The sequence below is a fragment of the Oncorhynchus gorbuscha genome, linkage group LG10 (genome assembly GCF_021184085.1).
Source record: "Oncorhynchus gorbuscha isolate QuinsamMale2020 ecotype Even-year linkage group LG10, OgorEven_v1.0, whole genome shotgun sequence".
In the NCBI taxonomy this organism is placed as follows: Eukaryota; Metazoa; Chordata; class Actinopteri; order Salmoniformes; family Salmonidae; genus Oncorhynchus; species Oncorhynchus gorbuscha.
In genome coordinates, this window is record NC_060182.1 from 57,706,364 (window position 1) to 57,944,541 (window position 238,178).

A 238,178-nucleotide genomic window follows, 5' to 3' on the forward strand; every position below is an offset into this window, starting at 1 on the left:
GGAATTCTAGGTCAGGTCAACAGAAGGATTTGAGTTCCTGTATGTTGTTATGGTTACACCATGAGTTGTTAATCATGAAGCATACACCCCCGCCCTTCTTATTCCCCAAGAGATGTTTGTTTCTGTTGGCACGAAGCATGAGAAACCCGGTGGCTGTACCAACAACCTATCCCAAGAGAGCCATGTTTCCTTGAAACAGAGAATGTTACAATCTCTGATGTCTCTCTCTTGCCCTAATTTTGTCCACCTTGTTGTCTAGAGACTGGAGAAATATACTCGGAAGCGGTGGGAGGTGTGCACACCTTCAAAGCCGGACCATGAGGCCGCTCCGTCTACCTCTTCTGCTGCGACGTTGTTTTGGGTCAGCCTGGGATTAGATCCAATGTCCTGGGTGGTGGTCCGAACAAAGGATCCGCTTCGGGAAAGTTGTATTCCTGGTTGTAATGTTGGTAAGTTGACGTCACTCTTATATCCAATAGTTCTTCCCGGCTGTATCTAATAACACTTAAGATTCTGGGCTAACAATGTAAGAAATAATACATAAAAAACAAAATACTGTTGTCATCTATGCATAGTCACTTTAATTAACTATACCAACATGTACATACTACCTCAACTAACCGGTGACCCACACTTTGACTCTGTACTGGCACACCCCTGTATATATTGTTATTTTTTACTGCTGCTCTTTAATTGCTTGTTACTTTTTTATCTTATTCTTATCCATATTTTTTAAAACTGCACTGTCGGTTAGGGGCACGTAAGTAAGCACTTCACTGTAAGGTCTACATCAAATAAAATTTGATTTGATTTCCTAAGGTCTCAAAGCGAGGCGACCATCTTGACTGAGATTGTGTGGTTGGTTGACAGTATTGCACCCTTGCTGCTGTATTATTTTTGAAATTTCAACTTCAATGGGGTAGAGACGTCACAAGGTATGGAATAGCATGGACAGTCCCCCTGCTCTCTCCTTCCCCAGGACCCACCATGCCCCTTCTTCTCTTCAAGGATGATCAATGGAAACAGGATGCACCTGAGCTCAGTCTAGAGTCTCATAGCAAAGGGTCTGAATACTTATGGAAATGTTATATTTCAGTTTTTATTTTTGATAAATTTGCCAAAATTGAAAAATAATAATAATAATTGCTTTGTCATTATGGGGTATTGTGTTGAAATGAATGAGGGTAAAAATAAAAAAATGAAATACAATTTTTGAATAAGGTTGTAAAGTAACAAAATGTGGAAAAAGTCAAGAGGTCTGAATACTTTCCGAATGCACTGCATAACCAGAGACTTTGATACAGATGTAACCCCCTCAACCTTCCTACCCCATCCACCCTCAGTTCACCCACATGGAGTCTTATAGTGAAACATATACAGTATATCAATTTATTTATTTGCACACACTTTATTTATTGATTGATAGTGTAACATACAGAACCCCACCTCTCTCTTTCAATAGTACCCACCCTGCCTCTCCCCCTAAGTACCCACGTGCCCCATGACCTATATGTAACAGATGCACTATATATACAAGAGTATGTGGACACCCCTTCAAATGAGTGGATTTCGCTATTTCAGCCACACCCGTTGCTGACAGGTATATAACACTGAGTACACAACCATGCAATCTCATTAGACAAACACTGGCAGTAGAATGACCTTATTGAAGAGCTCAGTGACTTTTAACGTGACACCATCATAGGATGCCACCTTTCCAATAAGACAGTTTGCCCCGCTAGAGCTTCCCCGGTCAACTGTAAGTGATGTTATTGGGAAGTGGAAATGTCTAGGAGCAACAACAGCTCAGCCGTGAAGTGGTAGGCCACACAAGCTCACAGAACTTAATGTTAACTTTCAGTGCTATGCGGATGACACACAGCTGTACATTTCAATGAAACATGGTGAAGCCCCAAAATTGCCCTCGCTAGAAGCATGTGTTTCAGACATAAGGAAGTGGATGGCTGCAAACGTTCTACTTTTAAACTCGGACAAAACAGAGATGCTTGTTCTAGGTCCCAAGAAACAAAGAGATCTTCTGTTGAATCTGACAATTAATCTTAATGGTTGTACAGTCGTCTCAAATAAAACTGTGAAGGACATCGGCGTTATTCTGGACCCTGATCTCTCTTTTGAAGAACATATCAAGACTGTTTCAAGGACAGCTTTTTTCCATCTACGTAACATTGCAAAAATCAGAAACTTTCTGTCCAAAAATGATGCAGAAAAATTAATCCATGCTTTTGTAACTTCTATGTTGGACTACTGCAATGCTCTACTTTCCGGCTACCCGGATAAAGCACTAAATAAACTTCAGTTAGTGCTAAATACAGCTGCTGGAATCCTGACGAGAACCAAAAAATTTGATCATATTACTCCAGTGCTAGCCTCCCTACACTGGCTTCCTGTCAAGGCAAGGGCTGATTTCAAGGTTTTACTGCTAACCTACAAAGCATTACATGGGCTTACTCCTACCTATCTCTCTGATTTGGTCCTGCCGTACATACCTACACGTACGCTACGGTCACAAGACGCAGGCCTCCTAATTGTCCATAGAATTTCTAAGCAAACAGCTGGAGGCAGGGCTTTCTTCTATAGAGCTCCATTTTTATGGAATGGTCTGCCTACCCATGTGAGAGACGCAAACTCAGTCTCAACCTTTAAGTCTTTACTGAAGACTCATCTCTTCAGTGGGTCATATGATTGAGTGTAGTCTGGCCCAGGAGTGTGAAGGTGGACGGAAAGGCTCTGGAGCAACGAACCGCCCTTGCTGTCTCTGCCTGGCCGGTTCCCCTCTTTCCACTGGGATTCTCTGCCTCTAACCCTATTACAGGGGCTGAGTCACTGGCTTACTGGGGATCTTTCATACTGTCCCTAGGAGGGGTGCGTCACTTGAGTGGGTTGAGTCACTGTAATCTCCCTGTCTGGGTTGGTGCCTCCCCCTTGGGTTGTGCCGTGGCGGAGATCTTTGTGGGCTATACTCGGCCTTGTCTCAGGATGGTAAGTTGGTGGTTGAAGATATCCCTCTAGTGGTGTGGGGGCTGTGCTTTGGCAAAGTGGGTGGGGTTATATCTTTCCTGTTTGGCCCTGTCCGGGGGATGTCATCAGATGGGGCCACAGTGTCTCCTGACCCCTCCTGATTCAGCCTCCAGTATTTATGCTGCAGTAGTTTGTGTCGGGGGGTAGGGTCAGTTTGTTATATCTGGAGTACTTCTCCTGTCCTGTCCTGTCCTATCCGGTGTCCTGTGTGAATTTAAGTATGCTCTCTCTAATTCTCTCTTTCTCTCTTTCTTTCTCTCTCTCGGAGGACCTGAGCCCTAGGACCATGCCTCAGGACTACCTGACATGATGACTCCTTGCTGTCCCCAGTCCACCTGGCCGTGCTGCTGCTCCAGTTTCAACTGTTGTGCCTGTGATTATTATTATTTGACCATGCTGGTCATTTATGAACATTTGAACATCTTGGCCATGTTATGTTATAATCTCCACCCGGCACAGCCAGAAGACGACTGGCCACCCCACATAGCCTGGTTCCTCTCTAGGTTTCTTCCTCGGTTTTGGCCTTTCTAGGGAGTTTTTCCTAGCCACCGTGCCTCTACACCTGCATTGCTTGCTGTTTGGGGTTTTAGGCTGGGTTTCTGTACAGCACTTTTGAAATATCAGCTGATGTACGAAGGGCTATATAAATAAATTTGATTTGAATTTGATTTAGAACGAGACCGCCAAATTGTCTGTCCCCGGTTGCAACACTCACTACTGAGTTCCAAACTACCTCTGGAAGCAATGTATGGGGACATTGATTCAACTTAAACCCACTTCTTAAACATCCAATTCACAAACAATCTTTTGTGTTTGACCCTAATTATTTTTTTTATCACATATATTGGGACACATGTCCCCTGGAAAGATTTCGCAACTGCAGAAATCCCTTTTTGCTGGTCTATGCATTGGCTCTTCAGATTGGATTGTGCTGTGATGTTCTTCACAACAGGTGAATGCTTTTTCAAGTTATGTCTATTTAGATCATTTTTGTTTAGCCATGAACTGCATTTAGGACATTTGGTCTTTGGCTTGCCTAGAGGTGCCACTGTTGAATGAGCTAGTCCCGGGGGTTCCGTGGCGGGACGGGCTGGTCCAAGTGATTCTGTGGCAGGAAAGGCTGATGCCATGGCAGGAAGGGCTGATTCCAAGGTCCCATGATGGGAAGAGCTAGTTCTGGGGGTCCCGTTGGGAAGGACTGGTTCTGGGGGTCCCGGTGGAAGAGCTGGTTCTGGGGGTCCCGGTGGGAAGGGCTGGTTCTGGGAGTTACATGGTGGGAAGATCTGGTCCCAAAGGTCCCTTGACATTAATGGCTGGTCCCGTGGTATGAAGGGCTGGTCCCGTGGCGTGAAGGACTGGTCCCATGGCGGGAAGAGCTGGTCCCGTGGTGTGAAGGGCTGGTCACGGGGTCCTGTGGGGGGGGGAAGGTTGGTCCCGGGGAGGGAAGGGCTGGATCCAAATGTCCCGCGGCAGGAGCCTTGTAAAGTCAGTAGTTCGATCGACATGGTGGGATCTTTTTGTGTCTGTTTAATTGTGCAGTGATGAATGAACATATAATTAAAGCACCTTATACCACCCACCACTGCGACTTGTATGCTCTAGTCGGCTGGCCCTCGCTACATATTCGTCGCCAGACCCACTGGCTCTAGGTCATCTAAAAGTCCATGCTAGGTAAAGGTCCGCGTTATCTCAGTTCACTGATCACGATGGCAACACCCATCCGTAGCACGCGCTCCAGCAGGTGTATCTCACTGATCATCCCTAATGCCAACACCTCATTTGGCCGCCTTTCATTCCAGTTCTCTGCTGCCTGTGACTGGAACGAATTGCAAAAATCGCTGAAGTTGGAGACTTTTATCTCCCTCACCAACTTCAAACATCTGCTATCTGAGCAGCTAACCGATCGCTGCAGCTGTACATAGTCTATTGGTAAATAGCCCACCCATTTTCACCTACCTCATCCCCATACTGTTTTTATTTATTTACTTTTCTGCTCTTTTGCACACCAATATCTCTACCTGTACATGACCATCTGATCATTTATCACTCCAGTGTTAATCTACAAAATTGTAATTATTCGCCTACCTCCTCATGCCTTTTGCACACAATGTATATAGACTCCCCTTTTTTTCTACTGTGTTATTGACTTGTTAATTGTTTACTCCATGTGTAACTCTGTGTTGCCTGTTCACACTGCTATGCTTTATCTTGGCCAGGTCGCAGTTGCAAATGAGAACTTGTTCTCAACTAGCCTACCTGGTTAAATAAAGGTGAAATAAAAAAATAAAAAAATAAAACTCTTAGAAAAGGGATTCAGTAGCCTGTACTTCAGTAGCCTACACTACTTCGGACAGAGTATCATTTCTGAGTCTGAGCTTGCAGAGAGGGTTAGGCAGAAGGAGTAATATCTTACCAATTACCTGCTTGCTTTCAAAATACCCACTCCTTTTCACAGGCCCATACTCCGGCAGCTACCGGTCATTCGGTGTCACAACGTTTTGTTCTACAAGATCATCTTCATCAGCTAATGTCACTTTTTGTGAATTTTGAAGCATTTATGTCATCCAAACAAGCACATAAATGCTTCATAATTAATAAAGGCCATGTTAACTATCTGATATTATCTCTTAGAACAAAAAGTATAAGATATCCTAAACCTGTGTTAATACCAGACCATATTTTCAGCGTTTATCCCGAAACCCCTATTCTTTCCCCATTCATCATTTCGCCAATAGGAGTGGATGAACGAACCAGAGGTAACTAATTTAATTTTTTTAGGACTATAAGCCGGCAAGCTCTATTTTTCCCTGATATTGGCCCTGAAGCTAGATATACGTATGTGTTGTGATTCATTAAAATACCATGAATGTGAGTATAAATTGCTTTAAAAGTCGTTTCCTTTTAAAAACGATTCATAAAGATCCTCCTGATATGTACCCTAAAGGTCAAAGGTCAGAGTTATGTTGTCCTGAACATTCCCGAAAATGTGTCTCATGGACAGCTGTGAATCTAATTTGTAAGTCGCTCTGGATAAGAGCGTCTGCTAAATGACTTAAATGTAAATGTAAATCTACACTTTCCAATCATACATGATTAAAGGGTATACATGAGCAATAACTTGTTGTATACTGACATTGTATGTCTTAGGGTAAAATCCGCAAGTGAAAAATGAATTGGAATGGAGGGGTGAAAATAAGTGATAACACGGAGAAACATACCATTGCTGCACTGCTATCATACATTTTCCAACTCTAGGGACATAGACCTAAAATAAAATCACAATGAATCATCATCACCCCAGGTGAGCCTGACCAAGACTCCTGTCTGATAGACTATGTGGGGAAAGCATTGTGAGATTTAGCAGATGTATCACGTATGGCTGTATGACTGTTTACTTAGCCTTTTTAAGTGGTTCCTATCATTGTGTTATTCCAATAATTAAAGACAGACACCAGAGATATTATTGAAAGAAAATATATTTAGACAACAAGTGTTTTCTCATGCCAAAGAAATTCAGTATCAACATAGGTGATCGACAGTCTAAACAACAGGGTCAATAAATAAATCATTTAAATGTCTCCATTGGAGTGCAGTCCATTTAATTTTCTAAGACTATGGCCTATGCAGCGCTCTCCCAGTCTACTCTCCCAGAGTAGCTGCTGCCCTTGGTCTGGAGAACGTGCTGAGAGCAGTGTGGGGAGGAACAAGATGGGGCGGCTCGATGTGAACCATGATTCTCCAAGGTTCTCGTCATAGCAGTCAGTTTCAATTCCAGCTGCTTGACTTCGATCAGCAGAGGGCTTTGCCGCCCTTTTCTGGACCTTCGCCACTCCACTTTCTCTGTTAAGTTTGTCCAACTGGCTGGACATTTGGTCACCCAACTCCAGGCAGCCTTAATGAAAAAGAGATTGTGTATAAACTGCTAATTACTACATTTTTAATGAACACAATCAATGGTCAAAACAGGGACATGCAATTATGGAGGCTGAAGCAAAGATATTTGGTTATAGAAAATGGGTTCATGGCCTCTTCATGATCATTTGATAGCTATCATTCACTAATGGTATTGTAAATTAAACGTGGCAGGCAACAAGCTGCCTAGTCTTCTGCCACTCTGATTGTGATTGTGGTGATGATAGAAAAGACAGGAATTAGGACCAAACTAACTTGTGAAGCAAGCTCTATTCTGTCCCAGTAGATGTAGCACAGGTAAGCGAGAGCAGCCATAAATAAAGCTGTGAAGCATTTCCATCCTTCAAAGACAGTCTGGGGCGAAGGGACAACTGTATTGAAAGTTGCATGGTGGCTCTGTTGCTGCCAGTAAAGCCGCTGTTGCTGCCTTTAAAACCAGTCAATAATGCAGATTGCATTCTTGCCCATTCGGATTGAGGTTCAGCTCCTGGAATCCAATCCATTTCAACCAATGTTTTCGTATATTTTTTAATTGGTTATATGGATGTAATGCGCTGCTAAAATGTGTCTGCCACAATTGTGATTTAGATTCTAATCGTTCTACGCGGGTGTCACAAACAATGCAGATATTTATGACGAGGCCTACAATTAGGTGGCTTTTCCGATGACATTCCAACTATCCACAGCATTTTCGAATGCTTTTAAAACACAGAAGCCAAACGCAGAGACTGTGGATACAACTTTTGTCCGCACATTATCATAATTCATAGTAATTATCCAAAGGACATATACATTGCAGTTTACAGCCTAGACTAAAGTGGCCCGCTAATTTAGTACCTTTCTGGACCTAAACTTTGGAGAATAGACCCAAACTGATCCAAATGGTTGCATAATCATACCTAGGCTGTAGGCCAGTTATTTGGTCAGGAAACTAAACAGGATGCCTACATCACTGCAGTTTAGAGTCTATGGACAACAATTGTGTACTGATTTAATAACAATAATACATTCCTAATTGCACTGTGTTGTTGTTGCCCAGGTATAATCATTTGTGTCCAAAAACTTAGGCCTGGGCCCAGCAGCGGTGCGTGGGTAAAATCACTGGGGAAGCCAGAAAGATTAGCCATATTACAACCTATGTGTTGTGATAATTGCGTTGTTTTCTCTATAACCTGTTAGTTCAAATGTCTTGCGACGGTGATATATAGGCCTAAAGGCAAAGACAATAGGGAGACAGTGACAGAATAGATTCAACCAAACCTTTGTTTCATCAGAAAACCGGAGAGCAACCTCTGTCCGGTGAAGTCCACAAAACATATTGCATGTAACAAACCGTTACATGACCTAAAGCAGTGGTTCCCAAACTTTTTATAGTCCCGTGCCCCTTCAAACATTCAACCTCCAGCTGCGTACCCCCTCTAGCACTAGGGTCAGCGCACTCTCAAATGTTGTTTTTTTGCCATCATTGTAAGCCTGCCACACACACACACTATACAATATATTTGATAAACATAAGAATGAGTGTGAGTTGTCGTCATAACCAGGCTCGTGGGAAGTGACAAAGAGCTCTTATAGGACCCGGGCACAAATAATAATGTAATCAATAATATAGCTCTTTATTTAGCCATCTTACATATAAAACATTATCTGTTCATCAAAAAAATGTGAAAAATTCACCACAAGTTAAGGAGAAGGGTGTGCTTGAAAGGATGCACATAAGTCTGCAATGTTGGGTTGTATTGGACAGAGTCTCAGGCTTAAATCATTTCCCACACACAGTCTGTGCCTGTATTTAGTTGTTATGCTAGTAAGGGCCGAGAATCCAATCTCACATAGGTACGTGGTTGCAAAGGGCATCAGTGTCTTAACAGCGCAATTTGACACATCCCTATCACAGAACCGCTTGTTGCAATTTCAATGAGGCTCTCTTGTTCAGATATCGGTAAGTGGACTGGAGGCAGGGCATTAAAGGGATAAGGAATCCAGTTGTTTGTGTCGTCTGTTTTGGGAAAATACCTGTGTAATTGCTCACCCAGCTCACTCAGGTGCTTGGCTATATCATATTTGACATTGTCCGTAAGCTTGAGTTAATTTGCACACAAAAAATCATACAATGATGGAAAGACCTGTGTGTTGTCCTTGTTAATGCAGACAGAAAACAGCTCCAAATTCTTAATCATAGCCTCAATTTTGTCCCACACATTGAATATAGTCCCTGTAATCCTAGATTCCAATCATTCAGGTGAGAGAAGCATCACCCAGATAGGCCAGATATGTGAGAAACTCGTCATCATGCAAGCGGTCAGACAAGTGAAAATTATGGTCAGTAAAAAAAACTATAAGCTTGTCTCTCAATTTAAAAAAACGTGTCAATACTTTGCCCCTTGATAACCAGTGCACTCCTGTATGTTGTAAAAGCGTTACATGGTCGCTGCCCAGAACATTGCACAATGCAGAAAATACACGAGAGTTCAGGGGCCTTTCTTTAACAAAGTTAACCATTTTCACTGTAGTGTCCAAAACGTCATGTGCACATAATGATGATTGCCAGGTGTGTGTAATGATGAATCCCAGGACCGGAGGTTAGAACTCTGGCGATGTCGTATGCCATAGGGAAGGAGCAGGAGCAGACGTGGCAGCCCCGTTGGAAAATATAAATGTATTAATTGAAAGTGTGAAGAAGAAAAAATGTTTAAAATATATATAGTGGGGCAAAAAAGTATTTAGTCAGCCACCACTTGCGCAAGTTCTCCCACTTAAAATGATGAGGCCTGTAATTTTCATCATTAGGTACACTTCAACTATGACAGACAAAACAAGCATTTTTTTCCCCAGAAAATCACATTGTAGGATTTATTTGCAAATTATGGTGGAAAATAAGTATTTGGTCACCTAGAAACAAGCAAGATGTCTGGCTCTCACAGACCTGTAACTTCTTCTTTAAGAGGCTCTTCTGTCCTCCACTCGTTACCTGTATTAATGGCACCTGTTTGAACTTGTTATCAGTATAAAAGACACCTGTCCACAACCTCAAACAGTCACACTCCAAACTCCACTATGGCCAAGACCAAAGAGTTGTCAAAGGACACCAGAAACTGTAGACCTGCACCAGGCTGGGAAGACTGAATCTGCAATAGGTAAGCAGCTTGGTTTGAAGAAATCAACTGTGGGAGCAAATATTAGGAAATGGAAGACATACAAGACCACTGATAATCTCCCTCGATCTGGGGCTCCACGTAATATCTCACCCTGTGGGGTCAAAATGATCACAAGAACGGTGAGCAAAAATCCCAGAACCACACGAGGGGACCTAGTGAATGACCTGCAGAGAGCTGAGACCAAAGTAACAAAGCCTACCATCAGTAACACACTACGCTGCCAGGGACTCAAATCCTGCAGTGCCAGACGTGTCCCCCAGCTTAAGCCAGTACATGTCCAGGCCCGTCTGAAGTTTGCTAGAGAGCATTTGGATGAACCAGAAAAATATTGGGAGAATGTCATATGGTCAAATGAAACCAAAATATTACTTTTTGGTAAAAACTCAACTCGTTGTGTTTGGAGGACAAAGAATGCTGAGTTGCATCCAAAGAACACCATACCTACTGTGAAGCATAGGGTGGAAACATCATGCTTTGGGGCTGTTTTTCTGCAAAGGGACCAGGACGACTGATCCGTGTAAAGGAAAGAATGAATGGGGCCATGTATCGTGAGATTTTGAGTGAAAACCTCCTTCCATCAACAAGGGCATTGAAGATGAAACGTGGCTGGGTCTTTCAGCATGACAATGATCCCAAACACACCACCCGGGCAACGAAGGAGTGGCTTCGTAAGAAGCATTTCAAGGTCCTGGAGTGGCCTAGCCAGTCTCCAGATCTCAACACCATAGAAAATCTTTGGAGGGAGTTGAAAGTCCGTGTTGCCCAGCAACAGCTGCAAAACATCACTGCTCTAGAGGAGATCTGCATGGAGGAATGGGCCAAAATACCAGCAACAGTGTGTGAAAACCTTGTGAAGACTTACAGAAAACGTTTGACCTCTGTCAATGCCAACAAAGGGTATATAACAAAGTATTGAGATAAACTTTTGTTTTTGACCAAATACATATTTTCCACCATAATTTGCAAATACATTCATAAAAAAGCCTACAATGTTATTTTCTGGATTTTTTTTTCTCATTTTGTTTATCATAGTTGAAGTGTACCTATGATGAAAAATACAGGCCTCTCATCTTTTTAAGTGGGAAAACTTGCACAATTGGTGGCTGACTAAATACTTTTTTGCCCCACTGTATATAGACATACAGTTGAAGTCAGAAGTTTATATACACTTAGGTTGGAGTCATTGAAACTCTTTTGTCAACCACTCCACACATTTCTTGTTAACAAACTATAGTTTTGGAAAGTCAGTTAGGACATCTACTTTGTGCATTAATCATTTTTGCAACAATTGTTTACAGACAGATTATGTCACTTATAATTCACTGTATCACAATTCCAGTGGGTCAGAAGTTTACATACACTAAATTGACTGTGCCTTTAAACAGCTTGGAAAATTCCAGAAAATGATGTCATGGCTTTAGAAGCTTCTGATAGGCTAATTGATATAATTTTAGTCAATTGGAGGTGTACCTGTGGATGCATTTCATTGCCTACCTTCAAACTCAGTGCCTCTTTGCTACACAAACTGTCAGAAACCGTCTCAGGGATGTTCATCTACAGTCAGTCATCTGCTCGTCGTCCTCACCAGGGTCTTGACCTGCGGCATCGTAACCGACTTTAGTGGGCAAATGCTCACCTTCGATGACCACTGACACACTGGAGAAGTGTGCTCTTCATAGATGAATCCCGGTTTGAACTGTACCGGTCAGATGGCAGAGAGCTTGTATGGCGTCATGTGGTCGAGTGGTTTGCTGATGTCAACGTTGTGAACAGAGTGCCCCATGGTGGCGGTGGGGTTATTGGCAGGTATAAGCTACGGACATTGAACACAAATGCATTTTATTGTTATTAATTTAAATGCACAGACATACCGTGAAGCGATTCTGAGGCCGATTGTCTCACCATTCATCCGTCGCCTCAGGCCCCATGTTGCAAGGATCTGTATACAATTCCTGGAAGCTGAAAATGTCCCAGTTCTTCCATGGCCTGCATACCCACCAGACATGTTACCCATTGAGCATGTTCGGGATGCTCTGGATCAACGTGTACGACAGCATGTTCCAGTTCTCGCCAATAACCATCAACTTTGCACAGCCATTGAAGAGTGGGACAACATTCCACAGGCCACAATCAACAGCCTGATCAAATCTATGCGAAGGAGATGTGTCACGCTGCACAGGGCAAATGGTGGTCACACCAGATACTGACTGGTTTTCTGATCCACGCCCCTTTCCTTTTTAACCCATGAGGCGGTGCACAGTTGGCCCAGAGTCATCAAGGTTAGGGTAGGTTTTGGCCGGCCGTGATTTCCTTGTTCCATTGGGCTCTAGTGACTCCTTGTGGCGGGCCGGGCGCCTGCAAGCTGACTTCGGTCGCCAGCTGCTTCAAGAAGCAATGCGGCTTGTCAGGGTCATGTTTCAGAGGACGCATGGCTCTCAACCAACGCCTATCCCGGGTCCGTAGGGGAGTTGCAACAATGGGACAAGACTAACTACCAATTGGATATCAGAGAAAAAAAAGCCATGAGGTTGAAGGAATTGTTAGTAGAGCTCCGAGATAGGATTGTGTCAAGGCACAGACATGGGGAAGTGTACCAAAACAATTCTGCAGCATTGAAGGTCCCTAAGAACACAGTTGCCTCCATCATTCTTAAATGGAAGATATTTGGAACCACCAAGACTCTTCCTTGAGCTGGCCGCCCAGCCAAACTGAGCAATCGGGGGAAAAGGGCCTTGGTCAGGGAGATGACTAGGAACCTCTCACAGAGCTCTAGAGTTCCTCTGTGGATATGGGAGAACCTTCTAGAAGGACAACCATCTCTGCAGCACTTCACCAATCCGGCCTTTATGGTAGAGTGGACAGGCGGAAGCCACTCCTTAGTAAAAGGCACATAACAGCCCTCTTGGAGTTTTCCAAAAGGCTCAGACCACGAGGAACAAGATGATCTAGTCTGATGAAAGCAAGACTCTTTGCCCTGAATGCCAAGCGTCACGTCTGGAGGAAACCTGGCACCATCCCTACGGTGAAGCATGGTGGTGGCAGCGTCATGCTGTGGGGATGTTTTTCAGTGGCAGGGAGACTGGTCAGGATTGAGGCAAAGATGAACGGAGCAAAGTACAGAGAGATCCTTGATGAAAACCTGCTCCAGAGTGCTCAGTACCTCAGACTGGGGCAAAGGTTAACCTTCCAACAGGACACCAACCCTAAGCAAACAGCCAAGACAACGCAGTAGTGGCTTTGGGACAAGTCTCTGAATGTCCTTGAGTAGCCCAGCCAGAAACCGGACTTGAACCAGATCGAACATCTCTCCTGAAAATAGCTGTGCAGCAACGCTCTCCATCCAAACTGACAGAGTTTGAGAGGATCTGCAAAGAAGAAATGGGAGAAACTCCCCAAATACAGGTGTGCAAAGCTTTTAGCAGTCATACTCAAGAAGACTCGATGCTGTAATCACTGCCAAAGGTTCTTCAACAAAGTACTGAGTAAAAGGTCTGAATATTTATATAAATGTGACTGTTATTTCTAATTTAAATGTAAAAAAATACATTTTAGAATAGAGCTGTAACGTAACAAAATGTGGGAAAGAAATCAAGGAGTCTGAATACTTTCTGAAGGCACTGTTATGTAGCCGTCAAACATTGGACTATGCTAGCTACATTTACGCTAGTTAGATTAGTTTCTCACGACAGCCAGCAATCTATCTAGCTAGTAACAAGTTAAGCTGATCTTTCTCTACCAGTATGGACAAATTTCCATCTCTGAGTAGGTAGGTTCAAATAATAAATCCTACATCAAATTATCTTGTGGAAACAATCATGCTTTTTCTCCGTCAGCTGCATGGTGAATGCATCATTCATTTTTTTTACACGCTACATTAGCTCCAATGTTGCTGTGACGTTACTCATGTCTGTTATTTGAGTGGGTCAAGATCCGCTGTCCTCAATAGATGGAAATAATAAAACCAGGTATAAACATGCCACAATGTCATTTTGGTCAGTCACTTCACCCCCTTCTCTCTTTTTTCAGACTGCATTTTGTCATTGATGATATTACTACACTCATAAAATGTTAGTATTTGGGCAACCCTGTGATATCACTACAATCAATGATAAAATATATTTGTAATTGGTGGTGATTGACATGTCGGTGTTAACTCAAATAATGCTTAGACTGTGACGACAAACTATTGGAAGCAGTGCCTATCAAAAAAATCAAATTAATTCATGGACATCCAGTGTGGAGTAGACAAGTCAGAACCAACTACCCAAACTGGATTTTTTTTTTTTAAATATATAGGTAACCCCTCGTTATGTTGTGTATATTCAAATAAAAAAAACATGGCAATGGAAGCACTTTTTTCTGGGACACCATGGATGGTAAGCAATATAATAACGTTTTTCAGAGACCGTGTCACTATCTACAATGCTAACAGCAGAGGCTGGCAACGTTTTTTTCAGAAGTTGCAGAATGTGAGCTATTACCATCTGTGTTTCTGTTTTTCTACCAGGAAGCTGTACGGTGAGATTGGAGAACAAAACCATGTACTGGATTGTCAATGTCTTTGGGTTGACTGTCTGACTAGTACAACCACCATGTTCCATCTTCCTCATTTTGCAAACCTGACATTTTCCCAACCCTAGTGAAACCAGTCTATGACTTTCCGTATAATCAACTAATAAATGTATCCCTTTCTTTTGAAGAATGTAACTTATATCAATATTTTTTTATACACCGGTCTTACTCCTTATATTAAGCAATTTAGACGTTTCAAATGTATAAATCTGAAATAAACAGTTAGACATTGTTGGAAAATGTGATATCATTTGGCAAGAAAGTATGACTGCACTAACGTTATTGCCGTTGCATAAAGCACAACAAACTATTTGAATAATTAACAGTTTATATAGTATTTATGCCTCTATAAAATATTTGTTATATACTTTCAATGTAAAGTGTTAGCAGTCTAAATAAATAGGTAATACTTTTAAATAAGAATCATCCGTTGACAATGGCAATACTGTGTTACTGTAGTGCACACTGCAACTAATTCTGAATGTGAGGTTTTACGGACATTTAGAAAATGGGAACATGACATTCTGACATCCTGGGGGGGTGGAGCAAATAAGAGCTAAAGTAAAATGGCTATATTTTCACCATCTATGTCACTTTCATAAGAAATACAGATTAGTTTCCTGAAGAGTTTACAGGCTAATCAATGTTAGGAATAATAAGGAAAATATACACAATGCAATTTCATATTTTTGAAAGGGTCGATTCAAACATTTATTATTCTTAGAAAGCATTACATGTCTGCCTACTGTACTGAAGAAATGGTGTCTTGATACTCAGAGGGGACAAAAATGGCAAATAAGATGATTCTGTCCCATGAAAGCTATTTTCAGACAAATTCATAGCATTAGAATGGGCAAATGAGCTACATTGTTCTTCTGAAAGTGTTTCATAAAAGTTAATTATGTAGTGAGAAGATACATATAGTGGCAAGAAAAAGTATGTGAACTTTTTAGAAATACCTGGACTTCTGCAACAATTGGTCATAACATTTGATCTGATCTTCAGCTCGGTCACAACAATAGACAAACAGTCTGCTTAAACTAATAACACAAACAATTATACGTTTTCATGTCTTTATTGAACACACCGTGTAAACATTCACAGTGCAGGGTGGAAAAAGTATGTGAACCCTTGGATTTAATAACTGGTTTGACCCTCCTTTGGCAGAAATAACCTCAACCAAATGTTTTCTGTAGTTGCAGATCAGACCTACAAAACAATCAGGAGGAATTTTGGACCATCCCATTCTTGGGATGTCTGGTGTGAACTGCTCTCTTGAGATCATGCCACAGAATCTCAATCGGGTTGAGGTCAGGACTCTGACTGGGCCACTCCAGAAGGCGTATTTTCTTCTGTTTAAGCCATTCTGTTGTTGATTTTGGGTCATTGTCCTGTTGCATCACCCAACTTCTGTTGAGCTTCAATTGGCGGACCGATAGCCTAACATTCTCCTGCAAAATGTCTTGATAAACTTGGGAATTCATTTTTCCGTCAATGATAACAAGCTGTCCAGGCCCTGAGGCAGCAAAGAAGCCCCAATCCATGATGCTCCCTCCACCATACTTTACGGTTGGGATGAGGTTTTGATGTTGGCGTTCTGTGCCTTTTTTTCTCCACACACAGTGTGTTCTTTCCAAACAACTCGACTGCAGTTTCATCTGTCCACAGAATATTTTGCCAGTAGAGCTGTGGAACATCCAGGTGCACTTTTGCAAACTTCAGACGTGCAGCAAAAAAAAAAACAGCAATGGCTCTTTTCATGGTGTCCTCCCATGAACAACATTCTTGTTTAGTGTTTTACATATCTTAGACTCATCAACAGAGATGTTAGCATGTTCCAGAGATTTCTGTAAGTCTTTAGCTGACACTCTAGTATTAGTCTTAACCTCATTGAGCATTCTGCGCTGTGCTCTTGCAGTCATCTTTGCAGGACGGCCACTCCTAGGGAGAGTAGCAACAGTGCTGAACTTTTTCCATTTATAGAAAATTTGTCTTACCATGGTTTGATGAACATCAAGGCTTTTAGAGATACTTTGGTAACCCTTTCAAGCTTTATGCAAGTGAACCATTCTTAATCTTAGGTATTCTGAGATCTCTTTTGTTCAAGGCATGGTTCACATCAGGAAATGCTTCTTGTGAATAGCAAACTCAAATTTTGTGAGTGTTTTTTATAGGGCAAGGCAGCTCTAACCAAAATCTACAATCTTGTCTCATTGATTGGACTCCAGGTGAGCTGACTCCTGACTCCAATTAGCTTTTGGAGAAGTCATTAGCCTAGGGGTTCACATACTTTTTCCAACCTACGCTGTGAATGTTTAAATGAAGTATTCAATATAGACAAGAAAAATATAATAATGTGTGTTATTAGTTTAAGCGAGTTTAAATTCAGGTAATTCCAAAGGGTTCACATACTTTTCTTGCCACTGTGTATCTACATTGAAATGTAATACAAAGACTGAAGAGTTTTTAAATGTTTTAATCAGGGGGCCATTTTGCACAGGTTGAAACATGTAGGTAAATTAAGGAACTTGAGCTGCTCAGTTTGGTAACTTAAAAGATACGGATAATATCAGAGTAGTAATAACATTAGAAAAAAACTTCTTCATATTGGACACAAAAGTGCTCAGTTCTACAAACCTTTGAGAAGTAGCTTATCATTCGTTTGTGGGGAAGAGGTCAAGCAAGGAAGTGAAAAACCTTGGTCTCTCAAGAACCACTACAGGCCTTTGGTGCTGCAGCTGTTTAATGGCTAGGTCACCACAACCTGTAAGAGCCTTTTCTAAGATGACGTGTAAGTTCTGGACTGATGTATATTCCCCTGTCCTGGGAAGAGGCTTAAGTGGGGAAGAATGAGCCAGCCTGCTACAGGTAGTAGTGAGTCCCACCTGGCTGTTCTCCTTTACAAAACAGCTACGTCTGTAGGAATCCCGCCACCGAGCTGACACCACAGGTGGATCAGGCCTGGGGTTGTTGCAGTGTGAAGCCCGGGGCCTCCCAGCATCCTTATCCTTGGAGTTCTCCTGTATGAACTTCAGGAAAGATGACTCGAATCCCATAGGTTTGTAAGTAGCTAGGTCAAATGTGCGAGGGGTGGGGCTTTGAGGCTGAGGGTCCTTTGAAATGGGAGGGTGCTCAGGGAGCTCGTTCTTACATTTAAGTGGCTGGCGGGCTTGAGGGGAGGGCAAGGGCACAGAAATGTTTGTTGGTTTGCCACCATCTTTGCCTGAACTGTCCAAGAAGCTTTCATCAACACAGAATCTCAGAGAGGATGGGGGAGAGAGATCAAGAGCCGGTGGGTTTGAGGATCTTCGCCTTGCCTCTTGGCTGTGGCTGTTCTGAGTAGCAGGGTCCTCTGTGTGCCCACAAGGTTCTCCATAAAGCAAGTCATCTGCACCGACCAAAACATTCCTCTCAGCAGTTGGCTCCTCTTTGAACCCCAGTGGGTCATAGTCATCAAGTGTTTCTGCTTTGATGGAGTACAGACTCATAGGCATAGATGGACCACCAGGGTTCTCTGGCTCTGCTTGATACTCCATCTTCCGAACTCCGTTAGGTGCCCTCTTCATATCAGGCCACACAGACAATACAGTATTCCTTTGTATCAGCTCCTCCAGTTGCTCTGCTCTAAACACAAGCTTATCCTCATTCAAATTGAAAGCCCGATTGGTTAATTTGTGGCAATTCAAATAGTGACGTCGCATACTACGTATAAATTTGACTACAGAATCACAACCCTGCACCATGCATGGGTACGCTTCACGTTGACAGCGATCTCGGCACATCTGCAAGGCCTCCTCATGGGAACGGAAGACCATATCTTCAAATTTGTGTTTTGATTTGGACTCGACAATACTTTGGTCAACATTCAAAATTTCACCATCATCTTCATCATGCTCTTCACTAGTTTCTTCAGCCTTAACATCTTCGGGAGACTTTGGGCAGTGTCTCAGAGATTGCCCGAGAGGTAGTTTGGTTGCATCTTTTTGTGGCGTAGAGGATGTGAAGATAAACTTTTTTTGGCAACCAGTGACTGACGTGTCATTGTGATTATTCTGGAGATGCAATACAAGTGAATCATAGTAATTGAGGTGGCTAGAGAGTACATGTTTTTTCAGACTACTGCTTTGGGTGAACACTTGTGTACAGCCCTCATACTTGCAGTACATGGTCGCCTGGTAAGGATAACTCTTTAGGCTACGGTTCACCTGGTAAGGATGCTCACTCTCCAAGTGACGCACCAGGCTACTGTTCAGGAGGTAAGAGGCATTACAGTTGGCGTAGCTGCACCTAAACTTCTGTAAAACTGGGTCTTCTGAAAGCATGGAAGGACTTCTCATCACCTGTGAATGATGCTTCTTCTTGTGGCGATAAAGACTGTAGGTGTGACAGAAAAGCATCCCACAGTCCTTGTGCTTGCACATATAAATGCTGCCACTTTCCCTTTGCATATCTCCATCCTCACTTTCCTCCTCAAAGTGATCCTGCACAGAAGATGGCGCGTGACTCCATTTCGTACTCTTGTCTCCAGACTTAGCAAATTGTACAACGTTTTGTCGCCTCCACATTATTTTATTTTTTAGGTACTTCTGCTGCCAGGAGGGGTGTTGCCAGGTGAGGGTCTGAGAATTTTGTATAAACGAGACAGTGGACTTTTTAGACCAGCTCATTTTCTCCACAACTGCCTCGCTAAGTCTATGAGTCAGGCAGGATATATTTGATGTGGTGGACACTGACATTGGGTGGGAGGGCTCAGTGTATCCATTTGTAGAGTTGGAGGGAGTCAGACTAAGCTGGCTGAGCCCAATCAAAATCTCTCTCAAATGGTCATTATCATTGGCAAGGCATGATGGAGATGTTGTGGTGTTCTTGGTAAGGGAAGGGCAAGCATTTCCCTGGCTTGATCCCTTCATTAGCAGACAAGCTGCATGTTCATGTTTGTTCTGGCCATCATTGTCCTGCTCTGTTTTGACCTTTAGACCTTTAGATTTCAAGCCCACTTCTTTGTCAAGATTGAGTTCCTTATTCTCTGCCTTGAAGTGCTCTGGATGAATACACCTCAGGTGCTTGTGAACATCTCTGGCTTTGGAGAAGGTCAATCCACACCTCTCAAAACCACAAGTGAACTTTTTTCCATCAAAGCACACAGCAACCGAGGTCATTGTGCCTTTGGGCTCCTTGCAGCTCGACACATGTGACGAGGACGCACTGCATGTATAGGAAGTAGCATTGTTTCCCCCAATGACTACCTCCTCCAGTACAGTCTTTCTTTTACAATACTTTTTGGGTCTGGCTATGTCCTCAGTTATGGAATCAAGATGTTTTATTTTGGCCTTCCTCTGTGCCTCAAAGTCTTCCTCAGAGAAGGTAATGCCGTGTGTGGCTAAATGCCTGCTGAATTCCTTTTTAGAAAAGTAGAACTTTTTGCATTCAAGGATTGTGCAGCTGTATGCAGCATCACGAAAGTGCTGTGCTTCATGGTGGTATACCTGCCCCAAGTCAGAGAAAGAAAGACAACATCCTTTGAGCTCACACTGGTAGCTAACTTGATAGCCATGGCGATGCTTATGTGCAACAAGCTTATTGGAGGTGCTGAAACGAGCACCACAACCTGTGACCATACAAATGTAAGGCAGGTCACCGTAGTGCAAACGCTGATGTCTTCGGTGGTGATAGGCAGACATGAAGTGGCGCCGGCAGTAAGTGCACTTTTCCCTACGGTCTTTCATTTCAAAATAATGTTTCACGTTCTGGTCCCCAACGTGGTATTCGGATCTTAAATGCACACCCAAGTACTTGGAATGCTTAAAAGTCTTTGTACAGTGAGTGGCAGGGCATGTATATATGTCATGATTCTGCAATTCAAAATGAAAGTTAATGTAATCAAATGTGACGTTATCTTCAAGTCCAGGGTACCTGGGGGCAGATGAAGCTTGTTCTAGAATGTGCTCCAAAACATCAGGATCATGTGTGGACTGGTAGTACAGCATTAAGGATGGATCAAGAGCAATCTCAACAGTCTCCAAGTCGTCCTCCTCCATTTCCTTATCCCAATCAATCCTCTTTTTGTCCTTTCTCTTTTGCTGAGTGCTTCTGGGTGGCATTCGAAGGTGTAGTTTAGTATGTGGGACAAAATCTTTTCTGCTCTTAAACTTCTTCAGGCAGACAGGGCAGGTGAAAACACCGTTGTTTTCATGCCTCTTAGAGTGAAGAAGGATTCGCGTTTCAGTAACACTTTTCTTACAAATCTTGCAGAGGAACTTGTATTTCTTCTGAAGTGAGCCCTGCTCAACATCTGGCTTCAAAGGTGGTTTACTGTCCCACTCATTTTCCTCATCTTTATTATGACCATCAATGCCAACAATTGTCCGATTTATGTATTCTCTTGGCATATCAACAAACCCCCGCTCCACCTCCTCCTTTACATCCTGCCCAAGACTAATCTCCTGTCCCCCCTCATCCTCATCTTCCTCTGGCTCAGGGTCAAGCCCCAGCAGCCTGATGCACTGATGCTTGAGTGTTTTCCAGTCCCAGAATTCAGGGTCGAAAGACCAGTGGGCTTTAAGTGCCAGGAGTAGTTCACACCGCAGAGAGTTGGGGATGATAGAATTTTCCTGGTCATACTTCTGATCGGTCTGCAGAGAGAGCTCTTCAAGGGAGCTGAAGGCCACATGAGAGAGGCCTAAAAGAAACTCTGTCAGCTGGCAAGCACGCAACACCTCAAGATCGTCTGGTAGGAGGCAGGCTACAGTCTTGCACACAGAAATCCTCGTCTCTGTGTCCTCTTGGTCTGGGAGCTGTAGTGCTTTAACACATAACTCCACAGACGAAGCCAGACCAAGCACCTCTGCCTGTAGGAGAAATGGGGGAAATCAGTGGCCTAGAAATGTAAATTTCATTTTCAAAACAAATATTTCACTAAAATAACAATTCAAAACCACTTAACAATTTATTGCAATGACATTCAAAATGAGAGGGAGAAAAAGCGGTATTTTTCTACCTCTGTCCGAATGACGTGCACAAGGAAGAGCAGATGGTAAACGGTCTTAGCAATGGCGCCTAGCTGCAGGCAACGCTCCAGCAGTGATTCCAAAGATGGGTCAATCCTTCTCTGAAGCTTACTCCACAGCAGTGTGAGCTCCCTAGAAATGAAGCCGCATAGAGAAATAGACATTAGAAAGACCCCAAAGCTACACACCAGCCCAGAACTAAGATTGGGCTAAGATTAGGGTCCCTCTGCAAATAAGATCATTTTTTGCACCTAACATGCATTCACTTCAATTTATCCATATGCTTCCCAAGATTTGACACTGACTACTAAAAACACACCAGGAGCAGTACAGGCGTTGCTGCTGCAGCTGTTGAGTTAGGAAGGTGGTACACAGGATGAAGGCCGTGTTTTCCTCCCCCTCAGTCTCCAAACTGCATGTAATATCCAGCACATCCTTACAGTCCAGTCTGGATATCTGTGGGATAAATAATAAAGGCCAAATCATGTATAGAACTACAGTTTTGTGGACCATATCACTTACATCTCAAGGACGAATGAGTTCATACTCTACTTGTGAACATTGCCCAACACACACAAGTGTCAGATTCACTATGCCATCACATTTTCTTTCATAACAGCTTTCTCTGAACGCTATTTAAATAGCAGTATAAATAACATAACTGAGCTCAGCTAAAAGACAAATGATGCTGTTCTCACAACAACACACTGACAGACCTCCATGATGGCCTCCTCACCGGGCAGCAGGTGGCAGAGGAGAGAGACATAGGTCTGCCGGAAGGTGGTTTGGTTGGAGACAAGGTGGCATTCGGCACACGACTTAGCCAGCACAACAGCCTTCGCCACCTCCCCCACTTTCTCCAGGTGTTTGACACGCTCCATGAAGCCCTCCCCCTCCAAGGCGATGTACGCCTCAACTGAAGGAGAATGACAGAGCAGCAGTAGCTGGATGACTAATACCAATACTTCAAAATCACAAGATTAGCCTTATTAGTCGCTGCTGCTTCTTTGTGCAGCATTACCATGTCAATGCAGTAAGGTGGTGATACTGACCTTCCTCTATGTTTGTGGGGCGACCGGTGAGAAGGGCGCCTAGGACAGGGTTACTCCACACTCCCCCCCTCTCCTGTGATCTGGAGCAAGGCTTGCAGGTCTGTGCTCCCATACTCCAACAAGGCATCATGGGCCACCTGCAAAACCCGTGAGAACACACACAAAGAAAGGGGTCGGGCCACAAATGTCCCTTAAGGTAAGAGACGGCGTGGTAAAGTTGTTCATGTAGGACAGCCCTCACATCAAGGATTGGATTGGATATAAAAACACTTCCTCAGCTTCTCTCAATTCCCGGCTAATGTGCTCTCATGCTCTCTCAACACATTTACTTTTTAATCAAACAGACCCCATCCTTTACCTGAACAGAACGGTAAAATTGAACCCAGGCCTCATAATGGATTTCATTTTCAGGCACAGACAGCAACAGTTCAAAACAGCTCCTGAAAGCAAAATAACAAAAGGACACAATGAGGGACAAGTGACAACTTGTGAAACTTCATGACACAATGTTATCTATTTCTAACATGCAGCACACAAAAAATGAAGACATGCCTTTAAAAAAAAAGATGGCTATGTATTGCAGTACACAGCAGAAAGTGTGGTACTGCTCAGGTTAAAAAATATATATATATATATATTAGTACAACCATAACAGTTTCAAACTTATTATTACTCTTTGAGTTGACTCACAATGCCAGTCTCTTTAACACGAGGCCCACATTATCAGAGTCTGCGGTGAGGTGTGGCCTTGCAGCAGCGAAGCAGTTGATGGACAGGCAGTAGACCTCCAGAAGGGGAAGACCATGCTCCACAGAATTCCTGCTCCCAGCATAGTGCATCAGTGCCTGCAAAGATAGCCATGGAGGAAAGAGGTAAAAAAACAACAAAAAAAAACACTTCCAATGACAAGTTAGTTATAAAACTTTATTTAAAAAAATGTTTTATAAACATAATGACTTAGCCAACAGCTACAGCTAGCTTAACACTCAATTACTTTCCAATTAATGGTTCAGCAGCCATACTGAACCCAGTTTAGGGCTATCTTTTTTGTTACAATGGTCTCACAATCTTGCCAAAATAGAGGAAAAAGCATAGCAAACTATGACACTACAATTTCTGTAGAAAAAGAAAAAAAAAGTCCAATTTCCGAATTATGTCAGAAAGGAAGAGGCGAAGCAAGAGAATTAACCAAAATCGCAACAAAGCCATAAGCAGACAACATTTTTTGTATGGGACGTCTATGAGTGTCAAATTTGGTCAACAAAAAATGTAATTGCTATTTTGCTAAGTGAGGCTTATTTTGTAATGTTTAGGTTGTTAGAAATGTACCGATATACAGTATTCAGATCACTTCACTTTTTTCAGATTTTGGTACGTTACAGCCTTATTCTAAAATCGCTTCAATTTTTTTTACCCTTATCAATCTACACACAATACCCCATAATGACAAAGTGAAAACAAGTTTAGAATTTTTTGCAACTTTGTTAAAAATAAAAAACAGAAATACCTTATTTCCATAACTATTCAGACCCTTTGCTATGAGACTCGAAATTGAGCTCAGGTGCATCCTGTTTCCATTGAGATGTTTCTAAAACTTAAGAGGCCACCTGTGGTAAATTCAATTGATTGGACATGATTTGGAAAGGCACACACCTGTCTATGTAAGGTCCCACAGTTGACAGTGCATATGTCAGAGCAAAAACCAACCAATAAGGTTGAAGTAATTGTCCGTAGAGCTCCGAGACAGGATTGTGTCGAGGCACAAATCTGGGGAAGGGTACCAAAACATTTCTGCAGCATTGAAGGTCCCCAAGAACACAGTGGCCTCCCTCATTCTTAAATAGAAGAAGTTTGGAACCACCAAGAGCTGGCTTCCCGGGCAAACTAAGCAATCGGGGGAGAAGGGCCTTGGTCAGGGAGGTGACCAAGAACACAATGTTCACTGACAGAATGCCAGAGTTCCTCTGTGGAGATGGGAGAACCTTCCAGACAGACAACCATGGTAGAGTAGAGTGGCCAGACAGAAGCCACTCTTCAGTTAAAGGCCCATGACAGCCTGCTTGGAGTTTACCAAAAAGGCTCCTAAAAGGACTCTCAGACCATGGAGAAACAAAATTCTCTGGTCTGATGAAACCAAGATTGAACTCTTTGGCCTGAATGCCAAGCATCACGTCTGGAGGAAACCAGACACTGCTCATCACCTGGCCAATCAATCACAACAATGAAGCATGATGGTGGAAGCATTATGCTGTGGGGATGTTTTTCAGCGGCAGGGACTGGGAGACTAGTCAGGATTGAGGGAAAGATGAACGGAGCAAAGATCAAAGAGATCCTTGATAAAACCTGCTCAAGAGCACCTTCAAACAGGACAACGACCATAAGCACACAGCCAAGACAATGCAGGAGTGGCTCTGGGACAAGTCTCTGAATGTCCTTGAGTGGCCCAGTCAGAGCCCGGATTTGAACCCAATTTAACATCTCTGGAGAGACTGAAAAAAGCTCTGCAGCGACGCTGACAGAGCTTGAGAGGATCTGCAGAGAAGAATGGGAGAAACTCCCCAAATACAGGTGTGCCAATCTTGGGTATGACGCTATGAAACTGTAATCATTGCCAAAGGTGCATCAAGAAAGTACTGAGTAAGGTATCTGAAAACTAATGTTATCAGTTTATTTTTTATAAAATTAGCTAAAAAAATAAAAACTATTTTTTACTTTGTCATTATGGGTTATTGTGTGTAGATTTATGAGAGAATTTAAAAAAATCTGTTTTAGAATAAGGCTGGAATGTAACAAAATGTGGAAAGTCAAGGGGTCTGAATACTTTCTGAAAGCACTGTACGTGGAATTCTGGAAATTTTCAGAAAAACGATTTTTATATCAGAGTTGTGTCTTGTTCACACGCGTATCTGCCCTGTCATTGGCTAGAATGTTCCCAGCTGATCTCACCTCCTCCCACCGGTCTTCCACCTTTGCAGACATTTATTTGCAGACATTTATTTCCATTGTTAGAGCAGTCAGTCGACTATCGTGTCAATATATATTTTTTATATATTTCACCTTTATTTAACCAGGAAGGCCAGTTGAGAACACGTTCTCATTTACAACTGCGACCTGGCCAAGATAAAGCAAAGCGACACAAACAACACAGTTAAACATGGGATAAACAAACGTACAGTCAATAACGCAATCGAAAAATCTATATGCAGTGTGTATAAATGTAGATCTATATAATAGATCATCTATATACACAATGTGTGCAAATGTAAATCTATATAATAGATCATCTTTGATTATGTATACTTGCGTATGGCATTTGACACAAATGTACACATCAACTTTGCTTTATTATGTTAGTGTTAAAAGAAATGTGGTTGAACCACATCAACTAGCTAGAAGGCATGTTTTTGTAGTGTGATAGGGTCAAATTAGCTTGTTACAGCAACTCGATTTTGAAACAAGACCTGCTGTAGCTAGCGAGTTGTAATAAATAACGTTTAGCTAATAAATGCACTAGCTTTGGCCAAGGTAGCTGCTTTTAGCAGCTAGCGTTGCTAGGAATTAGGCCTAGTTGCAAAAAACAGAATTGTCCACCGGAAGCCATACTTAGATATTTACTCTGCCGATTGTCCGTAGGGTTGGTCGATTGCCGTGCGGGCAGAAAAGGTTTGTCAATCTACAGAGTCAAAAAGCTGTGAAATGGAGAGAGAAAAAATAAAGAGGAGGACATAAAAGTACCAGTGTCGGCTATGTTGTGTGTGATGATTGTGATTGTCACAAGACGGGGAATTCAAATAAGCCTATGGCACGTCAAGGGAACTGTTCAGATGGGTTTAATGTAAACTGAACAGTGACTGTAGGTCAATAACCTCTCACATAGCCTTCATATTAACTACTGCAGAATTTAGCATTTCTTGCAGTAAAATGATACACCAAATGTAAGCTACATTTTGAGTTGGGAACAGGAGTGGAGTTCTTTGACGCATGTGCAGTTAGATACCATCTGTAGAGGTGCTATCTTTATTAGCATCATAAAAGCTGATAGTATTTCAACCACATAAAATATGCATCCAAGCTGAACTGAAATCTTATCATAAACGTTGGGTCGTTTTCACAGCTGTAGTGGAAGAATGAGAGAAGGTGAACTGGCGACTGGTGACTTGCAGGCGCCGAGGCCCAGTGTGAATCACGATTTATGACATTGTTTGGATGGCTGACCATCTGTGGGCTATCACAGGGGTCAAACACACCTTATCTGTGTCTTTCTCCGGGGAGGCACGTTCCCACAGAGTCCTGTGAGCGCAAACACCGTTGGAGGAGTGAAATCCTGGCCTCCACAATCTCCAAACCTCAACCAAATTGAGATGGTTTGGGATGAGTCTGACCGCAGAGTGAAGGAAAAGCAGCCAACAAGTGCTCAGCATATGTGGGAACTCCTTCAAGACTGTTGGAAAAACATTCCAGGTGAAGCTGGTTGAGAGAATGCGGAGAGTGTGCAAAGCTGTCATCAAGGCAAAGGGTGGCTATTTGAAGAATCTCAAATATATTTGAATTTGTGTTGGTGTCAGACCTGATGCACTGGTAGCGCTTGCTGTGCGGAAGCAGAAAGAAGTCTATAGCTTGGGTTGTTAGAATCTAACAATTTTCTGGGCCTTCCTTTCACACCGCATGATAGGTCCTGGATGGCAGGGAGCTCGGCACAAGTGATGTATTGGGCTGTGCACACCACCCTCTGTAGCGCCATGTGATTGAGGGCGGTGCTATTGCCATACCGAGCAGTGATGCAACCAGTCAATATGCTCTCAATGGTGCAGCTGTAGAACTGAGGATTTGAGGGCTTATGCCAAACCTTTTCAACCTCCTGAGGGAGAAAAGGTGCTGTGGTGCCTTCTTTACGACTGTGGAGCATTTTAAGTTCTTAGTGATTTGGACACCGAGGAACTTGAAACTCTCGACCCACTCCACTGCAGCCCCATTAATGGGGAGTGATCACACCCCCATCCACCTTTCCTGTAGTTTACAATCAGCTCCTTGGTCTTACTGATGTTGAGGGAGAGGTTGTTGTTCAGGCCCCACACTCAAGTCACTGACCTCCAAGCCTACCATCGGCGTGTCGTCAGTAAACTTGATGAAGGCGTTTGAGTCGTGCGTGGCCACGGAGTCATGGGTAAACAGGGAGTCACAGGAGCGGACTAAGTACACACCCCTGTGGGGCCCCATGTTGAGGTTGGAGGTCAGACAGTTGTTGCCTACCATCACCACCTGGGGTTGGCCTGTCAGGAAATCTAGGACCCAGTTGCAGAGGCAGGTGTTCAGTCCCAGGGTCATAAGCTTGGTAACGAGATTGGAGGGACAAGTGTTGAACGCTGAGCTGTCGTCAAAGAACAGCATTCTCACATAGGTATTCCTCTTATCCAGGTTGGTTATCAGTGTGGAGTGCAATTGAGATTGAATTATCTATTGAGATTGCGCCATCTATATCCATCTGTGACGATGGAGTTCATGTGTGCCATAACCAGCCTCTCAAAGCACTACATGCCACAGGGTGGTAGTCATTGTGGCATGAAGTCAGAGTTCTTGGGAACAGGAATGCATGTGGTTAGCTTAAAACATGTGGGGATTACAGACTGGGACAAGGAGAGGTTGAAAATTACAGTGAATAAATCTGACAGCATAATTTTTGGTGGATTTTGTGGTTTCAAGCTAATGAGTTGAACATTCTTCATCAAGAACATGGGCAACATTTTATTATTGACAATGAATGAGGTGGGAAGGTTGTTTCCTTGTCATATACAGTGGAAAGAAAAAGTATGAACCCTTTGGAATTACCTGGACTTCTGCATAAATTGGTCATAAACCTTTGATCTGATCTTCATCTAGGTCACAACAATAGACAAATAGTCTGCTTAAATTAATATCACACAAAAAAAGTATATGTTTTCATGTCTTTATTGAACACACTGTGTAAACATTCACAGTGCAGGGTGGGAAAAAGTATGTGAACCCTTGTTTTAATAACTGGTTGACCCTACTTTGGCAGCAATAACCTCAACCAAACGTTTTCTGTAGTTGCGGATTAGACCTACACAACAGTCAGGAGGAATTTAGGACCTTTCCTTTTTCCAAAACTGTTTCAGGTCAGCAATATTTTTGGGATGCCTGGTGTGAATCGCTCTCTTGTGATCATCGGGTTGAGGTCAGGACTAACTGGGCCACTCCAGAAGGCAGGGTAGCCTAGTGGTTAGAGATCGTTGTACCAGTAACCGGAAGGTTGCAAGTTCAAATCCCCGAGCTGACAAGATACAAATCTGTCGTTCTGCCCCTCAACAGGCAGTTCACCCACTGTTCCTAGGCTGTCATTGAAAATAAGAATTTGTTCTTAACTGACTTGCCTAGTTAAATAAAGGATAAATAAATAAAAATATATATTTTCTTCTGTTGAAGCCATTCTGTTGTTGATTTACTTCTGTGTTTTGGGTCATTGTCCTGTTGCATCACCCAACTTCTATTGAGCTTCAATTGGCAGACAGATAGCCTTACATTCTCCTGCAAAGTGTCTTGATAAACTTGGGAATTCATTTTTCCATTGATGATAGCAAGCTGTCCAGGCCCTGAGGCAGCAAAGCAGCTCCAAAGCATGATGCTCCCTCCACCATACTTTACAGTTGGGAGGAGGTTTTGATGTTGGTGTATTGTGCCTTTTTTTCTCCACACATAGTGTTGTGTGTTCCTTCCAAATATCTCAAATGTAGTTTAATTTGCCCAAGGAATATTTTGGAACATGCAGATGCTCTTTTGCGAACTTTGGACAGCAGTGGCTTCTTCCGTGGTGTCCTCCCATGAACACTATTCTTGTTTCGTGTTTTACGTATAGACTCGTCAACAGAGATGTTAGCATGTTCCAGAGATTTCTGTAAGTCTTTAGCTGACACTAGGATTCTTCTTAACCTAGGGAGAGTAGCAACAGTGCTGAACTTTCTCCATTTATAGACTATTTGTCTTACCGTGGACTGATGAATATCAAGGCTTTTAGAGATTATTTTGTAACCCTTTCCAGCTTTATGAAAGTCAACCATTTCTGAGATATCTTTTGTTAGAGGCGTGGTTTATATCAGGCAATGCTTCTTGTGAATAGCAAACTCAAGTTTTGTGAGTGTTTTAGCTTTTGAAGAAGTCATGAGCCTAGGGGTTCAAATACTTTTTCCAACCTACACTGTGAATGTTTAAATTATGTATTCAATATAGAAAAGAAAAATAAACTAATAACACACAAATTAATGTAAGCAGACTGGGTTTGTCTGTTGTTGTGACAGATGAAGATCAGCTCTAATTGTATGACCAATTTATGCAGAAATCCAGATAATTCCAAAGGGTTCACATACTTTTTCATCCCACTGTTATTGCTACAGTTACTATCAAAATATCATTAAAAATTGTTTTCCAGATTGTATTTTGGCAATTATTTTTCACAATGTGAATATTGGGTCGCTACTGGGACAACCTGGTTCAGTTTGGGTCCCAAGGCAAAACCAGTTGAGAACAACTGGTCTAAGGCACACTTGCATGCAGTGTCAGAATAGGATCGAATCCGACCTACTGCCTGCCTCTTTGACACAACCTCTATATTTCTCCACTGTCATTCCCGCTCTCTATCTGTTCAATAAAGTCTGAAAAGATCTTTAAAATGTAAAAATAAACAATAAATGCACTAGCTAGGAAAGCTATTTATTTCCTGGCTACCAGCCCACATCGCTCTGGCCAACTGACGTTTCTTCTCCACAATGAGTCTGGATTTGCCTCCCTCCAATGTTTTCTAGAATGCGAACACATTCTGATCATTCTGATTGGTTAGAGAAACTAATGGCTTGGGCCAGAGCTGGCCTACAAGATATCATTATAAATTTTGATACTCTGATTGGTTAAAGACTAGTCAATTGCCGATTCATTTGTTTTGTACAACGCCTCTTATTTTCAAGTCACACACACAACATCTAGGGTAGTGTTGTCACAATACTAAATTGTTGACTTTGATACCGATATGAGGTTTAGTATCACAATATTCGATACCACAGCAAAAAAAAGGCATATTAGCCAAAGTCACAGAATGGCACTTGATCCAGACAGATCTTTTATTATTATACAACCATACCATCAATTTGACTGATTATTTAACCACTAACTGCATATCATAATGGTAATCCTTTATTCGAATGGGTTCTCTCATCTACTGATAAATTGGGTAAATCAAAATGTTGCCTAGGCCTATTCACAATAGGTAAATGCAGTGTGTGCATGGATGCATGAGTTTTTGAGCTTGTTTAGGCTGATTTCATTGGGCTATAGATTTTTAAAAAAGTTTCCCTTCCATTTCGGGACTTATTTTATTGTACTGATTAACACTATTGCATAGAAGAAGCAATCTCCTCTTTTATAAAAGTGTGCTGTTTCTTTAAGACTAATGATATCATTCACACACATTCAGTACAGGATGGAGCAAATATGATCTTGACTGGGAGAGACGCGAGGTGGGGGAGACGAAGTCAATTAATAAAGCTTTTGGTGACAATCAGCTTTGAAATCACCAATATTTTGCGTAACGTTTTACATAAACAATGTAATAGGGTAGTGAATTGATGTTAGCTGTAAACTAGCAAGGACATTTAACCCACAAAGCAGGAAGCTACTGGTATCTTTTTGCTTTGTACAAAGTGTTCTAGTCTGTATAGGACATTGTTTTGCGAACAGTAATTAACAGTTTCAACATTTCTACATGCCGCATTGCATTATTCAAGTGTGTTAACTTCTGTGCTGCATAAGTGATGATGCAGCCCAGACTCTCAGTGATTGCTGTGGTTTCTCAGAATAGGCTAGAGCTAGCAATGAGTTAGTGGAGCAGGCTCTTGTGCTATAAGGGGACATCGGCATCGCTGAGAGAGACTTGATCCTCTCTCAACCAGTAGACAACGTGAGACATTTGAAAGAAGTACCAAAAGTAAAACATAAGAATTGAAAAAGTATGAAAAAGTAAGTTTCAGTATACCATGCAATACTATTGTTGGGTGGCATTTTCAGAGAATGTATGTAGCGATCGATAGAGCAGCAGAATTACATTCAGGGTGAGTCGTCAGACAAAGCTAATTGATAAGTAATGAAGAACTCATGCCCTGAAGGCCGGTCATAATTATGCTAAACCCTGCCTATTTCTACCATTTATCTTCTCAAATCTGATTGTAAACCTAACCACACCAATAACCTTAAACTAAGACCAACAATCAAATTGTTGTTTTCATGAATTTTTACAATAGACAATTTTGACTGACTGTTGTATTAACTAGTGACAACCCTGCAGGCCTATTCACATGCATGCCTGCAAGTGCCTGATTTCCAGCTAGCCCTGATAAACAAAACGTGATGCCATCCAGCCCAGTTCAGCTTTTACTGTAAACATTTAAAACGTTGCAAAGAGCAACAAGATAAACTAGCTACTTGTTTGTATGTACTGGATTTAGCATCTAAAATATTTTTTGCAAGCCTTATTGTCATCCTGGAGCACTGACCGTCTCCCTCTCTGACTGGCCCTTGATCAGGACTCCAATGTCCTCCAATGCATTACACATAATAGACTGACCACACCGCTCGCATCGTGCGTACAAGCGTTGCAAAATAATTGTAGAAATCTATGTTATTCAATAATTGCGCCAACGAGCGTCTGTGTTGCCACGGGCTGAAATAGAAGTCATTCCTATTTCTGACGCAGATCGCGATGCAAGTCCTGCCTCTCCCATCTCCACATTGGTTTATAGAAGCAGGTACCCAGGTGCCACCTCCTCATTGGTTATACCCACGTGGGCGATTGAAAGACAACCTGTTGCCGTGGTAATACTATGCAAGTGTAGATGCCAATCACCATATAAATTAAAGATGAAAAAGCCTGGAAGGAGGAGAGATGATTAGAAACAATTCGGTTGACCGTTTTCATGTGTAGATTCATTTTCGGAGTAGAGAACCTTGTGCATTTCAGGTAAACTAACAACCTAATGTTTATATCCCAGGACAAATTAGCTAGCAACAGCAAGCTAGCTAAATAGGACAAATTAGCTGGCTAAATGGCCATACATGTTTAACCCTTTTCGACCTGTCCACAAATTAATGTAATTGGTTCAGAGTTTGTTTAGATATTGTAACCTGCGTGTCGTGATCGCTTTTGGTGTAGGGGGACAAAACACATTTATGCACGATGGCGCACGCGTAGTTCCGTGTAAATCATTGTTCAGAGCGCGACGCTCTGCCTGAACATTTTAACACGCATCGCTTGCCGTATGGTTTTGGAAACATTAAGGACCTTATCTGTCACATTGGCGCGTATTGTTTTTGTAAATAAAAGGTTAAATTGATAGACCTTAATCGGATTAGGGTTCCCAAATGGCCATATTTCAATGTAACAGCACTTGTTTCCGAAAACAAATTTAAAATAGTTAATTAACACAGGTATGTATGTATGTAAACGGAAGACAGAAAAATACTGTAGGCTGCAACTGTGTCAAAACAGTGTACAGTAAGTGTGTCTTGCCTTTGTGAAATAGTTTTGTGATATGAATGTAGAGGGATTTATGTTTATAGAACTGTAACGTTACTGCAATTGATAACCGTTTCATGTTTAGATGGAACATTATTTGGTTAAGGTCCTTGGACTAAGGTGTAACGTTAGGCTCCTTTAGTCCAACACTGGGCTACTGTACTTCAAGCTTGTAGAACAACCATGTCAACATTGCTAACGTGTTAACTAGCTGGCTAGAGTTAGAACCACTGACGATAGCATGTTGTCTTTTGCACATTGGAGGCATGTAATACAGCTGTGTTATACTTTGCGTTGCTTATAGTCGTGCATTAATGTAGATTGTTCGCTTATCCTGGTAAATGTTCTACCTAGTTAGCAACTAAAGGCCATATTGGCGCATACAGCCAACGTCGTTCCTTTTCCTTTCAGTTTTGCGTGCACGCTAGTTACCTGGCAGAAGTTGTCGCAATATTCGGTGGAAGATATTTCCGAAATGTCTTGTTGCCAGAGCGTTACTTCCAGCGCTCTCAAGGTAGTCAGCATGCCTTCCATGTCGACGAAGGTGTCCTCGGCAGTATTAGACAGCCGATTACTCCAGTCGGGTGCTGGTTCAACATCACTATCCGCCATCCTCACTCCCCGCCACCGCGCGTATGCAGCCTGTCATGTGATCGGCGTGCACTCACCAATGCTCCAGGTAATGACATTTGGTTATTTACATTTACATTTAAGTCATTTAGCAGACGGTAACTATACCTTTCATCTGTTGTTCCACCATATTTTTTGCATAGGAATTTAATTTATTGTAAACGACTATATATTATATTCAATCACATACTGCTGAAAAAAATACCCCAAATAGTCCACTCCCAGAGACGGTGCAATTCTACACAGTTAGAGTATATAAGTGTCAACGCCAGCTGTACTATAGGTAGATAACATACATATATATTTCAACCTTTATTTAAGTAGGCAAGCCAGTTAAGAACAATAAGAATTCTTATTTATAATGACAGCCAAACTCAGAAGACGCTGGGCTAATTGTGCGCCGCCTTATAAGACTGTGATACAGCCTGGTTTGAATCGTTTTAAAACATTTTAATCAAACTATTATATATGAATCTGCAATGATCGCATTATTGTGTGCATGTAACCGTACTCAATGTTTTTGTGTTGTCATGTAGCTTTTAATTTATTGAGCAGTTGTATTGTGTAGGCCCACGGCTCATTGTACTGGTATCCCCCTGTATATAGTCTCACTATTGTTTTTTTCACTGGTGCTCTTCAATTACGTGTTACTTTTTTTCTTATTCTTTTAAATATTTTTTTTAAACTGCATTGTTGGTTAGGGGCTTATAAGTAAGCATTTCACTAAGGCCTGTTTTATTCGGTGCATGTGGCTAATAAAATGTGATTTGATTTGTATAGTCCTTGGCAGCAATGTCAGAAATGGATGTACTGTATGTGTAGCAGCAATAAACCACAGATATTTTGGGAAAAGTAAATCCAATGTACTCTGGCAAATCTAACATATTATGAACTAAGCAGATATTTCAGCGAATTACAAAATAGCACACTGGCCCGTTAAGACTGGCTCGCAATCCTTTGGGGAATGGATTGGATCTGGAAAATGAAAAAGCAATGGTGATACGCTTGCAGCAACAGGAAAGGTGCGGACTTGTCGCTACATAATGAATATTTATACAGAGTACATTTTAAACGTAATTTGTGGCTATATTTCCCATAAATATTTTGCACCAATTGTCTAGTAGAGTGCATGTCTGCACTTGTCTAATACGTAATGTAAATTCAACATGTCTTGTATCTGAAAAACACAATTGTTATTTTTCTTCTAACATGTTAAATGTTTTTAGCTGTATTTAAAATAAAATGGACACATTTTATACTTTTTTTTTTACTAAGATTTTATAAATTGAATACCACGTATTATTATTTTTTACCCCCGTCGTTTTATTAGTGGGTTGGATGTCTACCACAGCTGGTAGCAAGCTCTCAACCCCAAACTTAAAGCATTATTTCTTTGGCTCACAAATTCATGTTCCTCCCTCCCCAACCTGGTCTCAGAGCAACCTGGTCTCAGAACATTTAGTATTATTCTGTACGTAAAGCCAAAACATGACATTTAGTATGGTATGCTACCTTCCGTATGGTATTTGCTTGTATATTGTATATACAAGCATTGTATATAGACTCCCCTTTTTTTCTACTGTGTTATTGACTTGTTAATTGTTTACTCCATGTGTAACTGTGTTGTCTGTTCACACTGCTATGCTTTATCTTGGCCAGATCACAGTTGCAAATGAGAACTTGTTCTCTAGCCTACCTGGTTAAATAAAGGTGGGGGAAAAAAAGAAAAAAAAATTTGTGGATGTCCATCACCCATTTCCTATGAAATATTACAGCCTTATTGTAAAAGGGATTAAATAGTGTTTTTGCAAATGTAGAAAAAAATAAACTGAAATGTTACATTTATATAAATATTCAGTACTTTGAAGAACCTAAGGCAGCGATTACAGCCTTGAGTCTTCTTGGTTGAAGCTACAAGCTTGGCACGTCTGTATTTGGAGAGTTTCTCCCATTATTTTCTGCAGATCCTCTCAAGCTCATCAAGTTGGATGGGGAGTGTTGCTGCACACCTATTTTTAGTTCTCCAGAGATGTTCAATCGGGTTCAAGCACGGGCTCTGGTTGGGCCAGTCAAGGACGTTGAGACTTGCCCCGAACCCACTCCTGCATTGTCTTGGCTGTGTGCTTAGGGTCGTTGTCTTGTTGGAAGGTGAACCTTCGCCTCAGTCTGAGGTCTTCATCGAGGATCTATGTTCTTTGCTCCGTTAATCTTTCTCTTGATCCTGACAAGTCTCCCAGTTTCTACAGCTGAAAAACATCCCTACTGCATGATGCTGCCACCACCATGCTTCACTGTAGGAATGGTGCCAGGTTTCCCCCAGACGTGGTGATTGGCATTCTGGCCAAAGAGTTCAATCTTGGTTTCACCAGACTAGAGAATCTTGTTTCTTATGGTCTGAGAGTCTTTTAGGTCCCTTTTGGCTAACTCCAAGCAGGCTGTCGTGTGCCTTTTACTGAGGAATGGCTTCCGTCTGACCACTCTACAATAAAGGCCTGATTGGTGGAGTGCTGCAGAGATGGTTTTCCTTCTAGAAGGTTCTCCATCTCCACAGAACTCTGGCGCTCTGTCAGTGAACATTGTGTTCTTGGTCACCTACCTGACCAAGGCCCTTCTCTCCGATTGCTTAGTTTGGCTGGGCAGCCAGCTCTAGGAAGAGTCTTGATGGTTCCAATTTAAGAGTCTTGACTTCTTCCATTTAAGAATGAGGGAGACCACTGTGTTCTTGGGGAGCTTCAATGCTGAATAAATGTTTTTGTACCCTTCCCCAGATCTGTGGCTCGACACAATCCTGTCTCAGAGCTCTACGGACATTTACTTCAACCTTATTGGTTGGTTTTTGCTCTGACATGCACTGTCAACTGTGGGATCTTATGTAGTGCCTTTCCAAATCATGTCCAATCAATTTAATTTACCACAGGTGCACTCCAATCAAGTTGTGGAAAGATCTTCAAGGATGATCAATGGAAACAGGATACACCTCAGCTCAATTTTGAGTCTCATAGCGAAGGGTCTGAATATTTATTTACATAAGGTATTTCAGTTTATTTATTTTGAATGCATTTGTTTTGTCGTTATTGGGGTATTGTGTGTAGATTTGAGGGGGAGGGAAACGATTGACCGACAGCGAACGACAGCGAACGTCAATGGATGTTGAAATTCAGACATCTATTTTTTACAAGTTTGAACAGTACAGTCGGGGTTAGGGTGATTCTAAGGGCCTGTGACCCTAAAAATGGACCCTAAAAAAATGACATTTAGATTCAATATTAAATTATTAACCTATCGTCATTAATATCATATTTTATTTACAATGTATTAATAAAACTAACGGTTTCTTTTTTTGTTTTTGGCAACAAAAAAAAGTACACATCCAGAGAGCCTATGTATTGCCCAACCTTCCCCCCTCTATTTACATGAAATGGTTCGGTCCTGCCCCCAAACCAGGCACGAACTGTATGTCTCAGCTTCCTAAAGATAAATCTGGCTTCCAAAAACGGAAAGACCGGAGAAAGAAAAGAAAGGGCGACAGCATGTCATTCAATTTTTCACAGAGGAAGGTGGGTGTAGTCCGTGAATGGTGGAAATTAACCTGTTAGCTTAGTCCATATTGAAATAGGCTCTTTTTGCTCCCCCAACATTCTCGTTAGTTTCTTAAATATATTGACAGAAAATTCGGTGTTTACATTTCGCTCCTTTAGGCGACATTTAATCAATGCAGGCAAACTTTTAGCAAGCTATTTGTTTTAATATGCTTTGTGTTGTAAGTCGCGACAGACAAATATATATAAATATATACAGTTAAGCATATATTGTCAACCAGCACATTAATAAAGTAAGTAACAACTGGTTTCCGTTTCCTTTGTAACATCAATATGAGTAAAATCAATATTGCTACATGTTCTCTTTTTTTTATTAAAAAAATATTTTTTACAACAAAGGCAGACTCCACCTAACTTTGGCTTGTAGTCCATGTCTGCAATAACTTGGAATGTGAACTGAATGTTTGTTTACTGTCTCTGACTGTCCATTATTTTTATTTTATATTTTTTTACCTTCACACATTCTTTCAGGTGTATATGTCTTCGGATGGCCCTACCAGACCTTGTGTGGGCAGTGTTGATTACATCAGGAGGTGCTTGACCTGAGATGTTTGGATCTTCTTGTTGAGGTGCAGCATTCAACTCTAGATTGTGTTCAGTACCCTGCTGGACTTCAGCTGGTGCTCTGTTTACTGGCTCTGTACCAGGCTCCTCAACAGTGGGGAAATCCTTTATTTCTCTGCTCTTCCTCAGGGGTCGCCTGTACCCCCTGAAGACTTGGCCCTGTTCTGTCTTCACCTCGTAGGACCTTTGCTACACAGGTCTGACTACTGTGGCCCTCTGCCACCACTGTTTCTGTCCTGTGAGTGGCTGAACTCCCACCCTGTCATCTTGTTGCAGCTCTGTGAGATCCTGAGCGGAGGTATCGTAGTACTTTGCCTGTTTGTGGTCTTTCTTTTAACTTCTCCAGCTGACAGTTTGCCATCCTCGGTCTCGAGAGATTTGAACTCATTGTAAATAGTGTCTTTGTACGTCTTCCCATGAGCACAATTGCAGGGCTGCTGTCTGTTCCTTGTGACAGAGTATTTCTGTGATCTAGCAGGGTCAGGTATGGGTCAGCACCTGCTCTCTTTACTTTTGCCATCAGTCTTTTGGCTGTTTTCACTGCCGATTCCACTTTCCCATTACTTTGCGAGTATCCTGGAGACAATATTTTGTGTGTAAAGTCCCAAGCCTTGCTGAAACGTTGGAAGTCGTCTGAAGAGCACTGGGGTCATTGTCTGAGTAAAGGATGTCCGGTATCCCATGATGTGCAAAGTGTCTTCAGTTTTCAAATGACTGTTTTTGACTGTTCTCAAAATGGTCCACTTCCCAGAAGTTGAAGAGATAATCAACTGTGACCATGTAGTCTGTCGTTGAACTGGAACAGGTCAGTCCATATTTTTTTCCCAGGGACGCTTTGGTGCTTCGTGTGGCCTCAACATTTCTTTCTGCTTCTTCGTACCCCATGCAGTGCAGGTGCTACATTGTGCCATGCATGTTCTCAGCTGTGCATGCATGCCTGGCCAGTAGACACTCTCACGAGCTCTTCTCAGACATCCCTCTGTTCCTATGTGTGAGGAATGGATTCTCTGCATTATCTCTGACCTGAGGGCAGTAGGCACAACGACTCGCTCACCTCTGTTGTGAAAATACATGGCTACTTCCAAGGGTGCATGTCCTTTCACTTCAGGCCACCACTGCAGGATCACATTTTTCAGTGTCTGGAGCTCCTTGTCCAGCTCAGTGGTTCTCTGGATGTGCTTTAGTCTCTCGCTTGACACAGGCAGGTAGTGTAGCATATTGATTGATTCCACTTCGACCTCCATAAGGCCTCTGTCTTGTTTTGTGAGGTACGCCCTGCTCAGGGTGTCGGCCAGCACCACATGTTTTCCCGGAACATATCGAAGACTGACCTCGTAGTTTTGGAGTCTCATGAGGATGCGTTGTAGTCTTTTTGGTGTGCTGAGGAGAGGCTTTGTCATGATGCTCTCTAGAGGTCTTGTGATCTGACTGCACGTTGACAGTTTGTCCATATGTGAATTGGTGGAACCTCTCCATGCCAAACACCACTGCAAGCAGCTCCTTCTCTATCTGTGCATACCCTTTTTCAGTCTGTCAGGGCTCTGCTGGTGTAAGCTATTGGTTGTCCTCCCTGCATCAAGGCTGCTCCTAACCCACTCTCTGAAGCATCACACAGTAGTACAAGCTGCTCTGTTGGGTTGTAGTATTTCAGCACAGGGGTCTGTGCAATGCTATCCCTGATTTTATTGAAAGCCTGCTCATGTCTCTCTGACCACTCCCACAGTGAGTCCTTGTGTGTTAGCTGGCGCAGTGGCTCGCAGAGCTCTGTGGCTAGGTAGTTTACCATGCCCAGGAAGCGCTGCACCCCTGCACATCTGTAGGCCTAGGCATCTGTTTGATGGCTGTCACTTTTCCTGGGTCCACTTTCAACCCCGCTGATGTTAGCAGGTGGCCAATGTAGGGCATTTCCTTCAGCCTGAGCTGCAGCTTCTCCGGATTCAGCTTGAAATTGAGCTTCCTGCATCTGTCCAGGAGCATTTTCAGGTTTTTGTCATGGTCCAGAGTTGCCGTTTCATCATTGTCTCCTCCTCCCCAATCAGGATGTCATCTGCAATGATTTTGACTCCTGGAAGACCTTCCATTGCCTGGTTCAACTTCCTCTGAAAGATCTCTGGGGCTGGACTGATTCCCATTGGCATGCGCTGCCACCTGTAGCATCCCATGGGAGTAGAGAACGTGGTGAGATAGCTGGATTCCTCCTCCAGTTCCACATGCCAAAATCCGTTTTATTTTACATCACAAACAGAACACGCGTGCTCTGTTCAGATCTGGCAGCACGTCTTCAATAGTGGGAAGTGAGTAATGGCTCCTCTTGAGAGGTTTCGGATCAATACACACTCTTAGCTTTCCAGGTGGTTTCTTCACTACGATCAGGCTGCTAATCCAATCTGTGCTTTTTTCCCCAACTGCTTTTATCATCCTTCTTTTCTCTAGACCACTGAGCTCCTCTTTGAGTGGTTTATATAGCGCTACTGGCACTCTTCTCTTTGGCAGTTGGACAGGCTCCACTCGCTCATCCACTTCCAGCTACATTTTGCCGGGTAAGCAACCATCTCCTTTGAATACATCAGAGTACTCCTGTTTAATTTGCTCTTTAGTCCAGGATCCTGTTGTTTTCTCAATGGCCAGGATGTTGTGATGCTGCACAGTAATCAACTCCATTGCCTGGATAGCCTTACTGCCTAGAATGGGCCTGTGCACATTCTTGTTGACTACGATGAGCTCAACTCGGTAGGTTTTCTTATTGCATGGATTGATCACTTTAACTGTGCACTTTCCCAGTGGCGTCAGAGTGCTCTTGTTTATACATCACCAATACCTGACTGCAGGGCTCTATGTGACTGGCTTTTATGAGGTTTGCAGGGATAACATTACAACTAGCACCACAACCAAGCTGATGTCTGACATTTTGTTGACCTGCATGGTTGCAAAGAGCGCTGCCTTGGGGTCTGTTCTTTTTCTCCTGCACCACGTTGATGCTCTCTGACTTTGGCCCTAGTGTGATGCACAGAACATCCTCACCCTTCTTAGTCAGCTTACGCATTTTCCATTGCCAGGACTCTGTTTCTCTTGCTTGTCCCTGCACTTTTGCAAACCGTAGAGAAGTGATAGTTTTTTCCACAATATTGCTACACTATTCATACTAAATCAGTTGCTGCTGCTTGACCGAGGTAAAGACAGTTTCAGGTGGGATATTTGCGCTTTCAAACCACTTGAGCCACAGACTCCAAATAAGTTTCATGATGTTGAAAAATTTGTGCACGACATTGCACAGGTCTTATTTTCATGATTTGGACATTTGCAAAGCTTATAAACATGTGGAAATGTGAGCAGATTTTTGTATTCCTAGTTATGTCTCCTTGGTCATGTGACCTACTGACCTCAAACAAGGTTCAGAAGGTACACTCGGTGGGCCTACACATTGCACACCCTTTATTTTGTCCCCTTTCATCTCACACAATTTTACTTGAATTTTTCCAACTTTCTAATTTCAATAGCGCCTTGGTTATGTGACCTGCTGATCTCAAACAAGGTTCAGAATGCCAACTTCCCTTACCTACATTGTTATAACATGCCAGAGGCTGTTCACCTTGGAGACCTGCTGCGGATATGAGTATGGCCCAGTGTGAGATTTCCACCCTTTCCCCCGGATTTTTTAAGGGCCAGGGAGAGCTCACTGGACTTCGCCGCAACACTTTCCAGGGCTTGGGCCCCTCTCTTGGGGCGAACCCATTCCAGGGCGCCCTGCCCTTCACAAAGAAAAGAGAGCTCTCCCTGGGGCTCCCGCCAGCTTCTCACTTTACCACAGTGGATGCCTCACGGCGCCAGTCTGGAGATTCTGAAAGTAGATTGAGGTCAGTAGGTCTCATTTACCAAGGAGCTGTTGAAATGATAAAGTTTGGAAAATGTATGTAAAATCGTGTGAGATGAAAATGGACAAACTAAAAGCTGTGCAATATAGAAGGGTAATCAGTGGACATTCTGAACCTTGAGGTCAGTACGTCACATGACAAAGGAACTATTGAAATTAGAAATATTGAACATTTAATGTAAAATTGCGTGAAATTAATATGGACAAACTAAAGGGTGTGCAATGTGTAGGCCCACTGAGTGGACATTCTAAACCTTGCTTGAAGTCCGTACGTCACATGATCAAGGAGCTATTGAAATTTGGAAAAATTCATGTAAAATCGTGTGAGATGAAAATGGACAAACAAAAGGGTGTGCAACAAACTCAGCAAAAAAGAAACGTCCTCTGTCAACTTCGATCCTCCGATCCAACAGGTCCCAGACATGCTCAATGGGATTGAGATCCGGGCTGTTCGTTTGCCATTGTTGAACAATGACATTCCTGTCTTGCAGGAAATCGCACACAGAACGAGTAGTATGGCTGGTGACATTGTCATGCTGGAGGGTCATATCAGGATGAGCCTGCAGGAAGGGTACCACATTTTTTTTTAACCTTTATTTACCTAGGCAAGTCAGTTAAGAACAAATTCTTACTTTCAATGATGGCCTAGGAACAGTGGGTTAACTGCCTGTTCAGGGGCAGAACGACAGATTTGTACCTTGTCAGCTCAGGGATTTGAACTTGCAACCTTCCGGTTACTAGTCCAACGCTCTAACCACTAGGCTACCCAGCGTTGAGATTGCCTGCAATGACAAGCTCAGTCCGATAATGCTGTGACACATCGTCCCAGACCATGACGTACCCTCCACCTCCAAATTGATCGCGCTCCAGAGTACAGGCCTCTGTGTAACGCTCATTCCTTCGACGATAAACGCAAATCCGACCATCACTCCCGGTGAGACAAAACCGCAAACACTTTTTGCCAGTCCTGTCCGGTCCAGCGACGGTGGGTTTGTGCCCGTAGGCGACGTTGTTGCCAGTGATGTCTGGTGAGGACCTGCCTTACAACAGGCCTACAAGCCCTCAGTCTCTCTCAGCCTATTGCGGACAGTCTAAGCACTGATGGAGGGATTGTGCGTTCCTGGTGTAACTCGGGCAGTTGTTGCCATCCTGTACCTGTCCCACAGGTGTGATGTTCAGACTTACCGATCCTGTGCAGGTGTTCCACGTGGTCTGCCACTGAGAGGACGATCAGCTGTTCGTCCTGTCTCCCTGTAGCACTGTCTTAGTTTTCTCAGTACCGACATTGCAATTTATTGCCCTGGCCACATCTGCAGTCGTAAGGCACGTTCACGCAGATGAGCAGGGACTCTAGGCATCTTTCTTTTGGTGTTTTTCAGAGTCAGTAGAAAGGTCTCTTTAGTGTCCCAAGTTTTCATAATTGTGACCTTAATTGCTTACCATCTGTAAACTGTTAGTGTTTTAACAACCGTTCCACAGGTGCATGTTCATTAATTGTTTATGGTTCATTGAACAAGCATGGGAAACAGTGTTTAAACCCTTTACAATGAAGATCTGGGAAGTTATTTGGATTTAATTATGTTACCGTCATTCTGTTGTCAGGTGTTAATCCCCTTCACTGACTGTAGTTCAATAATCAAAATAGATTTTTTTCAAACTCAAAGGGCTATATTGTCGGCTGCCATTAAGCAAGCGCAATTGCCAAACGCACGCTCGTTTGCAATTTCGACCTGTTAAAGCCAGCGCTCTTCTGTTTTCAAACTCTAGCTTCAGGATTGGTTTTATGAGCTTGCTTGCGCTGAAGTGAGAGGGGTGCAAGTAGCCGAGGTGTGTTCTTTAATGTACTAATTTCAGGCAGTGCTGTTGGGGTTATTTAAGACCAACCAAAAGCTGGTCTTAGTGGTAAAGCAGTTGGTTATGGCATGGATTTTGACAATGGAAGCACAGCCTATCCAGCTGTGACGCACAGTGCCCCTATGCATAACATAATAATAATATATGCCATTTAGCAGACGCTTTTATCCAAAGCGACTTACAGTCATGTGTGCATACATTCTACATATGGGTGGTCCCGGGGATCGAACCCACTACCCTGGCGTTACAAGCGCCATGCTCTACCAACTGAGCTACAGAAGGACCATGGAACATGGAACAAGACAGCAGCAGCTAGATCTTCTGCACAGATTCTGCAGACCTGGTCCCTGACAGTAAATCTCAGTAAGACAAAAATAATGGTGTTCCAAAAAATGTCCAGTCGCCAGGACCACAAATACAAATTCCATCTAGATGCTGTTGCCCTTGAGCACACAAAGAACTATACATACCTCGTCCAAAACTATGATCACTTGGCTACATAGCTGATGCCTGCTCGAATGTCCATTAATCACGGTACTCCATTCTATTTGTTTATTTTTTATCTGTCGGCCCCAGCCGCGAACTCAGGCTCTGTGTGTAGTTAATCCAACCCTCTGCCTAGTCATCACCATTTTACCTGCTGTTGTTGTGTTAGCTGACTAGCTGTTGTTGTCTCACCTGTTGTTTTAGCTAGCTCTCCCAATCAACACCCCGCATTTACTTTATGCCTCGCTGTATGTCTCAAATGTCAATATGCCTTGTATACTGTTGTTCAGGTTAGTTATCATTGTTTTAGTTTACAATGGAGCCCCTAGTTCCACTCTTCATACCCCTGATACCTCCTTTGTCCCACCTCCCACACATGCGGTGACCTCACCCATTACAACCAGCATGTCCAGAGATACAACCTCTCTTATCATCACCCAATGCCTGGGCTTACCTCCGCTGTACCCGCACCCCACCATACCCGTCTGCGCATTATGCCCTGAATATATTCTACCATGCCCAGAAATCTGCTCCTTTTATTCTTTGTCCCCAACGCTCTAGGCGACCAGTTTTGATAGCCTTTAGCCGCACCCTCATCCTACTCCTCCTCTGTTCCGCAGGTGATGTGGAGGTAAACCCAGGCCCTGCATGTCCCCAGGCACCCTCATTTGTTGACTTCTGTGATTGAAAAAGCCTTGGTTTCATGCATGTCAACATCAGAAGCCTCCTCCCTAAGTTTGTTTTACTCACTGCTTTAGCACACTCCGCCAACCTTGGAAGGCCACCAAAAATTCTGAGATTTCCATACCCAAATATAACATTTCCCATCAAGATAGAACTGCCAAAGGGGGAGGAGTTAGCCTACAAAGTAATGTCATACTTTCCAGGTCCATACCCAAATAGTTCGAACTTCTAATTTTAAAAATGAATATCTCCAGAAATAAGTCTCTCACTGTTGCCGCCTGCTACCGACCCCCCTCAGCTCCCAGCTGTGCCCTGGACACCATTTGTGAATTGATCGCCCCCCATCTAGCTTCGAGTTTGTTCTGTTAGGTGACCTAAACTGGGATATGCTTAACACCCCAGCAGTCCTACAATCTAAGCTAGATGCCCTCAATCTCACACAAATCATCAAGGAACCCACCAAGTACAACCCTAAATCTGTAAACAAGGGCACCCTCATAGATGTTATCCTGACCAACTGGCCCTCCAAATACACCTCCGCTGTCTTCAATCATGATCTCAGCGATCACTGGCTCATTTCCTGTATCCGCTACGGGTCCACGGTCAAACAACCACACCTCATCACTGTCAAACGCTCCCTAAAACACTTCTGTGAGCAGGCCTTTCTAATCGACCTGGCCTGGGTTTCCTGGAAGGATATTGACCTCATCCCGTCAGTTGAGGATGCCTGGTCATTCTTTAAAAGTAACTTCCTCACCATCTTAGATAAGCATGCTCCGTTCAAAAAAATGCAGAACTAAGAACAGATATAGCCCTTGGTTCACTCCAGACCTGACTGCCCTCGACCAGCACAAAAACACCCTGTGGCGGACTGCAATAGCATCGAATAGTCCCCGCGATCTGCAATATGTTCAGGGAAGTCAGGAACCAATACACGTAGTCAGTCAGGAAAGCAAAGGCCAGCTTTTTCAAGCAGAAATTTGCACCCTGTAGCTCTAACTCCAAAAAGTTCTGGGAAACTGTAAAGTCCATGGAGAACAAGAGCACCTCCTCCCAGCTGCCCACTGCACTGAAGCTAGGTAACACGGTCACCACCGATAAATCCATGATAATCGAAAACTTCCTCCTGGCTAATCCAACCTTGGCCAACAGCTCCACCCCTACTCACCCAAGCCTCCCCAGCTTGTCCTTTACCCAAATCCAGATAGCAGATGTTCTGAAAGAACTGCAAAACCTGGACCTGTACAAATCAGATGGGCTTGACAATCTGGACCCTCTATTTCTGAAACTATCCGCTGCCATTGTTGCAACCCTTATTACCAGCCTGTTCAACCTCTCATATCATCTGAGATCCCCAAGGATCGGAAAGCTGCCGCGGTCATCCCCCTCTTCAAAGGGGGAGACACCCTGGACCCAAACTGTTACAGACCTATATCCATCCTGCCCTGCCTATCTAAGGTCTTCGAAAGCCAAGTCAACAAACAGAACACTGACCATCTCAAATCCCACCGTACCTTCTCCGCTGTGCAATCTGGTTTCTGAGCCAGTCACGGGTGCACCTCAGCCACGCTCAAGGTACTAAACGATATCATAACTGCCATTGATAAAAGACAGTACTGTGCAGCAGTCTTCATCGACCTGGCCAAGGCTTTCGACTCTGTCAATCACCATATTCTTATCGGCAGACTCAGTAGCCTCGGTTTTTCGAATGACTGCCTTGCCTGGTTCACCAACTACTTTGCAGACAGAGTTCAGTGTGTCAAATCGGAGGGCATGTTGTCCGGTCCTCTGGCAGTCTCTATGGGAGTGCCACAGGGTTCAATTCTCGGGCTGACTCTTTTCTCTGTATATATCAATGTTGCTCTTGCTGCGGGCAATTCCCTGATCCACCTCTACACAGACGACACCATGCTGTATACTTCTGGCCCTTCCTTGGACACTGTGCTATCTAACTTTCAAATGAACTTCAATGCCATACAACACTCCTTCCGTGGCCTCCAACTGCTCTTAAATGCTAGTAAAACCAAATGCAGGCTTTTCAACCATTCGCCGCCTGCACCCGCACGCCTGACTCGCATCACCGCCCTGGATGGTTCCGACCTAGAATATGTGGACATCTATACGTACCTAGGTATCTGGCTAGACTGTAAACTCTCCTTCCAGACTCATATCAAACATCTCCAATCTAAAATCAAATCTAGACTCGGCTTTCCATTTCGCAACAAAGCCTCCTTCACTCATGCCGCCAACCTTACCATAGTAAAACTGACTATCCTACCGATCCTTGACTTCAGCAATGTCATCTACAAAATAGCTTCCAATACTCTACTCAGCAAACTGGATGCAGTTTATCACAGTGCCATCCGTTTAGTTACTAAAGCACCCACCACTGCAACCTGTATGCTCTAGTCGGCTGGCCCTCGCTACATATTTGTCGGCAGACCCACTGGCTCCAGGTCATCTACAAGTTCATGCTAGGTAAAACTCTGCCTTATCTCAGTTCACTGGTCACGATGGTAACACCCACCCGTAGCACGTGCTCCAGCAGGTGTATTTCACTGATCGTTCCTAAAGCCAACACCTCATTTGGCTGCCTTTCCTTCCAGTTCTGTGCTGCCTGTGACTGGAACGAATTGCAAAAATCGCTGAAGTTGGAGACTTATCTCCCTCACCAACTGTACATAGTCAATCGGTAAATGGCCCACCCAATCTACCTACCTCATCACCATACAGTTATTTATTTACTTTTCTGCTCTTTTGCACACCAGTATCTCTACCTGCACATGACCATCTGATCTTTTATCACTTCAGTGTTAATCTGCTAAATTGTAATTATTTGCCTACCTCCTCATGCCTTTTGCACACAATGTATAGACTTTTTTTTCTGTGTTATTGACTTGTTTATTGTTTACTCCATGTGTAACTCTGTCTGTTCACACTGCTATACTTTATCTTGGCCAGGTCGCAGTTGTAAATGAGAACTTGTTCTCAACTAGCCTACCTGGTTAAATAAAGGTTGAAAAAAAAAAACATCGCCACAGGTAACCTCCACAAAGCTGTGAACGAGCTGAAAGACAAGGAAAGAAGGGCCTTCTATGCCAAAAGGAACATAAAATTTGACATACCGATTAGGATCTGGCAAAAAATACTTGAATCAGTTATAGAACCCATTGCCCTTTATGGTTGAGGTCTGGGGTCCGCTCACCAACCAAGAATGAACCAAATGGGACAAACACCAAATGCATGCAGAACAGTATTAGGCCAATACCCTCTAAATATCCAAATCCAGAAAAGAGCAGTTCAATTTTACAACCACCAAAAAGGAAGCGATTCCCAAACCTTCCATAACAAAGCCATCACCTACAGAGAGATGAACCTGGAGAAGAGTCCCTTAAGTAAGCTGGTCCTGGGGCACTGTTCAACCACCCCATTGAGCCCAGAACAGCAACACAATTATACCCAAGAAATTATGAGAAAACAAAAAGATAATTACTTGACACCTTGAAAAGAATTAACAAAAAAAACAGCAAACAGGTGCAGTAATCTGTAAGATGCTATTTGGCCCTAAACAGAGAATACACAGTGGCAGAATACCTGACCACTATGACTGACCTAAACTTAAGGAACACTTTGACTATGTAGACTCAGTGAGCCTAGCCTTGCTATTGAGAAAGGCAGCAGTAGGCAGACCTGGCTCTCAAGAGAAGATAGGATATGTACACACTGCTCACAAAATGAGGTGGAAACTGAGCTGCACTTCCTAACCTCCTGCCAAAAGTATGACCATATAAGAGACACATATTTACCTCACATTACACAAATAATTAGAAAACAAACCTAATTTCGATAAACTCCAATACATACCAGTGCGCCATCACGGCAGCAAGATTTGTGACCTGTTGCCACAAGAAAAGGGCAACCAGTGAAGAACAATCACCTTTTATAAATAAAACCCATATTTGTATTTACATATTTATGTTTATTTATTTTCCCTTTTGTACTTTAACTATTTACACATCGTTACAACATTGTATATATATGACATTTGAAATGTATTTTCTTTTGGAACTTTGAGTGTAATGTTTACTGTTTATTTGTATTGTTTATTTTACTTTTTAACTTTTTGTTTTGTCTACTTCACTTGCTTTGGCAAAGTTAAAATATGTTTCCCATGCTAATAAAGCCCTTGAATTTAATAGAATTTCTGTGCTTTTTGTGCCATTTCCTTGCAGGCTGTTTTTTTTGGTCCTGCTCAATGCATTCGCCATGTAGATTAGACTGTCAAAGGGTTTGGCTCCTTAGACCGCTTTGAAATAAATCTTAATCACCAAAGCTTTATTAAAAGATCAAGTTGGGAGCATCACCTTTTTTTAATCTACGTATGCGATTGTACAGTATTTTAGATGTGCGTAAAAACCCCTCCATGTAGGCTATACATATTTTTTTATTTCACCTTTATTTAACCAGGTAGGCAAGTTGAGAACAAGTTCTCATTTACAATTGTGACCTGGCCAAGATAAAGCAAAGCAGTTCGACAGATACAATGACACAGAGTTACACATGGAGTAAAACAAACATACAGTCAATAATACAGTATAAACAAGTCTATATACAATGTGAGCAAATGAGGTGAGAAGGGAGGTAAAGGCAAAAAAGGCCATGGTGGCAAAGTAAATACAATATAGCAAGTAAAACACTGGAATGGTAGTTTTGCAATGGAAGAATGTGCAAAGTAAAAATAAAAATAATAGGGTGCAAAGGAGCAAAAATAAATAAATTAAATACAGTTGGGAAGGAGGTAGTTGTTTGGGCTAAATTATAGGTGGGCTATGTACAGGTGCAGTAATCTGTAAGATGCTCTGACAGTTGGTGCTTAAAGCTAGTGAGGGAGATAAGTGTTTCCAGTTTCAGAGATTTTTGTAGTTTGTTCCAGTCATTGGCAGCAGAGAACTGGAAGGAGAGGCGGCCAAAGAAAGAATTGGTTTTGGGGGTGACTAGAGATATACCTGCTGGAGCGTGTGCTACAGGTGGGAGATGCTATGGTGACCAGCGAGCTGAGATAAGGGGGGACTTTACCTAGCAGGGTCTTGTAGATGACATGGAGCCAGTGGGTTTGGCGACGAGTATGAAGCGAGGGCCAGCCAACGAGAGCGTACAGGTCGCAATGGTGGGTAGTATATGGGGCTTTGGTGACAAAACGGATTGCACTGTGATATATGACTGAATGATGATCTGGTGACTTTTTTTACTGGTTACTGTAGCCTATGCTATTTAATAAACTGTATCAATCTACAACAGACTAGAAAGAGCATATTCAGTGTCCCCAGATGAATTGAAGTTGATGACAAAGCAAAGATAGTCAATAACCTACAGAATTTGAGACAATTACATGCAGTATTACGCCATGAAGGTGGCCAAGCCATTGTCACACCTATAATTAATTAATTCATCAAAATCCAGCCATTTCACGCCACCTCCAGCTCTTGTCCTCAATTTCCGCAAACATATTTCTGACACACACCCAGATTTACCAATGTGTTTTTAGGTTTGTTAAAATAGAGCCCAAGGTGTCATTTCATAGCTCACACTTCATTCTTTCTGCAGCCATCTTTGAATCTTAATTCAGAATAGACATTTAAGAGTTTTTGGAAAACTTGGTCACAAACTGAGGGAGATTTAATGTCATTCTGTCACAAAACTTTACATGTGCACTGTTCTTCAATTGCATGTGTTTTTGCAAAATTGTTAGTGGAAATAGTCCTTGGGTATAGTGTTGTATGATTTGTTTAACATTGCAATCAATGGTTTTTGTTTGGCATACATTTTGAGATGAAAAATCAGAGGCTCAGCATCATTCCATATTTTTATTTAACTAGGTAAGTCAGTTAAGAACAAATTCTTATTTACAGTGATTGCCTACATGACGCTGGGCCAATTGTGCGCCACCCTATGGGACTCCCAATCACAGCAGGTTGTGATACAGCCTGGATTCTAACCAGTGTCTGTAGTGACGATTCTAGCACTGAGATACAGTGCCTTAGACCGCTGCGCCACTAGGGAGCTCAAATCGCCAGAAACGAATCCCCACACTTCCTTGTCATGTTTACTTTCAACTCCCAGTACACTACTTTGGTACATTTTAATAAACTGATACATTGCAGCTGCTCGAGTGCAATATTTATTTATCCAAAACAATGTTTTCATAATTGTAGAGCTCTTAGAAGTTGGGGTTACAAAAATGTACTATGATCTGTCCCAAACATATTGTGTGGGGCATTAATTTCAATGTCACTGGAGTGTGAGAAATGTCACTAAGACAAAAGGAGCTCTCATTGTGTGTTCCTCCAACAGGAAGTGGCAGAGAAAGCACAGGGTGCAGAGGGCCTCTTTCTCTTTCCTCCTTGGACAAAGACCATGACCTTTTCCTCAGTTTAAACCATCGCAGAGAAACTCACAGGTTCACCACCAGCCTTGCTATGCATCCTAACACGTTAAAATCCAATACGCTTCATCTTTCTGGTTTTCTGTAGATCAGTTAGTAGAGCATGGCACTTGCAATGCCAGGATAGTGAGTTCAATTCCTGGTACCACCCATACGTGGTCCCGGGAACACATGCATGACTAAGTTGCTTTGCATAAAAGTGTCAGCTAAATACCATTTATTATTACACCCAACACACACAATCATTTGTTGGTGACCTCTTGCGCACCTTCCCGCAGGGATCACACATCCAGTGGATTTCGAGGAGCAAGTGACCGATGACCCTAATGGAGAGACCCTAACCCTGGAGTCCAAGATGCAACTTGACACAATGATGAAGAGTAGACCCAGCAAAACACTCACATAATTACTGGGTTTTGCCTTACTGTGATTTAAGCTAAAGTTATTTGTAATCCAGCTCAAGAATAGATTACATCCTACCTTGTAAACGTTTTACTGCTGTCTATGACTGAGTTATAAAGTATGAAATTACTTATGGTGATAAATGACAAGAGAATAAGGTTCAAATAGGCATTCCAACAGTTAGCAGAGAAAGCCTCACTCAGATGGTTTCACCTGTCTCTGTGCTTGTCTCCACCCGCCACCAGGTGTCTCCCATCTCTCAGTGTTCTCTGTCTGTTGACAGTTTGTTTTGTTTGTCAAGCCTACCACCGTTGTTCTCTGCCTGTCTTTTTCTAGTTCCCGTTTTTGACCATTCTGCCTGCCCTGGATACTGGCCTCTGCCTGCCCTTGACCTGTCGTTTTGCCTGCCCCCTGTTCTAGTAATAAACTTTTGCTACTTTGACACTGTCTGCATCTGGGTCTTCCCTATAACGTGATCCAGATTTCACAATTAAGTCTCAGTCTCACCAGGTTACCCCTAGTTCCCTGAGTGGGCTGAGATCCTGGCAGCATTCTGCTGTGACCTCCACATCCTTCTCTGCCAGCCAGTACAGGGACTTCCTGCCCCCCAAAACACAGGGGAGCTGGGATACACCTGGTTGGTCATTCAGAGTGAGCTCAACATATTCACTGGGTACCTGCCAAACAATCGCTACCACCCCTCTGCACCACAAGGAAAAAAGGTACCGTCTCTGGAAGTGACTGTATCTGATCTTTCACCTTCAGTTTGATTTTTGTTTTAAAGAAATAATCCTCACATAAACCCTTGGCAAAGACTAAGTGTTATTTTGACTCTGATACGTCTACATTATTATTACCTCAGCATAGTCTGTCTAGTGTTATCAGCAGCAAATTGTATCAAATGTCCTATAACTTGTTTGAATGAAATACATGATCATAGCAGTGACTGTGTTTGTTTCCCCACAGGTTCTCATTCACTCCCTGCTGAGTATGTTCCACCCACGGCCTTTCAAGTCCCGCTTTGCCGCTCCGTGGCCTGCATTCGAGCCGCCAGAGACTTCTATCTGGACATAGTCTTCAGGTGAGGAAACTCTGGGATTCCTCATCAAGCCTAGTCCAGTGAGTTCACAACTTGTTTCCATGTTATTACCCCTGTAACAGCTGCAGATCCCAGCCTATGGAATAAAAGTTGAGTTCTTACCTTCTAAACTCCTCTGTGGTAATAATGTGCTCCATACGGTCAAAAACAAGTTTAATTTAAGAACACGAGTGAGGCTTTTAATATTAAATCTAATTTGTGCCAACAAAAAAGTGATCCATAGGCCTAATGGACACACTCAAACTCGAGCAGTTTTGATAGACACAAAAGGGGAAATTTGTAGTTGGTAGATTCATATTTGAGATTTTTTGTACTTACCACCATTTTCATGATATCCAATTGGTAGTTAGTCTTGTCCCATCGCTGCAACTCCCGTAGGGACTAGGGAGAGGCGAAGGTCGAGGGACATGTATCCTCCAAAACACAACCCCACCAAGCCGCACTGCTTCTTGACTCACTGCTCGCTCAACCTGGAAGCCAGCCACACAAATGTGTTGGTGGAAACGCAGTACAGCTGGCAACCGAAGTCAGCGTGCATGTGCCCGGCCGTCACAAGGAGTCGCTAGAGCGCGATTGGACAAGGACATCCCAGCCAGCCAAACCTTCCCCTAAAACAAAATAATAAACAACAGAGTAGGGCTGGCTAATAAGTCCTTCATTTTGGGGTTATGCTCAGGTGTAACAATTTGGCTAATCTATACTTCCATATTTCCAAGTCATATTCTTGAAGATCAAGGGGTATTAAATTAATTGGAATGACTGGAAATCTGACAGACGTTGGTTTTTAATGTAAAGATAATGTAAATTGTATTATTATCTGTAGTAGAAAGCAATGGGATAGAAGAAGCTTACAAAACCAACCCAAAGTGCAATGCAACATCCATTTATAACCAGCTATGTAAACTAACATGGATTTATCCTAGATAAATCAGTAGATGTCATTCAATTTGTAATTAATTTGTGTAATGCCTCAAAGGTAAATTAATCTAAATGTAACAAAGGAATCAGATTAAATTTGACTAACGGTTTACAATTAGAAAGTGACCTACCCAACCCTGCCTGCAAATCTGTATGTGCGACCAATAAACTGATTTGGATACTTAACAAATGTAACTGGTTTGGAGGAAACGACAACAGCCTAGGGAAGTAGAAAATAAGCTTCAAAATAAAACTGAACCATCACTTTAAGGGAATGTAATTGGATCCTGTGCCAGACCCAAGTAAAAAAAAAAAAAAAATAAGGTTGTGTGAAAATGAATTAATTTCCCCCTAATGACTCTAGGTCCACCACATCGATGCTAATTACTTCCTGGACGAGACGTCCATGAAGCCTGAGGAAGAAGCCACATTTAGCTTCTCTGGTGGGGGGGTTAGAGGACCCCTCCACTGCGACGTACAGCAATTTTCTCAAAGGGGCTGGAGAAAGCTAAGGAATACCTAGCACAGTAAAGGCTGATTATCCTGAAGGATAATGATCAAACGAAACGCTAAACGTCTAACTTTGTGTAGGGATCCGATTCCTTCGGCGCTGGCAACTTTTCAGGTTGTTTCATTAGCATCCAACATGATCAGTATTACAAGAACCTCTTCAAATGACCGTGGCAGCTATACCAGTTGAGCCCTTCTGAAGACATACGCTTTAGACATGTTTTTTTCTATAACTAAACTCAATAGCTAGACGTTCAAGTAGACATACTTCTCATCAGTCTGAAAAGTAGCCAGCTTTTAAAACGTCGCTTTGGTCTTTGATACTATTGACCAATTCATATTTAATTGTTGTGAGTTCAAATTTGTTTTACTCACTTAAAACAGTTCCACACCAAAACAAGCAGACACACCATAATGCATTGTACTAATTAGTGGTTTCTTAATAAGCACTGTTTTGCAATATGTAAAGAACCATCGATTTCTGTAATACTTTGTCAGTCATTGTTGGAGTGGCAGAGCAGGTAAAGTCGTTCCCTCTGGAGTTTTAGCAGTTTGAGGGCCTGCCTGAAAGTCCAAAGTTGGCTGGCCAAGGCCTGATGCCATTGCTAAAACCTCTGCAGGCAACACCCCTGCTCTGTTCCCGAGGTCACCAACAGCTGTCATGGAAACACAAAAAGTTGGATGCTGGCACAATTGTAATGTAATTGCTTTCCTATGAAGCAAAAACATTGATGTAGATCTCATGTTATGGAACTACAGGTTAATTAACACCTTACCCATGAGATCAGAATTTAAAGTGTGACTACACCAAATATTATCTAACACAATCAACAGTTATTAAGAGCGAGATGAAATGGACTTAGTGATATTCTTCGGGTTCTACCACGTGTACATTGACACTTGAAACAGGTAATATCTTAACTAAATGTAATTTCTCCATCCTCTAAAAGGAAAGATTCACCCATTTTGAATGTGATATCATATGTGCATCACTGTTCTATCAATTCCTAGGGTCCTTTCATGTGCATCTGAGCTATTCGCTGTTCAAGCAGGCTGTATTTTTTTTGCCTGCTTGAACAGCAAATAGCTCAGATAAACATGAAAGGACCCTAGGAATTGATAGAACATCGCACAGAGATGCACAAATACGATAAAACATTCAAAATGGTTGAATCTTTCCTTTTAAGCACTGCAATGTAGGCACATGTTAGCATTGCAGAGGTAGTCATCCCCTTGAAATAACCTTTGACTATTTGTGCCTAATTTTGTGCAAAAAAAATAAAAATAGATTGAGTCTTGATTGTTATTTTCAGTCCCATAAGCTTGCAATGACCACTGGATGAAATCGATGTTTCTCAAAAAGTATCAGGTAAAGACATGTTATAATAACATTAGTCACATTTTTTTTGTCTACTTGTTATATTGTGGGAACATAGATCTAACTTCTGATCAGTGACAGCAACTTTCATGTATTGTTTGTTTGGGTAACATAAAACATTTCTATAAATATTTAGGTTAGACCATGTTCCCCCAAGTCCTTTTTTTGTTCACTTTGACTAAATGTGTACATCAGTTCATATAATTTGGTCTATATGCAAAAAGGGGCATAGTGAGCCCCTAGTTCTTCGAATTTCAGTTCCTCCATTTTACAAAAAGAGACAGCCACCTTCAGGTTAGCGATTCACAGGCAGCAAAAAGATGTGTAAAAAAAAATGGTGCCAGAATTAAGTGCCAATTGTGCTGGGGCGGAAATGCAGGCTTACACATGCAGGTAGGCCTTCAGATGGAGATCCATTGCTAGAAGATGTGAATTCCACCACTGAACTACAGTATCCACAAGGCAGAGTCAGATGACCGTGAGGACCATACCAACCTGCGAAAGAGTGGGGGGGGTCTTCCAATACAGTGAAGCTACAACCTCAGCCCCAAACCACCAACACCCCCCTCCACCTAGTGGTTTGGTCCACATTCAGAGATAGGGTTCAGAATAATCACAGTTCAGTTCGCAGCCCAAAACCACAGAATTAAGTCAAAATAGTGAGGTACATCCAACTCATTGTTCTAGAGTCTTGTTTAAAGCAGTCATTGGACAGCCAGACATCATGAGTGGGTGTTGCTAAGCAAGTTGAAGAGGGCAGGCCTTCACCAGAATGTCCACACCTCCAGCTCTATAACGTGGAAGTCGTCTCTTTCTGAGAGGCAGCAGTTGTTGAAGGTGTAACAGGGGCTACTCCTGCCCAGGTACAGCGTCTCATCCAGCCACAGGCCAAAGTGACCACTGCGGAAAAGAGAAAGAAATGCAGTTCATTGTTTTAGAGTCAAGTAATGTGTTCTCCTAAACATATTGGCACATACTGTAACACAAAGCAATGGACAGTAAGTGTCACGGAAATAGAAACAGCATCAAGAAAACCACAATGTAACACATTTCTAAAGCTGGGAGTGGCTCTACCTTCCTCCTCCGATAGCGAAAGAGTCCAGGTCTCCCTTTATGAAGAAGGAGTTCTCGCTTGTCCATCTGAAACACTATGGCAGGTGACAAGGGCAGAGTCAGTCAGGGACACCAACACAAGAGTACCTTAGGGTCCTATCTGATTAATGTTTTACTTCTCCGACAGCCCTTTGTGAATTGCAGATCAATGAACTTGGCCTTTGTAATGCTCTGCATATACAGTACACTATTTATAGCACAGGAGGCTGCTGAGGGGAGGACAGCTCATAATAATGGCTGGAACGGAGCTAATGGAATGGCATCAACATGGAAACCGTGTGCTTGGTACCATTCCCCCTATTCCTCTCCAGCCATTATCACGAGCACGTCCTCCCCAATTAAGGTGCCACCGACCTCATGTGATTGATAGCAATGAGTTCCTAACTTCTTAAATGTTGTTTGTGCTTAAAAAGGCAAAACGTGACCTTTCATAATCCAGTCATGCATTAAATTGACAATGTGACGTTGGTAGAGACCTTGACGTGAATAGTAATTTGGCTGCTGTGGAAACTCCTGCAATATTACATCAGAAAGATTTGCAACAAACAGTATTGTCTTCACTTAGGTTGACAAAACAATCCTGCAGCAAAACCTTAAGACACATTTCGGATTAGAAAATGTGAGAGAGAATTGTTTGGCAATGGTTGTGTATGCATCATAGTGTGTGCGTGTGTGTCTTGTCTGACCTTGAATCGAGGATGCAGCATGAAGAGGAATGTCTCTCCTGTGCCATAGAAGGTCTCGCTCGGCCTCAGTGGGTGAGAGAGAAAGCTCCCAAACACCTGGGGCACAGAAACATAACTGAATCTCTAAAGCGGATAGATATTAAAAATGTTGAGGGTGGTGCATGGAACATTAGAGAGTTTGACTATTACATTTAAAATCTGAGAACATAAAAAAGGTCACCTGATTGAGCGAGTCCTTGATGACCATGAGTACAGGCGAGTCACTGCCGTTCAGCTTCCGGTAGAGGGACTTGAGGCTGGAGCCGTGAAGAGAAGTGCTGTAGGCCAGATGCCACATGTGGCCCACTGTCCTGGGAGGCAACTCGGCTGAGAGCTGGAGAGAGGGAAGGATTGAGAAGGAGATAGAGTTGTGTGAGAGGGTTGGAGAGCAGGGGCACAAGTGGGCTCCCGAGTGAAGCAGCAGTCTAAGGCACTGCATCTCAGTGCTTGAGGCGTCACTACAGACACCCTGGTTTGAATCCAGGCTGTATCACAACCGGCTGTGATTGGGAGTCCCATAGGGCGGCGCACAATTGGCCCAGCGTCGTCCGGGTTTGGCCGGTGTAGGCAGTCATTGTAAATAAGAATTTGTTCTTGACTGACTTTCCTAGTTAAATAAAAATTTTAAAAAATGGGAGAATAGACCCTTATTACAAGATTAACAAAAATCTTCCTATGTTGAGCTAAAGAAAAAGGGAGAAAACGGTAATAAATGATATCCAATTATATTACCCCTTTCTTTTGCTAAGCTTTTCCTCTGTTGAGCTAATCATCTATCCAACAATGAATGAGCCTGGACATGAGACATTTGAAGATCCGACCTGCAGATGCCATAGCTAATTTATTGGTTCAAAGTGCTCACACCACTGCTCTGCTTAAATCTCTACACAGGAGTTCGCTACCAGCAATCTACCTTATACATAACCCCCTTTGTGAGACATGACCACAGCAGGGGTTGAGTATTTTCAGTACTCTACTCAGCAAAGGTTCAGTCATGAATGGCTCTGTATGTATGACTGAAGGGCAATGCTGCTTGAGGGAGACCGAGGCAGAAAAGTCAGGTTTTGTCTCAGACTCTGGATTTATCTTTAACCCCAGACCAGTCTGGGAATGCTGAACTTGTAATGCATTTGTGGAACTAGAGGCAAGAAGAGGAATGTGTGCAATTTCTTCTATATGTGTGGTGCTGACCAGTGACATGTCATGAGAAGCTTTAATTTAATTTCCCCTTGTGGATTAAGGAGGTCATTATCTCTTCCTTATCCAATAATGGATGAGCATAATCTTCCATTGTGAATTTGTGCATGTGTGATTAGATCAGAGTTTTGTGAAGCTCCGACATACATGTCTATGGTTGTGTGCATACCTCTCTGACAAGCGTTGCGTCCAAGATGCGACTCTGCTCCACGATCTCACACAGTCCCTCTGGATCTTTGTCCATGACCAGAGGTAGTCTCCCGCCACCATCCTCCACTGACACCATCTGCAAGACAAGAGAGACAACCTAGTTATAAGCCCATTAATCTCGCACTCAAACTTGACACACGTCGCACTCAAACAACAACTCCGGACCCCACTCCACCTAAAACACTACTCAAACTTCCCCAGGGTAAGATGTGCAAAAGATGCATCGTCACCACTGACGCTCTAGTCAAAGTTAATGGAAATAGCCATTTTTGTGTTCAGCCACTACAGACTTTAGGACTTTCCTCGATGACTTTAATATACAGACTTACCTCCCAGTCCTCCCCAGTCCGTCCGTGGTTCTTGGACACTTCTTCCTCCTCCTCCCCGTTGTCAACCAGTACAAACTCGTCTTTGTCGCCCTCCCCCTCCTCCGACCCTCCCTCCAGTACGCATAGGTCAGGCCTCCAGTGGCTCAGATAGGCATAGAGCTCATCTGAGCTACAGAAAACAAGACATGAGAGTAAAAAGATTTAGTGTTAAAGACCTTTAACTTACTTCTAGTGAGAATTGTAAAATTCTCTATATTCCTCAGCAGGGGAGGGCAATGAAATTGCTGAACAAGACATGTAAACATTATGTAAATGTTAGACAGTGTCAGTGCGAGGTGCTAATGTTCACAGAATGTAAGTAGAGTGTTAATGCTAAACTAAAATAGTCTTTGTGGCTCCAGACTGTTACCTCTCCTGAGAAAAGGCAAACCAGGCATCCCTCCGGGGTAAGGTTTTTGTTGTCCCCAGCTGCAAGCCTGCAGCCACACCCTTCTTCCCAGTGGACCCCTGGAGCCGCAGCCTGACAAACATGAGACACCCAAAAGTCCCTGAAGGTCTAGGGAGGCCTGGAGAAGGAGAGAAGTAGGGGGGGGGGGCGAGAGAGAAAGTGAGGGTGTAGCAAAACAAAGGAAATTAGTGGGAACCATTTGTTATGATACCATCTTACTACAAACTTATCAAGCAGACTTCAACTGCTGCTTGGGATAAAACAATGACATAAAACTATTGACTTGATTCCATTCATTACCTGACGTCTGATTCCTCACAGACTGCTCCTTCTCAGTCTCCTCTCTGTCCACATGCTCCATTCTCACTAGATTTCTCGTCCCTGCTGCTACTTGTCCTCCACAACAAAAGGTGGCAGCACTGCTCAGCTCAGCCCCGGATGACTGCACAACCAGCTCTTCCAGTGGGCTTCCCTTCCCCTCCAGCTGCTTCTCTGCCTGAGTCATGTCACTGCTACTCTCCTCCTCAGCGAACCCTTGCACTAGGCTGAGAGCCAGGGAAGAACTCAGCTCCGACGTAGCAGCAGAGACCAGCACTGGGACAGTCTCCCTGTTGTGCTGTGGGCTACGGCTGCTTCGCCTCCCACCCTGCTGGAGCGTCTTGCCAGTTTTGGAGACAGTTTTCTGGGTATTTTTAGTTCCTTTCCACCTAGTAACAGAAAAACAACCACCCATGTATGTTGCATGTTCTGCAATGTGACCCAGCAAGCACTCCTCGATACCATAGAAAACCATGGACCAATATCATTGGCTATACTCCATTTGCACTGCTAGATATCAGAGAACATACAGAATATTAGAATACACACCCACAGTGATCCAGTCATAGTGCGTATTTGCGATCTACCGATTTGACAGGTCTGCCCAGCATATAGGATTATTTTAGTGACCTCTTCGGTTAAAACGCCTTTCCAGGCAATGTGAAGACACAGTATGTTGATCTGTGAAGAGCTGCACCAAATATGTGTGTCTCAATCATGCACATAGTCATTTAATGCTGACCTGTGTGTGGAGGTGTTGAAGTGCACGTGGGAAATGTCCGAGTAGAACGAGACAGAGTCCAGGCTGTCCACTGAGCAGGACAGCAGGTACTCCTCACAGCCGTGCTCCATCACCAACGGGTGGGTCTTACACGGGTCAAAGAAGATCTTATTGGACGTCACTAGCAAGATACCAGAAACCACACCCTGGTGAGAGAGAGAGGTGAGAAAGGTAAGCGGGTGGTGAGAGGGGTGAGCAAGAATTGCGAGAGTGAGGTAGGTGAGAGTTGAGTGAGAATGGCGCTAGTCTCCACCCACCTTGCGGTCAGTGATGTAGCGGCAGAACAATTTGAGATATGGCATGGCGGCTTGCCCTTCCCTTTGGGAGCACTCGGGAGGGAGGGCCAGTAGGCAGAGCTGTCCGTCAGGCATTGGCACCGCCTCCACATCCTGGGAGAATCAAAACAAGCACGGAGCAAAAACACAACCGTAGCTCAGTAATATGCACTCCTCCGCTTGACTTAGTGTCTAAAGCAGGCATTAGCCACTCGTTAGACAGTGCTTTATATACACAGAGCTGACTTAGCTGGTTTTAAAAGAACAGTTCTCACAGAAATCAATCATTGCCATTAGCCAGTTAGCCAAGTTTTTCCAGTCCTGCATTGGCTCTTATTCTATTGAACAATTTCAGCCTAATTTAAAAACCGTTAGCCTCTCCTGACAAGAACATTCAATTCTACCATCGGAAAAGCAAGAACACACTCCATTAAAGGCCTGATAGGAGCCAGATCATCATGGTTAAATAATTTAAAAACATTGTCAAATGTACTTCCTCTTCTGTACGATTTGTGGAATAAAGTCATTCACATTATCCTTACCAGTAGTTTGTCATACTCTGCATCTGGTGACGGGGAGTGAGGGCTGGCAGATGGGGCCGGAAAAAGTCCAAGCCCTGGGTTAGTGGCCAACTCTGGCTCCAGCCTGAGGTTGGGGTCAAGGTGCATCACTGCGGGAGATGAGCCTTGGCCAGAGCCTTTACTCTTGGGAACGCAGAGGTTCTTCAAATGAAAGCACAGGGTAACATCACAACACAGAGTCGTGCACTGCTATAAATACAACTCTGCCCAGCGTAAGACCTTCCACTTCCTCTTTCCATTGTACTGTGAACTTTAAATCTGCTTTACTGTCGTCTTATCTGTAGCCTACTGGAGTGGAGGGGTGGATGCTTGATTTGGTAACCATGCAAATACAGGTAACTGCCAAAATTAAGGAAACAAGTAAATGAGGGATACAAAGTATATTGAAAGCAGGTGAGGTCCCAGTGTTAAGCAATTAACAATCATGCTTAGGGTCATGTATAAAAATGCAGAGTTGGCCATTATTTTGGCTAACATGGCTAGAGGAGTTCTGTGACTTTGAAAGAGTGGTCTCAAAGCAGCATAGGGGGAGAGAGTCAGTCACCAGACAACCCAACTGAACACTTATGGAATATTTGAGCGGCGCCTGAGACAGCATTTTCCACCACCATTAACTAAACACCAAATTATCGAATGTCTTGTGGAAAAATTGTGTTACATCCCTCCAATAGTTACAGACAATTGTAGAATCTATTCAAAGGTGCATTGAAGCTGTTCTGGCAGTTCATGGTTGCCCAACGCCCTATTAAGACATTTTATGTTGGCGTTTTATTTTGCCAGTTACCTGTAGCTTCTCTGAAGGCTATGTGGTGAAGGCTACATAGTCTTTCCCTCACTTTGCATGTCAAATCAGTGGAAGGTACAAGTAAAACACATTATACACACACACAAAAGTATGTGGACACCGCTTCAAATTAGTGGATTCGGCTATTTCAGCCACAATTTGCTGACAGGTGTAGAAAATGAAATCGCCATAGACAAACCTTGGCAGTAGAATGGCCTTACTGAAGAGCTCAGTGACTTTCAACGTGGCACCGTCATAGGATGCCACCTTTCCCACAAGTCAACTGTGCTGTTATTGTGAAGTGGAAATGTCTAGGAGCGACAAAGGCTCAGCCCCGAAGTGGTAGGCCAAACAAAAATCACAGAACGGGACCACTGAGTGCTGAAGCACATAAAAATCAGTTGCAACCTTCACTATGTTCCAAACTGTCTCTGGAAGCAACGTCAGCACAAGAACTGTTCGTCTGGAGCTTCCTGAAATGGTGGAGCTGCACACAAGCCTAAGATCAATATACGCAAAGCCAAGCGTCAGCTGGAGTGGTGTAAAGCTTGACGCCATTGGACTCCGGAGCAGTGGAAACGGGTTCTCTAGAGTGATTAATCACGCATCAATATCTGGCAGTCCGACAGACAAATCTGGGTTTACCGGATCACAGGAGGATGCTACCTACCCAAATGCATAGTGCCAACTGTAAAGTTTGGTGGAGAAGGGATGTTTTTCATAGTTCGAGCTAGGCCCCTTAGTCCCAGTGATGGGAAATCTTAATGCTAGAGCATACAATGACATTCTAGAATATTCTGTGTTTCTAACTTTGTGGCAACAGTTTAGGGAAGGCCCTTTCCTGTTTCAGCATGACAATGCCCCGATGCACAAAGCGAGGTCCATACAGAAATGCTTTGTTGAGATCGGTGTGGAACAACTTAACACAGAGCCCTGACCTCAATCCCAACGAACACCTTTGGGATAAATTGGAATGCTGACTGCGAGCCAGGCCTAACTCGCCCATCAGTGCCCGACCTCACTACTGCTCGTGGCTGAATGGAAGCAAGTCCCCGCAGCAATGTTCCAACATCTAGCGGAAAGCCTTCCCAGGAGAGTGGAGACTGTTATAGCAGCAAAGGGGGGAACAACTACATATTAATGCCCATGATTTTGGAATGAGATGTTCGACGAGCAAGTGTTCACATACTTTTGGTCATTTATTGTATTATGTCACTACCCTGAAACTTCATACTGGGAAAAAAACATATGCAGATATAAAAGATAATGTACATCTTGTCAGTGTCTGCTCAAATGATGAGGTTGATCGTACCCATAGGCCTGTAATTAATGCTTTTTCCCCCCAGTGACATTTCAAGGAGTCACATGTTCTGTAACTTCTCCTCACTCAACATGTCATATATATATACAGTATAATGTGTAAATGTAGGCTCTGGAAGATACTGTGTGTATGTGTATAGGATGTAGCAGCATCTGATAAAGGGGGGGAACCATGGTGACTCTTACCTGCCGGGAGATGAGGGAGGAAGAGATGGAGAGTTGCCTGTTCAGCTTAGTCTGATCTGCCAGGCTACTGCACTTGGAGGTGACACTGAACACCGTGTCTTCATGGTGAGCCTGTGTGTACGCAGTGCAGAAATCCATTAGGTAGTACTCCAATATTTTAAGAAATTAGACCAAATAAATGACAATCTGTTCCCTTCATTTGAGGCCCCACAGTCCTCTGACAAGCCCAATATCATGTGAACCCTCCATCCGCTCCTATACAACACAGGATTTAGCTATTGACAGATGGTCCATTGACCTAAATTACGTTCCCGACGCTTGAGACTCCATGTCTGCGGGCATTATTCACACTCTGCTACTGTATGTGTGTGTGGGTATGAGAGAGTGTGTAGGAACATGTCTAATTGCTTGTATGCTTTTTGTGTGTGTAAAACATTTTTAAACAAGACAGTGATACAGGCTACCAGTTCGGCATTATTTGAATACTGGTTTAGTGAATCAACTTCATACATGGAACTCATTGATATTTTCATAACACAAAAGTTTATAGACCAAGTATTAACTGCAAAGAGTATAAAATAGACATACAACATATGTTGCATAAAATCAATATACAAACACATCACCCCTATCCCCCTATACCAGACTCAAAGCAATATTGGTCCTTGAAAGCATCTTGATATGCTGTAGATCTTTTCAATGTATATTTTCTAGACAAAAAGGCATTGCAAAGGGATTTTCTAGACCGAAAAAAAACAAAGTTATTGAACACATGTTTTTGCCTTAAGTTGTTTAGGCTACAGTAAGATTTACAGTAGTGCCACATACAGTTGAAGTCGGAAGTTTACATACACCTTAGCCAAATACATTTAAACTCAGTTTCACAATTCCCGACATTTAATCCTGGTAGAAATTCCCTGTTTTAGGTCAGTTAGGATCAGCACTTTATTTTAAGAACGTGAAATGTCAGAATAATAGTAGAGAGTGATTTATTTCATCACATTCCCACTGGGTCAGAAGTTTACATGCACTCAATTAGTATTTGGTAACATTGCCTTTAAAATGTTTAACTTCGGTCAAATGTTTTGGGTAGCCTTCCACAAGCTGCCCACAATAAGTTGGGTGAATTGTGGCCCATTCCTCCTGACAGAGCTGGTGTAACGGAGTCAGGTTTGTAGGCCTCGTTGCTCACATGCTTTTTCAGTTCTGCCCACATATTTTCTATAGGATTGAGGTCAGGGCTTTGTGATGGCCACTCCGATACCTTGACTTTGTTGTCCTTAAGCCATTTTGCCACAACTTTGGAAGTATGCTTGGGGTCGTTGTCCATTTGGACGACCCATTTGTGACTAAGCTTTAACTTCCTGACTGATGTCTTGAGATGTTGCTTCAATATATGCACATAATTTTCTTGCCTCATGATGCCATTTATTTTGTGAAGTGCACCAGGCCCTCCTGCAGCAAAGAACCCCCACAACATGATGCTGCCACCCCAGTGATTCACAGTTGGGATGATGGTGTTCTTCGGCTTGCAAGCCTCCCCCTTTTTCCTCCAAACATAACAATGGTCATTATGGCCAAACAGTTCTATTTTTGTTTCATCAGACCAGAGGACATTTCTCCAAAAAGTACAATCTTTGTCCCCATGTGCAGTTCCAAACCATAGTCTGGCTTTTTTATGGTGGTTTTGGAGCAGTGGTTTCTTCCTTGCTGAGCAGCCTTTCAGGTTATGTTGATATAGGACTTGTTTTACTGTGGATATAGATACTTTTGTACGCGTTTCCTCCAGCATCATCAGAAGGTCCTTTGCTGTTTTTCAGGGATTGATTTGCACTTTTCGCACCAAAGTACGCTCATCTCTAGGAGTCAGAACGTGTCTCCTTCCTGAGCGGTATGACGGCTATGTGGTCCCATGGTGTTTATACTTGTGTACTATTGTTTGTACAGATGAACATGGTATCTTCAGGCGTTTGAACATTGCTCCCAAGGATGAACCAGACATGTGGAGGTCTACATTGTTTTTCTGAGGTCTTGGCTGATTTCTTTTGATTTTCCCATGATGTCAAGCAAAGAAGCACGGAGTTTGAAAGTAGGCCTTGAAATACATCCACAGGTACACCTCCAATTGACTCAAATGATATCAATTAGCCTATCAGAAGCTTCTAAAGCCATGACATCATTTTCTGTCATTTTCCAAGCTGTTTAAAGGCACAGTCAACTTAGTGTATGTAAATGTCTGACCCACTGGAATTGTGATACAGTGAATTATAAGTGAAATAATCTTTCTGTAAACAATTGTTGGAAAAATTACTTGTGTCATGAACAAAGTAGATGTCCTAACCGACTTGCCAAAACTATAGATTGTCAACAAGAAATTTGTGGAGTGGTTGAAAAACGAGTTTTAAAAACTCCAACCTAAGTGTATGTAAACTTCCGACTTCAACTGTATCAATTTCCCCTTTACGAAATCTGATAACGTTCGAAAGCTGCAATAATAGAAGCTTTTTCATCTGTACGTGATATAATTACGAACATTAATTTAACACATATCTTGCAATATACTGTCCTTCCATTATAACTGTTGTAGAGCCTCAGAATATACCTGTGCATACCCATTGACATAAGGAAGATCTGTGACTGATCTGTGACCACTGTTTCATTGAAATACAGCTGGTCTGACCTTTGAACCCTCATTATCCAAATCTATCTATACCATATATTATGCACTGTATTATCAAATGGTTATCAAATGTGAGGGTGCATCAGGTCTTTAAGATCATTGGCATAGGATTAGGTCTACATAAGATTGTGACTCACCATAGTGTCTACCTTGTCATCTGACAGGTGATCTCTGCCCATGGACTTGGCCATGGTTCCCTCCGTTCCCCATCTAGGCTCTATGAAGGCAAGATTTAAAAACATGATGTTGAGAAGTGATAACTCTTTCCACCAGTACTCTGCTTTCTGCTGCTGACTTACAACTTGTTTGTGGTACTGTATATAGTTTAATTCATGCAAAACAACCCCCCACTCTCTCTGGCCCTGTGTGTGGGCTCCTTTGTGTATCTCTCCTGGGGTACATGCAAGATATTACATACATTTCAGAGGTTAATTAAGGTACTGAGGTTTCTCTTTGAGAGTCGCAGGTGTGCAACAAGACAGCACTGTTGGCCTTGACACACCGACATAGAAATGTCCAATCTCTGGCTCAATGGCATGTGTCATCAAACTAGATCAAATTGAAAGCTCGCGGGAGGAGTGATCATGTTGATCCAATAAGTCCTTCTATAAAAATGTCAAAATTAACAGGGGCAGATCTGTGGTTCTGTGTACAGTGCTTTCAGAAAGTAGTCATACCCCTTGACTTACTCCACATTTTGTTGTGTTCGAGCCAACAGGTCATTTTTCTGTCAGAAGTTCAAGCCTTCCTTGCTGCAGTGTTGCAATTCCTCAAAAGTTAAATAACGCTACATCTAGAGGACTTCTCCTTAACAACCTTGCTTTGTGGGTGTTCTGTCAGGCTCTAGAATGGTTTGCCACGAAAATACACAACACATTTATAAATGCCATACGAATAATTGGCTATGGATCTACCAGCTACCAAGCCCCTGCTAAAGCAAACAAACCAGAGATATCGCTATAATCTTGTTGAGAGATACCTCACCTTGGAGGTAATACTGTCGCAGTCGGGGGTTCCGGATGTGGGGGACGTGGTCAAGGGGACGCCCCCACGGCACGGTGGCCCTGACCGCTGGCCCTGGCCTCCTTGGTTGGGTCGGTCTGAGGCCCTGTCTCCAAGGGTCCGGAAATGAACCTGCGGGACTGGGTGTCCCCAACAGGGAGCTTGGACCCCAGTCTGGAGGGGAGAAAGAACAAAGGGATGCTGGTGGTAGGAAAAACTACTGGGATGTTTATTAGTTCACCATTTATTATAGTCATTAAAGCCTTCTGACCCCATCTACAGTATATGATATGAGCACGTAAGGGTAAAAATAGTTGAAAACCCATCCGAGGCAATCAGCTATGATTCTTTATAATTTTTTCTTGACATTTAAAAAAAGACTGCTCTATATTGGCAATCACATTTGTGATTCATAGGATAGTGGGTGTTAGGGATATGGGTTGTTACCGTTTCTGGCAAGCACCTGTACTCCTCTTGCCCACGTAATGCCCATGACTGTTTGTGTTCCTTTATTCAAACAATAAGTAAATTCAGAAGAGTGACTATATCAAAGAAGGTGTTGAAAGTCTACTTTGAGCTGCTGTGCTCCATTCATTGCAACATGTAGGGAGAGCAACCCAAAAAAGGATAGGACGCATTATGGGATTAACTAAACGCGTCACAATTCTAAGCAGTGCTTTTCCTCATTTTTTGCCAATAATCAGTTAATCACAGGCCTGACCTGGTCTTGACGTTGCCAAAGTAGCTGGGCCTGTTTTTGTCCCTCTGTTGTATTTTGTGTTCCATGGCTCCAAGGGTTTGCAAGAAGGCCTTCTCAGGGACCTAGCTAATAATTCTGGGATATTGACAACAGCGATGGTCTGGTGAGTTGAGGGGCTCAGCTGGCATCCGTCCTCCTATGTTGGGTCCCCATGCTTATTAGGCACCCATAATCATACCTACAGGAGAGTGTAAGTTAGTGCACATATAAAAAAGAATGAGAGAGTGAGACAGTGCATATACTCCAAGTAATGTAGTCAGGTCTTTCAGGAGAATCAATGATGCAATCTGAGCATTTTAGCAGGCATATAGCCTTGCGCTGGAAAAATTGTTAGAAAAAAGGTTAAATAAGAAATTTTAAAAAAGAGTGGATTTGGCTATTTCAGCCACACCATTGCTGACAGGTGTATAAAAATCTAGCACACAGCCATGCAATCTCCAAAGACAAACATTGGCATTAGAATGGCCTTACTGAAGAGCTTGGTGACTTTCAACATGGCTACAGAGTTCCAAACTGCCTTTGGAAGCAATGTTAGCACAAAAAGTTCCTTAGTTCCAGTGAAGGGAAATCTTTTTGCTACAGCATACAATGATATTCTAGATGATTCTGTGCTTCCAACTTTGTTGCAACAGTTTGGGGAAGGCCCTTTCCTGTTTCAGCATGACAATGCGCCCATCCACAAAGTGAGGTCCATGGTTTGTAGAGATCGGTGTGGAAGAACTTGACTGGCCTGCACAGAGCCCTAACCTCAACCCCATCGAACAGCTTTGGGATGAATTGGAACGCTGACTGCGAGCCAGGCCTAATCGTCCAACATCAGTGCCCAACCTCACTAAATCTCTTGTGGCTGAATGGAAGCAGCAATGTTCCAACATCTAGTGGAAAGCCTTCCCAGAAGAATGGAGGCTGTTATAGCAGAAAGGGGGGGGGGACCAACTCGATATTAATGCCCGTAATTGTGTAATGAGATGTTCGATGAGCCCTTGTCCACATACTTTTGGTCATGTAGTGTATATTGCATGGCATTTTGGTGCATTCAATGTAATCTATTTTCCTTTTTCTTCTAGCATATTGTCAGAAGAGATTGGTTTTTCCACTTAGCTCAAGTTCATAATGAATAAGGGGTTCTACATGCAATACTGTATGAAGCATGCCGACAAAATCATCATGCCGTGGACAAGATTGCAATTACTGTAGTCTTCCTACACATGAATGATCCCACTTCCATATCGAAATTCCTGGGATGCGGCAATAAAACGTAGTGGTACCCTGAATTCAGCAACATATTACAAACATTTGGGGACTGACCTGTCACAAAGACTGCCCGGAGTGTTGATGGAGAGCGGGTGATTTCGGCAGACTTCATATTGCGGTGTTACTGTAGACTGTGATAGCACTGCAGAGTAGAGCTCAATACTGCAGCGCCAACAGCAACACGTTGAGCATGTATGCTCCGCCTATTTCCCTCATCCTCCATCCTTTTTAAAGGGCCCGTGGTTGAGCAGAATCATTGCAAGGCTGGAATAACGGTTAACTCACTGTAATAATCAATCCAACCCCACATGTTGTTAAATTCTCCATACAAACGCCTTAAAATAGCATAGATTACAATGGTAACTTTCCAAAATGACTTTGGTTTGTTGCACTAATTAATTGCAGATAGAAAAAGCCTATACATAACTTTCGCAGAAAATAACATGGCCTTTATTAGAATAGAAAACTGGAGTGGTTTATACCTTTGGGAAATATATATAGTTTATAAATAAATTCCGCAAAAGGCCTAGCACACGCCTTCTGCCACTCGAAGCGCTTTCATTGGATCGCTTCGCTCGTTGATGCTCAAATTCTGGAGAAAAACACGGTTCTGACAAGAGTGGGTACAGTTAAAACCAAACATAACTTTTTCGTAGCAGGTTAAAGGCGCCCCATGGTCAACTGCCATCAGCATTGGCCGTACAGCTGATATCAGCCTCTGCAGAAGTTAGGGCATTCATACTTCTTCCGCTGCGCCGAGCAGAGTAGTTGTAAAATAAATTGTCAATGAAGTTAGTTTGTTTTACAGGACCTCCTATATAGCTCTGCGAAGCAGAAATATGAATGCACTTCCGGACTTCTGCAGAGGCAATATCATGTAAATGCTACAAGGCCAATGCAGACCTCGGATTGAACATGCAGTGCATTTAAGAGACAATGTATGCTTGATCCGAAATGTGGTCAGTGGTGTCATATGGATGGTGTGACTCAGTAGCGGATCCTACAGAGGCATGTAACGTTACAGTAGAGGCGAAAATGAACTCAGTACCGCATCGCCATTAGCCTCTCAAATGTTGTAACAATATGGACGGCTCCATATAGCTACGCATTAACATGATTGACGACGGTAGGTGAAGGCGGGAGGTCCTGTATAAACACAAACGCACTTCCTTGACACATCTGCGCAAGAAGTATGAATGCCCTGACTCCTGAGGCTGTATCACCGTAAATGCTGCACGGCCAATGCAGACATCTGATTGCCCATGGAGCTCCTTTAAGGGTTAATTTAGGCAGCAGTTTAGGAAAAGGTTAGCTAAAATACTCTAACCTTCTAGGAAAAGCAACGCCATTCTTTATTTTGTGTTAAGATAACCGACATTAGCTACAACACATGGTATCATTCGATGTCTAAACGGAGGGTCAATAAAGCCAGGAAGACCAGTTGAAGGGCGAGTTAACGTTAACTGGCTAGCGTCGTCAGCTAACAGTAGAGCGCAACTAACGTTAAACACTAACTAGCTAGCCGTGCTTTAGCTTTCTCAAACTAGGCGGCATTCTGCATTCTCCATACAGTTCACAGCCATAGCTTCGCCCACGACTGCCTCATATGAACTCGAATCCCCTACGCTGTGGTTAACGTTTAGAAACGTCAGTAATCATCGCTTTCGAAACATATGGCGGTTATCTTTCATCAACGAGAAATAATCCTTCAAATAAAAAAATACTTAATGTTGCAGTTTTAATCCATGGCGCTATGGGTGCCTCCATCCAGCGAAGCTAATCAAGGTACAGTTTGTTTTATAGGCACACATTGACATTTTACAGACATTCGCCAAAAGCTATCAATAACTAATTCACAGTTTTTCACAATCAAACTAGATATGATTTATTCTATAAATGTCAAGCATACTTTTACAGCCTTTGTTTTGGATTTTTTTTTAATCCAGTTGATTTGATAGAAATACATCTATAAAAAGCCATTAAAAGCTATATAAATCAACGTTTCACTGATCAAACTAGGTATGATTTATTCTATAAATGTGTAGTATACTTTTACAACCTTTACTTTGAGTAGAAATTCAGTGACCATACCTTCCTTTTTAGGGAACATTGCATTGGGCTAGCTACCAACTAGTAACCTAACCATAGCTGCAGGAAGTAGGGGTGCTGCAGCAACCCTATACAATAAAAGTGCACAAAACTAGTGCACTGGACCTTTACTAGTACTATATTAGCGGACCGATAAGTCTGTAGGGCTGGGCGATATGACGATATATATCGTATGACGATAGAAAAACATCTATTGTTTCATATTACGCGCTATCGTTTATTTCGTTGTGTCGCAAATCACACTCCTTTGGGCAATATGTTTTGTAAATTGGACGACGGTTTGCGTGTGGAAGGAATTTTGCAACACAAACATGATGCGTGAACTTGACAGAGCATGGCGACACGGAGCTCTTCCCTAAAAAAGGGTATTCTTCGGTCGCATGGACATGGTTTGGGTATGAAAAGTCTGACACGGACCAGAAAACCGTCCTCTTTGCCGCAGGCCGGACCCAACAACAGGCTCAAACACCACTAACTTTTTACCACCTACGCAAGAATCATGTCGAACAGTACGGAGGGAGTCTACAGATGAGACCGATGAAGTTGAGTGCTCAAATCAAACGCCTGACTCAGATGTTGCAAGAGGCTTTTGCCCGCAGCACACCATATAGCAAAGGATCACAAAGATGGAAGGAGATAACAGCTGCCGTTACCGTTACAATTTACAGTTGAAGTCGGAAGTTTACATACACTTAGGTTGGAGTCATTAAAACTAATTTTTCAACTACTCCACACATTTCATGTTAACTAACTATAGTTTTGGCAAGTCGGTTAGGACATCTACTTTGTGCATGACAAGTAATTTTTCCAACAATTGTTTACAGACAGATTATATCACTGTATCACAATTCCAGTGGGTCAGAAGTTTACATACACTAAGTTGACTGTGCCTTTAAACAGCTTGGAAAATTCCAGAAAATGTCATGGCTTTAGAAGCTTCTGATAGGCCAATTGACATCATTGGAGTCAATTGGAGGTATACCTGTGAATGTATTTCAAGGCCTACCTTCAAACCCAGTGCCTCTTTACTTGACATCATGGAAAAATCAAAGAAATCAGCCAAGACCTCCAAAAATATTGTAAACCTCCACAAGTCTGGTCAATCCTTGGGAGCAATTTCCAAATGCCTGAAGGTACCACGTTCATCTGTACAAACAATAGCATGCAAGTATAAACACCATGGGACCACGCAGCCTTCATACCGCTCAGGAAGGATGCACGTTCTGTCTCCTAGAGAGGAGCGTACTTTGGTGTGAAAAATGCAAATCAATCCCAGAACAACAGCAAAGGACATTGTGAAGAGGAGGAAACAGATAAACAAGTATCTATATCCACAGTAAAACGAGTCCTATATCGACAGAACCTGAAAGGCCGCTCAGCAAGGAAGAAGCTACTGCTTCAAAACGGCCATAAAAAAGCTAAACTACGGTTTGCAACTGCACATGGGACAAAGATCGTACTTTTTGGAGAAATGTCCTCTGGTCTGATGAAACAAAAATATAACTGTTTGACCATAGTTATGTTTGGAGGAAAAGGGGGAGGCTTGCAAGCCAAAGAACACCATTCCAACTGTGAAGCACGGATGTGGCAGCATCATGGTTGTGGGGGTTCTTTGCTGCAGGAGGGCCTGGTGCACTTCACATAATAGATGGCATCACGAGGCAGGAAAATGATGTGGCTATATTGAAGCAACATCTCAAGACATCAGTCAGGAAGTTAAAGCTTGGTCGCCAAATGGGTCTTCCAAAGTATTCCATACTTCCAAAGTTGTGGTAAAATGGCTCAAGGACAACAAAGTCAAGGTATTGGAGTGGCCATCACAAAGCCCTGACCTCAATCCTATAGAACATTTGTGGGCAGAACTGAACTGAAAAAATGTGTGCGAGCAAGGAGGCCTACAAACCTTGACTCAGTTACACCAGCTCTGTCAGGAGGAATGGGACAAAATTCACCCAACTTATTGTGGGAAGCTTGTGGAAGGCTACCCGAAACGTTTGACCCAAGTTAAACAATTTAAAGGCAATGCTACCAAATACTAATTTAGTGTACATAAACTTTTGACCCACGGGTAATGTGGTGAAAGAAAAAAAAAATTCTCTACTATTATTTCACATTCTTAAAATAAAGTGGTGATCCTAACTGACCTAAGACAGGGACTTTTTACTACGATTAAATGTCAGGAACTGTGAAAAACTAAGTTTAAATGTATTTAGCTACGGTGTATGTAAACTTCCAACTACAACTGTACATCTGCAAAGACATGGCTCCAATTTACAGGGTTGAGAAACGACCCAAGGTACCAAATGTAAATTGACATGTTGCATGTATTAATGCCAAAATAACATGCAAGCCCCCAAAATATAGTGCTCTTATTTTTTTTGCACATTTGTCACACTTAAATGTTTCAAATTTTAATATTACACAAAGATAAGTAAACACAAAATGCAGTTTTTTGGTGATCATTTTATTTAATAAGGGGGAAATAAAGCTATCCGAACCTTCATGGCCCTATGTGACTAAGTAATTTCCCCCTTGTTAAATCATGAATTTACATTTACATTTAAGTCATTTAGCAGACGCTCTTATCCAGAGCGACTAACAAATTGGTGCATTCACCTTATGACATCCAGTGGAACAGTCACTTTACAATAGTGCATCTAAATCTTAAAGGGGGGGGGTGAGAAGGATTACTTATCCTATCCTAGGTATTCCTTAAAGAGGTGGGGTTTCAGGTGTCTCCGGAAGGTGGTGATTGACTCCGCTGTCCTGGCGTCGTGAGGGAGTTTATTCCACCATTGGGGGGCCAGAGCAGCGGGAACTGTACTTCCTCAGTGGTAGGGAGGCGAGCAGGCCAGAGGTGGATGAACGCAGTGCCCTTGTTTGGGTGTAGGGCCTGATCAGAGCCTGGAGGTACTGAGGTGCCGTTCCCCTCACAGCTCCGTAGGCAAGCACCATGGTCTTGTAGCGGATGCGAGCTTCAACTGGGAGCCAGTGGAGAGAGCGGAGGAGCGGGGTGACGTGAGAGAACTTGGGAAGGTTGAACACCAGACGGGCTGCGGCGTTCTGGATGAGTTGTAGGGGTTTAATGGCACAGGCAGGGAGCCCAGCCAACAGTAATCCAGACGGGAGATGACAAGTGCCTGGATTAGGACCTGCGCCTCTTCCTGTGTGAGGCAGGGTCGTACTCTGCGGATGTTGTAGAGCATGAACCTACAGGAACGGGCTACCGCCTTGATGTTAGTTGAGAACGACAGGGTGTTGTCCAGGATCACGCCAAGGTTCTTAGCGCTCTGGGAGGAGGACACAATGGAGTTGTCAACCGTGATGGCGAGATCATGGAACGGGCAGTCCTTCCCCGGGAGGAAGAGCAGCTCCGTCTTGCCGAGGTTCAGCTTGAGGTGGTGATCCGTCATCCACACTGATATGTCTGCCAGACATGCAGAGATGCTATTCGCCACCTGGTCATCAGAAGGGGGAAAGGAGAAGATTAATTGTGTGTCGTCTGCATAGCAATGATAGGAGAGACCATGTGAGGTTATGACAGAGCCAAGTGACTTGGTGTATAGCGAGAATAGGAGAGGGCCTAGAACAGAGCCCTGGGGGACACCAGTGGTGAGAGCGCGTGGTGAGGAGACAGATTCTCACCACGCCACCTGGTAGGAGCGACCTGTCAGGTAGGACGTAATCCAAGCGTGGGCCGCGCCGGAAATGCCCAACTCGGAGAGGGTGGAGAGGAGGATCTGATGGTTCACAGTATCGAAGGCAGCCGATAGGTCTAGAAGGATGAGAGCAGAGGAGAGAGAGTTAGCTTTAGCGGTGCGGAGCGCCTCCGTGATACAGAGAAGAGCAGTCTCAGTTGAATGACTAGTCTTGAAACCTGACTGATTTGGATCAAGAAGGTCATTCTGGGAGAGATAGCGGGAGAGCTGGCCAAGGACGGCACGTTCAAGAGTTTTGGTGAGAAAAGAAAGAAGGGATACTGGTCTGTAGTTGTTGACATCGGAGGGATCGAGTGTAGGTTTTTTCAGAAGGGGTGCAACTCTCGCTCTCTTGAAGACGGAAGGGACGTAGCCAGCGGTCAGGGATGAGTTGATGAGCGATGTGAGGTAAGGGAGAAGGTCTCCGGAAATGGTCTGGAGAAGAGAGGAGGGGATAGGGTCAAGCGGGCAGGTTGTTGGGCGGCCGGCCGTCACAAGACGCAAGATTCCATCTGGAGAGAGAGGGGAGAAAGAGGTCAGAGCACAGGGTAGGGCAGTGTGAGCAGAACCAGCGGTGTCGTTTGACTTAGCAAACGAGGATCGGATGTCGTCGACCTTCTTTTCAAAATGGTTGACGAAGTCATCTGCAGAGAGGGAGGAGGGGTGGGGAGGAGGATTCAGGAGGGAGGAGAAGGTGGCAAAGAGCTTCCTAGGGTTAGCATTTCAGAAAAAGAACATACCAATAATCAAATATGGTGGTGGTAGTGTGATGTTCTGGAGCTGCTTTGTTGCTTCAGGACCTGGATGACTTGCTGTGATTGATGGAACCATGAATTCTGCTCTCTACCAAAGAATCCTGAATGAGAATGTCCGGCCATCAGTTCGTGACCTAAAGCTGAAGTGCACTTGGATTCTGCAGCAGGACAATGATCCAAAACACACCAGCAAGTCCACCTCCTGAATGGCTTAAAAAAAAATTAAGGTTTTGGAGTGGCCTAGTCAAAGTCTGGACTTGAATCCGATTGAGATGTGGCGTGACCTTAAAAAGGCGGTTCATGCTCAAATCCTCCAATGTGGCTGAATTAAAACAATTCTGCAAAGAAGATGTGGAGGAATTTTGGCCCAAACGATGTAAAAGACTCATTGCCAGTTATCGCAAACGCTTGATTGCAGTTGTTGCTGCTGAGGGTGGCACAACCAGTTATTAGGTTTAGGGGGGCAATTACTTTTTCCCATAGGGCCATCAAGGTTCGGATAGCTTTTTCCCATAGGGCCATCAAGGTTCGGATAGCTTTTTCCCATAGGGCCATGAAGGTTCGGATAGCTTTTCCCCCTTAATAAATAAAATAATCACTTAAAAACCCAGGTAAACACAAAATACAGTTATCTTTGTGTAATAAAAATTTGTTTTAAACGTTTAAGTGTGACAAATGTGCAAAAAAATAAGAAATCAGGAAGGGGCAAATACTTTTTCACAGCACTGTATATATTTTAGGCCTATATTTATTTGGTTTGCAACTATAGTTGGTGTTTTCTATTTACCTTTTTAGATTTTATACATTTTTTTACATGCTTAATTGAACATTTGCACAAAGGTTCGAAATAGGAGAAATAATCTAATGAGTAAGTACCTCTTTGTTGAGTGTAATTCGAAATGTAATAATCGGCCTTTACATAAGGTCATTTTATATAAACTAGTAATTAATTGAATTTACAGAAAATGTGCTATATGTTGATATGTATCGTTATGAAATGACCTATCGGGATATGATATTTTGGCCATATCGCCCAGCCCTAGCAGTCTGTAGCACAGGCCCCCAAAAATGTACAGTGCCGTAATACATATTTTTATTGCATAAATCGTGCATACATTAGATTGCAATGTTGGTGCAGTAAAATAAGCCAAATGTAGCCTATGACACAATGTAAATGGAGAAGGATAAAACTTGGTCAGCGGCAGATCAAAATAGCGACACGAAGTCTTCGGGTGAAAGGAGTTGTCCATGGTGCTGTCATTAAAGGTATTTTAATTACCCTGTTCGTAATGAGTACGTGACGGTTGCATTTTGGCTTCTGCGCAGATGGATGAAGCCAGCGGGGAACGCATGCGGCATACAGACACCACCCGCTACAGACCTACCACAGATCTTACTTGTAGTGCTTTTTTTTTAGGTAAGGGAGCGGAAAAAATGTAAATGGTGTCACAATTTCCCCAGTCTATACTTACAGATATAGCTTATTACTACAGGGTTCTCAAACTCTGTTCCTGGAGCGCTACCATCCCGTAGGGTTTCATTCCAAACCCAGTTGTAACTCACCCGATTCATCTTATAAACCAGCCAATTATTAGAATCCGGTGTGCTACATTAGGGTTGGGATGAAAACCTACAGGTTGGTAGCGCTCCAGCAACAGGGTTGGAGAGCCCTGTTATAAAATATGCATAACATGCATCCTCCAATTGCAACGTCTGCCTATGCCCACACATAGGCCTATTGTCTCAAGAAAATGTTAGATTTTTAATACCCTCAAACACCAAGTTAGGAATACCTCTTTTCAAACTAGGCCGTCATCACTGTCAATCGTAAATTATAATTATTCATGTTTTCCCGGTGAAACTGCATCTGCATGCCAATCATTTGATTGATCTCAATCAGTTTCATGGGAATAGCCTATGCATTTCAATCTTCTTGAATTACTGTTTTGTGAGCGTGTTAGAGCAGATGATAAACTATTAGCCTTTCTTGTATCAAATCAATTGACCAAGTAGTGAACATAAATAATTACTACGTAGAATTGCAGGACATTTGTTTTAAAACAGCCATAAAATCAAGCTTTTGGTGTGGTAGTTTCATGCACTTCAATAAACCATAACCTAAATGCAGATTTACCTCCAACTTGGCCCAATTCACATTTCCAATTTCCCACTCCGACATAGCCTACCAAGCTAGAGCGAGTCTCAACCAATAGCCAATATAGGCTAAATTTTATAACTTCCAGATGTTTGTGTGTGGTCTGGGGTGTAAATCTTTAGTGCACGCTGTATCAAACAGTTGCAAAACGTTTCGCATCGGACAAATTCACGTGGATCCCTCCCCGTTTGTTTTCGTTTAGTTGCTAGTAAATACCACCACCCATTCTGTTGATAATCTATTGCTCCTCAATGCTCACTGTCAACATGTGTGTTTGTCTCCTTTACAGATGTTGGAATACCTAACTATCAGTGTCTGAAGACTGCTTATTAAACACACAAGTAGCCAACTGAGCCCAGCACTGATTAGGTGTCCTCTGCACAGTGAATAAGCAAGATCAATCACCATGGAAACCGAAGCAGTAAGTTAGATAGCTAGATACACTACATGACCAAAAGTATGTGGACACATGCTCGGCAAACATGTCATTCCAAAAAAATATCACAGGCATTAATAATGGAGTTGTTCCCCCCTTTGCTGAAATAGCAGCCTTCACTCTTCTGGGAAGGCTTTCCACAGATTTTGGATCATTGCTGTGGGGACTTGCTTCCATTCAGCCACAAGAGCATTAGTGAGGTTGGGCACTGATGTTGCGCGATTAGGCATGGCTCGCAGTTGGCGTTCCATTTCATCCCTTAGGTGTTCGATGGGGTTAAGGTCAGGGCTCTATGCAGGCCAGTTAAGTTCTTCCACAACAATCTCGACAAACCATTTCTGTATGGACCTCGCCTTTTGCACGGGGGCATTGCCATGCTGAAACAGGAAAGGGCCTTCCACAAACTGTTGCCACAAAGTTGGAAGTACATAATTGTCTAGAATGTCATTGTATACTATAGTGTTAGGATTTCCCTTCACTGGAACTAAAGGGCCTAGCCCGAACCACGAAAAACAGCCCCAGACCATTATTCCTCCTCCACCAAACTTTACAGTTGGCACTATGCATTGGGGCAGGTAGCATTTTCCTGGCATCTGCCAAACCCAGATTCTTCCATCAGACTGTCAGATGGTGAAGCGTGATTCATCACTCCAGAGAAAGCCTTTCCACTGCTCCAGAGTCCAATGGCGGCGAGCTTTACACCACTCCAGCCGACACTCCACATTGCGCATGGTGATCTTAGGCTTGTGTGCGTGTGGCTGCTCGGCCATGGAAACCCATTTAATGAAGCTCCCGACAAACAGTTCTTGTGCTGACGTTTCTTCCAGAGGCAGTTTGTCACTCGGTAGTGAGTGTTGAAACAGAGGAAAGACTATTTTTACGCATTTCAGCACTCGACGGTCACGTTGTGTGAGCTTGTGTGGCCTACCACTTCGAGGCTGAGCCGTTGTTGTGCTTAGATGTGAGCCGTTGTTGCTCTTCCACTTCACAATAACACTTACAGTTGACCTGTGCAGCTCCAGCAGAAATTTGTTACACTGACTTATTGGAAAGGTGGCATTCTATGACGGTGCCATGTTGAGTCACTGAGCTCTTCAGTAAGGCCATTCCTACTGCCAATGTTTGTCTATGGAGATTGCATGGCGGTGTGCTCGATTTTATACACCTGTCAGCAACAGGTGTGGCTGAAATAGCCAAATCCACACACTTTTGTATATACACTGTAGCTATTAGCTAGCTATTTCTAAAGATTAAAATCATGCATTCTGCAGAGTAAGGTTACTAACAAGAGTTTGGTGGCCTGGGCCCTGGGCGCCAGTTGTTTTCTACTCTCCTGCCAACTCCTGACGGAAGCACAAAGGGCAAGAAGGTAGAGACAACAATACATCATGCAAAGCAGCCACAACAATATTGGTTATGTCAGCATTCGTGGTGGCAAGGGACTCTTCCAAATTTGGAAGATTCCACTGTGTTTGTGTCTGTCAATAAGCTTCCTGTTCTGTTAATGCAAGAGTGTTTTCTTATGGTCCATTGTGTTTTCTCAGAAGCGACTCACGCCCGCGAGTGGCAGCCCACGTGTCTTTCCTGGTTATGCAATGGTACTCCTCTGTGCCCTACTTCCGCCGTTACGTCGAGAAGGTGGAGACGCTGAGGAAACCCGTGGTGACAGCTATGAACCACACCAGCTCCTTGCAGGACGAGCTGAGGAGACTCCACTCTCTCCGTTGCCACAGATTCTGGTTGGGAATTTGTAAAGGAATTGTTTTCATTAAGTTCAATTCCCCAGTGAAAGGGGCTCTTTCTCTGGCCAAGTTAGCTATATTATGCCTATTCATGGGTTGCACCTCTGTCACGTAGTTGCCATTATTATGAACATTCTACAGACGCCGTCGCCATATTGTTGCCCAAACGTCCTGTGAATCACAGTATGCTGAAAGGGGGCTAATGACTGTTTAGTCTAAAATACATGGTAGTGATCTGGAAATATGATGGCATTGCTAAAATAGGCAACTATTTAGTAGGAATCAGCTTTTCCATTATGATGTCGTCAAATTTGCTTCAGACAGATGACAATGCTGTCATTAGCTAGCAAAGTTTGCCCAAAATAGCTACCAATGTTAATGTTAACTAACTCAAAACCGGTGGTCTCCCCTCAATCCTAGCTAGCTAGCTAATGTTATACTGCTTCTAAAGTAAATCTGGAGACATCACATTTTATTTGTCACATGCGCCGAATACAACAGGTTTAGACCTTACCGTGAATTACTTACTTACAAGCCCATAACCAACAATGGAGTTCAAGAAAGTGTTAAGAAAATGTTGACTAAATAAACTAAAGTAAAAAATAAAATAAAAATAAAAAGTAACACGATAAAATAACAATAACGAGGCTATATACAGGGGGTACCGGTACCGAGTCATTGTGTAGGGGTTCAGGTTAGTTGAGGTAATTTGTACATGTACACTGCCGTTCAAAAGTGACACGTAAGACATTTCCTTGTTTTTGAAAGAAAAGTAACTTTTTGTCCATTTAAAATATAATTAAATTGATGAGAAATACATTGTAGACATTGTTAATGTTGTAAATGACTATTGTAGCTGGAAACGGCAGATTTTATTTTAATGGAAGATCTACATAGGCGTACAGAGGCCCATTATCAGCAACCATCGCTCCTGTGTTCTAATGGCATGTTGTGTTAGCTAATCCAAGTTTATCATTATAAAAGGCTAATTGATCATTAGGAAACCCTTTTGCAATTATGTTAGCACAGCTGTAAACTGTTGTACTGATTAAAGAAGCAATACAACTGGCCTTCTTTAGACTAGTTGAGTATCTGGAGCATCAGCAGTTGTGGGATCGATTACAGGCTCAAAATGGCCAGAAACAAAGACTTTCTTCTGAAACTCGTCAGTCTATTCTTGTTCTGAGAAATGAAGGCTGTTCCATGTGAGAAATTGCCAAGAAACTGAAGATCTCGTACAATGCTGTTTTCTACTCCCTTCACAGAACAGCGCAAACTGGCCCTAACCACAATAGAAAGAGGAGTGGGAGGCCCCGGTGCACAACTGAGCAAGAGGATAAGTACATTAGAATGTCTAGTTTGAGAAACAGATGCCTCACAAGTCCTCCACTGGCAGCTTCATTACATAGTGCCCGCAAAACACCAGTCTCAACATCCACAGTGAAGAGGTGACTCAGGGATGCTAGCCTTCTAGGCAGAGTTCCTCTGTCCAGTGTCTGTGTTCTTTTGTCTATCTTAATCTTTTAATTTTATTGGCCAGTCTGAAATATGGCTTTTTCTTTGCAACTCTGCCTAGAAGGCCAGCATCCCGGAGTCGCCTCTTCACTCTTGACATTGAGACTGGTGTTTGACCACCTAGCTAGGTAGCATTATCATCTACAAACCAAACACACTAACGTTATGTCAGCCATTTGCATATATAGCTTTAGCTAGCTAACGTTAGCTAGTTTAAATGAAGGCATGGCATCTTGTGGGGTTTATGCAGTGTAGCTGCATGACGCTATTATTAGATTCCTTTGAATTAAAATGCAAGGCAATTGATAATAGAGGTCGACCGATTATGATTTTTCAAAGCCGATACCGATTATTGGAGTACCCCCCCAAAAAAACGATACCGATTACTCAGCCGATTTTTTAAATTTGTAATAAGGACAATTACAACAATGCTGAATGAACACTTATTTTAACTTAAGATAATACATCAATAAAATCAATTTAGCCTAAAATAAATAACGAAACATGTTCAATTTGGTTTAAATAATGCAAAAACAAAGTGTTGGAGAAGAAAGTAAAAGTGCAATATGTGCCATTTAAGGAAGCTAACGTTTAAGTTCCTTGCTCAGGTCAATATCCCCAGGTAAGAAGTTTTAGGTTGTAGTTATTATAGGAATTATAGGACTATTTCCCTCTATACCATTTGTATTTCATTAACCTTTGACTATTGGATGTTCTTATAGGCACTTTAGTATTGCCAGAGTAACAGTATAGCTTCCGTCCCTCTCCTCGCGGCTCCCTGGGCTCGAACCAGGAACACAATGAGAACAGCCACCCTCGAAGCAGCGTTACCCATGCAGAGCAAGGGGAACAACCACTCCAAGTCTCAGAGCGAGTGACGTTTGAAACGCTATTAGCGCGCACCCCGCTAACTAGCTAGCCATTTCACATTGGTTACACCAGCCTCATCTCGGGAGTTGATAGACTTGAAGTCATAAACAGCGCAATGCTTGACGCACAACGAAGAGCTGCTGGCAAAATGCACGAAAGTGCTGTTTGAATGAATGCTTACGAGCCTGCTGCTGCCTACCACAGCTCAGTCAGATACTTGTATGCTTGTATGCTCAAATCAGATTATATGCAACGCAAGACGCGCTAAATAAACTAGTAATATCATCAACCATGTGTAGTTAACTAGTGATTATGATTGATTGATTGTTTTTTATAAGATAAGTTTAATGCTAGCTAGCAATTTACCTTGGCTTACTGCATTTGCGTAACAGGCAGTCTCCTTGTGGAGTGCAACGAGAGGCAGGTGGTTATAGCGTTGGACTAGTTAACTGTAAGGTTGCAAGATTGGATACCCCGAGCTGACAAGGCAAAAATCTGTCATTCTGCCCCTGAACGAGGCAGTTAACCCACCGTTCCTAGGCCGTCATTGAAAATAAGAATGTGTTCTTAACTGACTTGCCTAGTTAAATAAAGATTAAATAAAGGTGTAAAAAAACATATTTTTTTAAATTGGCCAAATCGGTGTCCAAAAATACCAATTTCCGATTGTTATGAAAACTTGAAATCGGCCTTAATTAATCGGCCGACCTCTAATTGATAAGCATCAAAAACTTTGGATTGAGCCTCCAGAGTGGTGCAGCAGTCTAAAACACTGCATCACAGGGCTAACTGCGTTGCTACAGATGCTGGTTCGAGACCTGTGCTGGCGGAGCCCGGGAGACCCATGAGGTAACGCAGAATTGGCCCAGCGTTGTCTGAGTTAGGGGAGTGTTTGGCTGGCCGGGATGTCCTTGTCTCATCGCTCTGTAGTGACTCCTGTGGTGGTCCAGGCACATAGGTGTTCCTTTTCATTTTGGCCCCCCGTAAGCGGGTTACTTCTGGGCCGATTCCTCATTGCTAGCTGGGATCAGTCCATGAGAACTTGGGCCATTTCAGTGTCACACTTCCGTTAAAAATTAATTCCAACGTTTATCCAGTTTCTGGATTGGTCACGAGGAGTATTTTTCTCGCTTCTTCTTCTCTTTTGGGGTGAAGTTGATTCAGATTCAAGAACTGAGAATGCTGCATGTTTCTTTTCTCCCTGCTACAATGACTGTTTATCTTCAAACAAGTTAGCTAGCTTGTTGGCTTCGTTGGCTATGTTTGTTTCTGGGGGCTGTTAGCTTGTAATTGGCTTTCATTTCCGCTGCGGGGCCATGGCAGCAGGGTCATTCTCAAGTAGATGGGATTTAACGCAAAGATACACCTTGCCCAGAAGGAGAGCCCAAGGCAGATCAAGGCTCAATCCCTTGTTTTTTCGTTCAAAGTGAAAACCCTACACAAGTAGTGGGGCGGCATAGGTCCAAGACCTGCAGATTCCTGCTTTAAGGTGTCATCACCTTCAATATGGCTTTAGTGCAATGCTGATGTGTTATAAGAGCATCCTGTAATAATCAACCACACTCCACACTGCCCTTTCTCACCTGGACAAAAGGAACACCTATGTGAGAATGCTGTTCATTGACTACATCTCAGCGTTCAACACTATAGTGCTCACAAAGCTTATCACTAAGCTAAGTACCCTGGGACTAAACACCTCCCTCTGCAACTGGATCCTGGACTACCTGACGGGCCACCCCCAGGTGGTAAGGGTAGGCAACAACACATCTGCCATGCTGATCCTCAACACTGGGGCCCCTCAGTGGTGCGTGCTTAGTCCCCTTCTGTACTCCCTGTTCACCCATGACTGCGTGGCCAAGCACAACTCCAACACCATCATTAAGTCTGCTGATGACACAACAGTGGTAGGCCTGATCACCGACAACGATGAGACAGCCTTTAGGGAGGATGTCAGAGACCTGGCAGTGTGGTGCCAGGACAACAACCTCTCCCTCAACATGAGCAAGACAAAGGAGCTAATCGTGGACTACAGGAAAAGTAGGGACGTACACGCCCCCATTCATATCGACAGAGCTGTAGTGGAGCGGATCGAGAGTTTCAAGTTCCTTGGTGTCCACATCAACAACAAACTATCATGGTCCAAACACACCAAGACAGTTGTGAAGAAGGCACAACAACACCTTTTCCCCCTCAGGAGACTGAAAAGATTTCGCATGGGTACCCAGATCCTCAAAGTTTTACAGCTGCACCATCGAGAGCATCCTGACCGCATGGTATAGCAATTGCTCGGCATCCGACTGTAAGGTGCTACCGAAAATTGTGCGTACAGCCCAATACATCACTGGGACCAAGCTTCGTGCCATCCAGGACCTATATACTAGGCGGTGTCAGAGGAAGGCCCCAAAAAATTGGCAAAGACTCCAGTCACCCAAGTCATAGACTGTTCTCTTTGCTACCACAGGGCAAGCGGTCCCGGAGTACCAAGTCTAGGTCCAAAAGGCTGCCTAACAGCTTCTACCCCCAAGCCATAAGACTGAAAAATGAATCAAATGGCCACCCATACTATTTACATTGACCCCCCTTTGTTTTTACGCTTGCTGTTTATTATATATGCATAGTCACTTTAACCCTAACTACATGTACAAATGACCTCGACTAACCTGTACCGCCACACATTGACTAAGTACCGGTACCCCCTGTATATAGCATCGTTATTGTTCTTTTATTGTTATTTTTTATTTATTTTGTAATTGTTTTCTTAACTCTATTTCTTGAACAGTATTGTTGGTTAAGGGCTTGTAAGTAAGCATTTCACGGTAAGGTCATCATATATTGTATTTGGCACATGTGATCAATAAAATGTTGTTTTATTTGTTACTGTGTGTATATTTTTTTGTAGGCTTGTCTATTGGTCATTAAGATTGTATGTCTTTCTGCATGGATATGCACAGGAACTCTGTGGCATAAAGTCATGTCATTGTTGCAGAGATTATGATGACCTGTTTCACATGCTCTAGCCAATGCGCTTTTCCTAGACAAGCATAGGGCTTACCTTCTTAAAGTGATGGGCTTTGGAATTGAAACTGAAAAACACTGACCCACCCATGCTTCAGAAACTCATCAAGGACATTGTATTAAAAATAGACTAACTATGTGACCAATGTTACCAAAAACAAAATTTGCCACTGAACAAATTTCAGGTCTGCTGAGCGCAAACTTGAATGTTGTGAAAATTCTGTGCAACTTCCAGTGTGTTTACTCTGAACACTGAGGCTGTACCCACTTTAAGTTACAGTTTTAAGTGGCTTAGTAGGCTCGTGTGTGTATTTGATCATAATCTGGGTTCCCGAGTGGCGCAGCAGTTTGAGGCACTACTTCTCAGTGCAAGAGGCGTCACTACATTCACTGGTTTGAATCCAGGCTGTGTCACATCCGGCCATGATTGGGAGTCCCATAGGGCGGCACACAATTGGCCCAGCGTCTTCCGGGGTAGGCCATCATTGTAAATAAAAATGTGTTCTTAACTGACTTGCCTAGTTAAATAAAGGTTCAATTAAAAAAAATCTAAATAATAATAATAATGTAGGCCTACCAGTGTGGCCTAACATCAAAAAAAGAAAATGTATCCCACAACATTTTAACATGTTCTATCATTCAGTCTACAGTAGCAGCCAATGTGTGGTGTTCAATGTAGGCCTACATTCCATGACACAAAATAAATACAAATACAGGGTTTGAAAAGAACCTGTTTATCCACTTGTCCTTCAGACAAGGAGGTGACTGCAAATGTTTTCGTTTGATGCAAGAAACTACTTTACAAAATAAAATGCGTTATTATTTCCAAACCATTATTACAGAGAATCAGACAAATGAGCCTACACCTCTACCTATTGGCTACTTAGCTTATTCAAGCCTGCATCAAAATACAACACTATTTTAAGCCAAAAAAAGCTCTTTTCCTGATTCACTTTTCAAAGATGTGTAGAAAAGTACACGTTTTATGCTCTTGTAGGAAGCAATCAGACTACAAATTAACTATAACTGGGCTAATAACTCGCAGGGAAAACTCTAGAAAGTGAAGTTCAATCTCATGCTTCTCTCGGTGGGCTGATATTTCTTCTGCTAGGCAGTCCTGGGGGAGCTGCGCGGCAGTCTCGGGCTACTGCGTGCCCGCGAGCAGCTTAGAGGGAACATTGCATGTGACAACAGTGCAGGAGACGAGTTGATTGCCAATCTGTGTCCCTTTTTTAAGGCTCCGTCTGTCACAATTCTGAGGTTTATTAATGGGAAAATTATGTTATCTAAATTAACTCTGACAAGTTCAATAACTTGCCTGTCACTGCTCTGCTCTGTTTTCACCAGTCAAGCTCAAACCCCTTGACACCTGACCCCCTCTCCCCCGACGACACCAGCATGAGCTTTTCAATGGCGGCCTTCAAGATGGCGCCCTACCAGCCCGCCGCCTCTGCCTCATTCGTCATCAGCGACGTGGTGAGGAGGACGTGGTGTCCATTGTATCGGAGCTGATGCCAGACACCCTGCCACTTGCGAACATGTCGGCCTTCATGACGACCTTTGGCCTGGACCGTCCCAGCATGGACTTCCGGGAGGCGGAGGAGGACATGGTGTTGCTTTCCAAGTCCACCAGCTTTGCCGACGTCAGGGACATCCTGAAGGACATGAACCGCATGAAGATGAGCAGGGACAGGTAGGTTTAAAGGGCGAGTCAGGACACTGAGGAAAATGCCTCCCTCTCCATTAGTACACACACACACTGTCTAAATATCATGTTAGCAGAAGGTGTGTGATAATGCATTGGCAGCTGACTGTCATCTTCTTTTCCATAGGTAAAAAATCTACGAGAGGAAACAATTATTAGGTAATACGTTTCAGATTTGTCTTTGTACCAGACCATGCTTTTAACGTGTGTGTCCATGCAGGTATAACAGAGGCTGCACATCCCTAATGGGGGGAGTTAGACACTACCTCGCTGATCTCAGAGGCCCTGAGGAAGAACTTTATCCTGAAGGATAAAGACATTGTGGGGATGAAGAAACTCAAGTAGAGGCTCCGTAGTCCTCAACCTCTACCCAACTCCACCTACCCACGTAAGTCAGGCCACATAGAAAGTAGTCCATGTCGACAGACATTCATACACAATACGGCTCGCAAGATTAGACGGAAACATAAATAAACATTTATCTATCAAGCTTTACTTTTAAAATGTCAATTGCCAGTGGACACTCCTATGTGGGTTGCATGCCAGGATTTTACTCTTGGTCTACAGAGGATTGTGTTTCATTGTTTCCGTGTCTCTCCCTTCTGTTGCCAGGCCTGTGCCTAAGGACCCAGTCCCCATGGAGACCCGGATGCACCTCATCAACCATGGCAATGGCTAAACAACATGTCTGGAAAAACATGCAACCACCTCCCAGCAGGTCAATTCGGTCTGAACCAAACCAAGTTGAAACCATACCCCAATGTCCAGGCACGACATCTCCTGTTATTCAATCAACACTCCCCTGTACGCTCACTATCTGGGCCCACACACCTCCCCAAAAGGAGGATTCCTTATCCCATTAGTTCAAAAGCAATGTCATAGCAACTTCATTTTGTGGGTGCTGTACAACTTCCACTTCAGATTTCACCTACTTTGATGTCTCTTGCTCACCATCAGACTGTCTCCAGTGCTGCCTAGTAACTTTTTTCTCTTCTGTATAGTGCCTGTCCTGGTACCATGAGAGAAACCATTCCCCCTTTTTGTCCCCGACAAGCTTCAACAGAAGAGTTGTGGATGAACGCATTTGTTGGAGTGGAATAGTTATTTTATCTTTTCATTTCTGTATAGTCCTTGAAGTTGTATGTACAAAAAAGACTGCAGAAAGTAACAGAGTACTGCAATACCTACACAATTCTTTGTTCATTTACAGCAAAACATCTGTTCAAGTTTGTTAGTCATGATCAATGTGTACAGCATAAGTTTACAAATAAACAATCTTCTTCACATAGCTCTTAACCTACTCATAACCCCATTGTACCAGTATGAGAAAATGTTATCGCTGTCCTTAGGGTAATAACTCTCAGAATGTAGCTTGATTGATGGACGCTGTGCAACATGATACAGAGAAATAAATCCCAATTTGAAATCGGTCGACGGCCATGACTAAATAATAATGATGTGTGTGGTCTTTGAACTTGTCTGATACAAGGACAGCTTGGAAGACTTGTTCATCTACAGTCAAATTTGAATTTAAGTGTTCTCCTTCCTTGTGTGCTGTTGTGCTATATCTGCCTGTTAAGACACCAGCGATAAACTGCCGTTTTTTTTATATTACAGAATCTGTGGCTCTTAGGTGTAGGAGACAATGTGCATGTGTGCTGTCACAATATACTAAAGATATGAGTATGAGTGTCACTTGTGTGGCTTTTGAAAATAAATTATCCCGTGCACGCCTTACTACAAAACCTATTGCCTCTATCAATATGACAGGTTTTCCTTTTATTCATTGGTTAGTGTGCTTTTTTAAAATCAGCCCATCCCCATTAGTCTTTCCACTATTTTGGCTTTTTCTTCCATTTACATCCTCTGTAGCCCCATAAACTTGTATGCATCCACCACACTTTTGATGACGTTTGCATAAATCAAGTGACTGACTGCTTCAGGAGCCAATCAGGTGTAATTTCTTAATCTTTGTCACGAAACTCCTACCCCTTCACAGAGGAAATCCTGCTCTCCACTTATTTTAAGCTCTTATATCAGGATAGGATTTTTAATAATTCTATTACTGTACTCTTTGAGATGTTTGAATAGCAACTTGTGTCTAGGAAGGGGAACTCTAGTTTAGTTTGCAGTGAAAGGGAAGTCCCACAAAGGTGCACTTTTCAAAAGTATGTGGACACCTGCTCATCGAACATCTCATTCCAAAATCATGGGCATTAATATGGAGTTTGACCCCACTTTACTGCTATAACAGCCTCCACTCTTCTGGGAAGGCTTTCCACTAGATGTTGGAATATTGCTGACTTGCTTCCATTCAGCCACGATCATTAGTGAGGTCGGGCACTGATGTGGCCTGGCTCGCAGTCGGCATTCCAATTCATTCCAAAGGTGTTCGATGGGGTTGAGGTCAGGGCTCTGTGCAGGCCAGTCAAGTTCTTACACACCTATCTCAACAAACCATTTCTGTATGGACCTCGCTTTGTGCATTGGGGCAATGTCATGCTAAGGGTACTAGTATGAACCATGAAAATCATATTATTATGCACCAAACTTTACAGTTGGCACTATGCATTCAGGCAGCTAGTTTTCTCCTGGCATCTGCCAAACCCAGATTCCTTCATCGGACTGCCAGATGGTGAAACTTGATTCATCACTCTAGAGAACGCATTTCCACTGCTCCAGAGTCCATAACTCTAGCTGACGCTTGGCATTGCGCATGGTAATCTTAGGCTTGTGCTTGGCGCTTGGCCATGGAAACCCATTTTAATGAAGCTCAATGTTATTGTGCTGACGTTGCTTCCAGAGGAAGTTTAGAACTTGGTAGTGAGTGTTGCAACTGAGGACAGGTGATTTGTAAATGCTACGCGCTTCAGTACTCGGCGGTCACGTTCTGTGAACTTGTGTGGCCTACCACTTTGAGGTAGTCATTGTTGCTCCTAGACCTTTCCACTTCACAATAACAGAACTTACAGTTGACTGGGGTAGCTCTAGCAGGGCCAGAATTTTATGAACTGATTTTCTCAAAAGATGGCATCCTATGACGATGGCACGTTGAAAGTCACTGGGCTCTTCAGTAAGGACAATGTTTGTCTATGGAGATTGCATGGCTGTTTGCTCGATTTTATACACCTGTCAGCAACGGGTGTGGCTGAAATAGCCGAATCCACTCATTTGAAGGGGTGTCTATATACTTTTGTATATATTGTATATATATCAGGTGGATAAGGATTTGCCCCGCTCTGTTACTGAGTTATTTTCAGTGTCTGGCTCACCAAATAGGCATTTTTTGAGTGCAAAATCGAGACAACAAAGCTATGCTTTGAGCAGAGCATTTCACAAAGAAGTACGTTTAAGAATTTTTTTTTTAAAGGTTTGGCATTGCTCATTTCTCGTCAAGAGTTTATGGGAACGGAATCAGTGCAGTTATCATTATTCTTGGTGCACCACATTCTCATTGATAAAAAGGGATCTTTATTGACATTTCAGTCACCAGCTTTGTGTTTGTATTCTACTTTGTCACCATTTTTGTTTTGGCTAACTAGTAACCATGCCATCTAATGGTCTCTGATTAAATACCTGCCATGTGTCTGTATGCTGCCAAATGGAAGAAAGAGCTGTGTTTGTTTGTTTTGTGTTTAAACTTAAATAAAGATGGGCTGACATGTTAAACTCCAGACTCATTCTTTATAATTCCTGCTTGATAACAGATAACATTCTTTTAAAAGTCTTACTGATTTTCACAATGCTGTAATTTAAATCCTTACAAGTTGTCATTGCTGTAAATAGTGTCAACAGTTGATGGTATGATTGGCTATATTTTGATTGTAAACACAGAACAGGCCAGAATTACCACCATTAGGTAGTTGTGCATTCCCAAAAAGTGACACTAGATCACCACTGGGTTGCAGTGTAGATTCACTATTGACTGAATTGTTATACTTTATCAAGAAGCACAAAAAAATATATATAAAAATAAATCACAATAAGCCAGTGTCATTTGCTCAGATCTTGTTGCCCTTTTGTTAAGATGGGGTCACCTGCCCTGGCCTTATCCTCCATGATACCTTCAGTTGTTTCAAAATCTTTAAAAGCTCCTCTCTCTCCTTCCTTCTCTTGGGAGGCTAATAACTTTGAAGATTCTAGTTAACCTCATTTTTTTCTCTCCTTTCTACTCTCTTTCTCGAAGGCCCAAGATGATCCAGGCCATTTCTGTTTTTCCATGTGAGTCCTTGGCATACTTTGTCTCTCACTTCCACCAAGAGCTTCCTGCCTATTTTAGATGCTGGGAGATGTCTGTGGAGAGTTCATCAAATAGAGGTCAGTGTAACGACGTGGCATTGTTAACTGTTAATATAGACATTAGGGTGACATTGAGACTGCTTTGTCATCCAAGATATAAGTAAAGCTCCTCAAAACAGGTTACTGTGCTTCTAAGAGCAAATAAAAGGACCATGACATGAGAACCCCCATGAGAGATTGTGTCTGCAATAGTAAACGTATTTTCTTTCCCTTGGTCTAAGTAACATTTCCACAGTAAGTGGATGCAATAATGTGACATGGAGTTTTGGCCCTTTTGAATTCTCCCTTACTGCCACAACTTGTCCTGTAAAGGGTTAATTCACTATTGCTCAAGATCAAATACTTGGATGCATAAGCTGTATTGTTGCCATATTATCCTCTCAGATAATCCGTGTTCAGGTCCTAAACATCTTAATTTGACTCATGTCTCTCAGCCTCATCCATATATAACAATTTTGTCAAAATGACTGTATATCCCACTTCTGACACCATGTTATATATGGGATCCAAAGTAATTTTGGCAAAAATGTTTAGGTAACCGCAGGCTTCGATAAATAACTAGAGTTCCTACACTCCCTTTGCCATTTCAACTAGGCTGCTAGCTTCCGCAAATGGTAGTGGTTTCATGAATAGAGTGCTCCTATCTGTCATATGGGCTTGACCAACAGGGTTTTTCAACTTTTCATCCATTCCTCTTTTGTTTGCCGGAAACTCTTTCTAAACAGACAAGTCATTAAGTACAGAAACATTCCCAATGCTCTTAAAGTTCTCTTCACTTCCCAGACATTGCCATCACCATTTATAACTTTTCCATTTGTTCCAGTCACAGACTAGGATTGTTAGTTGTCAGTCTTCAAAGTGACCCAGGAACAAGACACTTCGTCAGCAAAGTGATGAAGTTTTGCTTTGGGCAAAATGTGGCAACTAGCCACAATTAATATTTCTGACAAATGTGTCAGGCACTGCACTCATAGAAAAACAAGATCCAAAAGGGTTTTTCAGCAGTCCCCATAAGAGAATCCTTTTTGGTTAAGGTAGAACCCTTTTTGGTTCCAGGTAGAACTCTTTTGGGTTCTATGTAGAACCCTCTGTGTATAGGGTTCTATATGGCACTCAAATGGGTTCAACCTGGAACCAGAGGGTTCTACCTGGAATCAAATAGGATTCTTCACATACTTCTCCTATGGCGACAGCTGTAGAATCCTTTAAGGTTCTAGATCACCCATTTTTCCAAGAGTGTGTATGAGACTGAGCAGAGAGGTAATTCTGAGGCCTGGCTAGGCTTGGTTGAGGTGAAGAGCGATTTGTCCGACGTCTCAGCTCCAACCAGGGGAAGAGAGATTGATGACCTAACAGACATCAGTCTCATTAAACTGAAAGCTGCAGGGCAGGTGTCGCAGGGAATGTGTGAAAGTGGGTGTCTTTTAGGCAGATTTACACCCTCTTTTGACTGTCGGGGATGTCACTTCAGCACAGTGGAACATTCCATTCTATGGAAATAAGAGGAAAATAACTGCACAACGTTTGTATTAATGTACACTATCTCTGTATTTGTGTAAATGAAAGTTGTATTGTATTACCTTTATTTAACTAGGCAAGTCAGTTAAGAACAAATTCTTATTTTCAATGACAGCCTAGAAACAGTGGGTTAACTGCCTGTTCAGGGGCAGAACGACAGATTTGTACCTTGTCAGCTCAGGGATCTGAACTCACAACCTTGTAATTATTAGTCCAACGCTCTAACCACTAAGCTACCCTGCCGCCCCAGGTATGAGATATAGTCATTGTTTATGTGCATCTATATGTTTCTATATGGAGTGGATAATTATTTTTGCTGAAAAAAATGAAAAATGAAATTTTATTATACAATATTTAAAAAATAACATTGTATTGTATTTTATCACAATGTCATATCAAACTAAAAAGTGTGAGTTATACTTAAATTGGCTAATATTCACTTGGGTATGACATAATTCTCCTTTGAAAAATCCCCCATAATTTCAAGACAATCACAATACACTATATATACAAAAGTATGTGGACACCCCTTCAAATGAGTGGATTCGGCTATTTCTGCTCGGTGTATAAAATCGAGAACATAGCCATGAACTATACATAGACAAACATTGGCTGTAGAACGCCTTACTGAAGACCTCCGTGACTTTCCACGTGGCACTGTCATAGGATGCCACCTTTCCAACAAGTCAGTTTGTCAAATATCCGCCCTGCTAGAGCTGCCCAGGTCAACTGTAAATACTGTTATTGTGAATTGGAAATGTCTAAGAGCAACAACAGCTCAGCCGCAAAGTGGTAGGCCGCACAAGCTCACACAATGGGACCGCCGAGTCTTGAAGCCCGTAAAAATCGTCTGTCCTTAGTTGCAAAACTCACTACTGAGTTCCAAACTGCCTCTGGAAGCATCGTCAGCACAATAACTGTTCATCGAGAGCTTCATGAAATGGGTTTCCATGGCAGAGCAGACGCACACTAGCTTAAGAACACCATGCGCAATGACGGGTGCCGGCTAGAGTGGTGTAAAGCTTGCCGCCATTGGACTCTGGAACAGTGGAAACGTTTTCTCTGGAGACATGAATCACGCTTCACCATCTGGCAGTCCGATGGACGAATCTGCGTTTGGCAGATGACAGGAAAATGCTACCTGCCCCAATGCATATTGCCAACTGTAAAGTTTGGTGGAGGAGGAATAATGGTCTGTGGCTATTTTTCATGGTTCGGGCTAGGCCCCTTAGTTCCAGTGAAGGGAATTCTTAAAGCTACAGCATACAATGACATTCTAGACAATTCTGTGCTTCCAACTTTGTGGCAAAAGTTTGGGGAAGGCCCTTTCCTGTTTCAGCATGACAATGCCCCCGTGTACAAAGCGAGGTCCATACAGAAATGGTTTGTCGAGATTGGTGTGGAAGAACTCGACTTGCACAAAGGCCTGACCTCAACCCCATCGAACACCTTTGGGATGAATTGGAACGCTGACTACGAGCCAGGCCTAATTGCACAACATCAGTGCCCGTCCTCACTAATGTTCTTGTGGCTGACTGGAAGCATGTCCCCACAGCAATGTTTTGCATCTAGTGGAAAGTTTTCCGAGAAGAGTCGAGGCTGTTATAATAGAAAAGGAGGGAAGAACTCCATATTAATGCCTTTGATTTTGGATTGAGATGTTCAACGAGCAGGTGTCCACATACTTTTGGGAATGTAGTGTATCTGTTGCCATAGGATCCAAAGCTCCTGTAATGATGCCATTGTCCAGATGAGTATGAATGACTTGCCAATTTGAAAATAGCAGAAGCTGAGAGCACACAGCTGACAGCTTAATGAGCATTACAGTGCCTGAACTCTGTCTCAACCATACCCATAGCAACATATTAGCAGGAGAACATTACCTTTAGGAACACACCCTACGCCAGTATTTCATATTAATTAAATTCTCTGACAGCACCTTGCTCCTGCCCTCTGTCTTATTATGATTGCTTTATGAGGCCCAACTGTCTACTAAATGGTGAAATGGAGGCGCAGGAATATACAGTGCTATCATTCATAGGTTTTATGAAGTAATCAATCACTTAACAATATCTAAACTACCAGAACTACAACTAAAACTGTGCCATCTTTCAAAGGGGTTCTGACAACATTTAGATTGTTATAATGACAAGAATATACACTATGGACACTGGGTTGAATCTTGATCACTCTCGCATTTACTTCAAAACGAATACACTCTTAGAAAAAAGGGTTATTCGGCTGTCCCCATAGGAGAACCCTTTATGGTTCCATGTAGAACCCTTTTGGGTTCAATGTAGAATCCTTTCCACAGAGGGTTCTGCCTGGAATCTGAAATGATTCTACCTGGAACAAAAAATGGTTCTTCAAAGGTTCTCCCACGGGGACAGCAGAAGAACCCATTTGGAAACCTTATTTCTAAGAGTGTATGACTTAGTCAAAGCTGGGCGTAATTAAGGTCTGTTGCAGTGCAATAAATGTTTCCCAGGATGAGTATAAAAAGTTAGAAATCCTTTTTGCGTGTACTTGGGGAGTCATTTCTTGCCTCCTGACATCACGCATCGGGAGGTATCGTAGCAACAGCCAATTAGGTGTTGTTAAACTAAATGGAGGACAAGAGTCTTGGGGAACACCCCCACCACCCACCTCAGTCGCCTCAAATACACCAAATGCTTATGATTCACAGCCAAGACAAGAAAGTCTCAACAACAAAGAGGGTCTCCTTATCGGATGTACTGTATATTCATTTGGATCTATTTTCAGCATTCTGATTTCTCCTGCTTTTGAAAATATGTTTGGCCTCTCCTCTTGATGCTTTGTAATGGAAAATAAAGTGTGTCCTTAATGGTACTCAGATAGCACTCGGGAAATGATGGAGGACTCACACTAGGGAACTATCACGCAATATAGCTTTGTAGTTTAACACTAATGTTGTTGACCTTCAAACTACCTATTGTGAATCAGTCTTGGCTGAAAGCTGCCTCGCTAAATCACTGTTTTTTCTTAAGAGCTCCACTAATCTCATGACATGTTAATTGTGCTGAATTATCAGAAATTAACAGTGTTTTCTTTACAACATAGATGTATGGCTTTGCTCATTTGAAAGTATTTTGAACATGTATTCCATATTTATTGTCTTTTCTGTACAGGTGAGAAATCATTCCAAGTTATTCTGGACACGGCATCCCATCATATTGTAGTGTGATTACATTCCTAAAATGAATTAGATTGAGACGAAATTGACCCCAACGGCATAAAGTTAGATTCACAAATGTGTTCATGACCCTTAATTTGGTTTTTGTATGGATTTAGGGATTGTCGAACAGAGTGAGAGAAGCTGAAGATCAGTCCTGTTTGAAAACAATACAAACCCAGATGTTTTTGGGATGCTCAAAATCATCAGTTAACCATTAATTGGAGAAAGCCATCACCATGGTTCTGTTCGAGGCAGCCGTCTTCTTGTGTGGGGGGTTTGGAGTTAATATGACACCTTTGTAACAAAGGGTATGATTTGGGGCACAGTTCTTTCATCCTGGCTGGCCTACTCCCAGCCTGCCTCCACTGCCAGCTGCCTCCAATAGCTGATAAAAGGGAGAAGTGATGGAGAAAGAGAGAGAATCAGAGCGAAGGAGAGAGAAGGGGGGGGGGGTAATTGTGCAGTCTGTTTCCCCTCATCCTCAGCTCAGGGTCACGTTTTGATTAGAAACTGAGGCGAGGCAGTTGTCTTCCACAGATGTCACTCTGGTAACAAGGCTTCTGTGTTAGCGGAGACATGTTATGTTGCTGTAACACTAAAGGCCAAATTAAGAAACCAATCACATTTATGGGGGGAATATGAGAATTATCATATATTCTTGAAGTGTCTCTCTGTCTCTATTAAATATTTACTTTATAGGGTATAATTGAAGTGTTATTGGGGTTCATAACCAAAATAATGTGTTTCATGTTACTGAGTTTATTTTTTGTTAGATAGGATTAACCCGTTTTTTCAAAACAATAATGAGATTCATATGGTAAGAAGATGACTTGGAAGCTGAATTGATGCTGCCTAGAAACAAGAAATGAAAGTAAAGTGAGCTAATGAAATAACAATTACAGGAGAAAATGTTAATTATTTGTGCTGCTTTCTTCAGCAACCTAACAAATGTTGATTATTCAGTACATGTAGCAGAGTGCCTGTTGATTCCGTCATAGCTTCTGGAGTCATACGAACAAATAAACCCATTTAGTCTAATATAAATGCACTAAATGACCAAAAGTATGTGGACACCAGCTCGTCGAACATCTCATTCCAAAATCATGGGCATTAATATGGAGTTAGTCCCCCATTTGCCTCTATAACAACCTCCACTCTTCTGGGAAGGCTTTCCACTAGATGTTGGAACATTGCTGCAGGGACTTGCTTCCATTCAGCCACAGGAGCATTGGTGAGGATGGGCACTGATGTTGGGCTATTAGGCCTGGCTCACAATCGACGTTCCAATTCATCCCAAAGGTGTTTGATGAGGTTGAGGTCAGGGCTCTGTGCAAGCCAGTCAAGTCCTTCCACACCAATCTCGACAAACCCTTTCTGTATGGACCTCGCTTTGTAGACGAGGGCATTGTCAAGCTGAAACAGGAAAGGGCCTTCCCCAAACTGTTGCCACAAAGATGGAGCACAGAATCGTCTAGAATGTCATTGTATGCTGTAGCGTTAAGATTTCCTTTCACTGGAACTAAGGGTCCGAGCCCGAACCATGAAAAATAGCCACAGACCATTGTTCCCCCTCCACCAAACTTTACAGTTGGCACTATACATTCGGGAAGGTAGTCTTCTCCCGGCATCCGCCAAACCCCGATCAGTGGAGTGATTCATCAGAATGCGTTTCCAATGCTCTAGAGTCCAATAATGGCGAGCTTTACACCACTCCAGCTGTTGCTTGGCATTGTGCACAGTGATCTAAGGCTTGTGCGCGGCTGCTCGGCCATGGAAAGCTATTTCATTGAAGCTCCAGACGAACAGTTAGTGTATTGTGTTGACGTTGCTTCCAGAGGTAGTTTGGAACTCGGCAGTGAGTGCTATGCGCTTCAGCACTCGTCGATCCTGTTCTGTAGGCTTGTGCGGCCTACCACTTCATGGCTGAGCCGTTGTTGCTCCTAGACGTTTCCACTTCACAATAACAGCACCTACAGTTGACTGGGGCAGCTCTATCAGGGCAGACATTTAACAAACGTACTTGTTGGAAAGGTGGCATCCTATGATGGTGCCACATTGAAAGTCACTAAGCTCTTCTGTACATGCCATTCTACTGACAGTGTTTGTCTATGGAGGTTGCATGGCGGTGTGCTCGATTTTATACACCTGTCAGCAACGGGTGTAGCTGAAATAGCCAAATCCATTAATTAGAAGGGGTGTCCACATACATTTGTATATATAGTGTAATAACTACTGGTGAGCAATTGGAAATGTCTTGCATCAGAACACAAATAATTCATTTTCAGTCAGAAATTATTCATGCTTTTGTGATGTTGCCCACTCCGTTAGTATTTGTGCCTGCTTTCATAAAAACAATGTGCTTGATTTAGCAATGGTGGCTAACCTACTTATCCACAAATAAATACGGGGTGTCTCACACTGAAAGTGATCATCACCAAAATGACACAATCAGAATATACAGTACTGTAAATAATGTTAAAAATGAATGAAAATGTACATGTGATATAACATGGTTTCATAAAACATCCTCTTAATACTGATGCTGTATGCCAATGCCCTTTTGGTTACACTTTATAATAATGTTCAGTAATAAACCATGTATAAGTCATTTGCAAAAAGTTTGCTTACCATTTATTAATAATTAGTCCCACATATTGTAAATGTTAGTAAGCTAGTTATTCACATATTTATAAACAACATTATCATAAAGTGTTACTGCCCTTTTTCATGTCAAATGATACATCTCTGTTTATATATGAAACATCTTATATAAGCTCTCCCCATATAGATCAAAGGGAAATTCAAATTGTTCAAATATAAAAGCAATGCTTTTTGCATGTGATGGCTTTCTTGAAAGATATATGAAGCAAACAGAACTGAGTTGAAACAGTTATCGGCTGCCATAACACAATATCTTAACATTTATGAGAATATCAAAAAGAGAATGGTTTACCATCACAGTAAACAACTGAGGAAAGGTATGACAGATAGTAGCATAATATAGCAACGCTTTTCAGCCTTTTCATATACATTCAGCATGTATGACATACGTCTTGAGCGCTGGCGATAAGACCTTGTGCGCAACACTATGCTAACTAATAACCACATTCGCTAGGTAGATGTTATGGGAGAGATATGAGCGCGTTCCCCCTGGCATTCAGTTTAAAGCACACAGCCCCAGAGTTCGCCAAAAACCTGGGGCCACACATTGTGCTATTTAAAGCCATATTCCAACATGTCAGGTTCAGACATACACGACTGAGCCACTCAATTGTGACAGCTTCCTCTAACGTGTTGTGGCATTTTCTCTTAGGTATGTTAGGTGAGTGTGTTGCTTTTAGGTGAAAACGTTGTTCAGCACAGCGGCATATGTTGAAGAAACGGCATCATCTTTGTATGTGCCTACTGACAGGTGACAGGTGTTATTTTGCTACACTCATAATACCTTCTGACAACTATTACTCATATAGAGGTATCAACTCAGCTAGGAATGAGACATGTGTGTATTGAGGGAATGAGAGGAATACGCGCTAGAGCATTTGTAGAGGGGTAAAATACAACCAGACCATCTTCACTGTGTGAGCCCTCAATGTGTGTTGCATCTCTCCCTGGGGTTAGGCAGCCTTTACCACAGTGCCACTCTAGGAGAGAGATGCTTTCAGTGAGGCAGGGGGCTGCTGTTACTGTTGCGTGCTGTTTTCAGCCCAAGTCTGCAGCCTCATTAACGCTGGCTGGTGAACACAGAGACAGAGTGACCAGCTGGAGACCAGCATCGTGGTCTTAGGGGTTCAGTTGTTTGCGTCACCGGATGAAATACACAGAACGAAAAGTTAAAAACGTGACACTTGGCCAAGACAATGAGAAAGGGAAAACTATATTTTCTCCATTCTAAGAATTTAGGCAGTGCATTTGACATTTTCAATAAATGGAGTTTTTGTGATATTGAGTAACACCTATTGAGTTTTTGTGATATTGAGTAACACCTATTGAGTTTTTGTGATATTGAGTAACCTATTGAGTTTTTGTGATATTGAGTAACACCTATTGAGTCTTTGTGATATAACACACATCCGCTCTCACATCAGACATAATCATAATTGATATCAAATGGTGATATGGAAGTGCAATTTGGTGCTCCACAGGCACTACAACACCCTGACCATGGTATCAATATGATTCTGTTTAAAAAAAGTGATACTGTGCACTGCCATCGCTTATCATTTTTATCTTAAAAGCAACATTCACTTACAATAATAGTTTCTGTCTTTTACCTCTTATCAGTCTACCTCCCTGCTGAGACCATTCCTTGGATTCCTCATTATGAGTTGGGTTAATTAGCCCGGTGCCAGTGCACAGCTTCTTAGGGAATCCATTTAGCCATTACTTCAAACACACGCTGTGCCTCTTTCCGCCATACTCCAGTCAGTACAGACAGTATGGGAGGTGTGTGTCAGGTCATGTGGGGTGGGGTCACAGTATATTTCAGGTCACATTTTTGTTTTCAACATCCTTAGGTTGAGGTCTTCTCTATCAATGTGAGAGTCAAAGCTTGTTTGCGTCCTGATCAAAATCCCATTAGAATAACTGCAGTGCTGACATTCCCACAGCCTGTAATAGTTCATGTGGCCATCAGCGAGAATTCATGCCAAAGAAAGGCGATTATGCCAAAGAATTAGCCATCTTTCATCCATGACTTTGAAATTTCACTAAAATACAGATACATTTGCAGCGCTTCACCTTTAAAGGTCAATTTTGCTGGATTTTTACGACAAAGTTTTTTACAGGGTGGTGTCAGCATGATTTAGACATTGTTCAATTATTTTCCTCCTCACTCAAAACAATGATTTGTTGTTACATTTTTGCCAATGGCCTGTTACATTACATTACCATGGTATCACATCAGGGTAACATCCAAATAACATCTTACGTAAGAACTTGTTGATATAGTGGTTATTTAAAAATAGAAGTATGACAACATAAATATTTTTAAGTACAGTACAGTACATTCTCACCTGATAAACAGTGATAATTAGGCCTGTAATGTAAAGTGCTACCTTTATCATTTTTCTGTTGGCATCAAAACAGTTAACACCATGTGTGGATGAAGGAAACTACATTCTAAGAATAACTGGCTGACATGTTTAGTCTCTCAGGGGAGCTGAGAACCAAAAAGAGGGACGTTGAGATTTTGGCAGACAAGGGTGACAAAGCTTCTGATGCATTAAGAAAGAAATGGTACCCTGACATTCTAATCAGCACCAAGGCCAATGCAATTCATGAAGCAGAGAGAGACAGAGAGTCCCTTTCCAATCTACAGTTATATTCATCATCTTACCTCATTCTGACACTGTTTTTGGTGTGGAATGAGAATTTAGCAGCCGGCATAGGGAGATGTGTTCTACTGTAACGCAAAATAATCTCGAACAAAAGTCAAACAAATAGCCATAAAAAGCCTTTCTGCATATGCTATGTCAGTACTAGTGGCAAACTCTAGGTCAATTGTAGAGCATTATAGGGAGGGAACCAAGCAGCTGTATCATATTATTTCAATATAGCACATTTTTGTGTGAAATCCTTAAATATTCCGTGTGGAATTGGAACTGTATATATCTATACTGAACAAAAATATAAATGCAACATGCAACAATTTCATTGATTTTACTGAGTTACAGTTCATATGACGAAATCAGTCTATTGAAATAAATTAATTACCCCTAATCTATGGATTTCACATGACTGGGAATACAGATATGCATCTGTTGGTAGCAGATACCTTTAAAAAAAATGGGCCTCACAATGGGCCTCAGGATCTCGTCACAGTGTTTTGTGCATTCAAATTGCCATTGATAAAATGTCATGCTGGTAAAAGAGGACCCAAAAGCGACTTAACAGAAGCAGAGTTTAATAATGTTCAAAACGGAATAACTGACATCCTCTAGATTTGTAGAGGGGAAAACAACTGGAGAAGCGGCCACAGACTGCAGGTCGCTCCGGGTAGGCGCAGGCCGTAGTCGACTGAGACACCTGCTCACACGCAGCGTCTGATGAAGGCACAAAACACGACAGAACAGGGTGATACACAATCACGGCAAAAAACACGACAGGACAGGGCGAAACGCAATCACAGCATGGTGAATACAATATAAGGAACCGACGGAACAGGAACGGATTACAAAGGAATAAATAGGGAATCTAATCAGGGGAAAGGATCGGGAACAGGTGTGGGAAGACTAAATGATGATTAGGGGAATAGGAACAGCTGGGAGCAGGAACGGAACGACAGAGAGAAGAGAGAGCGAGAGAGTGAGAGAGGGAGGGGGAGAGAGAGGGATAGGAGGGAAAGAACCAAATAAGACCAGCAGAGGGAAACGAATAGCATGGGGAGCACAGGGACAAGACATGATAATAAATGACAAACATGACAGTACCCCCCCACTCACCGAGCGCCTCCTGGCGCTCTCGAGGAGGAACACTGGCAGCAACGGAGGAAATCATAGATCAAACGGTCCAGCACGTCCCGAGAAAGAACCCAACTCCTCTCCTCAGGACCGTAACGAAAAACGATAAAAAGGGAAACTAGGGTACTACTCTAAAAAAAAAAAATGAGAACTAGGGACAGACTGAGACACAGCAAGGGCAGGGACAAGAACAGGAGAGATGCGATGGCAGGGAACAGACTGAGACCCAGCAAGACCAGGAGCAGAAGCAGAAAAAAAAATTACCAGACTTCTTCTGCGCGCAGTCTGAACACGCAGCCACGAAACGGCGCGTGTCACGCTCCTGAGTCGGCCACCAAAAGCGCTGGCGAATAGACGCAAGAGTGCCTCGAACACCGGGATGACCAGCTAACTTGGCAGAGTGAGCCCACTGAAGAACAGCCAGACGAGTGGAAACAGGAACGAAAAGGAGGTTACTAGGACAAGCGCGCGGCGACGCAGTGTGCGTGAGTGCTTGCTTAACCTGTCTTTCAATTCCCCAGACTGTCAACCCGACAACACGCCCATAAGGAAGAATCCCCTCGAGATCAGTAGAAGCCACAGAAGAACTAAACAGACGGGATAAGGCATCAGGCTTGGTGTTCTTGCTACCCGGACGGTAAGAAATCACAAACTCGAAACGAGCGAAAAACAACGCCCAACGAGCTTGACGGGCATTAAGTCGTTTGGCAGAACGGATGTACTCAAGGTTCTTATGGTCTGTCCAAACGACAAAAGGAACGGTCGCCCCCTCCAACCACTGTCGCCATTCGCCTAGGGCTAAGCGGATGGCGAGCAGTTCACGGTTACCCACATCATAGTTGCGCTCAGATGGCGACAGGCGATGAGAAAAATAAGCGCAAGGATGAACCTTATCGTCAGACTGGAAGCGCTGGGATAGAATGGCTCCCACGCCTACCTCTGAAGCGTCAACCTCGACAATAAATTGTCTAGTGACGTCAGGAGTAACGAGGATAGGAGCGGACGTAAAACGTTCTTTTAGAAGATCAAAAGCTCCCTGGGCGGAACCGGACCACTTAAAACATGTCTTGACAGAAGTAAGAGCTGTGAGAGGGGCAGCAACTTGACCGAAATTACGAATGAAACGCCGATAGAAATTAGCGAAACCTAAAAAGCGCTGCAACTCGACACGTGACCTTGGAACGGGCCAATCACTGACAGCTTGGACCTTAGCGGAATCCATCTGAATGCCTTCAGCGGAAATAACGGAACCGAGAAAAGTAACGGAGGAGACATGAAAAGAGCACTTCTCAGCCTTTACGTAGAGACAATTCTCTAAAAGGCGCTGTAGAACACGTCGAACGTGCTGAACATGAATCTCGAGTGACGGAGAAAAAATCAGGATATCGTCAAGATAGACAAAAACAAAAATGTTCAGCATGTCTCTCAGAACATCATTAACTAATGCCTGAAAAACAGCTGGCGCATTGGCGAGACCGAACGGCAGAACCCGGTACTCAAAATGCCCTAACGGAGTGTTAAACGCCGTTTTCCACTCGTCCCCCTCTCTGATGCGCACGAGATGGTAAGCGTTACGAAGGTCCAACTTAGTAAAGCACCTGGCTCCCTGCAGAATCTCGAAGGCTGATGACATAAGGGGAAGCGGATAACGATTCTTAACCGTTATGTCATTCAGCCCTCGATAATCCACGCAGGGGCGCAGAGTACCGTCCTTCTTCTTAACAAAAAAGAACCCCGCCCCGGCCGGAGAAGAAGAAGGCACTATGGTACCGGCGTCAAGAGACACAGACAAATAATCCTCGAGAGCCTTACGTTCGGGAGCCGACAGAGAGTATAGTCTACCTCGAGGAGGCGTGGTCCCTGGAAGGAGATCAATACTACAATCATACGACCGGTGAGGAGGAAGGGAGTTGGCTCGGGACCGACTGAAGACCGTGCGCAGATCATGATATTCCTCCGGCACTCCTGTCAAATCGCCAGGTTCCTCCTGAGAAGTAGGGAGAGAAGAAACGGGAGGGATGGCAGACATTAAACACTTCACATGACAAGAAACGTTCCAGGATAGGATAGAATTACTAGACCAATTAATAGAAGGATTATGACATACTAGCCAGGGATGACCCAAAACAACAGGTGTAAACGGTGAACGGAAAATCAAAAAAGAAATAGTCTCACTGTGGTTACCAGATACTGTGAGAGTTAAAGGTAGTGTCTCAAATTTGATACTGGGAAGATGACTACCATCTAAGGCAAACATGGGCGTAGGCTTGTCTAACGGTCTGAAAGGAATGTTATGTTTCCGAACCCATGCTTCGTCCATGAAACAACCCTCAGCCCCAGAGTCAATCAAGGCACTGCATGTAGCACCCGAACCGGTCCAGCGTAGATGGACCGACATAGTAGTACAAGATCTAGATGAAGAGGACTGAGTAGTAGCGCTCACCAGTAGCCCTCCGCTTACTGATGGGCTCTGGCCTCTTACTGGACATGAATTAACAAAATGTCCAGCAACTCCGCAATAGAGGCACAGGCGGTTGGTGATCCTCCGTTCCCTCTCCTTATTCGAGATGCGAATCCCTCCCAGCTGCATGGGCTCAGTCTCAAAGCCAGAGGAGGGAGATGGTTGCGATGCGGAGCAGGGAAACACCGTTGATGCGAGCTCTCTTCCACGAGCCCGGTGACGAAGATCTACCCGTCGTTCTATGCGGATGGCGAGAGCAATCAAAGAGTCCACATCTGAAGGAACCTCCCGGGAGAGAATCTCATCCTTAACCACTGCGTGGAGTCCCTCCAGAAAACGAGCGAGCAGCGCCGGCTCGTTCCACTCACTAGAGGCAGCAAGAGTGCGAAACTCAATGGAATAATCCGTTATGGACCGTTCACCTTGGCATAAGGAAGCCAGGGCCCTAGAAGCCTCCCCACCAAAAACTGAACGGTCAAAAACCCGAATCATCTCCTCTTTAAAGTTCTGGAATTTGATAGAGCAATCAGCCCTTGCCTCCCAGATAGCTGTGCCCCATTCTCGAGCCCGGCCAGTAAGGAGTGAAATGACGTAAGCAACCCGAGCTCTCTCTCTAGAGTATGTGTTGGGTTGGAGAGAGAACACAATCTCACACTGCGTGAGAAAGGAGCGGCACTCAGTGGGCTGCCCGGAGTAGCAAGGTGGGTTATTAACCCTGGGTTCTGGAGGCTCGGCAGGCCAGGGAGTAACAGGTGGCACGAGACGTAGACTCTGGAACTGTCCAGAGAGGTCGGAAACCTGAGCGGCCAGGTTCTCCACGGCATGGCGAGCAGCAGACAATTCCTGCTCGTGTCTGCCGAGCATGGCTCCTTGGATCTCGACGGCAGTGTAACGAGCGTCTGAAGTCGCTGGGTCCATTCCGTGGTCGGTTCCTTCTGTCATGCTGGTAAAAGAGGACCCAAAAGCGACTTAACAGAAGCAGAGTTTAATAATGTTCAAAACGGAATAACTGACATCCTCTAGATTTGTAGAGGGGAAAACAACTGGAGAAGCGGCCACAGACTGCAGGTCGCCGGGTAGGCGCAGGCCGTAGTCGACTGAGACACCTGCTCACACGCAGCGTCTGATGAAGGCACAAAACACGACAGAACAGGGTGATACACAATCACGGCAAAAAACACGACAGGACAGGGCGAAACGCAATCACAGCATGGTGAATACAATATAAGGAACCGACGGAACAGGAACGGATTACAAAGGAATAAATAGGGAATCTAATCAGGGGAAAGGATCGGGAACAGGTGTGGGAAGACTAAATGATGATTAGGGGAATAGGAACAGCTGGGAGCAGGAACGGAACGACAGAGAGAAGAGAGAGCGAGAGAGTGAGAGAGGGAGGGGGAGAGAGAGGGATAGGAGGGAAAGAACCAAATAAGACCAGCAGAGGGAAACGAATAGCATGGGGAGCACAGGGACAAGACATGATAATAAATGACAAACATGACATAAAATGCAATTTTGTTCGTTGTCCTTAGCTTATGCATGCCCATACCATAACCCCACCGACCACCATGGGGCACTCTGTTCACAACGTTGACATCAGAAAATCGCTCACCAACACAATGCCATACACGTGGTCCGGGTTGGACATACTGCCAAATGATCTAAAACAAAGTTGGAGGCGGCTTATGGTAGAGAAATTAACATTAAATGCTCTGGCCACAGCTCTGGTGGACATTCCTGAAGTCAGCATCCCAATTGCACGCTCCCTCAACACTTGAGACATCTGTGGCATTGTGTTGTGTGACAAAACTGCACATTTTAGAGTGGCCTTTTATTGTCCCCAGCACAAGGTGCACCTGTGTAAATATCATGCTGTTTAACCATATTATTTATATGTCACACCTGTCAGGTGGATGGATTATCTTGGCAAAGAAGAAATGCTCACTAACAGGCATTTAAACAAATTTTTGGCCAAATGTTGTGTATGGAACATTTCTGGGATCTTTTATTTCAGCTCATGAAACATCGTACCAACACTTTACATGCTGCCTTTATATTTTTGCTCAGTGTAGTATTCTCAGCTCCTTGATGCCAACCTGCAAACAGCTAGTGAGCACCCCAGTACATTATTCACACATACTTAACTTGACAGGTCCCTAAATAAACCCAGAAGATCTTTCAACCTGGTGAAGGTACTGAGAATGTTGAGGCTTCTGTATATTTAGTGCTTCTGAAACCTAGTAGCCTATATCATCATCTGCTATATAAGGATTAGCATGGTAATCACAGATGCAGATGGCTCATAGACAAAACCTTGATTCTGTAGCCAACATCTCCATTTGCCTCCATAATTATCATACCGTGTTTGAATTGGGTGTGGTTTGGCAGCGACAATGACATCATTACAATGTGTACATATGTAACGTGTAACATGTGGTTTGAGAGAGTCAACATTACCAATAAGCTGCTAAATGCCAAATGCTTGTGGAAGAACAATACTGACAAAAAACACTCAAAATAAATAAAAACAGGTCTCTTGGTAACTAGCCCCTTTCCCAGAGGCTAATGCATGCATAATGGACGCAGTAGAGGACAGCATTCAGGACTGGGTGGCTTAACCCAGAAAAGAAGCTCCCATCAGGACCACAGCCTTTAAGAGATTAGTCATATCTAATGGGAGGTGCTCAGGCTTTTCATAGGCCTACAGAATGGTGTGAGCCACAGAATGGTTCTGGGATCATAGGGACTGGTGGAAAGGCTGTGCTCTTGGACCAGACTGTGTAGATGTTCGTATATTGAGAGCTGAGAAAACGCTGAGAAAAGCGCTCTGAATTGAACACATATGATTATTACTTGTATTATTATTATTATTATTAACACACCAGCTCTCTTGTTCCTTTGTGATGACTATAAATGTAATGTCATAATGGTAAAAAGCAGGCTTTTGAATGCATTCGAGAATATTGAGCGTGTTTTTATACTAGACTGTAGCCACACACAGTAGGTGATGAGACCGCTGAGAGACTTGAAATGACCTCCCCTTAATGAGTAGCATCTGTGGGCTCTAATGGATGTTATGTGTGTGTGGTGTGTGTGTGTGTTCTCTGGAGGCAGTGGGTCTGACAGCACAGCACTGATTCTGTAGATATGACTGCAACGTACAAGGACTAAATCATGAAAGGTACTCCCAAGGCATTGACCGTTATCGCAAAAGGCGCATCCATCACAGCCAAACCGATTGCTTCTCTATTGTTTCTCTATTCTCTGTGTATCACACAACATCCATATAGTAAATACAATCCTTTGAATGGCCACCGCTCCGCCTGCCATCTTGACTCCCAGACGGGCGAGGGGTACCGGAGGAGGAGGCTCCCCCCCTGCACCAGCTGTGGTCGGAGAGGACACACGGCCGATCGGTGCTGGGGTGGGGGGCCCGTCTGGGAGTCGAGATGGCAGGCGGAACACTTCTCGGTCACCCCAGGTGAGTCAGCACCAAACCCACCCAGAACCACCTGTTGGTCACATGTTTGTCTTGATTTTGTTTCTTTTTCCCCTCTTCCCAGCATAAGGCGCGAGTCGATTCTTGTGCAGCTGGGAACTTTATGGATCGCGGACTCGCCATCAAGCTGGGTGTTCCGCTCGTGCTGATAGATTCTCTCTTCCCCATGCACTCCCTAGATAGCCGGCCATTAGGGTCAGGGTTGGTCAGGGAGGCCATGGTTCCACTGGACATGGTGACGCAGGGGAATCATAGGGAGCGAATTAGTCTCTTCATTATCGATTCGCCTGCGTTTCCAGTGGTGCTGGGGATTCCCTGGCTGGCTAGTCACAATCCTAAGATTTCGTGGAGACAGGGGGTTCTCCAGGGGTGGTCAGAGGAGTGCTCTGGAAGGTGTCTGGGAGTTTCCATCGGTGCCAAGTCGGTGGAGAGTCCAGACCAGGGTTCCACGGTGCGCATCCCCCCCCCGAATATGCTGATTTGGCAATCGCTTTCAGTAAGAAGAGAGCGACTAAATTACCACCTCATCGACTGGGGGGGAGGGGGGGTTTTGCGATAAATCTCCAGGTAAATGCTGCGCTTCCCAAGAGTCACGTGTACCTATTGTCCCAGGAGGAGACGTTGGCTATGGAGACATAGGTCACGGAATCTCTGGGACAGGGGTACATTCGGTCCTCCATCTCACCTGTCTCCTCTAGTTTTTTTTTTGTGAAGAAAAAGGAGGGAGGTCTGCGTCCGTGCATTGATTATAGAGGTCCAAATGCCATCACAGTGGGGTTTAGTTACCCACTACATCTCATCGCTATGGTGGTGGAATCATTTCACGGAGCTGGATCTCAGGAGCATGTATAGTGTATAGTGCGTATTCGGGATGGAGACGAGTGGAAAACCGTGTTTAGTACCACATCTGGCCACTATGAGTACCTCGTCATGCCGTATGGGTTAAAGAATGCTCCAGCCGTCTTTCAATCCTTTGTAGACAAGATTCTCAGGGACCTGCACGGGCAGGGTGTGGTTGTTTATATCGATGATATTCTGATCTATTCCGCCACCCGCACCACGCATGTGTCTCTGGTACTCAAGGTGCTTGGTAGACTGCTGGAGCATGACCTATACGTCAAGGCTGAGAAGTATTTCCGGTTCCGGTTGGAGCGAGTGGTCGCATCTGCACGTCGCTCCAACGGGTAGTATAACTTTTTCATTATATTTCATTATATCACAACGGTTTGATTTGTCTTATCTTAGCAATTTCTTCTCAGCTAGCTACATAGCCGTCTTTGTATCAAAGATAATTGCGTAATTATCGTATTTCGCCGTCCTAACGTAGTCTTCACTAGCCAGCTAGCTAACGTCCACTGATTAGCTGCACTGAGAAACTTTTACACTCAACTGAACGACTTGATTAGTTTAGTGTTAGCTACCTACATAGCTGTCTTTGCTGTCTTCGTATCATCGTATCCAAGATAATTGTGTTGTTTAGGTTTAGAGTGTGTAGTCTTAGAGTGATTATCTTAATTTACCGAGGTTAGCTAGCCAGCTATTTGTCGTCCTTAACGTAGGTGACTCTGCTAGCTAGCCAACAGCTAGCCAACGCTAGCCAACGTCTTCTGTATAGAACTCAACTACCCGGTCGCATTCACAGGTTGTATCACATTTTCACTTCATTTCATTACAGTACAACGGTTTGATTTGTTTGATCGTAGCTAGCTACTTAGCTAGCTACATAGCCGTCTTTGTATCAAAGATAATTGTGTAGTCTAGAGCGATTTTCTAGGTTCGCTAGCCATCTATTGTCGTTCTTTTAACGCAACGTAACGTAAACAACACTGCTAGCTAGCCTGCTAGCCCCGAATAGCAACACTGCAGAAACTATTACACTCAACGGAATGACTTGATTAGTGTAGTGTCAACAACGCACCCACTGCCAGCTGGCCTACTTCAGCAGTACTGTATCATTTTAATCATTTTAGTCAATAAGATTCTTGCTACGTAGCTTAACTTTCTGAACATTCGAGACGTGTAGTCCACTTGTCATTCAATCTCCTTTGCATTAGCGTAGCCTCTTCTGTAGCCTGTCAACTATGTGTCTGTTTATCCCTGTTCTCTCCTCTCTGCACAGACCATACAAACGCTCCTCACCGCGTGGCCGCGGCCACCCTACTCTGGTGGTCCCAGCGCGCACGACCCACGTGGAGTTCAGGTCTCCGGTAGCCTCTGGAACTGCCAATCTGCGGTCAACAAGGCAGAGTTCATCTCAGCCTATGCCTCCCTCCAGTCCCTCGACTTCTTGGCACTGACGGAAACATGGATCACCACAGACAACACTGCTACTCCTACTGCTCTCTCTTCGTCCGCCCACGTGTTCTCGCACACCCCGAGAGCATCTGGTCAGCGGGGTGGTGGCACCGGGATCCTCATCTCTCCCAAGTGGTCATTCTCTCTTTCTCCCCTTACCCATCTGTCTATCGCCTCCTTTGAATTCCATGCTGTCACAGTTACTAGCCCTTTCAAGCTTAACATCCTTATCATTTATCGCCCTCCAGGTTCCCTCGGAGAGTTCATCAATGAGCTTGATGCCTTGATAAGCTCCTTTCCTGAGGACGGCTCACCTCTCACAGTTCTGGGCGACTTTAACCTCCCCACGTCTACCTTTGACTCTTTCCTCTCTGCCTCCTTCTTTCCACTCCTCTCCTCTTTTGACCTCACCCTCTCACCTTCCCCCCTACTCACAAGGCAGGCAATACGCTCGACCTCATCTTTACTAGATGCTGTTCTTCCACTAACCTCACTGCAACTCCCCTCCAAGTCTCCGACCACTGCCTTGTATCCTTTTCCCTCTCGCTCTCATCCAACACCTCCCACACTGCCCCTACTCGGATGGTATCGCGCCGTCCCAACCTTCGCTCTCTCTCCCCCGCTACTCTCTCCTCTTCCATCCTATCATCTCTTCCCTCCGCTCAAACCTTCTCCCACCTATCTCCTGATTCTGCCTCCTCAACCCTCCTCTCCTCCCTCTCTGCATCCCTTGACTCTCTATGTCCCCTATCCTCCAGGCCGGCTCGGTCCTCCCCTCCCGCTCCGTGGCTCGATGACTCATTGCGAGCTCACAGAACAGGGCTCCGGGCAGCCGAGCGGAAATGGAGGAAAACTCGCCTCCCTGCGGACCTGGCATCCTTTCACTCCCTCCTCTCTACATTTTCCTCCTCTGTCTCTGCTGCTAAAGCCACTTTCTACCACGCTAAATTCCAAGCATCTGCCTCTAACCCTAGGAAGCTCTTTGCCACCTTCTCCTCCCTCCTGAATCCTCCGCCCCCTCCCCCCTCCTCCCTCTCTGCAGATGACTTCGTCAACCATTTTGAAAAGAAGGTCGACGACATCCGATCCTCGTTTGCTAAGTCCAAACGACACCGCTGGTTCTGCTCACACTGCCCTACCCTGTGCTCTGACCTCTTTCTCCCCTCTCTCTCCAGATGAAATCTCGCGTCTTGTGACGGCCGGCCGCCCAACAACCTGCCCGCTTGACCCTATCCCCTCCTCTCTTCTCCAGACCATTTCCGGAGACCTTCTCCCTTACCTCACCTCGCTCATCAACTCATCCCTGACCGTTGGCTACGTCCCTTCCGTCTTCAAGAGAGCGAGAGTTGCACCCCTTCTGAAAAAACCTACACTCGATCCCTCCGATGTCAACAATTACAGACCAGTATCCCTTCTTTCTTTTCTCTCCAAAACTCTTGAACGTGCCGTCCTTGGCCAGCTCTCCCGCTATCTCTCTCTGAATGACCTTCTTGATCCAAATCAGTCAGGTTTCAAGACTAGTCATTCAACTGAGACTGCTCTCCTCTGTATCACGGAGGCGCTCCGCACTGCTAAAGCTAACTCTCTCTCCTCTGCTCTCATCCTTCTAGATCTATCGGCTGCCTTCGATACTGTGAACCATCAGATCCTCCTCTCCACCCTCTCCGAGTTGGGCATCTCCGGCGCGGCCCACGCTTGGATTGCGTCCTACCTGACAGGTCGCTCCTACCAGGTGGCGTGGCGAGAATCTGTCTCCTCACCACGCTCTCACCACTGGTGTCCCCCAGGGCTCTGTTCTTGGCCCTCTCCTATTCTCGCTATACACCAAGTCACTTGGCTCTGTCATAACCTCACATGGTCTCTCTTATCATTGCTATGCAGACGACACACAATTAATCTTCTCCTTTCCCCCTTCTGATGACCAGGTGGCGAATCGCATCTCTGCATGTCTGGCAGACATATCAGTGTGGATGACGGATCACCACCTCAAGCTGAACCTCGGCAAGACGGAGCTGCTCTTCCTCCCGGGGAAGGACTGCCCGTTCCATGATCTCGCCATCACGGTCGACAACTCCATTGTGTCCTCCTCCCAGAGCGCCAAGAACCTTGGCGTGATCCTGGACAACACCCTGTCGTTCTCAACTAACATCAAGGCGGTGGCCCGTTCCTGTAGGTTCATGCTCTACAACATCCGCAGAGTACGACCCTGCCTCACACAGGAAGCGGCGCAGGTCCTAATCCAGGCACTTGTCATCTCCCGTCTGGATTACTGCAACTCGCTGTTGGCTGGGCTCCCTGCCTGTGCCATTAAACCCCTTCAACTCATCCAGAACGCCGCAGCCCGTCTGGTGTTCAACCTTCCCAAGTTCTCTCACGTCACCCCGCTCCTCCGTTCTCTCCACTGGCTTCCAGTTGAAGCTCGCATCCGCTACAAGACCATGGTGCTTGCCTACGGAGCTGTGAGGGGAACGGCACCTCAGTACCTCCAGGCTCTGATCAGGCCCTACACCCAAACAAGGGCACTGCGTTCATCCACCTCTGGCCTGCTCGCCTCCCTACCACTGAGGAAGTACAGCTCCCGCTCAGCCCAGTCAAAACTGTTCGCTGCCCTGGCCCCCCCAATGGTGGAACAAACTCCCTCACGACGCCAGGACAGCGGAGTCAATCACCACCTTCCGGAGACACCTGAAACCCCACCTCTTTAAGGAATACCTAGGATAGGTTAAGTAATCCCTCTCACCCCACCCCCCTAAGTTTTAGATGCACTATTGTTAAGTGACTGTCCCACTGGATGTCATAAGGTGAATGCACCAATTTGTAAGTCGCTCTGGATAAGAGCGTCTGCTAAATGACTTAAATGTAATGTAAATGTAAGTATGTGTTCTCCAAACGAGCCATCTCCTTCCTGGGTTATTGCATTTCCACCTCGGGGGTGGTGATGGAGTGTGACCGCATTAAGGCTGTGCGTAATTGGCCGACTCCTACCACGGTGAAGGAAGTGCAGAGGTTTTTGGGGTTTGCCAATTACTACTGTAGGTTTATCCGGGGTTTTGGCCAGGTAGCGGCCCCCATTACCTCACTGCTGAAGGGGGGGTCCGGTGCGTTTGCGGTGGTCGGCAGAGGCGGGTGCCGTGCTATCACAGCGCTCGGGTACGCCACCAAAACTCTGCCCCTGTGCTTTCTTTTCGAGGAAGCTCAGTCTGGCGGAGTGTAACTATGATGTGGGGGACCGGGAGTTGTTAGCGGTGGTCTAGGCCCTGAGGGTGTGGAGACACTGGCTCGAGGGGGCTAAGCAACCCTTTCTCATCTGGACCGACCACCAGAATCTGGAGTATATTCGGGCAGCTAGGAGACTGAATCCATGTCAGGCAAGGTGGGCCATGTTCTTCACCCGATTCAGGTTTACTCTATCGTATAGACCAGGCTCCCTGAACGTAAAGGCTGACGCGCTGTCCCGTCTTTATGACAAGAATCAGTCCACCGAGCCTACTCCCATCCTTCCAGCCTCGAGGCTGATGGCACCAGTGGTACGGGAGGTGGACTTGGACATCGAGCGGGCATTACGGGCAGAGCCTGTGCCTCCTCAGTGTCCGGCTGGGCGTAAGTACGTGCTGCTTGGTGTTCGGGACCAACTGATTCGGTGGGCTCCCTCTTCGGGTCATCCTGGGGTGGCGAGGACAGTGCGGGGCCTCCGGGGGAAGTATTGGTGGCCCACCTTGGCTAGGGCCGTTAGAGTTTATGTCTCTTCCTGTTCGGTGTGCGTCCAGAGTAAGGCTCCTAGGCACCTACCTAGAGGGAAGTTACACCCCCTCCCCGTTCCACAATGGCCATGGTCTCACTTATCAGTGACCGATCTCCCCCCGTCTCAGGGGAACACTACGGTTTTGGTGGTTGTGGATCGGTTTTCTAAGTCCTGCCGTCTCCTCCCGTTTCCCGGTCTCCCTACAGCCCTACAGACTGCGGAGGCGTAATTCACCCACGTCTTCCGGCACTACGGGGTGCCGGAGGACATTGTCTCTGATCGGGGTCTCCAGTTCACGTCCCGGGTATGGAGGGCGTTCATGGAATGTCTGGGGGTCTTGGTCAGCCTGACCCCCGGTTATCACCCCGAGAGTAATGGGCTGGTGGAGAGAGTGAACCAGGAGGTGGGTAGGTTTCTGCGGTCGTATTGCCAGGACCGGCCCAGCGATTGGTCTAGGTACATCCCAACTCACTCCGTCACTCCTCGACAAACCTTTCTCCGTTCCAGTGTGTGTTGGGCTACCAGCCGCCCTGGCACCATGGCATCCGAGTCAGACCGAGGCTACTGCGGTGGAGGAGTGGGTGCAGCGCTCCAAGGAGACCTGGATGGCCGTCCAGGAATCCCTCAAACAAGCCAGTGGACGGCAGAAGAGGAGTGCTGACCACCACCGCAGTGAGGCTCCCGTGTTTGTACCGGGGGACAGGGTCTGGCTCTCGACCCGAAACCTACCCCTCCGCTTGCCCTGCCGGAAGCTGGGGTCGCAGTGTGTGGGGCCCTTCCAAGTCCTGAGGAGGATAAACGATGTGTGTTATCGATTACAACTCCCTTCCTATTATCGTATTAACCCCTTATTTCATGTGTCTCTCCTCAGGACGGTGGAAGCTGGTCCCCTGCAGGACGGCGAGGTCACGACCTCTACCGAAGGTGGCTCCCCTTCCTGTTCGGGTGGCGCTCGGCGTTCCTCGTCACCGGCTCGGCGGTCGTCGTCACCGACTGTTTAGTTCCCCGTGTTTTGGGGGATTTGTTTGCGTTGGTGTCGTTTTCACCGGTGTGGTGAATTAAAAGTATCGCTACCCTGAACTCTCTGTTTACTGTGCCTGACTTCTTCCTCCACTACACCCCTGGCATTACACACACACACACACACACACACACACACACACACACACACACACACACACACACACACACACACACACACACACACACACACACACACACACACACACACACACACACACACACACACACGCCCACACACGCATAACATGTGCACACATGCATAATGACGCCACACACACACACTCACATGCACTTTCACATTCACCACATACGCTGCTGCTACTGTCTGTTATCTATTGTTGCTTAGTCACTTTACCCCTACAGTACCTATATGTACAAGCTACCTTAATTACATCGTACCCATGCACATCGACTTCGTACTGGTACTACCTGTATATAGCTATGCTATTTTTACTTGCTATTGTTATTTGTTATTCAATGTGTGTTTATTTCTCGTGTCACTATTTCTATTTCATTTTTTATCTTTAACTCTGCATTAACTCAAATCAAATCAAATATTAGGTTGTCTATAGGTTGTCTCATCGTTGTCGGTGATCAGGCCTAACAATGTTGTGTCATCAGCAAACTTAATGATGGTGTTGGAGTCGTGCTTGGCCACACAGTCGTGGGTGAACAGGGAGCACAGGAGGGGACTAAGCACGCACCCCTGAGGGGCCCCCGTGTTGAGGATCAGCGTGGCAGATGTGTTGTTGCCTGCCCTTACTTCCAGGAAGTCCAGGATCCAGTTGCAGAGGGAGGTGTTTAGTCTCAGGGTCCTTAGCTTAGTGATGAGCTTTGTGGGCTCTATGGTGCTGAACATTGAGCTGTAGTCAATGAACAGCATTCTCACACAGCTGTTCCTTTTGTCCAGGTGGGAAAGGGCAGTGGGGAATGTGATTGAATTTGGGGGAATAGTTCCTGAATTTGGGGGAAATTGCAAGTTGCTGAAATGTTGCCAGGGGAACCACATGCACTGGGCTCTCAAACAGTCAACTTGTGAATGTCAACACTATTTCAAGTGGATATTTGTCATTTTTAAGTGTTTCTTCTGTGCTTTGGAATTCCCCCAATGTGAAAAATAAAGCTGGCACCCATTTATATCCAGTTGAGAAGTTAATGATCACGACCTCTCATTATTCAAGACTTTCAGTCATGCAACGCTTAAAAGGTCATTTCAAGTTAATTCATGTATTTATCATTCCTCATTCCACCTAGCAAATATAATTCCATAAAGTGGCTGCCTGGCACTATGATTCTGGTACCAAGAATAGAGTGTGAACATTCACTGACAAGGTCATTGAAGATTAGCACTTCAATAGTGCTGTTTGCTAAATCAAGGAGAAGTGTTACAAAATGTCTTTGTAGAACCTGTCCTGATAGGATGTACATTATACTGTGAAGTTCCATAACATGCAAACAATCTCACTGGATATCGTCCAGAGGCTGGCAAAAACTGTAAACCCCCTGGATTAAAACCGCAACTGCATTTTGGAGTTATAATGTGAAATAAATCCAGTTTCCAACCATGGAAGTCTTCAAACTGTCATATCTGAACTCTTGCCTGAGAGAACAATGGGGTAAATTGGACTAAAAATTTTCCCAAAGGCAGAGGTGAAGCTGTAGCCTTTGTTTTCTTTAAGCAGAGTCTTGGTGTTTAAGGAAAGAAAGAAAAAAAGAAAAGAAAGAACTGATAGAAAAGAAATAATCTGTGATAATCAGTCTGTCAGCCATGAAATTACACAAGTCAGCTCGTCACAGTGCCTCAGCCTAGACCCTTAATTTGATATAATTAACCCTGCATCTCTCCTAGCCCTTTGGCTCTTAGTCATGACCAGCAGCTGAGAATAGAAATTATAGTGTTTCTTCTCCTTCACTTTCCCACTTCCTGTCTGCAAGTGGTGATGCATTTTCGTCTTAATCGCTGATGAGTTGGTTCTCGGTAACCCACCATCTTGGCTGAGTAACGCTCACTCACTTGTGTGAGTTCTTCTCACTCACTTGTGACTGATTTCATTAGGGATAATGAAGTGTCATGAACCTGTTGATCTGACACAGTTGAGTCATTATGCTGATGAAAGAAAGACTTTGTGGCCAAAATGAACTTCCATCCTCACAGGCCAGGGTCACAACAATGTATGAATTTGTGGTTGGATCAGAATCACCGGCATTATCATTGGCCAGTACGGAGAATTAAGTAAAACCACAAGTCCAAATCCCTATCTCCATCCATGGCTAATTTAGGAAAGGGCCAATTTTAGCTAGCTGGCTAGCTAGGCACTGGAGGACAACAACACAACGAGATTCAACAAATTCAAGTTTTTCTGTAAATTACTTATGCTTGCAATTGGATTTGATAGAAGTCACGGCAAATCCAAGATGGCTTCCCTTGACACTTTTATTTGCTGCGCCAGGACCATTCACAGTTGAGCTTGCTCAGTTTAGCTCAATGCTGATTGGCAAATTTTGTATACTTTTTTTGTCAAGGGAGGACAGAGGCTCGCTGGCTTCCCTTGCCTTCAATGCAGCGTGCGGCAACAATGTCATACTCGTTTGGACCAGACAGCATCAGATAGATGGCCTACACATAGAGAGACAGAGGGGCGCTGTTTTGCTCTCTCGGATGCATTCTCCTGTGAGATAAATTCAGCCTCTTGCGAATTGAAGGGAAATTATGAAACGCAGAGAGATGAAAGCTACATTATTTTACGCTTTTTCATTTTAATGTTGGTAAATGTTTTTGGGAAGCCTAACTTCCCTTGGCATCCTTGAATATACACAACTGCCGTGTTATTTAGGGCTTGCTGTCTTCATTAATTTCAAGCAGCACTAGGCCTGCAGGAGACAATACCAAGAATTGTAGAGTAAACTACATATCAGAATTGATTTCAGACATATGGGCTCCCGAGTGCGCAGCAGTCTAAGGCACTGCATCTCAGTGCAAGAGGCGTCACTACAGTCCCTTGTTCGGATCCAGGCTGTATCACATCCGGCCGTAATTGGGAATCTCATAGGGCGGCACACAATTGGCCCAGTATCATCCGGTTTGGCCGGGGTAGGCCGTCATTGTAAATAAGAATTTGTTCTTAACTGACTTGCCTAGTTAAATAAAAATAACAAATAAAAAAATATAGACAATGCTATGATGTTAAGATTATTGTTATTTCTGACCATTACTATTTTTGGATTAATGCATCAGATCAGTAGCATAATATCTGTATTTCATACCCTGCTCTGTTGTGGTGTTTGTATTCAAGTCACAGAGAGGCTGCAGTCTAGCTCGCTCTGCTATTATTTCAAGGACATCACCTCACAGAGGAGCCTTGGGGGAGGCAGAGTGATCTGTCACTACTAGGATCACAAGACAGGGATTCATTTGTGAGTAAATTTGCTTTTCATTATAGTCATGCACTACAAACCAAGTAAATTTTAAACATAATGACAACACACGAGAAAAAATCTCAAATATATGCATAATTTGTTTGTGGCTACAACATATTGGGGAATAATACCAAACTGATTGGCAATAAAGACGCATGTCTGTCTAATTGTATTGACTGTCTCGCGCAGAATTCTGTTTCTGCTCTACTGTAGAAGTAATGTTGAAGGTATGGAGAAACACAAATTAATTATGCTTGAAAGAGTTTCATCAAGTCTTCTAATTTATACTAGATATGCTAGATCTGGAGAGTGACAGGAAAATGATAGAACTTCAAAGTGAAAGTATTGCCAGAATATGAATTAGACTGTAGTGAAAAGTTTATCATAATTGTATAACATACAGTATTTCAGAAAATAAATTATATAAATGTATGAATGAATCTTACAGAACCCGGGAGGTGACATTGACTGAGATTTTCCATAGAATCCAAAGGCCCTGCAAACAAATTGCCTAACATACCAAACACGTATATTTAAGCAATAAGGCCAGAGGGGGTGTGGTATATGGCCAATGTACCACAAACTCTCGAGGTGTCTTATTGCTATTATACACTGTTTTTTCATACCCGTGGTACGTGGTCTGATATACCACGACTTTCAGCCAATCAGCATTCAGGGCTTGAACCACCCAGTTTATAATATACAGTATACATTGAGTGTACAAAACATTAGGAACACCTGCTCTTTCCATGACATAGACTGACCAGGTGAATCCAGGTGAAAGCTATGATCCCTTATTGATCTCACCTGTTAAATCCACTTCAATCCGTGTAGATGAATGGAAGGAGACAGGTTAAAGAATGATTTTTAAGCCTTGAGACAATTGAGACATGGATTGTGTATGTGTGCCATTTAGAGGGTGAATGGGGGAAAGACAAAATATTTCAGTGCCTTTGAACGGGGTATGGTAGTATAGTAGGTGCCAGGTGCACTGGTTTGAGTGTGTCAACAACTGTAATGCTGCTGTTTAAAAAAAATTATCAACAGTTTCCTGTGTGTATCAAGAATGGTCCACCACCCAAAGGACATCCAGCCAACTACAGGCATTGATGAAAGAGGAGGCTGACACGAATTGTACAGAGCAACAGACGGGCTACAGTTAGTCAACTGATAGTCCAGTACAGCATTGTTGCTCAAAGACCCATAAAAGAATGCACAACTCATCATACCTTGACACCAAGGGAATATGGCAGCCGACGACCTTACAGAGTTCCACTTCTTTCAACAAAAACACAAAACTGTGGTTGCAATGGGCTAAGAAATGAAAACACTGAATAGAGATTTGGAAAAACATCAAGAATGGTCCACCATCCAAAGGACATCCAGCCAACTTGACAATTGTGGGAAGCATTGAAGTGAACATGTGCCAGCATCTCCGTGGAACACTTTCAACACCAAATTGAAGCTGTTGTGATGGCAAAAGGGGGTGCAACTCAAACTTAGCAAGGTGTTCTTAATGTTTTGTAAACTCACTGTATATTAAATATGATAGCCTGCCTGCTGCTTTCTTCAATCTGACCCAAGAATAATAACCACATTCATGTAATATTCTTTCTGACATTTATGATGACAAAAATAGAAGGATGTCTGGGACTGCCTTACCAAACTACATTGACAAGAATGACCCCAATCCCTCCACATCCACCATGAGGCAAGCGCTCAAACAGAGAGTAAGCGAGAGGTTTTAATTTAGCCAAAATCTGTCCAAAATAAGCCTAATGCGTTACCATTTATTTTGCACCTCAACTTGTTGCCTGCCTTCCCGTCCTCCGGACAAGGACTCCCATTGTTAGGGCGGAGGCATTATCATCTCGTCATTATATACAGATCTCTAGCTCAGCTATCCACGGATGAACAAAACGACAGCAGAATCCAGCTGATCACTGACAGGACAGCAAGGGCAAGAACAGCTCGAGACCAGAGGCAGCGCGCATGGACACGGATGTGTTGTTGGCAACATTACGCAGCACAAGAGTGGTGGAAAGTACTCGATAGAGTCGATAGTGGCGAATTATAACACATTTGGCTTACAAGTGTGTGTCCATATACCTAAATGTAATTTTAAACCCTTATTCTACACACCAAATTGTTTTATTTTCATCAGAGTCGATTATGTAGCCTACCTTTCCCTTTCGACGGAATTCCAGGCATCATCTACGGTATTCCAGAACAGCCGGCATCAGAAAGACTTCTCTTCACAAACGACAGTTGAAGAAGTCACGACGAAGACAGGAAAACACTGAAATGTGTAGCAAACAGGGATATTTAAGAGTGTGAAAACTTCCTCAACGCAACACGAAGCTGCTCTTTCAGTTTATTTTGTTGTTCAAGAGGAGAGAAAATGATTCCACCAGCTAACATCATGCAGGACGAGAGTTTGGGCAAGAACGAGCGCGATCAGCACGAGACACCTCAGTCACCAGCGCCCAGTGCTAGTCAACAGGAGACAAAGGTAGTGTACCCAAGAAGGTCGTTTTTAGGTGATGCGACCATTCCATTAATCAATTGATCGTGAAAGGGTATGAAATAGATAAAGAGGCTGCATGACTCCCTTCTCAATCTAGAACAGCCAAAGCCTAGACATGTGTTTTACAAATTTAGCCTGTTCAATTAATTATATATTTTAAATATGCAGCCTCTCAGTCTGGAACAGCCAAAGCTTTGACATGTATTTGACATATGTTGTATATTTTTGATGGCTCATATATTGGACAAGGTCATACTTCACTTATGCACTATGGTGGAAACAAAAAGATATTCACACGGTATATTCCATTCATTCATACATATTTAATGTTTTCAGTTATGTATTCCAAAAATGTTAATTAAAACGTATCTGTCCCATAATAGGCATTATTGAAGTAGAGTTGTATGATTAAGCCTGTACTCTGAAATGCTATTCTAGGCAACTATTTTGCGTTATAGCTTAATATCCTTTCATAACAACATTGTTTGTTCCTGAGTTCATTTAGTCTGAATTTAGTTTTTGCACTTATTGTTTTCAGCCAATAATATTAATTTATGACATTCAACCTTGCCAATGAAAGTACAGTATCATAAACAGCTTAATATGGACAGACAGATGGACCCTAAACGTTTTGGGGGTTGCAACATGTGGGAACTATAGGATTGTTCCAGCTCTGCTATTGCCATTTTGTCTACAGATGTAAACTCTTAATTTGAGCCAGTTTGCTACAGCAGAAAAATAATCATGAACAGAAGGGAAATAACCCTACTGCAACAGGAAATGACCCATAAAAGAATGCACAGCTCATCAATACCTTGATATGAAGGGGGTATGGCAGCCAACAACCTTACAGAGTTCCACTTCTTTCAACAAAAACACGAAACTGCGGTTGCAGGAAAATTTTATAGGGGTTGATACATTTTTTATTAGGGCAAATCAAGTCTGAAATTTCAAAGTGGAATTTACAAACTTTAGAAGCCTTTTACACTATACTCATAACTATACGTTTGCATTTCCTGCTCCACAGGAATATTCTCAGCAACAATAGAGTGATCAAATTAATATCCCATATCTGTAGTTTTGTAGTCCACACCCATTTATCTGGGTCACCTGTAACCCTGTGTAAGTACTTCAATTAAATGTAAAATACTGGACCAATCACTATCACTACAGTTGTAGATTTTAAACCAGTTACGCTCCCTTCCTGTCCCAAAGCTCTCGGGCTTAAGCAGGACACTTTAGACACGCTTCTGAGTTTCTTTCATCACTGACCTGTTTTCATTTCAGTTTTTCCATTTCCTCTCCATGGCAGCCAGTTGCTCCGGCGATGGCAAAATGAGAACTATTTCCCTTTCATTGTTACATTACTGTAGCACTCCCTATCCCTACACATCAGTAAATGTGGTCACTAGACTGTGCGATTAGAAGGGATTCGTGGCAGGTATCCTGGCATAGTTAGCAGCTGTGGGCAAGCAACTGTACTACTTGCTTCCAGGTGTCTCAGTTGGGATGCTATGGTTGGGTTCCTTGGAGAGAGGTGCATGACTTTGAGAATGTTGATTGCTTTCTAAATGGATAATGAGCTATTTAGCTAGGTGTCATTATACTCTTTGATAATCAGAAATAATATCTTAGAAAGGGAAAAGCATTTAACCCAAACCCTCTGAATCAGAGAGGGCTGCCATAATCGACATTGGCGCCCGGGGAACAGTGGAGTAACTGCCTTGCTCAGAACAACAGATTTTTACCTTGTCAACTCAGAGATTCGATCCAGCAACCTTTCGGTTACTGGCCTGCTCCCAAAATTCCCTTGATACTCTAGGGCAGGGGTATTCAACTCTTACCCTACGAGGTCCGGAGCCTGCTGGTTTTCTTTTCTACCTGATAATTAATTGTACACACCTGGTGTCCCAGGTCTAAATCAGTCCCTGATTAGAGCGGAACAATAAAATAAACACTGTGGAACTGGCTTTGACAGCCAGAGTTGAGTTTGAGGGTTCTAGGGCATTCGAGAAGGTCAGAGTAGTGCATAGAACCATACCTCACATGGGTGATTCAACAATGCACATGGCACAGACTGTTGATTTCACTCAAAATGCATAATAAACCATTTGTAATACATGTTCATGAAGTCGCAGAGAAAGAAGCTAGGCTACTTCTTTGAAGACACCATATAGGGACACTTTCAATCATTTGAATGTGACTTTTATGATTTTTCCTTTTAAGGAAAAGTTGGGTTTTATAAAGTAAGAAAAGTTAAGTGCCCTATCAAAACTTGCATCAGAATCTTTGCTAAAACTAATTTTGTATAGTATTAATGACAAACACTCTTTAAGCTTCCTTGGGAAAATCATAATTCATCATATTCCCTGAGGTGTTTTTGGTAAATTAGGTTTTAGCTTGAACCCCCCCTTCTCATGGCTCCTTTTAAGCTTGTCCATGTGGCTATTGCTCTTGTGATAGATCCCGTATCAACAGCCAGCTATTTCCCAATGGTGCACCCACAGTCTGATGTTGCTTGATGCATTTATTTTCTTATTATGCTGACAACCTTTATGTTAGTTTCCAGTCTTGAGAAAGAGAACATTGCATCCTTGAGCCTTCATTGTTTAGAATTAGAAATAGCTGAAAGCTCTTCATCCAGAAAGTAGTTTGTTTTATTTTTCATCGTTGGAAAGCAATATATAGGTGCAAATGTTTTCTATACAATATAATGCATGTCAAATCATTTTAGAATTGAGGTACAGTAAATGTTCTGTTTAATTCCATAGTAGCTCTGTAACTTAAAGATAGCACAGACAGATCATCCCCTTACTGAGGGAGGGAGAGAGTGGACAATATATTTTTTATACACTACCGTTCAAAAGTTTGGGGTCACTTAGAAATGTCCTTGTTTTTGAAAGAAAAGCCCAGTTTTGTCCATTAAAATAACATCAAATGGATCAGAAATACAGTGTAGACATTGTTAATGTTGTAAATGTGTCACGGGTGATTTCCTCCTCTACGTCTGAAGAGGGGAGGGTCTGGGTGGGGCGTCTGTCCGTGGTGGCGGCCCTGGCGCTGGAAGTGGACCCCACCACACCATAGTCTTTGTCCGCTTTAGTCTCCTCCTAGGAACGGCGACCCTCGCCGTCAACCTAGGATTGGCACCCTACTAAATGGCCCCACTGGACTGAGGGGCAACTCCGTACTGAGGGGCAGCTTGGGACTGAGGGGCAGCTTGGGACTGGCTGACGACTCTGGTGGATCCTGGCTAACTGGCTAGCTCTGGCGGATCCTGGCAGACTGGCGGCTCTGGCGGATCCTGGCAGACTGGCGGCTCTGGTGGATCCTGGCAGACTGGCGGCTCTGGCGGATCCTGGCAGACTGGTGGCTCTGGCGGATCCTGGCAGACTGGTGGCTCTGGCGGATCCTGGCAGACTGGTAGCTTTGGCGGATCCTCGCTGAATGGCGGCTCTGGCAGATCCTGGCTGAATGGCGGCTCTGGCGGATCCTGGCTGACTGGCGGCTCTGGCGGCTCCTGGCTGACTGGCGGCTCCTGGCTGACTGGCGGCTCTGGTCAGGCGGCTCCTGGCTGACTGGCGGCTCTGGACAGGCGGGAGATTCTAGCAGCTCTGGACAGGTGGGAGACTCTATCAGCTCTGGACAGGCTGGAGACTCTAGCAGCTCTGGACAGGCTGGAGCACCTGTAGGGCTGAGAGGGAGAGACAGCCTGGTGCGGGGGGCTGCCACCGGAGGGCTGGTGCGTGGAGGTGGCACTGGATAGACCGGACCGTGCAGGCACACTGGAGCTCTTGAGCACCGAGCCTGCCCAACCTTACCTGGTGGAATGCTCCCGGTCGCACTGCCAGTGTGGCGAGGTGTAATAGCCCGCACTGGGCTGTGCAGGCGAACCGGCGACACCATGCATAAGGCTGGTGCCATGTACGCCGGCCCAAGGAGACGCACTGGAGACAAGATGCGTAAAGCCGGCTTCATGGCACCTGGCTCGATGTCCACTCTAGCCTGGCCGATACGAGGAGCTGGTATGTACTGCACCGGGCTATGCACCCGCACTGGGGACACCGTGCGCTCCACAGCATAACACGGTGCCTGCCCTGTCTCTCTCACCCTCCGGTAAGCACAGGAAGTTGGCACAGGTCTCCTACCTGGCTTCGCCACACTCCCTGTGTGCCACACTCCCTGTGTGCCACACTCCCTGTGTGCCCCCCAATACATTTTTGGGGCTGACTCTCGGGCTTCCATCCGCACCGCCGTGCTACCTCCTCATACCAGTGCCTCTCCGCCTTCGCTGCCTCCAGCTCTTCTTTGGGGCGTCGATATTCTCCTGGCTGTGCCCAGGGTCCTTTCCCGTCTAGGATCTCCTCCCAAGTCCATGTCTTTACATAGTTCTGCCTCTCCTGCTGCTGTTGCTGCTGCTGCTGCTGCATCTCCTGCTGCTGCCTGTTACCACGCCACTTGGTCCTTGGTTAGTGGGTGATTCTGTCACAAAATAACAAGGAGAACAAAGAATTACTAAGGTCAGGGTGTGACAAAATGACTATTGTAGCTGGAAACGGGACATTTTTTAATGGAATATCTACATAGGCGTACAGAGGCCCATTATCAGCAACCATCACTCCTGTGTTCCAATGGCATGTTGTGTTAACTAATCCAAGTTTATCATTTTAAAAGGCTAATTGATCATTAGAAAACCCTTTTGCAATTATGTTAGCACAACTGAAAACTGTTGATCTGATTAAAGAAGCAATAAAACTGGCCTTCTTTAGACTAGTTCAGTATCTAAAGCATCAGCATTTGTGGGTTCGATTACAGGCTCAAAATGGATAGAAACAAAGAACTTTCTTCTGAAACTCGTCAGTCTATTCTTGTTCTGAGAAATGAAGGCTATTCCGTGTGAGAAGAAACTGGATCTAACCAGAATAGAAAGAGGAGTGGGATGCCCCGGTGCACAACTGAGCAAGAGGACAAGTACATTAGAGTGTCTAGTTTGAGAAACGGACACCTCACAAGTTCTCCACCAGCAGCTTCATTAAATAGTACCCGCAAAACACCAGTCTCAACGTCAACAGTGAAGAGGCGACTCCGGGATGCTGGTTTCTGATAATGGGCCTCTGTACGCCTATGTATATATTCCATATCAAATCAGCCGTTTCCAACTACAGTAGTCATTTACAACATTAACAATGTCTCCACTGTATTTCCGATCAATTTGATGTTATTTTAATGGACAAAACATGTGCTTTTCTTGGGTAACACACATGCACTGTATGCTCATAAAGTACTGATGTCTAGTGTATTATGTCGCTCTCTGGTCTTAGTAGAGAAAAAAGTTCAAAATTCAATCATAATGCTCCTGTAGCTAGACAATGTTAGACATTGCTTTTATAATTCTACTTCTCAGCCAGGCCCTATTGAATTCCTTAGATAAGTTATCAGCTCATGTCTTACCCCACCTTACCTGTTTAATTCAATTAGACTTGAATCGAAATGGAAAGAGAGATAACGTTACAATTTGACTTTCAAGATGCCACAATGTATGCCAACATTTTTTATCTCGACCATCTAATTTCCATCTAATTACTAAGAAGGTAAACAAACAGAAAAGGTAACGTTTCTCAGTGAGAACGTTGTTTGTTTCTGAACATTATTGATAGGTATTTTCTTTCCTAATCTCCCAGAGTGAAGGCTAGGCTACATCAAAGCTTCAGTGAATTCCCAGAGTACCGTGATGTGTAGGTGGTAGAGGGCTGGATTGATTGTTTCCAGATTGACCTAAGTAATCAATAGGTCCTGATCATACACTTGCTGCCACAACTCCACTTAGTTGATTTGAACTGTTATACAATCATTGATCAACCCAGGTGATTTCAACTTAACCAAACATTAATGATCCTCTGACTGTATAGGCTTATGTGTGTTAACCTCAACACTTTCCAGTCATGTAACCATTTTTGAGGCCATTCTAATAAAACCAGATCAAATGTAATTTACGAAAGTTCAATCATGAAGGCTGGTCTGAAGCATAACATAATTCACTTTTGTTTCCTATTCCACGGGCATATTGGGAATGAATACAAAATGTATCATCATCAAAAGAGCGTCTTCTTTCTTCTCATCTTTCCTATTAGCCATGTGTGGAATGTCATTCACCTACTTACCTTGTAGCCTATAACACAGCACAATAATGCACATTCCTCACACCTGCTGTTTAACCTCACAATTATCACCTTCCTCTTTCTCAACCAATGGGTGTAATAATTGGGATGTATTTATACTGTATGTCAAATTACCCATGTTCTCTCACTTGCTGTTTTTTGGCAACAATTTTCAACAACCATCCACTTCCCCACCACAAGCAGCTATAATAATCTTAGGGCCCGTCACTGGAACTCCTTTACCCCAGCGGGCGGGGGGCTTCAATGCCAGCAGCCCTGCATAGGGCTAGCTGCCATCACATCATCGGAAACGAGGTCATTCCCCAAACTATTTAATAAAATGTCATATTGCATTCCGTCTTTGTTGTTCGTTCAGTTAAGCCTGTACTCGATTGAACAGCAGGGACAAATGCACCTAAATAGCCAGCAGAAAATAGGCACTCAATTCACCCTGGTGTTGGGTCCCCATTACAGAGCCAGCCCTGTCCTGTGTAATTGAACATCATGTTTTTATGAGACCATTCTATGACCGTCATTCACCATCATTTATAAAGAAGTGTTCTTCAATGTTTATTTTTTACATTTGATTTAACCTTTATTGAAATAGGCAAGTCAGTTAAGAACAAATTATTATTTACAATGTGACGCTGCAGGCACTGACTGGACAGATACGGAAGCAATGAAATGATCGTTTGTTGGAGAATCATTCGGTTGAGACTTTGTCACTACCCAAGTGGGAGCGTAGTAAACGATAAGTCCTTCAAGATGAGGAAATACATTTTCTAGAGGTTGTAGAGGAGCTGTTTCCTGTCTCCAGGGTTGCTCTATAAATTATAGTTTAAAAAAGAGAAGCAGTAATGAAATTGATTCAGGTTGTGGCACGGAATTGCCGCCCAGCATGGTAGAAATGATAAGCTACCTCCATGATGCATAGCCTAACCCAGGAAATTGCATTTCCTTTTGAGATGGGGGACCGGACCTACTGTATACAGAGTTTTCACAACAACAACAAAATCAGGTTGCCCTGGCAATGTAAGTGGGCAATATTGAGCATCAGAAAGCTACAAATGAATGAACATTTATGAATGGTTGTCTCTTTCAGTTGAGGCAAGACTAAATGTGAGTTTTCTTGGAACAGCCCAATGAGAAGTCATATGGAGTAATAGTGCAGAACAGGACTTTACGGAACCTTGTACAGATGTATTGCGTATAGTGATACCCATATATACTACAGTCATGAGCAAGATTGACTGAATTTGATACATACTGTACAGTATGTAATAAACATGCTTTAATATATTATGATGGGACTATAGTCAATTTCTTCTCAAGCTTCTCTCTCTCTCTCTCTCTCTCTCTCTCTCTCTCTCTCTCTCTCTCTCTCTCTCTCTCTCTCTCTCTCTCTCTCTCCAGATGCAGAAGCTGAAGCGCTCCTTTTCCTTCAAAACCAAGAGAATGCGCAGCAAGAGCGCAGACAATTTCTTCCAGCGCAACAACAGTGACGCCAAGCTGTCGACAGAGCTGCTCTCGGACAACAGCAGCATCACAGGCCAAATGAGCATCATCGGGGTTACGGTGGCCAATCCCGTCCACCCTGTCCACCATGCCCCCCCTCGTTCAACCTCCAACCTGGTGATCTCTAATGCGCCCCCGGCCATCCCATGTGCCCCCCCTTCCTTGGTCTACTCCCCAGGGCGCCACCCCCTCGCCATCGACCCCACCGGACACGGCTTCATGGAACACATCTTTAAGAAGCCCACCTTCTGTGACTTCTGCAACCACATGATCGTAGGTAATGGTCACCCTTCCAACCCAAATAAACATTTGCACCGCATTGTATTGCAGAAAAAAACTCAATGCAGATGATCTGGAAGGTGTCACTTATCCAGTGACTCTTGTTGATGTTTTGAAATGTTCTCTGTAATTACTGCATATGTTATTTCAATGATTAAGAGAAAGCATTGTTATGAAACCACCCCTTTCTCGGTGAGATGTAGTTCTATCCATCAAAATGTGTCAGGCGGTCACAAGTGTCATAGAGTCATACTTAACCACTAGCTTCATTCCCGTAGGAACAGCCCGACAGCGGAAATGTGTCAGAGTTGTCCAGGAGCTGCAGTATGAACTGGGTGCTTAGTGAAAGAGGTCAGTCGGTCTCTCTCAGTGTCTGACAGGCAGCACAGTTCCATATGGCGGTCCCCAAACAGATGCTCCACCTTTCCTTGCCCCCTTGTTAGGCACCATGCAGGCAGGGACCACCGGGAGCTAGGTAACAAGGTAGTAATGAGGGTTGCTTCAGACCATCTGCTAAGCCAGTGTTTGACAGCCAATAAAACAAAACAGACGGTAGGTAGGGACCACGTGCTTTTGGTGTTGTTTGATGTGTTGGGGAGATGGGAGTACCAGGTGAATGGATCATTTGTTTCTTCTCTGAGTTTGAGGAACAATAGTGCTTTATTATTATGCTTTGTTATTACGTACACTGCCGTTCAACATTTTTGGGTCATTTATAAATGTCCTTGATTTTGAAAGAAAAGCACATTTTTTGTCCATTAAAATAACATAAAATTGATCAGAAATACAGTGTAGACATTGTTAATGTTGTAAATGACTATTGTAGCTGGAAACGGAAGATTTTAATAGAATATCTACGTAGGCGTACAGAGGCCCATTATCAGCAACCATCACTCCTGTGTTCCAATGGCATGTTGTGTTAACTAATCCAAGTTTATCATTTTTAAAGGCTTATTGATCATTAGAAAATCCTTTTGCAATTATGTTAGCATAGCTGAAACTGTTGTACTGATTAAAACAGCACTAAAACTGGCCTTCTTTAGACTAGTTGAGTATCTGGAGCATCAGTATTTGTGGGTTCGATTACAGGCTCAAAATGGCCAGAAACAAATACTTTTTTCTGAAACTCGTCAGTCTATTCATGTCCTGAGAAATGAAGGCTATTCCATGCGATAAATTGCCATGAAACTGAAGATCTCGTACAACACTGTGTACTACTCCCTTCACAGAATAGCGCAAACTGGCACTAACCAGAATAGAAAGAAGAGTGGGCAACAACTGAGCAAGAGGACAAGTACAAACTAGAGTTTCTAGTTTGAGAACGTCTCACAAGTCCTCAACTGGAAGCTTCATTAAATAGTACCCACAAAATACCAGTCTCAACATCAACAGTGAAGAGGCGACTCCGAGATGCTGGCCTTCTAGGCAAGAGTTGCAAAGAAAAAGCCATCTCTCAGACTGGCCAATAAAAAGAAAAGATTAAGATGGGCAAAAGAACACAGACACTGGACAGAGGAACTCTGCATAGAAGTCCAGAATCCTGGAGTCACCTCTTCACTGTTGATGCTATGCATCAATTAAGGGGCCTGATGAACATTCCTCAGTGATAAATGCATCTCTAAATCCTATCTAGACTGTAGATAGTTGGAAGTAAGCCGTATTAGAAAACCTGTTGAGAATTCTCTGCCAGGAGTCAACAACACCCTGTTTGCACTTTTTGCTTTTGTCGCATAAAATATTTCAGAAAAGTCCATGCTATACTATCTAGCCCTCTCACTCCACCTCTCTCTCTCTCTCTAAAGGTGATATTATTTTTCTGACTGTCCCCAAGCACTTGAAAGATGACTTGTGCGTTGCTCCCTCAAATGTTGGTGGAAATAAGCTTCAGTCGGCTTTTCAAAAAGCCATTTAATTGACTAGAAGGCTCCTTGCGTTCCGCGGATGTAGGCCTTGGCCATAAAAGTCTCTCTTATTGAACGTGATGGGAACTCCACAGCAGATTAGTTGCCTCTGATTGAGCACCGCACATTACTCGGTTATTGATTAAAGGGCCTTGCTGCAAATTACCTATTAAATAAATGTCTACCTTGTTACTGGGGAGTGAATAGGAGAGTTATAGGGGGGTGACAGAGGGTGGAAAGTAATTTACAGTTGAAAAGAGGTGATAAATAATCATCCAGCTTTTACTGAATGCCTCGATATGAATCATTTTCTAGCTGTAAACTATGTGTGTATGCCTGTGTTAATGAGTATTGAACAAATAGACTTTATACAGCTTATAAGGCATGTATGGAGGCCAATTATGCACGGGTTGCCTCATAACCTGCAGTCGCTGGGCAGACGGGTTTAGGGTCAATAAATATTGTGGGGCTAAAGGGCGGGTGGGTGGCAGACGGGTTGAATAAAGAGAAACAATACCTTAAAAACGTATTTTAAAAAGTATCATTATTGTGCAATTTACATAGGCTCCATTGAGGTTTTTCTTTCATTACTTTAGGCTATCTGGTATGACTGCATAAGCCTAAACTTCAGGGTTTAACTGTATTTCCGCCAAATTGCCTACACAGCCAATTGCCAAATAATGCTTTTGGGAAGGGCAGAAAAAGTTACCGTCAATCCACGGAAGCAAAAAAGGACATTATCGAAGTTTAATAATTCAATAAAACAAAAGCTGCAAAAGGAGAGTTGAAAATAAAGAGAAAGGAGAGCTATAAAAGTAAGATTTGGAAAAGATTTCGTGAAGTGGTAAAAGAGGATGATAGCAGTGTTATGTCGTGTGTGATGATTGTGAGGCTCTATACAACTTCGACAGTCACAAGTCTTGTTTTATAGAATTCAATACATTTAATGTGCTGCGCAAATGAAGGGCCTACATGTATCAACTTTCACAGTGAATGCTTTTGTTTATACGTTTTGTGCGAATTAATTGATCATCAACAAATGCATCATGAAAAAAATATTGAGCTTCTGGAATAACGGCCATTCTGGGGTGATAAATACAGTACCAGTCAAAACTTTGGACACACCTACTCATTCAAAGCTTTTTCTTTATTTTTACTATTTTCTGAAGACATCAAAACTATGAAATAACACAAAAAAAGTGTTCAACAAATCTAAATATATTTGATATTTGATATTCTTCAAAGTAGCCACCCTTTGCCTTGATGACAGCTTTGCACACTCTTGGCATTCTCTCAACCAGCTAAATGAGGTAGTCACCTGGAATGCATTTCAATTAACAGGCGTGCCTTGTTAAAAGTTCATTTGTGGAATTTCTTTCCTTCTTAATGCGTTTGAGCCAATCAGTTCAGGTAGGGGTGGTATACAGAAGATAGCCCTATTTGGTAAAAACCAAGTCCATATTATGGCAAGAACAGCTCAAATAAGAAAAGAGAAACAACAGTCCATCATTACTTTTTTTAAATTATGTCAGTCAATCTGGAACATTTCAAGAACTTTAAAGTTTCTTCAAGTGCAGTCGCAAAAACCATCAAGCGCTATGATCAAACTGGCTGTAATGAGGACCGCCACAGGAAATTAAGACTTAGAGTTACCTCTGCTGCAGAGGATAAGTTCATTAGAGTTACCAGCCTCAGAAGTTCAAGTAACACACATCTCAACATCAACTGTTCAGAGGAGACTGCGTAAATCAGACCTCCATGGTCTAATTTCTACAAAGAAACCACTACTAAAGGACACCAATAATAAGAAGAGACTTGCTTGGGCCCAGAAACACGAGCAATGGACATTAGACCGGTGGAAATCTGTCCTTTGGCCTGGAGTCCAAATTTGAGATTTTTGGTTCCAACCGTCTTGTCTTTGTGAGACAGAGTATATGAACGGATGATCTCCCCATGTGTAGTTCCCACTGTGAAGCATGGAGGAGGTGGTGTGATGGTGTGGGGGTACTTTACTGGTGGGACTATAATTTGTTTTTCAACAGGACAATGACCCAACACACCTTCAGGCTGTGTAAGGGTTATTTGACCAAGAAGGAGAGTGATGGAGTGCCCCATCAGATGACCTGGCCTCCACAATCACCTGACCTCAACCCAGTTGAGATGGTTTAGGATGAGTTGGACTGCAGAGTGAAGGAAAAACAGCCAACAAGTGCTCAGCATATGTGGGAACTCCTTCAAGACTGTTGGAAAAGCATTCCAGGTGAAGCTGGTTGAGAGAATGCCAAACGTGTGCAAAGCTGTCATCAAGGCAAAGGGTGGCTACTTTGAAGAACCTAAAATATATTTACATTTGTTGAACACTTTTGTGACCCATTTCAGGAAACTAGGTGTAATGTCGCAAGTCACAACTTCACAGGAGAGCCATTTTTTTATGTAGTTTTTTTTATATGAGAATGTGTTTTTTTGGCAAAATTGCCTTCTGGAACATTTAAGCTAAAGTGTACTGTTAGCTAGCTAACGTTAGCTGGCTGGCTCCCTAGCTAACGTTACGTGTATGACGTTATTATTTGTATCCCAGATCCGTTTTCTTTGCAAGTTTGAGCCTACAGTTAGCTAGCTAACATTGAACCTGGCTGGTTAGCCTCCAGCATAGTCATGCAGGGTAGTAACAACATGATTGGCACTATGTTCATTGTTGTTTAACTAGCTAAATGTTAAATGGCTGGCTCGTTAGCTAACATCGACGTTATGTGACGTGTGTGATCTTACACGTTGTTTACCTAGCTAGGTTCATTGTTTACCTCGATGGCTAGCTACACGTCTTAAGCTAAAGTGTACAACAACCGTTGAATATGGTTGGTGTCAGTAAACGTCTGTAAAAAATCGTAATGAAATTGTTGACAGCAGAGCTGGTTAGGCTGTTTTCATGTTATCCAGAGGTAAACAAATCATCGGCCAGAGCGTCAAGTGTGCACTCTAAACGTTGCCAGAGCGAAACGAGTCGGGTGGGGCTAAAGCTTAAGAGGGGGTGAATGATGCTGAATGGGTGGTGGCAAATTAGAGCTCTTCATTAGATACCAAAACATTCAAAGGCCATTTTCTCAAAAGTGAGTTTGCAAATGTAGCAATTTTCAAAGCAGAATTAGTTTCCCATTGTTCCTCAAATGCAGTGTATGATATACCATTTTGTAGCACTGAGTCTAATTTTATCCAATGTAAGAAACACAATTTCAAATTTGGCTTCATAAAACCAAATCCAGGTGGTGAGTCACATTTTGTTGTGTTACAGCCTGATTTCAAAATGTATTAAACACAAGTCTACACACAATTCCCATAATGACAAAATGACAAAATGTTTTTAGATATTTTAGGAAATGTATTGAAAATGAAATACAGAATTTACATAAGTTTCACACTCCTGAGTCAATACTTTCTAGAAGCACCTTTGGCAGCAATTACAGCTTAAAGTCATCTTGGGTAGGCTGTTGTGCACATATGGATTTGCACATATGGATTTGGGGATTTTCTACCATTCGTCCTTGGGGTCTTTCTCAAGCTCTGTTAAGTTAGATGGGTAGTGGCGGTGAACAGCAGTCTTCAAATCTTTCCACAGATTTTCAAGTCTGGGCTTTGGCTGGTTCATTCAAGGACTTTTACATTCTTGTTCTGAAGCTATTCCAGCATTGCTTTGGCTGTATGCTTGGGGTCATTGTCGCATTGGAACATAAATCTTCACTCCAGTCTTGGATCTCATCAAGGATTTGCCTGTATTTGGCTCCATTCATTGTTCCCTCTATCTATACCAGTCTGCTAGTCCCAGCCACTGAAAAGCATCCCCATAGCATGATGCTTCCACCACCATGCTTCACGGTAGAGATAGTGTTAGACAAGTGATGAGTCTTACCTTTTTCCCCCCAGACATAGTGCTTTGAATTCAGACCAAATAGTAAAAATGTTTGTCTCAACAGAACACAGAATCTTTTGCCTTTGGCGCTCAGTCCTTCTCATGTCTTTTTACAATCTCCAGGCCTGCTGTCATGTGCTTTTTTCTCAAGAGTGGCTTCCGTCTGGACTCTCTGGCAGGTTCTCCCATCTCTGTCAAGGAACACTGTAGTTCTGTCAAAGTGGTCATTGGGTTATTGGCTACCTACTGTAAGTCTACACCCTCCTTGGATTTCTTCATATTTTATTGTGTTACAAAGTGGGATTAAAATGGATTGAATTGTCATTTTTTCGTCAACGATCTACATAAAATATTCTATAATATCAAATTGGAAGAAAAATGTTTTTAAAGGTTAATGACAAATAAAACACTGATATACCTTGATTAGATAAGTATTCACCCCCTGATTCAATACATGGTAGAAACACCTTTGGCAGCGATTACAGGTGTGAGTTTTCTTGGGTATGTCTCATAAGAGCTTTGCACACCTGTATTGTGCAATTCTTTTCAAAATTCTTCAAGCTATGTCATGGTGTTGAGGATCATGGCTAGAAGGTCATTTTCAAATCTTGCCAAAGATTTTCAAGCAGATTTATGTCGAAATTTAGCCACTCAGAAACATTCACTTCTTGGTTCCACTTCCAGTGTCTTGTGTAAAGCAGACCGAAGCAGGTTTTCATATAGGATTTTGCCTGTGCTTAGCTCCGTCCCATTTATTTTTATCCTGAAAACCACCCCAGTGCGCAGCTGAACACTATGCTGGAAACACTCGGTTTGTTGTTTTTAACTAAAGGTAACCAATCTTCGTTAGATATAAATGCTAAACATGTTTTTGCATAGATTCTGCGATGCGATTAGCTTTTAACAGTTAGAAACACAATTCTTTTGTCCCGGAACCTCACTTAACAGGCAGGTTTAAGCCTGCTGCTAACCTTAGCTAGCCATCAAGCTAAAAAAGTTAGTCCCAGATGTGTTGTGCAATGGAGCCCTCTTTGTCTGGAGAAGTAAATGAACAGTTCCAGTGCTGTAGGAGCTGTATCTACTACGCTTCATTTTGGGACAAGCTGGATCACTCGAAGTTCCAATGCAGCAATTGTCTGCTTGCCGACGATTGAAGTGGCTTCCTTGATCAAGCAGGTCAAGGAAGCCACCGGTAGCTGGACGGAGTTCAAGCTTGTTGGCTGCATCTCTGCCTTGCCATTTGTCATTGTCCAACAGGCCGGTGTTGCCCGGAGTTCAATGCCAGGGGAGCCATCTCCTGCCTCTCCTCCCCCATGTGATAATGGAGTCGAAGGAGCACAGCAAGAGGAGCATGCCAATTAACTATGGTTGCATGTCACGAGCTGTGGAATCCGAAGACAGCGTCCTCACGCAAAATAGTCTACACTCCCAACAAGAGGCCCGGAGCGGATACAAACAATAAATAGTTTCGCCGCCCTGGAGCCTGATCTTCTTACTCCTTCGTCGCTAGGGGTACCTGTGTCTGCGAACGCTGTGCCTACTCCTTCCTCTACAATATCCAAGTCGACGTAGGCCCCCTTCCGTCCTTGCTCTGGATCGAGCGGAGCTTCTCCATCTGTCAGAGGCCCGCACCAACCGTTGGGAGCTATGGGCTCAAGTTATCCTGCCTCTCACCCGTCCTTAAAGGGTTCTCCGAATCCTGTGAAGCATGGAAGTGGGCAGATTTCCTCGTCCTTCTCGCCAGCCGTGATTTTGGGCAGCTCCATGGTAAGAAATGGCACTGTTCCTGGTGCAAAAACACTGTCCTATCCCGGAGCTCGAGTAAATAACATTACTAAGCTTCTCCCGAATGTTCTATGCCAGGTCTGTGCAAAGCTGTCATCAAGGCAAAGGGTGGCTACCTTGAAGAATATGAAATATCAAATATATTTAGATTTGGTTACTACATGATTCCATATGTGTTATTTCATAGTTTTGATGTCTTCACTATTATTCTACAATGTAGAAAATAGTAAATGAAGAAAACCCCTTGAATGAGTAGGTGTGTCCAAACTTTTGACTGGTACTATATATATATATATGCATACAAAATCATATATAATGTCAAAGTGAAAGGAACATTCTATTTAAAAATATATATATTATATATATTTTTTAAATAGAATGTTCTTTTCACTTTGACCTTATATATTATTTTGTTATATTATATTATTATATATTATTTTATATAATGTTATATAATGTCAAAGTGAAAAGAACATTCTATTTAAAAAAATATATATATATATTATTCTTTTTAATAGAATGTTCTTTTCACTTTGACATGATATATTATTTGTATGTAGATCAATGACAAGAATGTACAATTAAATCAAATCAAATGTATTTATATAGCCCTCCTTACATCAGCTGATATCTCAAAGTGCTGTACAGAATCCCAGCCTAAAACCACAAACAGCAAGCAATGCAGGTGTAGAAGCATAGTGGCAAGGAAAAACTCACTAGAAAGGCCAAAATCTAGGAAGAAACCTAGAGAGGAACCAGGCTATGAGGGGTGGCTAGTCCTCTTCTGGTTGTGCCGGATGGAGATTATAACAAAACATGGCCAAGATGTTCAAATGTTCATAAATGACCAGCATGGTCAAATAATAATAATCACAGTAGTTGTCGAGGGTGCAACAGGTCAGCTCCTCAGGAGTAAATGTCAGTTGGCTTTTCATAGCCGATCATTAAGAGTATCTCTACCGCTCCTGCTGTCTCTATAGAGTTGAAAACAGCGGGTCTGGGACAGGTAGCACGTCCGGTGAACAGGTCAGTGTTCTATAGCCGCAGGTTGAAACTGGAGCAGCAGCACGGCCAGGTGGACTGGGGACAGCAAGGAGTCCACATGCCAGGAAGTCCTGAGGCATGGTCCTAGGGCTCAAATCTATTTCAATTCCACTTTGTAACTCAACAAAATGCGAAAAAAGTTCAGAAAGTCACAATAAAGGGTTCAGGTCTGTCACATGTCCAAACTATTACTGCGGTTGCCATGGTGCCATCACTTCTCCTGTTATAATCAGAAGCTTCTTGCCAAATCACCCCACCAGCCACTATTCACCACCGTATGTCATTACCCAGCTGAAAGGGCAGTGGGGATGGCTTTTGTCAGATGGAAGTGTCTAGGCACTTGGGCACCCTGACTCATTCTATAGCTGCACTCATCTCATTCAGCGTGAGGGGTTCTCATCATTCTTCCATGTTATCACAATGAGTCAGTGAAAGCACCCCCATTCAACAACTGTGTGACAAGGGTTTAATTTGACCTTTGGTATTATTTGGTCTTTTTTAAGGATCCCCATTAGCTGTTGCAAAAGCAGCAGCTACTCTTGCTGGGGTCCACATGAAACATTACATAATACAGAACATTAATAGACAAGAACAGCTCAAGGAAAGAACTACATCAATTAAAAAAAGACGCACGTAGACAACATTTCAACACATACACATAAAATATCTAGATTAAATAGGGGATAGGCGTTGTGCCGTGAGGTGTCGCTTTATCTGTCTTTTGAAACCAGGTGTGCTGTTCATTTGTGCAATATGAGATGGAACAGAGTTCCATGCAATAATGGCTCTATAAAATACTGTACGCTTTCTTCCAATTTCTCTGGATTTGGGGACTGTGAAAAGACCCCATGGTGTCATGTCTGATGGGATAAGTGTGTGTGTCAGAGCTGTGGGTAAGTTGAATATGCATACAAATTGGTATTTTCAACACATTCATGTTTCTCATAAAAAGAAGAAATGATGTGGTCAATCTCTCCTCAACTCTTAGCCAAGAGAGACTGGCATGCATAGTATTTATATTAGCCCTCTGATTTCAATGAAGAGCAATACATGCTTCTTTGTTCTGGGCCAGCTGCGACTTAACTAGGTCTTTCCTTGCAGCACTCGACCACACGACTGGACAATAATCAAGATAATCAACTTGTTCAACATCGACACCATTCATTACCTGATTGAGCTGAGATATAATTTTAGGGAATGATTTGTTCCAAATACAATGCTCTTAATTTTACAGATGTTCAAGACCATTTTATTTGCTGGCCACCCATTCCAAAACAGACTGCAGCTCTTTGTTAAGGGTTTCAGTGGCTTCATTAGCCGTCTTTCTGCCCATAATTTCATTTAAACTACTCCAACGTTTTTTCCATCATTCTTTATATCATTGATCTTGGCTTCATAATACAGTTTCCTCTTCTTTTTGTTGAGTTTACTCATATCATTTTTCAATTTGCAGTAAATCAGCCAGTTATTTGTACAGCTAGACCTATTAGCCACTCCTTTTGCCCCATCTCTTTCAACCGTACAGTTGTTCAACTCCTCATCAATCCATGGCGCCTGAACAGTTCTAACAGTCAGTTTCTTAACAGGTGCATGTTTATCAATAATTGGAAGAGGAAATTTCATCAATTCATCAAGTGCAGCACCTGGATGCTCCTTATTAATCACATCAGACCCGCAAATATCTTTAACATCATCCACATAAGAGTCACAGCACTATTTTAGGCCCACCTATTGGAACTTTGGCTTTCCTGGATATAGCCACTGCATCCAATGAGTATGGATACAGCTTTAGAACAAGGTTCTACAGTATTAGTAAAACTGCGATCGATACATGTGAATGATCTTGTTCCTGTAGTGTTTGTAAACACCTTGGTAGTTGATTAACCAGATTATAGGCACTGGCTTCATTGAGAAGCTTCCTCTTCAGCAGATAGCTTGATGAAAACCAGTCAATATTCAGTTCCCCAAGAAAGTAGACCTCTCTGTTTACATCACATACACACTATCAAGCATTTCACACACATTATTTAGATACCTACTGTAAGCTCTTGGTGGCTTAAAGCAATATCCCAAAAGAAAAGGCTTTAGATGTGCAAAGTGACCACCTGTAACCACAACACCCTTGACTAAGATATTCTCTAAGCATTGCAGGGATATGGCTGTGAATATATACAGCAACACCTCCCCCATAAGCATGTCTGTCTCTTCTATAGATGTTATATTCTTGTATTGCTACTTCTGTATCATCAAATGAATTATCTAAGTGAGTCTCAGAAATGGCTATTATATGAATGCTATACATGTAGCCTTATTTCTAAGGCTACATATATTAATATGGGCTATTTTCAGCCCTTTCCTGTGTATCTTATCAGAGAAAGAAATAACATGGAAAAGAGAAAACAAAATATACATTCCATTAATCAGTTGGTGTGTGTGTGCTGCGGGTTGAAGCTACGAACCCATAAGCTTGGCTCTATCATCCCTTCCAGTCTTTTGGGAGGGAGGGTGTGCAATGACCCTGTCATAGCGGATTCAAGCAATGACCCCACACACTATCGCAGCTTTCATGGCTGGGATAAGTTATTTTCTCTTCTGGTGCACAGCTTTAGGATAGTCCTCATTGAAGAAGATGTATGTTCCTCTCATGTTCTTGGCTCTTTCCAGAATAGCTACCTTGTCCTTGAACCTCAGGAACTTGACCACTTATCGGCCTGGACCTGTCACCTGGGCCGGTGGTGGGTTTTCCAGTTCTGTGGGTGCGCTCTACCTCAATCTTCCTGTGGTCCATCTTCAGTTTCTCTGAGATAATTTCCCTCACTTTGTCCTCAGACTCCATCCAGGTCTCGTGTGGAGATTCTGCAATTCCGTCCACAACCATGTTGTGTTGCCTTGATTGTACCTCGAGATAATCTGATTTCTCTGTCATTGTTGTCATGGATTCACATACAGAACTGATGTCCTCTCTCAATGACTTACAGATGGCTGTCATCTTAGGAGAACTGCAAACATTTCTTCAGGTCCTGGACCTCTCTGGTCAGGTTGTGCATTATTTTATTAGTTGACTCCACCAGTATTTGGACAAAACACTTGAAGCTATTTTCTTGTTGTTGTAACAACTGCTTGTAGAACTATTTATTATTTTTTTAAAGATCCTTCACCTGTGATAGAGAGACTCCACTGTCCTCAATGGTATTCCTGCCGGCTTTGGTCTTTGTCATGGTAGCAAAGTAGGTTGCGCTGTTACTCCTCACAGTTCCAGACAGGTCAGGTCGCAGGGAAGATTGAAAACAATAAACAGCAGGGATCTACATAGCCACAAACCCGGGACAATCCGTGGTCCCAGCCACAATGGCTAACCGCGTCGTGGGCTGCGTTCAACCCCTCATGAAAACCCTGCTAGCTTGATAGGCAGCTAGCTAACAGCTAGCTAGCAGCTACACCAAACAGCTTCTCAGATCCGGCCTTGTTCGGCAAGATCACTGGACAGCAGTGGAGGCTGCTGAGGGGAGGTCAGCTCATAATAATGGCTGGAATGGAACGAATGGAGCCCGTTCTCCCCAATTAAGGTGCCACTAACCTCATGTGCTGGACAGAGAGCAGCAGTAGCAGTCCCAGCAACTAATGTCAACCGGGTTGCGGGATCCAAACTCAAAAGATAGCTAGCTACTAAGAAACTTTTCAATACACTTTTAAAACAACAAACTTTCAAAAACAACAAACCAAGCTCTCCCTCGTTCCGTGTTCAACAGGAAGAGACGTTAATGATTACTGTTTCATTGTCTCCAAGTGGCTACACAGGTTTGCTATGCTGTCAATCAGCCACTCTTAGCTATCCAGATAGATATTGCAGTGATCATAATATAGGCCAGTCATAGTTCCTATTAAAAAACAGTCAGAAAGGTTACACAGTAATTGCAGTAGAAACATTAATCCATGCCTTCCAAGTCATACTAGTATTTAATTTTAATTTTATAGGCAAGTCAGTTAAGAACAAATTCTTACTTTCAATGACGGCCTAGGAACAGTGGGTTAACTGCCTGTTCAAGGGCGGAACGACAGATTTGTACCTTGTCAGCTCGGGGATTCGAACTTGCAACCTTTCGGTTACTAGTCCAACGCTCTAACCACTAGGCTACCCTGTGTATGAGTTCACTTTGTTGTAACCTTGACATTTGACATTAGCAGTAACCTAACCTTGTTACCAGGCCTATGAAGTCTACTGTAGAGTACAAAAAAAAAACTGTAGAGTACAAGACTATCAATAACCTGACTTTGCTTGAAAAAAATCTCTACAGGTATAGGTTTATAGGGCTCATGTTCCCCTCTAGTTTACAGTTGCTGTTGGTTTGTTTGTTGCCTTGTTGTTGATTGTGATCTGACAAGGATCCTATTCCTCTGGTTTCCATCTCAGTATCACTAACAACTCCTGTTGTTGTCTATTAATGAGGCTTAGTCAAACAACACAGGACAGACTGCAGGATAAGAACCTATCTTTTCCCTCTGGTTAAAGTTGTTTTGGACGGATGGGGGATATGAAGGTGTGCTCAGTCATTCATGACCTGTTAAGAAAAAAAGTCATTTATGATGATAATTGCGTCATCATTAACCTTTTTTATAGGTCGGTGCTCATAGACAGTACTTTACAACTTTGTATGAAATTACTGCTTTTACTGTGTACCTATATGACCATTTTTTAATGGGAACTATGGCTGTTGCTCTTTGCAGTTTTGTTCATTCCTGCTCTTGGAGTTCTACATTTTAGGTGCTGGTACGCCAATGTAGTCCATACCGGTGTGCACCAGCTCAATTCAAGCACTGATGCGTTGAGAGTCACGTCAACAAGTCATTAGTTAAGGATCATTTCAGTTTGACAGGGGGCAGAGACACAGTCTCATCAGTATAGCCTAGACAGGGCCTCTCCAAACATCAGCTGTATATTCAGCTCTCCTCCTATGGATCAGGTTTTACTGCTGTAATTTGGGTCTGTATGACATCTCACCGCTAATCCAGATTCCACTGTAAATTATGAATGATGGCTGTGCAGTAAGTCAACATGGACACTAACAGAACTCAAACAAACCAGGGCTCACTCTGCCTTGGTGCGATGTGAAGGAATCGATCAGGCTTTTGTGTGTTCACATATTCACACACACACACAGTGTCTGGGCTGGGCACAGGCTCATTGATTAATCAATTACTGGAAGCAAATAGTTTTGCCAGACAAATGGCAAATGGCAGTGGGGCTTGTTGTGGAAAGTACTGAAAGAGATTTGGTCATTTCTTCAAACAATCATCTTTATTTAATATTGATTATTTATTGCAATAATGAGGCTGGTCGACCCCCCCACCCTTGAGTGTTGGACCGAGTAACCAAACATTTACACAAATGCAACAGTACTATGTATAGCTGACACTAACAATGCTCATTCATGGTTGGTTCAACCCCCCCTCATGCAGACCAAGGAGCATCATAAGCCACTGGATTCATCCTGTCGTTATCTGCACGTCGGTTGTTGTCTTAACCCCACCCTGGCTTAGTTTCCCAGATTCAAGGATGATTTAGAGAAAATTAGGAATTGTTCTAAACTCCTCCTGGCTATCTCTATCTCGGTTACACCCACCACATCTTGTTTATGTAATGCAGTCTTTAACTAATTTGTCAGCTCAAGGCATCTCTGGTGACCATACGCCCAGATAAGCTCCAGGGAACTAGAGTGGAGACACTAACAGGACAGAAATGTCTTTCAATTAGTTCAATATTAATTTGTTAACCATTAATATCAAATAACCCAGGTATTTACATAATTTTTCTATCACAGAATCATATGTTGCATATTATTACGTGATCACCATTGCCGATGGAATTAATGATCAGTTAGGTTTCATAGGAACATGCTATTGTGAAGTCTACTCTACAAAGCCAATCAATAACATGGGCAGAAAAGGGAGGAAAAGGGGTTGATATGGAAATATAGACACAGATAACAGATAATCAAATCCAGTATTCCAAGATGGTGTAGCATTCAGAAGTCTTTGTCTTTTGTCCTGTCGTGTCCCTTGTATATATATATATATCTTTTTTTATTTTATTCTTTGCATATCTTTTAAAAATATTTTCCTAAAACTCAACTTCTAAATACTCTCCTTCAATCCGCCTCACACAATGTGGCGTGGATCTGCTTTTTTCTGAAGTATTTCTATTTATTTCGGAACTGGAATCCCTCAACTGAAGCTAGCCAGCTAACTACCTACCAGCTATCAGTTAGCAAACCATTGCTAGCGGTCATCAGCTAAGCTCTCGCCAGTTCGAACAACGTGACTCAAACCAGAGCATAACGTACCTATTTCTCTCCATATCCCCGGATTCCGACCGTTAACTCTGAACATTTTCATCTAGATCTTTACAACTAGCTAACCGCAATCCCGCGTGACCACTCCTGGCTAGCGTTTCCATCCCAAAGCAAGCACGAATTAGCCTGAAGCTAGCCTGGACAGTGCTCCTGTGCTACCACCGAAGCCCACTTCTGGGCTACAATATCCAGACCCCTTCCTATATCGCAACAAAGCATCCTTCACTCATGCTGCCAAACATACCCTCGTAAAACTGACCATCCTACCGATCCTCAACATCTGTGCAGTCATCTATAAAATAGCCTCCAAAACTCTACTCAACAAACTGGATGCAGTCTATCACAGTGCCATCCGTTTTGTCACCAAAGCCCCATACACTACCCACCATTGCGACCTGTACGCTCTCGTTGGTTGGCCAAACCCACTGGCTACAGGTTATCTACAAGTCTCTGCTAGGTAAAGCCCCACCTTATCTCAGCTCACTGGTCACCAGAGCAGCACCCACTCGTAGCACGTGCTCCAGCAGGTATATCTTATTGGTCACCTCCAAAGCCAATTCCACCTTTAGTCATCTTTCCTTCCAGTTCTCTGCTGCCAATGACTGGAACGAACTGCAAAAATCTCTGAAGCTGGAGACTCATATCTCCCTCACTAGCTTTAAGCACCAGCTGTCAGAGCAGCTCACAGATCACTGCACCTGTACATAGCCCATCTGTGGAACAGCCCATTTATCTACCTACCTCATCCCCATACTGTATTTATTTATTTATCTTGCTCCTTTGCACCACAGTATCTCTACGTGCACATTCATCTTCTGCAGTACCATTCCAGTGTTTAATTGCTATATTGAAATTACTTCACCACCATGGCCTATTTATTGCCTTAACTCCCTTGTCTTACCTCATTTGCACTCACTGTATGTAGACTTTTTATTTTCTTTTGTTCTACTGTATTATTGACTGTATTATTAAGGGCTTCCCCCGCTCTCCTTTCGGAAAAGCTGACCACGACTCAATTTTGTTGCTCCCTGCCTACAGACAGAAACTAAAACAAGAAGCTCCCGCGCTGAGGTCTGTTCAACGCTGGTCCGACCAATCTGATTCCACACTCCAAGACTGCTTCCATCACATGGACTGGGATATGTTTCGTATTGCGTCAAACAACAACATTGACGGATACGCTGATTCGGTGAGCGAGTTCATTAGAACGTGCGTTGAAGATGTCGTTCCCATAGCAACGATTAAAACATTCCCAAACCAGAAACCGTGGATTGATGGCAGCATTCGCGTGAAACTGAAAGCGCGAACCACTGCTTTTAATCAGGGCAAGGTGACCGGAAACATGACCGAATACAAACAGTGTAGCTATTCCCTCCACAAGGCAATCAAACAAGCTAAGCATCAATATAGAGACAAAGTAGAATCGCAATTCAACGACTCAGACACACAAGGTATGTGGCAGGGTCTACAGTCAATCACGGATTACAAAAAGAAAACCAGCCCAGTCACGGACCAGGATGTCTTGCTCCCAGGCAGACTAAATAACTTTTTTGCCCGCTTTGAGGACAATACAGTGCCACTGATACGGCCCGCAACCAAAACATGCAGACTCTCCTTCACTGCAGCCGAGGTGAGTAAAACATTTAAACGTGTTAACCCTCGCAAGGCTGCAGGCCCAGACGGCATCCCCAGCCGCGCCCTCAGAGCATGTGCAGACCAGCTGGCTGGTGTGTTCACGGACATATTCAATCAATCCCTATCCCAGTCTGCTTTTCCCACATGCTTCAAGAGGGCCATCATTGTTCCTGTTCCCAAGAAAGCTAAGGTAACTGAGCTAAACGACTACTCACTTCCGTCATCATGAAGTGCTTTGAGAGACTAGTCAAGGACCATATCACCTCCACCCTACCTGACACCCTAGACCCACTCCAATTTGCTTACCGCCCAAATAGGTCTCGACCCTGGGTCTCGACCCCGCCCTGTGCAACTGGGTACTGGACTTCCTGACGGGCCGCCCCCAGGTGGTGAGGGTAGGCAACAACATCTCCTCCCCGCTGATCCTCAACACGGGGGCCCCACAAGGGTGCGTTCTGAGCCCTCTCCTGTACTCCCTGTTCACCCACGACTGCGTGGCCACGCACGCCTCCAACTCAATCATCAAGTTTGCGGACGACACAACAGTTGTAGGCTTGATTACCAACAACGACGAGACGGCCTACAGGGAGGAGGTGAGGGCCCTCGGAGTGTGGTGTCAGTAAAATAACCTCACACTCAACGTCAACGAAACTAAGGAGATGATTGTGGACTTCAGGAAACAGCAGAGGGAGCACCCCCCTATCCACATCGATGGAACAGTAGTGGAGAGGGTAGTAAGTTTTAAGTTCCTCGGTATACACATCACAGACAAACTGATTTGGTCCATCCACACAGACAGCATCGTGAAGAAGGCGCAGCAGCGCCTCTTCAACCTCAGGAGGCTGAAGAAATTTGGCTTGTCACTCCGCCCACAACCGTAAGGCTCTCCAGAGGGTAGTGAGGTCTGCACAACGCATCACCGGGGGCAAACTACCTGCCCTCCAGGACACCTACACCACCCGATGTCACAGGAAGGCCATAAAGATCATCAAGGACAACAACCACCCGAGCCACTGCCTGTTCACCCCGCTATCATCCAGAAGGCGAGGTCAGTACAGGTGCATCAAAGCTGGGACCGAGAGACTGAAAAACAGCTTCTATCTCAAGGCCCTCAGACTGTTAAACAGCCACCACTAACATTGAGTGGCTGCTGCCAACACACTGACTCAACTCCAGCCACTTTAATAATGGGAATTGATGTAAAATATATCACTAGCCACTTTAAACAATGCTACTTAATATAATGTTTACATACCCTACATTATTCATCTCATATGTCTTCGTATATACTGTACTCTATACTCTATCTATCTACTGCATCTTTATGTAATACATGTATCACTAGCCACTTTGAACTATGCCACTTTGTTTACATACTCATCTCATATGTATATACTGTACTCGATACCATCTACTGCATCTTGCCTATGCCGCTCTGTACCATCACTCATTCATATATCTTTATGTACATATGTACATATTCTTTATCCCTTTACACTTGTGTGTATAAGGTAGTAGTTTTGGAATTGTTAGTTAGATTACTCGTTGGTTATTACTGCATTGTCGGAACTAGAAGCACAAGCATTTCGCTACACTCGCATTAACATCTGCTAACCATGTGTATGTGACAAATAAAATTTGATTTGATTTAATATTATTGACTATGTTTTGTTTATTCCATGCGTAACTGTGTTGTTGTATTTGTCGAATTGCTATGCTTTATCTTGTCCAGGTCACAGTTGTTGAACTTGTTCTCAACCTCTACCTTCTCTTCTCTACCTCGTTAAATAAAGGTGAAATGAAAAAATAAAATAAATAAATATTGAGGACATTTAGTTTAATCAGTGGTAGTTAGTTAACTGCAGTTTTTCTGGCCAGCCACATGCCACATGTCATTGGAATGGTATATGTGGCAAGGATTTAATCTTCATTCAAAAGTACTAACCCTCTATGTTAAATCTAAAGATAAAGTGTGAACGTTTAACTGACCCCAGTGAGGCTGAAACAACCCTCTGCTGTCACGGCCATTGTCGGAATGAGACCAAGGTGTAGCGTGGTGAGCGTACATTTTATTTTATTTTGTAAAATGTCACCAACAAAACAAGGAAACGACCGTAACGCTTACAAGGGCTATAGTACCCCTAACAAAGATAACTTCCCACAATGACAAAAGGTGAAAAGGATGCCTAAGTATGATTCCCAATCAGAGACAACGATAGACAGTTGTCCCTGATTGAGAACCATACCCGGCCAAAACATAGAAATACAAAAACATAGAAAACATAAAATAGAATGCCCACCCAGATCACACCCTGACCAAACCAAATAGAGACATAAAAAGGCTCTCTAATGTCAGGGCATGACATCTGCTCTGACATTCCAGGGGTCAAAGGTTGAAAATGAGAGCCCTGTGATAAGGTTCTCAGTGGCAAATGTCAGGAGAAAACTCTATTTACAGACAGCCAAGGCGTGCTGCTGATTCCCGACCCAAAAAATACCATTCATAAAAATTTGGAAGCGAGTCAGAAAGATGGTGCCAAGCATCTGCTATCATCACCAGGGCTCCTTCACCCAAACAATTCTCTCTCTCTCGCTTACAGAAAGTCACACTGTCTGTTTCATAACTCCCGAACGCAACTAAGCCTAATTAATCTTCATTTATGCCAACGTCTGTGACTCAAACATCAATGAAACACTGCAGTTTAGACACAGAGGCAGGAGGTATAATTCCACATGGGGATTTCTTTTGTTGTAGCCAGATTAGGGGAACGATTTTGGATGTGAATGGAAGCGCATCTAGACACTGAGGAGAATAGTATTAGATTAAGTTGGGTCCAATTTAATCAAAGTTTAATAAAGGAAGTTTGGGGTAAATGTTTTGGGCTTGGGGGAGGTCATATTTGTTCCCTTTGTTTATTGAAGACTTGATTTATTTACCTTAGCAAGACGGACAAGTCTAGATAAGTCTGGTCCACTGCACTCTCAAGGTGAACGCTGCTGTGGCTGAGATTGACAGCACTGCAAATGGGCAATGTCTTAGTAGTACTTAGTAGCAATGACTGATTACAACAGAATGATAGTTAACTAACCTGTCCTGAATTCCTCTGCATGTAGGCAGGTAAAAGCAATCATGACCATAAAATTGTCAGAGACTCCAGTGACCCAAGTCATAGACTGTTTTCTCTGCTACTGCATGACAAGCGGTACCGGAGAGCTAAGTCTAGGACCAAAAGGCTCCTTAACAGCTTCTACCCCCAAGCCATAAGACTGCTGAACAATTAATCAGATGGCCACTGGACTATTTATATTGACACCCCGCCCCCCTCCATTTGTTTTGTGCTGCTACTTGCTGTTTATTATCTATGCAGTCACTTCACCCGTTCCTACATGTACAAATTAAACTGTTTCCCCGCACACTGACTCGGAACCAGTACCCCCTGTATATAGCCTCGTTATAGTTATGTTATTGTGTTACTTTATATTATTATTTTTTAAATACTTTCGTTTATTTGGTAAATATTTTCTTAAGTCCTCTTGAACTGCACTGTTGGTTAAGAGTTTGTAAGTAAGTATTTCACGGTAAGGTCTACATTTGTTGTATTCAGCGCATGTGATAAATAAAGTTTGATTTGACATGGCATGGTACTGTATTTGTGATTGAATCCCCTTTCTTCTGTCATAAAAAATGCTGAGTGAATTGAGTCATGAAATTGTACTGTGTCATGGGAAATGCGGAATGAATTGTGTTTTGGAATTTTATTCTGCCATGGGAATTGCTGAATGAACTGTGTAATGGAAAATGTAGATACTTCAGCCAAATAATTTCTGAGTACATCACATAAAGATTAAAGATGAATGTTTTCAACAGGCACCACCTCCAAGCATGTGGTGATGCTGGCAGGCAACACAGCCAAGCATGGCCTTCGCTGCAAAGCCTGCAAGATGAGCATCCACCACAAGTGTGAGAAAGGAGTGGGATCGCAACGCTGCCAAGGCAAGCTGGTAAGAGCCTTAACATAGTCATGAAATTAAATATACACTGAACAAAAATATAAATGCAACATGTAAATAAATGTTGGTCCCATGTTTCATGAGCTGATATAATATATCCCAAGCTTATTTCTCTCAAATTTTGTGCACACATTGTTTTACATCCCTTTTAGTGAGCATTTCTCCTTTGCCAAAATAATCCATTTACCTGACAGGCGTGGCATATCAAGAAGCTGATTAAACAGCATGATCATTACACAGGTGCATCTTGTGCTGGGGACAATAAGGCCACTCTAAAATGTGCAGTTGTCACACAACACAATGCGACAGATGTCTCGTGTTTTGAGGTAGCGTGCAATTGGCATGCTGACTGCAGCAATGTCCACCAGAGCTGTTGCCAGACTGTTCATTTCTCTACCATAAGCCGAGAATTTGTCAGTACGTCCAATCAGCCTGACAACCACAAACCACCTGTATGGCACAGTGTGGGCGAGCGGTTTGCTGATATCAACGTTCTGAACAGAGTACCCCATGGTGGAGTTATGGTATGGGCAGGCATAAGCTACAGACTATGAACACAATTGCATTTTATCGCTGGCAATTTTAATGCACATACGTACCATGAGGAGATCCTGAGGCCCATTGTCGTGCCATTCATCTGCCACCCGCATCACCTTGTGTTTCAGCATGTTAATGTACAGCCCCATGTCGCAAGTATCTTTACATAATTCCTGTAAGCTGAAAATGTCCCAGTTCTTCCATGGCCTGCATACTCACCAGACACGTCACCCATTGAGCATGTTGGGAATGCTCTGAATTGACGTGTACGACAGCGTGTTCCAGTTCCCACCAATATCCAGCAAATTCGCACAGAGGAGTGGTACAACATTCCACAAGCCACAATCAACAGCCTGATCAGCTCTTTGCGAATGAGATGTGTCGCGCTTGCATGAGGCAAATACCAGATACTGACTGGTTTTCTGATCCACGCTCCTACCTTTTTTTAAGGTGTCTGTGACTAACAGATGCATATCTGTATTCCCAGTCATGTGAAATCCATAGATTAGGGCCTAATGAATTCATTTCAATAGACTGATTTCCTTATATGAACTGTAACTCAGTACATTTTCAAAATTGTTGCAAGTTACATTTATATTTTTGTTCAGTGTATTTGTTTCTATTAAGTGTCTTCAGAAAGTATTCAAAACCCTTTACTTTTTCCACGGTTTAAATTGTTGCATGTTGCATTTATATTTTTGTTCAGTATATAACTAAATTTAGTACTATACTAGTATAATACTGTATGTACTGTATCTCTATGGTATATACTGTATCTCTATGGACATGAATGTATGCACACATGACTGTAAGTCGCTTTGGATAAAAGCGTATGCTAAATGGCATATATTATTATATATTATTATTATCATCACCAGTGTCGTCATTATTGTCGTCATCAATGTCATCATCAATTACACCACTGTCATCATCCATAGAGATACATACACTGTGTTCTATCACACATCATCAGAGTAATCATCAGCGTTCTCTCCAGCTAGCCAAAGAACATATTGAAAATATTGTATTATAACGTCATCATCAGCACCATCAACCTCTCTTCATGCCTACAGTACAGTATGTCTCCCTGCATAAAGCATTAATCCAAAGTCAATAGGTCTACCCTCGAGGCATCTTTTCATTATCTGTCATTTATTGACACCCTACAGTACATGCCATTCTGTTAGAAGTACACCATCGGGATCGAAGCCTATTGCTTAGTATTATTCACATGTTCATATATTCGTCTCAAAAGTCCCAACAGAATACCAGATTAAAGATGGTGTGGAAAATATTGTGCAGCGAGGCACAACTCCACAGAGGTTAATGTACTCATCACAAAGACAGAAAAGATAGATTAGTAATGTGGCACTGCAAATACAGTATTGAATAATCATGGTGGACCTCAAAGTCCACTGCAGCTGCCATATTGCGTCAATAGGCAGCTCGTAAAAAGAATTCAGCAACAGGATGATCAAGGATACAGTTTGTGAGAGGGGGGGGGTAGTTGCAGAGAATACGAACACCCATCCGTCATTTCGCCGTCGTCCACTGTACTCAAGGGAACTGGCAGTCACGACTACACAGGGGCTTTTAAGTCATTCATATCGAATCACACGTCCCACGCAGAAAATATACAGCTTGTTAGGTTCTGTCATGTGTGATTGCCTTGGCTCTCCAGTGACTAACTCCTCCAGAGTCCAGGTTGTCCCTGGCCTGCATGGGAGGGAGTTTACTGGAATTGACAGGGAATTATTGGGAATAACTGGACATTACTGAGTTTAAATGGAGTACTGGGTAGGATTAAATGAAAATGATCAGGATTGAACTGAGGTTCAGTGAACCTTGTGAACCATGAGAATATATTGGATACAGGGAGACACGTGTTCCCTTTGCCCTCCTTTTTTCTTCTTCCATGAGCTGCCCAATGCCTTGAGGATGAGCCTTGTGGAGATAGGGATCAGCTTTCAGGAGTGGAAAATGAGGTTGAAGGGTCAAGCATAAAAAGAGAATATACTCCCAGTGGGGCTCGCCTCTAAATTAAGGTTTCTCTAAACTTGGCAGGTTGTATTTCTACAACCCTGCTTATTTCTCTTGGCAACAACATTTGGTCAGAGTAAAAAGAGAATACATTGCTGCTTGGGGCTATCTTGAAACCAAATATATATCATGATGTGATGTTTGAGTTGAAGATAAAAATATAACAGTGAAACTGACTATTGGGCTGCACTTGAGAGGTGCTTATAGAGTTCGAGAGTTGCTTATTTCAGCTTCTCGTTATCAGCCGCGGCACATTGAGAATCAATCAAGGCAGATTACTTATGCAGATTGCTTGAACACATGGTTGATCATGCAAAATGTAAACAATCAAAAGGAGGCCTCTCCTCCTTTGTGCAGTGGAGGCAGAATGATTGTGCTAATTGTAGGACTAATGCATCGTCTGTGTAGCTGCCAAAAACCCGAAACACAATACAAGTAGATTTCATTGTCAGATCATTATCCCAGTAAGGAAATTACCTTTCACTGTATATTATGCTGAGTTGAATCTCCTTGTTTTGATAAATGTAGTTATTGATAAACACCTGATGTAGCCCTTTCCTGCAGTCAAATGACCTAGTGGCCTCATAGATGGAATGATATTTATATTTTCATAATTCCATGATAAACATTATTTTAAAAACCTGCTGAAAATCCTGTGCTTCTATGTAAAGCGGTTTTGTTATATTTCAGTCATCTGTGATGTATATAAAGTGTAATATTGGGATGCAAACTCAAAACGTAATACATTTCAACTCTATATCTGACATGGTACAGGTGTCTTCTTATTTTAAGCCCATAACCATGTGTGAGGTGTATACTTTTGTTTCAAAGTAGATTTGTTTAAGACTACCAAGAAACAAGTCCTCCCGAGTGGTGCAGCAGTCTAAGGCACTGCAGTGCTAGCTGTGTCACTACAGATTCTGGTTCGATTCCAGGCTGTGTCGCAGCCAGCTGCAACTGGGAGACCCTTGAGGCGGTGCTCAATTGGCCCAGCGTCATCTGTGTTAGGGAAGGGTTTGGCCGGTCGGGATGTCCTTGTCCCATCGTGATCTGGCGACTCCTGTGGCGGGCTGGGCACATGCATGCTGACAAGGTGTACGGTGTTTCCTCCAACACATTGGTGCGCCTGTCTTCTGGGTTAAGCAGGCATTGTGGCAAGAAGCAGTACGACTTGGCGGGGTGTTTTGGAAGACGCGCGGCTCTCGACCTTCGCCTCTCCCGAGTCTGTACGGGAGTTGCAGCGATGGGGACAAGACTGTAACTACAAATTGGATACCACAAAATTGGGGAGAAAATGGGTTAAAAATATATATATATATTTAAAAAAAGACTAAACAAGAAACACTGTGAGCCTGATTTAGCCAACTGCAGTATAAGGTTAGTTATTCCACCTACTTGTCTTATACAAGCATGTATTTCACTGACATTACCATCCTTACCTCAGATTACTCTTTCTTGGGTGAGATACTGATTCAGAGAATTGAGGCTGTCTACTGTCATTTTTCTGGATATACGAGGGACACATCTCTGATGGGAAATATCGATTGTATGGGAAGCAGTAAACACAGAAATGTCATGGTTAGATAAATGATAGTCTGGGGGAGTGTCCTTGTAAGAACCTGGTATGTGGGGAATGGGACGGGACTTAACAGCAAAGAGACTGGTATACATCTTCTTAATGACTTTGGGGCTGTATTCAAAAAGGGTTTCAGAGTAAGAGTGCTGATTTAGGATCAGGTCCCCCTCCTGTCCAAATAATCTTATTGATTATGCTCTAAACTGATCCGTGATCAGCATTGCTACTCTGAAACTCTGTGAATACGGGCTATGAAATCTGCTATATGGCCAGCTTATTTGTTCAAACCGTACACAAGCTACTTAAATAACAGAATTGATGCTGGACTAATCTGCTTCGGGTCCAGATGCACTTCTTCAATCAACCCTCATTAAGAAATTTAAACTAAACATTAGGTAATATTGTTTAGCATGGCTGATGTAGGGAGAGTGATCAGCAGGTGGTTTAGGGGGGGAAATAGGAAGGACATGTCACAGTGGTCTGAAGTGGTAGGTTTTAACCAGTTTTTCTCACCTGGGATATGTCTAAAATGGCTCCTCTGCTTTGGCCAACTCATTGTCAAGACAAACAATGATGTTGCGTGGTTGAATGCAGAAACACTCTGAAACCCAGACTAAAGTACAGTATAGACAAATACAATTTGATTTGATTAATACAGTGCATGTGGAAACTTAACAGAGAAATCAGGTTATGCAGTGGCTCTAATGTATTTTGCTGGTGGTGTGCTGTGCTGTCTGTTGACGTATCGATCCATCACTCACTATGATGTTCCTGCCCTCTCTTAACCTCTCCCTCCCCCCTCCACAGCCAAAGGGCTTTCGACGGTACTACAGCTCCCCACTGCTGATAACGGAGCAGTTTGGCTACATCAAAGAAGTCATGCCCATTGGTAAGCGCACTCTCTTTCCCTTTGCCTTGACAATACTCTAGAGGTGTCACTACAAACCAATGTGCATGAACAGAAGATACTCAGCTATTATTGGTAAGTTTCCTTAATTATTAAGAAAAGTATATTTTGTTGTTGAAACCAACACGTTTCGGCAAATGCCTTCATCATTTACTGAGACAAGACAAAGGACTTTATATTCCTTTCAAAAGGACAACATGAACAGTAGGTTACATTGATACACAGCTAGACTGTCATGTAGGGGTTCTTGTTGTGTGATTGCTTTGACTGAAAATAGGTTTTCTCAATGTCTCCTCCCAGCTTGTGGCAGTAAAGTGGACCCTGTGTATGAAGCTCTCCGGTTCGGGACGTCTCTGGCACAGAAGAACAAGAGGGCCAGTGGCTTTGAGTCCCCCCACAGAAACTCTGTAAGAACAACAACACAATGTATTAATGAAACAACCTCATCAGCAACTCAACAGCTGACAGTCATTTAGGAAACTACTCCATCAACAGTAGCAGTGTGTGGGTAAAATCACTGAGGAAGCCAAGCCAAGCCAGTTAAAAAGCCATATAACAACCTGTTGTGATAATTGCGTTGTTTGCTCTATAACCCATTCGTTCATACGCAACCAAGATATACAATAATAAGGCCGTGACCATAAAGACAACAGTCTCACAGTGGCGGAATATATTTGTCATGCAGGTGAAAGAGGACCCAAAAGCGACTTGGCGAAAACAGAGTCTTTAATCCAGTAAAGTAAATACAAACAAAAAACACAACTTTCACTCGAAATGACGAGGACAAACTGGAGACTCGATCTTGAACAGCAGGTGAACAGCAGGTTGCCTCGGGAAGGCACTTGAACCAGACAGACTCAGACACCTGCTCACCACGCAGCATCTGAGGAAAACACGACACGACAGGGCGATACACAAACACAGCACGGTGAATTCTAGACAAGGAACCGACAGGACAGGAACGGAACACAAAGGAAGAAATAGGGACTCTAATCAGGGAAAGGATCGGGAACAGGTGTGGGAAGACTAAATGATTGATTAGGGGAATAGGAACAGCTGGGAGCGGGAACGGAACGATAGAGAGAAGAGAGAGCGAGAGAGTGAGAGAGGGAGGGGGAGAGAGAGGGATAGAAAGAGGGAAAGAACCTAATAAGACCAGCAGAGGGAAACGAATAGAATGGGAAGCACAGGGACAAGACAAGATAATAAATGACAAAACATGACAGTACCCCCCACTCACCGAGCGCCTCCTGGCGCACTCGAGGAGGAATCCTGGCGGCAACGGAGGAAATCATCAATGAGTGAACGGTCCAGCACGTCCCGAGACGGAACCCAACTCCTCTCCTCAGGACCGTAACCCTCCCAATCCACTAAGTATTGGTGACCCCGTCCCGAGAACGCATGTCCATGATCTTATGTACCTTGTAAATAGGTGCGCTCGACAAGGACGGGAGGGGGAGGGAAGACGAACGGGGTGCGAAGAAAGGGCTTGACACAGGAGACATGGAAGACAGGATGGACGCGACGAAGATGTCGCGGAAGAAGCAGTCGCACAGCGACAGGATTGACGACCTGGGAGACACGGAACGGACCAATGAACCGCGGAGTCAACTTACGAGAAGCTGTCGTAAGAGGAAGGTTGCGAGTGGAAAGCCACACTCTCTGGCCGCAACAATACCTTGGACTCTTAATCCTGCGTTTATTGGCGGCTCTCACAGTCTGTGCCCTGTAACGGCAAAGTGCAGACCTCACCCTCCTCCAGGTGCGCTCACAACGTTGGACAAACGCTTGAGCGGAGGGAACGCTGGACTCGGCAAGCTGGGATGAGAACAGAGGAGGCTGGTAACCCAGACTACTCTGAAACGGAGATAACCCGGTAGCAGACGAAGGAAGCGAATTGTGAGCGTATTCTGCCCAGGGGAGCTGTTCTGCCCAAGACGCAGGGTTTCTGAAAGAAAGGCTGCGTAGTATGCGACCAATCGTCTGATTGGCCCTCTCTGCTTGACCGTTAGACTGGGGATGAAACCCGGAAGAGAGACTGACGGACGCACCAATCAAACGACAGAACTCCCTCCAAAACTGTGACGTGAATTGCGGGCCTCTGTCTGAAACGGCGTCTAACGGGAGGCCATGAATTCTGAATACATTCTCGATAATGATTTGTGCCGTCTCCTTAGCGGAAGGAAGTTTAGCGAGGGGAATGAAATGTGCCGCCTTAGAGAACCTATCGACAACCGTAAGAATCACAGTCTTCCCCGCAGACAAAGGCAGACCGGTAATGAAGTCTAGGGCGATGTGAGACCATGGTCGAGAAGGAATGGGGAGCGGTCTGAGACGACCGGCAGGAGGAGAGTTACCCGACTTAGTCTGCGCGCAGTCCGAACAAGCAGCCACGAAACGGCGCGTGTCACGCTCCTGAGTCGGCCACCAAAAGCGCTGGCGAATAGACGCAAGAGTGCCTCGAACACCGGGATGACCAGCTAACTTGGCAGAGTGAGCCCACTGAAGAACAGCCAGACGAGTGGAAACAGGAACGAAAAGGAGGTTACTAGGACAAGCGCGGCGACGCAGTGTGCGTGAGTGCTTGCTTAACCTGTCTTTCAATTCCCCAGACTGTTAACCCGACAACACGCCCATAAGGAAGAATCCCTCGGGATCAGTAGAAGCCACAGAAGAACTAAACAGACGGGATAAGGCATCAGGCTTGGTGTTCTTGCTACCCGGACGGTAAGAAATCACAAACTCGAAACGAGCGAAAAACAACGCCCAACGAGCTTGACGGGCATTAAGTCGTTTGGCAGAACGGATGTACTCAAGGTTCTTATGGTCTGTCCAAACGACAAAAGGAACGGTCGCCCCCTCCAACCACTGTCGCCATTCGCCTAGGGCTAAGCGGATGGCGAGCAGTTCACGGTTACCCACATCATAGTTGCGCTCAGATGGCGACAGGCGATGAGAAAAATAAGCGCAAGGATGAACCTTATCGTCAGACTGGAAGCGCTGGGATAGAATGGCTCCCACGCCTACCTCTGAAGCGTCAACCTCGACAATGAATTGTCTAGTGACGTCAGGAGTAACGAGGATAGGAGCGGACGTAAAACGTTCTTTTAGAAGATCAAAAGCTCCCTGGGCGGAACCTGACCACTTAAAACACGTCTTGACAGAAGTAAGAGCTGTGAGAGGGGCAGCAACTTGACCGAAATTACGAATGAAACGCCGATAGAAATTAGCGAAACCTAAAAAGCGCTGCAACTCGACACGTGACCTTGGAACGGGCCAATCACTGACAGCTTGGACCTTAGCGGAATCCATCTGAATGCCTTCAGCGGAAATAACGGAACCGAGAAAAGTAACGGAGGAGACATGAAAAGAGCACTTCTCAGACTTTACGTAGAGACAATTCTCTAAAAGGCGCTGTAGAACACGTCGAACGTGCTGAACATGAATCTCGAGTGACGGAGAAAAAATCAGGATATCGTCAAGATAGACAAAAACAAAGATGTTCAGCATGTCTCTCAGAACATCATTAACTAATGCCTGAAAAACAGCTGGCGCATTGGCGAGACCAAACGGCAGAACCCGGTACTCAAAATGCCCTAACGGAGTGTTAAACGCCGTTTTCCACTCGTCCCCCTCTCTGATGCGCACGAGATGGTAAGCGTTACGAAGGTCCAACTTAGTAAAGCACCTGGCTCCCTGCAGAATCTCGAAGGCTGATGACATAAGGGGAAGCGGATAACGATTCTTAACCGTTATGTCATTCAGCCCTCGATAATCCACGCAGGGCGCAGAGTACCGTCCTTCTTCTTAACAAAAAAGAACCCCGCCCCGGCCGGAGAGGAAGAAGGCACTATGGTACCGGCGTCAAGAGACACAGACAAATAATCCTCGAGAGCCTTACGTTCGGGAGCCGACAGAGAGTATAGTCTACCCCGAGGAGGAGTGGTCCCCGGAAGGAGATCAATACTACAATCATACGACCGGTGAGGAGGAAGGGAGTTGGCTCGGGACCGACTGAAGACCGTGCGCAGATCATGATATTCCTCCGGCACTCCTGTCAAATCGCCAGGTTCCTCCTGAGAAGTAGGGACAGAAGAAACGGGAGGGATGGCAGACATTAAACACTTCACATGACAAGAAACGTTCCAGGATAGGATAGAATTACTAGACCAATTAATAGAAGGATTATGACATACTAGCCAGGGATGACCCAAAACAACAGGTGTAAACGGTGAACGAAAAATCAAAAAAGAAATAGTCTCACTGTGGTTACCAGATACTGTGAGGGTTAAAGGTAGTGTCTCAAATCTGATACTGGGAAGATGACTACCATCTAAGGCGAACATGGGCGTAGGCTTCTCTAACTCTCTGAAAGGAATGTCATGTTTCCGAACCCATGCTTCGTCCATGAAACAACCCTCAGCCCCAGAGTCTATCAAGGCACTACATGTAGCACCCGAACCGGTCCAGCGTAGATGGACCGACAAAGTAGTACAGGATTTTGATGGAGAGACTTGAGTAGTTGCGCTCACCTGTAGCCCTCCGCTTACAGATGAGCTCTGGCTTTTACTGGACATGAATTAACAAAATGTCCAGCAACTCCGCAATAGAGGCACAGGCGGTTGGTGATCCTCCGTTCCCTCTCCTTAGTCGAGATGCGAATCCCTCCCAGCTGCATGGGCTCAGACTCTGAGCCAGAGGAGGGAGATGGTTGCGATGCGGAGCAGGGAAACACCGTTGATGCGAGCTCTCTTCCACGAGCCCGGTGACGAAGATCTACCCGTCGTTCTATGCGGATGGCGAGAGCAATCAAAGAGTCCACATCTGAAGGAACCTCCCGGGAGAGAATCTCATCCTTAACCACTGCGTGGAGTCCCTCCAGAAAACGAGCGAGCAGCGCCGGCTCGTTCCACTCACTAGAGGCAGCAAGAGTGCGAAACTCAATAGAATAATCCGTTATGGACCGTTCACCTTGGCATAAGGAAGCCAGGGCCCTAGAAGCCTCCCTACCAAAAACTGAACGGTCAAAAACCCGAATCATCTCCTCTTTAAAGTTCTGGAACCTGTTAGAGCAATCAGCCCTTGCCTCCCAGATAGCTGTGCCCCATTCTCGAGCCCGGCCAGTAAGGAGTGAAATGACGTAAGCAACCCGAGCTCTCTCTCTAGAGTATGTGTTGGGTTGGAGAGAGAACACAATCTCACACTGCGTGAGAAAGGAGCGGCACTCAGTGGGCTGCCCGGAGTAGCAAGGTGGGTTATTAACCCTAGGTTCTGGAGGCTCGGCAGGCCAGGAAGTAACAGGTGGCACGAGACGAGACTCTGGAACTGTCCAGAGAGGTCGGAAACCTGAGCGGCCAGGTTCTCCACGGCATGGCGAGCAGCAGACAATTCCTGCTCGTGTCTGCCGAGCATGGCTCCTTGGATCTCGACGGCAGTGTAACGAGCGTCTGAAGTCGCTGGGTCCATTCCTTGGTCGGTTCCTTCTGTCATGCAGGTGAAAGAGGACCCAAAAGCGACTTGGCGAAAACAGAGTCTTTAATCCAGTAAAGTAAATACAAACAAAAAACACAACTTTCACTCGAAATGACGAGGACAAACTGGAGACTCGATCTTGAACAGCAGGTGAACAGCAGGTTGCCTCGGGAAGGCACTTGAACCAGACAGACTCAGACACCTGCTCACCACGCAGCATCTGAGGAAAACACGACACGACAGGGCGATACACAAACACAGCACGGTGAATTCTAGACAAGGAACCGACAGGACAGGAACGGAACACAAAGGAAGAAATAGGGACTCTAATCAGGGGAAAGGATCGGGAACAGGTGTGGGAAGACTAAATGATTGATTAGGGGAATAGGAACAGCTGGGAGCGGGAACGGAACGATAGAGAGAAGAGAGAGCGAGAGAGTGAGAGAGGGAGGGGGAGAGAGAGGGATAGAAAGAGGGAAAGAACCTAATAAGACCAGCAAAGGGAAACGAATAGAATGGGAAGCACAGGGACAAGACAAGATAATAAATGACAAAACATGACAATATTCAACTACGCATACGTTTGTTTCATCACAAAACCGGTGAAGTTCACAAAGCAAATATTGCATGTAATACGTTATACCTGTTATACGTTATACGTTCACCTGTAGCATAGTCAATAAGTTCATCCTTTCGACAGTTTACTAGACAACTACTGATTTTGAACCACGGAGTTACCGCAAGTCACCACAAAGACAACAGGAGCACTGCCTCCGCTAATTCAAGCACTATTTCAACGTAAACGTTTAAACATCATCAAATAAACAAGGCTATATATGCTTAGTTGAATACACTGAAAACAAATTTAAAGATACCAAAAACAATTTAGTCCAATCAATGTGGCTAAATATCATGTGGCTGTCCATGGTACTGATTTATCTGTGTGTGTGTGCATGCGTGTGTGTCCGTGCTCATGCAAGTAAAACTTTTTTTTTGACTCGCCCTACTTGTAGACTAGTTGAACGCCAATGCCATTCTCCTCTCTTTCATGTTGGCAAAATGGTTTATGGCTCAGTCATACAGTACACTTTTATTTTTGTTGTCATAGGCTACCTAGCTAAAATGTTTGCTAGCTTCCATCTCCATCCATGGCTTAGGAAAGGCCTGATTTAGCAAGCTAGCTACTGCAGGACATCAACATAGCAGATCAGAAACAGACAAGTTTGAAAATGATGTTTTGCTTAGGAAGTGTTTTGATTGCTCTGAAGCCAAATCCAAACTGGCTTCCCTTGGTCGGGCATTTTGCTGCACCAAGACAACCCACAGTTTAGCTCAGCTCAACGATGATTGGCTAATTATTTTAGGCCAAATACCAAATGGCCAAATGCTTACAGGTCTCAATCAATCAAATGCTACTGCGGCAACATGTTATACTCTTTTGGTCCAGACAGCATCAGATACATGGGCTACACATACTGAGATTCAGCCACTTGCTAATTCATGGAAATGTATGAAAACACAGAGAGACGAAAGATAAATTATTTTAGAATTTTTATTGGTTAAATATTTGGGGACGCCTGGCTTCCCTTTGAATCCACTGCCCATCAGCAACACATAGTGATTCATAACTAGTTAACTAATAGCTACAGTATGTCAAACCTGTGGTTAGGCTACTAACATAACAATCATTAAGCAGGTGATTTTAATGTGTTTATGTCATGAAGTTCTGTGCTTTGGTGCTTCTCTTTCATCTTTAATGCCGAGCGATTAGTGCTTTTTGAGGTCGGTTCGGATTGATTATTAAAAAAATGATCACGGGTTTCGATGCATTATGTGGGTTGAATGCTGTAACACTGAATAAAACAATGAATACAAGTCCCATGATGTTAGTGACTGCCCATTACTGTTCATCACTTATTAACCATCATATATTACATTTCCTTTACTTTAAATCAAATATTTTTTTTATTTTATGACTATGAGCCTATGCTGTCTGACAAAATCACTGTTTTAGGAGTTTTTCAAAGTAATTAAGGCATACTGTCATGTTTTGTCATTTATTATCATGTCTTGTCCCTGTGCTTCCCATTCTATTCGTTTCCCTCTGCTGGTCTTATTAGGTTCTTTCCCTCTTTCTAGCCCTCTCTCTCCCCCTCCCTCTCTCACTCTCTCGCTCTCTCTTCTCTCTATCGTTCCGTTCCTGCTCCCAGCTGTTCCTATTCCCCTAATCATCATTTAGTCTTCCCACACCTGTTCCCGATCCTTTTCCCTGATTAGAGTCCCTATTTCTCTCCTTGTTTCCCGTACCTGCCCTGTCGGATCCTCATCTATAATTCACCGTGCTGTGTCGATGTTTTGCCCTGTCGTGTCGTGTTTCCCTCAGATGCTGCGTGGTGAGCAGGTGTCTGAGTCTGCTAGGTTCAAGTGCCTTCCCGAGGCAACCTGCAGTTCTCGATCAAGTCTCCAGTCTGTTCTCGTCTTTACGTGTAGTATTATGCTTTTTGTTTTGTAAAGTTTATTCTGGATTAAATACTCTGTTTTCGCCAAGTCGCTTTTGGGTCCTCATTCACCTGCATGACAGAAGGATCCGACCAAGGAATGGACCCAGCGACTACAGACGCTCGTAACACTGCCGTCGAGATCCAAGGAGCCATGCTCGGCAGACACGAGCAGGAATTGTCTGCTGCTCGCCATGCCGTGGAGAGCCTGGCCGCTCAGGTTTCCGACCTCTCTGGACAGTTCCAGAGTCTTCGTCTCGTGCCACCTGTTACTTCCTGGCCTGCCGAGCCTCCAGAACCTAGGGTTAATAACCCACCTTGCTACTCCGGGCAGCCCACTGAGTGCCGCTCCTTTCTCACCCAGTGTGAGATTGTGTTCTCTCTCCAACCCAACACATACTCTAGAGAGAGAGCTCGGGTTGCTTACGTCATTTCACTCCTTACTGGCCGGGCCCGAGAGTGGGGCACAGCTATCTGGGAGGCAAGGGCTGATTGTTCTAACAATTACCAGAACTTTAAAGAGGAGATGATTCGGGTTTTTGACCGTTCAGTTTTTGGTGGGGAGGCTTCTAGGGTCCTGGCTTCCCTATGCCAAGGTGATCGATCCATAACGGATTACTCTATAGAGTTTCGTACTCTTGCTGCCTCTAGTGACTGGAACGAGCCGGCGCTGCTCGCTCGTTTTCTGGAGGGACTCCACACAGTGGTCAAAGATGAGATTCTCTCTCGGGAGGTTCCTTCCAGTGTGGACTCTTTGATTGCTCTCGCCATCCGCATAGAACGACGGGTAGATCTTCGTCACCAGGCTCGTGGAAGAGAGCTCGCATCAACGGTGTTTCCCTGCTCCGCATCGCAACCATCTCCCTCCTCTGGCTCTGAGACTGAGCCCATGCAGCTGGGAGGGATTCGCATCTCGACTAAGGAGAGGGAACGGAGGATCACCAACCGCCTGTGCCTCTATTGCGGATTTGATGGACATTTTGTTAATTCATGTCCAGTAAGAGGCCAGAGCCCATCAGTAAGCGGAGGGCTACTGGTGAGCGCTACTACTCAGGTCTCTTCATCTAGATCTTGTACTACTATGTCGGTCCATCTACGCTGGACCGGTTCGGGTGCTACATGCAGTGCCTTGATCGACTCTGGGGCTGAGGGTTGTTTCATGGACGAAGCATGGGTTCGGAAACATAACATTCCTTTCAGACAGTTAGACAAGCCTACGCCCATGTTTGCCTTAGATGGTAGTCATCTTCCCAGTATCAGATTTGAGACACTACCTTTAACTCTCACAGTATCTGGTAACCACAGTGAGACTATTTCTTTTTTGATTTTTCGTTCACCTTTCACACCTGTTGTTTTGGGTCATCCCTGGCTAGTATGTCATAATCCTTCTATTAATTGGTCTTGTAATTCTATCCTATCCTGGAACGTATCTTGTCATGTGAAGTGCTTAATGTCTGCCATCCCTCCCATTTCTTCTGTCCCCACTTCTCAGGAGGAACCTGGCGATTTGACAGGAGTGCCGGAGGAATATCATGATCTGCGCACGGTCTTCAGTCGGTCCCGAGCCAACTCCCTTCCTCCTCACCGGTCGTATGATTGTAGTATTGATCTCCTTCCGGGGACCACTCCTCCTCGGGGTAGACTATACTCTCTGTCGGCTCCCGAACGTAAGGCTCTCGAGGATTATTTATCTGTGTCTCTTGACGCCGGTACCATAGTGCCTTCTTCCTCTCCGGCCGGGGCGGGGTTCTTTTTTGTTAAGAAGAAGGACGGTACTCTGCGCCCCTGCGTGGATTATCGAGGGCTGAATGACATAACGGTTAAGAATCGTTATCCGCTTCCCCTTATGTCATCAGCCTTCGAGATTCTGCAGGGAGCCAGGTGCTTTACTAAGTTGGACCTTCGTAACGCTTACCATCTCGTGCGCATCAGAGAGGGGGACGAGTGGAAAACGGCGTTTAACACTCCGTTAGGGCATTTTGAGTACCGGGTTCTGCCGTTTGGTCTCGCCAATGCGCCAGCTGTTTTTCAGGCATTAGTTAATGATGTTCTGAGAGACATGCTGAACATCTTTGTTTTTGTCTATCTTGACGATATCCTGATTTTTTCACCGTCACTCGAGATTCATGTTCAGCACGTTCGACGTGTTCTACAGCGCCTTTTAGAGAATTGTCTCTACGTAAAGGCTGAGAAGTGCTCTTTTCATGTCTCCTCCGTTACTTTTCTCGGTTCCGTTATTTCCGCTGAAGGCATTCAGATGGATTCCGCTAAGGTCCAAGCTGTCAGTGATTGGCCCGTTCCAAGGTCACGTGTCGAGTTGCAGCGCTTTTTAGGTTTCGCTAATTTCTATCGGCGTTTCATTCGTAATTTCGGTCAAGTTGCTGCCCCTCTCACAGCTCTTACTTCTGTCAAGACGTGTTTTAAGTGGTCCGGTTCCGCCCAGGGAGCTTTTGATCTTCTAAAAGAACGTTTTACGTCCGCTCCTATCCTCGTTACTCCTGACGTCACTAGACAATTCATTGTCGAGGTTGACGCTTCAGAGGTAGGCGTGGGAGCCATTCTATCCCAGCGCTTCCAGTCTGACGATAAGGTTCATCCTTGCGCTTATTTTTCTCATCGCCTGTCGCCATCTGAGCGCAACTATGATGTGGGTAACCGTGAACTGCTCGCCATCCGCTTAGCCCTAGGCGAATGGCGACAGTGGTTGGAGGGGGCGACCGTTCCTTTTGTCGTTTGGACAGACCATAAGAACCTTGAGTACATCCGTTCTGCCAAACGACTTAATGCCCGTCAAGCTCGTTGGGCGTTGTTTTTCGCTCGTTTCGAGTTTGTGATTTCTTACCGTCCGGGTAGCAAGAACACCAAGCCTGATGCCTTATCCCGTCTGTTTAGTTCTTCTGTGGCTTCTACTGATCCCGAGGGGATTCTTCCTTATGGGCGTGTTGTCGGGTTGACAGTCTGGGGAATTGAAAGACAGGTTAAGCAAGCACTCACGCACACTGCGTCGCCGCGCGCTTGTCCTAGTAACCTCCTTTTCGTTCCTGTTTCCACTCGTCTGGCTGTTCTTCAGTGGGCTCACTCTGCCAAGTTAGCTGGTCATCCCGGTGTTCGAGGCACTCTTGCGTCTATTCGCCAGCGATTTTGGTGGCCGACTCAGGAGCGTGACACGCGCCGTTTCGTGGCTGCTTGTTCGGACTGCGCGCAGACTAAGTCGGGTAACTCTCCTCCTGCTGGTCGTCTCAGACCGCTCCCCATTCCTTCTCGACCATGGTCTCACATCGCCCTAGACTTCATTACCGGTCTGCCTTTGTCTGCGGGGAAGACTGTGATTCTTACGGTTGTCGATAGGTTCTCTAAGGCGGCACATTTCATTCCCCTCGCAAAACTTCCTTCCGCTAAGGAGACGGCACAAATCATTATCGAGAATGTGTTCAGAATTCATGGCCTCCCGTTAGACGCCGTTTCAGACAGAGGCCCGCAATTCACGTCACAGTTTTGGAGGGAGTTCTGTCGTTTGATTGGTGCGTCCGTCAGTCTCTCTTCCGGGTTTCATCCCCAGTCTAACGGTCAAGCAGAGAGGGCCAATCAGACGATTGGTCGCATACTACGCAGCCTTTCTTTCAGAAACCCTGCGTCTTGGGCAGAACAGCTCCCCTGGGCAGAATACGCTCACAACTCGCTTCCTTCGTCTGCTACCGGGTTATCTCCGTTTCAGAGTAGTCTGGGTTACCAGCCTCCTCTATTCTCTTCCCAGCTTGCCGAGTCCAGCGTTCCCTCCGCTCAAGCGTTTGTCCAACGTTGTGAGCGCACCTGGAGGAGGGTGAGGTCTGCACTTTGCCGCTACAGGGCACAGACTGTGAGAGCCGCCAATAAACGCAGGATTAAGAGTCCTAGGTATTGTTGCGGCCAGAGAGTGTGGCTTTCCACTCGCAACCTTCCTCTTACGACAGCTTCTCGTAAGTTGACTCCGCGGTTCATTGGTCCGTTCCGTGTCTCCCAGGTCGTCAATCCTGTCGCTGTGCGACTGCTTCTTCCGCGACATCTTCGTCGCGTCCATCCTGTCTTCCATGTCTCCTGTGTTAAGCCCTTTCTTCGCACCCCGTTCGTCTTCCCTCCCCCTCCCGTCCTTGTCGAGAGCGCACCTATTTACAAGGTACATAAGATCATGGACATGCGTTCTCGGGGACGGGGTCACCAATACTTAGTGGATTGGGAGGGTTACGGTCCTGAGGAGAGGAGTTGAGTTCCGTCTCGGGACGTGCTGGACCGTTCACTCATTGATGATTTCCTCCGTTGCCGCCAGGATTCCTCCTCGAGTGCGCCAGGAGGCGCTCGGTGAGTGGGGGGGTACTGTCATGTTTTGTCATTTATTATCATGTCTTGTCCCTGTGCTTCCCATTCTATTCGTTTCCCTCTGCTGGTCTTATTAGGTTCTTTCCCTCTTTCTAGCCCTCTCTCTCCCCCTCCCTCTCTCACTCTCTCGCTCTCTCTTCTCTCTATCGTTCCGTTCCTGCTCCCAGCTGTTCCTATTCCCCTAATCATCATTTAGTCTTCCCACACCTGTTCCCGATCCTTTTCCCTGATTAGAGTCCCTATTTCTCTCCTTGTTTCCCGTACCTGCCCTGTCGGATCCTCATCTATAATTCACCGTGCTGTGTCGATGTTTTGCCCTGTCGTGTCGTGTTTCCCTCAGATGCTGCGTGGTGAGCAGGTGTCTGAGTCTGCTAGGTTCAAGTGCCTTCCCGAGGCAACCTGCAGTTCTCGATCAAGTCTCCAGTCTGTTCTCGTCTTTACGTGTAGTATTATGCTTTTTGTTTTGTAAAGTTTATTCTGGATTAAATACTCTGTTTTCGCCAAGTCGCTTTTGGGTCCTCATTCACCTGCATGACACATACTTTTATGGCTGCTGAATACCAACTATCAATCACTTAGATCATGTATTTTCAGGCTCGCGAAGCAACTGCTTTCCATCCCTCTAGATCGTGGGTTCTCTCTTCTCTCAGTCTCCATGTCTGCTCCTCACAGACCGGACAAGTTTAACACTAGAACCGCCATAGCCGAACGGCCACTGGCGTTTGATTTTGTAAATAAAAAAATCTGCTCCCCACCAAAAAACTATGTCCTGTCCCTTTCCTGACTTTCCCTAAATGTTTCTATTTTACACTGCTCGTTTGTCAGAATTTTGAAATCACAAACAGAAAAGTATTTAGAGCCTTCTTACCCATTTTTGTCACACCTATTCCCAACTTAATCCCCCAAGACAATCTGCTGTAGGTCGTTGGTACCCAGCCAGGCGCTAATGCGACTCTCTTTCCTCACTGAATGAACGACAAATGGATGAATGGGCAATAACTATGCACCTTCACAATTGAATTTAAATTAGGCCTAACTGAATGATAAGGAGGGTGCATGATTAGGAAGGTGAAGAGGTTGATTTAATTTAGAAAGACAATAGTGTAATGATGAGTTTGTGTTATGCCTATTTATCAGCGTTGGCGCTCAGTTAATGATTTGACCACGCACCTTGCAGGTTGATACCATTCTCTTTTACGTTTTACTTTGTAAAAATAAGCTATTGAAGGACTGTTTTATATACTGTAACTCTATTACTAATAAAATGTATTGTAAGGTAAATGAAAACTTGCTATATGTTGCAGTAGGTCTTAAGAATAATGCAAAACATATCCTTGACTCTATCCATGTTGATGAGCGGGAAACAAACGATGCCAGTCACCCGGCACAGCAGGCCCATCGAAACTACACCTAAACTATACCAAAACTAATTTCACACATAATAAGAGTTAGCCAATAGACAATATTAAATTTACAATAATCTGATGAGTGACAATATTAAGCCTATAAATTGTCAAATTGTACACGAAGAGATGGGCGAATTTTGTAATTGACAGATGCAGGAAAAGGAGCATCGCTTTATTAAATCCACCTTCAGGGTCACATGCAGGTAAAATATTTTCATTTCTATGACACTTACCTTTTTCAAATAACTCAAAATTCAAGAGGTGCAGCTCTATTTCCAAATCTAATCTTTTCCAAGAATGTCCGTGCTCTGGCTGTGCAGCAGGCCCCTAGTGGTTAGACTGTTGGGCCAGTAAACGAAAGGTTGCTGGATCGAAACCCTGAGCTGACAAGGTAAAAAATCTGTCATTCTGCCCTTGAGCAAGGCAGTTAACCCACTGTTCCCGGGGTGCCAAAGATATGGCTGTCGATTAAGGCAAATCCCGTACAACGCTGTGTACTACTTCCTTCACAGAACACCTCACAAGTCCTCAACTGGCATCTTCATATCTCAGACTGGCCAATAAAAATACAAGTTTAAGATGGGCAAAAGAACACAGATACTGGACAGAGGAACACTGCCTAGAAGACCAGCATCCTGGAGTCACCTCTATGCCAGTTGAGGACTTGTGAGGAGTCTTTTTCTCAAACTAGACACTCTAATGTGCTTGTCCTCTTGCTCAGTTGTGCACAGGGACCTCCCACTCCTCTTTCTATTCTGGTTAGAGCCAATTTGTGCTGTTCTGTGAAGGGAGTAGGACACAGCATTGTACGAGATCTTAACAGTTTTCAGCTGTGCTAACATAATTGCAAAAGGGTTTTCTAATGATCAATTAGCCTTTTAAAATGATAAACTTGGATTAGCTAACACAACGTTCCATTGGAACACAGGAGTGATGGTTGCTGATAATGTGCCTCTGTACGCCTACTGTATGTAGATGTTCCATAAAAACAAATCTGCTGTTTCCAGCTACAATAGCCATTTCCAACATTAACTATGTCTACACTGTATTTCAGATCAATTTGATGTTATTTTAATGGACAAGAAATGTGCTTTTCTTTCAAAAACAAGGACATTTCTAAGTGACCCCAAACTTTTGAATGGTAGTGTACATATGAGATGAGTAAGGCAAAATATGTAAACACTATTAAAGTGACTAGTGTTCCATTATTAAAGTGGCCAGTGGTTTAAAGTATGTGTGTATAGGGCAGCAGCCTCTAATGTGCTAGTGATGGCTATTTAACATACTGATGGCCTTGAAATAGAAGCTGTTTTTCAGTCTCTCGCTCCCAGCTTTGATGCACCTGTACTGACCTCGTCTTCTGGATGATAGCAGGGTGAACAGGCAGTTGCTTGGGTGGTTTTGCCCTTGATTATCTTTTTGGCCTTCCTGTTTTGGCCTTCAAGTGCTGTAGGTGTCCTGGAGGGCAGGTAGGTTGATGCATTGGGCAGACAGCACAACCCTTTGGAGAGCCCTGCTGTTGTGGGCGGTGCAATTGGCGTACCAGGCAGTGATACAGCCCGACAGGATGGTCTCAATTGTACACCTGTAAAAGTTTGTGAGGGTTTTGGTGCCAAGTCAAATTTCTTTAGCCTCCTGAGATTGAAAAGGTGCACGCAGAGGAACTTGAAGCATTCTACCTTCTCCACTGTTGTCCCGTCGATGTGGATAGGGGGGTGCTCCCACTGCTCCCTCTGTTGTTTCCTGAAGTCAATGGATGAATGGGCGATAGAAACCAGATAGAAATTGATAATGGTGCATGTCACTTTAGTTCAGTTTTGGTTAGATGCAGATGTCGATGTGGATAGGGGATAGGGGGTGCTCCCTTTACTGTTGCCTGAAGTCAGTGGATGAATGGGCGATAGAAACCAAACAGAAACTGATAATGGTGCATGTCACTTTAGTTCAGTTTTGGTTAGATGTCAAAGCCAAGTACTTGCTCAATGGCTTTCCATATCTGGAGAAAGATGAAACCAGGCCAGCGGGTGAGCGGTTTTCTGAGACTATGGGTTTGAGACTCGTGGAGCCTTCCATGGGCAAAGACAGAAATGTGACCATGGACAACTTATTCACATCAATTTCCCTGGTAGACAAGTTGATTGCAAATAAGACTAGCCTGCTTGGAACAGTGAACAAACAAAGGCGGGAGCTGCCCCCCTCTGCGCAAAACAACATACCAGTGGAGCTGTGGTAAAGCAACACTCATGGTGTACAGATGTAAAATAAATAAGTGTTTGCATCCTCAGCACCATGCATCCCATTGTTGCCATCGGCAGTGACCAGAAGAAGAAACCGGAGACGGTGACAGACTGAAATCGCACAATGGTATATATCTCTGCCATATACAGATAGCCTTTCCACCTGCCAAACACCAAATATTTCATTATATTACATTTATATTATTACTATTAGTATTATTATTCTATATAATTCTAACCTATTCTATTTTATGTAATAGTTTAGTGTGGGTGCACTCGACCAGATGGCAAGACTGTGCTCTGTAAAAGGAGGTACTCGCAGCTCTCCTGTTGTGGTGTTTTACAATGTGCTCGACATGGGTGCCATCAACGCGTACGTGTTGTACAAGCAATGCCTTGATAAGACAGTCAGCAGGAGAGATTTCATCATGGGTCTGGCATGTGAGCATTGTGAGAACCACATGAACGCCAAGAAAGAAGCTACAGCCGTCAAGCAGGCTGCCAAGGCAGCAGGTCCTGCTCTCCCTCTTCCCCAAGCACCACAGTTCCCATTCTGGGAAAATAAGACAATGTCAAGTAGGTGCACGCGGAATGAGACACATTTGTTCACACAAAGCCCCGAAGCTGTGTGCTGACTGTGGACCCAAAGCATAAAGAGAAGACGCGATTGATTCATGTGTAAAGGCACGGGTAGAAGGGCATAATACAGTGTCTGATACGATCAACAAATGACTGTTTTTATATCTTGTCATGAATATATTTCCACAAATATTTATTCATGCAATTAATCCTTTGCAATTGTTCATGCACTGGTGGTTTTGTTTAGGAATACAGAAAATTATTTCACTTGCGCAGCTGGCTGTTTGTATTATTATTATTTATCACGTTTCAGGAGAAGACCCAGATGCAGACAGTGTCGAAGTGACAACGTTTATTACTAGAACAGGGGGCAGGCAAAACCACAGGCCTGATCCGAGTCCATAAGGTACAGAACGGCAGGCAGTCTCGGGGTCAGAGCAGGCAGAGGTCAATAATCCAGGGTGGTGTGACAAGGTACAGAACAGCAGGCAGGCTCAGGGCAGGCAGAAATGGTAAAAACCAGGAAACGATTGTCTTGTTTTTAAAAATTTACGGATAGTCAGGGGCACACTCCAACAATCAGACATAATTTACAAATGAAGCATTTGTGTTTAGTGAGTCCATCAAATCAGAGGCAGTGGGGATGAGCATGCTTGTTCTCTTGATTAGTGCGTGAATTGGACCATTTTTCTGTCCTGTTAACAAGCATTCAAAATGTAACGAGTACTTTTGGGTGTCAGAGAAAATGTATGGAGTAAAAAGTACATTATTTTCTTTAGGAATGGAGGAGTAAAAGTAAAAGTTGTCAAAAATAGAAATAGTAAAGTAAAGTACAAATACCCCAAAAAACAACTTAAGTACAGTAGTACTTTAAAGTATTTTTACTTAAGTACTTTACACCACAGTTGATCGTGTAATCAATTACAGCCAATAAGGAGTAAATATGACCAATAAAGGAAATCTAGGGGGGATTGGAATGACGACTCCAGGAGAGATATCTGCTCATGAAAAACGCTCAGATTACAGAGCTTTTAGACAGAGAGGAGGACTCGAAGACTCAAAGCATAAAAATTACACCTTTCATCTCCTGCAGTTTATCTGTGTAAATCTCACATTAACTGTACTGCGACTAGAATCAGCCCTTTCTACAAGGATGTCTCAAAGCAACCAGGGCAGTCCTGTCAACGGCAACTGCTATGAATGGGTCTAAAATACTATGTGTTTAGACACTGGGACAATATGATCACAGCAAGGGTTACCATCAATGATAGCAGAGGGCAAACTCAAGTAAACTCAGCTCACCCACCCCTTTTGCTTACCACTGCATACAATAATAATGACCAACTGCAGATTTTGAGCCCATATTACTTTACTTCCACAATCAGTTGATTGGATCATCAGTGTTGTTATGATTCCTTCAACTGTAGCCCAGTCATAATATTAGTCAATGTATTGGAGCTCCATTGAGCATCTTTTGTAAATTCAAGATAACATCAAAGCTTTTATGGTGGTCCTGAAAGTGGTCCAACATCTAGACCACCCTCTATGATTCTCAGAAGTGTGGCAAACATTAGGATGTTGTAGAAAGCAGGGTTTCTCAGTGTGTGCATGTTCTGGGTACCTATCTACTGTATGACGGGTGATCTGAATGACTGGTATCAATATGTCAGTTAGATGTAATAGCTTCTATCTGCTCCCACAGACCAGTGACTTGGCCCAGGTTCCAGAAGAGGCTGTCGCTCACAGCAGTCAACATGAACTCACCAGGAAGCACAGTGACAATGGTGAGTACTGTACACAGTGTACTCAGTGGAGTAAAGTACCTAAGTAAAAATACTGTAAAGTACTACTTAAGTTTTTGGGGTTATTTGTACTTTACTTTACTATTTATATTTTTTTACTTTTACGTCACTACATTCCTAAAGAAAATAATGTACCTTTTACTCCATACATTTTCCCTGGCATCCAAAAGTATTCGTTACATTTTGAATGCTTACCAGGCTCGGAACTAAAAGCACAAGCATTTCGCTACACTCGCATTAACATCTGCTAACCATGTGTATGTGACCAATAAAATATGATTTGTTTGACAGGAAAATAGTCCAAATTATGTCTGAGTGTTGGAGTATGCTCCTAGCTATCTGTAAAAAATTAAAGAAAATGGTGTCATCTGGTTTGCTTAATGTAAGAAATTTGAAATTATTCATACTTTTACTTTTGATCCTGAAGTATATTTTAGAAATTACATTTACTTTTGATATTTAAGTACTGTATATTTAAAACAAAATACTTTTAGACTTTTACTCAAGTAATATTTTACTGGGTGACTTTCACTTTGACTTTTTCCACCACTGGGTGTACCAAGAGGCAGCCATTAGTGACACTGGGAAATGCACTTCTGTTATGCATAGACATTATGAATGAAACATTACTGACTACTTAATGATATCTCCATAATCTAAAAAATGCTATACCTAGGATTTCTCAGAACGTCACCCCTAAAGTGGAAGCTAGGTGAATTGCAACAGCACTAGGCTGCATTCAAAACAAATCTCCCCCATCCCATGCATCCTATTTCTTCTAACATGGCGGAGGGTCGCACATGAACCTTTTACTTTAGGCTTTAGTCCACCAGCTTCAAAGGGCTGTAAAAAATAATATTTTTTGTTATTGAAAATATATTTCATAGCAATTTAGATGGTATAATGATTCTTTACACTTTTCAGTGCTTGTTCTCTCATGTAAACGGAAATTGAGCGATTTTAGCATCCAGGAAATAACAGTGCGATTTCTACATTGGCCACTTGACCCGATTTCCACTAGATAACATAGCCACAAAGTCAAAAACAGCTTTCCCATTTTAACAACAGATGCCGCTCCGGCCGGAAAAATCATTAGCCGAATATCACAGCCAATTACAACACTGGCGAGTAAGTAATACTGTGAAACACTATCATTCCGCTATTACTGCAGATATACACTGAGTATACAAAACATTAAGAAAATTATAGAACTTCAAGGTGAAAGTATTGCCAGAATAGGAATTGGACTGTAGTGAAAAGTTTATCATGATTGTATAACATACAGTATTTCAGAAAATCAATTATATCAATGTATGAATGAATCTTACGGAACCCGGGAGGTGACATTGACTGAGCTTTTCTGTAGAATCCGTAGAAGGCCTTGCAAAACAATTGACCAATATACCAAACATGTATGTTACATACATTGAGTGTACAAAGATTAGGAACACCTTCTCTTTCCATTACATAGACTGGCCAGGTGAATTCAGATGAAAGCTATGATCTCTTATTTATGTCACTTGTTAAATCCACCTCAATCAGTGTAGATGAACGGGAGCTAACCTCTTGATTCTAGCCATCCCGGATCCGGGATCATGAATACAGCCTCAAGCTCATTACCATAACGCAACGTTAACTATTCTTGAAAATCGCAAATGAAATGAAATAAATATATTTGCTCTCAAGCTTAGCCTTTTGTTAACAACACTGTCATCTCAGATTTTCAAAATATGCTTTTGAACCATAGCTAAACAAGCATTTGTGTAAGAGTATTGATAGCCTAGCATAGCATTTAGCCTAGCATTCAGCATGCAACATTTTCACAAAAACAAGAAAAGCATTCAAATAAAATCATTTACCTTTGAAGAACTTCAGATGTTACGTCACAATGCTGCAGACACCTTGGGGAAATGACAGAAAGGGCAGGATCATTCCTGGCGCATTCACAGCCATATAAGGAGACATTGGAACACAGCGCCTTCAGAATCTGGGGCATTTCCTGTATGAAATTTCATCTTGGTTTCGCCTGTAGCATTAGTTCTGGGGCACTCACAGATAATATCTTTGCAGTTTTGGAAACGGCAGAGTTTTTTCTTTCCAAAGCTGTCAATTACATGCATAGTCGAGCATCTTTTCGTGACAAAATATCTTGTTTAAAACGGGAATGTTTTTTATCCAAAAATTAAAAGAGCGCCCCCTATCTCGAAGAAGTTAAAGAATGATTTTTAAGCCATGAATCAATTGAGATATGGATTGTGTATGTGTGCCATTCAGAGGATGAAAGGGCAAGACAAAATATTTCAGTGCCTTTGAACGAGGTATGGTAGTAGGTGCCAGGCGCACCGGTTTGTCTGAAGAACTGCAATGCTGCTGGGTTTTTCACGCTCACCAGTTTCCCATGTGTATCAAGAATGGTCCACCACCCAAAGGACATCCATCCAACTTGACACAATTGTGGGAAGCATTGGAGTCAACATGGGCCAGCATCCCTGTGGAATGCTTTCAACACATTGTAGAGTCCATGCGCTGACAAATTGAGGCTGTTCTGAAGGCAACTACATATCAGAAAGGTGTTCCTAATGTTTGGTATACTCAGTGTATTACATACATTTTCTGAAATTACAATGCAAAAAATATATATATAAATCCAATGTGTCCTATATTTTTGGTCAAAAAAAGAGGTAATCATTTCATGGAGTCTGTGAAGGAATAAACCACATGGTTTCTTCCTTATTAGAAGTTTCAGGATGCTTGTATCTAAACCAAAGTAGATCATTTTAAGATTGTTCTATATATCAGTTGGATTCTTTATAAGCTTAAGTATGAGGTCCTAAACCTAGCATGAAAGTGCATCCATGTAGCTGTGTCGGCTAATATAGTCAAAATGTTTGCCTTGGGGTAAGTTGAGCCAGTGGTTGAGCCAATGGCAAGTCGAGCAAATTGCAAGACATTATTGCTGGGATATGAGGTAACAACAGGGCCTATAAATTTCAAAAAGGGTCTGATCCTTAAGAGGTTTAATACAATTATAAGTACAAAGTGTTTGTTCAGTGTTAAGCCTGAGTTAAAATATGCTTTAAATTATTAAAAGATAAAAGAGCGATTGTGTTGAATTGTGTTTCGGAAATAAAGATAGAAATGGTCTTTAAAATGTAGTGCTACAAATGCATTCAGTACAGAAATGTGTATGTTGCTTCACTTACCCTGTCCTGTCGCTCTCCTTACCCCATACCCAGGGGGAGTTGAGCCAAGAGACCCCTTTTTCTGGACAAGCTATGTTTTCAAAACTGTAATGTTTACATGAATTCTGATTCTTTCCAGGGATACAAAACAGACTGAAATACAGTATATGTAAATATATTTGTTAGAAATAATACTATATTTCCCTTGACAGAGTGATGTGGAATTAAAGAACTGCTCAACTTACCCCACTCTCCCCTACTTGCATCTCAGTTATATGTATGGGTACAGTATTCAGAGTAAGATCTCAAAGACACATTTAATTATAGGAGAAATAAGCCAATGAGCTTGACCTTTTGCTTACAGTAGCATTCACCCAGAACAATGAAGTCAAAGAAAGCACACTATTCAAAATGCCATTTGAAGCTCCACCCAAAGAATATCATCTGTCCCATAAGGATAGAGAAATAGAAACATTGTGCTGTATTCCTCTCTGCTTGCCACATGTAGAGACTGGAATTTCTACTCAACCATATTTGAATATCTGGACAGGGCTCAGTTTGGAAAAAATGACCCAAACTTAAAGTATGAGAATCTGCCCCGTTCGTAGTCCCACCCGAATACCATGTGGCTTTCTGAAATATGTATTTATTCATGAAATAGCTTCTCTACCAAAGCTTGTAAAATGAATGCTTAGGTTTATTCCAGGACATTCAGTAGATAAAATCCCACTGCTGTAGATATTCAACCAAGCTTCTCTGTCTTCTATAGCTTTGATCATTTAAGTATTTGTCATTGATATGTGGTGATTTATTGAATGTTTTGTGTTCCAGTGTTCACATCACTTGAGAACGGGACGGAGCCCATTCCCTATTGCCATGTGGCTGAGAGGAAACCTGATGATTCACCGGTAAGGAGCCCAAGCACTTAATATACAGTATAGTATGAAGATGGCGATGGCGCCGTACTGGATGGCTGCCGTTTTGCAAGCTTTCGACGCAACTTTGCTATTTTGTGATTTTGTAGTTTATTTTTAGTTTATTTTCATGAAATGTATCCACTATCATTTCTTACAACCGATAGGAACTTTTGAACATCAGATTGGCAGTTAATTACCTCAATATCGGCTTTGACTTCAACTAATCTGCCCGGTGCCCTTTTGGTAATTCCGACCCAATTTTCAACATTACAATGACAAGAGTGTGGGGTAGGGCTGTTACGGTGACAGTATTACTGCCACACCGGCGGTCATGAGTCATGACGGCATTCAAATTCCATGTGACCGTTTAGTCACGGTAATTAGGATTCTCCCAGTTCTGATGCTGCTGATGGTCATTAGTAGCCTACCAAACTTGCTAACTGCCTGGTACTCCCTTTAATCACTCTGACGTCAATGCAAATGTAAATCAAACACTTCATAGCAGAACTATGAGCTCATGTTATGCAACATTTCTATAGGCTTTGCAATTGCGTGAAAAAAACAAAGTGATGGCCTCTATTAAAAAGAGGAGGATCCCATTACCTTTCTATAGGCTAGGCATACTATATTTATTTCTCAACTTTCCTAATATTAAGCACATTCCTTCTCTTTAAAACAGGAGTATAGCCTACCTGGCTGACATGAAAATGAACCACGGGAAAAGCGCTCTCCATTCGCTATTTAAGTGCATAGATGTATTTTTTTCCACTGCACCTGTTTCGAGATAGGTGCGTGATAATGGTCCATTCTAAATCAAAACAAATTTCACCCATTTATTAATTTGTATATGTAAAGACAAGATTGAATCAATAATAGTGTGATGGGTGACAATATTAGCCTATCACTTGTGAATGATATATTATCACTTGCGACTTTTTCAAATCATAGTCACACACCTGTAGCCTAGCCCATAGGTCTATATGTTTTGATCACAACTAAAGTTGGCAACTTCTTAAAAGTAATCATTCATCCGCTTTACAAGGGATATAGAGCCTAACTGGCATACATAAGCTGCGTGTGAGTTTCAAATTTGGGAAAGATAATTTTCACCATGGTGTTTTCCAACTTATGGAACATTCACGCTTATAGCCTGCTGCCGTGTGCGCATTGCTGTGCTTATAATGTGAAGAAATAGCCTAATAGTTGATCAACATTTTAAGCTAAACATTCTCATCTGTTTCATTAGGCTCATTGCTTAAAACATGTTTTTTTGATGCTAGTGGTTGTATTCATTTGGGATCTATCGCATCCTACAACTGTCCTGGACAATGTTTTGAATATTTATTTCTCACACAGAATAGGTCAACTTTTGTACTATGGGGGATAGCAGATTGACATATGCTAGTGCTTTTGCTGTTCGTTAGGCCTACTAATCTTGTTGGCTGATGAAAAGTGAATGTGGACAGTTCTTCCAATATATTCAATATGTGCCTCGGAATTGGATTTGGACGCGTGAAGTTGTGTCCCCGATGTGTCTGTCTTCACTTGTAGCCTTTGAGATAGACCCAATCACGTGACTGAGAGCCATGTGAGTGAGAGGCACACAACTCAAGGGCACAACGACCACTGGATGCAAAAGGCATGGATTTTTTTAGGGGGCATTACAGCCACTTGTATCCAAGATGGTGTAGCAGTCAGACGTCTCGTCGTGTCGTGTCCCTTGTATATATAGTTTTTTAAACATATTTTTCTTCGCATATCTTTTAAAACATTTTGCTAAACCTCAACATCTAAATACTCTCCTGCAACCCGCCTCACCCAATGTAGCGTGGATCTGCTTTTTTTCTAAAGTATTTATATTTACTTCGGATCCGGAACCCCTCAACTGAAGCTAGCCAGCTAACTACCAGCTACCAGTCAGCAAACCATTGCTAGCGGTCATCAGCTAACCTTTAGCTCGGAAAGCTCTTGCCAGTTCGAACAACGCGACTCTAACCAGAGCATAACGGACCTATTATTTTTATCCCCGGATTCCCACAGCAAACGGAACATTTTCATCTGGATCTTCACAACTAGCTAACTAACTTACCGCAACCCCAGGTGACTACTCCTGGCTAGCGTTTCCATCCACTTAGCTTGAAGCTAGCCTGGCCAGAGCTCCTGTGCTACCACCGAAGCATACTCCTGGGCTACAATATCCGGACCCACGACCGGTCTATCGATGTCACCGCATGAAGAGGCATAAACAGACTTAACCCCATCGCGACGTCCCCCAAAGGCTAACTTTCTAGCCCTTGCTATCTGCTTGCTTGCTAATTCGGCCTGCTAACTGCTAGCTTGTTTAGCCCCGGTCTGCTAACTGCTAGCTTGTTTAGCCCCGGCCTACTAACTGTTAGCTTGTTAGCACAGGCCTGCTAACTGTCTGAATCGCTGCGTCCCCAGCCAGCCCAACCACTCACTGGACCCATATTTACTTTCAATCTCTTTTCGATTTTTAATTCGATTATACCTTCCGGTAACCTGCCTCACCCAATGTGATACAGAATCGTTTTTTTGTTAGCCTGGATAATACTCGCCAGTCTAGCTTCCCTGTCCCATCCACCACTGCCCCCTGGACACTGTGATCACTTGGCTACATAGCTGATGCCTGCTGGACAGTCCATTAATCACGGTACTCCATTCTGTTTGTTTATGTTTATCTGTCGGCCCCAGCCGCACTCAGGCTCTGTGTGTAGTTAATTCGACCCTCTCTGCCTAGTCAACGCCATTTTACCTGCTGTTGTTGTGCTAGCTAAATAGCTGTTGTCTCACCTACTGTTTTAGCTAGCTCTCCCAATCAACACCTGTGATTACTGTATGCCTCGCTGTATGTCTCTCTCAAATGTCAATATGCCTTGTATACTGTTGTTCAGGTTAGTTGACATTGTTTTAGTTTACCATGGAGCCCCTAGTTCCACTCTTCATACCCCTGATACCTCCTTTGTCCCACCTCCCACACATGCGGTGACCTCACCCATTACAACCAGCATGTCCAGAGATACAACCTCTCTTATCATCACCCAGTGCCTGGGCTTACCTCCGCTGTACACGCACCCTACCATACCTCTGCGCATTATTCCCTGAATATATTTTACCATGCCCAGAAATCTGCTCCTTTTATTCTTTGTCCCCAACGCTCTAGGCGACCAGTTTTGATAGCCTTTAGCCGCACCCTCATCCTTCTCCTCCTCTGTTCCGCGGGTGATGTGGAGGTAAACCCAGGCCCTGCATGTCCCCAGGCACCCTCATTTGTTGACTTCTGTGATCGAAAAAGCCTTGGTTTCATGCATGTCAACATCAGACGCCTCCTCCCTAAGTTTGTTTTACTCACTGCTTTAGCACACTCTGCTAACCCTGATGTCCTTGCCGTGGCTGAATCCTGGCTCAGGAAGGCCACCAAAAATTCTGAGATTTCCATAGCCAACTATAACATTTTCCGTCAAGATAGAACTGCCAAAGGGGGAGGAGTTGCAGTCTACTGCAGAGATAGCCTGCAAAGTAATGTCATACTTTCCAGGTCCATACCCAAACAGTTCGAACTACTAATTTAAAAAATGACTCTCTCCAGAAATAAGTCTCTCACTGTTGCTGTCTGCTAACGACCCCCCTCAGCTCCCAGCTGTGCCCTGGACACCATTTGTGAAATGATCGCCCCCCATCTAGCTTCAGAGTTTGTTCTTTTAGGTGACCTAAACTGGGATATGCTTAACACCCCGGCAGTCCTACAATCTAAGCTAGATGCCCTCAATCTCACACAAATCATCAAGGAACCCACCAGGTACAACCCTAAATCTGTAAACAAGTGCACCCTCATAGATGTCATTCTGACCAACTGGCCCTCCAAATACACCTCCGCTGTCTTCAACCAGGATCTCAGCGATCACTGCCTCATTGCCTGTATCCGCTACGGATCCGCAGTCAAATGACCACCCCTCATCACAGTCAAACGCTCCCTAAAACACTTCTGTGAGCAGGCCTTTCTAATCGACCTGGCCAGCATGCTCCGTTCAAAAATGCAGAACTAAGAACAGATAGCCCTTGGTTCACTCCAGACCTGACTGCCCACGACCAGCACAAAAACATCCTGTGGCGGACTGCAATAGCATCGAATAGTCCCCCGCAATATGCAACTGTTCTGGGAAGTCAGGAAAGCAAAGGCCAGTTTCTTCAGGCAGAAATTTGCATCCTGTAGCTCTAACTCCAAAAAGTTCTGGGACACTGTGAAGTCCATGGAGAACAAGAGCACCTCCTCCCAGCTGCCCACTGTACTGAGGCTAGGTAACACGGTCACCACCGATAAATCCATGATTATCGAAAACTTCAACAAGCATTTCTCATCGACTGGTCATGCCTTCCACCAGGCTACTCCAACTTCGGCCAACAGCTCCACCCCCCCCCCCCCCCCCGGACCCATACAAATCAGCTGGGCTTGACAATCTGGACCCTCAATTTCTGAAACTTTCCGCCGCCATTGTCGCAACCCCTATTACCAGCCTGTTCAACCTCTCTTTCATATCGTCTGCCGTAGTCATCCCCCTCTTCAAAGGGGGAGACACCCTGGACCCAAACTGTTACAGACCTATATCCATCCTGCCCTGCCTATCTAAGGTCTTCGAAAGCCAAGTCAACAAACAGGTCACTGACCATCTCGAATCCCACAGTACCTTCTCCGCTGTGCAATCTGGTTTCCGAGCCGGTCACGGGTGCACCTCAGCTACGCTCAAGGTACTAAACGATATCATAACCGCCATCAATAAAAGACAGTACTGTGCAGCCGTCTTCATCGACCTTGCCAAGGCTTTCGACTCTGTCAATCACCATATTCTTATCGGCAGACTCAGTAGCCTCTGTTTTTCTGATGACTGCCTTACTACTTTGCAGACAGATTTCATTGTGTCAAATCGGAGGGCATGCTGTCCGGTCCTCTGGCAGTCTCTATGGGGGTGCCACAGGGTTCAATTCTCGGGCCAACTCTTTTCTCTGTATATATCAATGATGTTGCTCTTGCTGCGGGCGATTCCCTGAACCACCTCTACGCAGACGACACCATTCCTTATAATTCCGGCCCGTCCTTGGACACAGTGCTATCTAACCTCCAAACGAGCTGCCTGCATCCGCACGCCCGACTAGCATCACCACCCTGGATGGTTCCGACCTAGAATATGTGGACATCTATAAGTACCTAGGTGTCTGGCTAGACTGTAAACTCTCCTTCCAGACTCAACATCTCCAATCCAATCTTCGGCGATGTCATCTACAAAATAGCTTCCAACACTCTACTCAGCAAACTGGATGCAGTTTATCACAGTGCCATCCGTTTTGTTACTAAAGCACCTTATACCACCCACTACTGCGACCTGTATGCTCTAGTCGGCTGGCCCTCGCTACATATTCGTCGCCAGACCCACTGGCTCCAGGTCATCTACAAGTCCATGCTAGGTAAAGCTCTGCCTTATCTCAGTTCACTGGTCACGATGGCAACACCCACCCGTAGCATGTGCTCCAGCAGGTGTATCTCACTGATCATCCCTAAATCCAACACCTCATTTGGCCGCCTTTCGTTCCAGTTCTCTGCTGTGCAGGGGCACCAAAGAATAAACATATCAACTTGCCATTTTCACATACAGTGCCGTGAAAAAGTATTTGCCCCCTTCTGATTTTCTCTATTTTGGGCCATTTTTGATACTGAATGTGTCACGTTCGTCATAACGAGGATACCAAGGCGCAGTGTGATATGAATACATTAAACACTAAACACTAAACAAAATAACAAAATGAACGTGAAGCTATATAAACCGAGTGCTGACAGGCAACTACACATAGACAATATCCCACGAAATAGCCAAGGAATATGGCTACCTAAATATGGTCCCCAATCAGAGACGACGATAAACAGCTGCCTCTGATTGGGAACCAATCCAGGCAACCATAGACATATATCCACCTAGATATACAACAACCCCTAGACATACAAAAACCCCTAGACAATATAAAAACTACACAAACCACCCTCGTCACACCCTGACCTAACCAAAATAATAAAGAAAACAAAGATAACTAAGGTCAGGGCGTGACAGTATGTTATCAGAGCTTCAACCAACACCTAATATTAGATAACGGGAATCTAACCAAAAGCGACTTAACAGAAACAGAGTTTATTTAATAATAAGGGGAATAACTGGAGAAAACAGAGAAAGATCTGATACGACAGGACAGGGCGATACACAATCACAGCAAAAACACGACAGGACAGGGCGTGCAATCACAGCATGGTGAATACTAAACAAGGAACCGACGGGACAGGAACGGAACACAAAGGAATAAATAGGGACTCTAATCAGGGGAAAGGATCGGGAACAGGTGTGGGAAGACTAAATGATGATTAGGGGAATAGGAACAGCTGGGCTTCACGGAACGATAGAGAGAACACCTAATAGAGTGAGAGAGGGAGGGGGAGAGAGAGGGATAGAAGGAGGGAAAGAACCAAATAGAATGGGGAGCACAGGGACAAACATGATAATAAATGACAAACATGACAACTGAGTTTACAAATAACAAAAAAATGGAAGCTTATTTCATTTATTTAATAACAAAGTTATGCAACACCCAATGGGACCCATCTTGTCCAAAAAGTTGACTCAAGTTTGCCAAAAAGAACCTGGATGATCATCAAGACTTTTGAAAGAATGTTCTATGGACAGATGAGTCAAAAGTATAACTTTTTGTACAGTATGCGTCCAATTATGCCTGGTGAAAACCCAAACACTGCATTCCACAATTAGAACCTTATACAACCGGTCAAGCATGGTGCTGGTTGTCTGATGGTTTGGGGATGCTTTGCTGCCTCAGGACCTGGACAACTTACCTTAATAGAATGAACCATGAATTCTGCTCTGTATCAGAGAATTCTACAGGAGAATGTCAGGCCATCCATTAAGTCTATATGTAAATAAATAAATAAATAATAAATAAAATAATAACAAATTTGACATTTTGGAATGACCTAGTCGAAGTCCAGACCTAATCCCAATTGAGATGGCAGGACTCGAAATGAGCAGTTGAAAACCAACAAATGCCGCTGAGCTAAGGCAGTAATGCATGGAAGAGTGGTCCAAAATACCTCCACAGCGACATGAGTGACTGAACAACAACTACAGGAAGTATTTGGTTGGAGTCATTTCAGCTAAAGGTGGCACAACCAGTTATTGAGTGTAAGGGGGCAATTACTTTTTCACACAGGGGCAATTACTTTTTCACACAGGGGCAGTGGGTGTGGCATAACTTTGTTTATGAAATAAAATAAATAAGTATGCAATTGTTGTGTTACTTGTTCACTCAGGTTCCGTTTATCTACTATTAAGTTTTGGTTGAAGATCTGATAACATTCAGTATCATAAATATGCAAAAGTAGAGAGAATTGGAAAGGGGGCAAATACTTTTTCAAAGCACTGTATGTAGGATGCTAGAGATGATGAATATGATGTTGAAAATTGGCGGAATTTCCCTTTAATTCCTGCCAAAGTACAATGCATTCGGAAAGTATTCAGACCCCTTGACCTTTTCCTCATGTTGTTACTTTACAGACTTATTCTAAAAATGGGTAAAAAATGTTTTCCCCTAATCAGTCTGGACACAATACCCCTTAATTAGAGCTAGGGTCTATTTTCCTGAATTTCTGCCTGACTGACATGCCCAAAGTAAACTGCCTGTTACTCAGGCCCAGAAGCAAGGATATGCATATAATTGGTAGCATTGGATAGAAAACACATTGAAGTTTCTAGAAACGTTACAATAATGTCTGGGACTATAACAGAATTGATATGGCAGGCGAAAATCCGTAGAAAGACCAACCAGAATAATTTTTTTGTTGAGGTCCCAGGCTCTTATAATGGAAAGCTATTGTTCCTATGTAATTCCAGCTCCCAGATTGCAATTCCTATGGATTCCACTAGATGTCAAAAGTCTTTATTCAAGATTTCAGGCTTGTTTTTTCAAAAACGAGCAAGAACTTTGAGTTTTTGTGATGAGAACACCAGAACAATTTCAGTCTTTCTGCGCGCGAGGAAGAGGGCACGTGCTTACAAATTTGACTTTCCTATTGAAATATTATAGTTTATTTACATTTTGGGGTACCTGAGGATTAAATAGAAACGTCTTTGACTTGCATGTACAAAGTTTAGCGGTAGCTTTTTCGATTCATTTGTTTGCATGTTGAACGAGTGGATTACTAAAATCAATGGCGCCAACTAAACAGACCTTTTGGGATATAAAGAAGGATTTTATCTAACAAAACAACCATTCATGGTGTAGCTGGAACCCTTGGGATTGCAAACAGAGGAAGATTATCAAAAGTAAGTGATTTATTTAGTCGCTATTTGTGATTTTGTGTAGCCTGTGCTGGTTGAAAAATATGTTGATGTGGGGCGCCTCAGACGATCGCATGATCTGCTTTCGCTGTAAAGCCCATTGTAAATCGGACAACACAGTTAGATTAACAAGAATGTAAAGCTTTTAAATGATATAAGATACTTGTATGCTCATGTATGCTCATGAATGTTTAATATTACGATTATTTATTTGAATTGCGCACCCTCCAATTTCGACTAGCGTGACGCCTATCCCCATTAATGACAAAGCAAAAACAGGTTTTTAGAATTTTTTGCAAATGTATAAAAAATTTGAAATGAAATATCACATTTACATAAGACGCTACAAGCTTGGCACACCTGTATTTGGGGAGTTTCTCCCATTCTTCTCTGCAGATCTTCTAAAGCTCTATCAGGTTGGATGGGGAATGTCACTGCACAGCTATTTTCAGGTCTCTCCAGAGATGTTTGATCGGGTTCAAGTCTGGGCTCTGGTTGGCCCACTCAAGGACATTCAGAGACTTGTCCCTAAGCCACTCCTGCATTGACTTGGTAGTGTGCTTAGGGTTGTTGTCCTGTTGGAAGGTGAACTTTCACCCCAATCTGAGTTCCCGAGTATTCTGGAGCTCAAGGATCTCTCTGTACTTTGCTCCGTTCATCTTTCCCTCAATCCTGACTAGTTTCCCAGTTCTGGCGCTGAAAAACATCCCCACAGAATGATGCTGCAATGACCATGCTTCACCGTAGGGATGGTGCCAGGTTTCCTGAAGACGTGACGCTTGGTATTCAGGCCAAAGAGTTCCATCTTGGTTTCATCAGACCAGAGAATCTTGTTTTTTAACAGTCTGAGAGTCCTTTAGGTGCCTTTTGGCAAACTCCAAGCAGGCTGTCATGGGCCAAAAAGGCCTGATTGGTGGAATGCTGCAGAGATGGTTGTCTTTCTGGAAGGTTCTCCCATCTCCACAGAGGAACTCTGGAGCTCTGTCAGAGTGACCATCGGGTTCTTGGTCACCTCCCTGACCAAGGCCCCTCTCCCCCGATTGCTCAGTTTGGCCGGACGGCCAGCTCTAGGAAGAGTCTTGGTGGTTCCAAACTTCTCTGTTTAAGAATGATGGAGGCCAAACCCTTACCCAGATCAGTGCCTCGACACAATCCAGTCTCGGAGCTCTACGGACAATTCCTTTGACCTCATGTGTTGGTTTTTGCTCTGACATGCACTGTCAACTGTGGGATCTTATATAGACAGGTGTGTGCCTTTCCAAATCCTGTCCTATCAATTGCATTTACCACAGGTGGAGTAGAATCAAGTTGTAGAAACATCTCAAGGATGATCAATGGAAACAGGAAGCACCTGAATAGTTACGTAAATAAGGTATTTCTGTTTTTTACTTTTCATTAATTTGCAAAAGTTTCTAAAAGCCTGTTTTCTCTTTGTCATAATGGGGTATTGTCTGTACATTGATGACGATATATATTTTTTAAATCCATTTTAGAATAAGGCTGTAACGTATCAAAATGTGGAAAAAGTCAAGGGGTCTGAATACTTTCCGAATCCACTGTATACCTTTGGAATGCTATAGTTTTTTTAAATTGTTTGATTGTGCTTTTTACTCATCCAGGAGGCCACTTAACACCCAGATACTTTAATCAGGGCCAGTAGAAAGAGAAAATGGATGTAACACTAGAAAATGGTTGAGGAAATGGTACGGTGTGGCACATGTGGGTGGGTGAAGCGGCCTGTCTGTCTTATTCTAGTGGAACAGAGTAGAACACACAAACAGAAATAAGGATTCTTTTGATTTTCATACTGTTTTATGAGGCCACAAATAACGTCTCTCGCGAGACGCCTGCCTCATCGACAGCCCTTTTGTCTTGGGTGCTGCGCTATTTCATGACCAAGCACAAACGCATTGAAAAAAATTGCTGGCACATTGAACACAGGTATAAATAAATTCTGCGAGAGATGATCATGACAAATCATAATAACTTCTGGTCTGGAAATAGAAAATGGAGCCCTGTGACAGATTTTTTTTCTCCTCTATTGTTTGTGCATGCTGCAGGATTTTTTGCCCACAGCTATCCTTAGTCCAATGCCCATTTCTCCTTCGGACTAACACATTGACATCATAGAATTCTAAGTATAGCACCAACTGCTCTGGAGCTAAGAACAGTATGCTATTGAAAGCCTCTGAGAAATGTGTCTGTACTGTGCTTGCTGGCGGTCTGTACTCTACTCTTTAGCCTGAGAACTGATCCTGAGCCAGTTCTTGCTGTGTGTGTATCCATCAGTGTGCTACTCTTGGCCAGACTCCCATTACTTCTGAATTTCCCAGGAGTTGGGAGAAAAGCCTATCTCCCTTACAGACAAATGGTATTCCTGCCTTGGCCACTGGCACACACAGATGTGAATAGGCTCTGACCCTAATGTTTATATCTCCAGCTCTGGTCTGTGCAATGTTTATTTTTTGCGTGCAGCTGACATGTTACAGAATTCATAGTTTTGTCTCAGTGAAAGTTGGCAAACCTGTGCAAACTCCATATTGCCCACTATAATATTAAACATTTTATGGGCAAATCTTAGACATATTTATTTTACCCTCTCTGGCTTCTACGATGGTAGAATGACAAAGTTGTAGTATCAGAATGTTCATATTTTGTAATATTTCTATCCAGTCTCTATTTATAAATATTTGACATGTTTATCCTTAATGTCAAAGATCAGATAAACACAAAGATATACAATCAAACATGCACTACAAACACACAGCTTTTTCACACACACACACACACACACACACACACACACACACACACACACACACACACACACACACACACACACACACACACACACACACACACACACACACACACACACACACACACACACACACACACACACACACACACACACACACACACACACACACTGCAACACAGCAAGTGTTTATTCTATTCTACTGAGCCATTTACATTGTGGTGAAATCCTACACGAAGCCTTTACCGGGCGCTGACACTTTAAAAGCGCATCAGCAGTCAGGAATGAGAAAATAAAGATAGCTCTTCCGGCTCTGTGTGGGAGCTCTCAGTTGTCGCGGCAGTTTGATAGTGTGTGCATCTCTGCAGAAGTCTATTTTCAGCGTGCTTAGTTTGTAAAGTGTTTAAGTCGATCGGCGGTGTTACTACTCTAGGTCGTGGTTGTAATCCTTCAGGACCGCTCCTGTTACTGATCGCACGGATTAGTAGCAACATTATTGCGAAGCATACATACCAACAAACCATCAGATGGACAGACAATGCTACTGCAAGCCTGAAGTCAACAGCTAAGACCCCCTCTCTCTCTTACTCTCATTTTCCCTCTATCGTTCCAGTGCTTTACACTGCAGCAGACTTTCCTTTTTTCAATGTGCTCTCTCTGATGTTCAGTGCCACTGAACTATTATTGCCCTGCCAGATGCATTTGAATGAAGAATGGTGCTGGAGGGGATGGCTGCCGTTTTACCGGCATCTAACCAATTGTGCTATTTTGTGTGTTTTTTCCGCATCGTTTGTGACACAATGTTGATGCTACCATCTTTTATGACAGAAAAGAGCTTCTGGATATCAGAACAGCGAATACTCACCTCGAACTGGATGAAGATGTTTTATTTAATGAGTCAGACACAACGGATATAATGTTGCTCCCAGACAAGGCCCAAATCCCTGTCATTCGCATGAAGAAAAGAAGGAAATACTAGGGGCAGGTATCAGGGTGCCTTGTGAGAATTTGTCGGGTAAACCGCCTGTACCATCCATTCTATTAGCCAACATGCAATCACTGGAGAATAAACTGGATGAGCTCCGTTTGGGACATTAAAACCTTCTAATATCTTATGTTTCACAGAGTCGTGGCTGAACGATGACACAGATAATATACAGTTGGCTGGGTTTTCCATGATTCGGCATGACAGAACAGGTATGTCCGGGAAGACGAGGATTGGGGGTGTGTATCTATTTGTCAATAACAGCTGGTGCGCGGTGTCTAATATTAAGGTAGTCTCGAGATATTGCTCGCCTGAGGTAGATTACCTCATGATAAGCTGTAGACCACACTATCTACCAAGAGAGTTTTCATCTATATTTTCGTAGCCATTTATTTACCACCACAAACCGACGCTGGTACTAAGACCACACTCAACGAGCTGTATAAGGCCATAAGCAAACAAGAAAGTGCTCATTCAAAAGTGGCGCTCCTAGTGGCCGGGGACTTTATTGCAGGCAAACTTAAATCCGTTTTACCTCATTTCTACCAGCATGTCACATGTGCAACCAGAGGAAAAATAACTCTAGACCACCTTTGCTCCACACACAGAGATGCGTACAAAGCTCTCCCTCTATTTGGAAAATCTGACCATAATTTTATCCTCCTGATTCATGCTTACAAGCAAAAACTAAAGCAGGAAGTAACTGTGACTCGCTCAATACGGAGGTGGTCAGATGACGCGGATGCTACGCTACAGGACTGTTTTGCTAGCACAGACTGGAAAATGTTCCGGAATTATTCCAATGGCATTGAGAGTATACCACCTCAGTCACCGACTTCATGAATAAGTGCATCGACAACGTCGTCCCCACAGTGACCATATGTACATATCCCAACCAGAAGCCATCGATTACCATTTATTTTTTTATAATATAACCTTTATTTAACTAGGCAAGTCAGTTAAGAACAAATTCTTATTTACAATGATGGCCTTCCCCGGCCAAACCCGGACGACGCTGGGCCGCCCTATGGGACTCCAAATCACGGCCGGATGTGATTCAGCCTTGATACCAACCTGGTACTGCAGTGACACCTCTTGCACTGAGATGCAATGTCTTCGACCACTGTGCCACTTGGGAGCCCAGGAGCAAAAGGCTAGAGCTGCAGCTTTCAAGGAGCGGGACAGAAATCCAGATGCGTATAAGAAATCCCGCTATGCCCTCAGATGAACCATCAAACAGGCAAAGTGTCAATACAGGACTAAAATTGCATCCTACTACACTGGCTCTGATGCTTGTCGGATGTGGGAGGGCTTGCAAACTATACGGACTATAAAGGAGAGCCCAGCCGCGAGCTGCCCAGTGACGCAAGCCTACCAGATGGCTAAATGCCTTTTATTCTTGCTTATAGGCAAGTAACACTGAAGCATGCATAAGAGCACCAGCTGTTCCGGATGACTGTGTGATCACACTCTCCATAACCGATGTGAGCAAGACCTTTCAAAAGGTCCAAATTCACAAGGCCACGGGACCAGATGGATTACCAGGACGTGTACTCAGAGCATACACGGACCGATTGGCAAGTTTACTGACATTTTCAACCTCTCCCTAACCGAGTCTGTAATACCTACATGTTACAAGAAAAGAAAGAAAAGTGCTCAAGATAGCGAAGTTATCCTGCCTAAATGACTACCGCCCTGTAGCACTCACATTGGTAGCCATGTAGTGCTTTGAAATGCTGGTCATGGTGCACATCAACACCATCATCCCAGAAACCCTAGACCCACTCCAATTTGCATACCGCCCCAACAGATCCACAGGTGACGCAATCTCAATCGCACTTCACACTGCCCTTTCCCACCTGGACAAAAGGAAGACCTATGTGAGAATGCTGTTCATTGACTAAAGTTCAGCATTCAACACCATAGTGTCCACAAAGCTCATCACTAAGGACCTGGATCCTGGACTTCCTGACGGGCCGCCCAAGGTGGTAAGGGTACGCAACAACTCATCTGCCACGCTGATACTCAACACAGGGGTTCCTCAGAGGTGTGTGTTGAGTCCCCTCCTATAATCCCTGTTCACCCACAACTGCGTGGCCAAGCACAATTCCAACACCATCATTAAGTTTGCTGACGACTCAGTTGTAGTAGGCCTGATTACCGACAACGATGAGACAGCCTATAGGGAGGTCAGAGACCTGGTAGTGTGGTACCAGGTCAACAACCTCTCCCTCGACGTGAGCAAGATAAAGGAGATGATCGTGGACTACAGGAAAAGTAGGGCCGAACACGCCCCCATTCGCATCGACGGGGATGTAGTGGTGCATCGACAGGGCTGTAGTGGACTTTCAAGTTCCTTTGCGTCCACATCATGGTCCAAACACACCAAGACAGCCGTGAAGAGGGCACGACAATACCTTTCCCCCCTCAGGAGACTGAAAATATTTGTTATGGGTCCCCAGATCCTCAAAAGTTATACGGCTGCACCATCGAGAGCATCACCGCCTGGTATGGCAACTGCTCGGCATCCAACCGTAAGGCACTACAGAGAGTAGTGCGTACAGCCTAGTACATCACTGGGGCTAAGCTTCCTGCCATCCAGGAACTATATGCTAGGCGGTGTCAGAGGAAGGCCCAAAAAATTGTCAAAGACTCCAGTCACCCAAGTCATAGACTCTTCTCTCTGCTACCACAAGGCAAGCGGACCAGAGCGCCACGTCTAGGTCCAAAAGGCTCCTTAGCAGCTTCTGCTTCCAAGCCACAATTAAACAAATGGCAACCTGGTCTATTTTCAATGACACCCCCCATTTGTTTTTACACTGCTGCTACTTACTGTTTATTATCTATGCATAGACACTTTACCCCTACATACAAATTACCTTGACTAATCTATACCCCCATACATTGACATTGACTCGGTACCAGTATTTGCAATATTCTGTATTACCTCCCAGCGGTAACCCAAACCAATAATACCTCATAAAAGAATAATGGCAACAATTGACAAGAATGAACCGAGTCATAACCCTTAGAGAATTTTTAATATTCTCTATTACCTCCCAGTGGAGGAGTGAGGGGGGAATGAAAGGCCTTAAGATGTCCAAAATCTTCTCAGGAAAATATCAGTAGTAACACACCAAATCAATACAGTTCAAACAACAATAAACAATCAACTCACACACAAGCTCCCTTTAACTAAAATGTCAACCCAAATACATCTGGAATGGCAATAATACTCCAGCGACACTGAACATCGAAGGGAGCATATTGAAAAAAATTAAGTCTGCTGCAGTATAAAGCACTGGAATGATAGAAAGAAAATCTGATGGTTTGTTGGTTTGTATGTTAAAGTTTTACAACAATGTTGCTACTAATCCATGTGATCAATAACAGGAGCGGTCCCGAAAGATTACAACTACGACCTAGAGCGGTAACACCGCCGATCGACTTAAACACTTTACAAACTAAGCACGCTCAAAATACAGTATCAAACTGCCGCGCCAACCGAGAGCTCCCACACAGAGCCGGAAGAGCTATCTTTATTTTCTCCTTCCTGACTGCTGATGCGCTCTTAAAGTGGCAGCGCACAGTGAAGGCGCCGTGCAGGATTTTGTCACACTTTCCTCCCCCCAGAAACAGAGAGGATTCAGGCTTTGGCAGGTTCATGTTCCCACTACACAATATCAGGGACGTTCTCATCATCGGAGTCCTCCAAGAAGAGTTCCTGCAGATGTTGCTTTTGCCTGCGATCCAGCTCTTCTGCCATAGGGTTAGCAAGGCTTTAGGTCAACGACATGCACCGTCCTGACATCTTCCCAGTGTCTTCCAAACAGACCAGGTAGTTCACCGACCCCAACTGCTGCATCACACAGTAGGGACCTTTTCAATCTCGAAGCTAGCTTGGCAGTGAACTGCTTGGGCGACTTTGACAGATGATTAGAACGGATCCAGACACAAGACTGGTTTGGGAAACACATGTCTCGTCCATGTCAAATCAAATCAAATCAAATTTTATTTGTCACATACACATGGTTAGCAGATGTTAATGCGAGTGTAGCGAAATGCTTGTGCTTCTAGTTCCGACAATGCAGTGATAACCAACAAGTAATCTAACTAACAATTCCAAAACTACTGTCTTATACACAGTGTAAGGGGATAAGGAACATGTACATAAGGATATATGAATGAGTGATGGTACAGAGCAGCATACAGTAGATGGTATCGAGTACAGTATATACATATGAGATGAGTGTGTAGACAAAGTAAACAAAGTGGCATAGTTAAAGTGGCTAGTGATACATGTGTTACATAAGGATGCAGTCGATGTTGTAGAGTACAGTATATACATATGCATATGAGATGAATAATGTAGGGTAAGTAACATTATATAAGGTAGCATTGTTTAAAGTGGCTAGTGATATATTTACATCATTTCCCATCAATTCCCATTATTAAAATGGCTGGAGTTGGGTCAGTGTCAATGACAGTGTGTTGGCAGCAGCCACTCAATGTTAGTGGTGGCTATTTAACAGTCTGATGGCCTTGAGATAGAAGCTGTTTTTCAGTCTCTCGGTCCCAGCTTTGATGCACCTGTACTGACCTCGCCTTCTGGATGATAGCGGGGTGAACAGGCAGTGGTTCGGGTGGTTGATGTCCTTGATGATCTTTATGGCCTTCCTGTAACAACGGGTGGTGTAGGTGTCCTGGAGGGCAGGTAGTTTGCCCCCGGTGATGCGTTGTGCAGTCCTCACTACCCTCTGGAGAGCCTTACGGTTGAGGGCGGAGCAGTTGCCGTACCAGGCGGTGATACAGCCCGCCAGGATGCTCTCGATTGTGCATCTGTAGAAGTTTGTGAGTGCTTTTGGTGACAAGCCGAATTTCTTCAGCCTCCTGAGGTTGAATAGGCGCTGCTGCGCCTTCTTCACGACGCTGTCAGTGTGAGTGGACCAATTCAGTTTGTCTGTGATGTGTATGCCGAGGAACTTAAAACTAGCTACCCTCTCCACTACTGTTCCATCGATGTGGATAGGGGGTGTTCCCTCTGCTGTTTCCTGAAGTCCACAATCATCTCCTTAGTTTTGTTGACGTTGAGTGTGAGGTTATTTTCCTGACACCACACTCCAAGGGCCCTCACCTCCTCCCTGTAGGCCGTCTCGTCGTTGTTGGTAATCAAGCCTACCACTGTTGTGTCGTCCGCAAACTTGATGATTGAGTTGGAGGCGTGCGTGGCCACGCAGTCGTGGGTGAACAGGGAGTACAGGAGAGGGCTCAGAACGCACCCTTGTGGGGCCCCGTGTTGAGGATCAGCGGGGAGGAGATGTTGTTGCCTACCCTCACCACCTGGGGGCGGCCCGTCAGGAAGTTCAGTACCCAGTTGCACAGGGCGGGGTCGAGACCCAGGGTCTCGAGCTTGATGACGAGCTTGGAGGGTACTATGGTGTTGAATGCCGAGCTGTAGTCGATGAACAGCATTCTCACATAGGTATTCCTCTTGTCCAGGTGGGTTAGGGCAGTGTGCAGTGTGGTTGAGATTGCATCGTCTGTGGACCTATTTGGGCGGTAAGCAAATTGGAGTGGGTCTAGGGTGTCAGGTAGGGTGGAGGTGATATGGTCCTTGACTAGTCTCTCAAAGCACTTCATGATGACGGAAGTGAGTGCTACGGGGCGGTAGTCGTTTAGCTCAGTTACCTTAGCTTTCTTGGGAACAGGAACAATGGTGGCCCTCTTGAAGCATGTGGGAACAGCAGACTGGTATAGGGATTGATTGAATATGTCCGTAAACACACCGGCCAGCTGGTCTGCGCATGCTCGGAGGGCGCGGCTGGGGATGCCGTCTGGGCCTGCAGCCTTGCGAGGGTTAACACGTTTAAATGTCTTACTCACCTCGGCTGCAGTGAAGGAGAGACTGCATGTTTTCGTTGCAGGCCGTGTCAGTGGCACTGTATTGTCCTCAAAGCGGGCAAAAAGTTATTTAGTCTGCCTGGGAGCAAGACATCCTGGTCCGTGACTGGGCTGGATTTCATCTTGTAGTCCGTGATTGACTGTAGACCCTGCCACATGCCTCTTGTGTCTGAGCCATTGAATTGAGATTCCACTTTGTCTCTGTACTGACGCTTAGCTTGTTTAATAGCCTTACGGAGGGAATAGCTGCACTGTTTGTATTCAGTCATGTTGCCAGACACCTTGCCCTGATTAAAAGCAGTGGTTCGCGCTTTCAGTTTCACGCGAATGCTGCCATCAATCCACGGTTTCTGGTTAGGGAATGTTTTTATCGTTGCTATGGGAACGACATCTTCGACGCACGTTCTAATGAACTCGCACACCGAATCAGCGTATTCGTCAATATTCCCATCTGACGCAATACGAAACATGTCCCAGTCCACGTGATGGAAGCAGTCTTGGAGTGTAGAGTCAGCTTGGTCTGACCAGCGTTGGACAGACCTCAGCGTGGGAGCCTCTTGTTTTAATTTCTGTCTGTAGGCAGGGATCAGCAAAATGGAGTCGTGGTCAGCTTTTCCGAAAGGGGGCGGGGCAGGGCCTTATATGCGTCGCGGAAGTTAGAGTAACAATGATCCAAGGTTTTACCACCCCTGGTTGCGCAATCGATATGCTGATAAAATTTAGGGAGTCTTGTTTTCAGATTGGCTTTGTTAAAATCCCCAGCTACAATGAATGCAGCCTCCGGATAAATGTTTTCCAGTTTGCAAAGAGTTAAATAAAGTTCGTTCAGAGCCATCGATGTGTCTGCTTGGGGGGGATATATACGGCTGTGATTATAATCGAAGAGAATTCTCTTGGAAGATAATGCGGTCTACATTTGATTGTGAGGAATTCTAAATCAGGTGAACAGAAGGATTTGAGTTCCTGTATGTTTCCTTCATCACACCATGTCCCGTTAGTCATGAGGCATACGCCCCCTCCACTCTTCTTACCAGATAGATGTTTGTTTCTGTCGGCGCGATGCGTGGAGAAACCCGTTGGCTGTACCGCCCTGGATAGCGTTTTCCCAGTAAGCCATGTCTCCGTAAAGCAGAGAACGTTGCAGTCTCTGATGTCCCTCTGGAATGCCACCCTTGCTCGGATTTCATCAACCTTGTTGTCGAGAGACTGGACATTGGCAAGAAGAATACTGGGAAGTGGTGCGCGATGTGCCCTTTTTCGGAGTCTGACCAGAACACCGCCGCGTTTCCCTCTTTTTCGGAGTAGTTTCCTTGGGTCGCTGCATGCGATCCATTCCGTTGTCCTGTTTGTAAGGCAGAACACAGGATCCGCGTCGCGGAAAACATATTCTTGGTCGTACTGATGGTGAGTTGACGCTGATCTTATATTCAGTAGTTCTTCTCGACTGTATGTAATGAAACCTAAGATGACCTGGGGTACTAATGTAAGAAATAACACGTAAAAAAACAAAAAACTGCATAGTTTCCTAGGAACGCGAAGCGAGGCGGCCATCTCAGTATGTTTGTCATAGTTTCTGAGCTGTCGTTGTGTTGGCTATGATTCTGCTGGCCTCCGCTCTGGCTAGCAAGGTATGGTGGTGTTGGACTGCATCAAACGCTGAGCAGTCAGGTGAAATGTTGGAACTTTGCAAGACTCTCTCCATCGGACATTTTAGTGGCCTTCCCAGGTAGAGTTCGGAGGGAGTGACCCCAGAAGACTCCTGGACCGCAGAGTTCAGTGTAAATCGAAATTCAGGAAGATGCTGATCCCACCTTGTGTGCTTATCCCCGACAAATGAAGCAATCATCCCCTTCAGGTGTACCCTCTCGGTCAGGTAGGCCGTGGTCAGCTTGGCAACTACACCCAAATAGGTACAGAGCTCTTTGTAAATTCTGAGATGAACTGCGGACCTGCGGAGTCCTGTATCTGGTAAAGACCTCCCTTCACAGAATTAGAACAATGGCAGAGGCAGTATATAGCCTCATTATTGTTATTTCATTGTGTAACTTTTTTTGCTTGTTGGTTAAGGGCTTGTAAGTAAGCATTTCACGGTAAGGTCTACAACTGTTGTATTCGGGGGATGTGACAAATACAATTTAAATGTATTTGACATTTGGGTTGACATTTTAGTTAAAGGGAGGTTGCATGCAAGTTTGTTTATTGTTCTTTGAACTGTATTGATTTGGTGTGGTACTATTAACATTTGGCCGACATTTTAAGGCCTTTTTTGACTATGAACACACCCCTACACACCCATTAATTCCCCCATCACTCCTCCACTGGGAGGTAATACAGAATATTGCAAATTCTCTAAGGGTTATGACTGGGTTTATTCTTGTCAATTGTTGGCATTATTCTTTTATGAGGTATTATTGTTTTTGGGTTACCGCCGTGCTGTGATGTGTTTTATATGGTGTGTCTTATCCTTTCTCTCCACTGGCTATCTGGAAAACAGGCTACCCTCTAGGCAGTCTCTTCTGATATGCGTGCATCTGGTAGTGGGTCTCTATCTATCCTACTATTTTCCTTTAGGCAGGTTTAATACCTGCCTGGAACCCAAATAAAAATAATTTTCTTTACCCTCTAACAATACTCCTATAACTTTATGTTCGTATTCTTATCTTTTATTATTTCTTATTGTTGTTGCGTTGTTGAGAAGGAACCTGCAAGTAAGCATTTTATTGGACGGTGTTTACCATGTGTATCCTCTAAAAATGACTAAGAAAACATGAATCTTGAAATAAAACTTGAAACACACACGCTGCACACGCATACACTATGCAATCTCTCCTGGCCAGCTCGCTGAAACATGTAAAGTGGTATTTTCCACTCTTATCTGGCTGAGCTTAGCACAGCTGGGTGGAGGTCATTTGTCTGTCTGAAGGCAGGTCTATAAAAGCCTGGCACAGAGTCACAGGCTCTGACTTTGAATTAACCACACACTGCAGGAGCAGATTGCCCCATGGTGCCTCCTGTCCTATCTGAAATAAGAGCCACAAACAACCGGCTGGCCTTTTCAAATTTGCAGCCTATTTATTTTCCCATATTCTGAACACACCTGTTCCCTAGAAATGTAATGTCCCCATGTATTGAACGATTGAGAACTAATCAAATGGCTTGTATTTCTCACACTAAAATGTGAGCTTGTAGACTTTATTTGCTGCTCCTCATATAACCTCTAATGCTTCACTATTTCTTATTGGTCTTTCTTCCGTGATCTCCGCTCTCCCAATGTAATGACCACCATACAGACACATACAGTACATATATTATCACCTAGCGCTAGCCATCAGAGTCAAAAGGCCCCCAGAGAGCTGTCGGTTTGCCATAATGGATCGCCTAAAGTTACTATGCCTTACTGCATTTTAACCCAGAGCCAACAGAGCATTGCTAGAGAGTAACTCAGCTCATCCATCACTAATATCAGTTGCCCATGCTGACCATTTTGGAACACGTCATCCCAAGACGCGACACATCATAGCTATGCAGTACCATAACTGCAGTCTGGGAGGAGAGGGACCTTGAGATGTTGTTTTTTCTGTTGGAATGGAATAAGACCGTTTAGCAAATGTACAGTACATTGCGGTCTCTACTTTGCTATGATTCTCCCTCAATTCATATAGCCAAAGTATTTTCTCCTGTATGAGAACTACAATGAGAACAAGTTTGTTGACTGGTTGCAGCAATATTTTAGGTCATTGTGAACTCGCGACTAATTGTGACAAAAGTAGAAAAATGCCTTTCGGTGTGGGTGTGTGCAATTACATTAACAAAATGTGTCTGCAATAATTGGGTTAGCTCTTCTCTAACAACATCCTCTCCACCCCGCCCCCGCTTTTGTTGTCTTTTAATTTCCTGGGCGCTTATGAAAACAGAACAACTAAACAAGGGAATGCTTCCTCCCACTCATGTTGATGATATAATGTTTTGGAAACTTTACAGTAGCAGGTGGCAGAACGACTTGAGCAATTCTCCTTCCTTCGATTGGAACAAAAGCTCATTATAATCTTGGAATAATCAAAAGGAAACATAGCTCCGAACAGCAATGATTGGGGTTCACAGGATGGCAGAAAGGACACAAGATTAGTTAGATAACAAAGCAAGCACTCTATCATGTAGGAACTATCTTACTTTATGTGCAATCATTGAAAACATTACTATGTTGATTTAAATCATAGTTGGTACTCTCAACATTAGCATTCCCAAATGGACTCTCATAGCAGTAATATGCTGACTGCGCTAGCGGCAGGACTCATTCTCATTTTACAGTATAAATATCCACTTTTCACTATGTTCAGACCACATAATATGGCAACAATATTTGATTATACTAATCATGATATACTAATCACGATATTTCACATTGTTCATCTGCATAATTGAAATCTAACATTAATTTCCATGAGACAAAGTCCACTATCCTATGGTGCCACTGGTGCCAATGACATCTATAGTACTGCCGACTGGTCTGGTGTAGTCAGGCCCTCAGATCAGAAGGGAGGAGTTGGACCGCAGAGGGAAGGAAAAGCAGTCAACTAGTGCTCAGCATATGTGGGAACTCATTCAAGACTGTTGGAAAAGCATTCCCGGTGAAGCTGGTTGAGAGAATGCCAAGAGTGTGCAAAGCTGTCATCAAGGGAAAGGGTGGCTACTTTGAAGAATCTCAAATATCAAATATATTTACATTTGTTGAACACTTCTTTGGTTACTACATTATTCCATGTGTGTTATTTCATAGTGTTGATGTCTTCACTATTATTCTACAATTTAGAAAATAGTAAAAATAAAGAAAACCCCTTGAATGAGTAGGTGTGTCCAAACTTTTCACTGGTACTGTATAAACAATGTACAATTTCAACATAAATAGTTTACTGATTTGTGTCCCAAAATAGCTTAGCATACAATAAAGGAAAGAGAGAAAAAAGGATAGTCACTTATGACTGAGCATTAGTATCTAAAATACCAGTGATAGATAGTGATTGTTTTATTTTTTTACACCATGTGTCCAAAGTTTCTGTGTGCCAAATTACAAAAAAAGTTACAAATGTATGCTTGAGTTATTTGACCATGTCGCTGTGAACCCCTAATAAATAAATTCTGTATTTCCTCTTTGATTCGATTAATGAATAACAAAAATCTGTTTTCGTTTTTTGCATGTCTATGCTCAGACAACCTGTTTGGTGGATTGTGCTGACCGCTTCTATGTGTGTGTGCGCGTGTGTGTGCGCGTGTGTGTGCGCGCGTGTGTGTGTGTGTGTGTGTGTGTGTGTGTGTGTGTGTGTGTGTGTGTGTGTGTGTGTGTGTGTGTGTGTGTGTGTGTGTGTGTGTGTGTGTGTGTGTGCGTGCGCGTGCGCGTGCGCGTGCGTGTGCGTGTGCGTGTGCGCGTGCATGTGCGTGTGTGTTTTGTAGGAGAGGAGACTGCTGCAGAAGGACATACTGCAGCTCAACACCTATGTGGCTTTGTTCACATTCACACCCCAGGAAAGTGAAGACCTAGAGATGAGGTCAGTGGGATCCACACACACACTAACAAAAAACAGACTAATCAATGGTCAGACTAATTCGTGGGATTGCTTAGTCAAAAGTCTCTTATCTGCAGAGGCCAAAAGCTCCTAGCAGCTCACTGTCAGAACTGGATGGATGTTTGATTGGTTTCTAAAGGGACTTGGCTTTGCCTGAACCTTTCCTGCATTCTCTTTGTAATCCCATTGTGTTAACAATTACCTATGCTCCTTTTGAATGACTAACATATACTGTGTTTACCTAGATAAGCAGGTAGGCGTCACTGAATGCATGCTCTAATCACTGCTCAATAGATATTTGTCAGAGTTCTTCTCTAATACAACATGTACAAACATTGTATTTTTTGTTACACATTATAATTGAATTGTCTCTGATATGTGTGTGATCTTCCGTTTATACCTGCTCAGTTAAGCGACCATTAAACCGTCTCCTAATCATACACTCTCAGGAAAAAAAAAAGGTATAGAATTGTACTTGTACTTTTTCTCAATCGTGTACAAGCATTTTTTGGAACAATGTTGTTGACACAGAACTCTGTGGCCTTTTGCGAAACAGTACATGTGTTTTCAAAATGTAGTTGCCTTCTCAAAACATAAATACATCCATCAAAACAATATTACACCGTAAAAATTGCAAAAAGTTCCATCAAAACGATTAACGCAAACCGTACTTATCTCTTGAGTCCAAGCAGACAAAACAAAAAGATTGTTAAAAATACAAGTAGATACATTTTCGTGGAGGTCACTAAATCATGATGATCAAAATTGGAAGTACAACTATCCAAAGGTGCAGAATTATGGGCAATTACACTCCATTTATGGATATTTCACCAAACTATTTCATACACATCAAATATTATTACAGATTTTTTTTTTAAAGAAGAAGCAAAAAAACACCATTTGTAAAGGATTCATTCTTCGGTATCATCACAATCCAAATCCATGTATTCAATAGATAGACTGGTTTGCTCATAGTTTTGTAGACGTTCCATTGGTACACAGGAACACAATCCACAATAGAAATAAGGAAGGGTGAAAACAATGGAGGAACACAACTGGTATGAATGTATAGGCCTCAATCCACACCAAAGCAAAGCTCTAAAATGAAAGGTCACAATGTTAAGAGACAATGACTTAGGAGTAACCCAAACTTATTTAGAAGTAACCCAACTTCATTCTCTGCATCTCCTGCATGTCCGCAATATTGTAAAAAATTAATACAAATTATACAGTCCATTGCCTACATACAGTATTTCCCTATATTGTACATGGTATGACACTGATGGGGTGGTTTAGAATTTTGTGCAGTAGTGTTTACCGATTGCCGGAAACAGTAAGGACAATTGCACACATTTCTTCTCTCTGTTGAAAACAATGTTAATATTCGGTGAACAAAACACTTAAAGCAGCAATCAGCTGTTGAAACAAAGAAATCTCCCCACCCCTATTTCAGTAAAAAGCTGACCATCTATGATATCAAAATGATAGCCTCAAAACATGGTTAAAATGATGTGTTTACATTTACTTTGTTTACAAACATTGGAGTAAAACAAGCTTATATTTTGGGTTCTGATGGGCTTAGACAGTTGAACTAAGCTCATGAGACAATGGATGTACCAAGTGAAGATTGCCCCTTTAACAGTGCATTTTGTATTCACTGGTGACAGTTGAATTTACATTTTAGCAAAAGGTGGTCTAAGATATTCAAGTCAGGTACAAAGCCAGGAAAAGTATCAGAAGTTCTGTAAATGTATTTAAGCATTTGATCATTGCTATTCTGCTATAGATTCATTTTAACACAGATCCAAAAATTGCTTGTACGCAAATAAGAAAAACTGTAAAGCTGAGATCGGAGAAAGTTGAAACAGCGCCACTGGTCTCCCCAGGCACATTTGTTATTGTTTTTGTTGACTAAATGGAGGTGAGGTGTGTCCAAACGGAGGTGAGCAGTGTTGAAGTACATATTCTTCTGTTCAATCAAGCGTGCAAAAAACAGTGTTTGTTGTTTGCAGTAACTTCTTTGTTGTTATAATATCACAAACAGACTTGGCAGTTTCAGCATTAACACTTAAAACCCTGGGCCTTGAGGGACCCCCCTTCGAGCTACTGAACAGTTAGTCTGAATGCAACATTCTAAAGGTGTATTTAATGCATACAGTGGGGCAAAAACGTATTTAGTCAGCCACCAATTGTGCAAGTTCTCCCACTTAAAAAGATGAGAGAGGCCTGTAATTTTTATCATAGGTACACTTCAACTATGACACACAAAATGAGAAAAAAAATCCAGAAAATCACATTGTAGGATTTTTTATGAATTTATTTGCAAATGATGGTGGAAAATAAGTAAGTAAAATAAGTCAATAACAAAAGTTTATCTCAATACTTTGTTATATACCCTTTTTTGGCAATGACAGAGGTAGTCTAGGCAAATAGGCACTGAGTTTGAATGTAGGCCTTGAAATACATCCACAGGTACACTTCCAAATGACTCAAGTTATGTCAATTAGCCTATCACAAGCTTCTGAAGCCATGACACCATTTTTTGGAATATGCAAAGCTGTTTAAAGGCACAGTCAACTTAGTGTATGTAAACTTCTGACCCACTGGAATTGTGATACAGTGAATTATAAGTGTAATAATCTGTCTGTAAACAATTGTTGGAAAAATGACTTGTGTCGTGCACAAAGTAAATGTCCTAACCGACAAGCAAAAACTATAGTTTGTTAACAAGAAATTTGTGGAGTGGTTGAAAAATGAGTTTTAATGAATCCAACCTAAGTGTATGTAAACTTCCGACTTCAACTGTACGTCCTGGATGTCAGGAAACTTGGTCCTAATGATGTACTGTGCTGAATGCACCACCCTATGTAGCTCCTTACAGTCAGATGCCAAGCAGTTGCCATACCAGGCGGTCATGCAACCGGTCAGGATGCTCTCGATGGTGCAGCTGTATAATTTTTTGAGGATCTGGGGACCCCAGCCAAATATTTTCAGTCTCTGTTTTGGTGTGTTTGGACCATGATAGTTTGTTGGTGATGTGGACACCAAGGAACTTGAAACTCTCGACCCGCTCCACTACAGCCCTGTCGATGTTAATGGGGGTCTGTACGGACCGCTTTTTCCTGTAGTCCACGATCAGCTCCTTTGTCTTGCTTACATTGTCATCGCACCACACTGCCAGGTCTCTGACCTCCTCCCTATAGGCCGTCTCAACGTTGTCGGTGATCAGGCCTACCACTGTTGTGTCGTCAGCAAACTTAATGATGGTGTTTGGCCATGCAGTCGTGGGTGAACCGGGAGTACAGGAGGGGACTAAGCACTCACCCCTGAGGAGCCCGAGTGTTGAGGATCAGCGTGGCAGATGTGTTGTTGCCTACCCTTACCACCTGGGGGTGGCTCGTCAGGAAGTCCAGGATCCAGTTTCAGAGGGACGTGTTTTGTCCCAGGGCCCCTAGCTTAGTGACGAGCTTTGTGGGCACTATGATGTTGAATGCTGAGCTGTAGTCAATGAACAGCATTCTCACATAGTTGTTCCTTTTGTCCAGGCAGGAAAGGTCAGTGTGGAGTGTGATTCAGATTGCGTCGTCTGTGGATCTATTGGAGCGGTATGCAAATTGTAGTGGGTCTAGGGTTTCCGGGATGATGGTGTTGATGTGAGCCATGACCAGCCTTTCAAAGCACTTCATGGCTACAGACGTGAGTGCTACGGATTGGTAGTCATTTAGCTAGGTTACCTTAGTGTTCTTGGGAAAAGGCACTTTTGATGTGAGATTACTCTGAAGGTACATTATGTGTATTTATATTTTTGTACCCCAGGGAACAATACTGTTCCCTAACTGTACCCATTTTCACGGAGTGTAAACCAAACATTAACTGAAAAAATATTATAAAGATATCATTTGACCCGATGACAATATGATGGTTATGAGACAATGTCTCTGTGTCTCTGAGATTTTCTAAAACCTTTTGTAAACTGACAATTGTCTAGACTACCATAATGTAAACCTTTTTTTAATGTACTTTTTGATTCGCTGTTACAAAATAAGGGTTTCTCTCTCAACAGCCCTTGGCCCTAGTATCCATTTTACTACATCATTCACTCAGTAATCCTGATAGTCTACTCTTTGGCGCTCCAATATGAGATCCCAGAAAGATTTCAATCATCCCACACTTAATTTGAAATGTATTGACACTAAAGGTTGACCGATTAATCAGAACGGCCGATTAATTAGGGCCGATTTAATGTTTTCATAACAATCGGAAATCGGTATTTTTGGGCACCGATTTGCCGATGTTGTTTTCATACCTTTATTTAACTAGGCAAGTCAGTTAAGAACACATTCTTATTTTCAATGACGGCCTAGGAACGGTGGGTTAACTGCCTCGTCCAAGGGCAGAACGACACATTTTTACCTTGTCAGCTCGGGGGATCCAATCTTGCAACCTTACAGTTAACTAGTCCAACGCTATAACCACCTGCCTCTCTCTGTTTGCACTCCACAAGGAGCCTGTTACGCGAATGCAGTAAGCCAAGGTAAGTTGCTAGCTAGCATTAAATTTATCTTGTAAAAAACAATCAATCATAATCACTAGTTAACTACACATGGTTGATGATATTACTAGTTTATCTAGCATGTCCTGCGTTGCATATAATCTGACTGAGCAGTGGTAGGCAGAAGCAGGCGCGTAAACATTCATTCAAACAGCACTTTCTTGCGTTTTGCCAACAGCTCTTCGTTGTGCGTCAAGCATTGCACTGTTTATGACTTCAAGCCTATCAACTGCCGAGATGAGGCTGGTGTAACCGAAGTGAAATGGCTAGCTAGTTAGCGCACGCTAATAGCGTTTCAAACGTCACTCGCTCTAGCTTAGTTCAGGGCAGGACAAAAACATATACATAAATGTGCCCACTCCTGTTTTACACCTAGAGCAAATTTTTGAATATTCAGAATTTATCTTATACAGTATCTCTGGTGTAAAGTAGACCCTATGTAAAATATTGAATTGCATCAATTGTGTTAAATGAAAGACGCTGAGCATCTAAAATGAGCTTTCCCCATTTCTCATCCTCAACAATGAGACCAAGGTTATCATGCCACTTCATGCAAGCTTTCCAAGGTTCATCATTCCCCAGCAGAGCTGGAAGACCAGAGTACATGTAGGAAATGAAACATTTGACCCCTTTCCTCTCCAGCCACAGTTTATCAGTTTTAGGTTTACTCATGAGCTGAATCCTACCTCCCTGCTGAGTGGCAATGTAATGCCTAACCTGTAGGTACTTGAAGAAATTAGTTTGAGGTAACTGAAAATGAGATGCCAGTTGTTGAAAGGATAGTAGTTCACCTTCTCTATAGAGATTACCAAATGTTTTAATTCCTTTGTTGAACCAAGAAAATGTAATACCATCTCTCAGGACTTTGGATAAGATGGGGTTATTATAGAAAGGTGTTTGTTCATATATAGATCTAAGCTCGTCTGTTTGTTTACAGACTTCTATCCATATATTTAAAGTGTTTTTAATTAAAGTGTTGTTTATGAGACCTAGCAAAGCTTTAGGTGGGCTAATATAAGGTATAGATGCCAATGTAGCAGGGGTCAGACACTCCTCCTCTATCTGTCTCCAAGAGGGTGAACTTGTTGTTGTATCTTGTCATACCCACACAGTCTTTAACTGAGATGGCCAGTAATACAACTGGAAGTCAGGTAGAGTGAGTCCCCCTTCTGAGTATGGTTTGCATAAAGGTGTGAGTTTCACTCTGGGGGGTTTCCCTTTCCACAGAAATGAAGAAACCTTCCTATTAAGTTGTTTGAAGAAAAAAAAGCTTTGGGATTAGGACAGGGCAAGGTTTGAAAAAGGTAAAAACATTTTGGTAATATCACATCTTTACATAATTGACCCGCCCCATATAAGAGAAATTGGTAAATCTATCCAATTCTTCCCCAATCATTTTGAGAAGTGGAGAATAGTTGAGTTGATGTCTTAATAATTTCAGAAGGAATTTGCAATCCAAGTTATGTCATTTTCTGTGGTTTCCAAGGAAATGGCTGGTCTAAGATTGGGTCTGCATAGCTGCCCTGTTAAAAGGCATAATTATACTCTTCGATAGGTTTATTTTATATCCTGAAAAGGTCCCATGTTCTTTCAGGATGTCAACTAATGCTCGGAGTGAAATTTCTTGTTTAGGGAGGTAAGGCAAAATGTCATCGGCATATAGCGAGACCAGATGTTCACGCCCACCTATACGAACACCATGGATGGATGGATGAAATCTGAAAGCTTCTGCCAGTGGCTCTATAGCCAAAGAAAAAAAGGAGAGGACTATAGCGGGACAACTCTGTCTTGTGCCACGTGATAGAGAGAACTGTGAGAAAATGTTTCCATTAGTCAGGATCTAATCTGAGCTACCGGACATTTGTACAGTATTCTAATCAGACCAACATACTTAAGTTCAATATTCATCCTCTGGAAAACTTCAAACAGGTAGTTCCATTCTATACGGTCAAAAGCTTTTTCCACATATAATGAAGCCGCCACTACAGATTGTTGGTCATTCTCTACATAATGCATAACATTAAATAATCTTCTGATATTATCAGGAGATGAGCAGTTGCTTACAAAGCTTGATTGGTCCATATCAACCAAGTCCAGAAGAACCTTATCCAGTCTAAGAGCTATGAGTTTCACAAGAATCTTATATGAAGTGTTCAATAGAGATATTGGTCTATACAACCCACAAAGCAGAGGATCTTTCCCAGGTTTTAACAAAACTGTGATCAGTGCCTGTTCAAGTGTGTCTGGGAGCTTTTCTGTCTCTATGGCATAATTAAACATACTGCAGAGGCTCAATTAGTTTGGGTAAAAAGGATTGATAGAATTCAATAGGGAAACCGTCTAAAATTAGCAAAACTTCCTATAGTTCCGATGTTTTCCCAAAATCCTGGTTGGAGAATTCGCGGATTTCCTGCTTATTCCCTCATAATTCCAGGAATCCTTTAACCAGGATATATTGACAATTTATATGAAATGCAACCCTAGTCATAATTCAATAGACAGCATGTTTAAAAGAGGCATATGACTTCAGGAAGCAACAAGTGGTAATTGAAACAACATTATTTCATGTTTGTCTTTCTTATTGTCAGATGAGATCTAATTTAGAGCACCAGAGCTCTATTCTCTTTGAGTAACTCAGAGAGCATTTTCAGTGCCAGTCCTCTAACAAGAGATGAATGACAAGCAGGAAACAACTACACTGACTGTTGTTTCTCATTGGTTGACAAATATTTGTCAAGGCTTTACATAGGCTTTGAATGGATAACAATGAGGACACCTAAGGAAGAAAAAACAATGGGTGAAAACTGAGGTATCGTTCGTATGGCCATTGACAACTGACAATAATGGAGTGTCATTGAACAGTGTGAGGAGGCAGCAGAAGCTGTTTTCACTGACTTCAGCTACCCTGTAGGGAACAGCAGTAGCATGTGTCTGAATCACCATATTCTGTACTCCAGAATATCCAACAGTCCTTTGTCCTCCAATATTTATACTGACATAACAGCAATATGTTTTAGATTATACACTGAGTATACCAAACATTAGGAACAGCTTCCTAATATTGAGTTGCACCCTCCCCCTACAATTTGCCCTCAGAACAGCCTCAATTCATCAGGGCATGGACTCTACAAGGTGTCAAAAGCGTTCCACAGGGATGCTGGCCCATCTTAACTCCAATGCTTCCCACAGTTGTATCAAGTTGGCTGGATATCCTTTGGGTGCTGGACCATTCTTCATACACACGGAAAACTGTTGAGCATGAAAAACCCAGCAGCGTTGCAATTCTTGGCACAAACTGGTGCTCCTGGCACCTACTACCATACCCTGTTCAAAGGCACTTACACTCTCTGAATGGCACACATACACAATCCATGTCTCAATTGTCTCAAGGCTTAAAAATCATTCTTTAACCTGTCTACTCCCCTTCATCGACACTGATTGAATTGGATTTAAGAAGTGACATAAATAAGGGATCATAGCTTTCACCTGGTCAGTCTCTGTCATGGAAAGAGCAGGTGTCCTTAAATGTTTTGTGCATTCAATGTATGTATGTTCCCGTTCCTGTGACATTGATTTTTAATACGCAATTTATTTCCAATTTAGACCCGGAGACAGAATCGTACTGGCGGATGACTCTAATGATGATTGGTGGAAGGTATGTATGAAAGTGTGTCACTTTTGGAAGACACCGTGTTTAAATTAAGTGCTTTGTAACACCAGAACACTAGTGGCAACTGAGCTGCCACCAACACGAAGGAGACAAAACCTTAACTTTGCTGTAGTATTGAAACATATCATCCCGAGATGTTTTGAAACATTACATGGTGTGTTGTAACACCCCTTAATCAAGTATCGTGCAACACCTTGACAGGAACGGTTAAAACACTTTTTGTTGTATTTAGTGCAGAATTAGATGCACCTTCTCCGTTGGTGTCGTTCCCTCTCTCTATAGCTTATAAACACTATAATGGTGTTTCAAATCCTGCCTAATGCAGAATGACAGTATTATTACAGTATTTTTATGTTTAACATTGATTTATGAATCTGATCATTTGCCAGTTTAACCCATCATGGTAGGCATTGTTGAGCACAGTACTCAATCCACCAGCAATAACTACAGGTTTTACAGCAGACATTGCAGGATGCTGTATTTGTCTCTACAATTAAAAGTTGTAAATGTGGGAATGGGTCGTCTCATCTTTGAATGTAATTTTTCCTGACTGTTTTAATATCTGTTCATCATGACCAATTACACCTCATAGCACAACAAGCTGATTAATACTAATATAGAAGTATACTTTTCTTTCTTCAAACATGCATACAACATTGTGTATAAGAATCATAAATTCAAAACATTTGGAGTGACTCACAATCCTCTAAAAACAGAGCCATGTTGCAAGATAGGAAGAGCAAGGAGATTAAATCCAGACTTACAAATGAGTTCAATCACGCAATTTTGTATATCTTTGATAATCCTCATAAAATATACTTACATTTTGAGCAACATATTAAAGTGGGATTTATTTCCGAATTTCTTTGGTAAAATGAAATGAACAAATCATAGAAATGACTGGCATTGATTTTTATGAAGGCTTAAATTCAATCAGATCAAGCGTTAACCGGCGATGGCAGAAACCCGCATAGCGGATGTTTTGGCGGTGTCGTAGGTGGAGCTGCGTTGGACCCGTCAAATCAGTGAGCGGCTGCTCTTGTTACATTTACATTTACATTACATTTAAGTCATTTAGCAGACGCTCTTATCCAGAGCGACTTACAAATTGGTGCATTCACCTTATGACATCCAGTGGAACAGTCACTTTACAATAGTGCATCTAAAACTTAAGGGGGGTGAGAGGGATTACTTATCCTATCCTAGGTATTCCTTAAAGAGGTGGGGTTTCAGGTGTCTCCGGAAGGTGGTGATTGACTCCGCTGTCCTGGCGTCGTGAGGGAGTTTGTTCCACCATTGGGGGCCAGGGCAGCGAACAGTTTTGACTGGGCTGAGCGGGAGCTGTACTTCCTCAGTGGTAGGGAGGCGAGCAGGCCAGAGGTGGATGAACGCAGTGCCCTTGTTTGGGTGTAGGGCCTGATCAGAGCCTGGAGGTACTGAGGTGCCGTTCCCCTCACAGCTCCGTAGGCAAGCACCATGGTCTTGTAGCGGATGCGAGCTTCAACTGGAAGCCAGTGGAGAGAACGGAGGAGCGGGGTGACGTGAGAGAACTTGGGAAGGTTGAACACCAGACGGGCTGCGGCGTTCTGGATGAGTTGAAGGGGTTTAATGGCACAGGCAGGGAGCCCAGCCAACAGCGAGTTGCAGTAATCCAGACGGGAGATGACAAGTGCCTGGATTAGGACCTGCGCCGCTTCCTGTGTGAGGCAGGGTCGTACTCTGCGGATGTTGTAGAGCATGAACCTACAGGAACGGGCCACCGCCTTGATGTTGGTTGAGAACGACAGGGTGTTGTCCAGGATCACGCCAAGGTTCTTGGCGCTCTGGGAGGAGGACACAATGGAGTTGTCAACCGTGATGGTGAGATCATGGAACGGGCAGTCCTTCCCCGGGAGGAAGAGCAGCTCCGTCTTGCCGAGGTTCAGCTTGAGGTGGTGATCCGTCATCCACACTGATATGTCTGCCAGACATGCAGAGATGCGATTCGCCACCTGGTCACCTGGTCACCTTGTAATCGTTGCCATTGCTCAGTTGTGCACCGGGGCCTCCCACTCCTCTTTTCTAGTTAGAGCCATTTTGTTCTGTGAAGGGAGTATAAAACAGCGTTGTACGAGATCTTCAGTTTATTGGCAATTTTCTTCATTTCTCAGAACAAGGATAGACTGACGAGTTTCAGAAGAAAGTTATTTGTTTCTGGCCCTTTTGAGCCTGTAATCCAACCTACAAATGCTGATGCTCCAGATACTCAACTAGTCTAAAGAAGGCGAATTTGATTGCTTCTTTAATCAGGACTGTATTTCTGATCAATTTTATGTTATTTTAATGGGCAAAAAAATTGCTTTTCTTTCAAAAACAAGGACATTTCTATGTGACCCCAAACTTTTGAACGGTAGTGTATATGTTTTAAAACACGTTCTGTGTATCAAAGCACTTACATTGGGTTTACCCCCTCCAAACACCAGATCTTAGGTTAGGTGCACTACTTTTCATGGTTTCATTACACAATCATGGTGTTTTGAGTCCTATTTTTACAGTGCACCTAGTACTTACACTTAAACCACTACACCGCACAAGTCTGCTGCCATGATAGTATAAGTAGTAGTTGTCATGGTGTATAACATTTCATCTGGATGATGGTTCCAGGGCGTAATCGAGGACAGGATTGGTTTCTTCCCAGCAGCCTTTGCTCACCAGGTGAAGGCCGGGGACAGAGTGTTCAGGTGTCACCGGACGTTCATCGGCTGCAAGGAGCAAGGCCAGATCACCCTGAAGGAGGGACAGGTACGTGATCCCACTGTTATATAAAAATACAATATGGCAAACTACTTTGCAACAAAAAAGGACTCACTTATGCCCATTTGAAATGATACACAAGCAAACATGATTGTTATTATCCATTGTTAAAGAATGTTTATTGTTAGTCCCTTAATTGTTTCCATGTATTACTTTATTTGGCGCAGTTCATGATCAAGCCCCAGCTAAAAGTGGGCATCGGACATAGTTCCTCCTCCCACCAATTCTCATAGGCAAATGGGAATCCTGAGCACTCAGTCCACAGATTCACTCCCAGAACATTCACTTCAAAGGATTGACCTGAGCTGGCCAATTCGGAGTCACCCGTCTCTCAGCAGTTTCCATGGCATTACCATTTTGGCATGGCAAATGGCTTTGCTGTCTCAAATCCTTTTCCCACGATGCTTTGCAGGGGCATTTCCGGATTCAGAGGAGAGTTCAGGCTAGTAACGCCAAATGGAGATGCATTCATTCCAAACACTTTGAAGATGAGTCAGTGACCTCCTAGCTCTGCCTCGATCCCCAATGAGTAGCAACATCTGCTCTCTCCAGTCACATAGCCATTCACACTACCTCTCTGCAGCTGTATTGAAGACTATCAGGCCAATTACAGTCAGGTGTCATTGATATATGGTGGGGGAAATTATATATTTATTACAGTGGTCCTAAAGCTACTTTGCCCCTTAGGGCCAATGTGCATTGTTTATTGAATGTGTTCAAATGTATTTTGCTTGTACACGAGAGCAACCAAATCACGAGAGTATTCGTCTCTGTTCCACCAGATTTGTGTAAGCGGCGAGGATGAACACAGCGGCTTCATCCGAGTGGCCAGTGGAAAGAAGAGAGGCTACGTGCCCTGTGATGTCCTGGAGAACATCTGAGAGAGAGAGAGAGAGAGCGAGAGAGAGAGAAATAGAAAGAGCTGGAGAGAGATGACGAGAGGAAGAGAAGGAGAGAGTGGAGGGAGGAGAGGCACAGTCACATACTCCATTGGTGTACAGGGATGGCTCTGACAGTAGTTTTGATCAGCTGCCAACCTCCCTGGCGCGAGGAGGACGATTGTAATTACAAAATGGCCATCTGAGACTATGGAGGAAGCCGTCTGTTGAGCTAGGACTCTAAACTCCAAAATGTTGCTGTTGGCATTAAGGGAATGGCTTTGTCAGAAGTCAAAGCCAACCTTCCCCATTTCCTTTAAGTCTGAATGGGAACATGTTGAGACGGATCAAATAACCTGAACTTCTGGTCACAATGACCCCACTCTGCCTCCTTGTATCACTGAATTTGGTTTCGTTTGGATTTTTGGTTTGATTTTGTTCGATTTAAAGAACTGCCGTACATCGTGTGTTCTTTGTGTGACTTCCCATTGGAGAATACAGCTGACACATCACGCATGAATTTACTGAATTCATGCTTGCTTTTTTAGCGTCAGCTGCAGTATGTTTCAATGACCTGTTTATCCTATGCCCAAATGTTCAAACACTTGTTCTCTTTATCAAATAGTTGCCTATAGGCCTAGATAATCATTTACATTACTTTGATGAAAGCGGTTGAGGTTACAAACAGCATGAATCCCTTTTTCTTCTATGCTTGTACAATGGCTCCACTGAGCCTTGAGAGGCTCTAGCTCACAATTAAAAGCTCATTCTCCTGAGACAGAGTTATTTTATCAGACCCTCTGACACAAAGAATTCAATGGTTTTGTCACTGGAGAGGAACAACAAAAAGAAATGTGTCGATTCTGAGGGGAGTGTTATTCAAAGGAGTCCTTTTTCTTTCAAAGAAATGCTGTAGTCTTTTGCACAAATCTAGCTAGTGATGTATCTAGTCTAGCTGCTTACCCATCGAAAGACAAAACAGAGCTTTGCATAAAAAATTCAGACTCATGAAAACACCTTTCTAAAAACCTGTCAAAGAGATTCTTTGAATGCTTGAAAACAACGAATACCTAATTTGCTAGTTGAAGTCTGATGATAATGTTCTCTTCAGGTAGCTTGTCATGATATATAGTTTCTTGTTTTTATTTGTAAAGAATAATGGATTTGATAAGAGAGGTACAGTGGGCAACCTTTCATAAGTGGTTCGATACATTGTATTTGAATGTATGTCATCAAATCTGCATACCTGTTATTTCAAGGTATTTGATCACAATCCTTTCAGTGAAACTCAAGTTAATTGGAGTATAGGACATCTAGAGTATAGAAACGATGCAGTATCTTCAGAGCATGAGCTACATGACCTTTGGCTTTGATTTACATTCATGTATGCTTACTCCAATTGCACTAAATGGTCACTCAGATATGGCTATAGCCTTATTCCAATGTAAACTTTCTAGCAAATGCTGAAGAACATTTTTATGTCAGATCAAGACATGCTTGTTGAGATGTAACTTAAATCTATGTATCCCTTTTAATGTCAACGAAAGGGCTATTCCTTTCTCTTCCCTGAGATGTTCTTTTAAGATTTCTTGTTCATCCACATGCATATTTGTTTTCTGTTTTAAAATATTGTTATAAATGAACTGTTAAAGGAAAGGTATTTTAGTAAATCTGTCTCTAAACTAATCTAATCTGTATGTCAAAGGTCACTGTATTGTGTGCACAGAATCAAACATCTATTTCTGATCAATTTTAGTATCAGCATTTTGTGAAAGTATTCACATAATATATAAAGCACATTGACCTTAACTCGGTCTCGAATAGCTTTCTCTTCGAACACTCAACGCAGTGTTAGAAAGGTGTTCTTAATGTTTGGTATACTCAGTGAGGTGAAAATTCACTGTCACGAAGAGGCCGCTATCCCCCTCGTCCTCATCTCCTTCTCGAGCACCATACAGATTTTCCACATGAGAAACAAGACAGTATATCCAATGGTATGTAAAAGGTAGAGCATGAATATTACCAGAAAAGATCAACGTGATGCCCATATTCTTTTGGTTTCTTATGAGGGAATTGGAATCCCTTTATTTCCCTTTGAAATCTCTGGTAATGCAATAATTGACATTTTCATTAGCTCACACATTGGAACTGTTAACTACATGCAATATGGCAATCGAGATTTATCACACATTTTATGCAGAAGAGCACCATCTACAGACAGCATAGTGAACATTGTGTTCTCATGATTATACATAGCATTAATAAGCAATATGGTCACCAAGTCACCGACTCATACAGTTTTTCATTCCTCTTTATACATCTGTCACAAATTATTCATAAAAGTCCCACACAGATAGCCGGGCCTCCAATTTTTGCACCCACACGTGAATTAGCTTATGCTAATTGGCTCATCATTTGCTCAACTGGACCACTTAAATTATCTTCGCCCCATCAAGCTGTTATGATTTGTATGCTAATGAAAACCGCTGTATTGTGGCTCCCACACATAATGCAGCAGGATTCTATAATTATTTTCATAATGTCTATCACAGCATCCCAGGGACTGTATTTGGAGGACTCCTGAGTGGCACAGTGGTCTAAGGCACTGTATCTCAGTGCTTGAAGCGGCCTAAGCCTGGTTCAAATCCAGGCTTTAATTGGGAGTCCAATAGGACAGCACACAATTGGCCCAGGTTTGGCCGGGGTAGGCCGTCATGGTAAATCAAAATTTGTTCTTGACTAACCTAGTTAAAATACAAAAAAAATGTTATTTATTATGGATCCCCATTAGCTGATGCCAAGGCAGCAGCTACTCTTCCTGTCACGTACAAGGAATAGGAGACAGGCACAAGAATACAAAAATAGTTTTTAAAATTTCTCTACCCAAAATAGTGTACGTCATGAACATGACGGGGACGAAACCCAAACCAAACGTGCGCGTGTGTGTGTGTGTGTGTGTGTGTGTGTGTGTGTGTGTGTGTGTGTGTGTGTGTGTGTGTGTGTGTGTGTGTGTGTGTGTGTGTGTGTGTGTGTGTGTGTGTGTGTGTGTGTGTGTGTGTGTGTGTGTGTGTGTGTGTAACACAGGGCTATAACCCAAACAAAGAGTGAGGTGTACCTCTAATAAATACAAGGGACGAGGCCCGTCTAATAACAAGTGCACACTAACATGCAAGCCGATACAACAGAGCACAGGTGCTCACAAGACCAACAGACATGGAACAATAATCAACAAGGACAATGGGGAACAGAGGGCACATATACACACATACTAATCAGGGGGAATGGGAACCAGGTGTGCGTAATGAGACAAGACAGTCTGGGGTTGGTGATAATGAATCAAGTTCAGTGACGCCTAGAGGGCCGGTGAGGTAGACCTCCAGAGCTGGTGAACAGAATGAGCAGCACTACCGGGGGAATCTGTGACACTTCCTGGGGTACAGCAAAATTAAGGCAGTTATACGTTTTAAAAACATTACAATACATTCATAACAAATTTCCATATTAAGGGTGTGCCCTCAGGACTCTACTCTACTACCACATATCTATAACACAAAATCCATGTGTACATGTGTGTACAGTGCGTATGTTACCGTGAATTTGAATGCATGTGTTTATGTTGCTTCACAGTCCCCACTGTTCCATAAGGTGTATTTTTATGAATCTAATAATAAATCTAATTTTACTGCTGGCATTATTTACTTGATGTGAAATAGAGTTCCATGTACTGTAGTCATGTCTCTATGTAGTACTGTGCGCCTCACATAGTCTGTTTTGGACTTGGGGAATGTGATGAGACCCCTGATGGCATGTCTTGTGGGGTATGCATGGGTGTCCGAGTTGTGTGGCAGTAATTCCAAAAAATAACTGTGACAGTCAATCTGAAGAATGTTACTTCAGGGTGAAGTGGTATTAACTCTTTTCTGACTGAACCTTATCGTGATCGGTCCACTTTCCAATCCGGTGCACACGTTAGGAAACCACTCTGCTCATGTTCAGTCCCCTCGACCTTGACTGCAGCAGAGGATAAACCATGAAGTCCATTATTAGGAGATGGTTTTACTGCAGCTCTCAGGTTCAGTTGCCCCATTAGGCAGCTGTTCAGAAGTGTGGTGGCTGTGACTGCTGGATTATTATTTTGGCAGGAGGCAGAGACCGTTCTAAAGACGTGCCCTTGTCTTGCTCCACTGTTCCCTGTCTTTGTCATGACATCCTACATTGGTGTTGGCCTGACATTAGCCTGTATTGCACTGGCAACATTTAGCATTTACAGTGTTGCAGCATGAACAAAAGTGCTACCCAGCTTGGTGAATCCAACGGGTGTTTATTTGACATATATCACACAATGTACACGTTGTCGCACAATGGTGTGGGTGGGTGTGAGTCGGTGGGTGTGTGTGCTTGCGCACGTGCATGCGTGTCGTGGGAAAGAAAGAGGTGCTAAAAAAAAAAATGTGTCTAGCTCAAAGCCATAATAGACAGGCTGTGGTAGTAGTTTGTCGCGTGGCTCATTTTGGAAGGCAAAATTAAAATGAAAAAAGGAAGCCACTGACAGAAAAACAAAAGGGAAACTGTAGCAAAAATGAGCTGTGACACAGAAAAACCCACTTGGCCGCTTCATTGCCTCGCCCCAGCTAGGAATGCCTGGACTATCTCCAGATACTCAGTGAGATTGCCAGTGAAATTAAGAAGAAAAGAGGCTGCTTCAGGTATGCTTGAGGTATGCCATCTCAACAACACCTTCTACCGAAGATAAAGAAATACTTTAATCAACAAAAGACTCCTCACAGGTATATAGCATGCCAGGTGCCACAGTTTTTGTCAAAACAATCATTTTATTCATCCCCCGGATTTATATACAACTATTAATAAATCAATGACCTATGAAATGAGTAGTGGAAGTTGCCTCAAAAGTGTGTTGAGGATTATATTAAGAGTTGCAGGTTGTAGCTTAACTGAGGTTTCCCATTGAGTCGTTTAAGTCGTTGAATGAACATGAGGCTGACGTTAATAACTCACACTCTCCCAGTTGTCATGCCAATGAGCTGTGTGTCAGTGCCCGTGGTGAAAACTGGCATTGGCCTCCTGGCTGGTACCCTTCAACAGCTGGCCCCTCAAACAATCATAACTCTCCTGTAGCTCAACATGATGCCTGTTTGTCTTACAATGCCCTCGTCCATTCTATCCACTTGGTCAATTTCCCTCAGTTGTCCAATAATATAAGAGTCTATGGTATGACTCAACCTTCTAGTATCTGGGCGGATAATTTAACCACGTGTAATAAAACTAGGGTTCATGTGCCGTGGGTAGAGTTTTTGTTTTGTTCAGCTGACATCTCCGGAACAAGCCGGGAACGAGACAAAAACCTCCAGGTGACCATGACAGAAGGTTCTAAGTGCATCCTATAAACATCCTTGGGGACATCCCCAGAACAAACCGGGTAGGGGTGAGTGGGGTATGTTCAGCAATTTTTACATTCAGCATCACTACGTCAAGGGAAATGTGGTATTATTTCTAACAAAGATATCTACATATATTTCTGGATGTTGTGTATCCCTGGTAGTAATCAGAATTCATGTAAACATACGTTTTGAAAACATATCTTGTCCAAAAAAAGCGGTCTCTTGAATATAGGGGCAGCGTAAGTTGAGCCGCCTTAGGGTACGTGGGTAATGGTGTACTGTCACAGTGGGTGATGGTGCTGGTAGGTCAAAGTTTAATTTATGGAATGGGGTGTGGTATATTGTATATCTTAAATGTATGCCAACATTCAGATATAGAGCTCTCTGTTCAATATCACTTACCCTTCCATTTCTTGACCAGTTGTCTGGGACTGGGATTTTGTTTTGATGTAGCAATTCGTGGGCAAGTTCTCTGCATTTGAGGCAACTAAGCCCATTAAACTGGTCCGCAAGCTCCGACTCCATGTGACAGGAATCAGACCTTGTGTGCCTCTGCTACTATTTCATAGCCTCTCTTTCGCACAGATATGTTTGTTTTCTTATTTGTCAATGTACCTCTTCAGCAGGGTTTATTAGGTTACTTTCTAAATGTAATCTGTTACAGTTACCCAAATTCAGTAATGTAATCTGATGACTTTAAGTTACTATTTTTTGCTACTTAAGAGTCAATAGAAGAAGACAATGAATCGAGTCTAATCACAAGTCAGAGATCACTATGATGACACAACAAATGCGTTTGATGGATCCTTTATCCATCAAACGCATTTGTTGTGTCATCATAGTGATCTCTGACTTGTGATTAGACTCGATCACATGGAACAAACTTAAACTTGCATATTTTTTCAATGCCGTTGAGAATGTCGTTGAGAAAACAGAAATGTATCATGTTGTGTGTTATTGCATTTAAAAGCAATCCAAGAAATAATCTAGTTTTTCAAAAGTATCTGTATTCTGATTACAATATTTATTCTGGTAATGTAACTGATTACAGTTCGGTTTTATTTTTAAATCAGATTACGTTACTCCCCAACCCTGCTCTTCAGTGTCATTCAGTAAATGTTTTCATCCCTTTCTGCTGCTCGAATTGATTTATTTCCTTCCATTCTCTCACTTCCTTGGCTGCTCTCTCAAGAACCTCAAAGGGAGCTAAACCCCTGCTTGTTTTACATTTGTATACACAGGGCTTGATGATGTCTGCTCTGTAAAAATACAAATGAGTTAATATGCATGACAAATTGCAAAGATACTATGCATATTGTGCATAAAATCATAATTTGTCATTAATTTGTATGGGGTATGATGGCCATTGGATCAACTTACCCCAAGTCAAACATGTTGACTAAATAAACTCAGCAAGAAAAGAAACGTCCCTTTTTCAGGACCCTGTCTTTCAAAGATAATTTGTAAAAATCCAAATAACTTCACAGATCTTCATTGTAAAGGGTTTAAACGCATGCCTGTTCAATGAACCATAAACAATTAATGAACATGCACGGACGTTAAGCCATTAACAGCTTCAGACGGTAGGCAATTAAGGGCAATGAGCCAAGGAATGACCCCCGGCCAAACCGTTCCCTAACCCAGACTGCACTGGTCCAATTGTGCACCGCCCTACGGGGCTCCAGGTCACGGCAGGCTGTGACACAGCCTAGGATCAAACCCCAGCTGTGTGATGCACTGCCTTAGACCGCTGCACCACTCGGGAGGCAACATAGCTGAGAGAGGCGTAGAGAATTGCTGCGGGATGTCAAGTGGGGTCCATTTGTCCTCATTGGAGCCGGAGCGGACAATTTGAGTCTGAAAACACTGGCAAGCACCAGACTCAGCTTCCATCAATTCGACCTTGTCAGCGGGGCGGCAGGGTAGCCTAGTGGTTCGAGCATTGGACTAGTAACTGAAAGGTTTCAAGTTCAAATCCCTGAGCTGACAAGGTACAAAATCTGTCGTTCTGCCCCTGAACAGGCAGTTAACCCACTGTTCCTAGGCTGTCATTGAAAATAAGAATTTGTTCTTAACTGACTTGCCTAGTAAAATAAAAAAATCAATAGGTACTATCCATGGAATACCCAGCTTCAGTGAAGTCCTTGTCTGCATTAACACAGAACTTTCGAAATGGGAAACAAAATGTCACAACTTCCGCCGAAGTCGGCTTCCCTTCTAGCCATTGCCGCTCCATTTTTCTATTTGTTTCGTCTTGTTCCCTGCACACCTGGTTTACATTCCCTAATCACACTGCATATATATATTTATCTGTTTTCCCCCATGTCTTTGTGTGGAATTGTTTGTTTCATGTTCAGTGTGATGCGCCAGGCTAGTTGTTTCCTCCCCTGGGTATTCTTGTGGAACCCATGGGAGGTTTTTGATTGATGTTAGTTTTGTGACTGTATTTTGCGCATCTCTCTTTTGCATTTTGGCTGGAGGTTTGATGCAGGTGCGTCCATTTGTTGTGCTTCTGCCCAAATAAAGAGTGCGCCTGATCACAACTCTCTACTCTCCTGCACCTGATTTCAACACCAGTAGCGCATACGCTGACACATCTGCAGTAACCGAGTATTACAGCCCCTCTCCTCCTATGAACCAGTTGCTATTAAATTAAATTAGCTTTTAATTATTTTTTTTTTAAATTGACAGAAAGCCTGCAGCTAGGCTTTTCTCCCAGCCTCACAACTTGGTATCCAACACAGCCTTAGTCCACGCAGCTAAAGCTCCCCCCGACAGCCCAGCAGGCAGGCTTTCTCTCTCCCCCGGGTGTGAGAAGGTGATGAAGCCTACTTCATGAGCTGTAACTGAAAAATATCTGCCATTTGGAATGTTTGAGGTGAGGGAACTAGCGTGGTGGAACAAGAATTGTTAGCGTTGTTAAGTATCTTGCTAGGTTCTCCATTAGCTTGCCAGGGAAACTTAGCTGATCAAATTGAGTTTATGGTGTGAAAATGTCCTGGCTAACGAAGTCAGACAGCCAGCTAGCTGGTGTTACAACATTAGATGAGCTAACATTAGCTTGAGGAAACAATTTGCTATATATAGTATTAACCAGTGGGTGATTTCAGCATGTAAATGTTGGTGAGGCAAACAAACAAAAAAATATGTAGATGCACGCAAGCAAAGCCACAACACAACACCAAACAATACATGAATTAGACTACATAAAAGTCCCAGCAGAGTCCCTACAGCAGTCCCAACACCTTACTGCCGCTACACATGGTGGAGCCTTGTCTGGCAGTGAAACAGTTCATTGAGCCTCATTTACTGCCTTTAAAAAAATGGCTGATATGGCTAACTTGCTGAACAAATGTGGTTTCTACTGACAAACTATGGCATAAGAGGACGACAAGCGGAGAAGAGGCAATCTTTAATTTCGATTAAGACATTAATGAGCGAGCTAGGACAGGACGTAGTCAATGTAACTATTTGTTCAGCACTTTTGAAATGTACAGAGACAGAATTCAGAACATAGGCCATTCTTACATTATTCTCCCTGTACACTGAGTCAGAACCGTAGGATAAATAAAGGGGGCTTATAAGCAGACAATGAAAGCTCTTACAGTATTCGATTATGACATTGCACTAAAACAGGCTATAGGCTATTCACATGAACAGGAAGGTGGCACAGCGGTCCTTTGTGGGCAAATTTTCTAACTTTGTCATCAAAGTCTGCCATTCTCTGGAATATTGTCTTTCAAAACAACTGGGAACTCCGAAAAAAAAACAAGGTTGAATCGGGACATGGGTGATATTCAGGTCGGAGTTCTAGAAAGAGGCCCAAGTTCCGACCTCGAATTCTGTGTTGGATGACCGTTCAAAACATGTTTTCCCAGTCAGAGCATTGCATTGACAGCATGGCCAATGTTGAATGTTTATCCTTTTAAGCTTGGAAAAGAGACCCTTAAACCCAGAGTTGAACCACACATCCACTCACCCGAACTACAGGCTAGGGATTGCATTGCAATGCTTGCAGTTAGCCACTTATTCCTTCCAAATAACTCATTGTTGAATTTGCGATTTCCAACTTGTTGTGTAATGTTTATGTCCAACAGCTGATGAGCTCCGATAGAAATTATAGATAAAATGTATCTATAACCCAAGATGACTCTCGTTTGTGTCACATCTGCTCCCACTACACATTCTGGTGTCCATCTGGTGTTGTCCTAACCTTCAGTTCTCTCCCGGTATACTCTCTCTCATGGTGTGATTGTGAGGTTGGAGACAGGTGTGCTGGAGTCAGAGCAATCCTTACCAGCTGCATATCGTCCCATGATCAAGACCTCTACATATACTCAAGCCTGCCATCTTCACAGTGCCAGATTGTAATCTCTACCAGTCAGTTATGTTTCTAGCCTGTTGTCTTTGCTCTTGATCCTGTTTGCACTACTGTGCTTGTCTCTTTCACGTACATCATTATTGTCCTCTCCTTGCAGTACCGCTCTGTCTCCTGTTTCCCATCTCACCACCAACCACCTTGCTCTGGATATTACTCACCACCATTACCTTGGATTCCCCCCAGGATCTGTCCCCCTGTTCCATGCTGCTAACTCCAACCTCACTCTACACTCCTGGTTATTGCTACTCATCTGAGCTGTCCTGCAGCTGTTCTGCACTCCCCATTGGCTGTGTTCAATAAACATATTGTACATTCATCCCGGTTTCTTCTGCTGAGTCGGCTCTTGGGTTCCCCCCCTTCGCTCATCATAACTGTTTGCCTTCAGCGATGGCGGAGAGCATTTCTTAATGAGCATTGATGAAAAACAAGGCTAAATCAGGAAATGCAGTTTCCCTTTAATGCTTGTTATAAGAATGTGTGAGCCTTCATAATGTCTTATTTGGCTTATAATAAAAAACATACCTTATGTTCAGATATATTCAGACCCTTTGCTATGAGACTCAAAATTGAGCTCAGGTGCTTCCTGTTTCCATTGATCATCCTTGAGATGTTTCTACAACTTGGAGTCCACCTGTGGTAAATTCAATTGATTGGACATTATTTGGAAAGGCACAAACCTGTCCCACAGTTGACAGTGCATGTCAGAGCAAAAACCAAGCCATGAGGTCGAAGGAATTGTCCGTAGAGTGCAGAAATAGGATTGTGTCGAGGCACTGAACTGGGGAAGGGTACAAACTGATCAATCGGGGGAGAAGAGCCTTGGTCAGGGAGGTGACCAAGAACCCGATGGTCACTCTCACAGAGCTCTAGAGTTCCTATGTGGAGATGGAGAACCTTCCAGAAGGACAATCATTTCTGCAGCACTCCACCAATCAGGCCTTTATGATAGAGTGACCAGACGGAAGCCACTCCTCAATAAAAGGCACCTAAAGGACTCTCGGACCATGAGAAACAACATTCTCTAGACTGAAGAAACCAAGATTGAACTCCTTGAAAGATGAACTGAGCAAAGTACAGAAAGATCTTTGATGAAAACCTGCTCAGTCTGGGGCAAAGGTTAACCTTCCAACAGGACAACGACTCTAAGCACACAGCCAAGACAACGCGGTTTTGGGATAAGTCTCTGGAGGGACCGAAAATTGCTGTGAAGCGACGCTCAACCATCCAATCTGACAGAGCTTGAGAGGATCTGCAGAGAAGAAAGGGATAAACTCCCCAAAATATAGGTGTGCCAAGCTTGTAGCATCATATCCAAGAAGACTCTAGGCTGTAATCGCTGCCAACAAAGTACTGAGTAAAGGATCTGAATACTTATGGAAATGTAATATTTCCTGTTTTTTATTTATTTTCAATGCCTTTGCAAAAAAAAATATTATAAACTGTTTTTGCTTTGTCAATATCGGGTATTGTGTGTAGATTGATGAGGGGAAAAACAATTGAATCCATTTTAGAATAAGGATGTAACGTAACAAAATGTGGAAAAAGTGAAGGGGTTTGAATACTTCCCGAATGTAATGTATGTCATGTATTTATACTCTACATGAAGAGATCAAACAGAAGCTGGTGGCAGTTTGTGGTGAAATTTGCTTCCTCAAATCTTTGTGAAAAAGTTGAAAGGTGTGAAAATAGCTTTTAATCACAATCTTAATCATTCATATTTCTATACATTTTGCAGACGACAGCCCTTGCTGGATGTAATTTCCTACTAAGCGATCAAAACAAAGCTGAGATTCTAAATAAAAATGTCAACATGAGTTTAGACATTGTCATGAAATGTTTTATCATTGTGTTATCATTGAATTTTTTACTTCGGATGAGTAAAAATGGGTTCAGATGCCAAAGGTTTTCTTTTGGATAAAGAAGTTGGTGTTAAAGAAGGTTAGCAGTTGTACTCTATATTAAATTAAGTTTATTTTTTGCTGGCCAAAAAATTCACACAAACATAAAAAAATCGGAGAATAATATTTTATACTAAAATAGCAAAAAGTGAACCAAAATTACATGATAAAAAATGTTCTGCAATTTAAGAATGACTATACACTATTATAATAATGTTCCAAAAACATTATTTCAGAACATATAATCATTCCAATAACATATCATTCTTGTGTCATGACAAATTTGAAAAAAGGCAAGAGGCTGGCAGCAGAGCATAGCATTGTCTTGACACCTGAACATCCATCTTCTCACTTTGGAATCTGGATACTGGCTGCTTGGTCAGTAGCTCAGATCCCAAATGTATTTTGGTCTAAAAGACACACAAAAAGATGACATGAGTGGAAGATCAAAAGACATAACCCCATATTATGTATTAATGAATACATTCTATTCAATAGTGTTTCAATTAACAAGCTCAGGTGATAATCTCTATACTATTAGGTCATCTGAACAGTCACTAAAGAGTATCCAGAGCAGTTTCTTCGACTCACCTGCAGGCCTTAATGTTAACGCAGATGGTCCTCACGTCATCGCTGGTGCTAAGCTCCTCAACCAACACCCACAAGTGCTTTTTCACCATGCCTTTACACAGAGATTTAAGGAGGCCCAATTTATCGCAAACAGACAATAGCTTCTGCTTTATCTGCACCTATTGAAGAGAAATCATCAACACCAGTTGAAATTGACATTTTCTGAGAAATATTTTAGTAAATAATAAATAGTCAAATTTATTGAAGGGACACACATGAATTGTAATGCTATTGGGTAGTTACCTCGCTAGAGGAAGAGGAGATGTGTTTCTTCACTTTGTTCAGTGCCCACATACACGCCCAGCATGTTCCCTTTAACTGTTGCACCTTGGGAAAGCATAAACAGACAATAATGTACATGGTGTGATGTATTCAGTATTATGGTTTAAGTACATTTGAATACGTAATGTAAGAATGAAAGTCAGGTCGGACAAGAGTTTCATCAATGTCTTGGTTGCATTCATGTCTTTGGTTAGGTGCTGTTACACAGTAGCAAGTTAGTTGAGTATTGCAATAGAACGTTGCAGAAATGTCTACTGCTAGTTCATACAATTTTGACCATATGGTATACTGTTACCATGTGCTTTTCTGGCTGTGCTTCTACTACTTCCTGGTCATCAAGGTTAACCTCTTGCCATTGTCCACAGACGTCCCAAACTGTGAAGTAAAAATGGTACAACATTCCATTATATTGTACTGAAACGAAAGGTGAACTTGGAGTGGATTTTAGGTCCCCCCCCTTTACAGATTATCGTACAACGTGACCCAATCGAATGTATCTGCTCCATTTACAGCAGTTACTACTTGAGTTAACAAATGAAAGCTCACCTGAACAAGCCAGTAGGCTGAGGGTAAGGAGGACCAGAGATGTCTTCATGATTTGTGGTGGTAAGAGATGTGAAGAGTAAAGTTGTGGTGGGGTTTGGTAAAGTGACTTATGATTCAGACAAGCCCCTTTATACACCGAGGCCTGTCTACCCACATCCCCCCTGTACAACCCCCACCCACGACGACCTTTAGTCTCTTTTTCATCTCCACTGTCTTATCTTCATTTTCATTTGTCAATTACAGATACCCCTTTGATTTCTTCATATTTTTAATTGTGCTACAAAATGGGATTACATTGTTATTATTTTTTTCAACAATCTACTCAAAATGTGACAACTAAAATATAGTCGTTACAAAAGTGTTGAGCCCCTTTGTTCAGGCAAGCCTAAATTAGTTGAGGATTTTTTTAAATGGCTTAACAAATCACATAAGTTACATTGACTCACTCTGTGTGGAAAAAGTAGAGGTTGACATGATTTTTGAATCTGTAAGGTCCCTCAGACAAGTATTGAATTTCAAGCACAGATACAACTACAAAGACCAGGGAGCTTTTCAAAAGCCTCACAAAGAAGGGTAGCGATTGGGAGATGGGTAACAATAACAAATCAGACATTCACTGTTAATAGTTATGCTGTGGATTATGTATTAAACCACCTGGACACATCAAAGATACGGCCGTCCTTCTGAACTAAGCAGCAGGACAGGAATGAAACTGCTCAGGGGTGACTTTAAAATGGCTGTGATGGGAGGAAACTCAGGATGGGTCAACAACATAGTAGTGACTCCACAATAATTACTTAAATGATAGAGTGAAAAGAAGAATACAAATATACAGAATAAAAATATTCCAAAACATGCATATTGTATTCAACAAGGCACTAAAGTAATACTGAAGAAAAAAACATGGCAAAGAAATGCACTTTCTGGCCTAAATGCAAAGCGTTATGTTTGGGGTAAATCCAACACAACACAACACATCACTGAGAAACTGGCTCCTTATTTTCAAGCATGGTGGTGACTGCATCATGGTATAGGTAGGCTTGACATTGGCAAATACTGGTGGAGCTTTTCAGGATAAATAAATGTGATGAAGCTAAGTACAGGCAAAATCCTAGAGGAAAACCTGGTTCCGTCTGCTTTACACCAGACACTGGGAGACAAATTCCCCTTCAAGCAAGACAATAACCTACAACACAGGGACAAATCTAAACGTGTGTTGCTTACCAAGAAGACATTGAATGTTCCTGAATGGCCAAGTTACAGTTTTGACTTAAATCTGCTTTAAAATCTATTCGATTCCACTAAGCTATGTGAAATTGTTTTAAGATGGTCATACCAAGAATCGTTTAGTTATTTCATTTAGAATTTTTAGGTCCCCATTAAGTATAAAAACATTTTTTTGATGAAACATTGAATTTGGCCTTACTGCTATTAGCCCATAGAAATGCATTGAATAATAGGATCATACATGGAAAAACAGATGGTCAATGAGTTAGGTCGCCATTGGCGGATGCGGTAGAATGAGACGCAGCCCATGCAAAAAAACCTGATATCTCTAGCTTAATCAGAAAATAATAATAATCATCTTTCTTCTACTTTGGCATTAGAGCATTTTGTGTAGATTGTTGACACTTTGTAGCACAATAAAATTTTGAAGAAATCCAAGGGACATGATGAATACTTTTGAAAGGCACTGTCTGTACAGTATTTCAGAAACACCTGCAAAGCAGCCTACTGAGCCAAACAGTCTTTCGACGTCCACTTCCTATTGCTATATAAAGCTACAGTTGTAGTCGGAAGTTTACATACACCTTAGCCAAATACATTTAAACACAGTTTTTCACAATTCCTGACATTTAATCCTAATAAAAATTCCCTGTCTTAGGTCAGTTAGGATAACCACTTTATTTTAAGAATGTAAAATGTCAGAATGATAGGAGAGAGAATTATTTCTTTCAGATTTTATTTCTTTCCTCACATTCCCAGTGGGTCAGAAGTTTACATACACTCAATTAGTATTTGGTAGCATTGCCTTTAACATGTTTAACTTGGGTCTAATGTTTCAGGTAGCCTTCCACAAGCTTCCCAAAATAAGTTGGGTCAATTTTTGCCCATTCCTCCTGACAGAGCTGGTGTAACGGAATCAGGTTCGTAGGCCTCCTTGCTTGCACATGCCTTTTCAGTTCTGCCCACAAATGTTCTATAGGATTGAGGTCAGGGCTTTGTGATGGCCACTCCAATACCTTGACTTGGTTGTCCTTAAGCCATTTTGCCACAACTTTGGAAGTATTCTTGGGGTCATTGTCCATTTGGAAGACCCATTTGCAGCCAAGCTTTAACTTCCTGACTGATGTCTTGAGATGTTGCTTCAATATATCCACATAATTTTCCTTTCCTCATGATGCCATCTATATTGTGAAGTGCACCAGTCCATCCTGCAGCAAAGCACCTCAACAACATGATGCTGCCACCCCCGTGCATCACGTTTGGGATGGTGTTCTTCAGCTTGCAAGCCTCCCCCTTTTTCCTCCAAACATAACAATGGTCATTATGGCCAAACAGTTCTATTTTTGTTTCATCAGACCAGAGGACACCAAAAGGTACGATCTTTGTCCTCATGTGCAGTTGCAAACTGTAGTCTGGCTTTTTTTATGGCTGTTTTGGAGCAGTGGCTTCTTCCTTGCTGAGCGGCCTTTCAGGTTATGCGATATAGGACTCGTTTTACTGTGGATATAGATACTTTTGGACCTGTTTCCATAGTAGGGAATGAGTTTCTTGAAATGCTTATGCAAGTAGCTATCTAGCTAACGTTAGCTGTACTAAATGTGTAATGTTATGGTTTCAGAACTTAGACTAGACTGATGAGTTTCAGAAGAAAGCCCTTTGGTTCTGGCCATTTTGAGCCTATAATCGAACACACAAATGCTGATGCTCCAGATACTCAACTAGTCTAAAGAAGGCCAGTTGTATTGCTTCTTTAATCAGGACAACCGTTTTCATCTGTGATAACATAATTGCAAAAGGGTTTTCTAATGGTCAATTAGCCTTTTAAAATTATAAACTTGGATTAGCTAACACAACGTGCCATTGAAACACAGGAGTGATGGTTGCTGATAATGGGTCTCTGTACGCCTACAGTATGTAGGTATTCCATTAAAAATCTGCCATTTCCAGCGACAATAGTAATTTACAACATTAACAATGTCTACACTGTATTTCTGATCAATTTGATGTTATTTTAAATGGACAAATACTTTTCCTTTTTTTTTTAAACAAGGACATTTCTAAGTGACCCCAAACTTTTGAACGGTAGTGAATATATTCTTAATCCATTCCTTTACTTAGATTTGTGTGGATTAGGTAGTCGTTGTGGAACTGTTAGACTACATGTTAGATATTGCTGCACTGTCAGAACTAGAAGCACAAGCATTTCGCTACAATCACAATAACATCTGCTAACCGTATGTATGTGACCAATAACATTTGATTTGATCAATTGAATGTTAAACATACTTGTGATGGTCACCTACATGTCTGTCATGTTCTCTTACAGACTTCTCCTGTCAGCCATGCATTACAATGAGAATGCAGACAGGCCTCAGGCAACCACTCCAGCCGGAAGAATCCAGGTTCAAATTTGGTTCCCTAAGGGGGCTTTCACACCAAATTGGTTTGGAGCTCTTTTTTTTTACTCTGGTCCATTTACCCTGCTAGTTCAGTTCTTTTGGACTGGTGTAAACACTCAATTCGCACTCGGGAACGCAGTAAGTAACACACTGTGGTTCGCACAAAAAAGGGTGGTCTCAGTCCGATTCGCACCGTGGCAGTTCACTTCAGATGACAACACAGTCCAGACTAAACGCAGGAAAATAACCAGAGTATTATTGGTTGTTTGACTGTGAGCATTTGATGAAATGCACGCAGCATCATAACTTGATATGTCTGAAACATTCTGTGCAGTGCATTTATGAGCTCATCCGATGCAAATTAGGGGAGACGGGGCTATCTGATGCAGATTAGGGGAGACAGGGCTATACCGGGGATATAGGCTACTGAATATAGCCTATTCACGTTGTAGTGAGAGCGGCTATTCCTGCATGTTGTTGGAAGACCAAAGTGAAAGTAATTTTAAGATTGGGACAGACAAGTAATGCTTCATGATAACCATAGATGGATTTAACTTGAGCATGGACATGTGGCTTTGTTTAGGAATGTTTGTTTGTTCGACATTTGGCAATGTGAAACCAACCAGACCAAATAAAAAAATGTTATAATGTGACAAATAATTGAACTCCGTTTTGAATTATAGCTCAAAACTATGTGCGAAAAAAGCCCTAGTTCGGTTGGACTGGTGTGAACACTCGGTATGTCTATAAATTGACAGTTGATAGTCGGGTTGGATGATACTCGAGATCGGGAAGAAATGAAATGTTTTCATATGTCAAAGTAGGAAAAATCTCCCTGCACCAAATGAAAAAAATTACAATGTAACAAATAATCGAAATCTTATTGGAACTACAGCTCAGAACTATATATGCAGTGTAATATAGAAAATCCCCATCAACTGGATGAGTCACCATTTAGTTTGGTGGAAATTATCCAACCATTATGTAGGTTGGTGGAAATCCCCATCAACTGAGGATGAGGGGTCTCCATTATGTCGATGTGTAAAGATTAGGCTGAATAATAATTAACTGCATTTGGTGACTGGAGTCATTGACAATTTTTGGGGTCTTCCTCTGACACTGCCTGGTATATAGTTCCTGGATGACAGGAAGCTTGGCCACAGTCATGTCCTGGGCTGTACACACTACCCTCTGTAGCGCCTTACGGTCAGATGCCGAGTAGTTGCCATACCAGGCGGTGATGCAACTAGTCAGGATGCTCTCAGCTGTATAACTTTTTGAGGATCTTGTCGTGCCCTCTTCACAACTGTCTTGGTGTGTTTGGACCATGATAGTTTGTTGGTGAACACCAAGGAACTTGAAACTCTCAAATACAAAATATCCTAAGCATAAAAAATTCCCTACTATGATATACAAACGTACATCAGGAGATCGGTTTACCAATGACTTCATGATCTAAGTTTAAACCCAGCTTTGATTCTTCCAAGAGCACCAACTCCCAATATCTCCTATCATCTAATTAACATCACTTTGCATGGACCTAAACATTGAAACAAAGGCATGAAACTTCACACGCATTCACACACCTCAACACTGTATAATAAGTGTTGCTCCTCTTTGCACTATCTGCCGTACAGAATAACACAGTTTCTCTGTAACAATACATCCATAGCACTTACGGTACAGTGAAACATATCAACATTCATTGCTCTTCATGAACTCTTCAAACAATCCAAACATGACAATTGAACTCACAGAATATCATTCATTTAGTCAGTGACCCGAGGGCTTCCGTGAGAATGTCTCTTCATCGGGATTGCCACAGATCATGTGTGTTTGACCCGTGATAACCCACAGATTGGTCTTTCACTCAAACAATGTCATAAATCGTGATTAAGTCATCACACTCTGCTAACACACCAGCCAGTCGCAAGTCGCGAGTATCACCTTCTCTCAGTCTTCCACTACATGTGTGAAAACACCCTGAGAACGAAGGAAACCACAGTGTGCAACTGTGTGTCTTTAGAAGCTCACACCTAGTAGGGAGGGAATAGTTTTAATGATATTCCACCCATAGAGTTGTCGGAGATATATCGGCTGTGGGAAGAGACTAGGGGAGACATAGCAGAATGAAAGGCAAATGTTTGGGTTGCATGGAAAAAAGCACCATGGCAATAAACATACTGTAGTCCAAAAATCATTTTATTTTTCATTGAATACATATGAATACATAGACACAATACAAACAGACACGATTCACATGTACAGTGCCTTGCAAAAGTATTCACTTGGCGTGTTTCCTATTTTGTTACATTACAACCTGTAATTTAAATTGATTTTTATTTGGATTTCATGTAATGGACTTACACAAAACTGTCCAAATTGGTGAAGTGAATTTTTTTTTTTAACTTGTAAAAAAAAATACAAAAAGTAAGTGGTGCATGTGTATTCACCCACTTCGCCATGTAGCCCCTAAAAAAGATATGGCACAACCAATTACCTTCAAAGTCACATAATTAGTTAAATAAAGTCCACCTGTGTGTAATCTAAGTGTCACATGATCTGTCACATGATCTCAGTATATACATGTTCTAAAAGGACCCAGAGTCTGCAACACCACTAATCAAGAGGCACCACCAAGCAAGCAACACTATGAAGACCAAGGAGCTCTACCAACAAGTCAGGGAGAAGTTATGGAGAAGTACAGATCAGGGTTGGGTTATAAAACAAATATCAGAAACTCTTAGCATCCCACCATTAAATCCACCATTAAAAAGAGAGGGCCGCCCACCAAGAGAGGGCCGCCCACCAAAACTCACGGACCAGGCAAGGAAGGCATTAATCAGAGGCAACAAAGAGACCAAAGATAACCCTGAGGGAGCTGCAAAGCTCTACAGCGGAGATTGGAGTATCTGTCCATAGGACCCCTTTAAGCCGCATACTCCACAGAGCTGGGCTATACGCAGAGAGGCCAGAACAATTGCTTAAAGAAAAAAAATAAGTAAACACGTTTGGTGTTCGCCAAAAGGCATATGGGAGATTACCCAAACATATGGAAGAAGGTACTCTGGTCAGATGAGACTAAAATTGAGCTTTTTGACCATCAAGGAAAACGCTATGCCTGGCGCAAACCCAACACCTCCCATCACCCCGAGAATACCATCACAGTGAAGCATGGTGGTGGCAGCATCATGCTGTGGGGATGTTTTTCATCGACAGGGACTGGGAAACTGGTCAGAATTGAAGGAACGATGGATGGTGCTAAATACAGAGAAATTCTTGAGGGAAACCTGTTTCAGTCTTCCAGAGATTTGAGACTGGGACGGAGGTTCACCTTCCAGCAGGAAAATGACGCTAAGCATACTGCTAAAACAACACTTGAGTGGTTTAAGGGGAAACATTTAAATGTCTTGGAATGCCTAGTCAAAGCCCAGACCTCAATCCAACTGAGAATATGTGGTATGACTTAAAGATTGCTCACAAAAGAGATTTGGGAGAAGAACAGGGAGTATGTTTCAAGGACAAGGTCACTAATCTCTGGCGGCTGGGTAGCAGGACATGTGTGTGCATCTGTTTGTTGTATGCACGTGTGTGTGTGTGCATATGGTGTGTGTGTGTGTGTGTGTGTGTGTGTGTGTGTGTGTGTGTGTGTGTGTGTGTGTGTGTGTGTGTGTGTGTGTGTGTGTGTGTGTGTGTGTGTGTGTGTGTGTGTGTGTGTGTGTGTGTGTGTGTGTGTGTGTGTGTGTGTGTGTGTGGCTGTGGGAATGTGTGGGCGTGAGAAGTCAGCATAAAATTATTTGTTTTGTATTCCTGACTTTAGGACGTTCCCGTAAATAAAGCTTTTTGACTATCTATTGTAGCTGGGCCGCCGTCTGTTTCATTCGACCAGGATCTTACAAATTCTGGTTTGCAGACTGAGTAATATAATTAAATTGAGCTACGTACCTGGAGAACACAAATTCTCTTATCAATTGGTCCTTCGAGCCGGATCTCAATACCTGCCTCTGTCGTCCCAAGGAACTGCTGAGAACCGTGCACGGGCGGATCCAGGATCCGTAAGATATAGGGGAAGTAAGAACATAGAACATGCCATAGTACAGAGAATGTTACAACCGACAAGACAAGGAGTTCCGAGGATTTTAGTAAGGTAAAAGGGCCCAGAGAGGATGTCTGGTGGTTATGTGGAGGTATGAAGCTGTGGCCTAACCTGCCAAAAAATTGGACCGGTATATGTACACTGGTGCAGTTAGGCATGCCCTTCACCTTTATTCAACACAAAGACCTAGGGCCAGGTAGAAGAGTAAAGAGTGCTCCGTCAGGATCTTTTGACAATAGAATTTACATAGGATAGTATTGGATATGTTACTGGCTGAAAAGGGTGGTGGGGTGTGTGATATTCGGAAGTAGAATGTTGTACTTTAATCCCCGATAACACAGCTCCAGACGGATCAGTGACCAAGGCCCTGGCTGGTTTAACAACATTAGCTCACGAATTGGCAGAGAACTCTGGGGTAGATAATGCTCTAACAAATTGGTTTGATAGTATGTTTGGGAAATGGAAAAATGTAATAATCACTGTGTTATGGGCAACCTTCACCTGTATGAATGTTTTGGTTCTGTGTGGGTGTTGTTTGGTCCCCTGTGTGAAAGTTTTGCTTATCAGGACTCTGGAGAGGTCAATGACACAACAGATGGTGAGGTACGAACCGATTTCGAGCTCCGGCCTGTGTGATGACGAATACGGGCCTACAGGCCTAGGAGATGGCTCCGTTTCTTTTAACTACAAGGAGACAATGTTGGATGAGACTATTTTTGAGGGTTAAGACTGTTTTTTATGAAGATTGTAATAAAAACCTAAACAGGAAGTGTTAGGATACCTAATGTAGGCCTATAACTGTCATTGATGAAAATACACGTATTGGTTTTGTGAGATTGATTTTGAGTGACATTGGCAATATTAATAAAAATAGATGTGTACTTTTTTGTAGTAAATGTTTAGGCAATAATTAAAAGGATTCCACCCTGTCACTGTAAAACATATGGAAATGTGTTTGAATCAAAGCAGACAAGGAACTGTGGCAGATAACTTATGACCACTGTGAATCTGATAGCAGGGAAGGAGGTCTCCCCACCCAGAGAGGGGAGAAACCGTTGGGCTTGCAATAGATGGGGTAACATATAGCAGGATATGATTAGCAATGTATTGGTGTGGATTATTCTTGTATACAATTGATGTATCAGTGTGTATTATTTAGTCATGTAGGGTGGATTGTCAGGTGAAAATTATCAGGTTAATTGAATGATTAGAATATTCCGCCCTGAAACATATAATTCTATGGAAGTGATTAGAATGCATAACATCATAATCGACAAATGTGTAGTCTAGTCAGAAGTAGGGTAAAGACAATATGTCTTTATGCTATTATAAACACAGACTGTCTGAGCTTGGTGCCGACCTGACTAGAGATTTGGGAGAAGAACAGAGAGTATGTCTCAAGGACAAGGTCACTAATCTCTGGCGGCTGGGTAGCAGGACATGTGTGTGCATCTGTTTGTATGTGTGTGTGTGTGTGTCTGTTGTATGCACGTGTGTGTGTGTGCGTATGGTTGTGGGAATGTGTGGGCGTGAGAAGTCAGTATAAAGGTTTTACTGCTAACCGACAAAGCATTACATGGGCTTGCTCCTACCTATCTCTCTGATTTGGTCCTGCCGTACATACCTACACGTACGCTACGGTCACAAGACGCAGGCCTCCTAATTGTCCCTAGAATTTCTAAGCAAACAGCTGGAGGCAGGGCTTTCTCCTATAGAGCTCCATTTTTATGGAATGGTCTGCCTACCCATGTGAGAGACGCAAACTCGGTCTCAACCTTTAAGTCTTTACTGAAGACTCATCTCTTCAGTGGGTCATATGATTGAGTGTAGTCTGGTCCAGGAGTGTGAAGGTGAACGGAAAGGCTCTGGAGCAACGAACCACCCTTGCTGTCTCTGCCTGGCCGGATCCCCTCTTTCCACTGGGATTCTCTGCCTCTAACCCTATTACAGGGGCTGAGTCACTGGCTTACTAGGGCTCTTTCATACCGTCCCTAGGAGGGGTGCGTCACTTGAGTGGGTTGAGTCACTGATGTGATCTCCCTGTCTGGGTTGGCGCCCCCCTTGGGTTGTGCCGCGGTGGAGATCTTTGTGGGTCATACTCGGCCTTGTCTCAGGATGGTAAGTTGGTGTTTGAAGATATCCCTCTAGTGGTGTGGGGGCTGTGCTTTGGCAAAGTGGGTGGGGTTATATCCTTCCTGTTTGGCCCTGTCCGGGGGTGTCATCGGATGGGGCCACAGTGTCTCCTGACCCCTCCTGTCTCAGCCTCCAGTATTTATGCTGCAGTAGTTTATGTGTCGGGGGGCTATGGTCAGTTTGTTATATCTGGAGTACTTCTCCTGTCCTATCCGGTGTCCTGTGTGAATTTAAGTATGCTCTCTCTAATTCTCTCTTTCTTTCTCTCTCTCGGAGGACCTGAGCCCTAGGACCATGCCTCAGGACTAACTGACATGATGACTCCTTGCTGTCCCCAGTCCACCTGGCTGTGCTGCTGCTCCAGTTTCAACTGTTCTGCCTGTGATTTTTATTATTTGACCATGCTGGTCATTTATGAACATTTGAACATCTTGGCCATGTTCTGTTATAATCTCCACCCGACACAGCCAGAAGAGGACTGGCCACCCCACATAGCCTGGTTCCTCTCTAGGTTTCTTCCTAGGTTTTGGCCTTTCTAGGGAGTTTTTCCTAGCCACCGTGCTTCTACACCTGTATTGCTTGCTGTTTGGGTTTTAGGCTGGGTTTCTGTACAGCACTTTGAGATATCAGCTGATGTACGAAGGGCTATATAAATACATTTGATTTGATTTGATAAATGAATTGTTTTGTATTCCTGACTTTAGGATGTTCCCGTGAATAAACCTTTTAGACTATCTATTGTAGCTCTATTTCATTCGACCAGGATCTTACAAATTCTGGTTTGCAGACTGAGTAATATAATTAAATTGGGTTATGTACCTGAAGAACAAAATTCTCTCATCAACTAACAAAATCCCAAAATTCAGACAAACTCCAAGCATTGATTATGCAAGAATGGGCTGCCATCAGTCAGGATGTGACCCAGAAGTTAATTGACAGCATGCCAGGGCAGATTGCAGAGGTCTTGAAAAACAAGTGTCAACACTGCAAATATTGACTATTTGCATCAACTTCATGTAATTGTCAATAAAAGCCTTTGACACTTATAAAATGCTTGTAATTATACTTCAGTATTCCCAACAGCTTTGCAGTTCTTAACACAAACCGGTGCACCTGGCACCGACTACCATACCCCATTCAAAGGCACTGAAATATTTTGTCTTGCCCACTCACCCTCTGAATGGCACACATACACAATCCATGTCTCAATTGTGTCAAGGCTTAAAAATAATTATTTAACCTGTCTCCTCCCCTTCATCTACACTGATTGAAGTGGATTTAATAGGTGACATCAATAAGGGATCATAACTTTCACCTGGATTCACTTGGTCAGTCTATGTCATGGAAAGAGTAGGTGTTCTTAATGTTTTGTGCACTCAGTGTATTTGGAGGGAGTACAGTTCTAACGACAGAGACAAATTCTGAATGAAAATCCTCAGTGGAAG

At 43.3% G+C, this 238,178-nt stretch overlaps 4 protein-coding genes, 1 long non-coding RNA gene and 1 pseudogene across 8 annotated transcripts; 3 read left to right on the forward strand and 3 right to left on the reverse strand.

Annotated features, from left to right (window-relative positions):
• Positions 1-16,978: 16,978 nt before the first annotated feature.
• LOC124046274 (zinc finger protein Rlf-like) lies at positions 16,979-33,980 on the reverse strand. Its single transcript, XM_046366456.1, is given in 9 exon segments — positions 16,979-21,529; positions 21,679-21,820; positions 22,008-22,144; positions 22,405-22,604; positions 22,741-22,804; positions 22,806-22,877; positions 23,099-23,180; positions 23,431-23,585; positions 33,746-33,980. Coding segments are annotated over 9 exon segments (5,226 nt in total). The 5' UTR covers positions 33,926-33,980; the 3' UTR covers positions 16,979-17,335.
• Positions 33,048-53,033, forward strand: LOC124046278. The gene is made up of 4 exons (XR_006840986.1): positions 33,048-33,992; positions 51,353-51,458; positions 51,722-52,567; positions 52,812-53,033. It is a non-coding gene; the product is annotated as an uncharacterized LOC124046278 (long non-coding RNA).
• Positions 53,034-53,712: 679 nt separating this feature from the next.
• Positions 53,713-122,058, reverse strand: LOC124046275 (nuclear receptor coactivator 7-like). Of its 4 annotated transcripts, XM_046366458.1 has the most exons (18): positions 70,196-71,480; positions 69,768-69,977; positions 68,421-68,637; positions 68,147-68,206; positions 67,682-67,873; positions 66,835-66,914; positions 64,018-64,128; positions 61,689-61,868; positions 61,129-61,260; positions 60,833-61,017; positions 60,073-60,479; positions 59,734-59,890; positions 59,325-59,493; positions 58,955-59,071; positions 57,770-57,922; positions 57,550-57,645; positions 56,825-56,898; positions 53,713-56,650 (listed from the first exon to the last, which is right to left on the reverse strand). In XM_046366458.1, exons 4-18 carry the CDS (start codon positions 68,190-68,192, stop codon positions 56,515-56,517), a joined length of 2,235 nt encoding a protein of 744 aa, XP_046222414.1. In that variant the 5' UTR covers positions 68,193-68,206; positions 68,421-68,637; positions 69,768-69,977; positions 70,196-71,480; the 3' UTR covers positions 53,713-56,514. The 4 variants fall into 4 exon arrangements, with proteins under 4 accessions (XP_046222414.1, XP_046222416.1, XP_046222413.1 ...); XM_046366460.1 differs by lacking the exons at positions 69,768-69,977; positions 70,196-71,480 and adding an exon at positions 121,808-122,058; XM_046366457.1 differs by having other exon boundaries at positions 69,768-71,480.
• On the forward strand, positions 73,976-89,450 carry LOC124046277 (annotated as a pseudogene).
• Positions 121,417-217,430, forward strand: LOC124046276 (SH3 and cysteine-rich domain-containing protein-like). Its single transcript, XM_046366462.1, has 11 exons — positions 121,417-122,136; positions 129,723-130,101; positions 150,591-150,724; positions 155,694-155,775; positions 156,094-156,200; positions 174,041-174,122; positions 178,154-178,230; positions 201,737-201,831; positions 210,005-210,056; positions 212,715-212,852; positions 213,647-217,430. The coding sequence occupies exons 1-11, from the start codon at positions 122,026-122,028 to the stop codon at positions 213,743-213,745; spliced, it is 1,356 nt and encodes a 451-aa protein (XP_046222418.1). The 5' UTR covers positions 121,417-122,025; the 3' UTR covers positions 213,746-217,430.
• An 8,103-nt stretch (positions 217,431-225,533) lies between these two features.
• On the reverse strand, positions 225,534-227,000 carry LOC124045212 (antimicrobial peptide NK-lysin-like). The gene is made up of 5 exons (XM_046364474.1): positions 226,879-227,000; positions 226,628-226,707; positions 226,294-226,377; positions 226,012-226,169; positions 225,534-225,830 (listed from the first exon to the last, which is right to left on the reverse strand). Exons 1-5 carry the CDS (start codon positions 226,925-226,927, stop codon positions 225,800-225,802), a joined length of 402 nt encoding a protein of 133 aa, XP_046220430.1. The 5' UTR covers positions 226,928-227,000; the 3' UTR covers positions 225,534-225,799.
• Between the last annotated feature and the right edge of the window lie 11,178 nt (positions 227,001-238,178).

Excerpts from the sequence above, each read along its gene's own strand:
- LOC124046275 (XM_046366460.1), bottom strand. The coding sequence starts at position 68,192 with ATGGGCATTACGTGGGCAAGAGGAGTACAGGTGCTTGCCAGAAACG. Across the intron at positions 61,869-64,017 it reads CCTCCCTCATCTCCCGGCAG|AACCTCTGCGTTCCCAAGAG; the intron begins GTAAGAGTCACC and ends TTTCATTTGAAG. Across the intron at positions 56,651-56,824 it reads TTCGCTATCGGAGGAGGAAG|TGGTCACTTTGGCCTGTGGC; the intron begins GTAGAGCCACTC and ends TCTTTTCCGCAG.
- LOC124046276 (XM_046366462.1), top strand. The coding sequence starts at position 122,026 with ATGATTCCACCAGCTAACATCATGCAGGACGAGAGTTTGGGCAAGAAC. Across the intron at positions 130,102-150,590 it reads CTGCAACCACATGATCGTAG|GCACCACCTCCAAGCATGTG; the intron begins GTAATGGTCACC and ends TGTTTTCAACAG. Across the intron at positions 150,725-155,693 it reads AACGCTGCCAAGGCAAGCTG|CCAAAGGGCTTTCGACGGTA; the intron begins GTAAGAGCCTTA and ends CCCCCTCCACAG.
- LOC124045212 (XM_046364474.1), bottom strand. The coding sequence starts at position 226,927 with ATGAAGACATCTCTGGTCCTCCTTACCCTCAGCCTACTGGCTTGTTCA. Across the intron at positions 226,378-226,627 it reads CACAGCCAGAAAAGCACATG|GTGCAACAGTTAAAGGGAAC; the intron begins GTAACAGTATAC and ends TGCTTTCCCAAG. Across the intron at positions 226,170-226,293 it reads TCTCCTCTTCCTCTAGCGAG|GTGCAGATAAAGCAGAAGCT; the intron begins GTAACTACCCAA and ends TCTCTTCAATAG.